The sequence below is a fragment of the Lissotriton helveticus genome, chromosome 7 (assembly GCF_964261635.1).
Source record: "Lissotriton helveticus chromosome 7, aLisHel1.1, whole genome shotgun sequence".
Lineage (NCBI taxonomy): Eukaryota > Metazoa > Chordata > Amphibia > Caudata > Salamandridae > Lissotriton > Lissotriton helveticus.
Window position 1 is genome coordinate 359,893,945 of NC_136068.1, and position 288,358 is coordinate 360,182,302.

A 288,358-nucleotide genomic window follows, 5' to 3' on the forward strand; every position below is an offset into this window, starting at 1 on the left:
TGCCCCTCAATATTGATCGGAGTGCCACTAATCAATCTGGGCCCCATGCATCAACTGAAAAACTGGTCGCAAGCGGTCATATTTGCAGAATCCGCCCCTTTGCGACCAGTATTTTTGTATTTGGGATGCATCATCCCAAATGCAAAAATAGCAATTTAAGTAATTGCTAAAATAGCAATTACTTAAATTGCAATTGCATTTAGGGAATCACAAATTGCCATTCCCTAAATGCAATGCATGATGGAATCGCAAATAGCGATTTCGCTATTAGGGGTCGCAAATTAGTATCAATTCGAACTTGATGGTAATTTGCAAAAACTTTGAAAAATGCACTAAAGTGTATTTTTCAAAGTTCCATGTTACACACACATGCGCAACATCTGCATACATGCATATTTCAAGGGTGCAACAGGGTGTCTTCTTGGTACCCTTGCACCCTTGAAATTTCATGCACAATTTGTGAGTACTTGCAAATTGCGCATGCAGTTCTTATTCATTCCTATGGGCCTGCAGGCCCATAGGAATGAATAGGAGGCCATTCCTTAATTGCGACTCGCAATTTGCGACTCGCAATTAAGGAATGTGAAGGAATCGCAATTTCTTTAGTGATTCCTACATGCATAGGCTTTTGCAATTCCATAACTGTGATTCCTTAATAATCACAATTAAGGAATCGCAAAAGCCTACCTTGATGCGTGTGCAGCATGGTAGCAGCGGATATACATTTTGCACATCCCCTATGTTAGACGTTTCAGCCTTAGGGTGGTCTTTCCCACAAACCTTTTGCCTTTCTACTCCATTTTTAATGATTTCGCTTTTGTTGGCCTTAGATCTCTGTGCACTATACCACTGCCAACCAGTGCTAAAGCAAATGTTCTCACTCATTTAAAACCTGATAGCATTGGCTTATCCCCAATAGGCATATTTAATTTACTCATGAGCCCCTAGTAAACTGGTACTAACTGTACTCATGGCCAGTAAATTAAATGCTGCTGGTGGGCCTGCAGCAGTTGGTGTGTCACCCACTTAAGTAGTCTTGCAAACAGGTCTCAGCCTACCTTTGCAGCCTGTGTGTGCAGTTTTAAACTGCCATTTCGACCTGGCAAAATAAACCTTTTGCCAGGCCCAAATCTTCCTTTCTAATACATAAAAATTCACAATAGGGTAGGCCATGGACAGCCCAGATTAGAGGACAGGACACAGTGTATTTAAAAACTGAACGTGGTATAAATTGTACACCTCAGACACGAACTCTTCAGAACAGTTTTGGAATTGTGGATACTCTGCCAGGAAGAAGGACTGCTGTGCTGCTGAAAGGACTGCCACTCTGCTGGACTGCTGCTCTGCAGGAATTTCAGCCCTGCCCTGCTGCCTGCTGCCCTTTTGCCTGGGTGAGAAGGATTGTGCCTGTATCTGCTGAACCCAGTACCCCAAAGTCACTCCAAGGGTTAGTTGGTTGGCTTCCTGACTAGAGCCTCAGAGACATAGGTTTTCAACAACCATGTACCCAGCACCTGGACTCTGCCATCTGTGAGTCCACCCTGCCAAATGGTAGCCCAGTCCAGGACCCTTGGCAGTGGGCTTGAAGATGCTTTGCCAGCCTATCTGTGGGCCCAGCAGAACTAACACAACTCCTCTGCTGAAGCAGAACCAACACATTGCCTCTGCTGTGAGGGTTATTCCAACGCGAAAGGCTCTATATCGACCTCACAGCCAGCATCAGAAACCTTATCCTATGCAAAGCTTTCATAACTCAGGTCCTTTTATTGCATATCTCTCATCAATGGCAGTCTCGACGACCGCACAGATTCTCACACCACAGCCTCACAGCTCCTCCGAACTAACGCATCACCTGGGCTGTGCAAAGCATCCCTGACCCTGGAGTTTGTATTGTAAGTCATCATCAATGGGATCCTCGATGATGATGGTCTGCAGCTCTTCAAAACCGATACATCACTTCGGCTGCATGACGCATCCCCAGAGCGGGAGCTCACAATTCTCTACAACCAGAAACTAAGGTGCTCTGTTCAGAGGGCCAAATTGAGTCCCTGTAGCTGGCCAACGCTCCATCATGGTAGGCCTGAACTTGTGACTTTGTCCCGACCGGCGGAACCAAATATTTACTGGAGGTTCTGGTTCTAGGGAGCCCAGAAAGTGTTGCAGGGCATCAGTCAGTGCTACATAGGTCAGGAACTGCACCCCAAATTAGGTTCTCATTGGACATTTGGTCATCAAGGGGGTGGAAGGTACTGTCCGATTAGCAGTTCACTAGCATCTCCACGCCCACTACAGTCCAAGGCGTCATGCGGCGAGCATAAATGTAGCCCCCTCTGACTGTTGACAATCCCACCAGTGGGAGAGCCTGGGCATACCGCGTGGTAGTTCCCACTCATCAGCAAGTTCCTCTCCAGCAACAGAGGGCAGTGTTTCTTAGGAGCTATGGGACCGAGACAATTAGGGTCTCTATAGTCGTGGCCGGCATACATTTCATTTCACTTTGATAAACTTCAGTCAGCAGCCCATCAGTCCCTGGCATTTAGCCCCTTGTCAGGCCTTTGGTGGCTTCCCTGATCTCTGACTCCAATATGGGTGCCCCCGGCTTTCCCCGCTCCATTGGCGGCAACTGTCGCAACTGCCCCTGTCAGCAGCTAAGGGGTCCCTGGCCTTGCAAAGCATCTGGTTGTGCCTCGTAAAAACTTTGTGGATGCTGGTTTAGGAGTAGGTCCTTTCTCCCGTTGGCTCAACAATTTGGGTAATTGGGTGTCCCCTATTCTCCAGGCGGGTCAGCCAAGTCAATTATCTATCTGCTCACCCTCCCTCCATGTTTGCAATCTCAATGTGTTCCTGTCGGTGCAGGGAATGAAGCAGCTCTCACACTGCAGTGTGTTTCTCCCGCTCTTCCTGGAAGGGCGGCACAGCCTCTGAGCTACCCGGATCCATATTGTCCAGGCGTCGGATCTCACTGTCCAGAGTGGTCGACTCTGCATTGAGGGTTCACTCCATGCTTACTGATTGGCCAAGGCAGTGACCTTGTATCACAAGATATACCATTCAATGTTTGGGAGGCTGTATGTGCATTTATGATGAAGTAGTCAGTGATCCTGTCTACCAGAGGATCTCTGAACGTGGGCTCATACAGAACGCTAGAGGTGAACCTCCAAGTGGGCATGGGCAAAACTCACCGCCGCCCAGCGAAGCTTGAGCAATAGGGGGTTATGACCTGATATCGTGCAACCCAAATTTTCAGGTTGTTCCACTTGAGCGACTAGACTCACCAAGTCTAATATTCTGTCCAGATGGATATGTAAATTATGGACCACAAATTAAAAAGAAAATTCCTTAAGGTCTGGGTTTCGTTCTTGTCATGTCTTCCTCAGGATACTAACTCTCACCCTCTCCCAGTAGCCCTGAGCTGACTTCATTATTAGGGAATTAGCAAGTGGAGAGTTGGAGTGATCGAGGTTAACATCCCCAACACAGTTGTAGTCACGCCTCAGCAATATCGATATATCAGGGTCATATGTGTGAGTATCCTGGATAGCCTATCCAGGAACTGTAGCTGATCAACGTTAGGGGTGTAAGTGCTACTGATCAGTATCTGGATACCATTGGGCCTCCAAACTGAAATGACACATCGGCCATCCCCATCAACACGTGACGGATCCCCTGGTGAGCACAGATTAACATCCACCTAGAGACGGCAGAGTGCCCGTCACATAGACGCGTTCCCACCAATGTCTCTGCGACACAAGTGCATCTAGCCCCGTCAAATGTGTCTCCTGCAGGAGAACAATGTCCACCCGACCTTTAGAAACAACCAGATCTTTGTATTATTTGTCCACAGTGCCCATCCTGCAGACATTTCAGCTAAGGCAGGAAAATTGCATCAACCTCTCCATCCTTATGTGTGTGTGTGGGTGAGTTGTCCCCCCTCGCTGTCCCATTCCTCTCTGACCCCCACCACACCCCATACCGCCAAACTGCAACCTCACAATTAGGTAGGCATGTTTTAACACTTGGTGAAAGAAGTATGAACATTTCCCAACTCCTTCACCCCAGGTAGCAATGGCTCTCCGGTCAAAACAAAAAACAAAATGTAGCTGTGAAATCCAAATCCCCAATACCATTGTGTCGTGTGAGGGTTTTTCTCCTGGGGGACGGCTACCGCAGTGGCTAAGGCGTCTCCACCTCTGGCTGTCCTCCAGGAGGATAAGATCATGACCAAAGAGAAGGGGCTGGTCCACCCCAGCAATATTTAAGTGGTTGTGCGGGCAAACCTACAGTCTGTCAGTGCACGTCAATTCCCTGGTGCGGTGTTACACACTAGGGCCTCCAACAGGTGGAGGGATGAGTAGAACATCCAGAGTCAAAAATCATCTGCTGACCTGGGGTTTATTAAGGATCCAGGGGTGAGATCCTCTTGTAGGATGTTAGAGTCCAGGCTCTCTGTAGAGGAGGAGGTGGGTCCCGTCCAGTTCCAGGGTGTTCTCCAGTGACTTCCGCATACATAAAACTGCATCCAGATCCACAACCACAGTGTCGATCTTGTTCTTTATGACCTCATGCAAGGCATTTGCCACATTCAATATAAGGTCCAGTTTGTCTGAAGGATCTTGGGGGTGGCGTGCCTCTGCTCCCTGCAACACAACGGGGCTTCTGGGTAGTCCTCTACTGCAGTGTCCCTGGCAGTGTGGCCAATGTCAACAGCCCCTAGCTCAGTGGTGCAGCAAACCACTGGAGCTGGCAGTTAAGGGTACATAGGGTGGTAAGTAGGGTAATCCCTGCCATCTCCTAGGAAAAGTCTCACCACGGATCTCCACGCAGTCACCTACCTAAAGTCAATGAGGACTGCAGGTAGTTGTATGTTGCTCAGAGGCCAGGCTGGGCTCCATGCTGGGCTCACTGCCACCCCCCAAACTCCTTTGCACTCCAGCCAAGCGGCCAGAGGTTGCCATCCCACACCGCCTTCCCAGGCAGGCCTGATGGAGGCATGTGCAGGTCAACCCCCATGTCAAGGTTGCCTCCAGGGTCTCACTTCCAGTCATCTTCACCCCCCCAGAGGGTCTCCAGCTGAGCCACCTTCAGCACTGTACCCACCTTGCCCAGCAGCGCCATCCTCCTGCCAGGCAAGCCTCTCTGTATAGGCTGGCACAAACAAGCAGAGATATCCCACATCATTCATCCAATGGTTGGGTGGCTGATCAAGCCTCACTGCTATCCCCATGGTGCCCCCCACATCAGGGTAGCAGTGCTAAAAGGATCAGGCTGTCAATGCCTTCCCTGGGTAGGCCACAGGTATGTGTGTCTCAACGGGCTGGCTCAAAACTCACCGCCCACGGCCTTCAGCTCCCTCCATGCCATTCCCCTGCGGCTCAGTGAATGGTGCCTCCCTCAGGTGGAGGGAGTCCTTAGTGTCTGTCTCATCATAGTATCTGCGTGGGGGCGCGGGCAGCCGGGCGTTGTGAAGCAGCGTGACTAGGGCCACAACAAATGCCCAGACTCTGGGACCACCATTTTGTGTGCCACAGCGTGGTCAGAATCCAGCCCATCTCCGGGGCTGCGGAGCAGGTTGCCACCTGCCACACTTGCTCCACCGCCTCTCAAGCTCAGGAGCCCTCTGTTTGGAGAGAGTAGGCGGCGCTAGTCTCCAGTGTGTTCCAGGAGCCAGATGTAGTTAGCGTAGTTCTCTCAGTATGCGGACATCTTGGCTGGAAGCAAGTCATACCCCTCTAGGCCAGTGAGTCCATTATTGGAAAATCAAGACATCAGATTATACAGAATAGAACATTAAACAATATATTCAAGTAAGCTGTTTAGGCTGGAAAGTTACCTGTTGTCCTATATATGGCAGACTTTCCAGATGCCATAAGGCCACCATACACCGGAATATATGGTAGGCAAACGCCCTGGATAAGATGCCACCTTCTCAGGAGATAAAAGCTAAAGGCATAGAAATTTATTTGCTGAATATAGCATGTAACAACGCATGCTATTACATTGCGTGCTTTTACAACACGGATGTTACAACAACCGCGTTGTTAGTAAGCGATACCATTACATCGCAAGTCATTAGAACGACTTGCTGTAGGGGGCTAAATTTAGGAATAGTATTATTTACTATTCCTACTCTAGTTTGTGCAACAGCAGGGAAGGTGTTGGATTTCATATCCAATACCTTAGCATCCCCTACAGCAAGTCGTTCTGATGACTTGCGATGTAATGGTATTGCATACTAACAGCACAGTCGTTGTAACGACTGCCTTGTAAAAGCACTGCAATGTTATGACAGCGTTGCAAATGCTGTTTCCCTTCTTTGCTGTATGAAGACCAGGAGTATGAAATTCACTAGTGGAATTCTTCAGAAGTTAGGATCAACAAGCAGAGAGAGCAAGGAAACAATTAAAGGAAGATGGCTTTGTTGTGCTTTTCCATCCAACTAGACTGAAGCCTTTATATAGGGAAAGAACAGATAAAGGAAATGCCATCCAACATCAATCGAAGGATTGGGAAAACCAGAACGGAATCAAAAAAGAACAGCCATGATAGAAAAAGATAAGAGAATTAAAACCTGAAGGGGACTTGGTGTGGGGCAGCTTTAAAAGGCAGCTGCAAACGCTCAGACTGGTCATTTGCATTTTTGAGCTGGAGGAGCAAGGAGCAGCAGCTAGGAGCCCAGAATACAAACGGAAGACAGCCTCAGGTGAGTGAAACTCACAGGGTCTGATTCACAAAGAGACTCCACGCTCGTGGCCGAGGCCCTGCAGTCATGTGTGATAGAGATAAAGATATTAGTATAAGAAAAGAATTTATATCGGCACAGGACTTGTCATTGATAAAACACTGTGGTATCTGGAACTGTGATGAAGCTCTGTCGCTACAGTACGAAGCTTTTTTTGATACGCAACTACACCTTGCAAGACGTGGCAGGGAAGGATTACGGGAGTTGCCTAAAAATGCTTTCACCTTCCAAGTAGATGAAAATAACCAAGAGTATGCAACCTTAACTTTTAACGAACAAACCAAAAACCACAAAGAAGTTGATGAGAAATTAAGATACCAAAATAGAGGTCTCATCTATGCCCAGCCAGGCAATGATATATGTCCTGTGAAATCTTTGAAATTTTATATTTCCAAAATGCCCAGAGATTGCACATGCTTCTATGTTCAACCAATGAAACTTACCGTGGAGGATGCTGCAAGTGCCTCTGTTTGGTATTTTAAAAAGCCTCTTGGAAAAAACACAATTGGAAGACCAATGAAAGAAATCAGCAGAAAAGCATATTAAGTCGCATTTACACAAACCATTGTCTGCGCGCTACAGCTGTGCAATTGCTTACAGATAATGGTCTTGAAGCTCGACAGATTATGGCAGTCACTGCCCACAAAAGCAAAACCAGTGTACAGAGTTACTGGAAAGCTTCATCTGAAGATCGAAATATATGGTCCACTGTACTAGCAAATGCAGGTGACAATACCAGGAAACAAGCATTTACAATGCAATGGTCTCGGCAATATTATAGGTATAGCTATTAGAATTGCTCATTATTTTTTTATCTTTTTTGTATCCCTAAATAAATGGCATTGTCATTTGTATTGGCATTAGCTTTGTTTTATGCATATGTGATACCTATTGCATTAGCAGAGAGAGAGTGAGGTAGTGAGATAGAGAGAGCGAGTGAGGTATTGAAATAGAGAGAGAGTGAGGTAGTGAGAGAGAGTGAGGTAGTGAGATAGAGAGTGAGGTAGTAAAGAGTGAGGTAGTGAGGGAGAGGGATGTTGTGAGGTGGTGAGATATAAGCATAGAGTGATGTTGTGATGTAGTGAGATAGAGAAAGAGGTAGTGAAAGAGAGAGTGAAAGTGAGTTAGTGAGATAGAAAGAGTGAGGTAGTGAGATAGAGAGTGATTGAGGTAGTGAGTTAGAGAAAGAGAGTGAAGTTGTGAGGTTGTGAGCTAGAGAGTGAGGTAGTGAGAGAGTGAGGTAGTGATGTTTTGAGAGAGAGAAGTTGTGAGGTAGTGAGATAGAGTGGAGTAGTGAGGTAGAGAGTTATGTAGTGAGAGATAGGTAGATAGAGAGTGAGGTAGTGAGAGACAGAGAAAGTGAGGTAGTGAAAGAGTGAGGTAGAGGGATGTTCTGAGGTAGTGAGATAGAAACAGTGAGTGAGTTTGTGAGGTAGTGAGATAGAGAGAGAGAGTGAGGTAGTGAAAGAGAGTGAAAGTGACTTAGTGAGATAGAAATAGAGAGAGTGAGGTAGTGAGAGAGAGAGTGAGGTAGTGAAAGAGTGAGTTAGTGATGGAGAGTGATTTTTGGTGGTAGTGAGATAGAAACAATGAGTGATGTTGTGACGTAGTGAGATAGAGAAGGATTGAGGTAGTTTAAGAGAGAGTGAAAGTGACTTAGTGAGATAGAAACAGAGAGAGTGACTTAGTGAGATACAGAGTGACGTAGTGAGTTGGAGAGAGAGAGTGAACTTGTGAGCTAGTGAGATAGAGAGTGAGTCAGCGAGAGAGTGTTGTAGTTATTTTTTGAGTGAGTGACTTGTGTTATAGTTAGGTAGTGAGAGTGATATCGAAATAGAGTGATGTTATGGAGACCGTTAGTGAGAGAGAGAGTGAGATAGTGTTATAGATTTAACTTGAGTAGTGATGTAGTTATTTTTGTTTTGTGGGAGAGTGAAGTAGATATAGAGTGAGGTAGTGAGAGATAGAGAGAGAGAGGTAGTGAAAGAACGAGGTAGTGAGGGTGAGAGTTGTTGTGCTGTATTGAGATAGAAACAGAGCGATGTTGTGAAGTAGTGAGCTAGAGTGAGGTAGTGTATGAGAGAGTAAAAGTGAGTTAGTGTATTTGAGAGAGAGAGAGTGCGGTAGTGCGATAGAGAGAGAGTGAAGTTGTGGGGTAGTGAGAGAGTGATGTAGTGAACTTTAAAGAGAGTGTGTCGTGATATAGTGAGAGAGAGATAGTGAGATAGAAATAGAGTGAGGTAGTATATAGAGAGAGTGTGAGGTAGTGAGATAGAGAGAGTGAAGCAGTGAGTTAGAGAGAGAGAGTGAAGTTGTGAGGTAGTGAGAGAGTGTTGTGAATTTTTGAGAGAGTGTGTCGTGATATAGTGAGGCAGTGAGAATGAGATAGTGAGATAGTAATAGATAGAGTTAGGTAGTGATGTAGAGAGAGTGAGGTAGTGAGATAGAGAGAGTTAAGTTGTGAAGTAGTGTGTTAGAGAGATAGTTCCTGTGGTAGTAATATTGTGATGCTGTGAGAAAGAGAGAGTTGAGTAGTGAGGTAGAGATTGAGGTAGAGAGAGAGTGAATGAGAGATAGTGTAGTAGTGTGAGAGATAGTGAGGTAGTGAGAGAGATAGTGAGTTAGTGAAAGAGAGAGTGAGGTAGTGATAGAGAGAGTGACGTAGTGAGAGAGAGAGTTCAAAGGGACGGTATAGTGGAGCTGAGGAGAGAGTGAAGGGATGGTGCAGTGAGAGGCTGAGGAGAGTGCATCAGTGAAGGGACGGTACCATAAGAGGCTGAGGAGAAAGTGCAGCAGTGAGTGATGGTGCAGTGGAGGAGTGAGGGCTGCAGCCTGGATGGGGGGCGGGGCTGAGCAGAGAGTGCAGCAATGAAGGGACGATGCAATGGGGGGCTGAGCAGAGAGTGTGTCAGTGAATGGATGGTGCAGGGAGAGGCTGAGGAGAGTGCAGCAGTGAAGGGACGATGCAATGGGGGGCTGAGCAGAGAGTGCATCAGTGAAGGGACGGTGCAAGGAGAGCCTGAGGAGAGTGCAGCAGTGAAGGGACAGTGCAGGGACAGTGCAGGGAGAGGCTGAGGAGAGAGTGCATCAGTGAAGGGAGAGTGCAGGGAGAGGCTGAGCAGAGAGTGCAGCAGTGAAGGGACGATGCAATGGGAGGCTGAGCAGAGAGTGCATCAGTGAATGGACGGTGCAGGGAGAGGCTGAGCAGAGAGTGCAGCAGTGAAGGGAGGGTGCAGAGTGCAACAGTGAAGGGACGGTATAGTGGAGCTGAGGAGAGAGTGAAGGGATGGTGCATCAGTGAGAGGCTGAGGAGAGTGCATCAGTGAAGGGACGGTACCGTAAGAGGCTGAGGAGAGAGTGCTGCAGTGAGTGATGGTGCAGTGGAGGAGTGAGGGCTGCAGCCTGATTGGGGGGCTGAGCAGAGAGTGCAGCAGTGAAGCGATGGCGCAGGAAGAGGCTGAGGAGAGAGTGCTGCAGTGAAGGGATGGTGCAGTGAGAGGTTGAGGAGAGTGCAGCAGTGAAGGGATGGTGCAGTGAGAGGCTGAGGAAAGTGCAGCAGTGAAGGGACGATGCAATGGGGGGCTGAACAGAGTGCATCAGTGAAGGGACGGTGCAGGGAGAGGCTGAGGAGAGTGCAGCAGTTAAGGCGACGATGCAATGGGGGGCTGCGCAGAGAGTGCATCAGTGAAGGGACGGTGCAGGGAGAGGCTGAGTAGAGTGCATCAGTGAAGGGACAGTGGAGGGAGAGGCTGAGGAGAGAGTGCATCAGTGAAAGGATGGTGCAGGGAGAGGCTGAGGAGAGAGTGCAGCAGTGAAAGGATGGTGCAGTGAGAGACTGAGGAGAGTGCAACAGTGAAGAGACGGTATAGTGGAGCTGAGGAGAGATTGAAGGGATGGTGCAGTAAGAGGCTGAGGAGAGAGTGCAGCAGTGAGTGATAGAAATAAACATAAGATTAGCAAAATAAACAAAATGCCTTACCTTAACTGAAAAACAGCAGCATACATACCTGTCTGAACCACTTCGTGCACAGCAGTGCACACAGCTGCACAGCTGCACGGAGACGACACGGGCCATATTGGACCTAAAACACAAAGAAATAAACATAAGATTAGCAAAATAAACCAAATGCCTTACCTTAACTGAAAAACAGCAGCATAAATACCTGTCTGAACCACTTCGTGCACAGCAGTACACACAGCTGCACGGAGACGCCATGGGCCATATTGGACCTGAAAAACAAAGAAATAAATATAAGATTAGCAAAATAAACAAAATGCCTTACCTCCAACAGCAAAACAGCAGCATACATACCTGTCTGAACCACTTCGTGCACAGCAGTGCACACAGCTGCACGGAGACAACACCGGCCATGTTGTACCTAGAAAAGAGAGAAAAAAACCTAAGATTAGCAAAATCAAAAAGATAGATTACCTCGAACATCAAAAGAGCAGCATATCGGAACCAGTTCGTGCACAACGGTGCACACAGCTGCACGGAGACGCCACGGGCCATATTGGACCTGAAAAACAAAGAAATAAACATAAGATTAGCAAAATAAACAAAATGCCTTACCTTAACTGAAAAACAGCAGCATACATACCTGTCTGAACCACTTCGTGCACAGCAGTGCACACAGCTGCACGGAGACGCCACGGCCCATATTGGACCTGAAAAACAAAGAAATAAACATAAGATTAGCAAAATAAACAAAATGCCTTACCTTAACTGAAAAACAGCAGCATACATACCTGTCTGAACCACTTCGTGCACAGCAGTGCACACAGCTGCACGGAGACGACACGGCCCATGTTGTACCTAGAAAAGAGAGAAAAAAAACTAATATTAGCAAAATCAAAAATATAGATTACCTCAAACAGCAAAAGAGCAGCATATCGGGACCAGTTCGTGCACAACGGTGCACACAGCTGCACGGAGACGCCACGGGCCATATTGGACCTGAAAAACAAAGAAATAAACACAAGATTAGCAAAATAAACAAAATGGCTTACCTCTAACAGCAAAACAGCAGCATACATACCTGTCGGAACCACTTCGTGCACAGTGGAGCACACAGCTGCACGGAGACGCCACGGGCCATATTGGACCTGAAAAACAAAGAAATAAATATAAGATTAGCAAAATAAAGAAAATGGCTTACCTCCAACAGCAAAACACCAGCATACATACCTGTCTGAACCACTTCGTGCACAGCAGTGCACACAGCTGCACGGAGACGACACGGGCCATATTGGACCTGAAAAACAAAGAAATAAACATAAGATTAGCAAAATAAACAAAATGGCTTACCTCTAACAGCAAAACAGCAGCATACATACCCGTCGGAACAACTTCGTGCACAGCGGAGCACACAGCTGCACGGAGACGACACGGGCCATGTTAAACCTGAAAAACAAAGAAATAAACATAAGATTAGCAAAATAAACAAAATGCCTTACCTCTAACAGCAAAACAGCAGCATACATACCCGTGGGAACAACTTCGTGCACAGTGGAGCACACAGCTGCACGGAGACGCCACGGGCCATATTGGACCTGAAAAACAAAGAAATAAACATAAGATTAGCAAAATAAACAAAATGGCTTACCTCTAACAGCAAAACAGCAGCGTACATACCCGTCGGAACAACTTCGTGCACAGTGGAGCACACAGCTGCACGGAGACGCCACGGGCCATATTGGACCTGAAAAACAAAGAAATAAACATAAGATTAGCAAAATAAACAAAATGGCCTACCTCTAACAGCAAAACAGCAGCATACATACCCGTCGGAACCACTTCGTGCACAGCGGAGCACAGTGCTGCACGGAGACGACACGGGCCATGTTGCACCTAGAAAACAGAGAATAAACATATTAGCAAATATAAAAAAGTAACATCAAAAGAAAAACACATATAAAGCAAACATACATACCGTCGGAAAAAGGACCCGCGCGCCTGATACATGCAATGCAATGCTGAATGGTGAACGCGCTCCCACCATCTGGATTGCATTACACGGGCACTCTGACAGCTCCTAATTAAGATTAATAAGTCTGCCGTGCACGTAACCACACAGAAAATGCCATGATAATGAAAAAAATGGCGGACGAAAAGTAAATATAGCCTATCACGTCAAGGCTACTAAATAGACAGCACAGCGAAGACGAATCACTAGGCAGATGCCATAAAAAACGCGCTCGCACTAAGGAATGTGGCAGCCCGGACCCCTAAAGAAACTTTTTTTTTTTCTAATACATAAGAGCTCGGAGCTCCGCCCCACTTCGTGGTGACGTAGGCCGAGCCCTAAAAAATATCTAACAAATACATAAATGGGCCAGAAACTTGTGTAGAAATAGAAGACAATCCTTCTTTGAAGATACCAGGGAGCAGAGCAGATCACAAAAAGAAAAACATTATTACCAATATTTTCTCTCACTGTAACATAACAATTAATGGCAATGTACAATTCATAATGAAATGAAAACTTATAAATGAAAACTTACTGTAACAAATTATTTCTGATGGTTGTTATGCTTTGCAAAGTTCCTTCTTTCCAAAAGTATTAGTGAGCATGTTTAACTCCCACATTTTTAACTTGTTATTCCATGATTTAGTACTGTAATTGTAGTACAAGATGATGTTAATAGTGTAATAAATAATATTTTCTCACAAACCTAGCTGTCTGTTGTTTTTTATTCTCCCTATCTGTAAACAGTTTCATACCACTGTACAAAGGCAAACTCTTATGGTAACCGCTTAGAGTGTTACTGTTTCCACTAAATATTTCCCAGCAGATTAAGAGTTTAATTGTGCAAAAGTCTGAAAAGTATGAGTTTTCTTGTTTTGAAATAAATCACCTTGTATAGCCCCCTTGGGTTTGCTCCATCTAGTCATATCCATCAATGCCATTGTTTCAATGAACGGACAATAGCAACACATTGGCAGGCCTGGCACTAAAATATATATATATATATCTTTTTTTCTAGAGTTTTATATAGCGCAAACTAGACCCGAAGTGATCGGGGGGCAGATCTACAAGAAAGTGCTGCAGCGCAGCACCGCAAGCCCTTTGGCTGCATCACGCTGCAGCACTTTCAGAGCACATGAATGCGACATATCTACAATGATGTGTCGCATTCCTGTGCTCTCTCCTGCGCTGGCGCAGAAACAGCTGCCATGCGCTGGCGCAGGCACCCTTGCATCATGGTGCAAGCATGCCTATGTCATGGGGAGACTGCTTTTGTGCAGGCGCCCCTTCCTGAACAAAAGCAATCACTGCAGGCATTTTCCTCTTTCAATGCATGCTGTAGAATGCAGTAAGCACTGAAAGAGGAAAAAACGAGGAGAAATGAAAAAATGTCTCCTTGTTTCGCTTGGCTACGCCACCCATAGGGTGGCGTAGCAAACTGACGCGTTTCCAGGTTTATGATTTCTTGTAAATCTGGAAATGCATCAGTGGACATGGGTGTTCCATGGGAACACCCACAGCAAAACCCATGTCCCGCTCCTATCACGCAAAGTGTTGTGTGAACAGGAGCGATATTTACAAGCACAGGTTAAGTCACACAGGGTGACTTTACCTGTGTTTGTAAATATCCCCTAGCAGGCTACGCCACCGGTGCATCACGCAACGTGATGCACTGGCGGCGCACGGGGCTTGTAAATCTGCCCCCAGGTATCAGAGTGCTTTACGTGAGTACCAGTTTCTTTTACAGATGGACACATTCATTTTTGAAAGGCACGGGGAGATTGAGTGCTGAGCGTCATTGCAGAGATTCGAACCCGGTTCCCCAGCTTCAAGGTCAACAGCTCTAGCCATAAGGCTACATCCTCTTCCCATATTTAGTGAAATAAGCTGACTATAAAGAGATATCTTTACACCTCTGATAATGTGTGCTTTTATCACTGGCAAACACAATATTTAAGTTCTATTATCAATCAGCACTTACATCATCTAGTAAAACCGGCGCGCTTTCTAGCTACCGGAGTAGTACAACATGGGGTGGGCTCTTCCTTGTTTACAAAATGTCCACTTCATACCAGGCGCATGCGCAGAATAATCACCAATTCCCATAACGGACAACATCTTTCCTTTAATCCTTTGCCTGACATTCTTTTTTTTAATTTTTAATTTTTTTTATTTTATTGAAAAGAAACAGACATACAGAAAAACAAACCAAACCTCACAAGGCAGAAACATAGTAATACATTGTCATGGGTCCACGTGGGCAGAGCTCAAAGGCTAGATGAATACAGTGCAATCAGATAGGACAGGGGACAGGGGTGGACAAGGAAACAAGCGGGATTATTAACCATAAATGACAAGTGAATGCCAATTAGGGGGACGAAGACACATCAATAGTTACATCCTGTGGGGGAGTACATATATTACCACGATAGGCGTTCCATTGGGACCAGATTCTACCCCATTTCCTGGGCCGTCCCCGGGAAAGGTACACAGTCTTCTCCCGGAACATGCACCAGTCCATGTTTTTTTTCCACTTGGATAAAGTAGGTGGTCTATGTGAACCCCAGAGCTGGGCAATGTCCCTCTTCGCAACCATATTTCCGAGGGTTGCCCATATGATCTGCGCTGAGCTGTAGTCATTAGGCTCCCAAACATTCAGCAAACAACGCCTGGCCTCGGGCAGCAGGGACACACCCGTGACACTTTCCATGACCTCGTGTACTCGGGACCAAAAACGAATCATCTCCGGACATCCCCACAATATGTGGAGAAAGGAACCAGACATACCACAGCCACGCTTACATAATCCATCCGAGGAAAAACCCATCCGAACCAAACAAGGCCCCGTTACATACACTCGGTGGAGTATCTTAAGTTGGACGAACCTCAATCGAGCAGGAATGGCGACTTCCTTGGGCTAGGACAAAGCAGATTGCCAGTCCTCATCGTCCAATTCAAGTCCGTCCGCACACCACGCAGCCCGGAGGCGGACCAGCAAGTCAGCTCTGTTATTGATGAGTTTCTTATAAATCAATGAGATCGTGCTGTCGGGCACATGACCATCCAAAATACGGTCCTCCAGAGGGGAAGACTCAGGAATATCAGCACCCTCAGCAAACACAGACAACAGAGCATGACGGATCTGGGCGTACCTAAAGAATTCATTGTCACCAAGCTCATACTGCACTCGCAGCACATCAAAGGGCTTGACAGTGAAGTGTGGCTCACTGGTTAGAGGAGGCAGACCTGGAAGCAGAGGTCAGCCCGGGACCAGGGTTCAATTCCCGGCTCGGTGGGGTCTTGAGTCCTAAAATGTCCATGGACTCGACAATTCTCGCTCTGGTGCCTACTCGATTCACGGGTTCTCACTCTGCGACTCTGGGCAATAGCTTGCTTAATCTCCACAACGGCCCCTCGCGGCGGGATGCCTGGCTTTCACCTTGCGGATACCCTGCCGGGGTTATCTCACAGGGGAATACCAGGACGGGTTCCCTAAGCAAGCGCTTAGAAACCGCTTGGTGATTTGCGCTATATAAATTCCTGTACATTTACAGTACCCTTCGACCACAGATCACCCACTCTCCTAATACCAATCATATCCCATTTATCAAAGCCTTTCGTTTTCCACAGATGGCCCAAGCATTCCGAATCATACAAAGGGGTGGCCCTAGTGAACCTGCCACACCAACCCAAGGCCGCATTCGCATCACGCCAAACTCTCACTGCAATCTTAGTGGGACCGGTCAGTGTTCCACGGAGACCACCAGAGTACAACGCTCTGCTAAAGGTCCCCCCTGGCAGAATAAACGGTATGCAGCGTTTAGAACGCAAGCATTACCACGGAATACCTTTACAACGCGGACGTAACAACGAAAGTTGTCACCACGCATTGCTCTGGGGGGCGCTCAAGGATAGTAAATGATTTAATTTACTATCCCAACACCTTCCCTACTATCCACGGGGACTGGTGTTGGAATAGTAAATTAAATTAATCAATTTTGCGCCCCCAGCGCAATGCGTGGTAACAACTTTCGTTGTTACGAACGCGTTGTAAAGGTACGCGTTGTCAATGTATGCGTTCTAACGTCATACATCCGGAATAAACCTATCCATGGAGAACGCCGGAGCAGGGCCCGGTGCATAGGTCGCATGGTTAATCGCGCTTAACTGGGAAGCCCAGTAATAACATCTGATGTCCGGGAGGGCTATACCGCCGTCATGCCATGGAAGCGTGACTTTGGAGAGAGCAATGCGGGCACGCTCATCCCAGACCCGTTGTCTCTGAAGGCTCTCCACTTCACGAAAATAGCCCGAGGCAATCGGGTCAAATGAATTCTGAAGTGCGTACAAAAATTGAGGCAAAGACATCATTTTGAAAAGCGCCGCTCTACCGAGGGGCGACAGCAGCAACCTACGCCAGCGAGCCACATCAAGCGTGAGCCACTGAAGGGGGGGTAATAAATTAAGCTCATAACGCCTGGAGGGGTCCAAGGAAACATAAATCCCCAAGTACTTAAAACCGGTCTCCGTCACGTGAATTGGAAATCTACGCGGCAGTGGAGGGAGATCTCCAGCCAAAACGTAGATGCAGGATTTAGCCCAATTGATAACAAGACCGGAGTTCTTTCCGAAAGAAGTAAGAACATCAAAAAGTACATTAAGGGACTTCTTAGGGGAAGTGAGATATAGGAGGATGTCGTCCGCGTAGGAGCGAGACTCGATCCTCAAAATCAGGAGACCATCGGATGCCTCGCATAGATGGTTCCCAGCTGAGCCACTCCGCCAAAGGCTCGAGAGCGAGAGCAAAAAGCAAAGGGGACAGTGGACAGCCCTGCCGAGTACCCCGTCCAAGCGCAAAAACGCAAGACACTCTGCTATTAACAACCACCTGTGCCAGGGGACTCTCATAAAGGAGTTTCACCCAGGCTATAAAGCCCGGCCCAAACCCGAATTTCGAGAGGGCCGCCCAAAGGTAAGGCCACTCGATAGTGTCGAAGGCCATGGTAGCGTCAAGAGAAGCCAAAATGGCCAGTTCAGTAAGCGTCTCAGCTCTCGCGAGAACCCCATGGAGTCTGCGCAGATTCAACGCAGTGTTGCGGTGCGGGATAAAACCGGATTGATCTGGATGGATCAAGTCCCCGATCACAGTTACTAAGCGATTAGCCAATAGCTTAGCCAAAATTTTGGGTTCGACATTGAGTAAAGAAACGGGTCTGTACGGGGAATGACGACGATAGTAGCGAGTCGTTGGTCCAAGGGGAGGGAGCCAGACTCCAGGGCCTCAAGGAACATGTCCCATAAATAGGGCGCCATTTTGTCGGGTCGCAGCTTGTACAATTCAATGGGCAAGCCATTGGGGCCCATCGCCTTACCCGAACGGAGGGAACGCATAGCCACCGCAATTTCATCTACTGAAAGCGGAGCATCCATGAGGTCTCTGTAAGAGTCAGCGAGGCGAGGCAAAGCAATATCCTGTAACAGCAATCGGGAGTCTTCCTCATCCCTATCACAAACGGAGGTGTACACTGTCTCGAAGTGATCCGCAAAACCCTGAACGATCCCAGTTGGGTCAGTGACACACTCACTATCAGGCTGCTCAATCACGGGGACCACACGATTCACTCTCTCTTTCTTGTCCAGCCACGCAAGCAATTTACCCCGCTTTATCACCAACATCATACAGTCGTCCCTGCTGCTCCCTATACATCACTTTCGCAGCATCCGTTACAAGAGCCTTGTAATCAGCTTGTTTCAAGGCAAGGGAGTGCAACTTGATGCTGGAGACGCCCAGCCGAAGATCGTCCTCCAAAGCGGCGATCTCAGATTCCAAGCGCACAACCTCCACATTAGCAGCCTTCTTAGCAGCGACAATCAAGGATAAGGACTGACTACGTATAACAGTTTTAAATGCTTCCCATTACGAAACAGCAGAAGAAACAGACCCCACATTGTCATCAAAATAATGCTCAATAGCTTTCACAAGGTCCGAGCGGGTCTTGGGGTTACGAAAGTACCACGGGTTAATAGGAGCAACTCTACCCTCGTCGCCTGCCCCTACCTCATACCGAAGCCACAAGGGGGAGTGATCAGAAATACCCCTAGGGAGCTGACGAATTTCCGTGATGGAGGAGGATTGGACCGCTGGCATTAAGAAATAGTCTAATCTAGAAAGGCTGCCGTGTGCCCCAGAGTGGAAAGTGTACTGCAGTTGTGTAGGGTGTAGTAGCCTCCAGGCGTCCACAAGTCCGAAAGTCTCCAACAAATCACTCAACCACCTTTGCGCCCTGGGTAGATCCCTGGGAGGATGACGATCAAAGGTGCCAGAAACAACCGAATTCAAATCCCCACCCAAAATCAAGAGCCCCTCGGGAAGGTCCAAAAGGACTCTAGACAGATCAGCATAGGTTAAAGCCTGCAGACCCGGGGGGACATAGACTGAAAGTATGGACAGTGTCTTCCCCTCCCACCTGCCAGTGAGCACCGCATAGCGCCCCCTATCGTCTAGTTTCACCTCGTCAACTGCAAAAGGGAGAGAGGACCGAATAAGAATACCAGCCCCCCTGGACCCAGTAGTAAACCCCGCGTGGGCCACCAATCGATAACCGCGCCTATTCATCGCCTGACAAGCGTTGCCTATCAAATGCGTCTCCTGTAGGAGGACAATATCGGGGGAATGGCGCCTAAGGAAGCGCAAAACAATACTTCGCTTAATTCTGTCCCCTAGACCATTGACATTCCAGGATAACAGCCCCAACTCGCCACCCCCCATCCCCGAAAAGTTGAAAGAGCAGGACCCACACAGAACCCACCGACAAGTACAGAGAAGAAAAACAATACGATGCCTCGTGAGTACACAGAAACACACACACCCCCCCCACCACCCCCCAACTTGAACTTGTTACTCCCCCCCACCCTGCACCCCTGCGTAAGACTAATAAGCCACCCCAACTTGCAGTGTGCCTGTTGCCCCATTACTAAACTAAGCTACGCAAAGAACCCAGGAGGAGGAAGAGTCCCCAGTTAGCCCCCGCCACCCCCAGGCTGATCTAGGCCTAACAAAAGACCAAAGTCCAGACTCAGCTGAAACAACAGAAAAGTTCAGACGCCGGGATCCACAGGTGAAGTCCTCAATCAGCCACACCCCCGTCGGCGCCTCCGGAGTGCCTAGCATGTTCATTCCGTACAGGCAGAGAGTCAAGCCAGTCACTGACATTTTCAGGGCGATCAAAAAAGAATACACGTTCCCGATATTCAATCCGGAGCCTGGTGGGGAACAACAAGGAGTACTTGAGACCCAAGTCTCGCAACCGCTTCTTAACACCCTGAAATCCAAGTCGCTGTTTTTGGACAAGCGGCGAAAAGTCAGGATAAAAAGAAACGGACGCAATTTCAAAGTTCACTGGGCCCTTGTCCCGTGAGGCCTGTAGGACAGCGTCCCGATCCCGAAAGTGAAACAACCTGGCAATAATGGGCCTCGGGGGGGCCCCCGGCTTAGCCTTCCCGCCGGGAACACGATGAGCGCGCTCAACCGCAAAGAACTTGCTGAGTCCAGCGGGAGAAAGATAGTTGGCAATCAAATCTTCAACCAAGAGGTCAACCCCCATAATCTCGGGATTCTCCGGGACACCAATAAGGCGCACATTGTTACGACGGGCCCTGTTTTCGTAGTCCTCGAGACGCCGAGCCATTTGGTCATGCGAGGAACGCAGATTGCCAATCTCAGTCTGGACCTCCGTAACATCCGCAGTGAGACTAGAAGTCTTCAAGCCCAATGACTCGACCCTTTCATTGGTCTTCGACAGATTCGCTCTAATCAGCGTGATGTCAACGGCCACTGTGTCGATTTTGGAGGCTAAGGCCTCGTACTGCTGTCCCATCGAGGCCTGCATGTTGGCTATGGCTCCCATGACGTCCTGCAAGGATGGGTCCGAAGACGCTGAAGAGAGGGTCTTAGGGTTATCCGAAGCACGGCCCGCAGCGCCGGGCGACCCCCTGACCTGCGAGTAGTGATCCATGATGTTAGTCTGATTTTGGCCACCACGGAGAGGTGCCTTGGTCTTGTGCTTCTCAAGAGGCTGCCCGGTGGCCATTTTGGAAAAGAGACCCCGAAGGGGTCCTTGCGACCTGGTGAAAATGGCCGGGCGCGGAGTGTCCAGACACTCAACAAGACTAAGTCCGAGGATTGTAGGCACAAAAGGGCCGGGTTGTAGGCAGTTAGTAGGGCCAGCACCAAACAGCGAGGAGACAACAGGCCAGCCGAAGGTGGTGCAAGGCTTCGCCCCTGCCAATCGGAGCCGGGAGCAGAAATCGAAACCGAAAGTCAGGAGGGGTCGACCAGAGGGGACCCCTGCAGCCGTTGTTGATCCACTACTCCACGGCCTGTCCAGCAACCGAGCCCCCGGTCCGCCTCGGGGTGGGCCTCAAAAAGTAAAAACGATGCTAAAGTGGACCCCAGCGTCCAAATTCAATTCTTCAAAGTGTATGAAGATCAGCAAGGATGTGCGAACAAAAGCCCGTCCTCGAAATCAGGATCTTTGGAGGATATTCGTGAAGGGCGGCGCGGGTCCGGGGAGCTCTGTGCTCACGCGACCATCTTGGATGCCCGCGAAGCTCCTCCTCCTGCCTGACATTCTTAACTTTGATTTCATTAATGCCATGTCATCGTCAATCCTAATTAAATAAGTCCTTCAGGCAGTGGAGCCGGAGTTCGGTTTTTAAAATTGTCCGGCAGAAACAAAGGTAGGTTTATTTATTTTCATGCGCGCGCGAGCACGATGTACAGACCTAGCTGCAACTGTACTGTTTAATTTATTTGACAGCCTTATAGCCCGCTGTAGCGGGCTATACCGGCTGTTAAAGGCCCGCTGCATCGTCAAAGGGCCCGAGCCGAGGGCTATAAGGCTATTTTCAGGGCTCGAGTTGGGGTACCACGCCGGTGGATGGCGTACCCCCTCTTATTTTACCAGGAGCTCGATTACTGGAGCAAATGGAGCCACACATTCACTCTTTGGCCTCTCTGAGGCGAGATCGGAGCTCATTCAGAACGCTGCTCACACGATGGCTTCTCTGATGCAATCGCATCTAAGGGGTGAGTTAGGGGAGGCAATGTGTCTGATGGTGCAAGCCACCTTTCCTGACGTCACTTCCTGTCGTGACGTCAGCTTCCCGCCACTTCTTTTTTTAGGACTTGTGCCCTGGCTATATTAAGCAATATCGAGCCCTGGGCATTTATGATATATGACATACAATTAAGAAAATCTATTCAGGAAAAATATTAAGATGATATCATTATGTTCATGATTACAGGAGTGCCTCCGCCCAAGCACAAGCAGTGAGAGTTACATATTTATGGGTTTGCAAAGGTAAGCTAGTGACCTGCATGGAGTTAGGCCTCTCAGAAAACATCTTAGGTAGGGCTCCTGGATTTAGGGTATTTTTTTTTTTTAACATTTCAGTCTGTATGTATCCATATTTCTTTTTTGGTCATTTAATCTGTAGTTTTCCACATTTATTTGTGTTGCAAACAAAAGAATACGCTGCAGCTAGTATTATGTCATACTAATATTAATAGACAATGCACACTGCTACTTATTGTGTAAATTATTGCTATTTATTTAGTACCCTGTACAATATGTAAACACACATACACATGTATGTATGTGTGTATATATATATATATATATATATATGAGATCAAGGCTCGTCAGAGCCGAAACGTTGTGGTGGCACAAGCAATAAACAATTAAGAAGTCTGGAATTTTGGGTCCGTGTTTTGAAGCGTAATTCTGTGTACGCGGAGAGGATATATATATATATATATTAACTACTGGCGGTCGCCAGTAGATAGTTATATTTAGGACCCAGTTTCCATAGGAAAAACGTTTTTTCGTTTCCCAATAACTTTGGTGCCGGTTGACGAATCTTCGCGAACTTTTTAAAACTTGTGGCCCGCTCCGGTCAGCTCCTATCCTAAAAGTTTGGGGGTGATTCGCTAAGCAGGGGCTGAGAAAAAAGGGGGTCCTAAAACGTATTTTTTCCATGTTAATTTCCATAGGAAACTTTAGACAAGGCTACAAATGGTGTAAATCCGTTCAGTAGTTGCTGAGAAAACCGAAAATTTAAAGTTTCTATATTTAGAGGCGCGGTGGATCCGTGGACCCTACCGACCACGAGTAGAAGCGAGTCAGAAAAAAAGAGAAAAACAAACACGAAAAACAAGAAAAGGGGGCAGGGTAGAAACACCCTGACACCCTAAGCCTGCACAGGGGTCCCACCAGTACACCCAGGGCCAAAAGAAAGCATTTGTTATTATTTAGCCAGGTCCCGGGGGCATGCAATATTGTAGTTGCGGAGGCCCAGGGGGGCCCCCAAAGCCTGGGGACCGCCACCCCCCAGGGCTTTCCTTAAATATTTGCGGGGGCTCAGAGCCCCCCTGCAGCCACAGGGACCATCACTCCCCAGGGCTTGTTTTTTTAAATGTGGGTTGGGGGCACACTGCCCCGCCAAGCCCCAGGGACCGCCACCCCCCCCTGTTTTTTTTTAGAAAAAAAGAACCTTGGTGGGGGGCTCAAGCCCCCCCACACGCCCCGGGGACCGCTACCTCCCCGGGGCACTAAGTATTTAAATGCGGGGGTCTGTACGGACCACCACCTTCCCGGCCTGGGGCTGTGCATTAGGTAGGAGGGGGGCGCGCGCTACCCCCTACTGGAGCCCTTGATGGCCCTGGGGACCGCCACCCAGTGCTTAATTTGAACCGGAGCTTTCCGGTGTTGAGCACCGGCACTTAATTAGTTACCGTTGCTAAGCACCAGCATCTAATTGTCAATACCATACTTAGGACAGTCCACCACATGGTGGCACTGCTCATCTAGTTTACAGATGAGCAGGACAACAGAGGTTTAGGAATACAATATACTTGAAAATTGCTAATACCTGCCTCCCCAGCCATTCCTTTAGCTTTGGGGACCTGGAATAATCTGAGCTGTCGCATTTACATGCGAGAGAGATGGCTAGTAGCTCTTTTGGCAGAGATGACAAGGGCAAAGGGTGGTGCAAGCTGCAGTGGCCTCCTGGTCAGAGCCCTGGCACTTAATATTTTACAGATTAAGCACTGCCGCCACCCCCCAGGGCCGGCTCCTGCAGTGTCCCGGGGTGCCCAGCGATGGGACACTGCTGTTTGCAATGAAAGGGCGGGAGGCGCACGCCTTCCGCCCTGTCATTGCAAACTGATTTGCTTCATTGAAGCAAGAGCAGGAAACCTGCTCTCACTTCAATGAAGCAAAGCAGAATTGCTTTTCCACAAGGGGAGCTGCATGTCAGAAGCTCCCCATGTGGAAAAGCAATGCCGGCTCCCACAGGAGGCGGAGAGTAGACTGGACCTTGGAGGCTTTGGGGCTTCCCCCACTCTCCCCAACGGCTAGGGACTGCCCCGGGTGATGGGCTCCCCGGGGCTAGAAGTGGCCCTCTCCCCCCCAAAACAAAATAATGTGGCCATGCCCAGGGGGATGGGGTCCCCGGGGCCCAAAGAAAGGAAAAAGAAGGGGGGCCACACAGCCTCCCTTCTAAAAAAAAATAATTTAAAAAAAAGACGTGATTGTGCCGGTGGCCCCGCACCCTCCCAGCAACACTCTGCAAACGTGCCCTGTGGCGCATTTTAAATTGGGGAATTAATTACCCTTCAATACTGGGGGACCCTGGGGGCCAACTAGCCCACCAGGCGCCGCCAGTAAGCGCCACAGGCCTGCGATGCAGAGAGGTGGCCCAGGCCACGCACCTTTTTACACCTCTCTACAATGCAGCTCTGTGGCACTTACTGTCGGTACCTAGTGGGCTAGTTGGACCCCAGGGACCCTCAGGGTTCAAGAGGACTTAATCCCCCAACTTAAAACACACCACAGACGTGGGTACTGAGCTCTCCATGCCACTAGAGTCAAACTATCCTGACTGATGAGGGCTGAAAGCCCAAAACCGGTCCTAGGATGTTTGTTTCCAGTCCACGCAGGACCTGGCCAGGCAGTTCGGGCTGAACTGTTCCCATTGGTTGCAGGGTCAAGACTGATTTGCATATGGCTGGCTCCAAACTGGAATGGCGAGCCAATAAACTATGTATTTAGCCCGAAATCTCTGTACTAGGGTGAATGTATGACATTGTTCTGCATTCTGTCCATTAATTGTTCTTTTTTTGCATTTGTCACCCCGAGTGGGACGGGTATGCCCAGACGTGGGTCCCGTGCTCTCCATGCCACTGTAGTCAAGCTATCCGGGCTGATGAGAGCTGAAAGCCCAAAATCGGTCCTAGGATGCTTTTTTGCAGTCCAGGGAGGACCTGGCTTGGCAGTTCGGGCTGGACTGTTCCCACTGGGCTAGGGTCAAGACTGATTTACATATGGCTGGAATGGCATGGTGAGCAAAAAAAGATGGATTTAGGCCCAGACCTCTGTACTGGGGTGAATGTATGGCATTGTTCTGCATTTTGTCCATCAATTGTTCTTTTTGCATTTGTCACCCCGAGGGACGGGTATGTCCAGCAGTGGGTCCCGTGCTCTCCATGCTACTGGAGTCAAGCTATCCTGTCTGATGAGGGTTGAAAGCCCAAAACTGGTCCTAGGATGCTTGTTTACAGTCCAGGGAGGACCTGGCCTCGCAGTTCGGGCTGGACTGTTCCCATTGGGCGCAGGGTCAAGACTGATTTGCATATGGCTGGCTCCAAACTGGAATGGCATGATGAGCAAAAAAATGATGGATTTAGGCCCAGATCTCTGTACTGGGGTGAATGTATGACATTGTTCTGCATTCTGTCCATCAGTTGTTCTTTTTGCATTTGTCTCACCGTGTGGGACGTGAATGGCCAGACGTGGGTCCCGTGCTCTTCATGCTACTGAAGTCAAGCTATCCTGGTTGATGAAGACTGAAAGCCTAAAACCGGTCCTAGGATGCTTGTTTTCAGTCCAGGGAGGATCTGGCCAGGCAGTTTGGGCTGGACTGTTCCCATTGGGTGCAGGGTCAAGACTGATTTGCATATGGCTGGATCCAAACTGGAATGGCATGGTGAGCAAAAAAAAACAATGAATTTAGGCCCAGATCTCTGTACTGGGGTGAATGTATGACATTGTTCTGCATTCTGTCCATTAATTGTTCTTTTTCCATTTGTCGCCCCGAGTGAGAGGGGTATGCCCAGACGTGGGTCCCGAGCTCTCCATGCCACTAGAGTCAAGCTATCCTGGCTGATGAGGGCTGAAAGCCTAAAACCGGTCCTAGGATGCTTGTTTTCAGTCGAGGGAGGATCTGGCCAGGCAGTTTGGGCTGGACTGTTCCCATTGGGTGCAGGGTCAAGACTGATTTGCATATTGCTGGCTCCAAACTGGAATGGCATGGTGAGCAAAAAAACGATGGATTTAATCCCAGATCTCTGTACTGTGGTGAATGTATGACATTGTTCTGCAATCTGTCCATTAAATGTTCTTTTTGCATTTGTCACCCAGAGTGGGACGGGTATGCCCAGCCTTGGGCCCCGTGCTCTCCATGCCACTGTAGTCAAGCTATCCGGGCTGATGAGGGCTGAAAGCCTAAAACCGGTCCTAGGATGCTTGTTTCCAGTCCAGGGAGGACCAGGCTTGGCAGTTCGGGCTGGACTGTTCCCATTGGGCGCAGGGTCAAGACTGATTTTCATATGGCTGGCTCCGAACTGGAATGGCATGGTGAGCAAAAAAATTATGCATTTAAGTCCAGATCTCTGTACAGTGGTGAATGTATGACATTGTTTTGCATTCTGTCCATCAATTGTTCTTTTTTCATTTTTCAAAGAATGATTGTCTATTTTCTCTTGCATAGTGGCTTTGTCTTTTAATGAACGAGCTTTCCTGAATGTCAGAAGGGGAGCCTTGGAATGGTTCTCCCCTAAAATGGAATCTGCCTTGAGGATGTGCCAATTCGTCCTCATTACGTTAATATTCTCATTGGCACCACTGGAGAAATCTGTGATCATTCTACATTCCCTTAGTTGTGTATTATAAGTCAATGATCTTTTCTTTCTCAAACTGTTGCATTAGCCCTTTGCGGTCCCCCACCCCGCTTTCTTTTTGCCCCTGTGTCCCGTTTACTGTCCTGGGATTTTTTCCTGGTTTAGGCCCTTGTGGAGGTCTTCTGTATGTTCTCACTGGGTGCTATTCGTTCCGTGATTTGCGATGTCACATCCTCCAGAGTCACCGCTATTGCTTCCTCGGAGGCCACTTCAATAATCTCGTGGCCACCAAGCCAGTGTTATTTGCAAACGCTCCTAGCAAAGATCTTTTCTGGGGTAAAAATTCCACCAAAAGACGGCGCTCGTTCTTCGCTATCTCAATCTTCAAGATATTTGTCACTCTCGTCAACAAAGAATCCAGGGTATTCACTATCTTCCCAGTCATCTGGGGATTCGCTGGGTTTACTGCACCTCTGGTACTCATCGTGGCTTTTCAACATCAATTAGCTGGAAGCCCATCTTTCAAGTTTTGTTTGACACCTGGGGCTCGCACTTTCAAGGTAATGGTCAAAAAGGGCCAGATAGATAAAGTATTTATGGATTATTATACTGGTCCCACCGGATGCGCCAATTGTTAGGTGTCCCACCCTGACCTGGGACTAAGCCTGTTATCCTACCTAGATGCAGGAGTTAAAAAGTGGGCCCGGCATCGTCTGGGCTCCGACGGGCGTGGACGGGCCCGCCCTTGGCCTGGGCGAGTCCCGCACCGCGGGACGGCACCTCTGCTTTACGCGCTTCCTGCGCGCGTGGTATGTCGGGGTTTGTAGGCACAACCAGCCGCTCTCCAGCCTAGTCCTTCGCCTCCGTTACGGGGAGCCGCAGGACGGCGCCTCTGCCTTATGCGCTTCCTGCATGCGTGGTATGCCGGGGTTTGTAGGCACAACCAGCCGCTCTCCAGCCCAGTCCTCCGCTTCTGTTATGGGGAGCCGCGGGACGGAGCCTCTGCTTTACGCGTTTCCTACGCGCGTGGAAGGCTGGGGTTTGTAGGCACAACCAGACGCTCTCCAGCCCAGTCCTTCACCTCTGTTCCTAAAAATGTCAGCACAGGCAGTGGTGTAAGCATTAGAGCATTGTGAATTGAATGTTGAGTTTGCAGTTGCATGCAGAAGAATAAAGACATGTTATCTTAAGCTCCATGTGTAGCGTAGTCATTGGCAAATAGCCGGACTGGGGAGAACAATACACATGGGATGTATAGTTCTTTTGTCAATTTAAAAAAATAATATGGGCATTGTAGTTTTAGATCTACAATGTGTTTATACGTTCAACGTAACATGCCTGCTAGGGTTGCCACCTAGATGTTTTTGTAACAAGCATGGCCAGTATTGTAATGTCATGACCGGGACAACAATTGGGAAAACCACCTAATGGCAGTATTTTTTCCAATATCAGTACATACTTTAAAGGGTAAATATACGAGAAAACCACTGTAATATGTCTTCTAGAGCTGTATTAATGATCCCTGTTTGATAAAGTATATCAAAACTGAAGGGCCATGTACAATTGTATATAACGTTCTATTTAAGTGTCATGTCCGGGCCTTTGCAGAATCTTTAAAGGTGAACAAACGGCCTCTACTTTCTCTGGGAAAGGTGGGGTGGCAACACTTGTGACAGCTGAAATATAAACATGTATCAATTACTGCATAATCTTCCTCTCCGCATCCTTAAAACAATTGGAAAAAATGAAAATTCTAGGTCACGTTTACTCAAAAGTGCTCTATTCAGATCTGGATTTATAAAAAAAATCTTGCCATGGATTGATGACTCGTTCACTATCATTGCCTGCTAAGAGGGGTGACGAGCGTCTAAACCAGATATGCACATGTTTATTTATTTATTTATGCGTTTTTATATAGCGCGGACTTTACCCGAAGGTGTCAGAGCGCTTCACAATAGGAACAGAACTGATACATGAGAACACCACAAGTGAGCAAAATACAAAAGCAAACGTTACACTAAATGACGCAAAAATGACAATCGTGAGCTAACAAAATACAAGAGGTAGCAAACGGTGCATTACTAAAGTGACAATCGTGAGCCAACAAAATACAAGAGGTAGCAAACGGTGCATTACAGGAGGAAAAAGTGACGTGTGCAGGTTACAAAAGCGTACAAAATATATAATTAGACAGTGTAATTAACATGCTACACATTTTCCTTTCCATAGTATATTGAAATGAGTTAATGTAATTTATTATTTATTTCACATATGGACTAATACTGTTAAATATTTTATATGCATTGTTTTTGTACATGAAATACTAATAAAAAATTATATCACAAAAGCGTAAAAAATAAACATAGAGGTAAAATACTGCAATATATGGAGAACAATCAAGCACAAGTGCCCCCAAAATACAATTATGTGTATACTCGGGCTACTTCTGTTGCCTAGAAGCAAGATTTGCTACATCAGCTGCAGCGTCGGGAGCGACAGCATTTAGATTGACAGCGTAATAAGAATTAACTGACTGGTGCTCTCGGAGTGCGGAAGCAGCTGCTGCTTTGTGTTTAGGGAGTCGTAGTTCTAAATGTTGACTTTCCCTCAGAGCTCCTAGGCGCTTCTGCTTCCGGGGAACTACAAGCACCGAAAGACCCCGTGCGTTGCTCTGTTCCGTATAGTGAAGATGGCGGCTCCCTTGTTGCTGGTGGCTTTGGTGGCTGCCACTATACGGGCAGTATTATTTCGCTCTAATTTGGCTGCCTTCATCTGCGAGAGGGTGGAGGTGGTGTCCCCGCTCGTCTCCTGGAAAAGAGGTGAGAATAGCGGGGAGGAGTCACTGCATACGCCAGATGACAAGCCTAATCGCTCCCACTAGGGAGTGGATCTGCTGAATGAAACTGAAGGAGGATAGGTGCCGCATAGTACAGCCTCGCTAGATATTGGGACAAAGTGCAAGTACACCTGCTCAGAAGGAATGGGGCTAGGGATGGAAACAGTCATGAAGGAACGATCGCGGAAAATAGAGCTGGTGTTCACCTGCCATGAAGGAATGGGAATGAGAGACAGTGCTTGGAGAAATTAGGCAGGACTGATATCTGACATAAGAGAGCAGTGACACTTGAGACCTGCCTTGAACAAAAGGGGCCATCAATAACACCTCAAACATTTTAAAGAAGTTTATGGGGTGAAATAAGTATCATGCGGGTATGTATGAGGAGGCGATTTTTCCCTAAAGAAAAGGGAGTAAGAGGTGATCCGTGCCATGAATATTTGTAAAAGGGATGTGATGAGACTTGGCATGAAGGAATGGGCGGGGGAATGCCATGAAAGAATGGTTAGGTCAGAAGAAACTAGTGGAGTTATGCAAGGGTGTTTATAATCTACCACTAAGAAATAACTGGGAAGGTGTGCAGCAAATATAATGGCCAACCTATCCCTTCGCAGGACACTGTGCACAGAAATGCTTCGGGTGTGCAGGACAATCACAAGACGTTTATACGGATGTGGTAGGGGAGGACATTGCACCCCACATAGTTGAATTGAAAGATGATAAAGTACTTATGCTTACCAAATATAAAGAGACTTATAATAAAAAGCTTACATTTTAGTTGACACAGCAAAGAAAAGTGCTAGTACATGTGCCACATCAATCTACTTCATACTTTTCAATTTTACACACTAAGATCATAAATTGTTCCCGATACATGTAGATTATATCAGAGTGATAATAGGCAATAAGGAAAATGAGGGGAAACAAGTCATAAAAACCTTTGATTACAATATGCAACACGAAAAATAATTAGTTCTAGCAGAATACAAATAAACAAATATAAAAGGAACTTTCAATCCTATTGAGTTATTAAAGACAAAGAGAAAGTGCTTGTGCTCTGTGCTTAAAAGGCCCACTGTAGCCTGTTAACAACCTCAGAAACACAGAAATCATATACTGGACCTAATTGTTTTTCAAGGGGTTTTAAATTGCTTCCAAATAGCTGTAAACTTCTTAACACTCCCAACTCTTTTCTCATACGCTTCTTCAAACTGTTTAGTCCTTAGCATTTTCACCCGCCATCCCTGAAGCGTTGGAACCTGCCATGTCCTCCAATTTTGTAATATTAATGAACAGGCTATCGTTAATGCAATCGAAATAAAAATCCTGCCCGTATTTGTGTATCTTTCAGGTCCCCTTAGATAGCTCAAATAAAACTACACTTGCCTCTGCTTCCACCCTTGACTGCACAACTTTATTAATAACTGCAAATAGGCCCCCCTCAGAACTGAAAGTTTTTGGCATGCATAAAATATATGAAGCCAGTCCCCCCTTCCTCCCTGATAACAGCGGAAGCACTGATACAGAACTGAGGGGAACAATTTATGAAGAACTTTGGGAGTGCAATATGCCATCTAGCAGGACTAAAAGGACACCCTCTTATAGTTTGCCCTAGGGAGTTATGCCCAAACTCAGCAAGGAGCTGCTTATCTCTTTCCTGCAGCCTACTTTGCGTTCTTTCAATAACTTTTTCCAGGAAATCGTCAGTCAGTTCCTGAACCGGATGATTTCTAAGCAGCCTGTATAACTTACTGATACCTGTAAGTTAGTTACTCCAAGCTAAAGCCTGCTTGGGCGGATGGTGTTGTTGACTCGATTACTGTGTATTGGTAGATAAACAAGCATTTGCAATGCAATAGGTCTCGCATTATTAAAGTTAGAGCTATTGGCATTGTAAATGGCAATGCCTTTTATTTATGTTTTTGTTTTTAAACATTTACAATGCTAATAGCTTAGCCCCTTCGCTGCGGGGGTAATTCCCCCGCTGTGCTGGGGGAGAGGGGGGCGCGCACAGCGCTCCCATGCTCATGACAGCGCTCCCATGCTTTCCATAACCGAGACCCAGCTGAATGTTCAATATGGCCATGGCACTGCAACCTGTGCAGCACGGAAAGCGAGGGGCGCCGTCCTGCGTATAATGAGCTATTTTCTATCTTTGATGCCTTAATTAACGATCCGGGGATAGGAGGGGGGACCGTGAGCATCAGCTACAGCTCAAACATGGGGGAGGGAAGGGAGTGTGCACTGCTGCAGGAGATTAAGGCCAGCCTGGAGGGAAACGAGGCCTTACTTAGCAACACTGCCACAGTGTTCTGCTGAAAGCATCAATATGTTTTCAAATAGCGCTTCATATCACACTATTGTTAGTTCTAAGTAGTGTAGTTAGCGTGATAATGTTAGAAGTTTTAAAGATGCTAATTTTACTAACTAAAACGTAAAAACCTGAGCTCTCTATGCCCCTAACTGCGATGCAGTCCTATGGGGATGGCAGAAATAAAAAAAAACACACAGCAAAATAAACGCACAACGGGAAGTTCCCTACTTGAAAGGTGCTGCATCGGTACTTACAGAGGCGCTGGCACCGGCAAGGATGACTCCGCAGGACTCGGGCAGGCTATCCACGAGCCCCACGCCATTGTGCAGATTCGCATAGCCGGCCGGAACCATAGAAAAAAGGCGGTGCCTAGCGTGGCCGTGCCGATTCGCAATCTGTTTCTTTTTAAAGGAACACAATCTTTTCCAGTTCCCCTCACTTGTTGGCTCCTTCAAATGCATAATTTCCCAGTTGATCACCTGAGGTTATTGGCACCAAAGTAACTCTGGAGGTAAGCAAAGAAAATAATAACAAGCATAGTCAAAGCTAATGGGTCGTGCCTTTTGAGACCTATTGGCTTTGTCAATGATTTTTAGATATGCATTACAGCAATCTTGATGTATTGCAACACGGCTAAATGAAGAAAAAAAAACTTTAACATGGCCTGCCATACCATGTTGTAAGCACATGAACCACACTTGCATGCCTACAAAATGATGAGGACACTCTTTTTTCTTTTTATTTGCTGTTCCAAATTGGGTCAACAAATAAAAAGAAAAAAATATGTGAAATCAGTATTTTGAAGCACGTTTGGAGAGTCCAACTAGGAGGGCCTTCGAGGGGGGGGGGGACACAGAAGGCTTGGCGGGGCAACACAGAGGCCGTGGGCAGGGGAAGCAGTGCAGGGGGGGGGGGAGAAACTGACGACAGAAGGACGGCACAGGTGGGGAGATGCAAAACGGTGGCGGGGCTCGGAAGGGCAAGGAATAGGGAGAAGCAAAGTGTGACAGAAGAGAGCACGGCTCGGCGCAAATAACACAAATAGCGCACAGGTGGGGAGATGCAAAACGGTGGTGGGGCTCGGAAGGGCAAGGAATAGGGAGAAGCAAAGTGTGACAGAAGAGAGCACGGCTCGGCGCAAATAACACAAATAGCGGGGGAACTGAAGCAACATGGCGGATGGGGAGGAGACGACAAGCAATGGGCTCAAGAGCAACGTTGAACAGGCGTGGGAAAAGCACATTGGTGAGAAAGCAAAGGAGGAGTACACGATCGCGAGAGTAATATGGAGGGAGAAGTACACGGGCAACTGAGAACAATACGGAGTGCACAGGGAGAGAAATGCTCGAGGAAGACAGCTGGAAAACCCAAAACTCACCACCGCAGCCCGGCTTGAACAGGAAGTTAGGCAACCTGTGTTGGGACGGGGGCGGGGCCGCAAAAAGACAGGAAGCAGACGGGAGCCTACCCCGCGCTCCTGTGCTGAAGCGCTCCTGTGCCCGTCAGCCGGAAGATTTGCGTGTCAGCTAGCGGGGCTCCCGTGCTCGTGGAGAGCCCCGCCTGCTGCTGAGGATGACCCACTGCCTGCCGAGGGAGAGAGGGACACACGAAAAGAACTCGGTGAGTGGGGTGTGGGGGGGGGGGGATGTGTGCGCGCGCGTGTGTGTGTGCGAGTGTGTCTGTGTTTGTGCGCGTGTGTGCCTGTGTGTGCCCGTGTGTCTGTGTGTGTGTATGTATGCATGCATGCATGCGTGTGTAAAAAGAGCCGATGACTGGTGGGGGGATGGAAAGTGAAAGTAACTAGCGCGCGTGTGTTTGAGTCTGTGTGGTGGCTGGCTGTGTGCGCACGCGTGGACGGAGCCGACGTGCGCGTTCGCGCACCCAAATCCTGGACAAAAGCTCGTAACACCCTCTTGTCCTTCCTTCCCCCGAGACAGGCAACTATACGTCTCCAGCTGGACACGCATCCTTCGGATGCAGTTTACCAGCGAGACCTAAAAAATGAATTATCTGTCCATAGCTTAGAAAGAACTAACTACACTGTTCCCCGTACCGCAGTAAGATCTCAGCTCTTTAAATCTCTCAGAGTTCCGAAAACATATTGTTGCCCTAGATAAATTTAACTCAAAATGGTTACACTCTTGAAACTTAAGATAACTATACCCAGCCAAGTCTGGCGGGAACTAAAAAGTATGTCAATGCTTATGCTCCTGAATAAACTTATAACGAGTTTTCTTGGACAGTTTGGCAGTTTTAATAAAGGTTCGGAGACTTATTACTGATTCTTGGACCCTCTTTCTCAACAAAAAACTTTTAACACCTCTTTGCCATCAATTAATCATACCATGATATCGAGCAATGCTGCTTGGTTGTAAATCTGAAAACAGGAGATTACAAGACCCCCTTGGTTCTTTTCCAGTTGCAATATTGAATACTTCATCTGAGGGGCTTTCCTGTTCCATTCAAATGCTCTACCAAGAAGTCTAGATCCTGGAAATAAGAGCTACTCATTTTTATAGGTGCATTACTAAAGAGAAATAGTGGTAAAATGGACATCTGTAAAAGGGACACCATCCCTATCAGTGTTAATGGGAGAACTGACCATCTTTCCAGTAATGATTGAAATTTGCTTAACATGGTCATATAGTTTAGTTGAAACAACTGATCATAACTTTTTGGCACAAATATACCCACATAACTAATTGGTAGCTGTGAACTAGCCTGCTGCTTTAAAAAATCTGGAAGATCCCTGACCGAAGCTTTGAAAAGAAGCATCTCTGTTTTACTTTGATTAATCTTGTAACCCCCTATATTAGTAAATTATTTAATCAGATCGAACACCACCTGTATATTAATCACAACTGGCTTTATATTTAGAATGATATTGTCCCCCCCTAGCTTTATTTGGGCATGCCTGCCATGGGTAAATGGATTCCCTCTTTTACGGCCAATAGTTTGATAAAAAGAGCAAATAACATTGGAGATAGGGGCCAACCCTGGCTCCTCACTTGATAATCAGCGAGCTTGTAACTCTAGAATTAATGATTAATTTGGCCTGTGCCCCTTGATATAGATTCTTAATCATCCTTATAAATGTAGTGCGTAACCCAAATTGACCCAAGCTATATAAGTAGCCATCCCAGTTATTGTTGCTGCCGCAGTTTAGGGATGCGCAAAATAATCAATCACATGGATTAAAAAATAAGTATTCAATGCCATTATTCTATTGGCTACGAAACCTCTCTAATCTTTGTGAATTAACAATTGAGCAGCAGGGGCAATCTGATCAGCCCAGACCTTTGTCAGCAATGTATAATCTGCATTGAGCAAATTTATTGGACAATACGAGTTGTCATTAGTTGGGCATTTATCCTTCTTCAAAAAGCTAACAATGGTGGATTCTTTAAAAGTGGTTGGGACCTCCTGAACTTCCATTATACCATTAAACAGATCTACTAAAAAGGGTGCCACTTAATTTGAAAAAGCCTTGTAAACTTTTGAAGGAAATCCATCCTTCCCACAAACCTTTAGGTTGAGCATTTTTTGAAGTGCTTCTTCAACTTTAGAGACTGTTATTTTGGCTAAGATTGCATCCACATGGGTTCTTGGTAATTGGGGCAAATGCATAGAACTATAATATTGTTCTATATCAGAAGGTGTAGCTGCTCACATTAATAACTTAGCATAAAAACAATCAGTGTAAGAGACAAGGGGCCAGATGTACGACCCTTAAAATTTGCGAGTCGCAAATCGCGTAGTTTTGCTACTCACAATTTACGACTCGCAAAATGTAATTAAGAACTGTGTCTCAGACACTGTTTGTGATACCTAATTGGGTCGGAAATTGCATGCCTCATTAATATTTATGAGGCAAGTGCAATTTGCAACCCCATTGGGAATGGCTAGCACTTCCAGGGAAGGTGGCCTGCTGGGGTCAGCAGACCACTATGTCTGTGACTTCTTTTTAAATAAAGCGGGGTTTTCTTTTTAAATGTAGCCCGTTTTCCTTAAAGGAAAAAGGAGGCATTTAAAAAAGAAAAATGAAACGTTTCTGTTTCATTTTTTAAGAGTGGCAGTGGTCCCTGAGACCACTCCTGCTCTTAAAATTTTTTTTTGCATCCATTCACAAAGGGGAAGGGGTCCCCCGGGGACCCCTTCCCATTTGTGAGTGGCTCACCACCCACTTGAAGTAGGTGGTAAACTGCGAGCGTTTTGCGACCGCAATTGCGGTTGCAAAACAATTGTACATTGAAGGGCAAGTCGCTATTTGGAAGGGACGCCCTTGGCACGCCACTTCCTTTTAGCGAGTCGTAACCCCTTTGTTGCGCGTTGGTAATAAGTTACCAACTCACAAAGTAGGTTTTGTACATGGGGCAGGTCAATTTTGCGGTCGCAAACGGGCCGATTTCCCGTTTGCGATCGCAAAAACAGTCGTACATCTGGCCCAAGATTAATTAGTACACATTATGTACACAATAAAACTAAGCACATTGTATATCATACACAGTTATTTAAGAGTCACAGAGGGTTAACATTGGTCCAATTAATGAGAAGAACCCCATTATTATAACTAATTTTAAGGCCCCCAACCACTCCTTAGGGGGCTGCATCAATCAGAAGGGTACAATGTTTACATATTCTGCCCTGACATGTCCTTGCATCTAAAGCTCCATGCGTGTAACAGATATCTTGATAAAGCAAAAATCAACCATGCAGTAGTGTCACTTTTGAAAATCCTAATGGTGCGCCTCATTTGTCTTACAGACAAGATGCGACAAATATGAACTAACCAAGATCTCTTATTCGCTGCAAATCTGGTAAAAATTAATAAAAAAAAGCTCTTCTGTTTCAGGACTATCGGTATAGAATGGGCATAGGAGCAAGATGTTCTGGGCATTCCATTTACATCGAAAGAGATTAAGTGGCAAAATGCCGTACATGAATTGTAAATATAGGGATGACGATTGCGGGGATGCAATCGGGTTCAGGAACTCCTCACAATACAAGCTGTCTTTAAAATCCGAAAACCTACCAGTTAAATCCCCTGCTGTGTTCGGATTCAACCACTGGTAATAGATATAGTGCCAAAATCTCAGTTTAAGAGACGTCAATGTATTTTTCTTGATACAGTGGGGGTTAGTCCATAGCTCACTCATGCCAAGGTTATGTAGCCCCGTTTTAACATCTTTTAACCAGGGAATACTCCCTTTACTGTCCAGTGCTGTTAATTCTGAAAATGATTCTCTAATAGGGAGTGGTGTATTATTATGCCATACACATGACCAATCGGCTAGAGGTCCAAACGCTGCCATGTGTGCTATAAGACCGAGGTACAGCCGAATAGGGGTTAAGGGCCCACTGCATGGTAAGCCCAGTATAGATCTCATATAGATCTTTTCTGTTTTCTCTATGGGTCCTACATTCTGCTAAACCCGGATCTCAGCGCCATATAAAGAAGCACTTACCCCCTTTGACCGATAATGTCGATAACAGGGGTTACTGGCCTATATGTACATGCTTTCAGTTTTGAGGACAGGGCAGAACTGACATGCTAAAGCGTGAGCTGGGAATAGGAAATTTGTGAGGACCATGCCATTGTGTTAGTAAAGCTGACCCCTACATAGACAAAATGATATACTTTTTCTAGCATAGAGTTTCCAACTTCAGTTTGCCCATAACAGATTGATGAGGATTAAACGCCATACATTTTATCTTATTGACATTGACTTCAAGACCAAGATCATTGCATGCCTTTGAAAACCTGTTCAATACATTTTGTAACCCCATGGGTGTCCGAGAGACAAGTAGTGTGTCATCTGCAAGCATTAAAGACACAACTGGGCTGCCAGCTATCTTAGAAGGGTCTCCATTACGATCATATAGGGACTCTAGTAGCCCATACAAGCCTGAAGGGGCGATAGGATCTAATTTTCCTTAATCAAAGCTTGTAATCTTTCCAACAGGTGCCTGAAAAACAATTTTTGGGAGATATCTATCAGGCTAATCGGCCTTCAATTAGCGGGATCATTTTAGTCTCCCTTTTTTGTATACATAGGGATCACCTCCGCCCCAGCCAAGAATCATGGACCTGTGCACCACTTAAAATGGCATCAAAAGAACGATTAAGAAGGACACTCCATACTTGCACTTCAGAGCGGTAAAGGTCCCCTGAGATTTTATCCAAACTAGGGGCTTTCCCTCTCTGTAGCGCAGCGAGGACTAGCCTGGTTTCCTCCAGACTAATATCAATGGGTTCAATGCCCCTGGATTCAATATATATTTTGCTATAATTCTGCAGAAATACCTGACCAATTGCATCGTCCTTGGAAATTAATGAATGACTACCAGGGTTCTCAATCTGCCTAATTAATTGTTTAGCGTATTTAATGCGGGTAGGACAGGCCAGAACTTTTCCGATCTATTGATTCCCTTCCTACATTTGTTGCTGGAACCACCTTGAATTATTTATTTCCTCAGGTACAAAGAAATCCCTAAGATTTTGCTTGGTCCTTTCCAGCTCTTTTTTAGTGCTCTTAAGGCCCCCTGCCCTAACACAATCCCCTGTTGCATTAGTCACTGCCAGCTCCAATTCTTTTAATCGTGAAGTTCGCTGCTTATTTTGGGTAGCGGTATAAAATGCCCCAGGTCATGGCTTTAAAGGCCTCCCAAACTGTAAAGCCTCCTGCTGTGTTAAAAACTCCCTTCTAAAAGTTTTCATGTCTGCCATCCAGCCCCGGTTAGTTAACAAAGACCTATCATACTGTCATCTGTGCCTTTCCTTGATAGGTATCAACAACAATGGGGAACCCAATCTACCCTTGACGGCTTGGGCAAGTATTATTAGCAGGTAAATACGCTTACAAGGATTTTGCTAAACTATACACTTAGCCTGTCAAGATTGAATGTATGAATTGATCTATCTCAATTTGCTTGTCAGTAGATGCTTTATATAAAAAAAATGCTATTATTTTCACATGCATAAATATTGTATAAACATAAAATATAGTGGAAACACGGGTGTATGTATTCAAAGGAGTTTTAACTTGTTGTAGAATAGATTTTTTTTAAAGGGTACAAAATCATTATATGACACAATGAAACTAGAAGTTGCAGCTATATACAAATAAATGTCCTTCCTAGTAAAAATTGTGAACACATTTTCTTAAATGATTAAACCACAATAAAAAAGAAAGAGGTGTAATTGTCGACGTTTCGGTCTAATTTAGGCGTTTGTCCACTAGACCATTTTCAGGACTATTAATACAAATGGTTGACCCTTCAAGGTGTATGCAAAGGACTTTGCAGTCCAAATTAAATTAGGACTTTGGGAGAGTATCGACCTTATGTATCGTACACAATAACTATTTTCACTAGGCCGATCAGAATATTTTTTTAAGGCCAACTTGGATTCCAATCCATATGCGTAGAAGCCTCAGGATACTTAAGAATTGAACCACTGAGGAGTGCGCAAACTTTAAAGCATGAGATGCGCTACATCCATTATGTGCTGACAGGCAAGTCAAAGCCATCTGTATTCTGCCAGAGAAACGCTCGCTCGAGAAGTCGGCGCCAGTCAAAGTGTGTAGTTTAGCAAAACCCTTGTAGGCATATTAACCTGCTTTCCTTGATAGGAGCACCCAGCTCTAGAAATTGCTGAATGATCTGAAAACGTGTTTGCTCAGATATTAGAACACCCCCTTCATTGCCTGAGATAATAGATAAAAGTCCAATCGTGATGCTGTTTTATAGTGCTGTGGGTAGCAAGTATATTACGCTAGCCCAGGATGATCTTCCTGCCAAGGTTCTATTAGGTAAAAATATTTTTTTATAATAGTAAATATTTTCTTTGTTTAGGTTTGAGGTCTTTTTTTGTTTTTGCTTGGTTGGATGTCCAGGGTAAGGTCCTGAATATAGTTGAAATCACCAACAATGATGTGCTCTTCTGCTCCCATAGCGATATTCTGTATCTACGTTAGTGAATAGATTTCATTGCTAACTGGACCATTATAATGAACCATATTACTGTGACCCCTTGAGCCAAAACTTTCACCCAGAGCCATCAACCTTCAGGGTCCCTGGTAACTTCCTTTATACCCCAGTCAATCCTGTTGCTCATATAGATCGCAACTCCCCTCTTTGTGAGCCCAGAGAAAGCAAAAAATGTTAGGGAGTAGTTCTTTGGGGTATAGAATTTTTGATTATTGCTCTTTAAATGAGTCTCTTGAAAAAAGATTGCAGCAGGACTAAACAATATCTGCGAGGAGCTACATTTAAAAGAGGAAGATTATTCAGTGCTTGAACTACTCATACTGTGTGGATGTTCTATTCTAGATTGCTTTTGTTTTATGATGTTCTTTCAAGTGCTGCGTGGAGTGGTGTTAAAGGAATAAGGCGTAATGGTAGCATCTGGTCTTGTAATGAAATTCCATTAGCATTGCAAGATACCACCTTCAAGTTCTAGATAATTAAGTAACATAATTGCAGTTGTGCACTCACTTGTCACTCCTCTCAAATTAATTACATTTCAACATGTTTATAGTCTGCTCATTTTGATCAAAAGTGCTCCCCACTACCCTGAACCCCACCCTCAAATGCCCCAGTGATGACTCAACCTGAAACCCATCCTCTGATAACCCAGTGATCCCAACCCTGAAAGACCAATGAGGGGGAATTTCCAACATTACCCCTCAACCACCAATGGTGCTGCACCCGACTGTACTCATAACCCCTTAAAAAAGGGGGTGGGGGCCTCACCCGCCCACCCTACACATATACAGATTAACCCCTACGTTATTACTCTACTATGAAATAGCATTTCTTCTGCGTCTTCTTTTTGTTTTATTTTCTTCTTTCACACAATGGGAAATGGTACTATCCATACAATAGAATACACATCTGGGCATTAATTAGAAATTGTTGACAAAAGTTTCTGAGCCTCTTGCAGATTGGTAAACAGATGAAACTGTCCCTTTATGAGAGCTTTCAATTTAGATTGCTGCACAATGGATGCCTGGGCATCTTGAGTCCTGAATAACCCTGCCATCCCAATTTCCGAAAATGGTGCGTGGATATTTGGAGCTAGATAAACATTGAGCCGGAACTCGAGCCCTTTTAATAGTGAGGTGACCTGAAAAATTTGAGGTGGCAGGCATAGCCTGCATGCTCTGCTGCTAGCGCACTCTGTTGCCACCCCGCCCCGGCTGCGGAAGGAGCCTTGATCTGGGTTATCGACGCAGCAGACAGCAGCTCGTGCTCCTGCACGCCAAGGAAGGGCACAAGTGGTACTAGCTGGAGTGGCTTCAATGAATCCCCTTTAGCGCACTCAGAATTTATGGAGGACAGTTTAACAAGCTACCGGATAAGCGGGCAAATCTGTGCGTTCTGACTGCACGAGTTCCGGGAGGACCGGGATTGGCGTGACTGATTGCAGAAGCTGAGAGCAGTCCCAATTTTACGTGTAGAGGTGAGTGCAGCTGGCACGAGGAGTCAGGCCTGGTTAGCGCACACACCCGTGGGTTTAGTGTGCTGTGACAAGTGCTGGGAAGTGCTGCAATAAGTGTTCCTTTGGAAAAGCCAGCCCTGGGGAAAACAAGAGCTTGCATAATCTTGAACAATAGTAGAATGAAAAGTTAGCGTAGCTCCTCATACTGCTTTGGGAGGACAATATTTGCAGCCGACCCCTATCTGGTGTGTCCTGTGGATTGTATTCTTATAAAAGTCTAAATTGTGGGGCGCAAAAAAAAAGGTGTAAAGCCAAAGGTAAAAGCAAGGACAAGAAAAGGTGATACAGTGAAGTGTTTGCATACTTTCCACAAGCATGAGTAAGCAACATTTCAAGGCAATTGTCACCTCAATCTCCACTGGTGCCTTGCCCATTTCTTCCCAGAAAGGAAAAAGACGTGCAGTTCAGGCCAAATTGGCGACAGCCCATGCAAACCAACCTTAACAAAAGCACGCAAGAAGGAAATATAGTTGAAGATGGACCAAATCAAACAAAGCCTAAGGAGTGTCCACTATTTACTAACCAAACCAAGAGCACGCTAGGTGCATTGATGGATCATACAGAAACCCCTGATCAGCAAAACCCTGCGAGAAACACAGCCAACATCACCAGTAAGAAGCCCTTTGGCACCAGCAGCTGAGTACTTAGCTCCCGCCGATCAGATGCCTGTGCCACCAGTTACCAGGAAAACTCTGGAGCTCCAGAATGCTGTCATGGAACAGAACTATTCAAGTCCAGATTCCGAGAATGGGCAAGGGGGTGGACTCTCAACAGGAGGACATCTATCAGGACTCTGTCAAAAGTATTCTCAATAGTGGAGTGGTGTGGAGTGGTGTGGCTCACTGGTTAGAGGCGGCAGACCCGGGAGCAGAGGACGGCCCGGGACCAGGGTTCAATTCCCGACGCGGCAGGGTCTTGGACCAGGGTCAACGGACTCGATAATTCTCGCCTTGGTGCCTACTCTAACTAGGGATCACACTCGGCAACTCTGGGCATTAGCTTGCCTCATCTCCACAACGGCCCCCCACATACGCCAGGGATGCCTGGTTTCACCTTGGAGATACCCAGTAGGGACCATCTCACAGGGAAAGCCAGGACGGGTTCCCCAGCGGTCTACAGCGCAGAGATACTCCTTCGGGAGTCGATTCTAGCGCTTTAGAAACCCACAATCAATCAATCAATACCATATTGCTGGAGTTAGGAAAATTCAAGATGTCCCAGACACAAGAGATCGCTGTTGTTCATGAGACACTGTCTAAGATTGAGGAAAGCATGGCACACCTTTTAGAGAGATTAAAAAAGGCAGAAGCAAGGATTTCAGATCTGGAGGATAATCTCAATTTAGTGCAGCAAGGGATGCTCAAACTTAAAAAGCAAAATGAGCATATGGAGAATACGATTAAAGAGCTCGAGATCTATACAAGATGTTTAAATCTACGCATTGTGGGCATACCAGAGGTGTGTGGCGGCCAACATGTACCCTAGTGGGTGGACTCTCTGACTGAGCTTACCTTTCAATCCAGATGGAACCAGGTTCCCATAATTTTCTAAGTTGTTTCCTCGTATTCCCATTTCCATTGTAGCAGTTTGCATTCCACAACAAATCCAATAATGCACTCCACCACAAATGAATGAGTGGGGGTTCTCTATTGAGCCATCCCTTTGCTATTAAAAAATATCCTACCATGATCACAACAAAGAATATACCCTTAATGTTAGATAAAGCATGATCGATTGTGAAAATAGTAATGAGCTAAGCCAAGAGAACTAGTTCTAGCCTCAATATAATCATTAATTCAATAAAAATTCCAGCCCAAAATTGTTCCAAGGTTAGACAAGTTGCAAACATATGTACATGTCTGCATCCAGCAGTTCACAACGAGGACATAAGCAGTGAGAACAACAGCCGGATGTATCGTACCCGCAAGAAGCTCTGTACAAGCCATGGATCATCTCAATATGCTGTAATCTTAAATTTGTGGTATTTACCGGAATGTGTCCATCAATTATAGAGTCTGTCAGTACTTTGATATCTAGTGGAACATTCCGATGCAGAGACCATTTATCAACAGCAATACTCAAATCATTGTCAAAGTTAGTGTAGAAGAACTATGTTTAATTCTTTCCCTTTTCTGCAAGCATTACTTACAGAAGTGGAACATTATCTAAATACAAATCAAGATTGTGTTTCTAAAAATATATATTTTTTATTACATTTTCACAACACATCACAACAAATCAATGTTTATAAGAACATACACGCCAGCAGGCTTAACTAAGAGGCAAGACAGTTGTAGTCAGATAACATAATAGGGAGCCCACAGGAGTGAAATGTACACAATATAGTAGACAGACACAACGCACCCTCCCCAACATACCCACCATGCTCAGTCCCCAGGATTCCCCACTCACAACAGGGTGATCAATCACAACAATGAAGCAGAGAGAGTGGAAGGCCAGTAGGGAGCGCCACTCAGGGTTGGACTTGGCGCTTCTGCATTCGATTGTGGTAGGAGCCGCCAGATGGGGAAACATCCACATGCACTCGGCCCCCTTGATCCGTTCGCAGGCAAGCTAACAAGATGGTGTCCCATACAGTTAACATCAGTACCTTCCGGGCCACCGATACTCCTTTCTCCCTTTTGCAGCCTGCCCAATTGGTCGACTCTAACCACCATCGGTTATGGGGACCCCAGACAGATTCCAACTCATAGTCAGTTGGTTGTGGGCAAAAATCAAGGCCAGATCTAATAAGCTATCAGTAACCTTCTTAGCCGCCGATCGTTAATGGAGGCCTAGCAAGCATAGTGAAGGACTCAGAGGAAATTCCCAATCCTTGGCCTTTGAAACAACTGAAGGACCGTATTCCAGTAGAGCAATGAAAGCTAGCAAGACCAAACCAGGTGCAAAAAATTGACGTCCTCAGCAGCGCACCGGGAACACTCTGAGACCGCGAACATAGCATGTGTGCGTTGGGGATTCAAATAGGCCTGATGTAGTTAAAATAATTAGATGAGTTTAAAACGCGAGCATTTCTAGATACTTTAGTACTTGATTCTAATACTTTCCTCAAAGAGGGATCAGAGAGAGGAATCCCTAGGTCTGCCTCCCAACTTTCCCGGAGGATCGTGGGATACGGCCACGCCTCTTCAGTAAAACCCAATAAAGTAATGTGAGCCCCTTTGTTTTACCTGTGATAAGGAAGAGATGACTCAGGCAGTCATACTCCGGAGGTTCCACAACACCAGCACCCCACCATTCCCGTATCTTGCGTGTCAGGACTCCATGAAGTATGAAATGATCCACTGGGATATCCTAGGACTCCAGGAGATCTGAAAAAGGACACCATTCTCCTCCTCTAAATAGATCGGATGATGCTTAAAAAGTGAGCCGCATTCAGCAGTTCCTACACCATCCCACAGAAAGGCCTGCCAGTGTGCCACCCACTGAAGCTTCACTGCTAAGTATTATAATTCCAAGTCAGGTGGAGCTAGGGCCCCCTCAGCAACGGGCAGACACAGCTTCCAGAGAGCTACACAGCAATGTGAGGTGCCCCAATAAAGCGGAAGCAGCAAACCATCCATCTCCTGACGTTTTTTGGGAGGCAACTCACAATGGCAGTGTTGAAACCAAATAAAGAAGATGCAGTAATATAATCATCTTGGAAACAGCCACATGGCAACGTAGACCAGAAGCCGATGGAGCGACACAGCCCAGCCAACACGCGCCCAAAGTTCCCCTTGTAAAACAATTCCTGGGGAGCAGTAAACAGCTGCTCTAAGGTACAAAACCGTATCACGCTCCCATCTCAACGTCTGGCCATGGGGAAAGGACCATGCTCAGGGACACCTCAAGGGATAAACACATGACTTGTTCCAGTTGACCTCAAGTGCCGAATGAACCCCGAAGTCCGATAATGCTGGTACCACCTCCAGGAGATCGATGTCCCTCCCCTGAGATACAATAGCATGTCATCCGTGTACAGAGAGAGGTAAGTACTGTTAGAGGCATTGCTCAGGCCATGATAGTGTGGACCCTGCAAATCGTGCAGGCAAAAGGCTCCATGGCCAACACAAATAACAGAGGTGATAGAGGGCAACCCTGCCGAGGGTCCCTCTCCACTGCAAAGGCCTGCGATATCAAAGTACTAGAACGGATCCTGGCCAGGGGGTCAGTGTAGAGAATCATTGTCCACCTGGCGAAAGGCAAACCCAAGCCCTTGCTAAGCATAGTAGCATATAAGAACTCCCAGCGACTCTTCCACTGCGATACCAGTGCCTCCGATGGAGTTGCTCCCGACGGTCTAAGGCCAGGAACAGTTGTTAGATATTAGGCAGTGTGCTGTGCATAGGGATGAAGTCTGTTTGATCCAGATGAACGAGAGAGCACATATGAGGAAGTAACTGATTAGCTAACATTTTACTCCAGATATTGTAATCAGCATTAAGCACAGATTTTGGGCAGTAATAATAAAGAAGAAGATGGTCCTTATCCTTCTTAGGTAGTGACACAATGGCTGCCTCTCGCAGCAAGCTTGTAAGCTGACCACGCTGCAGGGAATCATTAAAAAGCGCCAGTGGTGGTAGGAGCGTATTGAGTTTTGTGAATCCTTAGTGTGACCAGACATTTTTAGATGTGGCAGTAGAGTGTTGACTACAGGTCCCTCTTGTGTAAAGTTCCTCCGTTATGTGAAACCTAGAACCTCGCATTGACATCCTGTGTGTATGTTGTGTAGGAGTGTACAATGTATTTGCAATAGTTGCACTGTGAGTCTGAGTACTGACGCCAGTGAGATTAATTTGGACTTCCTCTGTTTTGGCATGGCACCAAATGGAGTATGATAACTTCCTCAGTCCCCTTCTGTGGCTGGAGGATGTGGATCTAAAAACTGAAGTAAGGAGGATGGAGACAGGGCTGTGTTTAGAAATTCATGAAGGCTTTGTTAGCAAGGCGCTTTATAAATGGAAATAAATAAATAAATAAATAAATGGACATGCGTTCCAAACACCATATAAAACAAGTAAATAATAACATTATTACTTTGAAGGGACATGCTAATGGTGCATTTTTAGTCCCATCAGACTCTTCCAGCCCAAGCGACCTGCTCAGGACCCTTCTTTGTTTTTTAACGCTGTGTTTTGATTGAGGTTTTGACGTTTTTAGGTTAACACTTAGTGATGTGAAGGAGGTCAACGCCTTGTTTCTTGTCCTGCAGTTTCCTTCCTTCTGGGAATGACTTGAAGACTACCTCAAAACACAGTGTCTCCTCTGGTTTGTCTTCCACTAACGAAGGGATTGAGTGGCTGAGTCATTACCATTCACTCACCCTAGTTTCTGCCTGCCTCACATTTTATTGATGTGAGATGCCTGTCTACTGAATAAAGTCATTGGAGAGGCCCTCTTGTATTCCTAGGAAGGTAGCTGGGACTGAGGAGAAGCAAGACAGCACCAATCTCCTTCAGAACACCACCAACTGTTTGGGTACCTCCCACCCCTTCTTTTTTTCAAAAAAGTTCTAAGCATTTCAGGTGGGAATGTAACTGCTTTGTGGTACCAAAAGTGTACCATATGACTGTCCCTTTAAGGGGTTCTGGTGGAGTACTAAACCATGAGACCAAAGGTTGGGCCTTAATGTCACTGAACTCTAAATTGAAAAGATGAGGTTAAGAAATAGTGAATCAGGATTCCTTTTTGCCGAGGGGATTGTGGTGGGGTGTCAGAGAAATTGAGTGTGTGTTTGTCCATTCTGCCAGTGAAAGAAAATACACCATTTATGAAAATATTGCCTTAGGGTCTGTTAATTGTTCAAATCATTGCTAAATGTTTAGATAACCTAATCTGTAATCTACAAGAAACAACCTAATTCCCATCAATAGGAAAGGGGGGGCCGCTCGGCCCCCACGCACACATGGCTGGGCCCGCCCCCCACACCCCCTCCACCAGTCTTGGTTGGTCTGCGCGTCCCGCCAGTTGACCCGGAAGCAGTTTTGCGCTTCCGGGTCGAGGGGGCGGGATCGCGGCATAGGGGGGGTTTAAGAGCCTGGGGAGCGCGGGAAGGGGTCTCTTTGTGCCCGCGCTTCCCAGGCTCGCTCATCGGCCCGCTGTGGGGCCTTTAATTTTCCCCACCCTCCATCCCCTTGTAGCAGAATTCTGGTGAGGACACTGGTAGGTATACTGTGTAACGCTATGCAATGTCGTAAGAATAAATGTTTTTCTTCCTTAGGCCTTTTTCCCCATTTACAGGCAATGTTAATATGTATATGTTTTCTGGGTGTGTTTTGCTGTTGCATTAACTCTTTTTCCTTAGGCCTTTTTTCCCTCTTAGATTAGTAATGTCGTATTTATTATATGGGTCAGGCGGTAAGGTCATAATCGGTGAGCAGCAATTTAAGGTCCTTAGGGGGGTGGTCCCATTCACGAAAGGGGCCGCCCAGGGGGAGGGGCCACTGGTCTCTCCCAGAACTTCAGGGGCAGGATAAGCGTCACTTGGAAGGGTGCGGAGGAGGGAGTCACGCTTTCCTCAGGCTGGTAGCCACCCCTCACATACACTATGACGTCATCAAAGGGCGCGAGTGTAAGGGCCCTCCTGTTATGGTTAAATGGAGTTCACGGAGCGCACGAGGGTAAACGGGCCCTTGTTGCGCATGCGCATCTCGGACGTGAGAGCGTAGCTGGTAAAAGGATCTGACACCGGTTAGCGACCTTGCCGTAGGACCAGAAATTATTAGAATGCAAAATTGATATCAGGATGTTAGATTCGGTTAGGAACCACGCTGTATTAGACATTTGTTAAGGTTAGCCCACCATGCCTGTCTAACCTTGATGTAAATCTAATGTCTGAATTTTGCATTTAATAATTATGTAAATAATGTTATTTTATTAAATTTTAATTTTGTTTCATATTTTAATAAATACGGCCGGGGGTCTCGAGCTCGAGACCCCCTGCCTTCCAAAGAATTCTGTTGTTGGTCTGATAAGTATGTTAACTGTAGTGTGCATGATAAGGGGGGGGGGCGGCAGTCACAGACCATGTGTGTTTTTTTCAGAGGATTAGCAACTATGAAGTAAAAAACATTATTTCACATGTATTGTATTTTGTGTGATTTCTTTTTTTTCTCAATTTGCATGGCTTGTATCTAAGACCTTCAATTGAGTATATTCAAGATAGACCCATCTATTGACAATCCAATAATTGCAGTTTTAATTGTATGCAACAATACCTTTTCTGTACCCCACAAGCTTCTGACATGTGTCTCAACACTTTGTTTTGCAGTGGTAGAAGGGCTTTCATTGCTGGACCTTGAAGTCTCTCCTTATGCTGGAGATTTATTTCATGAAGTAAGTATTGCTTCAGGTCACAGAGTTCTGTAATTGTAGATTAAATTAATAAACCGTGAAAGGTCACCCAGTGGGCTTTTCGCATGTGGAACCAACAAATCAAGGTGTTAACAAAAAGCACATTATTTATAAGCTTTTCCACAGAAGCATAGTGAATAGTAATTTTGCCGTTTAAGATTTTCTTTGCATGTTCATTTTGCATCCTCTCCTATCCCTTTTAATAGCATAAAAATGTGGTACTACTGCTGGTTTGAGAATTGTAGATTCCCCCCTTAGTGGTCAGGTAATCGGTTCTCACACAGTGTCGGAGAAAAACAACTGAAATCTTGGCATGTACTTTGGTATCTAGCACGTTTAGATGTGACTGTTCCATGGCTTCGGAAGATTTTATGTCCACACTTAAAGGTCACTGTTATCAACCTTACATATATTGACTTCAGAATATCGGCTACTAACATATAGTCAGTGGAGTCAAGACAAGTAAAAAATATACATAATAAAGTATAGATGTACTGTACTGTTCTTAACTCCACATCTGGTTACCTTGATGATATATTGATAGTTGATAAAGAGGAGTCGATTTAAGTGCAGTTGATATTAAAAACTCAATATTTTGGTAGAACACCTTCCTTTATTCCCATCTGTGTTTCAATGTGTGCGACTCCATGATGATCACATGTGATTTATTTACTTTAAAAGTTGTATAGAGCTCAAACATGACCCATGCGGGTATCAGAGCATTTTACACATGTTCAGAGAGCAAAGACAAATGGGGAAAAAAGTAAGACCCCCCAAGGTATTGGATTAGCACAAAATATAGACCCAAATGGATACAGACGTACAAACGCAATGATCATGAACAGAGCATTCATCGAAACAATGATACCAAGCAGTATTCATGGGAGTAATTGACGAATCAAAAGATGTACTCAGAGAGAAGATCATAGGATCGGGGCTTAAATTTGTTCATGAGTAATATTTTAACTTATTTTTTTAAAGAAACAGTTGAGGGATTCAGTCTGGTTTCAGGGGACAGGGATGCTCGCTTATAGGTTTTCTTTTTGGAGAATCTCTGTGGTTTCAACAGTAAGGTGCTGGAACTTCTGGAGGATCTGTCGCCGCTCGAGAATTCCAACTTTGAGCAAGGTATCTCGGAGTATTAAAGTGTAGGGCTTTATGGGTTATGCATGCAATTTTTTATTGAATTATTATTTCATAAGGGAGCCAGTTGAGAGCTTTTAAGTCCGGGGGGGATGTGGCTATTTCTTTTTGAAACCATGATTAGTCTAGCAGCAAAATTGAGGAACGCCTTTAGAGGAGCCTTTGTTGATCTGGGCAGTTCGCAGACGATTGAACTTCCATAGTCTCATCTAGGAGTTACTAGGGCTTGCACTGCATGTTAAGCTTCTTGTTGAGAGTTAATCCCAGTGATCTCGCCGAGTCAATAGCTTGAGGAAGGCAGTTGAAGGCTGTTATTTGTTTCAGCCAATCCTCAATGATGGGTAATTGGTTGGGAGGAGCGATTAATAGGAATTCGGTTTTGAGGGAGTTTAGTTTGAAGTAGCTTTGTGTTCTTTGTAAAGGTAAATTGAGGGATCTGATGTCTTCAATGGAGGAGACTTTCAGGTACAGTTGGGTGTCATCAGTGTACATGTGATAGTGGATGTTGATTGAGCTCAGAATTTCAGTTAGTGGCTCCATGAACAGTTTAAAGAGGGTGGGTGACAGGGAGGAACCCTGTGGGGCTCCTAGTGTGACCGTAGTGGTCTTAGATATGACTGATTACCCTTGAATCTTTGTGTTCTGTTTTGGAAAAACGAAGAGAACCAGTTTAGGACAGGCCCCAATAAGCTCATTCTAAGCTCCAGTAGTTCTGGGAAGTTGTCTTGTTTAACCGTATAGAATGTCGAGGACAGGTCAAGGAGGATTAGGAGGCAGGATTAATTTTGATCCAACATTTTAGCTCATCGTCCACTATATGTGAAAACTGATTCGGTGCTGTGCCCCGGATGGAATCCAGATCGAAATTGGCTCAGAAGGCAGAATTGTTAAATGTGGTAACAGAGTTGGATGGGAACACGTTTTTCCAGGAGCATCGCCAGAGTGGGGCGGAAGTTGTTGAGATCTGTGTGGTCTGCTGATGGTTTTTTATTTGTTATTTTTTTTTAATTCTTTTTATTGAAACAAGGCATCAACAAAGGACACATTCGGAAGAATCGCATTATAATTTGCAGTACATTTTTAGAAGGGGGGTGAAGAACCAGATTACATAATTGTCAAAAACTTCACGGTGATGAGGGAACATCAAAAACAGAATCTCTAGGCGGCACACAAATCTCCCCTCTATACCTGTTCCACTGATCCCAGATTAATGCCCATTTTCGGGGACGCCCCCTCGCCACATACAGTTTTTTCTCGAAACATACTCCAGTCCAGGTCTTTTTTCCAGTTCTCAAGGGTGGGTGGCGACCCAGAACCCCACTGTTGGGCGAAATTTCTTTTCGCTATCATATAGCCCAGTGTGGTCCACCGTGTTTGTGCAGTTAAGATCAGTAGGCTCCCATATGTTAAGGAGGCATCTACGCACCTCTGGCAGTAAGGAGACACCTGTGACTTCGTGAATAATGTTATGAATCTCCCCCCAGTATCCGGCCATGTATCGGCACTCCCAGATAATATGGGAGAACGTACCCAAGAGACCAAATGCACGTCTACACAGCCCGACATCTGACAACCCCATCCGAACAAGGCGAGGGCCGGTGACATAGACCCTGTGCAAAATCTTCAACTGTACGAGCCGTAATCTCGCAGGAATAGCGACCACTTTTGGGGAAGAAACAGCTGATTGCCAGTCCTCATCGTCTAATTCTATTCCGTCTCGTACCCACTTATCTCTCAACTCCCTAAGTAGATCCTCTCTATTATTTATTAGTTTCTTATAGATCAGGGAGATCATTTTTTTGGGGAGATGACCATCTAAGATTCTATCTTCAAGGGGCGATGCCTCCGGCGGGTCTACCTCCACAGGCAGGGCCGCCCGTAACGAATGTCGAATTTGCGCATAGCGGAAATATTCAGAACCTGAAAGCTCGAATTCATCTTGCATTTCTTGAAATGATTTAATCCGCCCCTTGTTCCACACGTCCTTAATAGTTGAGATTCCTATCAGCTCCCATTTATCGAATCCCTTTGTGTTCCACAGCTTATCCAATTTTTCTGAATCAAAAAGTGGGGTAGCTAGTGTCAGCTTATCCCTCCGCCCCAAAGAACTCGTGGCATCATGCCAGATCTTCACTGCATGCTTAGTAGGTCCTGTCAAATCCAGCTTCGCCGGTTTGGAATACAGCGCCCTGTTGTAACTGCCCGCCGGGAGGAGCCACCTGTCCATAGCGTTTCCGGGATCAGCTACGGGCCCATATGTTCCATGGTTAATAGCAGCTAGCTGGGAGGACCAATAATAGCGTTTGATATCTGTGAGGGCAATACCTCCGTCATACTATGGGAGCGTCAGCTTGGTTAGAGCAATACGGGGTCTCCCCTCCCATAAAATACTACGTTGTAGCCCCTCTACCTCGCGGAAATAACTAGCGGGCACTACATCCAAAGTATTCTGAAGGGCAGAAAGGAAGGGAGGCAGAGACATCATCTTGAAGAGGGCCGCTCGGCCCAACAAAGAGATCGGAAGCTTTCGCCAGTGAGCGGAGTCACTCCTAAGCCTCTGCTACGGGGGAAGAAGATTTTCAATTTATCTGACTGCCGTGTCTAAAGAAACAAAAATACCCAAGTATCTGATTCCGGTTGTGTTGATCTGGATAGGGCAATTTCTAGGGGAAAACGGGGTGTCCCCCTTGAGGACGTACGACAGAGATTTCTCCCAATTAATTGAGAGTCCGGAGTTTTTACCAAAAGAGGCTAGGACATCGCACACCACCATGAGGGATTTCCGAGGGGAGGTCAGGTAGAGCTGAATATCATCTGGGTATAAGGAGATCCGATCTTCCCAATCAGGGTACCACCGAATTCCCCGGATTGATGGTTCCCAGCGAATCCAAGCCGCCAGGGGTTCCAGAGCCAGTGAGAAAAGGAGGGGGGAGAGGGGGCACCCTTGCCGAGTGCCTCGGCCCAAATGAAAGGGTGCCAAGACCCGGCCATTAACCACTATCTGGGCGAGTGGCTCAGCGTATGATAAACGCACCCATCCAATAAAATCAGGCCTGAATCCAAATTTAGCCAGCACCGCCCACAAATAGGACCGTTTTACGGTATCAAAGGCCATGGTCGCGTCAAGGGAAGCAATCACGGCTGGTTCCTATAGAGTGTGAGCTCTAGCTATCACGCCATGTAGTCTGCGTAAGTTCAGGGCCGTATTTCTATGGGGAATAAAGCCTGATTGGTCCAGGTGGATTAATCCACCAATCACTTTTACCAGCCTATTAGAGCGGAGCTGGCCAATATTTTGGGCTCAGCATTTAATAAAGAAATAGGCCTATAAGAGGAACATTTAGTCTTCCGCTTACCTTCCTTTAGGATTACCACCACCAACGCCACTCTCTGGTCCCGAGGTAGAATTCCTCTCTCCCGGGCCTCGACAAACATACCCTTAAGGTGTTGAGCCAGCTTATCCGGTCTGAGCTTATACAGCTCGATTGGGAGCCTGTTAGGTCCCAGTGCCTTACCCGAGTTCAAAGAGCGAATGGCTTGAGCTATTTCATCTACTGTCGGGCGCTATCCATAAAATCACAATCCTCTTTGGACAAACAGGGGAGCCGTATATCCCTAAGCAGCAAATGGGAGTCTTTCTCCGGCCTATCTGAGACCGAGGCATACACAGTTTGAAAATATGCCGCGAAGGCATCAACAATACTCTGGGGGTCGGTAAGCAACTCCCCTTCATCCGAAACAAGTTCTGGGACGATACGCCCGGCACTATCCCTTTTGTCCAACCAAGCAAGAAGCTTCCCTGCCTTCTCTCCTAGATCGTAAAGTCTACCCCTCTGCTCCCTGCCGAGAGCCTTTGCCATATCAGTGACCAAAGATTTATAATCATGTTGTTTAAGGCTCAGGATATGTAAGTTAGCCTGCGTCACCCCATGCCCCAATTCCTCCTCCAGTCTACAAATCTCAGTCTACGCCTCAACAATCTCTTTATTCCTCTCTTTTTTTTATTCCAGCTATCAATGATAAAGCTTGACCCCTAATGACTGTTTTAAATGCCTCCCAGAGAGACACCAATGAGGGCACAGATCCTTCATTATTTATAAAATAATCATCTAGAGCCTTGATGAGGTCCTTACGGATTTTGGGATTCCGCATATACCAGGGGTTAATAGGGGCGATACTACCTGCTGAATTCGAAGCGACACAAAACCGGATCCAAAGTGGGGAATGATCAGAGATACCCCTAGCAAGGTGAACCGCTTCAACTATATAAGATGCTTGAGCTGCTCGGACCAGACAATAATCAAGACGGGAGAGGCTACCGTGTGCACCTGAGTGGAATGTGTATTGCTTCTTGTCTGGGTTTAACAGTCGCCAACTGTCCACCAAACCCATTGCACCTAGAAAGTCGGGCATCCACTTCTGGGCACGTCTCGTATCTCGTGGGGGATATCTGTCTAAGACTCTAGAAACTACAGAATTGAAATCTCCACCTAGGATCAAATGCCCCACCGGCAATTCGAGTAACAGCTTTCCCAAATCAGAGGATGAGGCACACTGCAGACCCGGGGGGACATAGGCTGACACAAGGGTAAGTACACGTCCCTCCCAGCGACCCGAGATCCCAACATACCTTCCCCTGTCATCCACCCATGTAGAGTCTATAACCAGGGGGGAGTGCCTTTCGAATCAGGATACCTACGCCCCAGGACCCATACGTGAACCCTGCATGTGCCACCAACTTGTAGCCCTTTCTATGTATAGCCATGCATGAGTTCCCAACTAAATGCGTTTCTTGGAGCAAGACCACGTCTGGTGCCTGGCGTTTGAGATATTGAAGAACCACACTGCGTTTAATTTTGTCCCCCAACCCATTCACGTTCCAACTTAAAACCTTGAGCTCACTACCCCCCCATCGTCATATGACAAAGAAAAATGGTCTTCCTGTGTCTGCTGCATGTTAATCAGATAAAATACACTGATGCCGTCGAAAATACAAAACATAAGAACATTTAAATAAATTGCCAATAGTGTGACATACAATAATGCGAAAATTCCCCCAACTCTCCTTCCCCCACCCCCCACCCTGCACCCCTGCCTATCGCCTACACGCATCCCCAATTAGCAGTGTGCCTGTCGCCCCTTTTCACCCCAACACTAATCTACAACTAACTAGAGGAAGAAAATAGAGGGAGGGCCCACACAGCCCGCCACCCCACCCCACCCCGCTCCCTGCTCCATCACAGCTACCTCATTTCAGGTCAGTGTAAGACTACACATTTACAGATGTAGCGAATCAAGAGAAACGTTACGTATCCATCCCACCGCCAATCATAACATATTGCTATTTAAACCCAGCGACACTATTTACGCTTTGTTATTGTTCTTCTGTCTCGCCCCCATTTTGGCCCTCCTTATCAGCCGCAATCACACTGTCCAACCAATCCGTCGCCACCTCGGGATTGTCAAAGAACCAGGCCTTCCCATTGAGTTCCACTCGAAGTCAGGCCGGGAACATCATTGCATATTTTAGTCCCTTGTCCCTCAGTTTCCTCTTTACCGATAGGAAGTTCTGACGTTGTTTTTGACCCATCTGGGTAAAGTCTGGAAAAAAGGAAAGGGTTGCGTTTTCGTACTTCAAGGGGGGTCCATTGCGCGCAGTTTGTAAAATCACATCCCTGTCCCGAAAATTCAGGACCCTTGCAATCATGGGGCGAGGTGGTGCCCGCGGCCTCGGCCTACCTCCCGGGACTCTATGTGCACGTTCAACTGTAAAGAAGTTGCTAAGGCCTTTAGGCTTGAGGTGGTTAAGGACAAGAGTTTCAACAAACAGGTCCGGAGTCAGGCCTTCTGATTTATCGGGTATCCCAAGAATGTGGATGTTGTTACGCCTGACCCTTCCTTCGTAATCGTCTAGCTTGTTCTGTGAGAACTTTCGAGGCCTGGAGGTCTCGCACCTCTTGCTGCAATTGGCTCATATCGTCAATTAGGCTGTTAGTCTTAAGCTCAACTGATTTGACCTTTTTGTTAGTCATAGCGAGGTCCGTCCGCAGCAGCCCCATCTCGATTGTAACCGTCTCTAACTTGGAAATCCAGGGCCTCCATCTTCTGGCCCAACGACGCTTGCCCCCGTTAATAGCTGCCATAAGATCCGTCAATGTTGGTTCAATGGGGGCAGAGATGACCTCTTCACCGACCAATGATGACTTCTTTAATTCCACCGGGGACCCCTTTGGCAAGGTATAGCAATCCAGTCTGTTTGATTGGACATTTCTGGATCCCTTGGAGGACCGCGGTACAGGCTTGTCCGATTCCGGTCTGGCTGCCATTTTGTCGCTCCCTTTCACTGGAGCAGGTCAGAAGAAGCTCACAGTTGAGGTCGGGCTCACCACTCACTTCAATTTCTGTGATGTTCTCCAGCAGGCCACACTTGAGTACATCTCCCTCAAGCTTCCACTAGGCCGTATCCTATCCCTCAGCTCGAAGCACTCTCAACATACCTCCCAGCTCCCTGGAAGTAAAACAGGAATGGGGGGTATACCGCTGTCTAGAATGTTCAAGCCAGGTGGAGAAGGATTTAAAAACAAGGTCTGAGCACTTCACTGTATGTCGCCCCTATCCCACGTCGCACACCCGGTGGTCCGCTCACCTTTTCGGGGCCAAATCATAACCAAGCCATGCCTGGCCAGATTCTTCCATTGTGCTTACTTGTTTGGATGGATAGAGCCCACAGATATAGGTTCAAAACCCATCTATGGTGCACCCTCTTCCAACAGTGGAACGTCAGTGAGCCATCCGTGGGCAATCGGTAAATATTCCCGGGATCAAGCGCACAATGCACAAAGGAGCTCCTGCCAGATTACTCAGACGGGTCTCCCCATCAGGCCAGCAATGTATTCCGCTTCCCCGAGGCGATGCAGGGCCGGCACTCAGTCGGTATTTCCTCGGCTCACAAATACCGCCGCGCCCCTCAGGTTGAGTTTCCCGGTCAATCAGGGGCTATTTGCTGGCAAATGTTCACAAACGGTCGGGGACGGACAATCAGCAGCACTCCCCCCGTTGCGTGTGTTCCAAGGCGGTCACAGCGCCCCACAGCTCCGCAATGTATTCTCAGAGCCGGGCTGAGGCATCACAGGCGCCCGTGCTCCAATCACATACCACGACCGTCCTGGCAGAGGCAGAGGGACCCAGCAATATCCCCGGGGCACCAGACCGGAACTTCGGGCCGGATCGACTCATCCCGATCCGTGGCCCCCGATGTTATTCAACCTCTGGCGGCTCCACAATCACTCGAGGCCCGGGCTTCTCGGCAGGCCAGGTCCCTCACTTCCGGGCGGCACCGTTTAGCCCCCAGACCACGGAGGCGATCCGGGGAAGAAAATACGGGCGTCGCTTACACTTCCGAAGCAGGGAGTGGCGTTCCAGGATGTGTTCTCAGAGAGCGGAGGTCGGCGGAGCCGAGTCTCTACGCGGCCATCTTGGTCGCCGGCTTGGCTCCTCCCCCTGCTGATGGTTTTTTAAGTATTAGAGACTTCTGCCCCAACGTTAGGCTGTCAGGGTAGAGCCTTGAAGTATAGAAGCATTAACAATCTTGGTCCAGAGTGGGAGTATCGATGATTCCAACTCATTGAAAAAGTTGGAGGTAAGAGACTCGTAGAAGTGGTTTGAGGGGTTTTAGCAATCCTAAAAGTTTGCGAATGTCACATTCCTTAAAGGTTTTGAAGGAAGACCATGAGGTGTTGCTTCTGCGGGTGTGCCCAGGTAGACAAGCGGGTAAAACCGTGAGGAAGAGTGTGGAGATAGGTAAGCGAGGACAATGTTCCAAAGCCCTCTGCAAATCAGTTTTCATGTTTTCTGTCTTCTCAAGGAAGAAGGAGGTACATTCCTTGCAGTTAGGTGACGCAATAGATCCAACTTGGGCGGGTTGGGATGGCCATTTGATTGTAGTTTAAGAAGTTAAAATAGTTTTTTAGGTCGGTTTCTAGCTTGGTCAAGTTCTGAAGAAGTTGGCTTCTGACCTTCTGATACTTTTGTAGTACGAGTTCCTCGTTGTCAAAAGCTTGAGGTGTTCAAGGGACGGAGAGGATCTCCACCATTGTTCAGCTAGTCTCAAGTTCCACCTTTCTGTATTGAGACTACCATTATACCATAGAGTCTGGAATGTTCTTCATGAAACTAGTGTAGTGATTTGTAAGATCCTGGGCATCTGACATGTCTTTGGGAGTAGGCAGGATGTTGCAGCCTAGAGATGTTAATTCATCAATGTTAATGTTTCTTATGCTCCTTTTCAAAAATGTGTGTTTCTTTGGTTGTGCTATGTTTGTTCTAACTGCTTCATTAATGAATGTGATACTGTACCGGTCAGACAAGTCACAGGGGAGAATAGATTCAAGTAGAATGGAGTTGGCTTTGGCAATGCCAAAATCTAAGGTCACTCCTTTGTTGTGATTAGGACTATTGCAGATTTGGGTCATATTGAGATCCAAAGCAAATATTTTAAGGCTGTTCACTGCAGGGTCATTCAGGTAATTCCAGTGTAGGTTAAAGTCTCCGGGGAAGATATGGGTATCATGTTGTCCTGTGTTTGTTGTGATGATTTCCATAATCTGTTCAATGAAGTAAAGGTTGTCACCTGGAGGGTGGTAGAATGTATGTAGTTCCAAACAGTCACAAGTAATATTGATGCATAAGTATGCACATGAGGATAAAGCAGGGGAATATGGCTGTTTAACAGATAAACTATTAAGGTGTATGCAGGCAATACCTCCACCTGGTCTGCCAGAACGGTCTAATCTAGTGATGCCATAATTAGGAGTAGCTAGTATGTCAAGGGTGGGTGCAGATTAATTATTTAAGTTTCAGTCAGGATTAGGAGATCGAGATCATGTGCTGGGATAAGATTGGCAATATGCGCCACCAGTCTTGTGGCAAGTCTGCAATTGAGTAGCATGTATTTCAGTTGAGGTTTGGGAATAGCAAGGGTGGTTAGTGTGAGGGTAACTCGCTTAATGTTGTGTTTGTTTACTACTCTGTAGATGGGTCTTGGTTCCATGTGTGGATTTGGAGAGATGGATTGGATTAAAGCGTGATTGTCTATGTTATCAGGGAGTGATGAGTTGTTGTCATGGTATGATGAGTCATAACAGAGGAGGAGTGAGTGGATATCTTTGTCGAATAGAGGATCTTTTAGTCTAGAGGGCTGGGTGGGTGCATTGGGGTAGGGTAAAGTTCTCCATCTCAAGTATGTGGGCTCCTGAGAAAGTGAGATCCTGTTGGTTGGGAGGTATGTGCTAGGCAAGCTGTGGTGGTTGGGGGATTTGCCATGAATAAGACTGTTCTTATTCAGCCACTGATTCATGGACAACTGTAAGGTGAGGCCAATAAGTCTTTGTAGGTCAGCTTTGAGTTGTCGTAGATAGTGTGTGATCTCATCAAGTCTAGAGTCAGGTGAGGTGTGGATACAGATTATCAGGTCTAGGGGCGAGGGGAATGTCAGGGGGAGCTGGAGTTGAAGGAGTTGGAAGACCAGTGGCCTGGGGAAACCTGCAGAGTGGATGGAGAGGCAGGTAAAGTCAATAATAGAAGAAGGAGATGAGGTTGAAAGATGGAGGAGAGATAGGTTGCTAGGCATAGTTAGGGACTCAGACTTTTGGGTGTGGCATAGGTTGCGGGATGTGGTGAGTCGGTGGAGTAATTAGGGTGAGGGAATTAATGTTTTGTCCCGATGAATGTGAAGTAACTGCTCTGGGTGTGGGGTAAGATTGTAGTGTGGAATGATGATTGAGGAATGGGGGCTCGGGTGCAGGTGATGAGTTAGTGTTTCATGCGGAGTTAGGAAGGCCTTGGGCAGGGGAGGATTCAGTCCTCTTTGCAGCTTTCTTGTTGAGAAGGGAAAATGTCCTCAAATATTTCTAGGTTGCTGTAGGATGATTGTATAAGGATAGCCCCATTGTTGTAAATGGTGATGGTTGCTTCTGCTCTGAAAACTGATGAGGGAGCAACCCAGACTCTTAGACCATGAGAAGTTTTCCTAGATGTGGAGATAAAGAGCAATGAGAACAGGGCTTTCCTCTAATGAGGTCTTCTATTGGCGTAAAGGATGAGGTCCCTTGTTATGACTACTTTATTCATAGAGAAGTAGGGGTCAGAAACCAGGGTTTCTGGGTTGGATTTGAGAAGGCTATGTTTGAAGCTCTTGCCTGCTTTTCATGTTAGATTTGGGAAGTACTTAATTATATAGGCATAGCGGCCAGCCAACTCCAGATTTGCATCAGTAATTCCTGTTTGATCCATATCAAGGACTGGCTGCAGGAGGCTATAGAAGGGAGGAGGGAATGGTGAACAGGGTTAGTGGAATGAAATACTGGTCTTGGTGTTTAGATAGAATTGCTTGGGGAAAAACGTTGCCGCATACTAAATGGCTGAATTTTTAGGGAGTAGAAGGGAAGCAGGCTGTCATAGGATGTATATACGGGTAGAAGAAGGAGCATCGGACCCCGAATGGTCTCCTAATGCAGAGAATTGCTCAGACACAGCAATGGAGACTCAGACCCAGTTTTTCCCATAAACAGTAACATGGACAGCTGTGAAAAAGGCTGCCTGAATAAGGCATGTAGAGCTCTTCATATAGAATGATGTAAAACTCTGACCCATTGTAAGATAGCTGCCCCATTGGTGAAGCTGTTGGAGTGTATAACAGCCCTTCTTTTCTTTCAGTGCCTCCGGGTGCATTAAGTCCTATTTTTATTGTTTTGCAGGTGAGAGGGCCACCATTTTAGGGAAGTGGCCTTCATGTAGGGAAGAAGGGGTGGGGGGACCACCAAATGGAGGGCTAGCCAAGCCCATTGGGGCCAACCCTCTAAACAACAAGCTCAAAAACCATGAGAGCAAAAGAGAGGAGCATGTGAAATAGAGATTAGGGAGTTCACCGAGTTTGAGGCATGCAGAACATGAACCATGTCAATGGTCCGTTAATGGAGCACCTGGGGTGCAACGCCCATAGTCAGTCTGGCAGAATTGATCAGACAACACAAAGCAGCGGAAGGGCTCTTGTGTCAGCGGCGATTGTGCTCCGCAGCCCATGGGGGTAGAGGGCTCTCCAAGTTTGAGGCACCTAGGGAGCTGCACTAATAGTCAGTTGGGCAGAATTGAGCGGGAAAAGCAGCAGGGGAGCTCCTGTGTTGAGGTGGGGCTACAATTTTCATCCGCAGCCTACGGGAAGCACAACATGTATCCAGGGGCGGGAAACGCTCTTGCTTCCATCATTTCTATGGCTCTGTGATGTAAATTGTGCTGTAGTAGGCGGGCTTCGACTGTCCGATGACTGCCTAGACTCTCGGTTCAGTGCTTCCTCCACTCATTTCTCACGCTCTAACCATCCATCCGAGCTAATGAGGTAACCCCATCATCAGCCAGAGATTACAGCATTACCGATGTACCACCGAAGGATGATTCCAGCCATTTACCCTACTGGAAACTGTCCTTTTACCCTCGGGCCTTTGAGGACATTGTTGCTGAAAATGGGGTCCGCCATCCACAAGAGTCTTTCCGGACGGCTCCCTCTTCCTATATTGGCTGAACATCCTATCACTTGCCTGAAAAGACCAGGATCATATTTGTAGAGTAAAAGTAACATTTCATCTGTGGAGGTCAACAGTTCCTGTGGCGCACCACTACTTCTTCACCACAGCAGGGACTCACAGCCTTACATTACATCATGGCTGCACCTTGCCGACTGTTCATCTCTGTCTGCATCAGATAGGTAGCGGGCACCCCCCAATTGCCATAACTACCATAAACTACCACACCGTTTGCAGTAATAGTGCCAAACAGCGCCGCAGTGTTACCCCGCTATCCCAATTGGTTGTCATGGTGCCACGCACCTGAAGATTGCCTACCTGTGACCTAACGGAGCTCCCGCTGCAGTTGCTACAACCCTTGTGTACAGCCTACCTGCTCCTGTCTGCTTTCCTCCAGCACCACTGAGCCTCCTGACTGTGTTGCTCGCCAGGAGACCACCTACTTGAATCCCAGCGGCCTACACCCACCACGCAGCTGCCATTAGAGACCTAACCAACTCCCAGAGGCCTGATCCTTCCACCACCACTGGTACATCTGGAATACACAACTCACTGCCTGTCTCCTGTGATCCTTCAGTCTTTAACAAGCGCCCGACACCACATCACGGACCTCCCTGGTCCTCCGGTAATGGGCCTTGATCACTGCAGTCGCCACAACCACAGTGTACAAAATACCTGCTCCTGACTGCTTCGCTCCAGCTCCGCTGTGCCTCCAGACTGTGTCACTCTCTAATTTATTCCCAGCAGTGCCACTGCAATATCGATCTACACATATGCACTCACCACACAGCTGCCATTAGAGGCCTACCCAACTCCTAGCGGCCTGATCCTTCCGCCGCCAGCGGCCCATCTGGAGTACGCAACACGTTGCCTGACCTTAAGAAGGCTGCCATGTAGCTGAGAAACAAACTACTCTATAGTAATTGGGCACTTACAAACTTACTAGCTACGTTCTCACTCACCTATTTGCTTACTTGCTACGACCTTACCTATTCTGTAATTACTCCGAGCACTGCTTGACACAATTTGTATTATCAACAAACACAGAGCCCCTCCAGGCCCTCCTCTCTTGCTTATTTTTCACCTGCATTTTTGTGGGGCAACAAACAGAACCAACACCTGGAGAAAGATCAATCAATAGGCCAACTAACAAGTATTTGCCAAACTGTCTAATTACTTAACAGAAGATCGCCCAGATATCCATACCATCAGGCATTTGGACAGCAGCCATTGGTCCTCAGCCAGTGTCCAGCGACCAGTGGGTCTGCAGCCAATAGAGAACAATAGGCAACAACCGACAACATTTATCTCCCAACAGACAGTAGACTACAGTGACCAGCAGTTGGTATCCTCAATCTTCTTTAATCACCTAGCGCTTTCAACCTCTCTCACCAAGATAGCCGACCATAAAGGAAAAGATTTCAAAGATCAGAAAGTGCACCAAGAAAGTAAAGCTCCTCATAAGTGACCCAAACCTGATACCCCATAGCCAGACTCCCTAGTGAAAAGCAAAAGAGATCTGTCTGTTAACGTGGAAGTTATCATCCAATGTCTGGGTGCTCTACATAATTTAACCCAAGCTACGAAATCCAGCACTGATGCCATGAGGCAAGACTTCAGAGCTCTCCGCGACGACGTGAGGGGTCTCTCCAGCAGACTCACCGAGGCCAAATCTAGAATTAGTTCCATGGAAAATACCAACACCACGACTGTAAAACGCGTGGATCAATCATCATGCAATGAAAATGATGGCGAGAAGACTCTCAGAACTCGAAGACCGTAAACGGAGAGGAAGTCTACGTATTTTTGGCTTACCAGAGAACACTGAAAAAGATGCCAACTTCTGCTTGGAATTCCTGGAATCCTGGATCCCTCTCACACTGGGCTTAAATTTCGACAAAGACTCTGAAATTGAACAGGCACACAGTATCCCTTCAAGCATTCTGCCCAACTCTGCACCTGGCAACTACACTCGCCCTAGAACAATGATCTTTAAACCATTGCAATATCCCCACACCTAATTCATTCTCGCCCACATGAGGAAAAATCTACAAGCTGTATAGAACGGATTGCGCATCATGATCGCCCAGGACTTCTCAAAAGTAACTGTGGCCACAAGCAAGGGCTTCCTGGCCCTGCTTCAAGGTCTGAAACATCTCCTTCTCCTTCACCGGCCCAGCGAGATTTTGCATATTCTTCAAAGACAAACCATTGGTCTTCTGCACTCCTACCGATCTTCAAGCCTTTCTGGACACAGCCACATAAACAGATATGTCCATTCGACTAGATATTGGCGTTTTTCCTGCTACAAAGTTTCCATGTGCCTATCATTGACCTTTTTCACACCTGTGTACACGTAACCACGTGTGTCCTTTGTCTCTATACTAACATACATCCTTGAGCCGCTGTGTGTCTCTCACATTAAGGAAAATGGCCATGATCCTGTTTGTTCAGTTCTAACTAGTTAATCTATATATCAAAATTCCAGTCTGGTTGCTACTGGTGGTAACGCTCTAACAGTCCATCTCAATACTAACTCCACAACAACTTAAGGGTGGTTCATGGTCTAATCGAATCACACCTGGATATTATACCTCAATTTACTCCCTTGAGTGTTCTTACTCATTTACTCACTTCTGTACGCATTCAAGTGCTCTGTTACTATAGTACCCTTGCACTGTAACACTAAAGCACTAAAATGTTTGGTTACATTATTGAATCTACGAATAACCTACATATTCATGTATGATGCGCTGACTGCAGTTTTCTGCTAGTTTTTTCCCATTTAAACACTTCATGGATTTGTTATTGCATTTTGTGTGTAATTCTTGACCCACAATAAGCTGTACATCTCACACCAGAATGTTGTACCATTAGGATGGAGCTCCTCTGCCGATGGTTAGGCCCGGCCCTCTCGTGGCCTTCCTTTCTTCTTCCCTAGATTGGGTAGGAAAATGAGGTTCACCTGCATTTCAAGGGTGGGGTGGCGGGCGGGATAGGATTTAGGGTTGTATTTGGTTCTCTCTTACTCCTTCTTCTCCTCTCAGTTTCTTTCTTTCCCTTACCCACACCCCAACCACCCTTCCCAATGTAGGTATAATTGAGGTGTATGCTCCCCCAAGCAGGTCTGCAAGGCTTCTCCCATGGTTTATGATCTCACTACCCCACTTGCCGACTGTCAGCCCTGAGCCTAAGTCATTGCGGCAATATATACCCCACACATGTTCACGCTAGATCTACCTGGCCACAGGTCTCTCCGCCACAACCTCAGATCTCATCACATATCACCTTGCGGCCCCACACTGCCATCAGCACTCCGATATCGACTTCTCACTAACCACTCAGCTTCTCCTTTACCTGATGACTGACATCAGAATCCTCTCTTTAAACACCAAGGGCCTCTCCCACCCAGTAAAACTTTTAAAAATAGCTGATTACTGCAATAAACTGAAAGGAGATTTTATTCTCCTACACAGGACCCATATTGAGTCAATCAAAGATGCTAGATTCTATTGCTCCTGGGTCGCAAATACTTTACTTTCTCCAGCCATAGCCAAGAAAAACAGTGTCATTATGTTATATGCAAACAAATACGGGATAGCCGTCCTTTCCCACTCGCATGACCACCAGGGACGATGGTTAATCACAAGGATACTAAAGAAAAACAGAGAAACGGTTGTAGTAAATATTTCCGCACCTTAAGATAACTCGGTTGCCTTTTGGCAAGACCTAGACAAGCGCATCTCAGAAATCCCAGATAACGTTGGCATCATTGTGGGGGGACTTCAACCTTCTAATGGAAGGTGTCCTAGATAGAACTACACAAACAAATTTATTGACAGCAGGTCTCACAAACAGATGAAACTATGCTGCAAGAATAACAATCTAATTGATAGATGAAGATTATTCAACCAGAGTGGTAGTGACCACATTTTACTCCTCCCCACATTGCACTTTCACAAGAATTGATTATATCCTTATAGATAAATCTTTAGTGCCCAAGGCACAGAACCCCAAAATCGAACCCATACTAATTAGTGACTATTCATGCATATTGCTTGAACTCTCAATTACAGACATGCACCCACCCCCAAATGTCTCGAACCTTAACGACGCACTCCTGGAGGACAACCTATCCAAATCTAAAATCAGGGAAACAATCCAACAATTCCTGGTAAAAAACAGAGCAGGGGACATATCGGACTCGGTTCAGTGGGATGCCCTGAAGGCCACTCTCAGGGGTACCCTAATGGCACTAGCTGCCTCCAGAAACAAATCCATGAATGAACGTCTCCATTCTATTGCATCTAAAATCAAGTCCCTAAACGAATCCATCAGACACTCCTCTGGGTCTCAACACATTCCTAAACTGTGCAAACTACAATATGAGTACAATCAAATACTACGTATTAGAGCGCAGAAATGGGTGGAAATTGCCAACGCGGAAAAATCGACCACTAGAAACAAAGCCTGGAAGGCCCTTGAAAAATTACTTAAAATACTCTAAAAACAAAACCATCACCTCTGCCATTGAAAACAAATCAGGCCTCACAGTAAACCCCCCCACCCCCTTTGAGATTCTTGAGGTCTTTCAGAACTTCTACTCAGACCTCTACACTCCAAACAACACAATCAACCCAAAAGACTATGTTTCATACCTGAACTCCTGCTCTCTCCCCTATCAGCTGAGTATAGATCCCTACTTATTCCTCCAATTACTTCTGATGAAATCGGCTGGGCCAGTAAATCCCTCACCCCAGGCAAGGCTCCAGGCCCGATGGGTATACAGTGAACTTCTACATCTACTAAACGTTCCCCGCCATCCTAACATAACCCTTTCTTGCCTTGTTCCAATCGTATACTTCTACCGGCCGAGTCTCTGATTCAGCCTCAAAGGCCTCAATAGTAGTTACCCCAAAAGAAAGGAATGATGCACTGGAGGTCAAAAACTACAGGTCGATATTGCTATTCGATATCGACTCTAAAATATACACCAAAATTCTGGCACGAAAATTATAGAAAGTGCTCCAAAAATGAATTGCTCCAACTCAATTTGGATTTTTTAAAAGCAGGCTGGCCACGGACAACATCCATGTTTGTTGCTACGCCCTTGAAAAAGCTTGGTCATCGTCCTCGCCCACCATGGCGATGGCGCCTGATGCGGAAAAAGCCATGGTCTCCTGGACCTTCCTACATGAGACACGCCGCAAATTCCAGCTAGGCGAGAATTTAATCCACATGGTAATGGCCCTCTATGCTGCTCCAGTGGAGACAGTCAGGATAAATAGCAGACTATCCAACTCATTCTCTGTATCCTAAGGCACCAGGCAAGGATGCCCCCCCTCTCTCCTATTAGTTATCAAACCCCTCTTATGTTACCTAAAAGCGAATGACAACATCAAAGGTGTCCAATTCCAATCGGGTAGGCAACTAATTGCAGCCTACGCCGACGATTTTCTGATCTTTAGATTGTGAGGAATCCACCGAGTCGATTGAACACATGATTTCCACATACAAAATGGTCCAACCACTATGGTCCAAGATACAACAAACCATTCAAGACATCTTTAAATCCATTTCTCCCCAACCCTACTGACCTCAACGCTCTGCCTAGGTGCATAACAACCTATCCCCACAAGACTTGCTTCTACACGATATCATGCTAGCCCTAGGTTCTAAAACGATTCTACTAGAATGAAAATTCAGCACAGAAATCCCCTTCAAGAGATGGTGGAACATTCTATGTGCCACCAGAAGTGCCGACAACATCATGTATAAAAAAAGTTCACAACACTTCATGCTCACATGGCCTATGGGACTCAGTCGACCATGATCTCCAAAAAGTGGACCCTCCATAGTTCTCATACACCAGGGCTGATACCACAACCACACATCTTATGGCTTTTAGACCTACTTCCACCTAACCCGACTGGCCTCCACGACACACGTGGGGACCATGCCCCTCCTCCCCTCCCCCCTCACTCCCGCCCTCTCTTTCGCCTCTATCTCTCTGCCTCTTGCACACCCTATCTCTCTGCCTCTTGCTCACCCTGGTATTTCATTCCCCCACCAATTAATGTATCTTCGGCTTAATCTCCCCAACCACCCAGTTCTTCTGCATGGGCCAGTCACACATGCTGCCATTCCATCTCTACCTATGGTAAGCCTGAAGTCCCCCCTCCTACTATTGACAAAGACACCCCAGATGCCGTATTTTGTATACTATAACGCTGTTTTCCAACTAAATTAAATGCTGCTATATACCTTACTCTGTAATGTGCAAATATCATCTACTTTGTTGCAGCTCATTGTTTTTCTGTTTTTCTTTTATATATATTTTGGAAATAAAAAAAACGTTTGAACATAAATAATGTCCCTTAACTCTATAATTGTCATGCCTTGCATTTAGATTTCCATGAAGGGCGCTCTCCAGAGATGCCTTTGTTGAGGTTAATATTTGACTGAGTCAAGTTCAAAGTGTCACTACCATTTGATAGTATTGCTACTAATTAAAAGAGAGGCATATAAGAGTCAAAAATGTACTCGACTCCTGGATTTTGAATTAATGTCTGACTCTCGGGAGTTCTCAAATAATTTTAAGAGTACTCTTGGAAAGCTTCAGCGTCGCTAATTCCCAGGATCATTCACAAGCATATCCATAAGTACACATTGAAATGTACACTTTAACATATTGAGTGGAAATGTAATGTTAACATGCATTAGCATAGCTTTTTCTATGCTAAAAATATATTTCCCATTTGGAGAAATTCCTTTTCTCTACATGTTCATCAGTTATCTGTTCTCTGCATCCTCACCAGGATGGACTTCAACATATTTTTGGGAGTGAGTACCCTTAAAAGCTTGCTTTGTTTTTCAGATATGTTTATGCTGGATTTCAGTTATCCAACACCATTCTGTTTACTTATTTACCGAGAGAGGCAGTTGAGGACCACACAAAACTCAAAAATTTACCACAATCTACTAAATATGATTTCCAGGAAGTAAATCTCGCACATAACTCCATCTTGATATACTTGCCTCAAAACGTGCATTCTTACATATTCTTACATTATGCCATATATACCATGTATCTGCTATGCTAAAGTATTAAGTATTATAATGTAAATTTTAAACTATAATGTTTTAAAAAAAGAATAACCTATACTGACTGTGTCTCCTTGTGTTTTTCTTTCCAAAGACACCTCTGACGATCTACCTCTTTCATTTCCTGATTGATTATGCTGAGCTTGTATTCATGGTAAGCACTATATTCTTTTTCAAGTATTTCGACTTTTGAATTCATGTTCTGGTCAAGCAAAAATGGCAAGGTCTATGAATGGACTGTTAAGTAGTCACATTTCTTAGATTTATGAAAGGTGATGAAAGACCACCATGCCCATCTAATGTGTTGGCAGTTGCAACTGAAATCCATTGATGTAGTCATTCGTAGACTTAGGGCAGTTTTCCCACTAGTTCACTAGTTATGTGGCACAGCACTGACCTAAGTACAGGCGTGTTTTCATACCCTTTAAGTATTCTTGTCAGCCAACGTATAGGGGCATTCCAATGTGGATGGAAAGCGAAGAGGCTCCATCATCGGTGACCCCATCCCTGCTTCAGACTGTGGCAATTCATGGGCAGTAAAAATCCCACATGACTTCAACACTTTCTGATTCTGCCTCACAGAAACATGCACCCAACCGCCACTAAGCTGCATGCTCTGAGTTTTCAACAAATGCGGACAGGGTTTTTTGGTTGAGGGAAATACCGGGCGCACTGCTCACAGGTAATGCGCAGGAGGTATGGTATAGGACAGAAGGTGCATACAGGTGAGAGGCAAGTCCCTATAACCTCTCAGAAGTGTGTTTTGGAGACACACCGTATACAATATAAACAAAACCTGCTGCACACTAAATATAAAGTACAAGCACAACAGATGTCTCAATGGACATAAAAGTTCAAGTTTTCATGGACGAAGAAGGGGAACACCAGTGTTTCGGCTCCTCTTTTATTGTTCATACATAGCCAGCCGACACGTGTTTCGTCACAAGAAAAAACACTATTTCCGCGACTCCTCAGGGCTGTAGGTAATGAATGTAGAACCACAGTTTGCAGTGCCGGTGATAATTCCGACCCGGCTAGAACCACAGGTCGCAGTGCCGGTGATAATTCCGACCCGGCTCCGCTCGAGACCGGGTTGAGTCTTTGTCAGATTATGTATTTCGTAGTTCCGAAGTGGTGCTCTCCAGCGAGTATGTGGAGATGCTTCAATCAGTAGTTTCGCTTAATTAAGAAGTATTCAAGGTGAGTTGCTTGGGGTTATGTCCTTGTCCACGTTAGTGAAGCGCGGGCCGGAATTATCACCGGCACTGCGACATGTGGTTCTACATTCATTACCTACAGCCCTGAGGAGTCGCGGAAATAGTGTTTTTTCTTGCGACGAAACACGTGTCGGCTGGCTATGTATGAACAATAAAAGAGGAGCCGAAACACTGGTGTTCCCCTTCTTCGTCCATGAAAACTTGAACTTTTATGTCCATTGAGACATCTCTTGTGCTTGTACTTTATATTTAGTGTGCAGCAGGTTTTGTTTATACTGCATGCTCTGAGTGACTAAAACCTCTTTTCTGCCATTTGAACCCTGTCTCGAAGGTAAAAACACTTTCAGTTGCATGCAGGTCACCTTTCACAAGGGTCTGGTGATCTTATCCTTCACATTTTCATAACATGCCTCAATTCTTTCAGATAGTTCATTCTCCTTCCACATTACAAAGAATATAATGGGTATGGTGCCAGAATATCGTGTACTAAAATTGTCTGGGGAAAAGGATTGGGCCCCAAATATTGTTTATATAACTATCATAATAAAGTTAATAATGTGAAATCTTTTTCCAGTAAGGCGTAGTCTTGTGAATGCTATTTAGGGCTCAGTGTTTATGTCTGAAAGAATTGTTGTCCTCCATATTCTGACATACTACCATATACTGTGGTACAAGGCTCTTAGTCCGGGTTCTGTGGTGCAACATTGCCAAAATAACAAATCATATAAATCTAGAAGTAGTAATTATTTAATGAAAAGATTATCGAGCAGTTTTGTGCAATTTGTAAAACATTTTCAATAAAAACATTATTGGGCCGATTACGATGATGGGTGGAATTGCTTCCGCCCAATACATGATCGTAAATGGGACCGACCGACCTCCGGTCGGCGGTCCCGACTGCCTGAGTGTTCGGTCTCATTCTGACATTCCCCTATGGGAGCATGTATTACGGCCGTAAACCGTAGTACATGGTCCCGTAGGGAAATGGGAGGTGGTGTTAATGCTGCACCCCGTGGAAGGCACATCAAGGTGCCTGCCACAGGTTGCAGGTAATAACAACCATAGGTGCCCCATCTGCCTCCAACCGGAGGCCGTGCACACCAGGGTGCCCTGCTAGGGGTCCCCCAACATGCTTTCAGACAGTGTTGCCAGAAAGGCCGGCATGGCAACCCTGCCGGAAACCGTGCATCGTAATCCCAAGGGCAGAAAGGCTGCCCTCTGGGGTTACGGGCCCGCCTCTGACTGGCTGAGGGGCCCCTTGAGCCCGTCGTAAGTCAGATGGAATGACGGGCCGATTCCAGTTCCAACCGGCTGATTCATAATCAGCCGGTGGGAATTGAAACCGAGGATGGCACTGGGAAAGCCTCCGACCGTCCTCGTAGTAAGCCCCTACATGTCACATTTACTCTGTTTTTTAAATGTTCTTGTACTGGTTGCTATTGGTGGTTTTATTTCCATGTGAAACACTGCAAAAACTCCTGTGAATCCCCCCGTATTTCCCACTTTTGAGACACAAAAGTTGGAAATTCACCAATGGGAATTGCTTAGATAGAGGGAGGCATTGTCTAGAAAGCTGCAACACCCTTGTCCCGAAATGAAATATTGTAGCATGTTCGCACCTGGGGGATTTGGAGGAACAATTATGCCAACCCTTGGTGGAGAAAGCTGGGAGTTGTTCAGAAATATTCTCTTCTTCGCTCAACCTGTGGATGGTAGGAGCCGTTATGAAATTGCTGGCACTTTCCCTCCTTCTCTAAAAGAAGTGAGCAGCTTGTCACATGTTCCGTCCATCGCACCCACCTACATTTTAAAAGATGAAACTGTCCCTTAAAGCCGTCTTGAGTCACGTACGTGAAAGGCTCTTTCTGACCTGGTAGGTCGATAACCACTGAACAGAGACAAAGAGCGGGTGGACTATTGTATTCTCCTAGTTCACATTTTCTATTTAGAAATTGTATATCATTCTATAAAGCATGTAGTACTTCCAACTTTCACTTATGTACAGCGAGAATTTGTTAGTGGGAAATACTAAGTACAGTAATGAACTTCGTACTTAAGCAAAACAAACTTAATAACTATGCTTGATCAAGTAAAGAATTGCCAAATTCACCCATACAAATCTCTGCAAACCATGTGCTGGTAACTTTTTGTTGTCATATTTGAAGTCTATCCTCTGAGAACTCCCTGTGTTCCTTTTTGTACTTTACTGATTCCGGATGGCAATTTGTTAGAGCTTTCGGGCCAAGAAAAAAAAATGCAAGTGCACTAATGGAGAAGATATCCTTTGTATAATAAAGGCATCAATCTCCGATTTGGCAGCAAGGCCTCATATATTCTTAATTTAAATCACCCTCCGTTACCCCCCAGTTTGAGCTTGCAAGTGTTGATTGTTGCCAAAGAAATCTAATTTGAGAGAAGTTGCATTTATTATGATCTTCTCTGTATAGATTCCAGTCACCTAAAATGTACAGTTTGTTTCAGTTTTATTTTGGTCATGTGCAATCAATGTGCTGCCCTACTTTTAATTATTATCAATGTTCGAGGAAAAAATAATGTGTTACTTAGGCTTGTGCGAAACCCTCGCTATCTGCTGTAGCGTAATTACGTGAAATTACTGCAAAATTACACAGAATTACACAAAATGCATCTCTCACTCACAAAATTACCCAAACTCAAAATTTTTATTTCTTATTGATTTCCGAATGGTCATATTCAAAACACTGCCACTTGCATTCAGATGTATAGTTTTGCCCTAAAAAATGAGTCAGTCGGCTTGGGGACATCAATACAATAAAAATAAAAACGTTCTGAAATTTTGGTGACCGTTTCATTTAAGGAACAGCAGCTTTCATTCAAAACTTTGCCATTCGCATTCGGATTTTTAGTTTGGTGCTAAAAAAATACTCGAATGGTCCTTTAGGGTAAAAGTGTACCTGAAGTGTCACTGGCTTTCACAAATCACCCGAACGGCATACCCTGCATTAAAATTTCAACCCCAAAATTATGCAGTATGGCATATAATTTCTCATGAATTGTGCTACACAAAATTGCCCAAATTACGCGGTGTTGTTAAAATTTCGCCCAGGCTCATTTATTTAATTAATTAATTACTGCAGTTAATACACATTGAAATAACTGATTTCTTTATAACTTAAAACGTTTTAAGTTAAAGCTTACCTGGATTAATAACGTGTCTGTTTTATATTGTTCACTAGGTGACAACTGTGGCATTCATCAAAGCTGGCATACTAGTTTATACAATGTATTATAACGACAGCTCTGAAACAAACTCAGTGGTTGCACACAGCAAAGTAAAATAATATTCAGTAGCCCATTTGCCAGTGGCACAAGTCTGAAGCTAAATATGTGAAGATAAGTTGTAAGTTCTGAAAAAGTACATGGTCTTGACAGGCAAATACTAGAATGCATAAACTAAACCAGAGCAGCAACAGAGACCAGACTGGTAGATTCACACCTAATTTTGCTAATTCAGTATAGTGCACCCTGCCAACTTTTCAGCACTATGGGGCCGATTCCGATCTGGGTCGGAAAGCTCTCCGACCGTGCCGGATCCGGAGTGTTTTCCGACCGAGCAGGACGCCTGCAGTCCAACCAAGCGAGTACGATGCGGCCGCATGTTGCCGGACTCGGTTCAGTCGGACTCCCATAAAAGTCAATTGGAGCCGGTCGTACGACACGTACATGGGCTCCCATTGACTGAATGGGTATGTCTTGCACAAGGGCGCCATTACCTGGCACGGTTTGCTTACGGACGAGGCGTACAGAGTGGTTCGGACCCAGAAACGATTTGGTCGGTGATTTTGCGTTTCTCCCATCGTACTTGCTCGCTCGTACAGCTGTACGAGTCGGGCGGTGAACATGTGTACAGCTCGTACTTTTTACGGCCGAACGCGTTCGGGGACCTTCCGAGCGAGATCAGAATCGGCCCCTATATGTTTGACTGTAATTGAAAAAAAATTCTAATCACCCATTGTTCATTGCTTTTTAATGTGATGTTGTGATATTTCACCTTTTAGGCGGTAGTTAGAAGGTCTCCCTACAAAGTTGGTGAAGCATTTAGATTAGGAAATCACAATTGCCACAGGTATGACTACCAAAAAATAAAATAGCCTTCCTTGTGTTTGAAATGGCAAAGCCTGAGTTGAGTGCTGCGTCAGACAAGCATGTGCAGTGCTAACAAGTAAGGCTTACCTAGTCAAGACAAAAACTCTTTATTCAAAATCAACTATTGAGTAAAATCACGCTTTTTAATTGTGTCAGGCACGGTATATTTCACCACTTTAATCAAGTCAAGTCAAATATCTTTATTTCGGTTAAAACAAGAACCATAAAAGATGTACATAGAATATAAAAAGCAGAAACCAGTTCCCGATTCCGCACCCATCTTTCCCACAGTTCGTTTATGTTAATTAACGGCCAATCAGAGGCGAGAATAAAACAATAAATACATTATTAAATCTAAAAGCATGAACCATTCATCAGAGATAATAGAATCACAACATTACAGTTCACAGTTCATTAAATCATACTTTGTATGAATAGTATTGCTCCCTTTTTTTTTCTCCTGTTAAAGATAAAAGAAGCTGGGTTTATAAAAATTATAGGCTGTACAGACACAAACGCATAGATCCACATCCCACCTCTAATACTTGTGATGACTCAACTAAGAGTCTAGCCTGGGGCACCACAGCTTAAAGCCCCTCCCCCTTCGTACTATCTCCACAGAAAAAAGATATCTGCTTACACCAAAAAGAGTCTTTTCAGTTCTAAAAATTCTTTCCGCCTCACTGAAATGTCTAAAGTCCAAAAGACGGCAAATAGGTTTTATCTATTTTCTTCTGGGGTGTGTATACGCAGAACAGGAGAATAGTGCATGAGCTTCGTCCTCTATGGCACCATTACTACACAGTTCACATCTAACCAGGTCATCCTTCCCTGCGTTGCCTTTATTGCCTACCCATCTCGCAGTATTTGCTTTGATTTGTAATATGCCATAACAGAACTTTAAATACAGCGATTTAGCTAAGTCTGGTAGGATCTCATCCATAGAGGATTCGAATCTGCTCTCTGTCTTCGTAGCAAGATATCTCAGAGTTACAGTCCCCAATTCATGGTTATGTAATTTTGAGTTTAAAACAAACTCCCAGTATCTTACTTTTAGCACCTTTTTGCAACTCAGATTAAGAGCTTCGGGATCTTCCCAGTAGTGACTCAACCCCAGTTTAACAAACCTGTCCTCAATATGGTTTAGCCATACCAACTTCGTGGTGTTTTTTATTTTCAGAATTTCTTTTAAAGCTTCTCTGTAATCAACTAGTTCGTTAGTTGACCACACGCAGATCCAATACAGCAGGGGACGTAAAGCCGCATGGTCATCAGTACGATGGATATCCAAATCCATTATGAGTGGGAGTAAAGGCGTACGCCATGGGATTGCTAATAATTTCCTAAGAAAGATGTTCTCTTGTATCATAAAGGCGTTTTTGGCCGCATAACCCCATAGTTCGGCCCCATAAAGAGTGGCCGATTGGGCTTTGTATTTATACAACTCCAATGCTGGGACACTGCTTTGGAGCAACTACTCTTGTGTCACCTTGCTATCGGAACTAGATTCTGGGTAAGGAGTGTTTTACTTTTATCTACTTGAGTTTTCCAGTCTAGTTTGGTGTCTAAAGTAATGCCTAGATAGTTAAAATTTTGCTCAAATTCAATCCCTTCTGTATTAATAGTCAGTGTTTTTTTTAAAGATCTATGAGGACTAACCGCCATATACTTAGTTTTGGATGAGTTATTCTCCAATCCTTTACTCTCACAGTAAGACCAAAAGGTATCAAGTAGATTTTGTAATCCTTTGGGTGTCTGTGGTATTAAAATAGTATCATCTGCGAATAACAATGCTTGCACATGATCACCACCCATCTTGGGAGAATCATGGTCGCAGCCCAAGAGAGTATCTGGTATATCATTTACGTTCAGGGAGAACAATGTCGGTGCCAGCACACATCCTTGTCTAACACCTCTATTTATGTTAATACGGTCAGTCAGTTCTCCGTTTGGGCCCCATCTCACCCTGGCATAGTTTGCTTCATTCAACCTGACAATCTGTTCCAGAATTTCCCCCAGAACACCCAGGTCCCTCAATCTTAGCCATAGAGAATTTCTAGGGACCAGGTCGAAGGCCGCCCTGAGGTCAATGAAGGCCACGTACAAATGAGCCCTTTTTATTTTAATATACTTCCAGATGATGCATAAAAATCTAAACACCTGGTCGATTGTGCGGATTTTTTCTCTAAAACCTGCCTGGTACTTGGTTAGGGTACTAGTTTCCCCAATCCAGGAACTCAACCTACTTAAAACTTGTCTTGCAAATACCTTCTGTAGGACGTCAATTAGACTAATAGGTCTGTAATGGGCCGGATTCATACGGTCTCCCTTTTTAAAAATAGTCACGATCTCAGTGCCCCGCCATGTGTCAGGAATAGGAGCACCCTTATCTATATTATTACAGAGACAGTTAATATAGGGGGCCCATATCATATTTTCATGCTTCCATAAGTCCCCGGGGATCCTATCCGGACCAGGGGCCTTCCCTGGTTTTATCGCGTTAATTGCTTCGATTGTTTCTGCTAAACTAAACAACAACAAGGGTGTCACACTTGAATTGGGTCCTAAGTCGTCAATAGCACGAATAGGCTCATTATTGGTTGGGGAATATAATTTAGAAAAATGTGACACCCAGATATTAGCTTCTAAGAACGTATCCCTACTAGGGGTTCCATCTCTGGTGCCTTTAGCGAGCAGGCCCCAGAATAAAGCCTGGTCATTTACCTTGCATGCCTCAAGTAATTCGGACCACATTTTTTCGTCCCAAGATTTCTTTGCCTTGGAGACTATGTTCTTATAATACCTCCTTTTCTCCCTTAATGCAAATTCATCGTTACATTTTGCGGCCACTATAAGTTCCTTTTTAGCATTGCGGCAGCCTTTGTCATACCAAATATCACCCTTGGCTACATTTCTCTGTCCTTTTTTTGGCTGCTTAGTGGTTTTAGTTAGTACTTCTGCAAATCCTAGCGAAAGATTTCCATGGATCCGCATAATAGGGATCTCCTGTACTGGGAAATCAATATACGGGGAGAATGAATCTACATACATCTCATAGATTTTTTTGACAGTAATTTCATTCCCCAGTACAATTGGCCACTTTAATGCTCTGCGATTATTTGAGACCAAAGGATCAATATCAGTATGTTCAAGGCTATTCTATCCTTTGGGAGATAAATAAAATAATGACGCACTAAGCGTCAAGCTGAGAGGGTAGTGGTCACTCTCGATACGGTTCTCCACTACAAGGTCACTTACCATCGGCCAGAGTGGGATTGAAACCATTATATAGTCTATATAGCTATTGCAACTTCCCCGCTTGAAGGTTGGTTGACTTGGGTTATCTGATGTTAAACGCCCATTACAGGCACGTAGGCCATGCGCTGCTTTCAGTCGCAGTAGCTGTGCTGCAGCAGTTAAGCATGGCACCGCTGAGTTGGTCTCAATTCCGGGGATATTATTAGCATTATCCTCTGGCTCGAGAATATTTTCCAGGCCTGCTATCGGCTCAAATTTGCGATTGAAATCCCCCCCAATAATTACCAAAGTTCTCTGGTCGAGCATAGAAATTATATCATCTAGTTGCTCGACAACTTCTGCCTCCTTATTCAGACCCTCCAGGATTTCGCGATTTCGCGATTTGCAAAATAATCGCGAAATCTGCACTTTTGTAAAAAGTCCGCACTTTCTACAAAAGTGCCCGCGAAATCAGGGCTTGGCGGCTGGGCGGCATCTATTGTACTCCTTCAAGATGAGGGCTCCTCTTGTGTTCTGGGAGTCTTTCAACATTCGTGTTCTTGTTTTTACAATAACTGATCCTTTTGTAAAGCGCTCTGACACCGGGGAAAGGTCACGCTGTATAATACAGTTCAAACTGTCCACCGAACTGATGAAAACATTCTTGTAATGTACGCAGACCGGCTGGCTGTAACAGATCCCATTTGACCGCCTGTTGCATTTCTCCAATGATGGCTTGGGTGCACCACACAAGATGCAAGACTCGCCTTTTTCACAGGTGATTTAACATTATTTTCACTTTATTGCTGTTGGAGCTTCAGTTCACCAAGTTGCGCTCTGCCTGCTTCAAGGGAGCGGCTGCCAGATTTTAAATGCCTAATGTTTCACGCAGTTCAATGTGGATCTCGATTGGCCTGCCGAGAGCTGAGACTTGCCCCTCTATGTTTCTTTCATTTTACCGAGTGGGGGAGAACTACGCAACATATACATGGCACTGAAACATATTTGGCAGTATGGGAAAGTACTGGCCTTCCATAGCACTGAGTCATCATACCCATAACACCCTTTGTTCTAGTGTTTACAGTTAGAACGCTCTAGGCCTATCTTTCCTTGTCAGATCACAACATGTGCAGTAGACACACACTGCACAGCCTGCTTAGCCATCTCCACAGAGAGGCCCTCGATTGCAAACAACCTAACATGGTTAGTCCCCCCACTTCTTTTTTTTTTTAGGACTTGTGCCCTTGAGGAGGGGTGGTGGTAGGTGGAGGGTGGCGCGAGGAGGGTCAGTCAGTATAATGATATGTGCAACTTGTTTAATGTGCAGTTTTAGTTGCATGAGCAGCTGGAAGAGAATCGAATTACAGCAAACCATGGTGTAGTCTTGTAAGCAGGGTCGGTGGTGGGATAGTTAAAGAGTTGATGCCACTGGTCGGGGCAGGGGTGTCTGCACCCTGTTCTGGGGTGAGAGTAGACCGGAAATGGGAGCAGCGTTGGGCACCAATGCTTCCCCTTTCTTCTTGTTTCGGTACTCAAGCAAGGTGCATTTAGGCTTGCCAAGATTGTCTTAGACTCTCGCTTAGAAGTAGAGAGTTATGATTGGCCCTGGGATCTTTATTTCCCTTGGGCCATCTCGTTTCTGCAGAAGACAGAGTCTTGAAAGATCTCCGATTGGCTGCCAGCAACATGAGAAAAATGTTGCTGCCAGCCATTACATGACACGGAGACTTAGCACAGCAAACAAATACTCTCAGACACTTTAAACATGCCTATTTGAAAGTGGAATACTCTGCTAAAATTGTTTCCATTGATTTAAGGCTGAAAAAGAATGATTCTGTATAAAATAAAGTGCTGCAATAATGCAGCTAAATTTCAATTTTTGTGCCGCTAAATTTAAACTTTTGTGCCGCTAAATTAGTAAATCGATGCCGCAATATCCTGGGGGGGTCTGCTTATTGGCTGATAATGGCCTGCTATAGACATTCAAAATACAGACTTCTCTTTTGTTAAGCCCTGTAAACCTGACTCCTAAAATATCCAAACTATTAGAATCAATTTGGTTGAAGTCGGTTCCCAGCGTAATTTTTGTCCAAATTGCCAGGCCTCCCGAAGGTCTTCCTTTGGGTGCACTAATTGCAGGTACGCTAAATGATCTATAACCAACTTTAAAGGGACTTTCAACAGCCCAGATTTCTTGGAATAATATAATTTCGTAGTTATCAATATATTCCTGCCACATGGTATCGCTTACGTTTTTTTTAATGCCCGCTATATTCCAGGACCTCAATTTAATACTAGGTTCTATGCCTGTGTCAAGTATATTGCAGTATGGTCTTATGTTGTTCGCTTCTGTTACTTGTGTAGTCTCTGTTTCAGTATATTGGTCACTACTATTTAAGGAGTCACCTTCAATTATATCACCCCGGTTTTCGCGCAAGAGATAAGAAATGTGCACCTTCGCTTGGGATATTATCTGCATATAGCCACTCTCGCAGGCTCTTTCATTAGATGCTTCAATAATCATAATATCAGTATTAAAAGTAGTACCCCGGTCCAAACCCTCTCCATTACTATTTAGGAGCGGTGTAGGGCCTGTGTTAATAGAGGTTGGCCTTACTTGCTCCTTAGGATGTTTTTCAAAGGTCACTTCGCTACTCGCATCTATTGGTCTTTCATCCCCCCATATCCGGAACTGCTAGTCTACTCAGTTCTTCATCTCTGAGCGAATCAACTCCTTCAAGCCCATACAGCTCCTTAAAACGATTAGTAGTGGGAATGGTGAATAGATTTTTTAACCCACCCATAACCCCTACTCGTTGCATCCCAAAGGGGTTGTGCTTGAATAATGCCAAGGGTGTTGGGCGATAAAAATAGCTCAGGTCATGGGTGTGAATGCCACTGCTATCACTTGGATAAAATTGGTTGCAGATGTAGCCAGCTACCCGTCTATCCCTAAAGTTAACAATAACAGAATCCACGGCTATATCCTTAGGTCTTTGCCCGACCCAGCTTACTCTTCGGGCATACAGAATTTCCCCGTTGATATTGCTTGGGAGGGGTCTATTCTTGTTTACCCAAAAGGTTACCTTGTTTTTCAATTCTGGGTACGTTTCTGTTTTGTCATTCTTTAACTCTGGAACCCCAGTGAGTACAACAACGTATGGGAAGGAGTCTGGCGGCAGATCAATACAATTTAAGGCGTGTTTTTGTTTTATAGTGTTAGGCGTTTCCTTGACTACCAATTGACTGTCCTTAATCTGCCTCACGGCTCCGAGCTCATTTGTCGGCCTCCCCTCCCTCACCCCTCTGCAGATTCTCACTAGATCCCTTGTCCTGCTTTCAGGCGGTGTAGCAGTATGTTTATTACCACAGGGGTTGTATCAGATGCAGTCGGGATTGACGGCAAAGTTGCTTCAACTACGGGTATTTTTGGTAAATGTATTTCAGCCGTGTTCTCTCTCGATATACGCTCGGCCAACTTTTTTAATATACCAGAGTTCTCTGTAGTATTCTGCTCGAGTCTCCCCAATCTTTCGCTAATTGCCTTTGTCCTCTCTAAAAGAGGTAGAATTAAGGACTTTATCAGTTGTTCAACTTGGACCATAAAGCCTTCAGGTGGTTGCAACGAAGAGAAAGTTGGAACCACTGTCTTAGAAGTTGAGAGCGTTAACGATGGGGTAGATGTCAGTGCCAGTGATGGCAGTGCAGTAACCTGTGAGGTTGAGATCTCTTCTACAGTGTTTTTGGTCGCTTTGCAGGTTTTTATTATCTTTGGGCATCTTCCCTTATGGGCGCCCCTCCCCACTTCCTCTTGGCAGCCGGGGCTGGTCCCGCAATTTGCTTTGAAGTTTGAGTTCCTGTACTGTATTTTACAGAGGACCTTGTAGGGGGTGCGGTGCAACGTTATCGGGTGAATCCTCTAGGGCTGGACTATTGGATGCAGGAGGGGGTCTAATCTCACCTGACACTGGTATGTCGCGCAAACTCTCTGCCTCGTGGTCATTATCTCTCTCATTAATGTGTGTTGTATTAGCTTGGACTTCTAAGTGATTTGGGGAGATGACCGACAATATAGTCCCTAAGGAAGATCGCCTTACGTACATTGGTTCAAGGGAAAGGCGACGTTCTGTTAGGGCTATTTCGTGCTCGAGTACTGATGTTGCCCTGGTGATAAATTGGTCTAGTGTTCCACTTATGGTACCTCCCGCCACAGCCCTCCTCCCTTTCCCTGCGGGTGCCGCCTTCAATATAGTTAATACAAATCAGGTTCACCTATTCTAATCCCCAACAATGGGCTGCCAGTCAATTCAGTGCAACAATCTACAAATAAATTGATGGTGTCCTTGCAGTTCTGTAGATGTTCAGGGGTGGCCCAGCCCAGCCTCCTCCGGGCTACGACGAGCGTGAACGGGGCCCACCCTTGGCCCACGCGCGTCCGCTGCGGGAGGGCCGGGCCGGTTATGAGGGCCTTGGTCGCCCTCCGGCAGCGTCACTTTCCCTGCGCCACGCAGGGGCTTCTGGGGTTTGTAGTTTCGCTACACGCCGCGCCGTTGCCCTCACGGCTGGGAATAGCATCTCCGCGGCTCCTGGCAGGGTGCAAAGTCCTTTAAGTATCCAAGCCGTTCCCCTCACCGCAGGTTTGGTAAGTTTGGCAGAGGTTGGGTCTCACTACTTTAATAAAGGCTATTCCTTATACATGGACTGCTGGCCTTAAATATCCTCTTCATAGAGTATTCATTTCAATCTAAATCATCATAATGTACTCTTGCGCAGTTGCCTCTTTACTGTTAAGGGGGAGCTCCTGAGTGCAGGACTTTGACTACAATCAACTTAACATTCATCCATATTTGGCGAGTCTAAAAATATAAAGAAAAAAAACTAAGCTACCAGCCTTACCTAGAAGGCTTTGAGGAATTATGTTACATATATGTACCACCCTGCAGGCCACCATTTTTCCAGTAATGGCTAGATTTTTAATGAATTTTCCAATTATTCACGAGAAGCAAAGGAAGACCATAATTTTCACAATACACCCTTTTGGATTTTTCAGGTCGAGCCTGGGCAGCACATGCTCTGCTCTTCGAGCCATGCTGTATTGGAGTATGTACTTGAAACCCCGCCCACTCTCTCGCCCATATTTTTCATTGGCTTGTGTCATTGTCCTTCCTAAATGATGACTTCTGATTCAATAATAGGCTTGTTAGTCTCTCCTTAGTATCACCTTGTCTTCATTTGTAACCTCCCATGAGGACTGGACCTTTTACGGGTGGTGTTACATGGTCTGTTTTATCTCCACCTATGAGCACTATTTTCTGTGAGGGTTTTCTCCCATTCGACCCATGAAGGGCTTTCCTGATACATCGCTCACCGCCACACTTTATCACACATCATGGCCGGTCAGTTGGCGCTTTTACTTTAAATGTCAGCCCTGAGGGAACGCGCTGCCCAGTTTGCTTTTGTCTATGCTTTATTTGTCACATACATGGTGGCGCAGCGCTCAATTATAAAGCATGGCTGGGCCTTTTTTTCTTTTTTATTGGTCCCACTTCGCAGACAGCAGGTATTGGAGGCGTGAATGGGAGAGCGGGTAGCTTTGCCAGTGTACACCCGCTGGGTTTGGGCACACTGCTTCCTTCCCCTCACGCTGCCTATGCCTGCTCATACTCGGTCCCCGCAGCTAGCTTCATAGCCCAACGTGAAAGGGCACTGAAGTGACGCTGATTCAGAGCCTCCACTCCTCCCCTCTGCAGGCAGGCTGAGCAAGCGAACTTTGCTCAAAGCTGCTGCAGCTGAAGGGAGTCACCGATACACAAAGCATGTAACGCATTGATTTATTGTGGCCATTTTGTACAGACAGCTTCCCTCTAAGGAACAGGGCATAATTGCTGTAAAGCACTTTTTGGGCCCGCATCCACCACTCTGGCGTTGGTGGTAGACTAAAGTCAACCAACACAGTTTGTGATTTTTAGGTTTCACAAAGAGAATTGCAGCATGTCGACTTAATATCTATCTTGAAAGGGAAGTTGCTATGTAGGAGAGGGGTGTGGGCAGAGAGTGATAGACTCATAGGGGGGGTGGGAGGTGAGGCAAATGGAAACGAAAGTTTGACAAATGAAGGAAAGCATGAACACGAGAAATAAACTGGAAGAAACAACACGCATTTGCAATGCAATAGGTCTCGCATTAGGTAAATGAAGAGATATTGCCTTTGCATCTGTAAAAGTAATACGGCGAACAAAACTTTTTTTTCTTCTATTTATACACTTTTGTAACAATAGCAGCACAAAATTGTTTACCCGCCGTATTAACTTTCCATTTACAAAGTCAATAACTCTGCATTTAACTAATGCAGACCTATTGCATTGCAAATGCTTGTTTAAAAAGATACCAGCTGACAAGGAGAGGTCTGGTATCTCTTGGGAATGTTGAATTCAGTTCTGTAATATCTCTCATTCTTATCTCTCTACCTTGTTATTCCACACTCTTTGTTCTTCCTACCTATTGCCATGGAACCTTTCACACTTCCAATCACTTAGTTTGAAACTTTCTTTCCTCATCTTCTTACTTCGCTGAATTTTCTGTCATCAGTAGCGCTTTCTCTGTGTGGTGCTTAAATGTATCCATGATCTGTCTTCTCGCTGTCTTTTTGCTTTTAGACAACTTTACATAACCTCTTGCCTCCTTTGCTCTTCCTCTTGCATTCAGCTTGTCCAATTCCTTTCCCTTCGTGCCACTCCATTTCCCAAGCCCTTTTCCATGCCAGCGTATAACCACTGTAATTCCCTGACATTCTTGTAATTTCATTCACAACCCTCTATTTATTTCTCTAAAACTCTCCTCCTTCCCTTGGTTTCCCTGGTTATTTTCCACATGCACAAGAGAATGGTGCCTACATTTTAATGTTTCATCACTGTTTTTGTATATTTCTGTCTTTGTACTGTGTTTTTGCTAAGCGCAGCACTTATGTACAAACAAATGATAAATTAAATAAAAGCTGTTAATGAGATTTAGTAAGCAAGCTGTTAATGAGATTTGATTTCCTTTCATCAGATCACAGATACACTGACTGCTGTAGCTCTCTACCTAGCAGTGCAGGACTTCAACAAGGTGACGGTAAGTTTACTTCATGTAAATTATGTCTTCAATAAAGCGGCTGGATCTTGTGCTTTTTGTGCAAAAAACCTGCTCGTGATCTAATCAACATTTGTTATTTGGGTACTTTTTCTCTTCAAGGTGCGTTTTACGTCATCCAAGAAATATTTTGGTTGACTTTTTGAGTATCTTTTTAAATGTTGAAGTGTCTAATGTCCTTTGATTTGTTCTACATGTAGTGAAGAACATTGAGGCATAGAAAATATTGTTCATTTTAGCAAACAAGGACTTTCGGAAAAAAGCACAGGTCAGAAATCACAATGTCCCTTCTTCAGGAAGTTAAAACCTAGGTCTGTGCAATGCACAATATTAACATTTAAAAATGTGCTTATAGACCTAAATCAATAGCATTTTATGAAGGAAAATAAACAGATGTATTGTTTTTTTATGGCATTGTGAATATTAGAAACAATATATTTATTTAACAGTTTACGAATATCTCTCAGTTGTTAACGTCAAACACCCCCTTTTTTATTTAATTGATATGTTTGTGTTTCTATTCAATATAAACACCAACAGTGGCTCTAAGCAGTATTTACAATAAAAAGGAGCAATGTGTAAAGGAATTATGATTCTGAATCAAAATCACAATATGACAATGCAACCCAACAATATAGTTTAATCCCTACAGATAAAATGCATCTGATGAAGTAGCAGAGAGGCCCAGGGCTAAATTGATCACATGGGAAAACATATTAAGTGACATTTTGTATGTACAAAAAAAGGAAAGGCTCTGTCGGATTAATTGATCCAGTGTTAGAAAAGTATACATCCGAGTCAAATAAAAAATAAAAATCCCACCAGGTATTGACAAGTAACCCCCATTACAAACTTATTGACCCTTTCTTGGCTAATGTCTTCATCATTTTCAGGACCACAAACAAATAAAACTCCAAACACCGAGGCCAAGGAAGTAATAGAGAATAAAACAACAATCCATGTAATATTTGTAAGCATTTTCAGTTAATCAAAAAAGTTAAAAAAAGGTAGGTGACACTAGCAAGAGGATTTATTCTATAGTATAGAGCATTCATAGATCAATAACGGGAAGTGGGCCAGCTGGTCACATTGGTTCCTAAAATATGGGCAAGCAAATAATGTGCAAAATATCTAAAATCATATATGAAGTTGATACAGGGACTAAGCTACTTCCTATAGGAAAGATCCTAAATGTAGGAGGATGATAAAAAAGGGTTAATCCATTGATTCAGTAGTTGAATTAGTCAAGAAAACACGAATTACAAGGAGAGAAACCTACATGAATATATTGGCACAATCTTTCAAAAGAAGAGAGATACCCAATGTATGGAAAATTTCCCAAATTGCTTCGAAGATGCCTGGAAATAGATTTGATCTACAATTATGGAATAGACAAAACTATTGTTGAAAACTGTAGTTGTCAGAAGAAACAAAAGGAAGTGAAAGGACATACACAGTCAGTCTGAACTGAATAAGGAAGCTCTGAGTAAGTCGGTGTCTGCACTGTGGAGACTGAACTCTGCTTCACCCTCTGAAAGCGAATTGCACTGCGTAAAACAATCCAGTTCTCAAAAAACAGGAGCACTGACTAAGTCAGTGTTAGTGTGTCAAAGACTGCTCAAATTAACATTGAGGACTTGAGTTGGCAAAATATAAAATGTTTCATTTTTTAAACTTTTTTCATTTTTTATATTTTTTTAAAAATAATACTGGGAAGCAACACAGTGTGAAGGGGGTTTTGAATAAAACACATAGTACAATTGTGAGGTTAAGTTGTGCGGGCTGACAAGGAAGAATGCAGTGTCTCGTTAGCCCATGTGTATATTAAATCAAATTCAACAGCAACAACAACGTTATTCTGTTTTTTACAAAGAAAACCATAAAAGTCAAGCAATCCTAGTTAAATACATTCATTCACCAGGCTTCTCTTCTAACCTACATAATTTCTTATGCATTTCGTCCTAACTTTTCAAGTCCTAAAGCAGTTTATGGTTTGTCCATACTACAACCATTTACATTTCTTTACATCTCTCAACCAAATGGGTCTTTTAAGTAGACCAAAGTATTATTTGGGTATTGAGAAACTTCAAGGTTGTTTCCAATTCATATATTGCAGTATTTTATCGCAGATCTTGCTATAGGGACTAGATACTCCATCACTCGTTCGAACAGAAGTGGTGACTATGGGCAGTCAGGATGATTACCCTGCTTCAGTGTTCAGGAATCAGAGATGGCCTTACCCATCTTGATTCATTCCTGTAGTTGTGAAGGAAGCCAGTTTATCCATTTCAATATGTAGGATCCAAAAGTGTATTTCTCAAGAACGTGAAATATGAAGTCCCATCCCAAAGAATCAGTTGACTACACTGTGTCTGGAGAGGCCAAGCTCTATTCCTCCAAGGAGATGTCCAATAAGTATTTAACCTGTGCCAATAATCACATATTATGTACACTTACAGAATAGGATAAAACCTGACTGAGCTGCAAGTTATAGTTTGTACTGGATATACCAGTGATTTGGCAAAGAAAGATATAACCAGTCCTGCTGTTTATTGCAACACATATCCATAAGATCCAGTTGGGTAGTGGCATCCATCAGTTGTCTAGTAAGGCTTTTGTGCTGGTCTTGATCGCGATATGTTTAGCACTTCATACTGCACAAAGTTGAAGATTACGGCCCAAATCACTGGGCCAGCAATCCATGTATTTCTACTTATGTAGGACTTTGTGTGCATCTATAGTAGGCAGACACACCTCTTGTCCATAAGGATGTCATTTCCAAACACACATCTCCCCTCTGGATCCTAAAGCACCCACCTTTTCTTGTAGGGGCCCCTTTAGCAATCCATGTAGCTACTCCTTTGGAGGATGACGAGTAGAAGGAGCTTTACAAACTGCTTCCACAGGATATTTTACCATGTTGTAGAGTGATCAAATGGCTCTTTTGGAGGAATGCGTTGCCCACCTTCTTGTGTTTTTTAAGAATGTGTACAATCTTTTAAAAAACATTTTTTTTGCATTGCTATAATACACATTTCAGAAAACGTAATATAAACAAGCAAAACACATTGCCAAGCAGGTCAGTAGTTTGAATACATCATTAATACGCAAGTCTTAGGAATCCTAGGCCTGGCAGTAATGGCTATTTTTAGATGTGATTTATGTGTTCCCTGGGATGGAAAATGTTCTCAGTCCACCCCTCTCCCCTTCCCAGGCTTTCATTTGCACTTACAAGCCTGCACATGCCTCATGCTGTTTAATTCATCCTCCTCCTGGCTGTATAAGTCTCCACCTCCTCTAAATCTTCTCTAACATTTTTGGGGAGCCTCTGCTCTCATAAACCACTTTTTCAGCCTCCATGCACCAATCCAACCCGCCTTCCACTTCGATTTTTTTATCGGCATTTGTGAGAAGCTCCACTGTCTCGGATTGTCTCTTTTGGATAATACAAGTCTCAACATGCAAAACATAAGTTTACTTCTTGGAGAAATCCACGTTATTGGAATACCCAACATCACAATTTCAGATACGTGTGGAATATTGCAATACCATTAATCATTGCTGCTAGCAGCAAAAACAAGACCCTGATCCAGACCCACTCCTTCCTGGAGCCAGGCAATGGTTAATTTATAAATAAATAAACGGTGAATGCCGACGTTTACCACAGACTGGGCACACTTCTACCACTGATGCCACCTCCCCCTCTAGCATCTACTCCTGCTCTGATCTCCAGCCTCTCTACCCTTGCTTTACTCTCTCTCTCTCTTTGCTACTTCTTTTCTCTCTTTCATAGGTCAATCTTGGAATGCCTCCTCTCTCCCTCTATTTCTGATTTGCCCTGTCTCCTCTCACTTCTCAACCCCAGGTCTATTTCCTTTACTCTTCCTTATCTTCCTCTCTCCCTTCTCATTTCCTAGCATGCGCCTCTTCACCCGTTCCCTTTTTCTTCCATGGTTCTTGATCTACCTGTGCCGCATCCCTCTGCTCATTTTTCATCCACCCTCCTGTCTTTGATATTTCCGTATACCCATCCATTTCCCTTTTTTTCACCCTTCTTCACACCTCTCTCCGTCTTTTTCTCAATCACTTTACTTCTCCAGTATGTCCTTCCATAAAGCTTTGCATCTCTATTCTTCCTCTCCTCGCGTCTTTTGTCATGCTCTCCTCCCATCTACCCGATTGTGTGTCCTATCTACTCTGACATCTCATTTTCCCTTCCCTAGTTCCTCATTGCCCCCTGTTAAACGTATCCATTGCTTGGTCAGATGCCCCCCTTGCCTCCCATGAACCCTTTCCCCATTCTCCTAAATTATTGTCTATTGTCCATTCTCTTTTTGTTTTTCTCTTCTCCCTCTTATCCTTCCCTCTCTCATTCAAGCCACTTTTCAATCCTTCTGCCTTCTACATGAGTTCTCCCACACACTGCATCAAATATTCCCCTAATTCAGATGTGCAGCTGTGACAGCTCAAGGGCACAGTTAGATGTCTTGTTGCTGAACTCTTAGGTCAGCCTTAATTATGCCTGTCCCTTAAATGTCTGACAAGCAGATTACCGTATATTGCCGGGCAGTCAGTCAAGCAATGTTACATTCATCTTGGTCACTAGTATATTGAGTCATCAGCCCATCTCACTGGGCTTTGTACAGCACACCCAGAGGGCCATAGGGAGTTCTGCTCACTAGGTTGCAGACTTTGGTGACTCTGTATAAGAGTTGAATCCCAGCTTCAGTACATACCTGAAAATCTTATAATGCTGGGCAAGCTACTTATGCCCCCTCTCACTGTGACTAAATATTTTTCCTGCAATGGAATTGTGCATTTGAAAGGTCTATGTGCACACCCACTACAGTCTTTCACCTAGGACGGTTAAGATCCCATTCTTACCATTCTCCACATCTCTACAAATTAATGTAAAAGATTAGGCTCACATGGACATAGCTCAAAACGTTCACACTGGTTTGAGGAACCTGATAAATGAATCTTACAGGCCCTCTTCTTTAAATGTTCTTGTGTGATTACTTAATCATTGAACACCTTGACTATATTTATGAAAGCATTTTATCTGTAAAGATTAAATTATGTTGTTGGGTGTCTTTGCGATAGAATGACTGTATTTCTGATTCGTTTAGCTTTGGGACCAGTCGTTAGTCCTTTAGAGATTGCTCCATATTTTTTCTAAATGATACCACTGTGAACCACTGTTGATGCTCATATTTACTGCTCTAGGTTTCTGTTTGGCTGAATAGGGCTGCACCTGTTGATGTTACAAACACTTATGTTAAGGCAGTGTGGAGGTCCTGGGAGGTGTAATGGAACGGCTGCCTTGTGGAGACATCTGAAGGAAGCGTGTTTTCCACTGATCGAAATGTTCCTGGCCTTGTCCTTAAACCCTCACAAACCTAGGATTCGGTTTCTAAACTCAATTTAAACTAAGTTTAGGGATCAACTTCTCAACATCCTAACTGAGTCAGGTTCAAGTCAGGTTATTGTGCTTCATCTGTAACTCGCATCTCCTGATTATGGTAAGTTTCTGGCCTCTGCAATTTTAATTTGCAAGAGCCTAAGTGTGTTATATGTGGTTTTTGCAAGTATGGTATCTTTGAGAGAATATTTGTTGCTTTATTATTATTTTTTCATTTATGTGTCTCACAATCTGATTTAGGAAAGATCTATTTGTAGTTTGCATTTTACTTGTCAGGGCAGTGTTTACTACACAAAGGGACTGCAGATCACAGCTGTGTTATGTTATGTGCACCTACATCTCTTACTCAATGAAGTAGCTTTGAACAAAATTTCATAAAAAAGGCAAAGTTCACAAAATGATGTGTGCTTTGGGCTGCATGAATGGGCATTGAATTTAGACATCATACCAGAGGCTCTTCTGCTACTTAATGCATTCATTAGTCAGTTTGGAGACTAATGATGTAAGCAATGGCTCTAGGCTAGGGATACCTAAGTGCTGGTCAGTTAATTTCCTTTGAAGTTGCTCTTTTGGGAATACAGTGTTGGTGATTGACCCTAAAGATCCAAGTCATTTCGGAGGCTTGTATTATGCATTTCTTTTTAATTCTTTCATTTGACATTTGTTTTCTGTCTCCAACAGTTCAAAAAACAGAAGCTCCTCCTAGAGCTGAAGCAGTATGCCCCAGATGTGGTGGAACTCATCCGAACTCCTTCAGAAATGTACTACATACCACTGAAAGTAGCATTGTGGTAAGTGTCAGCTCCATAGGTCATCTTATTTTTGTGAGCAGGCTTTAGCTCATTGTCAGATGCTGTGGTTTTAGTTCCCAGTTCCCCTTAGAGTATTTGCATTCTGTTAGGATGCTTCATCATCGTTTTCGAAGGGAACAGCTGTTTGTCTATGTCCTTGTGCTGGTCTGAAGCCCTGTACCACTAACTTGCTCTGTAACTGTTTCCCCTCTTTTAATACTTCTTTCTCACAGCCAGCAACACTACAGTTGTTATTGTAATTTCAGCATCCAATTCTGGTCATCTACAGTTTCCCCTTTAGTTACTCGACCCAGAAGTCTGTATATGCAGTATTGGCTAAGAGCTTTGCATATTATACCTAGGAATAAGGAAAACAATGAGCATCCATGTGTAAGTCTGGTGTTAGCCAAGACTTTATACTAAACGTATATGTATGATATACTTACTTAAAGGGTTTTTTAGTCACCTCTCTTTATCAGTTGATCTGTTGTTGTCAATCACATTTTGCTTCTGCCCACTACAGCATACAGCCTGGGGCGATAGGTCAGACTACTTCTGAGAATGGTTAACTTTACTTCGAGTGACTTCACTTTGCTCTATCACAAGGAGCATATCTGCACACAAGGTAGTTCCCTTCAGGGCCAGTGTTTTTGTTCTTACTTTATAATTATTTTAGTGTTGCCTTTATGTTTAGAGCCTGGGGTTAAAGCAGGACTCAATTGTACCAGTTTGAGCACAAGTCACATTCCATGCTTTACCACTTCCTGTCTCCTGCCAATGCTGTTGTGAATTCTTTAAAACTTAATAAATAAATAAATAAATGTTCTTTCTTTATCTAACTGATGGTATTTCACAGACACCATGGCAGATTGTATCCATTTGAAACTGCTCTGTATTAAGTTGTATTCTTTTTACTATGCATGCAGTATTTAAATACAAAAAAAACTCAATGATATACATGTGTATTCATAGGTTGCCAATTCTTCAGAACACGGTTATTCTGAACTCAGTTTCACCAATAGTTCTTTATTAAAGTTTGCCAAGGAAGAACCTTTATCATGTTTATCTTTTTAATTTGCAACACTTGTAATAGTTTCTATATGTATTTCCTTCCTTTCTTGTTTCTTTCTTTCTCCTTCCTTTTTTGTTTTTCTTGCTATATGTATCTCTAGCCTTCTTTCTTTCTTTCCCATTTTCTTTCTTCCTTTCTCTTTCTTCCTTTCTCTTTTTCCTTCTTTCTTTCGTTCTCATTTTGTCTTTGAGTCTTTTTCTTTCTTTCTGTCTTTATTTCTATCCCTTTTCTTCCATCTTTCATTTTGTTTTCCTTCCTTCTTTCTTTCTTGCTTTTTTTCTTTTTTCTTTGTCTTTCTTTCTTTTTTGTTTCCTATTCTATTTTTGTTTTGAGCAGCGACAGCCCACACATGTTTTGCCCTTTGCAGCTTGCAGGCTTGGAGCTTTTTCATTTTCAGGAGAGTTGTGGACTCTTGCCATTGTAATGTTGTCATATTGTTTAAAATCAGCACACAAACAGCATCCATCATCTGATCTATTATGCATCTTTATATTGAGGTCTCGAGCAGTCCAAGGTTGGTCAGTAAATCGCAGTCTCCTGCAGCATAGACCAAGTTAAAAGCATAGTCAGAGACAGTATGCAGTCTGGAAATAGCCTTCAGTGTGATTTGTCTGGGAATCAACACTTTTGGATCTTGAGTGCAGTGTGATTCCATGTTAAATAAAGCACCAAATCCTGTGGCTTTATATCCAGAAAGTCTGTAGTACTTGTTAGGTTTGTCTTTATATCCTTAAGCAGCAGCAAATTGAGGCACACACTACGGTGGGTAAAAAGAAAAATAGGCATTCGGAATTTCACTAGGCAGCATCTGCAATTGGCGTAAACAGATGCTGACATTTCTTGGCACAGTGGCCATCTTCTGAATAATCTCTCTGCCAGGACTGCTGTACGTCGTGTGGAACACACCCTACCTGATCCCCGAATCCTATTTTCTTAGGCAGGACAGAGAGGTGAGATTATTAATGTGGTATGAGGCATCATTGTGCCATAGTAAACAAGCTACCGGTGATTACCACCTATGTGAAAGGCTAGCATTTTACCAGGGATTACCATCAATGTACCAGGGCCAATGTGTTGCTAAGGATTATTACTATTGTGGCGGGGACAGCATGTGCCATGGCATTGCAACTATTGCGCCGGAACCAGCATGTTGCCAAGGATTACAATCATTGTGTCACAGCATGCATTTTACCCCGAATTACAACTATTGTGTCGGTGTCTGCATGTTGCCAGGCAATACCACCATTGTGCTAAAAGTAGAAGATTGTGAGGAATTAGGACCATTGTGCCTTATCCAGCATTTCAAATTCGTGCCAGCGGAAAGGAAATCCACTTGCTCCTCACCTACACACAAACATTAACACATGCACACAAACATACAGATCTGCACATAGACATGACCTCACTTATCAACTGCAGATGCTGCCTAGTGAAATTCCGAATGCCTATTTTTCTTTTTACCCACAGTAGTGTGTGCCTGGGGATCTCCCCAGATCCCCAGGATCTGGGGAGATCCTGAGGATCTCCCCAGATCCTCAGGAGAATCCCGCATGCATAAGTGACACTTATTGGCCCCAACCCAGGAACTTACATCCTGCCCTTATCAGGTGAGGTGCCTGCAGAAGACTATATTGGGTGCTGTTGCTCGATATACTGCACCACAACCCGTTTAATTTTGTTCCCCAGGTCGTTGACATTCCAGGTGAGGATTTTGAGACATTCCACCCCTTGTTCAGCCATGGTTCACCTTCCAACCCAGGATCCCTTCCTCGGTCCCTGCCCTCAGCTCCATCTCCTGTGTGCCTACCTCACACTGCCAGTGTCTGCTCACTAGCTGAAAAATGTCTACTGTAACTTTGCCAACCCTGGCCCGTGTGTCCAGAACATAATCCGCGCAGTGCTTACCCCCCAGCCTAGGAAATGCCTGTTGCCTGCAACACTCAGTACCCCTAAAGTCAGATAATAAGTAACAATTCAACAACTAATTGAGTTATGAGTCTAAAGTTTGCAGGACCCCATTCATGGACCTGGTTTGTCACTTAGTTGGAGTGAAGTCTTACAGTGTTTATTGGGGGAGCTCCAGCTCCCAACTGCTAATGCACAGCTCCCTACTGTCTCATGTTCGCCAGCAGGCCTATGTCCCCGTACCTCTGTGATGGGTGGATCAGGTTCCCCGAGTCTGACGGCACCAGCTAAACACAGCGTTTCCGCTGTCATAGAAGTTACCACTGGCCCCCGTCAGAGGAATAGTTCTGCATCATTGTCCAGGAAGTCCAGGTCATATGTGGAGTGCCTCAGGCTTCTTTGCGACCTCATCTCCTGCTCTTCTTGTTAGTTTGCCATCTCTGCCACCAGCTGTGTCCTTCCATTTCCCCCTGGTGTTTTGTAGGTTTTCCACTCGGCCTGCTCCTGCGCCATACTGCCCTCCTGCTCTACTTCGGTTTCGCAAGTCGCCAGTCATCCGCTTCTGTTCTTGGTGTTCCATCCTGTTCTAGCCATTACCAGACCTCTTCCGGTGTCGTGAAGAAGGAGGCGTTTCTTCGTTGGGTAGGGAAGCGCATAGCGAAGACCCAGCTGATGGAGCTTTGCATTAACTTGGAAAAAATAATTTATGTACTTATGAACGAGGATTGTGTAGTATGAGAACTGGTTCACCTTGTGACTCTCCACTTTCCATGGGCCATGCGACCAGTTGACCTGGAGAATGCGATACTTGTCTCTGTAGTTCAGGAGCCTTGGAACCATAGGCCTAGGTGAGGCCCCAAGCACTGGTGGGCTACCGGAGACCTGTAGCTTTATCTACTGTGAATGTTAAGAGGTTACCAAGCGAAACAAAAGGGGATGATGGACGGAGCGTTTGAGCAAATCAAACACTCACCCCCAGTCAACTGATCTGGGTTTAATCCACCACCATTCTTTAGCCCACTCAGCCACCCCATTTCAGACATGGCTATATGCAAATCAGTCTGACCCTGTGCCTCATGGGAACAGTACAGCCCGAACTGCCAAGCCATGTCTTCCATGGACCGGAAACAAGCATCCTGGGACCGGTTTCGGATTCATAATCCTCATCAGCCAGGCTATCTTGAATCCAGTGGCCAAGTGAGCAAGGGACTCACGTCTGAGCATACCCTGCCACACTTAGGGCGAACAAAGCGAAACAAAAGGGGATGATGGACGGAGCGTTTGAGCAAATCAAACACTCACCCCCAGTCAACTGATCTGGGTTTAATCCACCACCATTCTTTAGCCCACTCAGCCACCCCATTTCAGACATGGCTATGTGCAAATCAGTCTGACCCTGTGCCTCATGGGAACAGTACAGCCCGAACTGCCAAGCCATGTCTTCCATGGACCGGAAACAAGCATCCTGGGACCGGTTTCGGTTTCATAATCCTCATCAGCCAGGCTATCATGAATCCAGTGACCAAGTAAGCAAGGGACTCACGTCTGAGCATACCCTGCCACACTTAGGACGAACAAAGCGAAACAAAAGGGGATGATGGACGGAGCGTTTGAGCAAATCAAACACTCACCCCTATTCAACTGATCTGGGTTTAATCCACCACCATTCTTTAGCCCACTCAGCCACCCCATTTCAGACATGGCTATATGCAAATCAGTCTGACCCTGTGCCTCATGGGAACAGTACAGCCCGAACTGCCAAGCCATGTCTTCCATGGACCGGAAACAAGCATCCTGGGACCGGTTTCGGATTCATAATCCTCATCAGCCAGGCTATCTTGAATCCAGTGGCCAAGTGAGGAAGGGACTCACGTCTGAGCATACCCTGCCACACTTAGGGCGAACAAAGCGAAACAAAAGGGGATGATGGACGGAGCGTTTGAGCAAATCAAACACTCACCCTCAGTCAACTGATCTGGGTTTAATCCACCACCATTCTTTAGCCCCTTGTTCACTTGGCCCCTGGATTCAAGCGAACAGTGGTTCTGCCACAACTCACTTTACAAAGACAAGTAATTTTAAAGTCATGTATCCCTTTTCTCCATTGGGATATCAACAAATGTTTCTAGAGAAATTAACTAAACACATGATACAAGCAAAATAGCACAAATTAATTGTGGCATTCAGTAATTTAAATGACTTTGAAGTTACTTGTCTTTGTAAATTCAGGTGTGGCAGACCCACTGTTGGCTTCATGTATCTCTGTTGACGGCATAACTTTGTCCCTGCTTAGTTTCTCCATGGTGGCTCCTCCATCTTGCCGGCCCATGATCTGTTGTGTATAAAGCCCACATTGTGTGTCCGGTGCCCCTTCTGTCACTGTTTGGGGCTAGTTTTTGTGCGGTAGCTACCTCCCCCTGTATAGGGGGGACTTCATTGAGTCCTCTATGCGCTGCTCCCATCCCCCGGGCCTCACAGGAAGTCCCGATCTCAGGCCAGACCGGGCCACGTGTCCCAAGCCACATCTAAGCCACTTTGCCTGCCAGTGTATGTCTAGTCCCCCTTTCATCGCTGTGGACTATGTGGTTGAAGGCGAGGGGCGGGCATTTCCTGCCATCTCACAGGTCGTCAGAGAGAGAGGGAACACCTTTCACTTGCCACTGGCGCTCCCCTTTGTCTCAGGCCTCCAGTGGGTCAGCCTGGCCATAAAGGCCTGCCATGCCTACTGCTCACGGTCCTCTCCACAGGGTACAGCTCTACATGCGAAGGGGCAGCCTACGGCCTTGCCGCCATGGCCCAAGCAGCCACTCTGCTGACCCCATTCAGCCTGTTTGCCTCAGCCCGGGCTTTCCCCCAGAGGGTCAGGATGTCCGTGGGCAGGGGAGAGGTGCCAGTTTGCGTCCTTAGCTCTACAGGCGAACTGATGTTCCTAGGGTAGCCGTGCCGCACCAATGAGCCATTTGTTCCCCAGCAGCTGTTGCAGCACTGGGGTCCCTCTCCTCCCGGCCTCACGAAAGCCACTGGCTACATCTTCCACTGGCAAGGCCCCCTACATCCCTGTACACGCAGGGGGGGGGGCTTTCCGATGTGCCGCATTGTAGGGCAGTATAGGCTTTTTGTTGGAGCTTAGACAGATGTGGCCCGCTTCATCATGGTGTTAGCCATGCACCCCAGGATTTGGTAACTTGTTAATAACTTGCAATATGAGTTTACCGAATCATAATGTTGGTTTGCGATTCAGTATTTTGAAGGAGCGTGTTTAGGGGCTCCCTTTATACTGATACTGATTCGCAGTTGTATACATTATTGTTATGTGGCTGAATTACGGTTGCAAAACATTCTTTTTTTTTACCATCACCTCTAAGAAGGTGATAACCATTTGCAAATGGGAATAGGTCCCCATGCAGCCCTTTCCCCTTTAAAATTTCCAAAAACTATACAGTTTTTAAGAGTAGGCATTGTTCCCATGGACTCCTTGACCAGGGTTGATGAAGTTGGCATGAGTCTCTTCTTATTTCCTGTGATGTTCAATATGCCTACGGAGACTTGATGATCAAATTGGGCATCTGATCACTAGTATGTGGTTGACTACCCAGTATACTCAATAATCCTCACAAAAGAGCAAGCACATAAACTGGTTTTGGGATTAATTGAGATTAGAATGGGTCTGCATTTTCTCATGTCCATTGCAACAATTGTCAGATTTCTATGATTAACTGGAAAGAAAATACTTAGCCAGTTTATTTTTGGCATCAAGAGATTTCTCTAGATTTTGCCACAGCTACCTCCCCTCATCTGCAAAGTCACGTGGGTCCATCCATAGTCTTGTTCGTCATTAAACATATCAATAGCATTGTGTTAATTCACTAATCCCCAATTTCCTCTCCTTTGACACTAACATTTGTAGGCCAAAGGAGGATCCTAGGATAGTGGAACGGGCCCTACTCTTGTCTGAGCTGGAGTTGAGTAGTACTTTGTATTCTCCCCATCACCACTCCTGCCTTGGCTCTGGCTCATCTAGCCCCACTGCAGGCGTCTGTGCAGTTCTCATTGTTCGTCCTCCAAGCAACACCCTGGCGCTTGACCTCTGCATGGGGTGGAGAAAGGCCGACCGCTCTGAGCAGCCACAACCCTTCCTTACATGTTTTGGTGAGAAGCCATGTTATCTGGGATCATCACAGTATTCAAGGGCCAACCCTCCGCTCATGAGATTTTAGGACTAGAAGGACCTTGGGGTTTGGATGCAATCTGCACTAACCTGGTGAGCATGTTATCACAGATCCCCATGCTACTCCTAATGCATTCTCTCTCTGAGAACAAAAACCCTATGACCCTCTCATAGTACCTGACCAGCTAACATCACTTGAAAAATAAGCATTGTGAAAGCCAATAGGTCTCATCTTTTAATCCTCTTGGCCTTGTCCATGTTGTTTGTAGGGATGTGATTGCATTGGGGAACGCATACAAGGGAGAGAGCAGCATGGGGCTCACGGAGGGTTGTCGGATTTGTGCGGTGGAGAGAGAGGTTTTAAGCACATGGTGTAAAGAGCAACGCGTACCTCGAGGGTGGAAACATTTGGAATTTGAGGTTTAGGGAGAGAGCAACACATAGCACGGGTGTTTTCAGGGAAGGCGAAGCATATGAGGGAGAGAAGAGTATGGGGTAGAAGGTTTGTGGGGGTAAGCACAGAGAGGAGAGAGCAAAACAGAACACAGGCTATGGAGTGTGTTCTGGGAAGGGGAAATGCACACAAGAAAGACAGCAACAGGGGGCACAGAAGAGTCTGTTGAGGTAGAAGCGCACAAGAGAAGACCAGCACAGAGCAATGGGAGGGGAAAGCAATCGAGAGAGAGAACATCACTGAGTTCGGCAGTAGGTGAATGAAAGAGAGAGAACCATAGAGCTTGGGGGTGTTTTGCTTGTGGGGAAAGCGCAAGAGGGAGAGAGTATCACAGGGTAGGAGTAGCACTTAACAGAGAGAGCAAAATATATCCTAGGATTTTTCCGGGGAAGCACATGAAGGATAGAGCAGCATTGAGCACTGTGGGTATGGTGAGGAAAAGCACACAAGGGAGAGAGTTGGAAAACACATGTACTGTTATGGAGTTCTTAACCAAAGAGGAAAGTTCTTTAAAAAAGCAACGGGTGGCTGTAAGCCCACTTTAAGTTCACAATCGGTCTGTGGAACCAGGCAGCTTGGGCTGTCTGATATATGAGACCTAACTACATTTACATGTTATTCCAGCCAACCACAAGATGTCACTAAGCCCATAATGAATAAATCCATACTTGGCAGAACCACCTATCTTCGTTATTTAAATCATGGTTGTTCAGCTGCCTGAGACGTTTCCTGATTTGCTTATGGAAATAACCTGCAGTAGCACTCCAGCCCTCACTCCAGGCTACTAGTCGACCTACAGGCATTTTGTTGCTTTACAGTTCCCCATGTGATATTCTGATCCCAAGCATTACTGAAGCCTGTTCTCAGCACACAGTATGCACACATTTAAATCTATCTATTCTTGTACATAAATATCTGTTTACTGATTTAATTTATAGTGTTCTAAAATATTGCCACCTCATTGTTGATCAAAAGTGTCCCGACACAAAATTGGTAGTAATATTGCCTTTTCAGGTGACTTTTCCACCCCCGGTTTACTCACACTTTTCTACCTTTGGGAGTCTGGCCCTAGTTTCAGAGCAGGTGGTATCCAAATATGTGCTATCACTCCGTTTTAGTCGAGTATTTTTGGAATTTTCCCTGACTCCCTTGGAGCTGCCACCCCAACTACGTTTAAGGGTTCATAGAAAAATATCCTTGACGCTGTTCTTACTGGATACAGTAGGCAGTGAGTTTGTTGGGCAATCACAATGCTAGCGCAGAATAAATGGTCCATCTGAACTACACAAACAGGTCCTCAACTTCATTGCTTGCTTAGATATCGGTTGTACCCTATCCTTTCATCTCTCCCAATCCACCTCCCAACCAGTTGATTTATGGGCAGCAGAAAATATTCACCCCTTCTCAACCTACAGTGGAAGCAACTGCCATTCATTGGAAACAGTGCAGCAAAGATGAGTGCTGTTTCCTGATGATTGCTATCTGTTTGCTGGCACTGTGGCATAGAGTCAGTCCAAGAGATTAGTGACAAACTTTGGAGATAATCCATTCACTGGATCTCCTCTGTCTCTATACGCCAAGTGATCAGGCAGCTCTATATTTCTCTAGGACATGCAATATCCAACGTCCTGAACTCCATTGACATTCACAAGTTTTAATCATGTTAATAAAGAACACTGCCAACCTGTTTTCCTTCAAATTCTACTAGACTGACTAATCAACATCCAAATAGCTGTGGCTGTCACTCCTGGAGCTATGTCCATTTATGTCTTCCCTATCCTCATTATTCCCCTGTAGGTAAGGCAGCTGTCGTTGTGTTGCTGTTATATATTTTTAGCATGTTTTTTCTTTTTTCCTATGATTACCTTAGCTGAATTGCTTTAGCGGGGTCTGTTATTTCTCAGCTGTTCATTTATACTCTTACTCTAAAATATGACACCACACTAAAATAGTGGTTGAGGGGCACGAGAAGAGAAAGCGAGGCTGTCTATATTTGCATCCTCCTTCTTAAATGCATAACATAACGAAGCAAATGAGACCAAACAAGGTCAAGGTTAATTTCCCAATTTTAGAACACTCTATATTCGTTCCTGTAAGTCAATAAAGGACCTTAATGTGTCAATATCCCTTTTTTGTTCTGGGTGTCAGTTAAAAGAAATTGAAAGGTATGGCCTCATCCCCTCTCCCCCTTTTTCTGGTGGAACATTTCCCTTAGGATTTTACATGGCCTTCTTGCCTGTTGCACAATTCCTTCTTATGCCTACAGCATTTTGAGGTTTTATCCATAGGTTGAAGATATTAGTTGCCCTCACAGATAATGGATCTTTCTATTCAAAGAAGGCACTTGATTTTGTGGGGTTTCACCACAATCTTTCTCGTTCCTTCGTTCATTGAGGTCCTATGCTCAGGATTGTGCAGATGCCTTTTTCATCACCATTAGGTCTTCTATAGAGTCATGAATTAATTATTCCTCACAATCAGGTGAGGAACCATAATTTCATCAGAATCAAGGTCAACTGTCCCACTGATGTAAAAAAGGAGAACATTTGGCCTGCTAGACATGTCATGCAATTCTGGTTATGGAGTGTAGACTGTTTCCAGCCTGATACATTTGTGAGAGACCCACTGACCCCAATAGACTGCTGCTGTGAGTTTTCCCCGCTTAATATCATCCTTCAAATACTGTCCTTTTGGAGAAGAGCCTAAGTGTTTTAAAAGTTGCATGTACCCAGATTGGAGCATCAGAGAGATTTAAGATGATATCACAGAGGTCGAGTGATCAGAGGTTCTTTTTCTAAATTCTGCTTTAAGTAAAAAAATACAGATGAACAATGTGTATCTCAATTGTATGAGTGTAACTGGAATGAAAAAGCTGTTTCCTAAATTCTCAGGCGTTATAATTCTTCAGTCTCAGAAGATCTCCAAGTGTTCCTCTTTCCAGGACACAATGTTTCTAAATAGCTGTTTTTCTTTCCAGTTATCTCCTAAACCCGTTCACAGTGCTGTCTTGTGTTGCCAAGTCCACCTGCGCCATCAACAATGCCATCATTGCATTCTTCATCCTGGCCACCATAAAAGGTACAATTTTCTGACATTTCATTCCCTTTCTTCCAGTTTAGTGGGCAAGTTAATGTATGATTTTTTTTTTGTGTGAGAAACAAAAAGAGGCACCATGCATTCTGGAGTTAATCTGAGTGAACTTATTTGCAAATGTTACTGTGGTTTCTACAGGCTTGTTTTAAATGATGATTGCTTAGAGGCTAGAAAACAATAGGGGGCTAGACTCAGTATATTTTGGATGTGAATCAGATGTTTTGTTTTATCTGGTAATATCACAAAAATGCAGAGATATTCATATGTATTTGCAGATGCAGGAGGAGCTCCCAAAAAATTTAGATGATAAACTGCTTTGTGCCGGAGTCAAGTTACCACTAACCTTTAGATCCAAATTGTGCTGCAGGAACGACGTGGAACTCATCCGTCTCCTTCCCCATTGACAGTGCTGAACACATCCTAATCTGTGCTCAGTACTGAAGGCGAAGACGTGGAACGGGATATGAGAAAAAGAGACATTATCAGGTTGTTGTCACACAGCTTGCCTGGTCAAAGTGAGGCTCTCTTGGTGTTCTGCAGTCTCTCGCGAGTGACAGCTCTTTTATACTAAATAGAACAAAAGCCTGCTTTTACTCTTTGCTCTTTCATCAATTTCAATTGCATCCAGTGCTTTTTCTTTACATGAATTACACATGAATGGTACCCTTCTTCATAAACTTAAAAAGTACCAGAGAAGCGTCGGAGCAACGGATGCATTATAATAAACACGCAATATGTCAATTGCACAGTACCTTTCTCTTGCGAGAGCCAATGGATTTGTTGTGAGACTGGTCCTGTCCCAATATCCTATCCATAGCTGAAGTACCACATCTTGAGGCACGAAAACAAAGGTTTACTCAGAATTTGTAAATAACTCTGCGAAGGCCCAAGAGAAAGTGTTTGCAGCACAACGTAGAAGGTGATGCAGACTTCCAGTATGTAGGCACTAAAGAAGCCAACTGTAGTTTCACAATCCAAACACAAAATGTAACTCTTTACAGCTAATCACTAACCTGAGGCCTCTGCAGGCTAGATGTTAAAAAGAGCATTGAGTTAATACATACACTAGTGGTTCTTAACTCTAGTCTGCAGACCCCTGTGGGTCCGTGGCACCTGCTCAGGGGGTCCACAACTGTTTAGAAAATTAAATCATTTTTGTAGCCTAATAAAGCGTATATAGACAGAATTTCTTTTAATTTGAAGCTAAAAATTAAGTTGCTGCTGTTGGTTTGAATCATGAAAGCAACTGAAGTACAAAAACAGAATCTATTATGCGCAACATGTGGCCTCGAAAAAAGCACTGGTACGTGTCAACAAAAAGAGAGTATGCATTAAAGAGAAAAACCCCAGAGATATGCTAGAGTCTAGTATGCCACGCCCAACCTTTCCATTAAAATTTAAAAAAAACATTTTTTTGTTTAGTTCTTTATTTGTGAATTCAAGAACATATTTCATAATGTGTATATTTGATGTCTAGTGTTGTGTATTGCTTTGAGGTTCGAATCATAAAAATTGCTTATGCGGGGTTCCCTGCTTTCAGTGGGGTCACCAGATTCCAGTGGTGATTCATTGGTGGTCCTCAGGAGTAAAAATGTAAAAGAACGCTGACATGGACAAAACTGGGGAGCTAAAGGCATAAATCAGTTATTTGTGAACTAAGACCATATTTATAGAGTAGCTTCCTTCTAACCATAACAAGATATATAGGTTCATATATCTTATTGTGCTACCAAAAAGCAAACAGAAGTATGCAGCCAAAAGCCTAAAGCCCATTAAACACCGGGTAAAGCAGCCATGGCAGCCATGTTAAAAAAAGTACCTCTGACTGAGATATGTTAATCGGCTACCTACAGCTACTCTGGTTCTACGTCATGGCTATCTGTGCTGTATTAATAAACAGCCATCCTTCCTCTCTGAATATAAGGAGATTGGTTTCTTTTGAGAGCCCCGTGATGAACTGGAGATAAGACTGTGTGATGCTGTGCCTTAACGGCGGAAAACCTAGCACAACCTGCAGCCTTAAAGGCACAGTGCAGTTGTTTTCCCTGTATTTTCAGCCTGAATGCTTAGTATGCCCACACGGACATTGTGTTTTCTTTTTCCTATGTTTTTAATACCAGAGAGGTTAACAAGGTTACTTTTTAAGTAACTTCATGTTCATCTTATCCTAGAAATAGCCCAAATTAAAGAAAATGACTGTGAGCTAGATAGGGGTAGGTTAAAGTTAGTTTAAACATTTTTGTTTCTCAAAGGAGACTGTTTGTTCTTGCAAAAAGAGTGTAAATTATCAGTGTTCAAGAAATGAACAGATATTCTAGTTTTACAGTTGAGAAAGGTGTTCTTCCTGCTTACTATGCAAGCAGCAACCCACTGTTTCTTTATTTTATCTGTTCATCTGGGCACTTTGAGTAATAATTACCCAATTCATTACTTTATAACCAAATGTTTAAGGTGGCTACCATTTATGTCCTTTAAATTAACCAAAGATTTTGCTTTCTACCTTTTTATAGGCAGTGCCATTCTTAGTGCTGTATTCCTGGCTTTAGCTACGTACCAGTCATTGTATCCGCTCACCTTGTTTGCTCCAGCATTGCTGTATCTGCTACAGGTAAGGATCATTTTAGAAGATATGTCTAATTTTACATGAAACAACATCAGTTTGGACATATTTCACTCGGCATTTTGCATAAAACATTAAGGTTCGAGGCATGGGTGCTGAATTCATATCTATAGCATAGATCGCCGCCTAGTGTTGGGTCTGGATGATTGCACATTGTTGTCCTGGAAGAGTCTTCGAAGTATCACGAGATAGGTGGCTCCTCCCCTGGACTACAGTGCACATGGGCATCGACTCCATCCCCAGATTGTTTTTTTCCGCCATTGGGTTCGGATGCATATTTGATCACTCAAGTTCGGAATCAATAGAAACTTTCTTTTTGGCCCAAAGGCCTTTTCCTATATCGTCGGTATTGTCTTCCGATCGGTGCCCAGTTCTGTTCCAGCTCAGTTCCCGAGTCGAACATCCAGAGGAGTCGCGTGACTCTTCAGTGCTCGAGGCCCGGTCGACGCTACAGGCCTTCTTCCACACACCATCATGGAACGGAGCCCGTTCAAAAGGTGCCCCGTGTGCAACTCGAAGTATCCCCACATCGACGTCCACCCGGTGTGCAACAAGTGCCTGTCGCCTGATCACGATGAAGCCAATTGTATGGCTTGTTCTCGTTTCCGCTCCAAGAAGACGATTCAACTTCGGTGCGTGGCGCGCCAAGAGGCCCAGCAGACGGCACCTGACCCGGTGAACATTGTCGATACCGAGGGAGAAGAGGCAGACGAGCAGGAAGACCGAGAGCCGATTTCCAATCCAGCGGCGGAGGTCGACTCCAACTACGACGCAGACGTAGAAATGCTCGATGCAGAAGACATCGTCGACGAGGTAGGAGGCGACGATGGGGCCTATGGGGCCATGGAAGATAGCTCTAGCGAGGAGCTATGCCCCGTTCAGACAATATCTACGGCTCAGGTCGAGGGATCGCCACATGGCCTTACCCAAGATCTTGCACCAAGTTCCACAGTCTCGCCTCCGGGCCCGGCTACGGACATTTCTAAGGAGCCGCCATTGGTCAAATCGAAACCAAAAGAGAAAGCTTCGGTTTCTACAAAAGCGAAAGTGCTAGAGGCGCCGTCGAAATCGAAAGCGCGTGTCGCCTTGGTCGGCTCCACGTCTTCAGACCTGTTGGTGCAGACAAAGATAAAAAAGGTTGTCGAACAGGTGAAGTCGCTCAAGGGCGTCGAGCCGAAGACTGGGACACCAAAAGCACTTGTCAAGGTCGTCGACCCGAAGACTTCGGCGCCGAGGGCCGTCGACACAGACAAGGACTCTGAGCTGCAAAAGTTGTCGATCCTGCGCGTCGGCCGGACAAGGCAGCCGTCCGCCTCCTTCACGAAGCAGGTGTCGGAATCATTCAAACGCATTAAGGACAGGGCTTCCGCTGTCGATCCGAAAGATACTTCCACGCCGAAGCCTGCCGCCAAACCGCAAAAGTCGACAGCGCCTATCCAGTTTACGCTGCCGCCGAAAGTAGCGCCGAAAGCGTTCGCGCCAAAGAAGGTTGTCGAGGCATCCATGAAGGTGTCCACGGGGCCGAAGCCTAGCCCTGCAGTTGTGGGCACAACGCATCGATGACCCCTGCTGGAGGAGCAGTCAGAACAATTCATCGACGCCGACACCGGTAAACTTTCCATTTATAAACGAAAGATCACACCGGCACAGCCTATGGAGTCCTACACAATTCCTTTAAAGAAGAAGAAGGATTCCACAGATTCACCCGTTCTTGTTGAACTAATAACTCCACGTGGCCAGGACACTGCTCCAATCTCGCCCACTTACTCTGATGTGGAGGCTGGGGAGGGTGACTATGATGAGTACAACTACCCTGCTGACACTGATCCTGAAGATCAACATGACACATGGGCAGATGCTGCGGACCCAGGGGATCCACAAACTGCCCCAGACACTCCAGTGTATAATGTCAAAACGTCACCTACTGAGGACTCAGCGGCATTTAATGCGCTTATCGAGAGGGCAGCCAAGAATCATGACGTCCAACTCCATGCTGACCCTATTGAGGTGGATTTTCTTTTTGTCACCTTTTCCACCTCTGAGAAGACCGTTAAGACTCTGCCAATGCTGAAGGGTGTCTTAAAACATGCTGCAGACATTTTTAAAGAACCCACACGTGCCAGGGTTATAAACCCCAGGATTGAAAAAAAGTATAAGCCGGCGCCTGGGGACCCTACTTACATCAAGGGCCAGTTGCCGTTGGACTCTCTAGTTGTTTCTCATGCCCGGAAGAGGGCAAACTCACAAACTACTGGTGATGCTCCTCCCCCTGACAAGGAATCTAAAGTGCTAGAAGCATCAGGGAAGAGGTGGCTATCTGGCGCATTTCAAACACTCAGGCACTCTTGGCCAGATATGACAGGGCACATTACGATACACTAGAAACCCTGTTACAACACTTGCCAGATGAATATAAAGAAGCAGCAGAGATGCTCATTCAATAAGGGAAACTCATCTCCAATGCTTCTATTAAGTGTGCACTGGACGCAGCAGACACCGCGGCCAGGGCCATTAACACCAGTGTAATGTTACGGCGACAGGCCTGGCTCAGGATCTCCGGGTTCAAGCTGGAGATACAAACCACCATCCTCAACCAGCCTGTAAACCCTGATCACTTATTTGGACCTGAGGTGGACACCACCCTGGAAAAAATAAAAAAGGACACTGAGACTGCAAAGTCTAAGGGGGCTCTCCAGTCCCAGCAGTTCAGGGGTGGTTCTTTTCGTCGCTCAGGCAATAGAGGTGTTTCCAGAGGCCAGCTGTCCCAGCAAACACAGTACAATAAGAGTGGCGCGCAAACCACGTACAACAAACAGAGTAGAGGTGGCTATCGTGGAAACAGGGCAAAAGGCAGAGGTCGTGGAAACAACAGCTCCCGATCCTCCGCCACCAACAAGCAGTGACGCCTTGTCACTGCCCCCCGACCATACAACACCAGTCGGGGGGAGACTCCAGCAGTTCCTGCCAGTCTGGAAGTCCATCACCACAGACAGGTGGGTCAGAAAACGTATCCAGTACGGTTATTGTCTGGAGTTAACATCCACTCCACCCAACATACCCCCAAAACACCGTCCTGTGTCCACAGATCATTTGCACTTATTGCAGCAGGAGGTACTCGTCATGCTGCAAAAAGGGGCAATCGAGCTCGTGCCGGTGGAAGAAAGAGGCACAGGAGTGTACTCCCTGTACTTCTTAATCCCAAAAAAGGACGGGTCCCTCAGACCCATACTGGACCTCAGACCCCTAAACCAGTACATTCTATCAGAACACTTTCATATGCTAACACTGCAGCAGGTTCTTCCGTTGCTCAATCAGGGAGATTTCCTCGCCACATTAGATCTAAAGGATGCATATTTTCACATTCCGCTACATCCGTCACACAGAAAATACCTCAGATTCACCATCCAGAATCAGCATTACCAATTCAAATTCCTCCCTTTCGGAGTGACAACAGCGCCCAGGGTGTTCACGAAGTGCCTGGCGACAGTGGCTGCACACCTCAGGAGACAACATGTTCACGTCTACCCTTATCTGGACGACTGGCTTGTCCAAGCAAAGTCGGCCCAGCAGTGTGCTGCCAACATGTCCCACACCATTCACCTTCTTCACGATCTGGGATTCTCACTGAATTATCCAAAGTCACACCTTCAGCCCGCCCATGTACGGCAGTATCTGGGCGCGACAATAAACACTCTGGCAGCCAAAGCACAGCCAAATTCAGTGAGGATCAACAGCATTCAATTGCTGATACAGAAATTCAGACCGCAACACTCGCTTCCAGCACGAGTGTTCATGCAGTTGATAGGCATGATGGCCCCCTGCATCTTCATAGTCCTGCATGCAAGACTACATATGCGTTCGCTTCAGGAGTGCTTAGCACATCAGTGGACTCAGGCTCACGGACAGTTGAGAGACCTAGTGTTGGTAACCGGTCGTGCATACAACTCTCTGCATTGGTGGAATCCACACAACCTTTGCAAGGGACGACCGTTCCAGGAGCCTGTGCCACAGATCATCCTAACGACGGACGCATCTCTCCAGGGTTGGGGAGCTCATGTACTCCACTACACGGTGCAGGGACTATGGACAACGCAGCAAAAGAAGATGCACATCAACCTCCTAGAGCTGATGGCGATCTTCATGGCAATGAAGGCATTCAAGGTACATCTGTGCAACAAGGTCGTGTTGATCCGGACGGACAACATGACGGCCATGTACTACATTCAGAAGCAGGGAGGTACACACTCTCCACAGTTGTCTCATCTGGCTCAAAGCATGTGGAAGTGGGCCATTCAAAGGAACATCTTCCTCATGGCGGAACACCTCCCAGGCAAAGACAATCAGATGGCGGACATGCTCAGCAGGCACAGCCACCAAATGCACGAGTGGGAGATACATCCATCAGTACTCCACCCGTACTTCCAGCAGTGGGGTCATCCAGAGATAGACCTGTTTGCCACAAAGGAAAACGCCAAATGCCAAAGCTTTGCCACCAGGTTCCCGCACCCACAGTCGCAGGGCAATGCAATATGGATGAACTGGTCAGGCAGATTTGCGTACGCTTTTCCCCCAGCACCTCTAATACCGCTGGTGGCACGCAAGCTGAAGCAACACTCGATGACGCTCATCCTGGTTGCTCCAACGTGGGCACGCCAACCATGGTACACCACGTTTCTAGAACTTTCCGTGGTACCGCATCAAAGGCTGCGCCTCACTCCCAAGCTTTTGACGCAGAGCCATGGCGACATTCAGCACCCAGATCCGCAACAGCTCAACCTGGCGATCTGGCTCCTGAGGTCCTAGAATTTGGCTACCTCAACTTGCCTCCCGACTGCATGGATATCATACGGGAGGCAAGAAGGCCCACCACCAGAGCATGCTATGCGGCAAAATGGAAGCGGTTTGTCATTTATTGCGTAGACAACGGCATAGACCTGCTTGACGCGTCCACGCACAACATCATTTGTTATCTGTTACATCTCTACAAATGCAATCTAGCGTATGCTTCCATTCGAATTCATTTATCCGCCATAGCGGCTTATCTCCAAAACAGGCAGCATCTCTCCCTTTTCAGAGTGCCTGCCGTTAAAGCCTTTCTAGAGGGACTCAAACGAGTCCTTCCTCCCAGGACCCCACCTGCTCCTGAATGGAATCTTAATGTGGTCCTCACCCGACTAATGGGTCCACCTTTTGAGCCTCTACGTTCATGCGAGATTCAGTTCTTAACATGGAAAGTGGCTTTCCTGATAGCCATTACGTCACTGCGATGTGTTAGTGAGCTCCAGGCACTAACTGTACAAGAGCCATTCATACAAATTCACTCCAACTGGGTGGTGCTGCGCACTAACCCTAAGTTTCTTCCAAAGGTGGTTTCACAGTTCCATATCAATCAGACTATTGAACTGCCTGTGTTCTTCCAAAATCCTGAGACCGTGGCAGAAAGAATGCTCCACACTCTTGACGTCAAAAGAGCTTTGATGTATTACATTGATAGGACCAAAGATTTTAGGAAGACAAAACAACTCTTTGTTGCCTTTTCCGCACAACACAGGGGCAACCCCATTTCCAAAGCAGGTAGAGCCAGGTGGATCGTTAAGTGTATTCAGATTTGCTACCAAAAAGCTAAGCGCACTTTAACGATCCCCCCAGAGCCCACTCCACCCGCAAGTTGGGGGCCTCCATGGCTTTCCTGGGAAATATCCCTTTAGAGGACATTTGTAGAGCAGCCTCATGGTCTACCCCACACACATTTACGAAACACTACTGTGTTGATGTGCACTCCAAGCAGCAGGCAGCTGTAGGGCAGGCTGTTCTCAAAACACTTTTTCAGACTGCTGCAGCTGGCACAGGCGGCCGCCGCTAATGGAGGAACTGCTATATATTCTATGCTATAGATATGAATTCAGCAGCCCACATGCCTCGAACCGAATATGCTACTTACCAGTATGCATCTGTTCTTGGCATGTAGGGCTGCTGACATTCATATCGCCCGCCCTCCTCCCCGGCGCCTGTAGCGGCTGCAGCACTTACACTTACTCTTAGCATGGTCATCACTCACACTGTTACACTCCATCTTCGCCACAATGGCTACAAACAATCTGGGTATGGAGTCGATGCCCATGCGCACTGTAGTCCAGGGGAGGAGCCACCTATCTCATGATACTTCGAAGACTCTTCCAGGACAACAATGTGCAATCATCCGGACCCAACACTAGGTGGCGATCTATGCTATAGATATGAATGTTAGCAGCCCTACATGTCAAGAACAGATGCATACTGGTAAGTAGCATTTTCTATTTATGTTGTGAATCTGTTCCCTAATTACTTGTTGAACTGTTTTTTAGCTTCTGACTGGGGGGTGTTGTCTTTTTAGCAAACTGACAGTTAATGCATTTATTCTACCTGCTAATAGCCAGTATTTTACATTGCAATTAAGACTTTAGTTCCCCTTGGGAAAAACCAATTAATGCTACATATTGATGCGTAAAGGGTGAAGCTGTTTTTGCATAATCATCAGAGAGAAAATCTGTGTGAATTTGGAGAGACTAAACTGACACTTTTAGACTGTTCACAGTGGAAACAGACGGAGGAAACTTGTGCAAGCTAACAGTGACAGTAAACAATTGACGGTTTTGAAGTATATTATTTCATCTTTCTTCTAACATATTGTTGCTGCAGGCGAAAATCTGTATATCCTCTTGGGTGTCTGCGAAGATATAGATATATATATCACCGAATATCTGTATTTCAGTCAAGTGCTTATGTAGGAAGATCAATTTTTGTTTCACTAATAACCTTGGTGCCTTTTGACAAAACTGCACAAAACTGTCCATAAAAAGATGGAATCTGCCTTGGCTCCTTCACGGAACGTTCAACGCTGATCTGTCAAGTGTTGCCCATGAAAAAAAAGGTGGCGTCCCAAATGTGTAATTTCATATGTTATATTCCATAGGAATCTTTGCTGTCCGTTACAGAAAAAATGGCTGAATGGAATTACACCAAATTTGACAAAAGTTAGAATTTTACTCAGGAAGTATGCTTTTTTTTTATTTGGAATAAATAATGTTCAGCTGACTAGTCAATCATGATTAGTTGGCTAGAACATGAATATTATGTTGCTGCAGCCATTACAGGACTCAGGGACATGTTCTCTGAACCCTGAAAATAAATGAGAAATATATATATATGGGCTCAGGATGTACACACTATGACACTCAGTGGCATGTGGGTGCAGGGGGCCCAAGGGGCCAGGCCACAACGTGGACAACATGTTGTGGCAGCCATTACAGTACTCTGGGCCATCTCCCCCGCCCCCCCCCCCCCCCATTGAACTGCATTCAAGTGAAAGCCTGTATTGAGGGTCACAAAAAGTAAAACATGAGAAGGATGATAACAGATCTTTTTCACAATGCAACTCATTTGTTGCTGTTGGTATATTCCTTTTAGGAATCCTGTATGTATGACAACAGTGTGGCACACCTGAAGCCAGTTTGATTGAATCGAAGCTGTAGAACTTGAAGCATTTCCTTTAGAAATAAACAGAATGAAGGAGTTATGGCATATCATTGTCATCCATGTCAGTATAACATTCAAACAAGCAGACTACAACATGTACTTTTAACACCAGTAAAACTCTTTCTGTTAACTGCCTTATGATAAATCAGAGAATGCAGAATAATGCTAACATGCAGTCTGCTCAAGCAAAAACCACAAAACATGCACTATGCCTTTAAGAGCCTCACTCTTCCTCCTGTGTTCCATCATCCCCTAGAGGCAATATTTAGGTTAGTTATTCTGTACCGCTCCTTACAACCAGATCCTGAAGGTTTGAGCTCTGCTTTTTTGTCGTTTTCACTTCAAAAGTCTTTTGAAGTTGGTTTAAACTATTTTACTTGATTTCCTTTAGAACTAGGAAGTTTTTTCACCTGTTTCCTGACTTTAATCTTTTTCATTTTCCAGTCCAAATGCCTTAACTTTTTATATGATGGGTGGGGGTGCCCAAGCAGATTCGAGAAAGTGTTGGGACACAGGAGAACCAACTGTTGCCTGGCATGGGATAGGAGACTACCAGGAAACAGTGCACTGCTGTACAGGGGCTACATACAGATGAGCCTAGAGACATTGAAACGTAAACCATATAAAAGAGAGATGTCTCCAGGTTCTTTGTAGGTGAAAGAGAATGGGTAGGGCTATTAAAACATGTTATTCTGCTTGATCAATATGTGGCACAGCTACTGTGCCAAAATGTATTAGTCAAATGTAATATTGTTGCTATATATTGTTAAAGTTGGAAAAAAGAATAAGTAAAGTTTTTTTTTAAGTTATCTGCCTGTGGTAAGAAAAAAGCCCAGTCAGAACAACATGAACTCTGTTTGATATTTCTACCAGAGGGTCATCACCTTGATAACTTAGGACATTGTCTGAAGATATCCAGGAGGACTCCGAAGGACAGACAGAAAATCAGGCAGTACAATCTACAGGAGAGACTCCAGAAAGCGGCTTTGGGATGTTTCGATGTCTGAGAGGAAAATTGATCATCCACCTCAGCACCCTCCTCATGCTCAAGGGACTACCCAAGAGGTAGATCTAAGTAGCGGAGAAGAAAGGAAAAAAGATGATGTTCCCATTCAATAGCAAGACCAGGTACTGTTGCCTAAATGATCGCTGCCCAGACATGGGGCATCCATGAGGGAGAAGACACAGTAAGTTGACATTGAAACTGCCTTTGACATTGGTGTCTCCTCCCTCAATGTTAACTCCTAAGAGACTCTCTCCATCAACATTAATACTGCCAGATTCAGAACTAAAGACCACATTCTGGATCTTCTTCAGAACTGAGGCTTTCAATGGATTGGCTTATCGCCTCAAAACGAGAAGAGTGCTACGATCTTCTGAATTTGAAAATTCAAAAAAGTACTCTCCCACAAGAGATGATATGCTGTGGTCAATTTTTCACCTACTCCTTCTACACAGAGATCAAACTCTCCAGATTTATCACCAGCACCACTGTCTACTCCACTACTTTGAACGTCACCACAGGGGCTGAAGTCACCAGTGGTCCCTCGGGTAGCGCTGGTGCCACCTGAGCCTGCATCTAAAGAGACTTCATGCAAAAAAAGATCATGCATTCAATCTAGAGCTTGCAGGATGTCTCATTCTCTTTCAAAGCGCTCTAGCCACAATAGTGAGACATCAAATTCTAAGCGGACCTCTAGGAGACGTAGTCACTTCCCTTCATGGTCATTCTATACATCAGGCCGTTCCTCTATCAGGAATTTGTCTCCTCCATTAACTGACTCTCCACTTGCAAGAATATTGCCCATGGATAACATTAATACCTTTAATTAGGTATTATTAAATGGAGCAGCAAAGCCCAACATTCCTGTACTGACCACTACTATGTTGATTATTTTTGAGAACTTCCATAACAGGGCAAGATGTAGGCCGTTATTGGAAGGGAACTGGGCATGAAGCAGACACAGGCATGAAGACAGCAAGTGCTACATACAGCCTTGCTAGGCTTCTTTAACAGATGTCTATGGACCTCTTTATAAAAATGTACAGAAAAACTGCCATGAGAGAACAGGCACGATTTTCAAGAGATTCTTCAGGAGATAATGCTAGTGTCCAACCAGGTTATTGGTGTTGTAGCAGGTTCTTCTAAATTGTGTGCTCATAGGTACTGGCATGGATTTTGTCTTGGGCGCAGTTTCTAGTTATGCCTTACAGGGTTGAAACCCGATGCTCAACAGAAAATCCTCAAACTGCCTTTAGCAGGCACAATATATTATTTGGATCACACACGGACGATGAGATGACGAGCATGAAGTCAGATATAGATACCTTAAAGGCAATTGGTCTAGAGATGGAAAAAAATAATACTAGAGACACATAAGCCCTATTAAAGGAAGTATTTCCCACAGAGAGTTTAAAAACTTCAGTGGCAGCCGCAACAACCAAGGCTGCATTTCCACCAGAGAAGACCAATCAAAAGCAAAGGAGGCTCAGAAGACCTCGACACCTGCAGGACATCCTCCCCCCCCCCCCGCCTGGGGGGCATGAGTTGCAGAATATAACAATTTTGGAGTGGTTATTCACTCAAGTTTGTGTCCTCTACCAACTGTACCACCAAAGAAATCCTTCCAACTTGTATGAATTTGCAGATGAACAGATGAGTTTAGAAGCTTGTGGTGGAGGAAGTTCCATCCCACCAAAAAGGGACAGGAATTCATTTTCATTTCTTTTTGGCTCACAAAGGGACACCTGCAGTAATGCAAATATCATCTAGATTAAACTTGTCTGATTCTGAGGATACAACTAACACCCAAGAGCTTGACGCAAGTGGGCCAATGGAGGTCATTGAATCTCAAACCCAAGCCCCACGTGGTTCACCTAATTATGAGGCTTGTGTGGAAAAAAGGAGGCGGGTTCTTCATAACAGGCATCCAAAGACAGCGAAGTAGGGGTTAAAAAGTGTTACTGCGTCTGATGCTTCCACTTCGACACAAATAGCAAAAACACCTACAGATCTAACTGGAGGTGGCCCAGATCATTGTCCCAGCTGTGTGGTTCAAATAGTGGCTGAGCTAGCAGGAAGGTCAAAGACATTTTGAGTGCAGAGCTGTCTCCAATACTGACATGCTTATTATCCATTGAGCAAGGGCCAAAAACCTGTGCAAATCTGACACCACAAGTGTATGAGTTGGGTGAAGGGTAAAATGAAACTCGAAGAGACACAGTCAGGCCCCGCAGAGGTTCTGTTCTGCGAAGCAATGGTGAGAGCTCTGATTGCACTGCCTTATCCTGTTACCAAACACGACATCGCCAAATATGACAACAATAGTCCCTGCCCAGCGAACAGTTGAAAATCAGTTGGAGACTCTGGCCTGAGGGAAGTCAGTACAGAACTCTCAAGAACGGAAAACCAAAGGAAACCCCCAAAACCTCCAGTCATTAACCTACCCTCTAAATCATGCCTGTATATAAAAGTTATGTCTGGCTTTCCAGAATTGCGAGAAGGCCAGCTGGAGTCACACAAGGAGTTAGTAAACAAGTGTCTGAACTGGCTTAGTATGAATAGGAAATTTCCCCTATCACTGGCACAATATATTCTTTTGGTGCACTGGGTCAGGTGGATTGGGAAGGGAAGGGTGAACAGGACAGGGGACTGTATTATTGTTAACTTTAGAAACCCAGACATTGTGCAAATTGTTGTTTGGTGATATGCACAGGAAGGAATGAAATACAAACATTGTGCTTTTGCCACTAGATTACTTTTACAAATCTTGATTTTTTTGCCAACAGGGGCCACCACAATTTTAACCCCAAATACCCAGTAAATAATTCTCAAGCCTATCATAGCCAACACAAGTACATAGGAATTTTACTATCCTTGTCTGAAATAGGTTTGACCCATTGGAAATGGTCAGTTGATTTTGTAACAAAGAGATTGGACAATCTAGCATCTGCCTTGGGGGAAGAGATATTGGATCAGATATTGAAGGGACAGCCACCATCATTTGAGGCAGGGATTTAATAGTAGCTTCTCTCCAGTTGCCCACAGATTTAGCCCATGAGCTCCCATTTGGTGCACTACCTAATATACATTTAGAGCAATCCAATACAGCCATACAAATAACAAACCTGAATTTCTTGTGCAAGCATCAATATGACCAAGTGAAGGGCACTGTAATGGTTGCGAATGTGGTGGTGGTGGATAATCAGGCTCCAAATAGATTGAGCAGTAACCATCTGGTTGTGAGATTTGAGGACAGGGTCCCCTGGAAGGCTAGCTCGAAACAAGGAGAGTCATCTTGTAGGGGTAGGGAAACAGAATTATGAATAAGAGGTCCAACCAAAACGTTTAGTGAGGGTACTCTCATGGAATGTTGCTGGGTTGGCCTCTAAACCTGATTGCATGGAATGGGGCCAGTTTATAGGGTGCAGTGATGCATGTTTATTACAAGAAACCTGGCTTACTATTGAAGAAAATAGGAACCTTCTCCGGGGTCTCACTGATACCTGGTCCTTTTAAACCAACAAAGAAGAAATTGGCACAGAAGCTGAAATATAAAATACATATTTATTTACCTCAGATGAGGGAGACTACGTCACACAATACCCTCAGAAACTGTGTGAGGCAGTCTAAGGAGTACAGAAAACAGGGGCCTTATATATGCTTAGGGTTACATAGTCAGTATAAGACCAAGGGGAGGTCCTGGCTCGTGTAAGTATGCAAAATGCCTAATATGGGCATGCAAGATCAGCTTGCTCAACAAAGTGGGAGGAGAGTTACTTCTTCATACATCAGCAAAAATAGCCTGACAGTTGCATTCTACTAGCTATGCCCTTCTGAGCATGTGCAAGGCTCCGAAGAGGGAAACAGCACATGGCGAGCACATGGCTAACTAAAATGGCTGCCAAGTACAAAAATGGCTTTCAGCTCATGCTAACAAATCCCTGCAATCTTTAACACTATGGGATTGCTTTGCCCCCAGAAGGCAGCCCTGCTACTTGCGAACTGCCCTGCTCTCTGAGAAGGAAGACTGGACCTGATGCCTTTGTCCCAGGCTCACCAAAGTGACTCCAAGGGTCAGTTGGCTGACCTCTTGTCTGAGGTACAGGGACACAGTAAACTCCAGAGGCCATCATTCAATTGGCAAACAGACCTGCTGCACTGAACCTGAAAACTCGACCTGCTTGAGCCTTGCTGTCCTCCGTTGGAGTGAGGTGCCTCCCCAGGTCCTGTACCCTTGACTGGCATAATTTGAGCTTCTCCTAAGAAGAAAGGTGACATCCTGAAGTTTTGGCCTTTTCGTGCTGAGACACTGAATACCACGACAACTGCCAATGCGAAGCTAGGGTGAACCCAACCCTTTGTGCTACAGCAACCGCCAGAGATGACTGGTAACGCGAGATCTGCACTTTGTGCTACAGCAACGACAACCCGTGGTGACCGGTAATGCGAGGCTCCAGCAACGACCATCCTCAACACAGAACTGGCTATATACAACACTCTACCTGCTCCTTGCGGCCTTTTCCCCGGCTAACAGAAGTCTTTGCGCCGGACTTTGAGGTGGTAACATTTCAGCTAGACTAACCTGGTCCCTGTTTACGGCCCATGCTCCATCATGGTTGGCTTGAACTTGTGACTTTACCCCAGTCTGGCACGTACATGTACCCATGAGCAGCTCTTTGTCCTTTTAGGTGCTATACCTACCTATCTTCAGTTCTAGTGATTGGATTTTTGTTGTTCTAGTCTCATTGTATACATTAACCCATTCCATGCTTATGACGAGCTCAGCTTGTCATGAGGCACAGTGGAGCTGTGCTCATGACGAGCTGAGCTCGTCATAACTGCCGCGGCCTGCCCACGCGCAGCTAATTCCCCGCCTGTGCAGGCGTTCTATGGGAGTAGGCGGAGTCGTGACGAGCCCAGCTCGTCATGAGTACAGCTCCACTGTGCAGCATGACGAGCTGGTCTCGTCACGAGCACTACGGTGCCGCCCCCCGCACCGCGGGGGAATTAGCCCCGCATGGATGGGGTTAAAATATTTCATATTTTTCAAAAGTAGTTTGGTATTTTTGTTGTGTTGTTTTTCCTTTATTACTGTTTTTTGTGCCGCATAAATTCTTTACACTTTGTCTCTAACTTAGGCCTAACTGCTTTGTGCCTGGATACCAGAGGGTTAAGGGCAGGTTAATTTAGAGACTTTTGTGGTTAACCCTGGCAAGGATTGTGGTTGTTGCCTGAGTAGGGCACTCACCCCCCCACCATTGACCTTGTTTTTTGCAACTTTGATGGTAATGCCCTAGTCAGAGAACTTGGATTACAGGTAAAGGACAGCTGGGAGTGTCCTTATTTCTCTTATTAATTCACATGAGAAAAACCCATTGAGGCAAAGAAAAGGACTATGAGGATTAAAGGGTGAAAATTCGAGGGCTAGCTAACTTTCTGTCTAGAAACTATGTCCTTTCCTGCCGGTGGCACTAAGACCTCTGTGGCGGTTTGCAATCCACCTCTACCACAAAAATATCTCTTTTTTAACCACGCCACTGTCTTGCCTACTATTTCGCCATTGACCAGAGCTCCCTCATCTATGACAGGTTCATCCACTAAAACCTTCCTGAAGTCAACTATTGTGCTTAGCTAAAGGATCAAGGACCAGATGCCCATTTCTTCTCAGAGGAAGACTAGGAAGATCCCATTTAATATAGCTATTACAATGCTGAAGAAGAGGAGCAAGATTTGTACTATCATCATACTCATACGACGGAGCTTGCACAATGATACTCCCATGTGAACCAACACTTCTGACGCATGTGAATTTCCTTACTTGCCTGCAGAAAGTGATGCAAGACTTCCCCCTAGGTCCAATGTAGAAATTGAATCATAGCTCTGCAAATGCCTGATCCAGTTACTACTACAAACCAACATATAAAATAATGCCTTTACCCACTCCTTAGTAGGAAGAGGGAGGAAGTGGGTGAGATGGAAAAAGAGCCAAAGAAGGTGTTCTATAACTGAAATATGACAACCTGGAGGATAATGTTGCTGCACTGAAAGCTTCATGTTTACTTCATTCCTTATGAGACTAGTAAATATCACTAGTTGATCCAGTGAGCAGCTATCAAAGTTGAATTCATATTAATGAAAGACAAACGCTGTTTATGTTACCATTTCAAGTATAAATCCAGGACGTGAATTGAAACCATGCCTGTACCCTTAACGTTATGGAATGAAGGTGCACTTGTCAAGAAGAAAACTGATTCGTTTCCTGAGCTTGTTTTCAGAGCAACTTTTCCAAAAATCCTTTTTGGCTTTAACTACCTGATTCAGCCCAGAGGACAAGTGAGGCCTGATTTAGTCAGAGCCAACACAGCTTAAGGAGGCTGATCTTCTTTATATGGGTCTCCAGAGAGAGAGAGAAGGGAGTTACGATTTTTCTAGGAAAACGTTTAGTGCTGTTGCAGTCACAACAATCAAAGTGAGCTCTCCCCTAACCATCCTGCAGTGGATATCTCAACTTTGTAGCACCTTAAGGTATCTTGATGGACATCCAGCTAGCTGTGTCAGTAGTGTTTGTTACTGTAGGTGTTTTTACATGAAGTATACACCAATCAGTCAATGCTGCTGTAACACATTGGCACGGATAGCACAAAAAAGCTCCCTTGAGCAGCGGGCTGACGAGCCTGGGATCCCGCACCTACGCGCCTGAGTGGTACTATACCTGGCAGATATTGGCAGCCATCGGCAACCCCAGTACACGGCCTATCCCTGCTGATGAGGGGTAGTACCCCGAAACACGTGTCCAGGGATGGCGAAGACAGCGAAGATAGCAGAAGATCGAAAGATGATGCATCGCGAACACTTTACTACATTGACCAGAGTCCTTAGGGGCGACACCGCCGGTGCGTGAGTAGTGTGCGACCCCACCCCCATTTGTAACTTTAAAGCTCCCTTGAGCAGCGGGCTGACGAGCCTGGGATCCCGCACCTACGCGCCTGAGTGGTACTATACCTGGCAGATATTGGCAGCCATCGGCAACCCCAGTACACGGCCTATCCCTGCTGATGAGGGGTAGTACCCCGAAACACGTGTCCAGGGATGGCGAAGACAGCGAAGATAGCAGAAGATCGAAAGATGATGCATCGCAAACACTTTACTACATTGACCAGAGTCCTTAGGGGCGACACCGCCGGTGTGTGAGTAGTGTGCGACCCCACCCCCATTTGTAACTTTAAAGCTCCCTTGAGCAGCGGGCTGACGAGCCTGGGATCCCGCACCTACGCGCCTGAGTGGTACTATACCTGGCAGATATTGGCAGCCATCGGCAACCCCAGTACACGGCCTATCCCTGCTGATGAGGGGTAGTACCCCGAAACACGTGTCCAGGGATGGCGAAGACAGCGAAGATAGCAGAAGATCGAAAGATGATGCATCGCGAACACTTTACTACATTGACCAGAGTCCTTAGGGGCGACACCGCCGGTGTGTGAGTAGTGTGCGACCCCACCCCCATTTGTAACAAAAAAGACCTCCTTTCACCCAGAAGTGCAGGCAAAAATGTAAGATATTGTCGTATGATGGACGCCTGATGGTGTTAAGTTGGCATGTGAATGATGTGCTGCAGAATAATTCAACTGAAACCAACAGGGCACATTATGTAGTCCCTTTACAAACAAGAAGTTATTCTATTTGTGGCTCAACAGCAATGTCACATTTGAACAACCCACAGCAAACAATATGGTAACCCTAGTACTTCCAAGCATACACCACATCATTGAATACTACACACAGAGATCTGATTATTGTATTTCATTCCTCCCATGTGCTCACGCAACGTATCAAAGCCATAGTAGATGAGAAACGTTGAGACCGTATAACTATTAATGAAGCAATATATAAGCAATATATACCAAGAGCTGTTTCCTCTGTAAAGATGAAAAACCATTGAATTTCCCCGCAGGTGTTGGCATGTGCTTTTTGCTTCTAAAGTTCTGTTAAAGTATAATTTTGTTTTCATTGTGTCAAGTTATAAAGTCGGCTTGTAAGCTTTATTAGTCTTAAAATCAAATGTTTTTACCATGTCCCATTGCTTTGGTTTTCTTATACCTTGTGCTTCTTTTCATTCAAGAGACAGTTTATCCCTGTGAAGATGAGTAGCAGAGAGTTCTGGCTTTACACTGGGCAGTACACTGTAATGTTCCTGGGAAGTCTGGTGGTGCTCATCTGTCTTTCGTTCTTCCTCCTCAACTCCTGGGACTTCATTCCTGCTGTCTATGGCTTCATGTAAGTAGAACAGATGTGGAAATGAAATTGGATTATGGTAAAAGAAAGAGTTAAAAAAATTTGAGTAAAAGATTTATATTACTTTATCGATTTTTTTTAACCAGTAGAACATCTTTGTTTGCCAATAAAATATATGTAAAATTGCATTTTTCTGGAAGGGAAAATGGGTACGATTTCACTAAAAAGTGCATTGAAAAGTTGAGAGGAGACTACAGAAACAGTGAAATGTTTTTTCTTTTATTAAGAGGAGAGTGAATTGTGAGAAATGTAGGCAAGTGATACCAGGACAGGCAATAAGTAACAATCTTCCCTATTAGATGGAAAATAGGGGGGTGGGGTCACCACGCTCCAACTACCCTGTTGTTGATGAAAAAACAAATGCTGTGCGCCCCCACGTTTTTATGGATAGTACTTTTTTTGGTTGGAGACACTGACCGATTTCAGACAGACTAATGCTACTTGGGACCTCTACAATTTGCTCCAAGGTCTGCGATTAACAGTTGAAAGGGATATATATATTAAAACTCTTTAAAGCTAGTTAGTAGAAACACTTTTAGCGCAAGCAGCCATTGATGCGTTGCACCAGGCTAGGGAAAACTTTTTTTTCACGCCGATTCCCATTTAATGTTCAGTAAAGTTTAATGATGGGAGGCATATTGGAGAAACAACATGGATGCCAGAGATTACAACGTCTAAAGGTGCCAACTAGTTTAAGGCTTATGCTCAACTGATTTCATGTCCTACTGGACTGGATCAAACCTAATCTGGCTATGCATATGGACTGTATGCATCCTCAATGCAAGGGGATTCTTTTGCCATATTTAGGTCCGCAGTAGAATATACTTATTGTGTTTTTTTACGTGGATGTAGAGACCCCCTGCACCCCATGATTATCACAGTTTTGGGGGTTTGTGCATAACCTACTATTGTCGGCAACAGAAAGATAGTTCCAAGAAGTACTTAGCTTATAGCTATACGCCCTTTGTTATCTTATATTCCACTGTCTCCATTGTGTGCTCTGAAATCCAAACCAAAAGCTTCTGAATGGATGTTGGTGAGTGCTTTGGTAAGTGGCATAGCTCTTTGTAGATAAATATGATGATGGGACTACAGCTTCTGTGTAAGTATTTTATATGCCTTTAATCTTTTTTCTGTCATTGTAGCCTTTCTGTCCCAGACCTGACACCAAATATTGGACTTTTCTGGTATTTCTTTGCCGAGATGTTTGAACACTTCAGTCTTTTCTTCGTCTTCGTGTTCCAGATCAACGCCTTTTTTTACACCATTCCATTATCCATCAAGTTAAAGTAAGTGACTCTGTTTCTTAGCTTTTTAATAGTTACTTCCCAAGAGAGATCAGTGTATGCATTTTGCTGTCACTGGCAAGCCCAGTCATAGGACCTTGCACCTTTTTCAGAGGATTTTAACCAGAGAAATCACAATATTGTTAAATCACACAGTACTTGTTTCTACTTAGGGTACTGAAAATATGTTTGGCCAATCTGTCTGTGTCACTTAAAGAATCTTATGCAAATGGCTACTATATATCAATCAAAAAGGCTAGTATGATTTATGAAATATTTGATACATTTAGGGTTTGGGCTTTTTAGAATGCACATGCATCCTCTAATCATTCCAGAGGTACAATAACTACTTGCCCTGAGTTTTCACTTTCCAGATTTCCTTCTCCCGCACTTGCTAAAGTCAGCACATTATGAAAGAGCGTGTTTAAAGCACGGCCTTTGTCCTAAGGTTTGGTTGTCACAAGTGTCCGATACAAAAAAGAAAAAGTACACCAGCTCATGATTCTTTTAATTTAACAATCTGGAAATTTATTCTGAGGTGGTTACCTTTTAAAGCCTTTCAAAGTCCCTTAGAATGCTTCATCAGATTACAGATGCACATTGAACTAGAATATAGTCTACGTGAGAGAGAGGCAAGATGGTGATCTGTCACTCATCGCAGTGCACACGCTGCAGAGCTCCCGACCTGTCATGATCTTTGAGCACTCAGCACAATGAGAACACAGATGGCCCTACACCGCTAAGTGATCTTTTATTTCTCCGGTCTAACCGACCAGCAATACCGGGATGACTACGGGCAACCTGAATGGATCTGCATACCCCCACCCTTAACTCGATCAACTCGATCAACACTCTATATTCTATTATCGTCTGGGTGTTATTGAGAACTGCTCTGCAAAACCCAGCGGCGATTTTTCTTAAACCTTATTGCTCCTGCTGTACTCACCGTTCAGCGCCAACGGGGATCGGAGGAGTGGAGCTCCAAGTGACTACTGACATCACTGGTATGGCCCCGAAAATCGCCGCTGCTCCTCTCTCGGCTGCCGCTCGGGCGAGGGTCGCGAGGTACTAGTGGAACTGCTAAAATCAGTAACCTGCCCAGACAGACTGTTAAAACCACTGACAATATCACTAACAACATTAGCCCCATTGGAGCTTAATTATACTGGGGGTATGGATAATGCCTGCAGCATACCATTTGACCTGGAAAAAGAAGTCAGTGACTTTTTCTCCTTTTCGGATGAGGCTGAACTGGAAGCAGGGTTGGCTGACACCTCTACCTCTTATCTGACGGATGAGTCAAGTAGCATGAGCGAAGGCTTAGCGGAGCCCCTAACGGGTAAACCTAAGACCAAAGGGCATAACAAACGGGGTAAGAAACCCCATGGTCTAGGTCTTGCCTGGGGCTACACGCCCACAGGACAATTAACACATGCCGCCCCCCTTGCAGATCTCACTGTACAATCTGCCCAATCTGCTCAGCCCGTTCACATAAATTCACCACCATCTACATCCCTTGACACTGTGCTACAGGCAATTGCAGCACATCGTAAAGAGACTTCTCAAGACGGGCGGAGAGCGCAGGCTGCGCTTCACAAGGTACGAGGAGTTGTTTTAATAGTCACTTCCCAAGAGAGACCAGTGTATGCATTTTGCTTTCACTGGCAAGCCCAGTCATAGGACCTTGCACCTTTTTCAGAGGATTTTAACCAGAGAAATCACAATATTGTTAAATCACACAGTACTTGTTTCTACTTAGGGTACTGAAAATATGTTTGGCCAATCTGTCTGTGTCACTTAAAGAATCTTATGCAAATGGCTACTATATATCAATCAAAAAGGCTAGTATGATTTATGAAATATTTGATACATTTAGGGTTTGGGCTTTTTAGAATGCACATGCATCTTCTAATCAGTCCAGAGGTACAATAACTACTTGCCCTGAGTTTTCACTATCCAGATTTCCTTCTCCCGCACTTGCTAAAGTCAGCACATTATGAAAGAGCGTGTTTAAAGCACGGCCTTTTTAAATTAACTTGTAAGATGGTTTTCAAAGGCTTTTTAGTATACCTTGTCCTAAGGTTTGGTTGTCACAAGTGTCCAGTACAAAAAAGAAAAAGTACTCCAGCTCATGATTCTTTTAATTTAACTATCTGGAAATTATATTCTGAGGTGGTTACCTTTTAAAGCCTTTCAAAGTCCCTTAGAATGCTTCATCAGATTACAGATTCACATTGAACTAGAATGTAGTCTACGTGAGAGAGAGGCAAGATGGCGATCAGTCACTGATCGCAGTGCACACGCTGCAGAGCTCCCGACCAGTCATGATCTGTGAGCACTCAGCACAATGAGAACACAGATGGTCCTACACCGCTAAGTGATCTTTTATTTCTCCGGTCTAACAGACCAGCAATACCGGGATGACTACGGGCAACCTGAATGGATCTGCATACCCCCACCCTTAACTCGATCAACACTCTATATTCTATTATCGTCTGGGTGTTATTGAGAACTGCTCTGCAAAACCCAGCGGCGATTTTTCTTAAACCTTATTGCTCCTGCTGTACTCACCGTTCAGCGCCAACGGGGATAGGAGGAGTGGAGCTTCAAGCGACTACTGACATCACTGGTATGGCCCCGAAAATCGCTGCTGCTCCTCTCTCGGCTGCCGCTCGGGCGAGGGCCACGAGGTACTAGTGGAACTGCTAAAATCAGTAACCCTCCCAGCCAGACTGTTAAAACCACTGACAATATCACTAACAACATTAGCCCTGTCGAGCTTATTAATGCTGGGGGTATGGATAATGCCTGCAGCATACCAATTGACCTGGAAAAAGAAGTCAGTGACTTTTTCTCCTTTTCGATGAGGCTGAACTGGAAGCAGGGTGGGTTGACACCTCTACCTCTTATCTGACGGATGAGTCAAGTAGCATGAGCGAAGGCTTAGCGGAGCCCCTAACAGTTAAACCTAAGACCAAAGGGCATAACAAACGGGGTAAGAAACCCCATGGTCTAGGTCTTGCCTGGGGCTACACGCCCACAGGACAATTAACACATGCCGCCCCCTTGCAGATCTCACTGTACAATCTGCCCAACCTGCTCAGCCCGTTCACATAAATTCACCACCACCTACAGCCCTTGACACGGTGCTACAGGCAATTGCAGCACATCGTGAAGAGACTTCTCAAGACGGGCGGAGAGCGCAGGCTGCGCTTTGCAAGGTACAAGGAGTTGTTCGAAATCTAACAAAGACCTGTAGCTCCTTTGGGGATCGTCTAACTGAGATGGAAACTAGGATGATGTCGAATGAGTCAGAAATTGCAACTAATCAAGATCGTGTTGAGGCTCATGAGTCTGAGTTGGCAGATGTGAAATGGAAATTGGAGGAGTTTGAGAATTGCCAACGCAGAAACAACCTTCGCATTTTGGGGGTTCCCAAGGGCGCAGAGGGGGGAGACGCCCGCTCATATATGATTAATCTGCTGCGAGACTCCCTACCTGAACTTTCCAACTGGAATTGGGATGTGGAAATTCAACGGGCCCATCGTATGCCTTTTACTCTGAGAACCCCAGCTAATCCAGGGGCCTACCCCAGAGCTATCCTTGTCTTTATTGGCAATTATTTGTTGCGCCAGGCAATCTTCGAAAAGGCTAGGCCTGAGGCTAAGCGTACTTCCAATGGTGTTACGTACTTTTAACGCCCTGATTTCTGCCACACAACGGTTGAAAGAAGGTGGCGGCTGCGACCGTTAATAAAGCCCTCCAGGACAAAAACGCACTGGCCTATCTCAACAATCCAGCACGCCTCAAGGTCATCTATGGGGGTCAGACAAAGTTCTTCCTCTCGGAAATCAAGGCAAAGGAGTATCTATATGGGCTAAAGTAGTAGAATATCTGTTAATATAATGTCATAACCAATGCCATCAGGATAATTAATCTATACAAATTGGCTGGGACTTCTTACCATTTCTGCTTATCGACTTTAAGCTATATATGTCAATTGTAAATCAGTCTTAAATGATCTAAACGACTATAGAATGACTTGTTTGAAGATATAGCATACTAACTGGGGGAAAAAAAGATAGGGGAGTCCCAGGGCAAATAGGAGACTATATTCCTAAAAAAAAGGAAAAAAAGAATCTTCTTTTCTTCTAGGAAAACCTGGCAGCTCAGATGTAGCATGGCGGGGGAGGTAGAGTGGCATGTAGAGCAGATGCTTTCCTTTATTTTCCTATTTAATGTGCTCTTTTTTCACTTAATATATTTCACTATATTTTTGGTTATGGTCGGGTTCTGACGTGGCACCTTCATCACTTTTAGACTCCAATGGAGTTTATTTTGCCTCACTTTCGGAGGCAGGGAGGGGGGAGAGGGAGGGGCCGAGGGGTCAGGGAGGGGGGGGAGCGGGTAAACATTTATAAAAAGCAAACAACTCCTGTTTTAAAATTGAGAAAGGAAGAGACAAACTGCAGAAACAATAACATATACCTAGGGACACGGAACTCAGCAGATAGGAAAACATTCCATTTAAAGAGCTTACCCCCAGATTCATCAAAGTCCCGATTTGCGAGTCCTTAATAGCGATTATTAAGGAATCGCTATTAAGGACTCGCAAATCGGGATTCATGTAGAAATCGCAAAATAAATTGTGATTCATACAGCCTCCTTATTTGCGATTAGCAAATTGCTAATCGCAAATAAGGAATAACTCCCCATAGGAATAAATGGGGAGTCAATCCTTATTTGCGATTAGCAATAAGGAATAACTCCCCATTCATTCCTATGGGCCTGTAGGCCCATAGGAATGAATGGGGAGTTATTCCTTATTGCTAATCGCAAATAAGGATTGACTCCCCATTTATTCCTATGGGGAGTCAATCCTTATGTGCGATTAGCAATTTGCTAATCGCAAATAAGAATGCGATTTCAAAGGTGCCAGGGGTGTCCAAAGGACACAACCTGTAGCACCCCTGAAATGGAAATGTAGCCTGATGTTGCGCACACACATGTCCAAAGGAAATGTGTGTGTGTAACATACCACTTAGAAAAATGCACTAAAGTGCATTTTTCTAAGTTTTTGCTATTTACCACGAAGTCAAACTTCACGGTAAATAGCGGCCAGAAATTGCGAAATCGCAAATTTTAAAAGGTTCATGAATAGCATTTAAGGAATCTCAAATTGAGATTCCTTAAATGCGATCGCAATTTGATAATTCGCAATTATTTGCGAATTTTCAAATTGCGAGTTCATGAACCATTGATGAATCTCAAATGCCATTTTTGCGGGCGCAAACGTCCGAATTTTGCGATTCGCACCGTTTGCGCTCGCAAAAATGCTTGATGAATCTACCTGTTACTTTTGTAAATTCATTAAATATTGAACCTAAAATATATTATCATCAGTAGAATAACTATATGCAGCTGGAATATTGCAGGGCGTCATGATAGAGACAAGCGTGGGCGGATGAGCGAGATTATCAAACAAAACTCCTTCGATATAATATGCTTGCAAGAAACCCACCTACCCTGGGAAAAGAGAGACCTATTAAAAGTTTGGGGCTACAATGTTCTAACAACCACCTCTCGAACATCAAACACTCGTGGCGTTGCCATACACGGGCAAAAAACTATATTGGACAATCAAAACGCCAAGCCGCAGACCACCAAGGCAGATGGGCTATTATTGAACTCACCCTGGGCTTAACCCTATGTTCGGTCTATGGATCAAATGTGGATGATCCCTCAATATTCGAGACGTTAGAACTCGAGCTTGCTTCTTGGCCAGGCCCACTTATATTTTGCGGGGATTTTAATATATCATTGGGCCCTACTTTTAATAACTCAATGGGGTCTAGGTATACAGGTCCGAAACCCAAAGTCTTCAACGCAATTAGCTTACTAAGAGATAGCCACAATTTAGTTGACGTTTGGTCCTTCAAAAATCAGAGTAACCCAGGTTATACCCACTTCTCGCACCCTCACCCTAAATATGTTAGAATCGATTATGTACTTGTTTCATGGGAACTGTCTAACCAGGTATCTATTGTCAAACACCCTAAATTAATTTCCGACCTTACAATCAATTTAGCCAACGCTAGTAAAAGTAGAGGTTCCACCTGGATGTTTGATAGGAAACTTTTGGTCAACAGAGATTACATTGAGTATATTAAAAATTGGACTCAGGGCTTCTTGGACATTAATCGTTATAGTGCTCCCAGAAATGTTGTTTGGGATTGCTTTAAGGCTGCTCTTAGGGGGGAGACCGCCGGTTATGTTGCCAGAGTTAAGAAACAGGCCGTCTCTGAACACAATCGTAAAATTGGGGAGCTTGCTAGGATGGAAGCGGAACATACTGCATTAATAGCACAAGGGGTGGACGGGAAGGATTCATTACGCAGAATGTTAATTTTAAAGTCCGATCTTAATAATGGGCTCACACAGAAATCCGCAGAAATTTTTAGGGCATATCAGAGAAACATATATGAAAATGGAGAAAGGGTAAACAATTAGCCCTTCACACAAGACAAAAAGTATCCTATAATACAATTCCCTCCATTAAGATAAATGATCATGTGTATACACAAGCGGAAGATATAGTGGGGGTGTTTCAAAATTATCATCAGAAACTTTATCAGAACGATATCTCAGCTAATCAGGAGGAAACAAAAAATTTTTTGAAGGACTTTGTTGCAAATACCGACAAGGGCTTAGATAGCAGCACCAAGGAAGATTTGGAGAAAGAAATTACTTTAACGGAACTTCAGCGGGCTCTCTCTGAACTATCCTCTGGCAAAGCAGCGGGCCCAGATAAAATTCCGCTAGAGCTCTATAAAGTCCTAGGTAATGTTATACTGCCTCTTTTGTTAGACCTATTAAAAAAAAAAGAACTAGAATGTAGTTAGCAACATCAGACATCATCCAAAGCTACTTTCCTTCTTCCAGATAATTTTGAACCATCAGACAGTGTATAAGTTCAGTATGATAATTCCAAAATCCCTTTTGGTGACCTTATTGTATGGCCTTCAAAGAGCACCTCATGACAATGATGTACACTACCTGATTTTACTGGATAAGTGATTGATGGCTATACAGCTGTCTTACACCACATGAAGCCGGTGAGTTTTGGAGTGACATCATCAACAATTATTCTTAGCTATATCAAACTTTGAAACAATCACCTTCTGTCCTTTAAGGAATATGTGTACATACACATAAAAGAATTAGGCGCTCCTAAAGAAAATAAGTCTGTTTCATGTGAATCAGAGAACATTCAAATACACGTATTGGTGTCGATCCACTGAGTAACTTCAACCAAAATGGATGGAAATGGTTTCAGAATGAAAGACTCTGAGAAATACCATTTTGTATCAATTTATTCTTGTATCTCCATAAAATTTTATTTCCTTATGCTTCATTTATGTCCTGTTCGAGTACGTCAAATGTGGGGCACCATTGGGTTTAGATTGACTTCCATTTTGTGCAACAGTTGGTGCTGGCTGCATATTTTCTTTACATCTTTTAGTAACGCCACCATAGAACATTATGAGATTCAATGGTAATTACATGCCCATGAAAGCAAGGCTCAGGAACACCATTTGTGATTAAATGCTAGTGATGGATGAACAAAATAGAGGTGGTGAACATCTGGGCCATGACCTAGCTTTGGACTTTACATCGCTATCTGAAATCCTTAAGCCCCTCCTCTCCCTGTGACTACTATGGTAAAAATCCGGGGTTCATATTCGTCATCCTTTAGTTTAGTTGCACAAATAGCTGATGTTTCCTCACAATCTACATTATTCCAATACCTTTCCCATCTTGATCTTTTCTCTGACAATTGCATTTACAAAGGTAGTAAAAGCTTCAGAACTTCACTACATAGATTAAATGGTTTCAATGAAGTCAGGATGGAGTGAAGAGCTAATATCTAGAAAAGCATGGATTTTCCCCACTTGTGTGTTCTCCTCACTAGCATCAGGTCATAATCATATCTGGCGCAAAGCCGTCATTACCCACTCGGGTTTTTTGATGTTGTCAGTCCATTGTTTCAGACTGTTGGTTTCAATCTCTATATTTTAGTGCAATTGTTAGGATGCTACTCAAACAGACTGTCGACTATGTGACATTTATTTAGGAGTCACATAGATGGTAGAGCTTGTTTAATGCATGTGGATGATCTCTGGAACCAGCTACACACCCCCATCTCTACTAATCCTCTGCACCACACACATTGACAACCCTCATTGACCCACCTCTGCTCCACGCTACTTCCCATCACACTACCATTTCTATCACCAGACTACTGCTTAACAGCACCACAGCCCTCCAGCAGCACACTAGCAGCATACATTGTAATCACCATATGATTTTATTCTTATGGTTAGGTTTAATATTTGCTCCTCATAATTCAGTCAGGAGTTATCAGAATTGTTTGGTGTATTTCTGTTCGGTTACGTGGTATATGATAGGTAGTTGATCATCTTTTAGTTTTATTCTCTATGTTGCAGGGTTGTGTGGAAGCTCTTGAATGACTCTTGCCAGTATTTCACAAATGTCCACTAGCTTGGAAGCTCAGCCTGCTTTGAGACCCCAACAAATCTTTCTTTTGTCACCATTGTTTCTGTTGTTTCAAACAATATCACTTTTAAGATTGTTTTAATTGCATCTTCTTTGGGGACAAGGGCTATTGGGATACAATTGTTTAGCTTGATCAGCTGTAGTGCTATCTCCACATGGGCAAAGTGGTAATTTGTGTGAATTCCCCTCTTTCTTGTTTCGCCATCAACAATCTGTTTCTCTTCCAGTCCTATTACTTAGTTCTCCAGCCTCTAACTGGATAGGAAAGTGTACCAGGTGTATATCTCTTACACCCAATCCCGGAGGTTCCTCCAACATACAGACCACTTCTTGCTTTTCTTCCTGCCACTTCCCTTCGCTAGATTAAAACATTCAGTCAAAATTCAAGGGAGATCAGGGGATAAACATAGTTCCCATAGTGTTGCACGTCACACAACAAATTCTCACCATAAATCCTTGTAATTTCAATATAGGGACTGGTTAGAACATCAGTCACGTATTATTTAACAGAAAACATGGGTTCATAGGGTTTTAATAGTACAAATCCCTTGACTGTGAAAAAATCTCAAATTGTTATGTGGATGTGCATCAATTAATTGAAAAATGGCAAACATTGCTTGTCAATGTCATTAAAAGGCTACGAAAATTATTAGAGAATGGATTATTTCAACATTGAGAACACTGACAATGGGTTCACCCATGTTCTGTTTGGTAGTCATTTGTACCTATTTGTCAAGTGTACAGTTAATAATTAAAATTTTAATGTAATCACAGATTCTCTTCAACAACAGCTCTGTGAGGCCTTTGTACTCCTAAATAGTATATGGAATATATATTGAATTTTTTTTTTAATTATGATCACTTCATACTTGAGGGGATGAGTATTGAATAAAATATTGTGTGTCAGCTAAGATTGATGAATCAATCAGCTATTGTTGATGAGTGAGGGAAAATTGGAGCATGAAAGTGAGTTGTACGAGGTTCTGGGCTGGCTAAGAGTCGTATTCAATTTTTTTTTATCATAGTCATCCTTATTCTGGGATCTTTTCTAAAGGTTGTTATCAATAAATTGAAATACCTCTCGGATTAATTTTTTTCTGCTTCCCAAAGTAAATGTAACTACTCATTCTCAAGCACTATGCACCTAATTATGAATTAAATAATTTCTCTAAGGTGGTTGGTTTGTTTCATGAGACGCATGCTATTTTTCTTCTTTGCAGGGAACATCCAGTGTTCCTGATGTTTCTTCAAATAGCCATCATCTCCATCTTTAAGTCTTATCCAACGTTGGGGGATGTCGCATTGTATATGGCCTTTCTTCCAATGTGGAGCCATCTGTACAGATGTAAGTGCGTTCTCTTCTTACGTACTACCAGTCTTTTATTAAAGCCTTGGTTTAGCTTATTTTGATAAAAATATTTTTTCCCGTGCTTCACAGAATACACTTACACTTTAGAACATTGTGTATCTATATTTGATTTAAGCAATGAAAGTTTTCCCTGCAATTGAACAAGGATTATCAATCTGCTTCAACATAGAAATAAGAGGTTGGCACTTGTGTACTTTATGACTACAAGTTGTTGCATTTATAGTAATTTAGACATGTCGTAATTAATTAATTTGAGAGTTTTGTGTGTGTGTGTGTATATATAGTTTTCATTTTAAAAACACACTTTACAAGTTATGGTGATATTTTTGTTATTCGTAGGTATAAGTATTATATAGTCATAAGCTTTGCATTTGGTGTGGGAGTTAAGGTGCCATAACGAATCTTAATCATAATTTCACTTTACCTCTAGATTTGTCGGTGAATGTATGGGTTTATTTTGTTGATTTACAATATCTAACTTCTTGGGAATCATTATTTTCCCACTGCACGCAACCTTTGGCCAGGCCCTGCGCCTAACCGTTTTTTAGTGGTCAACCCCATCCTGCAACAGCGTGTGGGGTGACCAAAAGGCCTAGCATTCAGCCAGGCTCAGCTGCAACTTGCCACAGGTAAACTGACACCTATGCTTTTAGCCGTACATAGTGGATGTTGGCTGCAGGGCCTGGTCTACAGCCCCGCCCTACACCCAGCCTGTCCTACTCCCATAGCAATGGACTTGGGTTGTGCAGCTGTGGTTGACCTCTGGGCTTGGCCTCTGGCCACACATCAGATTTTTGTGATGCTAATTTCTCAAACTCCTGTACGGATTTACACCACATCAAGCAGAGGCACTTTCCCCAAATAAAGTTCTACTTTCATATTAAGTTTAGTGTAATTTCATTCAGCCCTTTTGTCTTTAGAGGATAGCAAATAATCATAGGGAGTTGAAATGGGAAAAGTCACTTTTTTGACCTACTCAACCACCTTGACCGTCCTGCACTAAACTTTAAATGCCAAATACAATATTTATTTGTATTTTTGGGAGAGGGTTGAGGTGGGGTGTTCCGAGCCATTAAACAGTGCCAAAAGTGTTAAGAGAAAAAGACATAACAACACACTTGCTACTTCCAGTGTATAATAGATATCTATCTAGTCTCTGAATTCACAATTCATGTTTAAAGATGTTTCATTTGCTATGTGTGGGAAAGAAGTGGTCAAATAGAAAAGAGAACATTTCAACTTCTTTGGGGACAAGGGCTGTTGGGATACAATTGTTTAGCTTGATCAGCTGTAGCGTTATCTCCACATGGGCAATTTCGAATCACTATTAAGTAAGAGAAAAATATGTCGATGTATTTGCTAATGTAAGTTATTAGTCGCTGGTTTCAGTCAAACATTTCACGTTAGTAAAAGATGCTTTGTCGCTGCTCAGAAATAATTAGTTACATAGGTGAATAGAAGAATCCCATTAAAGTGTAGGTCACAAAAATGAAAAGCACATCATTTATTATCTCTGTGCATCTTCTGAAGACCCAAGGAATTGATTAACATTTTTGAGGCACTGTAATTTTTCAGGCTAGCATTCCATTCCCTTGTTTTAGCGTGTGAAGTCCTCCAAAACGTGGTATAACAAAGCTTAGTATATACTTCTGGGTTCATGCCTTCACCTTACGGGGGACTCAGAAATGTAACAGCAAGTGATGAATGGGAATTGAGTAGTCAATGTTTTTTAAATGCTTGGAATTCCTGGAGGCAGTATTCCATTCCTTTGTTATTCATCCTCTTTTGTATCATTACAGAAGGACACACTTTAGGTATGACTGGCTGCAAATGTACTCTTTACCCTGCAGTGAGGTTCCCAAACTTTTTAGAATGTCTGTCTTTTACAGTCCTAGAGCCTATTTCGACGACAAACCTGAAACTTTTGTGCATGGTATTTATCGGTTACTACCACATACTCAGGCCATTTGTGAAGCGCCAGTCTGAAGAGCTATATTTTTAGGAGTTTTCTGAATTTTGGGTAGCTGGATTCTTTCCTCAAGGTCACATTCTGGGCTTTAAAAAGCTATGGACCTTAAACCATCTCTGTGTTTTATCCTCTTTAACATTCTTTGAGTAATGTGGTGCTCTGGGAGGTATGTAGGGAATGGAGCGAGGTGTTAAAGTTGAGCATACTTGCCAGGCTTTCTCTCCATTTTGCTTTGTGGATGGTACAAAGAAGTTGAAACTTAATTCTCGCTTCCATCAGTAGTTGATAAATCACTTTCAGAGACGAAATGTTGCTTTCCAATTTTCAGGGACAGTGTGGCTTCCTGGTAGAACAGTGTTAATTTTCTTTTTATCAATTTCTTTTAGAATTCCCTGTACATGCTGTATTCCAGTAGTTCAGTCCTGCCAAGATGAGAGAACTCATCGACTCGATAGCCTCAAAAGAAAAGATCTCAAATGTTTGTGAACTCTGTTTTATTTTGTGATTGTGCATCCCAGGTTTATATTTTAGCTCCATTATGGTTCAATTTGTTCATGGAGGCCTGATAATTCTAATGGAGAAGTGAAATGTTTAATTAATTACTATTTAAACTATTCTCAAATTTAGGCCATGGAGTCATTCCCTCGTTCAAAGCTGATTTCAGTGCTGCCTCTAATGCTCCCCAGCCTTCACAGGCCATTTTCGATGCCACAATAGCTCTGTGAGCTGAAAATGACCCTAGATAACCCTATGGATCCCAGCGGCCTCCATTCAGGTTTCCGGCAGCTGATCCATCCGCAACACAGACGGTGCCACTCAACCTCGACTTGATGCCAGCCCAATCTTCGAGCTCCGCTCAACCGAATCCAGATCTGGTACAAAGTTCAGCACCTTTTTAATGTGGTCCTGTCAACCATGCTGATGTGGACCTGGATAAAGCCAGAATCTTGCACTCAAGTCAGTGGACAAGTTGCAAGGTGGCTTAGATCTGCTCCTGCGAATCTAGAATTCCTCATCCAACACACCACCTCAGGAAGCCTTGTGGTGCAGGTGTCAATGAGTAGGCTCAGCCCCAACGCGTTCCCCACCCCCCAACTAAATAGGGAATCAAAATGGATGGAGACATTTGCAAGTGCATGTTCTCATTTGCCAGCCTTGCACCCCATTCAGTCAACTCAAGCTGCCTTCTGAGGAAGCACTTGTATGCACTGAGGAAGAGAGTAGTGGACATCTTTCTCTCTGTCCGTGGTAACATCGGGCCAACCTTACAGCACCGCATTACAAATGGCTAGAATGCAGCAAAGTACTCCTTACATTCAGGCTGGGCTCTAATAACTGTTCGATAAGGCAGTCAGGACCACACATTGATTCACTCTACTGGTTTTCTCAAATGTCATCCAGCAATCCTTAATAGAAATGCTGTTTAAAGGCTCTTGGCTCTTTGTAAAGAAGGCAAACTTGGTCTTGGAGAAATTTAAAGAGAGGAAGGCCACAGCATGCTCTCTAGACGTAGCGCTACCTATCCGGTTGTTCACCCAGCAACTTCACCCCTTTCGCAGCATCAGCAGGGGATACCGGTAGATGCAAATTCGGAGTGTCCCTCAGCAGCAAACAGTATGCATATTAGTTCTTTTGAGGTAAAAGCAGGGGGGCTCAAATTTTGGTACCCTTCATTTCACATCCCCCACATATTCCACCAATACTGGAACACCTCCCAGACAACCACTTGTCCATACTCCGAGGCGATGTTCAGGCTCTCTTAGTGAAGAGAGTCATAGTGAGGGGGTTGGCATTTGAGAGCAGGACTGGCTGTTAATCCTGCTATGTTTTTTAAGCCGAAAAAGGACAGGGGCCTCTGTCCTGTCCTTAATCTGCACCCTCTAAACTTCTTTCTCTGAAGTGACAAGTTCTCTCTATTCTGAATCCAGGAGACTGGATGGTGGCATTGGACTGCAGGTGTCCTATTTTCACATCTGCATTCTGCAATCCCACAGACATTACCTTCAGTTTCAAATAGGCCAAACGCGCTTTCAGTTCTCTGTGCTCCCCTTTGGCCTTCATGTGTACCTCAGGTGTTCACAGAGGTGATGATGCTTGTTGGACTTGGCCCTTCTTGCAGGGTCATCCATGAACTTTTTGCCTTCCTCCTGTATTTTGTCTGACCTGTTTTTGCTGGTTTTATAACTCTGGGCACTTTACCACTGCTGATCCTGACAGTGCTAAAGTGCATATGCTCTCCCCATTGTAAATTGATGTATGGATTAGTGACTCTATGATTTGCTTATGTGGTTTACTTGTCAGACCATAGTACAGTGCACTGCGTGTGCCCAGGGCTTGTAAATCATATGCTGCTGGTGGGCTTGCATCACTGATTGTGCCACCCACCAGAGCAGCGGGGAAAATGTGTCTTAGGCCTGCCATCCCAGAGCCTGTGTGCAGTCTGGTACTGCCATGTCGACTTGGTAAGTGCACCCACTTGCCAGTCCCTTAACCTTCCCTTTTCTACATATTAGTCACCCCTAAGGTAGGCCGAAAGGCAGGGTGTATTGTATGTAAAAGGTATTTCATGCCCTGATGTGTGTCGCACGTCCTGACAATGAATTACAGCCATTTTCGTTTTTCACTAATGCAAGGCTACCTGATCCCCATAGGCCAGAATGGGCAGTTTGTTTATAACATCTTATAATCCTAACTGACCTAGGGAACATGGTAGAAATTCGAGTTTAGTATGCCTGAACTCAGAATGATAAAATACGTCTTTTAGTGAAGTTGGTTTGAACAATCTGTGTTTGAAAATACAACTTTTAGAATGTAGGTATTTTCTTGCCTAACTATCAAAGCCTGCCTCTGCTAGGTTGTGTATTCCAAGTCTGGAGATTGAATGGCATGGGATGGGGGATTCCAGGAGACAGGGTGAGTCAGCACAGGGCTGAATAGACCCATGTGCATGTAGAGTAGTGGGAGGGGAGCACCTGGGACCTGAATAGGGCTGTGCCTGCCTTCCACTATACTGGCTCCACCTCCTGTGGTGTGTCTGATGTCCCTGGCCCACACCGTCAAAGGGAAGGAGTCCTGTAAACAAAGTGCTCCAGGACTGACCGGAACTGGTTTGGACTAGGTACAGCCACTCTCTGCTTCAGAGAACAAAGAGAATAGTAGTATAAATATTGGGGCCCAGACCCCAGGACTTTAGATCACTTCTGGGAAACAAGAAGAACCTTTGCTGAGGAGAGGAACCAGAGAGAAACTGAGGGAATCATGACAATAGATCTAACTCCACTGAACCAGCAGGTTCCAGAAGGTAAGGTTACGTTTGCTGCAGGATCTGGCCAGATCCACCTTTGATGTATCATATAGAGACGTTAGCCAGCCTGCGTGCGTTGGTGCCTTGGAGTCGACCCAAAATTTACAGATCTGCCGTCTCGCAAGGAGTATTGCGTAGAACAGGAAGGTCTTTGCAGGCCCAGTAACGCTCTCATCCAGCCCAAAAATTATTAATGGCAACGTGAGGGATAATGATGTTTTAAGAATCGAATCCAGAGTAGCCTTTACTTCATCCCAAAAAGAGTTTATGGGAGGACACTCCACAAACATGTGGACGTCGGAGGCTGCGGGGAGGTTGCATTTATTGCAGCATTTTCCTGGCTGAAATTTGGATAGCCTTTGAGGGGAGAGGTAGGCTCGATGTGCTGTAAACAGGTGATTTTGCCTCAACCAGGCGGGCTTAACAGCTTTATACAGGAGAGTGAAAGATCTTATCCATAAATCCTCACACTGAAGGCCCATGTCACCTTCCCACTGCTCGTCGGGGAGAGTAAACTCCCCATCCACCTCCTCCAAAATGGTCCAATACCAGAAAGTTACTTCTTTACCCCCCGATTGCCTCTCTACCAGCTGTTGTTCCAGATTACTGGTCCTCCCCAATTGGGCCTTTTTCCTGATCAACTCCCGAGACCAGCTAACGAGCTGTATATATTTGAATCTTGATAGAGCTGGGCCAACCCTCTCATATAGCTCATCCCATTTTACCAATGACCCTCCTGCTAGCAATTCCCCCCATCTTAGAATCCCCGCCTCCTTTAGGGGAGCTGCTAGAATGTCCTTAAGACAGAGGGGAAGCCCCGGAGAATCCCAGATTGGAGTGAAGTTTGAAAAGTAGGCCAACCCTATTCTTGCTTTAATCAGCACCCAAGCTTTTACCAGTGATTGTAAGATCTTTAACCTCACCTTTTTGAAGAACCTCTGGTCCCCGAATTTAAATAGAAATCCATCAATTGGCAGGTCCGCCCCGTTTAGCATAGCCTTAAACATTCTCCCAATAGATGAGCTTGATGGGAATTTCAGCAGCATCCTGGAATTTGACAGCTGAAACGCCCATGCGTAGTATTGTAGATCTGGCAGTGCAAGCCCTCCCTTCTCCCTCCTCCTTCTCAATTTCTCCCAAGCCAGCCTTGTTGCCTTATAATTCCAGACAAAGGAATTAATTTCCTGCTGACATTTTTGGAGTTGTTTAGAGTCAAAGGTTAGTGGGATGGTGTTAAAAATGAACGTGAACTTGGGGAAAATGGACATTTTTATTAAACTTATTCTCCCAAGTATGGTCAATGGGAGAAAGGTCCAAGATTTAATAGCGCCCGACATTCTCGGAAGACCTGGTCCAGATTGGTCTGTGCCATGTTACCAATTTCTTGAGTAATCCTTATTCCCAAATAGTGCATGGATGGAGTTACTGCTAGCTGTGTGTTACCGATGTTCCACATCGTTATCTTGGTTTTCCCTGCATTAATTTTGTATCCCGAGATCCGCCCGAATTCCTCCGCCCTTTTAACAACTATGGGAAAGGCCTGAACAGTGTCGGATGTGTAGATAAGGATGTCGTCTGCATAGAGTCCTACCCGCTTAACCCATCCTCCAAACTCGAAAGAGGGGATGTTGTGCTCCTCTCTCAGAATTTGCGCAAAAGGTTCAATGTACAAATTGAATAGGAGGGGGAAAGCGGGCAGCCCTGCCTAGTACCCCTCATGATTTTGAAGGGCTCTGTGAGGGCACGGTGGACCAACAATCTAGCCCTGGGGTCCCTATACAGGAGATCGATCGTTCGGCAGAAGTTGGCCCCCAACTGGAACCTTCTCATGACCGCGGCCAGATAGGGCCAATTGACCCTATCAAATGCTTTAGTAGCATCCGGAGTAAACGTGGCCAGGGGGAGAGAGAAGGTCGAGGCGATGTCTATAGCCCTAACCAGGTCGTGAGTGAGATCTGCCAACTGACGCCCCCTTATAAATCCCTTCTGATCTTGATGGATTATTGAGCCGATCTCGCTCCCTAGCCGTGCCGTCAAAATGGCTGGAAAGATCTTATAGTCGTTGTTTAGGAGCGAGATCGGTCGGTAGGACCCGCAATCAGTCGGGTCCTTACCAGGTTTGGGGATCAGGACAATAGTCGCCTCACTCCATGACTCTGGTGGCGCCGTGCCATTTAGGAAGATATCGTTAAAAAGGGCAGTCAATGATGGAACTATGACAGGACCTAATACACGATATAACTCCCCTGGTAGGCCGTCAGGACCAGCCGCCTTTCCTCGCTTCAGTTGTCCAATAGCCTTACTGACTTCAGCTTCTGATATTTCCTTATCCAGATGGTCACTCTGCTCCCTTGTAAGACTAGGCAGTTGAACCTTGTCTAACCAAGAGTCCCTAGCCGTAGGGTCATCCGTGATCTCCTCCTTATAGATGGTCTGAAAGAACTCCTGGAAGGCACTTCCGATTTCTGAGTTGTAAGTCCTAGTTATGACTTCCCCTTCCAGTTTTATTTCCCTGATATATTTTTTAGCTTGGTCTGATTTTATCTTCCAGGCCAAGACCTTGCCAACAGCCTCTCCGTACTCGAAGTTTGAAAGTTTGCTCGCCTCCCACCTCTTAGCAACCCTTTCCTGTAATAAACTTTCCAGGCTTTTTTTCAACTCGACCCGCTTCTCTAGGTCTTCTGCAGATCCTACAGTAGAACCACACTTCTGGTCTATGAGAAACAATTCCTGCTCTAAGTTTTTAATTGCTTCTCTATGTGCCTTCCCTCTGTGTGAGGCTCTGTTGGTTATACACCCTCTTAGATAGGCTTTAAATGTTTCCCACACAGTCACTATCCTTGCCGAGTTTAAGTTAATTTTCAAAAATGAAATGGACTCAGCTAAAAAGAAGCTTCTCACTTCTTCTTCAAGCAGAATCGTCCGGTCAAAAGACCAGGAGATATTTCTGATCTGTTGAGAGTGTATTAGAGTAAAGAGGATGGCTGAGTGGTCAGACAGGTGGGAGGGGAGGTATACCAGCTCCTTCAGTGCATCTTTGAGATTGTAGCTAAAAAGTGCATAGTCGATTCTCGACTTGTGTTTATATTTGAAGTTCTGGAAGGAAACCCCCAGTGTGTTGCCCGCCCTCTCCCTCCATAAATCCGCTAAACCCAAGGTTGACATTATTGACATAAGGGTTTGCCTAGATTTGGAAGGCGTCAAAGCTCTGGAGTTTGGCGACTTGTCGAGCGTGGGATTTAGAACTATATTAAAATCTCCAACCCAAATTACCGGGTCTTGCGAGATAATCAGAGAATTCTGGATCTTGTTTAAGTAGGATGGGTCATCATGGTTCGGACCATAATAGCCTAAATATATGGGCGGCCATCTAACACTATTTTGGTCAGAAGCCATCTTCTGCTGAGGTCCTCCTTCTATTCAACGATCTGTGCCTTGGCTTGCTTTTTGAAGATAATGAGGATCCCTCGAATATTGGCATTATGATCCGTGCATACGAATTTGTCCACCCACTTCTGCTTTTTCAACATATCGTTTACTTCATGTTTGAGTAGGTGTGTCTCCTGGACAACAATGACCTGCGCGGGGGAGTCTCTCAAGTATTGTAAAATTCTATGTCTCCTACCCCTCACACGCAGGCCAATGACATTCCAGGATAGGAATTGCACCACGGTCATGTCCCTTTCCTACCCCCTCCCATCCACCCACGAATAGGGCTGACCTCTCTTAAGTGTATAGGATGACATCCTCTGACCTGACAGAAACCACTCGGGTGACGTTTAGAGAAATTATTACCCAAAATAAAATTAACGAGAACAGGCTTACAAGGACATTTTGACTTTTCTTCCCCCCCCCTCCGTCCCATCCCCCCTCCCCTCTGGAAAACACACCCTCACTTACACTGACCAGATGAATAGCCAGGTTTGCGTCATCGGACAAACCCTCCCCTCCTACCCCGCCTACACTATGTGCAAATACCGGCAAAAAAGCAAAGTATTTAAAACTGGATGGTTCCTGAAAAAGAAGGACGTGAGCATGGCAGGAAGGGAAATCCAATCTCCCCCAATTATGAAAGCATATGGATTCCGAATGTGTTTATGTACCACCCCCTTTTGTGTATTTCCCTTTTATTTCTTTTCCTTTTAAAAATCTTTTCAGTTTTTTTTATTTCTTTCCCTTTAACCTTCAGTTGACCTATTTTATATTTAATTTTCCTTAACTTTCTCTCTTTTCTTTTTTCCCCTCTATTCCTTTTCCCTCTTCACTCTATTTCGAATATACATATAGGCAGTAGCACTAAAACACCTCCAAGAAAGGGAGGTAACTGTAAGCTCGGTATATGGGGAGAGCTAACTTCATTGGTTCCCCTCGTTATCTCATTATCAGAATGGGGCATAATACCTTATAACCCATCCACCCCCCCCCCCTTGGGTGCTCAGTGATAGATTGTACATCACCTTCAAAAAGGCGGGGAACCTCATCTGCACCGTAGCCCCCGCAGCTCTAAACTTCTCCATTTTTTGGCCAAGCTCCCACTGTCTGTCTAAGGTGGTTTTTGACAGGTCGGAACGGACTTCAAAAGAAAAATCTGGGGCCTTTAGTGACTTCGCCTTCAGTGCGAGGTTAAGGATTTTTTCCTTTAGTGTGTATGTAAGGAAGTTCAATAAGATCTTTCTCGGTTTCACTCTCCCGGGGTTGAGACGGAAGGGGTCTCTGTGTATCCTCTGGATGTCTCTCTCCAGAGCTTCCGTTGTTTCCTCCAGATTGAGGGTATTCTTTAATAATGAAACCACAAATGCCTTGATGTCACCACCCTCTTTCCCCTCCGGGATCTTCAGGAGTCGGAGGTTGTTCCTTCTGGAATAATTCTCCAGTGACTCAACCCTTTCCTTCATCGCGTCCCCCTCTCTCCTTAGGGATTGAATCCTGGTCTCTGCTGACTCCAGACTCGCTTTTAACTCCCCTACCGAACCTTCCGAACTCTCTGTTCTTTCAAAAGGGCCATCTACCTTCTTCTCAAGGGTCTCACAGGCCGCCCTGATCTCATTCCGGTTAGTCTTTGATTCTGCAAAGCCACTCCTTATCTCGTCCCTCAAGGCAGTCAGCAGCGCCTCCAATGAACCACCTCCCCCCTTCTCTCCAACCATGGAGTCTCCTTTGTCACCGTTGCCCCCCCCGACAACCTCCTCGGTATGGTTAGACACCCCGAGATCTACTGTTGGGTTTGACTTTGAGGCCACTATAGTGACCACTGAGCAAATGGACTCAGTCGCCGGGACCGTGATAGACTCTCTCATGATTTCCTGAGGTGTGCACACAGCCACCTCTGTGCTCTGTAAGATATCCAGTACTTGGGGTAGTGCTTTGAAATAGGAACGCAGCGAGGGTGTGATTCGGGTCGCACTGCTACGAGACCACTTGGTTTTACCTTTGCCCCCTGACTGGGAGCTAGTGCTGGCTTTAGGTTGCGTAGATCCCCCTACCCTATTGTTTTAGTCCCCTGATTCACCCCTGATCTATCGCTGATGCTGTCAGCTTCGAGTTCAGCTTCGACCTCAGCCTCAGCCTCAACCTCGCCTTCCCGCTCCACTTCCACTTCCACTACACTACCTCTATCCGTACTACCGTCTGGGGTATCATTGGGGACTACCTTACAACCCTCCCCTTGCTTCCCCACGGAGGTGCTGTTCTGAGAGCCCTTCCCCCTCCTTCTGCCCTTAGCCCCTCATTTTCCAGGAGTGCCACTAAGAAGATTCTGGGGCTTCCGCTTCTCTGCGCCCTTCGAACCGCCAGCCCGCCCCCCCCTCCTTACTGCTTAGTGTTTTGTTGCCAGATGCTGCGGGGGGTTCGCAAGCGGTCTCCTTCACCTTCTCCTTCGCCTCCTCTCCCACGACGCTTCCTTCAGGCTCTGTATGTTCCGTAGAGCGAGATCTAGTAAAGATAGGGTGAATCCTCACCCCCCCTTCTCCCCTCTCACCTCCTACACCTCCTCTGAGGAGCCCGCAGGCCGCCGCCCTGCGGCCGTGCCCTAGCTCCACGGCTGCCTGCTTCCACTGCGGAAGAGAGGCGGGGGGAGGTTCCAAACTCGAACTACACACATCCGCGCTGACGCCGAGCACAAGAGAACAGTTTCTCGGGCGCAACCAGAGCTCTGGGGGCCAAGGTTTCACTCCTTCTTGTGTGTAAAGAACCAACGCATCACCTTTCCTGCAACTCTTTTGTTTGTCTCGCATTACGCATCCTATGGTACAGTGAACGTAAAGCGTTGCATTTACCATCAGGGCCGGACTGGGAACCACAACCGGCCCTGGCAAAGTGCTCGGCCACAATAAGCCTGCCTGCTCGTGCCAAGCTACCAAGGGGGTGAGCAGGGGTTATTTAGGAGTGTAGCCCCTTACCCTGACTAGACGCAAGGGTCCCTATTTGGTCAAAGGTACCTACCTCTGCCAACTAGAGACCCCAAAATCTAACAGTGCTGTTTGCAACTCCTCTTTGGAGGTTGGGAATACCAGTCTGCCCATACCTCAATGACGGGTTATTGTAAGTATGCTCTGTTCAAACAGTCATAAACCACCTCCAGACCGCAGCTGACGTATTGACAACACTGAGCGCTTCAATGTGCTGAAGTCACTCCTGACTCCTTCAAACCAGCTCCACTTCATGGGAATCATCCTAGATGCGCTGCTTTTCCGAGTCGTCCCGCCTCCTCAATGAGTCCAGGACATTCGAGCTATGATCGAGCTATGATCCAATGTTTCACCTTTGACCTGGGTCTCAGTGAGAGCAGCGCTAAGTCTTCTTGGTCTCTTGGCCTCCGGCATCCTGCTTGTGGACTATACCAGGTAGCACATGCAAGCTCTGCAGTGAGATTCAACACCAAGGGAACTTGTCAGATTCCATCCAGGTGTCGAAGGAGACTGCAAAAGCGGGATCCCAATTGAATAGTTGGCACCCCTCTCCCTACCCAACCTAAAGCTAACGGTCATTACACAGATTCATCCCTGCTCGTTTGGGGATGTCATCTGAGAGAGCCGGAAATTAGAGGACTCTGGTCTCTGGCAGAGATTCATCTCTATTTTATTTATTTTTATTTTATTTTATATTCTTATATAGCGCCTGAATAAACCCCCGGAGGGGTATCTCCGCGCTTTTGCCAAGGAAGAATTTAAATCATGCTAATCCATGGTCAGAGGAAGCAGTTTAGGCTATGAATAAGGTTTAGATATTCAAAAATAGGTAGGTTTTAAGAGATTTGCGGAAGGCTAGGTGATTCGTGATTTGTCTCAGTGTGTAGGGCAGTGAATTCCAGAGAGCAGGTCCAGTATGGGCCAGTGCACGGCCTCCCTGTCTAGATTTTTTGATCCTGGGTACCTGTATTAGCTGTTGGTTACTGGAGCGTAAAGATCGTCCGGGAACATAGGGGGAGAAGACTTTCGTCAGAAACTTGGGACCACTACCTGACAGACATTTGTGGATGGTACATAGGATTTTAAACTTAATGCGTTGCCGCATTGGGAGCCAGTGTAGTTTAGTCAGCAGGGGGCGGGAGGGAGTCCTAGGTGGTACGTGAAGGACAAGCCTCGCCGCAGTATTTTGGACTATTTGCAATTTGTTGATCTGTTCTTCATTAGCTGATAAAAGAAGACCATTGCAATAGTCCAATCTGCTGATAACTAACGCCTGGACCAGTGTCTTCCTGTGACTCTCAGGTAGGTATGGGAAAACCCGTCTCAGCAATCCAATGGCACGAAAACAGGTGCCAGCCACTTGGTTGACATGTTCTTTCAGTGTTAGTGCTTGATCGAATAGCACCCCCAAGTTTTTGACAAGTCTGTTTAGGGCTGGGAACGGGTCCCAATTCCAAGGGCCACCACTCGGGGGACCATAGTGTCACTGCCTCCCCAAACAACATTACTTCCGTTTTTCCTACGTTACACTGTAAACAGTTCTTAGCCATCCACTCAGACACTGCCCTCATTCCGTCTGCAAAAGATTTTAATAGTGCAGGCTTGAAGGTTTTAAAAGGGAACAGAAGTTGGGTGTCATCGGCATATGATACCGGGGTGAACCCAAAGGATCTCACTAAGTCAGCCAGGGGGGCCACGTACACATTAAATAATGTGGGGCTTAGGCAAGAGCCCTGTGGCACTCCCTTGGTGAGCTCCCTAGAGATGGATTTATGGGAGCCCAATCTGACTTCTTGAGAGCGGCCCGAGAGAAAGCTCTCCACCCAGGACAGAGCCACACCCCCTAATCCCACATCCCTCAGACGACCGAGAAGCACCTCGTGTGACACCGTATCGAAGGCAGCGGATAGATCCAACAGCACCAGAATCATAGACCCTCCTCCGTCCAGCGTCATCCTGATGTTATTGGTCACTGCTAGGAGGGCTGATTCGGTGCTGTGGTTGGGCCTGAACTCAGATTGGGAGTAGTCCAGGCCCTCCGTTGCTTCGATATGTTTAGATAGATAGGTGTTCACGTGCTTCTCGGTCATCTTGCTGATAAACGGCAGGAGGGAGATGGGCCGGAGGTTCGTGAGATCTGTCCATGGGGAAGCCGCTTTTTTCCTTATTGGGTTCACCACCGCTTTCTTCCATTCCATTGGGTCCTGTCCTTCTGCCAGTGAGATGTTCATTACAGACTGAATGGAAGGTCCCAAGAGGGAGAACAGAGGGGCGACCATTTTGGCAGGAAGGAAGTCATTGGGGGACCCAGATTTTATATGGCTAATGAGGGGGGAAGATCTGTATCACAGATAGGCGGGAAGGATAATAATTGATTTATATTTTGTTTGGGAGAATTATAGGGGAGAGAGTTCTTATTCCCAGTGCCACTGGAGGCCGTTATCTTATCATAAATAAGTTTAATTTTATTTTCAAAAAACACTGAGATCTCATCACAGAGGATCTGGGAGAATTCATCGGGGCTTTCACTGGCTGTGGGTTTAACAAAGCTCTGTAGTATTTTAAACAGCTCTCTTGGACAATTATCTGCCTCTGTGAGTTGTTGGGTGAGACTGTTTTTCCTGGCTTGTTTTATGTTTTTGTAGTAGGTGGACTGGGCCTAAAGATATAATTTCTTCTTCTCCTCATTTCTAATTTTCCTCCATGCTTTTTCCACTCGTCTGCATTTCTGCTTCTCTGTTCTAAGTTCCTGTGTATACCAGATTTCTGGTTTGGAGGATGGGTATTGCTTATGTAGCTTTAGTGGGGCCAGAGTGTCAATGGCTTGCTTAAGTGAGTCATTGAGTCTGTCCAGTGCAGTATCCGCTGAGTCCTCATCTGAGAAAGTTGGTTGTTTCCAGCTTTCCAGCAGCTTCTCCACTGACACTTTGTGCCACTGTCTACGCAAAATTGGCGGGAGTGACACTTTATTTAGTAATTTGGTCTCGCCCGCTAATATGAATTCTATCAGAAAGTGATCTGACCATTGAATTTCTTTAGCAGGTAAGCATCTTACTTTGGTACAGTTGGAAAAAAGTGAGTCCAGAGTGTGACCCCCTATGTGTGTAGCACCGCTATTCTGTACTTTTAATCCCAGAGTAGAAAGATCCGCGATTAATGAAATCGTTTCAGGGTGTACCGGGTTGTCCATGTGCACATTAAAATCTCCTAGGAGAATAAAGTCCTCTTTGGATTTAAAATGGGGGGCTAGTAACTCCAAAAGGGAGAGAGCAAAATCAGGATCAGATCCTGGCGGGCGGTAAACTAAGGCACCTTTCCAAGAGGTGTGGTCTGGCGACGCAATTTTAAAAATCATCATTTCAAGTTTTGGGCTATACCTTTGTTCTAAAATAGTGACTTTATGTATATTTTTGTATATGATAGCTAAGCCACCTCCAGTTTTGTTGGCTCGATCAAAATGTAAAATCTTATATCCTGATGGAACCCCATCAACTTGCTGGAGTTGTGAGGGTTTTGCTTGGCATTGAAGTCGTTCCTTCCATGCATCAGAGGGGAACAGGTACAGGTTCTCATGAACAACATGACCACAATGTAGTATTGCAACAATCAGGGTGTCATGGGATTATGAGCCCTGTGCCAGGAGGCTCTATGACCCTAGAAGCAGCTGAGCACTCAGGGTATCTGGTTACATAGCACCAGACAGTATCTTTAAACGCTAGGGTGAACTAGGTCAGCCAATGTTGCCTAGTGGATCAAATGGCAGTTCTACTCGGAGGTGATGCAGGGCATCTTCAAGAAATGGGGAGAACCCTGGCTCGATCTATCGGCCACCACAGAGAACTTGCAGTGACCAAACCTTTGCACGTTGGAGTTTCCAAAACAATTCTTGCCCGGAGATGGCATCTGTCTGGATTGGGGGACTCGGGACTCCTGTATGCCTTCTGCCCCGCCTCTTCTGCCCTGGGTGCTGAAAAAGATCAGGAAAGACTGGGCCCGAGTATTTCTGGTGGCTGCAGATTGGTTGAGGATCGTGTGATACTCAGAACTTTTTTCCTTAAGCATATATCCGTGCTTTCGGGACCTCTCCTGTGGGCACCAGGGCAAGGTCCTACACCCAAGCCTGCGCAACCTACACCTCCATACATGGAGCTAAAGTGGTGGCAGTTGCTGGCTTTGATCTTCCTCCCAAAGTAGTGGGTATCATCCTGGTATCAAGGCCTCCTTCCTTCAAAACTATATATGCAGGATACTGGCCGAGGTTTGTGGTCTGGTGTTTCACCCGTGAAATTCAGACTTTATAGGCAATATTATCTGCCAGTCTAATGTTTTATTTTGCTGTGGCTACAGTTAAATGTTATCTTTCTGCCTTTCTACAGTTACCTGATCAGCCTTCCCTTTTTAGATCACCTGTTGTGATTCATTTCTTAAAGGGTCTGGTCAGTATGTTCCCGCCAACACCTTTTGTGATGCTACAATGGGACCTTAGTTTGGTTCTCACCTTTCCGATGTGCTTGTCCTTCGAAACAATGCATAGCTGTTCTCTATAGCTGCTGAATATAAGGTGTTCCTCCTTGTCATTATCTCTGCTTAGCCAGTGAGTGGGCTTCAAGCCTTGTCCTTTCAACAACCATACATGGCTTTCTTTCTGGACCAACTGGTCTTCCAAACAAAAGCAGCATTTCTGCCGAAGGTAGTCACGCCCTTTGACATAGGGCAATCCATCACTTTACCAACTTTTTACACCCCGACTCATCCCTCCAAGGAGGAAGTGCAGCACCACCGCCTTGAGCCTAGGAGAGCCCTTCGTTTTTACATTGTTTGCAAAAGAGACCACGGGCTGGGCAATCAGCTTTTTGCTGTCTTCTCAGGAGCAAAGAGAGGGAAAGCGGTACACAAAAGAACCATGTCTCGATGGATGTGTTTATGTATCAAGCTCTGCCATGAGCTGGTCAAGAAACAGCCCCCAGAAGGCTTGCACACTCATTCAATTTGAGCACAGGCTGCTGCCAGACTACCACGTGTGCATCCCTTCACTACTGCCTGGATAACCAGGTCCAGCAAGACAGGCTTTTTGCCCAATCTTTACTTCAGGATTTTTCGGTCTGAGCTATTTCACAAACCCACCAACTGGGGAGATATTGCTTTGTTATCCATTCCCAAGCTAAGGAATCTGCAGTTAGAATTTACTTTCAGTAATGCTTTTTCTGGTGGTGACTGTACCTAACCGAAGATTCCTCACCAATCCTCCTTCCTCCGTGTTCAGTGGAATGGACTCATATGGCCCATTAATAAGGTCTCAATGTAGAGATCAGCTGGCTGGCATATCTGATTTCTGTGGGATTCGCATCCGACTGCGGCGACAGAGATCTGAAAGAAACTGATGTCAGCATGCTGCGGTGGCGCATATTTTGTGTCCTCGATGTTATCATAGTAACACAACAAGATGATGGACATAGTGGTGAAACGTTTCAAACACTCACCCCCAGTCATAGATCTGGGTTTAATCCATTGTTCTTTTGCTCAACGTGCCACCCCAGTTTGGACCCAGCCATATGCAAATCAGTCTTGACCCTGCTCCCACTGCCAAGCCAGGTCGACTGCCAAGCCAGGTCCTCCCTGGAGTGGAAACAAGCATCCTAGGACTGGGTTCTGGGTATCACCCCACATCAGCCGGGCTAGCTTGAATCCAGTGCCACAGTGAGCAAGGGATCCACACCTGGGCATACCCTGGCCACTTAGGGTGAAAATAGCAACACAAAAAGATGCTGGACAGAGTGCTGAAACCTTTCAAACACTCACCCCAGTCATGACACCTCCTACCGACGTGCAAGCAAATTGCAGTTAAAAATATTCCAGATCCAGTCTGGCGACTGAGGATAGTCACAAGGTGAGCAGTCTGTAGTTGGGTAGAGTCTCTACCAGAAAAGGCGCTACCGAAAGTAAGTAAATAGTTTGTTTATGGCAGCCATGTATCTATCTCGTTTTTTGTATTTCCACATGTCTCCTTATATAAGGGGCTTTTGGGATGGTTGGATTCCGTCTAGGTTTTCTTGATAACCACTTTCTAACTAAATTATTGCCATTCAGATTAATTGTGTGTACATTTACGCTGTGTGCATGGCTTGAAAATTTGGCGTGGATCTGGCCCTTCAGAACCCACCACAATTTATTTTGGTACATCAAAGACTGGCAGCAGATACAGGTTTTGCTATGTTTTCACCTTTTAATCCTCATTCCTTTCTTTTGACAGTTCTACGAAATATCTTTATAGTCTCCTGTATGCTGATTGTGTGTTCCCTGCTCTTCCCGGTCCTGTGGCACCTCTGGATTTATGCAGGCAGTGCCAACTCAAACTTTTACTATGCAATTACATTGTCGTTCAACGTGGGACAGGTCAGTTGTACAATTGAAGTAATCAAGTGTGTCTCTTATTTGAACCCAAATAGAAGCATGAAACATTGCTGATTGAGTTAATGCTCCCCCTTTCCTCTCCTGTGATCTGTATATCACGATTTTCAGCAAACTTAATTGTAATCCAGCCTTTTATTCTACTACGGTTATTAAATTGAGTATCTTTAAATTGTTTAAAACTGAAACCTGTTGTTTATAGAGTTTAGAAACTACAGAAGTGCAGTATGAAGCACTATATCAAAACATTTAAAAAAATGTATAATTTAATGTGACATTGTCTATTGCACATGGAATGGAGTTCACAGCTAAGCATGCAAAAGGCTTAGAAAACAATATGACTGACCTACCATGCTGACAAACTCTGTGCAAAGGGGATTAGATCAGTTCACCATAAGACAACTGTTTGACAAATGGAGAACCCCAGAAATGATTTTTTTTTCCTTATTAGCAAAAATAAAGAATGTCACAACGTTGCCTCTTAGTGATCACAAAGGATGCCCAACGGGAATCTTACCCTTATAGTAAATTATATTTGCTTCTGCTTTTTCAACAGTACCACTGATAAACAGTTAAAGATAAAATACAGGAATCAGGGGAGGAGCCAAGCGCGTGACCAAGATGGCCACGTGACGGCTTAACTCCGGAGCCTCCGTCCCTCCGTCGAGCCTATCCTGAATTAATCCGGTTACCCGAACCCTTCAATCGGTAAGGGGAAAAGACGCTGATCACCCTGGTGAAATCTGGGATTGAATCGAGCATTCCTACCCATCGTAACGCCGTCATGAGTCTGGAGGCCTACACCCTATCTCATCCCGGGACCACGGTGATTTGCGCACCCGGACTCAAGTTGAACAACAGCGGCTGGTTCAACCGGAAGTTGCGACCCACAACCGAAACCGAAACTCACCCGCTGAGGATTTGTTGCGCTTGGATCGACATCTGGCGACGATACTCGACCGCGGCCCTCTGTGCTGGGCTTGAGAGTCGGTGGTGGAGATACTGTGGTGCCCTGTGGTACTAAGGGGTTCGCTGGTCGAGGTGTGAACAGCACAATGGCGTCGAACCCGGATGCCGAGAAACATACATCGTAATCAGGGCGAGGGTCGAAAAATGTACAGACCCACAAGATAGATCGATATGTTCAGTCCAAGGGGTCGCCCTTGGAGCAGAGGCAGACCCTGCCGACTGGAGAGAGCCCGCTAACCGAACCAGACGAGCCGACGAGGACAGATCTCATGGCGGCGATAAACAACATCCAGACCGCCATGGTCGGTAAAATGGACGCACTTGACGCCAAATTGGATTCCGTGAAGTTGGAAGTTAATCTACTGAGGACTGACCACGCCAAAACCAGTGAAAAGGTCAAGGCCCTGGACATTACAACGTCTAGCCTGGTGAATGACGTGGCGGAGTTACAAAGGGAAGTACGGCATCTGCAAGCGGCGCGGGAAGATACTCGCAGGAATCTGGACGATTACGAAGGGCGCAATCGGCGAAACAACGTGCGCATTCTTGGTGTACCGGAGAAAGCGGAGGGCCAAACACCTGATCTTTTTGTGGAGGACATAGTGCTCAACTATCTGAAGCCAAGGGGCCTCAGTAACTTCTTCACAATATAATGGGCACACAGGGTGCCAAGAGGCCAGGCAAAACCAGGAGCACCTCCCCGGCCGATGATCGCCAGGGTGCTAAACTACCGCGACAGAGATGCGATCCTGCAGTCGTCCCGCTCTACGGGCCCGCTGCGTTATTAGAACACTACGCTTTCCTTCTTTCCGGACTTTACGCAGGCAGTGCAGAAAATGAGACGAAGTTTCCTTCCGGTGAAGAGGACTCTAAGGGACAAGGGACTGAGGTACTCGATGCTCTTTCCGGCAAACTTCGAGTGGAAGCGGATGGTAAGGCCTGGTTCTTCGATAACCCGGAGGTGGCAGCAGACTGGGCGGACAGTGTTGCCGCGGAACATCCCGAAGAACACCAACACGCAGCGGAGGAAGATGGACAGGGATGAGGAGGGTGTTGCCGTCAAGGGTGTTTTATTCATGGACTTAGGTAGTGGACAAGTGTGATGCTCAATGGGGCTCGGCAGATTGGGTGCATCGGGAATAATAATGAGGAGGGGGAGGGGGGCTGGGCTTCAGGCTCCTTCTCGTTACTACCTTTAGTTTTCTAGGATAGTGGGGGGGCGACAGGCACACTGCGAGTTGGGGTGGGGCTCAGGCCTGATGCAGGGGTGCAGGGTGGGGGGGTGGGGTTGGGGGTTGGAGGTTACTGTTTTTGGTGTTCTTTTAATTTCACTGCAGTCATTGAATAGTTGTGTATATTCGCGTCGGGTGTTTTTGGTCAGAGGAATTGGGTAAATGTCGCAAGAAACAAAAGGAATGGGGATGAGGATACTGAGCTGGAATGTCAATGGACTGGGTGACAGAATCAAGCGGGGGATGGTGAATCAGTTCATACGAAGGCACTCTCTGGATGTGGTGTTATTGCAAGAAACACATCTGATTGGCAACAGATGTATGGCACTGCACAGGGGAGGATATAAATTGGTGGCGCATGCGGGGTTTACCACAGGTTCGAGGGGTGTTGGTATATTGCTTAAAAACTCCTTCCCTTTTGAGATTCGATCGTCGTGGGTGGACCAGAGGGGCAGATATGTGGGTGTATCCGGTCAGTTGGAGGTTAGGACTGTTACTTTCTTGTCGACATATGTGCCGCCTGGTCTGCAATCTGATGCCTTCCGTGACCTGGGCGCTGTCTTTCTCACGCTCCCCCTGGGCCCCTTAGTTGTAGGAGGGGACTTCAATGCAGTCTTAGATGGAGAACTGGATAGGCAACCCGGGAAGACTCTCCTTCAGTCCCAGCGGTGGCTCCCTGAATTTCTGAACACCTTGGGTCTGGTAGATAGTTGAAGGACACGACACCCTACACAGAAACAATTCAGTCATGTCTCTGCAGCGCATAGTAGCTTGTCAAGGTTAGATTATATTCTTATACCTGCCTCGGAAGCAGTGAACATCAGGGAGTCTGGATACATGAGCAGGGGTATATCTGATCATTCCCCTGTGTGGTTGCGGTTGGATTGCGGTGGTCCACCAGCGGGTAAAGTTACCCCCATTAACGCGTGGTATCTTAAAGACCCCTGTGTTAAAAAAGAAATTATACGCCTCTCGGACCAATATTTTAGTGAAAGCATCGGCAGTGTTAGCTCTCCAGGGATAATTTGGGAGGCCTACAAAACTGTTATTAGAGGTGAGGTTCTGTCCCTAGTCGCGAGAAATAAAAGGAAACATCAGGCAGATATTGTTAGATTGGAGACTGAGGTGATGTCCTTAGAGAGGGAAGTGTCGGAATCGCCGAATCAGAAAGGCCTCCACCGCTTGAAACTCCGTCAAGATGAGTATAAGAGTATGGTACGAGACAAGGCAGTTGCACAATACAACGAAATACAAAGTAGGATTTATGAACAAGGTGATAAAGCGGGTAAATTGATAGCCTGGCTCGAGAAGGGGGAAAGAGCATCAAGATTGGTGCCTGAGCTGTCCATTGGCGACACGCGCAGTGTTACTGATCCACAGGAAGTGGCGGAGGAGTTCGCAACGTATTACAAAGAGGTATACACCTCGGCGGCCTCTTACACCGAGGACGAAAATAGAGATATGATTAAAGATATCGCTATGCCTACTTTGTCTGATGACGATAGACTGTATTTAGACTCCCCGTTTACTGATGATGAAGTAGCGCAGGCTATAAGAGGCACGAAGTCCGGTAAAGCCTCCGGCCCAAATGGGATACCAATCGAGCTGTACAAACTGCATGCCCAGAGACTCGCGCCCCATTTGCGCGTGATGTTTCTGGAGAGCAGAGAAAAGGGCGAACTCCCCTATGACCAACGGGTCGCTAACATAGTTGTCATTCATAAGCCCGGTAAGCCCAAGACACTTTGCTCCTCTTATAGGCCCATCTCCCTCCTTAACGCCAAACCTAAAGTCCTCGCCAAATTGCTGGCGGTAAGGTTGGTTAAAGTGGTCTCCACCTTGATACATCCGGATCAGTCGGGTTTTATGCCGCGACGTAACACTGCGCTTAATTTGCGCCGGCTACATGGCATCCTTGGTCGCTCGTCGACCTTGGGGGAGCCCGCAGCCCTGGTGTCACTTGATGCTACGATGGCGTTTGATCGCGTTGAGTGGTCTTATTTGTTCGCGGTGCTGGCAAAGTTGGGTTTCGGAGAACAATTCGTGGGATGGGTGAGACTCCTCTATGCCAAGCCCTTGGCAAGAGTGACGGTCAACAACCGTAAATCAGCTGACTTTTCATTGCAGAGAGGCACGAGACAGGGGTGTCCCTTGTCCCCACTACTCTTTGCACTGGCGCTGGAGCCTTTGGCGGCTTGGGTCCGGTGGGACCTAACGATACGTGGCCTGAGATGGACGCAGGAGTGGGAGGACAAGATCTCACTCTACGCAGATGATATCATGCTCTACCTCACCAGGCCCAGAGCATCGTTGAAGTGTTTTTTGGACGTACTGGCGATTTTTGGCAGATACTCTGGGTTCTTGATCAATTGGTCGAAATCGGTACTCTTTGTCTTGTCTGGGGAGCCACCGGCGGTCCCACAGTCGTGTCCTCTCCAGATAGAAAAGGTGGGATTTACTTACTTAGGCATATACATAACGTTTGATGCAAAGCTTAGATTTGAAGGTAATTTGGGTTCCCCTCTGAGCCGATTGAAAAACGATGTGGTGCGCTGGAGGGCCCTTCCACTCTCATTGCTCGGCAGAGCGACGTTGTTCAAAATGATGTCCCTTCCTAGATTTCTATACGCGCTGCAAAACACGATGGACCCTGTCCCCGTGTCTTACTTTAAAGAAATAGAGGGACTGCAGCGGGAGCTTCTGTGGGAGGGGAGACCAAGGATTTCCTTTCTGAAGTTGACCCTCCCCTGGTACGATGGAGGCATTGGACTCCCTGATCTGAAGAAATATTATTGGGCTTCCCAACTGGCTATCAATCAAATTGTGTATGGACTTCCCGGGGACCCGGGATACGCTATGGATAGGGAACAGGCACCAGGGGGAGATATCGGTAGAGCGCTGTACGCTAGGAGGGGACGATTTCATTTGACGGGTCCAACCGCCCATGCAGTAACAATTTGGCACACTGCGAATAAATCTTTGGGCTGGCAGGGTAAACTGACACTAGCCACGCCATTGCTTAACTTCCGAACAGTTGGGGAGTTTGTGGAAATCAAAAGGTTTTGATAAATGGGAATTGATTGGGGTCTCCCAGGTGAAAGATGTCTGGAATGGGACGGAGATGCACACGTTTGAATCACTGAAAGCGAAATATGAACTGAATGATAGTGAGCACTTCCGCTACCGCCAGGTCCGCCATGCTTTGATGGCTCGTGTCCCAAGGGGCGATGTGCTCCCCGAGGCATCGCCTCTCGAAGACCGAGTGCTAGATAGTCACCTCCCTGAGAAAACTATCTCCCTAATATATAGGTAGCTTGTCAATCATATAGATGATCCTTTGAAGAGGTTACGTGAAAAGTGGAGTGAGGATGGTATGGTATTGGAAGACGAAGATTGGGTTGAAGCAGTCTCCTCCCCAAAGGTAGTTGCCATCCAGATGAGGCTTAGACTGGTCCAATTAAAAATCCTGCACCGGATCTACATCACCGGGCCACGTTTGGTTATGATGGGGCGGGGAGTGAGTGGTGAGTGTAGAAGAGGTTGTGGTGAGCCGGGGACCTTCCTCCACATACTGTGGCATTGTGAATACGTTAGTGTGTATTGGCTTAAGATCCATGAGGTTCTGACTGAGGTAACGGGGATGGAGGTTCCTTTGGAGGCCCGTCGGTGTCTGTTGAATGTGTGGGAGCTGACTGATCTAAACACCTCCCAGAAGCAATGGGTGACGTTGGCATGTATGGTAGCAAAGCGTAATATTGCACAATTGTGGGGAGCCGCCCGAGCCCCGGAACTCTCCAAGTGGTCCGAGGATTTGGACTGGTGCATGATGCGTGAGAAGAGCGTATATGTTGCCAGAGGCTGTCCGGGCAAATGGGGGAAGGTCTGGGGACTCTGGAACACATATAGGGGTGACCTTTGTGAACCACCGGCTGCTGTATCCGCGCCAGAAATGGCTGACTCCCCTCTATCCTAAGTGTGGCTATTATTGTAATGTATCCTGTAATGCGACGAAACCCCTATGCTATGTGATTCACCCGACGCGCACATATTGTTATGTAATGTTTCTTTTTGTTAATAAAAACATTTATAAAAATAAAAAAATACAGGAATCATCCATGACATTGATTTGATAGCTCCCACAACCCCCAACAAAGCTTGTACTCTCTTCTGAATGAGATTTTCGTGACACTGCAAGAAAATGAGAGTACATCACAAGATGCTTGGGAAATGGGGAAAATTATGCATGACAACCCCAGATTCATGGAGATCATGGAATTTGTATCTTGCGTTTCTCTTCCAGGAGATCCTCATCAAAGTCATAAGCATTGAATAAAACCACCCACACACGGAGATCCTGGAGCACTTTAAAAAAAATTATACATGTATGTGAACAAACGTTGTACAACATATATGTTTGCAGCTTAAAAGAAGGCTAAAAGTGGGCAGATTTTATTGAATTTTCTTCTTAAAAAAGATGCCAATTACCTAGAACTGAGTCACTAATTAAAAAGTGACCATTGAAAATCTTTCACAAACCTTTTTTTTAAATGAAAAGGATGTGTGACATTGTTACCCAATGGGCTCTAATCCAATGCGTAGTAGAGAAAACTGGCACTGTGCCTTAAAAACTTCACAATACACCCTGTATCTCCTTATGCCTCACAGATGACAGTTAGGTCAGTTCCTGGATACACGATTCTGAGTGTCTGAGCTCTGCCTTTTTGGATTAAAGATATTGGAATATCTTTCCTTAATCTTTTCTTTTGCAGTCATTCAGCATTTTTCAGCACCTAGATTGTAGTTACATCTTTGTCTGACAAAAAATTGAATCTCTTCTTATCAGGATGCTTGACTTTTTGTGATACAAAAGGGGGTGGTAATAGATGGAGCATCTGAACCAATCAAACACTCACACCCAGTCAACAGATCTGTGTTTAATCCATCACCGTTCTTTAGCCCACTCTGCCACCCCAGTTCAGACATGGCCATATGCAAATCAGTCTCACCCTGTGCCTCATGGGAACAATCCAGCCTGAACTGCCAAGCCATGCCTTCCCTGGACCGGATTCAAGCTTCCTAGGACCGGTTTCTGGCATTACAGCCGTCTTCAGCCAGGCTTGCTTGAATCCAGTGGCAAAGTGAGCAAGGGACTCACGTCTGAGCATACCCTGCCAACTTATGGCGAACAAAGCGGTACAAAAGGGGGTGGTAATGGACGAAGCATCTGAACCAATCAAACACTCACACCCAGTCAACAAATCTGGGTTTAATCCAACACCGTTCTTTAGCCCACTCTGCCATCCCAGTTCAGACATGGCCATATGCAAATCAGTCTGATCCTGTGCATCATGGGAACAGTCCAGCCCGAACCTCCAAGCCATGCCTTCCCTGGACCGGATTCAAGCTTCCTAGGACCGGTTTTTGGCATTACAGCCGCCTTCAGCCAGGCTTGCTTGAATCCAGTGGCAAAGTGAGCAAGGGACTCACGTCTGAGCATACCCTGCCAACTTATGGCGAACAAATGGGTACAAAAGGGGGTGGTAATGGACGGAGCATCTGAACCAATCAAACACTCACACCCAGTCAACAGATCTGGGTTTAATCCATCACTGTTCTTTAGCCCACTCTGCCACCCCAGTTCAGACATGGCCATATGCAAATCAGTCTGACCCTGTGCCTCATGGGAACAGTCCAGCCCGAACTGCCAAGCCATGCCTTCCCTGGACCGGATTCAAGCTTCCTAGGACCGGTTTCTGGCATTACAGCCGTCTTCAACCAGGCTTGCTTGAATCCAGTGGCAAAGTGAGCAAGGGACTCACATCTGAGCATACCCTGCCAAATTTGGCGAACAAAGCGGTACAAAAGGGGGTGGTAATGGACGGAGCATCTGAACCAATCAAACACTCACACCCAGTCAACAGATCTGGGTTTAATCCATCACGATTCTGAGTGTCTGAGCTCTGCCTTTTTGGATTAAAGATATTGGAATATCTTTCCTTAATCTTTTCTTTTGCAGTCATTCAGCATTTTTTAGCACCTAGATTGTAGTTACATCTTTGTCTGACAAAAAATGTATTCTCTTCTTATCAGGATGCTTGACTTTTTGTGATACAAAAGGGGGTGGTAATAGACGGAGCATCTGAACCAATCAAACACTCACACCCAGTCAACAGATCTGTGTTTAATCCATCACCGTTCTTTAGCCCACTCTGCCACCCCAGTTCAGTCATGGCCATATGCAAATCAGTCTGACCCTGTGCCTCATGGGAACAGTCCAGCCCCAACTGCCAAGCCATGCCTTCCCTGGACCGGATTTAAGCTTCCTAGGACCGGTTTCTGGCATTACAGCCGTCTTCAGCCAGGCTTGCTTGAATCCAGTGGCAAAGTGAGCAAGGGACTCACGTCTGAGCATACCCTGCCAACTTATGCCAAGCGCGGGGATGCCCAAGGGTAACCAGGCGCGGTATAAAACTCCTTAATAATAATAATAATAATAATAATAACTTATGGCGAACAAAGCGGTACAAAAGGGGGTGGTAATGGACAATCAAACACTCACACCCAGTCAACAGATCTGGGTTTAATCCATCACCGTTCTTTAGCCAGGGAAGGCATAGTTTGGCAGTTCGGGCTGGACTGTTCCCATGAGGCACAGGGTCAGACTGATTTGCATATGGCCATGTCTGAACTGGGGTGGCAGGGTGGGCTAAAGAATGGGTGCTCCGGCCCCGGCGCCGTCTGCGACTTAGGTCCCGACGCCGCAGGGCCCCACTGGATCCGGTTCCGGATCCGGGTCGCCGCCGGTCGACCTCACAACCTCACCTGCGTCGTCCCTGGTCCTGCCCTCCGTTCGGGTCCGGCGTCGGAGCGGCGCCGCTCTCGACCCCGATGGGAGATTTCTATTTCTATGACCCGGCCCCATCCTTTGAGCCTGAGTACCAGGCGATGGGTGACGAGGGGGACTGGGAGGGGTCTGAGGACCCTCTGGCACGTGAGTGTCAGTATTCTACGGACTGGACAGGAGAGCTTGGGATGCCAGTGGTCTGGACACTTCGCCCGACACTGGTTTTGTCTCCCCTCCTAGCGTGGCTGCGGAGAAGGGGGCTGCCTATAGCGTGGTGCTGATGAGGGCGGCCAAGGCCTTGGGCCTTGAGCTCCCCGTCGCGGCCGTGAGGACTAACCTCCTCACTGAGGTCCTTAAACCGCAGGCAAGCGCAGCCGAGCCTCTGCTGCCGTTTAATGAGGCCCTATCAGACGTTCTTCTGTCAGCCTGTGGATAGGAACGTGGCCAGGCGCCACCCCCCAGCTCCGAGCGACCCTTGCTTTCTGTCTACCCACCCGACGGCGCCTGGTTGAGGTCTGCCAACTTCTCGGCTGATGTCTAGAGCACACTTATGGACATGCCGTTCGATGGCCGTCGCCTCTTTGGCGACAAGGCAGACCATGCGCTTGAGCCCTTTAAGGACTCCAGGGCTACGGCCAAGTCCTTGTGCCTCTCGGCCCCTCGCCAGCAAAAGGCTGTCTTTCGCTCCTTTCGTGGCCAAGGAAGGGGCGCCCCCACATGTTCTGCCAGCCACGGGCCGCAGACTACCATCCAGCGCGATGGCGGATGTGTAAACTGCCGTGGCGGCGGTCGGGGACAACGGCGAGGCCAATCCACACCTGCAGCATCCGCCTCAAAACCCTCCTAGTCCGTGCTTTCAGGCCCATGTGACGCCAGTGGGGGGGCAGGGTTCGCCATCACCACCACCACTGGCGCACTGTCACTTCGGACAGGTGGGTGCTGCAAATCGTCCGAAGGGGCTACTCCCTCCCCTTCGAGGCGTCCCCTCCAGCCATGCCACCGCAGTACCACCACGTGTCGGGGGATCACTTGAGACTTCTACAAGAGGAAGTTACGACCCTCTTGACCAAGGGGGCCATCGAGCGCGTTCCTGGGCCAGATGTAGGGTGTGGTTGTTACTCCCACTACTTTCTGGTACCCAAGAAGGGCAAAGGGGGCCTACGCCCTATCTTGGACCTACGGAACGTCAACGGCTTCCTCCGGAAGGAGAACTTGAAGATGCTGACATTGGCTCAGGTCTTAGCTGCCCTAGACCATGGAGACTGGATGGTAGCGTTGGACTTGCAGGACGCTTATTTTCAAATCCCCGTCCTGCCGGCCCACCGGCGTTACCTGCGGTTCACGGTAGGCCACGAGCACTTTCAGTTTACCGTGCTCCCCTTCGGCCCTACCAGCGCCCCACGGGTGTTCACGGAAGTGATGGCGGTGGTCGCAGCTCATCTGCTCCGGTTAGGGGTTTCAGTCTTCCCCTACCTCGACGACTGGTTGTTGAAGGCGGGCTCGCCCCAGACAGTCGTCAGCCATCTCCAGACTACGGCCGACCTGCTGGGGTTCTCCATCAATGTGCCGAAGTCACACATGTGTCCCTCTCAGAAGCTCCTCTTCGTCGGAGCGGTTCTAGACTCGGCGCAGTTTCAGGTTTATCCTCCCAAACAGCGGGTTCGGGATATTCAGGCTCTGATTCCGATCTTTCAACCTTTATCCCGAGTCTCGGTCAGGTTGACGCTGCGGCTTCTGGGGCTGATGGCCTCCTGCATCCTTCTAGTGCATCACGCCCGGTGGTGGATGCGGGCTCTGCAGTGGGACCTGAAGTTTCAGTGGGCCCAGCATCAGGGCAACTTGTCCGACCATGTCTTGATCTCGGAGGGCACTGCAAGACAATTGCAGTGGTGGCTCACGGACCGCTATTGGGTCAGCGGCAGATCCCTCTCCCTACCCCAACCGGAGCACGTAGTTGTGACGGACGCGTCCCTCCAGGATTGGGGAGGCCACATGGGAGAGGTGGAGATCAGAGGACTCTGGTCTCCGGCGGAGTCCCAGCTCCATATCAACCTTCTGGAGCTGCGGGCGATCCGACTTGTGAAGGCATTCCTCCCCTCTGTCCGGGGGAGTGTAGTGCAGGTGTTCACGTACAACACCACCGCCATGTGGTACTGCAACAAACAGGGTGGAGTGGGGTCGTGGACCCTAGGCCAGGAGGCTCTGCGCCTCTGGTAGTGGCTGGAACATCAGGGCGTGACCCTGGTGGTTCAACACCTGGCAGGTTCCCTGAACGCCAGGGCGGACGAACTCAGCCGTCGGTGCATGATGGATCACGAATGGCGTCTGAACTCAGACGTGGCGCAAGGCCTCTTTCAGCAGTGGGGAGAGCCTTGGTTAGATCTATTCGCCACAGAAGAGAGCGCGCAATGTCATCAGTTCTGCACGTTGGAATTTCCAAGGCGGCACTCGCTCGGAGACGCTTTTCGTCGCGAGTGGAGTTGCGTTCTATAGTACACCTTTCCGCCTATACCACTTCTGCCCAGAGTGCTGAAGAAGATCAGGCGCGCCCGGGCCCAGGTTATCCTTGTGGCTCCAGACTGAGCACGAAGGTACTGGTATCCAGAGCTACTCAGTATGTCAGTCGATCCCCCGATTCGTCTGCCTCTTCAGGAGGACCTTCTGTCGCAGCAGCAGGGGACGGTCCTCCTCCGAACCTGTCCAGTCTACATCTCCATGCTTGGAGATTGAGCGGCGACAGTTGAGGCCATTTGACGTGCCTCCTGAAGTTTGTAATGTGATTCTGGCAGCCAGGCGTCCCTCCACAAAGTCGGTATAAGCCTGCAGGTGGAACAGATTTGTGGCATGGTGCACAGCAAAGGCTGTGGATCCACTCTCTGCCCCCCTTTCTGATGTTCTCCTCTTCCTTCTTTCTCTTGCCCAGCAGGGCTCTGCTCTGGGCACTATCAAGGGCTACCTTTCTGCCCTTTCCGCCTTCTTAAGGCTACCTGATCAGCCTTCTTTGTTCAAGTCCCCGATTGTTAACAGACTCTTAAAGGGCATCACTCATATGTTCCCTCCTGTTCCTTTCGTGATGCCCCAGTGGGACTTGAACCTGGTTCTAACCTACCTGATGTGCCCTCCTTTCGAGCCACCTCATAACTGTCCTCTCCGTCTTCTTACAATTAAGACTGCTTTCCTGGTTGCCATCACCTCTGCCAGAAGAGTGAGTGAGCTCCAGGCGCTTTCCTCTAAACCTCCTTTCCTTTCTGTCCATCAGGACAAGGTTGTGTTGCAGACAAGACCCTCTTTCCTGCCCAAGGCAGTCACAGCCTTCCACATCGGGCAGTCCATCACCTTGCCCACCTTCTTTCCGCCTCCGCATCCCTCGAAAGAGGAAGAGAGGCTCCACCGTCTGGACCCAAAACGTGCGCTCTCATACTATCTGAATCACACGCCAGTTCCGGGTGGATGACCAACTCTTTGTTGGTTACGTGGGTGCTAAGAAGGGACGGGCGGTGCACAAGCGGACCATCTCTCGGTGGATCGTGTTGTGCATCCAGGCGTGCTACTCCTTGGCTAAAAAGGAACCTCCTGTTGGGCTGAGGGCCCATTCCACTCGGGCCACGGCGACTACCACTGCCCTGGGTCGGGGAGTCCCCTTGCAGGACATTTGTCAGGCAACTACGTGGGCCTCACTGCACACGTTCGCAAGACACTACTGCCTGGACAGCCAAGTCCGGAGGGATGGCTTCTTTGGCCGTTCCGTCCTCCAGGACTTTCTGGTGTGATTATTGGTTCGCAGACCCACCACCGGGGTTGGTATTGCTGGGGTATCTATTCTACGGTAAGGAATCTATCACTAAATTGTCTCTTTCAGATGCCCAAGTTACTACTTGTGTAACAATATATCTGTAAGAGACATTAGTTAGTGATAGATTCCTTACGGACCCACCCATCCTATCTAGGGTTAAGGTCACCTCCTTTCAGGGCCCTAGTTTCATGGCACCAGTGTTGGTTTTTATCATGGCTCTGCGTTTCTGGCGCGGAAAAGCTGTGTATAAGAACTGACGTCAGCACACGGAGGCGGCGTCTAAGTACTCAGACGACGTCATCACGACACGGACGACGGACGCGGAGCCGCGGACGATGCCTACCGACGTGCATGGGTACTGCTACGCAAAAAAATTCCGGATCCAGTCTGACGCCTGGGGATATTCTACGGTAAAGAATCTATCACTAACGAATGTCTCTTACAGATATATCGTTACACAAGTAGTAACTTGTGCTACAACATCTTACATGGAAATTGGATTTCTTAGTCACTATTTCCTCAGCACGCAGAGTTAATGAAATTCAGGCATTGTGCTCTATTGAACCATACACAGTATTCCATAATAATAGGGTGGCAATGAGAACTCACCCCTGCTTTATTCCTAAGGTGGTTTCATAATTACATGTTAACCAACCCATTTTGTTACCTACATTTGTTCCTAATAAATTAAAATCAGCAGAGAAATCTCTAAATTCTCTTGCCGTAAAGAGTCCTGAAATTCTATCCAGACAAAATTGAAGATATACGAAAATCAGACCATCGTGTCTTGAATTATGGTCTAGTAAGAACATGTTTACCATCCTTAAAACAATAACTTTCTAGATGGGTAGTTAAACGTCTTTCATACCAACTAGCTAAGACCCCCTACCAGGTAGACCTAAAGCACATTCCACATGGGAAAAAGCATCAAGTATAATTCTTCTTAGAAATGCTCCCTTTTTGAAATATGTAAAGCTGCTACTGTGAGACCTGTTCATACCTTTACTAGACACTACTTTCTAGATTCAGACTCAAGTGGTTACTCAAGTAGGACAGGCTTCTTCGAGGAACCTTTTCGGATTATTGTTGTAGCTGTTTTTATTATTTCACGTGCGCCTATTTGTGGGATGGGCTTGCTATTCTATTCAATTCTTATGACTATTGGTGAGGATCCACTGGAGGAGAAGGAAAGGTTACTCACCTGTGATCCTAGTTCTCTTCCAGGGGAATCCTGATCAAAGTCATAAGCTTCCTGGACAGGGACTACTACAGCTCTAAACAGTTTTTCACCCAAGAGCCTCTAAAATGTTACGATGATACAGGGTCTATTGTGAAGTTCTTAAAGGCACAGTGCCAGTTTTCTCTACTATGTTTTGCATTGCAGCCTATTGGCTAACTATGTCCCACAATCACTTTCCTTTTCCTTTTAGAAAAGGTTTCTCTTGAGTCCAGGAGTATTCTAAAGTTCTGGGGTCTGGGCCCCAATTATAATACCACATTTTCCTTTGTACTCTACTGGCAAAAAGTCTCTCAGCTCAGTCCAAACCAGTTCTGTCCTCTCTGACCCAGCATCACTACAGGAGGTGAAGACCGCATTGTACAGAGGAGACACTGCCTATTCAGGTGCTAGTGAAAACTCCTCCCATCACTCTAAATGCAGACCAGGCCTATTCAGCCCCTCTATGAGACACCCAAGAAAGGTAGGACACACTTCAACCCCACTCATGGCTGTCTACAGTGAATGCACAACCCCAGCCCCTGTCACACCAAAACCACACAGTCAATACACAAACCAGCAGAGGCACACAGAATGGCTAAACAAGAAAAAGCCCACTTTCTTAAAAGTGAAATTTTCAAACACACAATTTAAAAAACATCTTTACTAAAAGATGTGTTATTAAATTCTGAGTTTAGATAGCCTAAACTCTATTTCCAAATTGTGTCCCTATGAAAAGTTATACATGTAAGATGTTACAAATAAACTCCCATGTTAACCTATGGGACAGATAGCCTATTAATAGTAAAAAAAACAAATTGCTCAGTATTTCACTATCAGGACATGTTACAGACACCAGTACGTGTCCTACCTTTCCTCCACACTGCAACCTGCACACAGGGGTGCCTTGGACCTACCTGAGGGGTGTCTTACATGTAGGAAAAGAGGAGGTTAGGGCTTGGCAAGAGGGGGCACTTGCCAGATCGACATGGCAGTAAAAACTGTGCGCATATGCTGCAGTGGCAGGTCTGAGACACCTTTGTAAGGCTACCTGTGTGGGCACAATGGTAATGAGAACACTCAAAAGTTTACCTTCTTCAAACAATCCATTTCTAAACCGATAGTTTCTTGTATAATTATTTCATACCAGATGGCTAGGAAACCCCTACCTGGTAGATCTAAAGCACATTCCACACATGGAAAGGCTGCTACAGTCACCCTTCTTAGAAATGTTCCATTTTAGAAATATGTAAAGCTGCTACTTGGAGATCTGTGTGTACCTTTACTAGACACTGCTGTCTGGATTCACACTCCAGAGCGCCTACTCAAGTAGGGCAGACATCTTTGAGGAACCTCATTGGGTGAATGTTTGAGCTGTTTCTATTTCTTTTCTGCCTGTTTATGACATAATTATTTACAACAAGGGGTGGTGATGGACAGAGTCTCTGAATTAATCAGAATACTCTCACCCAGTCAAGAGATCAGGGCTAGATCCAACACCGTTTTTTAGCTCATTGCACCATCCCAGTTTCAGAACCTGGCTGTATGCAAATTAGTCTGTCCCTGGCCCAGTGCATCATGGAAACAGGGCAGACCAGACTACAAAAGCCAATTCTTACACTGGGAAGGAAACAAGCTTCCGGGGACCGGTTTCTGGCATTTCAGCCGTCTTCGGCCCGGCTTGCTTGAATCCTGATGGTGCAATGAGCAAGGGACTCACATCTGAGTATACCCTTCCACGCTTAGGGTGGACAAAATTATTTACAACAAGGGGTGGTGATGGACAGAGTCTCTGAATTAATCAGAATACTCTCACCCAGTCAAGAGATCAGGGCTAGATCCAACACCGTTTTTTAGCTCATTGCACCATCCCAGTTTCAGAACCTGGCTGTATGCAAATTAGTCTGTCCCTGGCCCAGTGCATCATGGGAACAGGGCAGACCAGACTACAAAAGCCAATTCTTACACTGGGAAGGAAACAAGCTTCCGGGGACCGGTTTCTGGCATTTCAGCCGTCTTCGGCCCGGCTTGCTTGAATCCTGATGGTGCAATGAGCAAGGGACTCACATCTGAGTATACCCTTCCACGCTTAGGGTGGACAAAATTATTTACAACAAGGGGTGGTGATGGACAGAGTCTCTGAATTAATCAGAATACTCTCACCCAGTCAAGAGATCAGGGCTAGATCCAACACCGTTTTTTAGCTCATTGCACCATCCCAGTTTCAGAACCTGGCTGTATGCAAATTAGTCTGTCCCTGGCCCAGTGCATCATGGGAACAGGGCAGACCAGACTACAAAAGCCAATTCTTACACTGGGAAGGAAACAAGCTTCCGGGGACCGGTTTCTGGCATTTCAGCCGTCTTCGGCCCGGCTTGCTTGAATCCTGATGGTGCAATGAGCAAGGGACTCACATCTGAGTATACCCTTCCACGCTTAGGGTGGACAAAATTATTTACAACAAGGGGTGGTGATGGACAGAGTCTCTGAATTAATCAGAATACTCTCACCCAGTCAAGAGATCAGTGCTAGATCCAACACCGTTTTTTAGCTCATTGCACCATCCCAGTTTCAGAACCTGGCTGTATGCAAATTAGTCTGTCCCTGGCCCAGTGCATCATGGGAACAGGGCAGACCAGACTACAAAAGCCAATTCTTACACTGGGAAGGAAACAAGCTTCCGGGGACCGGTTTCTGGCATTTCAGCCGTCTTCGGCCCGGCTTGCTTGAATCCTGATGGTGCAATGAGCAAGGGACTCACATCTGAGTATACCCTTCCACGCTTAGGGTGGACAAAATTATTTACAACAAGGGGTGGTGATGTCCCCGGTAGCTTGTCTCCTTTCTGGTGAAGAATTGGCTTGGTAGTTTGGTCTGCCCTGTTCCCATGATGCACTGGGCCAGGGACAGACTAATTTGCATATAGCCAGGTTCTGAGCTGGGATGGGGGAGTGAGATAAATAACGGTGATGGATCAAGCCCTGATCTTTGGACTGGGTAAGAGTGGTCTGCTTAATTCAGACACTCTGTTCATCACCACCCCCTTTTCTGTATCGTTTTTGGCCACTATAGGTGTGGCAGGGTATACTCAGACATGAGTCCCTTTCTCACTGCTCCATCAGGATTCAAGCAAGCCGGGCCGAAGAGGCTGAAATGCCAGAAACCGGTCCCCGGTAGCTTGTCTCCTTTCTGGTGAAGAATTGGCTTGGTAGTTTGGTCTGCCCTGTTCCCATGATGCACTGGGCCAGGGACAGACTAATTTGCATATAGCCAGGTTCTGAGCTGGGATGGGGCAGTGAGATAAATAACGGTGATGGATCAAGCCCTGATCTTTGGACTGGGTAAGAGTGGTCTGCTTAATTCAGACACTCTGTTCATCACCACCCCCTTTTCTGTATCGTTTTTGGCCACTATAGGTGTGGCAGGGTATACTCAGACATGAGTCCCTTTCTCACTGCTCCATCAGGATTCAAGCAAGCCGGGCCGAAGAGGCTGAAATGCCAGAAACCGGTCCCCGGTAGCTTGTCTCCTTTCTGGTGAAGAATTGGCTTGGTAGTTTGGTCTGCCCTGTTCCCATGATGCACTGGGCCAGGGACAGACTAATTTGCATATAGCCAGGTTCTGAGCTGGGATGGGGCAGTGAGATAAATAACGGTGATGGATCAAGCCCTGATCTTTGGACTGGGTAAGAGTGGTCTGCTTAATTCAGACACTCTGTTCATCACCACCCCCTTTTCTGTATCGTTTTTGGCCACTATAGGTGTGGCAGGGTATACTCAGACATGAGTCCCTTTCTCACTGCTCCATCAGGATTCAAGCAAGCCGGGCCGAAGAGGCTGAAATGCCAGAAACCGGTCCCCGGTAGCTTGTCTCCTTTCTGGTGAAGAATTGGCTTGGTAGTTTGGTCTGCCCTGTTCCCATGATGCACTGGGCCAGGGACAGACTAATTTGCATATAGCCAGGTTCTGAGCTGGGATGGGGCAGTGAGATAAATAACGGTGATGGATCAAGCCCTGATCTTTGGACTGGGTAAGAGTGGTCTGCTTAATTCAGACACTCTGTTCATCACCACCCCCTTTTCTGTATCGTTTTTGGCCACTATAGGTGTGGCAGGGTATACTCAGACATGAGTCCCTTTCTCACTGCTCCATCAGGTTTCAAGCAAGCCGGGCCGAAGAGGCTGAAATGCCAGAAACCGGTCCCCGGTAGCTTGTCTCCTTTCTGGTGAAGAATTGGCTTGGTAGTTTGGTCTGCCCTGTTCCCATGATGCACTGGGCCAGGGACAGACTAATTTGCATATAGCCAGGTTCTGAGCTGGGATGGGGCAGTGAGATAAATAACGGTGATGGATCAAGCCCTGATCTTTGGACTGGGTAAGAGTGGTCTGCTTAATTCAGACACTCTGTTCATCACCACCCCCTTTTCTGTATCGTTTTTGGCCACTATAGGTGTGGCAGGGTATACTCAGACATGAGTCCCTTTCTCACTGCTCCATCAGGATTCAAGCAAGCCGGGCCGAAGAGGCTGAAATGCCAGAAACCGGTCCCGGTAGCTTGTCTCCTTTCTGGTGAAGAATTGGCTTGGTAGTTTGGTCTGCCCTGTTCCCATGATGCACTGGGCCAGGGACAGACTAATTTGCATATAGCCAGGTTCTGAGCTGGGATGGGGCAGTGAGATAAATAACGGTGATGGATCAAGCCCTGATCTTTGGACTGGGTAAGAGTGGTCTGCTTAATTCAGACACTCTGTTCATCACCACCCCCTTTTCTGTAATGTTTATGACATAGGCTTGCAATTCTGTTCAGAACTTATGACTATGGATGAGGCTCCCCTGGAAGAGAAGGAAAAGTTACTCACCTGTAATGCTAGTTCTATTCCAGGGGAATCCTTATTAGACTCATAAGCAACCCTCCCACTACCTCGACATGGACTACTACAGCTCTCAACAATGTTTCTCCCAGGATCCTCTAATTTACGTAAACATGATATGACTTAACTGACTCCTGTGAGGCATACAGGGGGTATTGTGAAGCTCTTAAAGGCACAGTGCCAGTTTGTTGCCCCTGTACTTTACATTGCAGCCTATGGGCTAACTATGTCACACATTTCCTTTCCTTTTCCGTTTAAAAAAGGTTTGCGAAAGATTTTCTATTTGTCACTTTTTATCAGTTACTCATTTTTATGTAATTGGCCTTTTTAAGATGAAAATTCAATGAAATCTGCCCATTTGTAGCCTTTTTTAAGGCTGCAAACACATTTGTAAAGTACTGTTCTATAAAGTTGTATGTACATATATTTTTAAAAGTGCTCCGGGATCCCTGCACGTTGGCAGGATTAATCAATGCTTATGATTTTGATGAAGATTCCCCTGGAAGAGAACTACGATTACAGGTGAGTAACTTTTCTTTTGTGACACAAGTGAGGCAATTGTGCGTATGTGACTATGTTTCTGGTACCTTTTGCTGATGCGCTATTGAATATGCCACCCTCCACATCCTGGACTGGAGTTTGAAACCAACTGTTATCCTGTACCATGACAGTTGTGCATTTCCTAACAAAAGTGGGCACTAGTTATATAAAGTAATCTTCAGAAGAGTGGTCGGAGTTGGGTGGAGCCAAAAATCCCAAAGAGAAAAGATGGGTCAGAAAACATGCAGTTTGAAAAGACACCATCAGACAGTACTTTGAAAGATATTCAAACGCATAAATCACAATCTGTTTCCGAAAACGGACAGAAATCTAGTCAGGAAACTACTTACATGAGTCAGAGCAGTAAAGGAGCTGACAGTGCCTGCCAATGAAGTTGTCATTTTAGGATGCAGCTGTCAAAAACGAGTTTTGAAAGAAAAAAAGTACAAGCATGAATTATGACTTTTGCAACTTTGAGTAAACAATCGAAGAACTTGAGACGAGGTTAGAGATAGTAGTCAAGGGCTGAGTGAAAGACAGAAGAGAAACTCTAGTCTAAACAGTAAACGTATTTGATGTGGCAGTAGCTTAGGTGTTCTATGGTACATGATAGACGTGATCTGCATCTAAGAAGGGCTGTTTTATGTTAAAATGTGTACTCTCCCTTGTTGATTCTGGAAAGTAAAGGTCTATACCCTTTTTTAAGTTGTGTTTTATATGCATTCTTGGATCTTCTGTCAGTGTCGCTATATTATTCCAAGGAACCTTAGGTCGGCGGATAAAAACCTGCTTATAGTGCCAAGGATCCGTAAGGTCAGATGGGGAGGGCTAGCTTTTTTTTCAGCTGCTTCCAAACTTTGGAACTCCCTTCCTCATGATCTGACAGGCCTCTCTTCTCATTTACTCTTTCGTAAGGCCTTGAAGACTTGGCTTTTCACTCAGTCTGCAGCTTAATTTTCTCCGTCTTCCTCACATACAGTCTGCTTTAGCGCCTTGATGCCCTTGGGCTAAGTTTTGTGCTTAATAAGACCCAATTTAATTCATTCATTCAGTGTTCCAGTGCATGATTGATGTAATGCAGGACGGGTGTGTTCAGTGTATTCCACCACTTCAGTTTGGAGAAATAATTAGTGTTAGGGCTGAACCCTGAAGAACATGCTCCTTCAGCACTGCCGGAGCTTTAATTGAAAAAGACACACAGATGATGGACGGAATGCAGAGCAAATCAAACATTCACCCCAGTCAATGGATCTGGGTTAAATCCATTGCTCTTTTGCTCACCATGCCACCCCAGTTTAGACCCAGCCATATGCAAATGAGTCTTGAGTCTTGACCCTGTGCCTCATGGAAACAGTCCAGCCCGAACTGCCAAGCCAGGTCCTTCCTGGACTGGAAACAAGCATCCTGGGACAGGTTTTGGGGCATCACCCCTCATCAGCCAGGCTAGCTTAAATCTAGTGGCACAGTAAGCCCAGGACCCTCGTCTGGGCATACCCAGCGCACTTAGGGCGAGAAAGCAAAAGACACACAGTTGGATTTAGGCCCAGAACTCTGTACTGGGATGAGTGTATGACATCTTTCATCATTCTGTCCATCAATTGTTCTTTTTGCAGAGCTTTAATTGAAGCTACTTCATTTGAACCTTCCTGCCGACACATTAATGTATAAACAATCCATAATTTTAACACATGTAGATTAGCCAATATTTGCTACCTTAGTTGTGAAAATGAGTAATTTAGTTCATTTTTATTCTCACTTCTGGCTTTTGAATATTCCAATATGGGAGAACCCCTCAGCCAGATCAAAGTGCAGAACTCATAGGGTTACAAACTGCATCTTGTCTTAGATGTTCTAAAATCTGACCGCCACAGCTATTTACACAAGCGCTAATTGTTTCTTTTATTTACCCGCAGATCCTACTGGTTTCCGATTATTTTTACGCCTACCTGCGGAGGGAGTACCACCTCAGTCACGGCCTCTACCTGCGAAAGAAAGATGGCACAGAAGCGGCACTGGTGTTGAAGTAAAGGGCCCCTAATCGGGCGTGGTCCCGGGAAATGGACGCACTCGGGCCGGTGGCAGGGTGAAGCCACACGGTGGTGGTTGGTTCCCTGGCAGAGCCTTGCCAGGGATCGTACTTTATCCGGAGCACTGAAGTTTGTTTCCAAGGGTTGAAAAGTGTTCCCCGTACGCACTGTGGAGGGTGATTTCTTTTTTTTATAAATTTCAGAATAAAATATCCTGTGAACTGGATGAGAACTGAAAGACTTGATTACTGAATGAGGAGACAGCCTTTTTACGTGTTGCCCAATCAGTATAAAAGCCAGATGACATGGCTTGGGTGCATTTTTTTTTTTTTTTAACTCGAGGTTTGCCTTCCCCTCCCTGCCTCCCATGTCTGCCGTCTGCACAGGAATTAATACTTCTCTTTGAGTGTTTTATGTGGCCGATAGTCAAACCTCTCCCTATCTAGTTAAGAGAGGGTAAAACGGGCGCGATTCCAGTCACGAACGATGTTTGTTTTTTCCAGGAACAACTAGTTTAATTTTTGTACATGTTTTACACAAACAAGATATTTAAAGCGCGTGGGGAACAAAGAGTGGGCAGGTTAAAGAAGCCATTAATTGTCGCAGAACAACAATACTGCCTTCGTAACATGTTCCACCAGTTCGTCTATGGATGTCGCACGTGAGGTGTTCCCCTGTGCGTTCTAAAGGACGCACTACATTCACGTTTCTCACAGCTACTGGCTGTCTTATGATGATATTAAACCATCGCGCCACAGAAGGAGGTACCCGTGGAGGGTGATTTAACCACAAGCTGAGATACTGGGTGTTCTTACAAGAGGGTTCTTTTTGTTGACACTTGAATTTGAATATAAAACCTTTTTTTCAGATACTTCCAGATGTCTCGACATCCTTTATTTATTTTTTATTTTTTTGCTGTGTTGCAGTTACTAGCATTTTACTCTGTGCTTTAAATGTTGGACAGTGGCGAGATTTCCATTCCATGTCTCGTTCTTAGCCACAATCTCTTGGCCAGGAATGACTTAAAACTCCACGTTGCCTGGCCTTTAGAGAAATGTTCCAGTGCAATGTATGGGAGTTTAACAGTTGCAATGAAAATTGCTCCTCTCCCAAGTGCTTTTATAAGCTCTGTGCTAGGGCGTGCATGTACTTGAAGTATATTTTCTATAGAATTTTGGCAATTTGAAATTGATCCTATGTAGTTTAAGGAAAAGCACCCCAGAGAAGAACTTTACTTTAAATAAACTTGAAATAATGAGTGAAACAATGCACTGAACTCAGCACCTTATTGCTGGCAGTTTGTTTGGTACTTAATTAAGTTCATGTATTTAGAAAGCACTATTCACATATAATTGTACATTGAAAAGTTATTATAAGCCTGTGCATTATTTTCCTTCTGTGTGTATTCTCTAAAAATGCTGAAGACTTTTCTTTGACCACATTTAGTATTTATGATGGCTTCCTCACCAGTTGATTGTATCAAATTTGCATTTAATAAATTTCTGATTGTAAAACGCTGACTGAGCATATCACATGCATATCACATGACTTGTATGTGAAAAACATCTGTTATCTAATGTTTTCCAAAAGTTCAATCCAATAGACCTTTAAGCTGTGTACACTTAATTTCCTTGCCACATTTGTCTCCAGCTGTGGCCAGGCTTATTCTACCAGCACACTGAGCTATAAAACAACCTTAGCTGTTTGGGGTTGCTGGGCCATGATCTGGCAAAAGCTGTTGCTTGGCTAGTTTCCTGGCACAAAATGCCCACAGTAGGCCAAATGCATGGGATTCCATGCAGACAGACAGACGGAGCACTTCACTATAACAGTGCTCTTTAAGTATTGAACTAGAACAGCGGGAAAATTACACCACAAATACAAAATGTGTAGCCTCTTGACTATTTGTTTTCTCATTCTTAAGTGACATAGTGTAATCTAGGTGGTGGTGGTAAATTTAACTCACTGGTCCTGTTAGTGTGCTGTTTCTTTTTAACTGAAGAACCAATAAAAGCTGTGCACCCATTGGAAAGCTACATTTCCAGGCCCCTTGCCATACCTTCACCTTGTAGGACCACCCCTTTGCTAGCCTTTGGAATACTACACCTTTTACCTTAGCAGCATGCAATATCACAGCACATTCTTTTGTACTTTGTGTCATCAGTTCTAAACAGAATGGTTTAATGAATGAATCCCATTATTTAGGCATAAAGAATAGTTAAACTCAAATAACTGATTATAGGATAATGTGATATAACCACATGCAAATGTGGGCGGTGTAAAAAGATCTAGTTGAAAATTTAGAATATCCTAATGATAACTAATTTTTCCAAAGGACTGGCCCACAAGGACATTAATAAGTGGTGTATCTGACCCACCCATGGTGCTAATTCGGATTCCCAACCTCTGTTTTGCTACCCTGAGTAAATTCTTTCTCCACTTGACATCCCACCCTACAGGAATATCTTAACTACCTGTCACTCATTGTGACAGGGCCAAAAACTCATTTAGGCAAATGGTGAATGTCATAACACCATGACAGACAGTCCGTGTAAAAGATTACAATTAGCTGCAACTAAACCTAAGTAGTTGGAGATTGTGAACAAAGAATACTGTAGAAAGTACTCTCATAGGAAATAAACAAAAACAGGAATCCCGGTTCTACGAAAACAGGGTATAGCAGTCTACCTTGATTTTGCTCATTACCTAGCTGTAAGCTGCTCCCTGGATAGCTTCAGAACAAGAATCTCTTGCACTGCCATCACAGGTCAACAGGGAAAGGCTTACCACGTTATGGGTGTCATAAATGAGTCCTAATATTGCTTGTACTTGGATGGTCAGGTTTCAATCCGATCCCCCTCCAATTTGAAACTATTTTCATTGCAATAATCTGGTGTTCTACGTTGGCATTTTGGTACAGTATACATAGATCCCCCTCGCACCAATTCTCTGTTTTTGTTAAGCCAGTAGAGACCACATTTCTTTTATACATCAAGATGGACTCACATGACATAATGAAAAGCCTAAATCTCTGTGTTTTTTTTATTTTATCCCGATGTTCAGTCTGCTACCTTGATGTTCAATCTATATAAAGCCCCATTGAATTTTGGTGTGAGCTCTCAACATTTGACTTAAAATGAGTGATGTTCATGGAGATGCTGGAGAGATGCATTGCCCCCAGTGTTTAACCGCATGCGCGCTAGCGGGTTTTCCCGCTGCGCGCTGGATTTTTAAAAAACCCGCGTTACGTGACAAAGCCAGCTCGTCATGCGCGTAGCGCAGGTAACGCCCATGACGAGCTGGCTTTGTCATCCGCGCTGAAGGGGTTGAGAGACGTGTACCTTCCACTCCTGCCCAACTTTCGTCAGACCGGAGTACTCTTGTGGACCTCCATACCGCAAAGAACAGGGGTGAAGTGGTGAGTAATTCTGCACCAATATGTTGGTTGATGTAGCGGCAAATCCAGACTGATAGAGGAAGAGAGGTTGTGGATGTGATGCCTAATCTCCATCGTGATGCTTCTCTTAGGATATGCCTGCTCCCAGGCGGTGCTGAGCGGTGGTGATCACAACTGCCCAGCAGATTGAACATTGACTTTCTGGTGCGGCAGAGGTCCTCAGCTTCCCCACTATCCTCAACCCACTTCCTGTTCAGGGTGCAGGGTAATGGTCAGGTCAATAAAAGGAGAGGGACACACAACCACCAAAAGATGGCGTCCGACTGAGCCCATCCAGGTACCACATGTCTTTCAGTAGTGAAAGATCAAGCGACCTGTTGGAGGAACAAGCTTGTGATTCGTGGTAGGTAGTGTGCTTATCTGCCAGCACACTTGCAGGCCACTCGTTTGCCAACACAGAAGTGAGTCGCTATGGAACTGAGTAGGGGAAGGATGATTGCCTGCATTGAGCCCTGGGGGTGTAGGCAGTGGTGATCAGCAGCAAGGAGTACTGCTGCTGACCCACACTGGGGGCTATGGAAGACAGGAGGAACCCTCTGCAGGGTTTTTCCCTTCTGTGACTTGTGTGTCTTTGAATGAAACAATTTTGAGTACACTGACTAAGCTTCTAGGCACACTGAGAAGTATCAGTGAATGGTTCACCCGTTGTCTCCCGTAACCAGTGCAGCACCTATTTTGATAGCGATCTTTGTTGAGGGTTACTCAAGCCCCAAATGCCACCAAAGAAGCAGACTCGGAAGTGTTGGCTGAACTTTTTTGGGAACGTGCTGCTGTTAAGAACGTCAGCTATAAGGTCCACAACTAGGACATATGTCCAAGGATTGACCATGGTGCTCACCAAAGCCAAATTGATGGAAAGCATGGTGACCTTCAGGGAGGAGCCCAAGAGCTTCCTCAGCTCCTGCCCGAAGAGATGCTCACAGGAACTTCTGTAAGCCTATAGAGAAGCTTACATGAGCTTCTAGGGATCTAGTCCCCAAGTTGGAGAACCTGCACACAAATGTTTACTCTTAGGGTACCAGAGTCCTAGACTTGGAAACGAAGGTTGACCAACAAGGTAAAGTTGGCATTGCTATAGTGCAGGAATTTAGGGTTTTATCAAGTACAGCTGCAACAACCTTTGCCGAGTGTGAAAAGCTCAAAAACCGTTCTCATTAGAAAACATTTCAGTAAGAGGCATGGAAAACAAGGCGGAGGGCCCAGATCAGTAGGCTTGTGGTGCGCCTATTCTCCTCCCTTTTGGTTGCCACACACAGAGCTGTTCAATTGGACAGAGTCCATAGGGTTGGCCGGAGGAGGCCAGCATATGATCACAGGCTGAGAAATGTTCTAACAAAGCTCCATTATTATTCAGAAAATGAGGACATTTTGAAGATGACAAGAAGCAAGTGCAAGGTTTCTTAAACATTTCTCCTGCCAGCTGTACCAAGATATAGCAGTGGCCACGCTACAGAGGCTACTGTTTTTCCAGCTAGAGACAAGCTGGAGAATGGTGGTATTTGCTAGAGATGGACATTGCCCCTTTGGGATTATACTCGAGAACGATAATAATAAAAGAGCACAAATTCACTGACCTTGTGGAGGCGGCTTCCTTCTTGAATGCCTAGCTGCAGAAGGGAGAGGCCACAGACGGAAGACCGATCAGAGACAGTCTGATTAGTGTTCGAAATTAATTTCAGGGGGGCGTAGCTAGCGACCAGACAAGATGGCCGCAGTATAACCAAGCTCCTTCCCGCATAAATCCGCTCATTAATCCTGGAAAAAACTCAGTGTTGCACTAAGATTCTTGTGCAGGAAACCTTCCGACACCGAATGGGCTGATCCGGACCCCCGGAGCTAAAGGGATCGCGGGGATCTACGGCCGAGAAAATCGCGGCCTGGGCCCACGTTGCCACCGGGACCTCAAGTAGACACTCACCCCGGACGGAGGTAGGCGGCGTTGGCTGTGGAGGCACTGGGCACGAAGGTTTCGAGGCACGCCGACTCTGTCGCGCGGCGCCGAGCTGCGTCCGACAATTGTACCCGCGGCTGGGGAGCACAGGCAATGGAGCGCAATCTCAGCGGTGAAAGACCACCAGTGCTCGTTGAGGGCCCACACAACTGGACTCACTGGCACAACCAGAACGGCCTGAGCACCAACGGGCAGAAGAGGATGCAGCAGGAAATATCCTCAGTGCGGCACTAACTGATCCGGACCCCCAGAATCAGAGATCGCTGTGGTCTACTGCTGAGGAATTCGTGGTCTAGGACCAAGCTGAAGCCGGGGCCTCGAGTAGGGGCTGACCCTGAACAAGGGAGGACTGGTGCAGGACGGAGGTAGACGGCGTAGGCCGGTGCGGTGCTGGGCACAGGGACTCGTGGAGTGCTGCCTCCACCACGCAACATCCAGACGTGGTCGGCCGCTGACCCCGCGGCGGGGGGGGGGAACAGACAAAGGGGTGACACATCAGCAGGGAAGAACACCAGAGATTATCGGGGCCCTGTGTAACGGGAGCATATCACACCAGTAGGACCAACCCAGGACCCATCAAGCAGCAAGAATAAGACATGGGGAGGAGATTGCCAGCACAGGTGAAGGCGCACACCATTTGAGCGCAGAAACAGGAGTGCCAGCATTTTTCGAGGGTGCACGTCAATTCCAGTCCGGAAGCCGGAGCCTGGAAGAATAGACTGTGGGGTCCACTGGCCCCACCGTCAAAACACAGTGCCGGTGAAGGCGCGACAGCGCGTGGTTACAGACCGCAGACTTGTAACCCTCGACCGGGACACGCCTGGGGACACTGGGTGGTAGACCTACAAAAGGCACAAATCGGCTGCAGAGATGAGCGGAAGAGGGCCCAAAGTACAGCAGACCCCCAGGCTAGATAAATATGCCTACACGAAGGACTCCTCTGGAGTGCTGGCCGGCGCCCGACCTCCCGACGCACCAGAGGTCACAGAGGAGGAGACCCTCAAAGATGTGATGACGGCCCTACGAACAATGCAGTCCTTGATGGGCACGATCTCCACGGATGTCGCCCTAATACGGGCGGACTTTGCTAAAATGTCGGACCGACTGGTGGAGGTTGAGAAGACCACTGCGGGGCTCTCGACAGACACGGCAATGCTGCAGCAACAAGTGCAGAGGCTAGAAGAGGACAAGAAAATGATGAAGGCCAAACTTGATGACCAAGAAGGCCGCTCCCGGCGAAATAACGTGCGCCTTGTAGGTGTGACGGAAAATGCAGGTGGACCAGCCCTAGATCTTTTTGTAGAAGATCTGATCCAGAACCAACTACAGCCGCGGGGGCTCTCCAAATTATTTTCCTATAGAAAGAGCGCACCGTATACCAGGAGGCAAACCACGTCCGGGAGCACCACCGCGGCAGATATTGGCGCGAATTTTCAACTTTCGAGATCGCAACACAATCCTGCAGGTCGCACACATCGCACCGCCAATAAAGGTTGATAACTCGGAAGTCACCTTCTATCCTGACTATACAGCGGCTGTCACACAACAAAGACGTTGTTTCACGGAAGTTAAGAAAGAACTGCGTGTCAGGGAACTGAAGTACTCTATGCTTTTCCCGGCGAAGCTCCGGGTTGAATCTGAAGGAAAGACATTGTTCTTTGAAACGCCGGGAGAGGTGTGAGATTGGCTAGAGGGATGGAGGCCAGCCAGAGGGACCAAGAACAGGGAGAACGCACACGCTGCCCGCTGAGAAGCATAAGGACAGAACCCAAAGAGGAGGTATACCACCGCGAGGTTGAGACCATGAACACCTACAGGACAAACGCAATACAGGCAGCAGCAGCTAATGAACTACTGTAGGGAACCTATATCTTGGAAGAGGACCTTTTGTTGAACACTGCTACATGAGATGAGACATCGCTCATGAATGGACTGGGTCATGGACATTCGATTTCACGAACCTTGATCGGGGGTCAGGGCCCCCACAGGTAGGATCTAACAGTTGGGGGCAACACTGAACAGACAGTTTGTGAAGGGAGGGCTCTGTTCTGAGCACGGAAGACTCACCCCCACGAGTGATGTGGTTTGTTTGGGAATTTAAGCGCTCTGCTCAGTTGGGGGGGCCGGCAGTTTTAGAACCGCCAGGCAGGGAGGCAGGGTGGGGGGTACAGGTTAAGGGATCCAGGGGACTTGATTATGTATGGTATGTTTTTCTTGTTAAAGTATCTCTCCTAAGAAAGTTGATAATAACTGTACAATGTGTTCATACACATGGCATACACCTTTGCTCTGACACTACTGACGGTTCAAAAAGGAGGGTAAATCACATAGCACGGGGAAAAGAAACAAGGGAGACCAAATGATAATTCGAAGTTATTTACATATAGAAGCACAAAAGTACAACTAGATTGTAGTAACCATAACAACCAGAAGTGTACTGGCAATGTGTAGGTGAATGAACGGCGCAGTGACACATATGATTGTGATACAACGTGAGGCGGCGCAAGGTGACAAATTATCAGTGAAGGTCAAAGTTAAATATTTACAACTATACACAAAATTTTCATTATTTTGAAAGCGACCAATAGAATGCCGCAAATGGCGTTGCAGGGTCGACGGCGTTTCAACCTCTATAACTTGAGGTCATCATCAGGACGATGGTTACATAGTTGGAGTCAGTGCTCTGTCAGAAAAGTTGATTCTACGTCTTTAATCGTAGTGGCAGCGTCTTGGCAGAGAAGTAGTGCCAAGTGTAGATCAAGGCAGGGATTGTAACGTCTGTGATTGACGAAGGGCTGGAGAGTCACGCTCGAACTTGTGTAAGCAATACACTGTAATCAAGATTCCTCTGGGCGTGGGGCAAAGAGTCCCATTCTACGATGCGGAAGCCAGGCAAGAGGGCAAGCTCGTTCTGATGTGGAACTTTGCACTGAAAGGAATCCACGGTGCGGGGCTATTCCGGTCAGAAATTCACCGGGGCAGCAATCGATGCGGAGGAATTAGACCCTTGGAGGGGAGCGGACGGTCCGGCTAAATCGGGGCCGTTCAGACGCTTCCTCTTCTGAACAATGCTTCTAAACCTTGTACCTGCCAGTCTTTTGTGCCCCAAACAGTTTTTGTCTCAATGTTGTCTTTCCAAAAATCAAAGCCAAAGGTGGACAATTGAGCATAAAAGGTCGCAGAATAAATTTGTTTAGTATTTGTCAACATACTTTTTTTCATGCTTGTCTTATTAATATTTTTAAAGTCAAAACTTTCTGTGTTTGTAACATTAAAACCTGTGAAATATGGAAATTTTTCAAGAAACGTTTTGGAGCTACCTTTTGGAGGAGTTAGACAATGTTCCCATTGATTATAAGTTAAAACATTTCTAGGGTTTGCAGATTTATGCAAGTCAAGAAATGATGGCCAAAATGATTAAAACAATACATTTCTTCATAATTTGATGAACCTTCTAAGTATTCATGTTTTGTAAATTTTGCTGACATTTCTAAGTCTGCCATCATGTTATTAACAGGCTCAAAGTCCCAATCATCAGAAAATGTGCTAGGTGAGACTGAATCGCTCAAGGAAACTGTAAATTGTTGAGGAATCTTTAGCAGCTCAACAGGGCCATAAATGTCATAATCAGTTGTATCCCATGCTATTCCACCAGCTAGTGGGACCGCTGTGATGTTTACTGATGACAGGTCTCGTTGTTCACTATGAGATGATTTGTGTGGCTTGAGGAGCAAGTTGATGTTCTTACTTGCTGTGTCCATTTTCATGTGTTTTCCATCTATCGGCTTTCCCAAACTTAACACAATAGCAGGAGATAAACTACACCTAACACAATCCAAAGTTCAACCCAAGGTGAAACCAGATATGTATTTGTAAGCTCTTGACCAAGTTCCTTTACTTTTTCCTTGAAAGATTTGTTTGCTGGCATAGTGTCAGGTTCACTGGGATCCTCAGAAAAGTTATCGAAGTTGATAAAATAGCCAGAGGTAGTTCTGTCAATTGTTGGTATTGCATCCGGATTCTTTGAAATCGCTGGAGTTGCTTGTTCCCTTGACATGTTTGTATAGTCAGATGCTACATCATTGTAGACGGGAGTTTCTTGATGAGCTGTTATTTGGGTTTCAAGAGGCACAAGTTCCATGGCTTTATTGCATAGTCCTTCTTTTCTCACTTTAGAATCTTCAAAGGTGATGAGTCTTTCAGTTTGAACCTCTTGGATAGTAGCAAGATTTAGTCGTCTTCTACATCTTGGGAGTCCACTGGGCCTACTACTTATTATCGGCCACATGGTGTGGTTTTACCAGGTCAATTGACACAGACAGTTTCTCCTTTTTTCCAGCAGGGGGCGGCAGTAGTTCTGTTCCTGATCCGTGGATTGCTAGTACAGGTACTGGTTTTCTGTAAGAAGGCCCAAATTCCTTCTTGTCTGCTATTTTCTCCCAGACCAGAGCCCCAATCTTTGGAATCCAGACAGGTCTCGCTGGGACGGGTGTTAGCTTTTCGCTGGTATTGCTTAAACTTCTTCTTGTTTCATTTAAGTCCTGTAAAACAGCCAAACGATCTTTGATATCAAAGGGTTTTTGTTCCACCACTGAAGTGTGACGATCGAGGTCTTCAACCAACATTCTAGTACCAAAAAGGATTTCATGGAGTGATTCCACCCAGAGAATTTCTTGGCAGGTTATTAAGGCTACGTTGGACATTTATTAGATGTTTGACCCACCCATCACCCGAACCTAATACCCTAGCTGTTATAGATTGCTTTATGTCACGTTTTTTTCTCTCCACAATCAAATTTCCCTCAGGATGGAATGGACTCGAAAATTGCAATGCAATTCCCAAGCTGGCCATGGCCTCCTTGTAAGCCCTAGAGCTAACCGCAGGACTCTGGTCAGAATGTAGTGTGCCGATAAAGACTCGAAAATCTTTTATAACAGTTCGGGCGTCAGCTGAGCGCTGAGGCCACATCAAAATGAATCTTGTCTTAATATTTGTGGTACTGCATCAGTCCATTCGGACGTCCGCACGTAGATAGCCTTATGCTGTCTAACTGGTGTCTGTACTGGGCTGGCTACGCAGTAGTCAGGAATCTGGTGGTGTTCAAAGCTGTGGTATTTGTAACAGTCATCGCAATTAATTCCGAATTCGTATACGTGAGCTTTCATCCCTGGCCACCAGTACATCTCTTCTAATTCTAGTAGAGATTTAGAGATCCCTTGATGTATCAGACGCTCTCCCATATGTGCTTCAAAAATGAGAACACCTCTCCTGTTTGGAATTACCCTATCCCCCACTCCAGGTATTCGAGCAAAAGGAACAGAGTTTGCATCAATTATGTATGTATGTATACTCGAGTGGATAATTTAGAGGTAACGTGGCTCCGCTGCCTTTGCTCGTGGCATTGACAGCGAGCATGGTTTCACCGTCTATCGTTGTATCCGAACGATTGATTGTAGCTACGAAAGCCGTTTGCACAGCTGCCTTTGCAACTTCATCAGCCAATGAGTTCCCTGCAACGTCAACGCCATCACGTTGATGACTCACTGTATGGATCACGTGAGTCTTTTGTAGTTCTTTCTGTAAAATAACTACTTGTTCCCACAGTATTTTATGCTTGATTGTGCCACCTTTTGTGTTCTTAAAACCATTCTGAACCCAGGCCTGCAGATATTCATTGTAATTCCGGACGCAGTTATACGAATCGCACACTATGAGTGTGGGGAATTCGCGATCGGTATTTTCCAGCGCCATCTTGAATGCTTGGAGTTCAGTTCGCTGAGATGTACAGTCTCCTAATGACTGAGTTTTTGTTATCATACGTCTAAATTTACTATCGTGCCATCGACCTTTAACAATCGCGCACGCAGCACTATAAACTTGTTTAACCCCAATCGTGGGCTGTGCTGATCCGTCTGTATATATTATACAGCCGTAATGTTCTAGAGGTAGAATTTCAGTAGGCAGAGGACATTCTTGTTTGTATTGGAGAAATTCTTGTGTCTTCAAGTAAGGGTCAAAAACATATTCAATGTCTGTTGCAGCAAGAGAATTAACCCATTGTATCCATCTTGAATGTAGAGCTTTTGCATTTGGAATGCTTGCCTTCGAAACTGCCTCTAAGGCAGGTATAGGTGTAACGACTTTAATGCGTTTACCCTGTGCAAGGGCTCTCTCCTTTGCTACAGCAGTCTGAACCGCTGTCATAATTTTTTCTGTTGAAGTGAATTTCATTTCAGCTTGTGTGTGCTGTTGCCAACATGTCTGTTTGTACTGAACGCAAAATTTCTGTGTGTTTTTGAGTCCAATTAGTTGGTTTGAAATCAGGTTTGATTAGTTCGTAGAGAGGTTTAACCCTTTATGCGTAATTCAGAATGTAAGTTCTTCCGAAATTTAGGAATCCTAGAATTGACTGCAGGTTTTTCAGCGTTTTTGGAGTTTGGAGCAGCGCACATTTTTCTAAAAAGTTTGCTGCCAGGCTTTTGCCTTCACTCGAAAGTTCGTATCCTAAGAATAGGACGTTGAGGTGGGCAATTCTTGATTTTTTTAAAGTTGAATTTATACCCTTCTGAGGCGAACCCAAGTATTATGGTGTTCACCCTGTTCAAGTGCCTGTCCAAATCATCATCTGTAAGATAGATGTCATCGACATAAGATAATGCCTCATCATTGTACATTTGTAGTAACTCTGTTACTCTGGCTGAAAATAATCCTGGACTATTCTTAAATCCCTGGGGGAGATGGCAAAATTGACGGTGTGTCCCCATTATTGAGAAAGCGGTCAAGTACCTGCTTTCTGGTGCAATGTTTTGACAGAAGAAACTGTTCGAAATATCTAAAGTAGTTTTATATTTCTTCCGAAGAAAATTATTCATCAGTGCTGCACAAGAGTTTAAATGTCTGTAATCCAAAACTAGACGATATGTTTCGTCTGGTTTGGAGACAGGAAACAAAGGATTGTTCATTGACGAGGTGCATGTTTCAATCACCCCTTGGTATTCAAGTTGATTTAAGATCACACTGACTTGTTTTTTAGCTTCCTGCTTTACTGGATAATGGCGTGAGCGGTAGGTTGATTTTTTAACTGGATTTTATGGTGAGGAGAATCCTCATCCTATCCCACATGATTTTTTTTTATAATGCTCGAGCCTGGGCCACAGCCCATTTTCTGGCATGGGTATATTTTTTATGAATAGGAATATGATTAGAGAAGGCTGGCATAATGATTTCTTCGACATGTGGGCACTCCCTTACAAATTCAGGTGGCCAGTCTTTTTCATCTAGAAGGATGTCATAACCCTTAGATAGTTTTTCCCAAAAGAGTGCTTTTATCTTCCTAGTTATATCCCCCTCTATTCGGAGTGTTACTTCATATAATTTATGGGGTACACTAACCCTGGTGTCGACAATTTCAACCTGAATGCATTCATTCAGATCCACTGTCTTCAGATGATCTTTCAGGATCCTGCGAGCTATGGTGACCTCTGCTGCGCTGTCCAGCATTGTCTGGGCCCACTCCCCGTTCTTGAGTTGTGTCCTCAAGATCCTCGGCATGTCTTATTTTAATACTTGCTACCTTCTTTTTGGAGAATTGAGTTTTCTTATTTTTTGGAACGTGTTGATCGTGTTTGGACTTCACGCGTTCTCTGCTTTTTGTTCTGATCGTCCTCTTCTTTCGGATTTCTGCAAGGAAGTCTGAAAGGTACGAGAGGATCGTGTATCAGTATCTTGATATCTATCAGGTTTTCTTAAATGATCCCTATTTTTAAGGTTATATCTCTTTTCAGAGTGCTCCTTTTGAGGAGATCTACCTCCGGACTGAAACGCTTCACTTTAGGAAGTGACTGTCTACTATTTTCCCATTTCTTTTTAGGGGTAGTTAGATTGTTTTTGATAAAAACTTTTTCAGGATTTCCTGTTAGTTCAGGCTTTACAGGTTTCCCTCCCAAACTATCTCTTCTTAATTCTTCATAGGATTTTTCAATAAATCTGGCAAGTTCATAAGGTTGCTCAGTAATATCTAGTTCTTTTAATTTTTGGCGGATTGCCACGATGCTGCTTCACCTTTATTGTTAGCTGAGACCTGTGTGAAATCTTTCAGTAATTTCATACCAAGATTCAAGGCTGGTTCTGGACGGTATTCATTTGAATCTGTCTCAGAACATCTGGTATCACCGCCATAGACGGGACACCATGTATTTTTGTGTAGATTGAAGCAAAGACTGTACCCCAAGTGTCACAGTCCTCTACGTGTGGTGCAATCCCCATTGGTAAACAGATTGTTAGAATCCTTTGTTTCTCATGAGGTGTACTATCGGGAAATACTGCCTCTATTTGAGTAATTTTCTGGGCTAACCTGAATGGAATTTGTTCCCTTTTTGCGGGCAACTTACCGATTACTGACTGTATAGTCTGTGGTGTGATTTTTTTGTGTTCCCCTGATGAGGGGTGTGCTGTGGAATTCTTATAGCAGGTTGGACTGTTAAAGTCTGCATGACATATTGTACCAATTGTCTATGTATTTTAATTAATTGTTTTAGCTGAGCTAACAGTTCTACAGCTGACATTCTTTCAATGTTAGGATGTGGTGTATAGCTGGCTAGTACCGGCCATGTAGCTCATGGTCTACCTAGTAGACCGAGCCTGGTAATGTGATTTTGATGTTGTAGGGCGCCTTTAAACCAGAGCTGATGCTCAACGTCCTTGAAAGGAATGTATTCCTCTGGATGTTGCTCCATTTTGTAGAAGTGGAACACGTGTTGTTGGATTTGCCTGTGGAAAGACAATCCATGAATAGAATACCTCTGTCTGCCGATATTCATGTGCCTCTATGACAAATATAACCGTACCACCTCTCGGTGATAGGCCATTTTCTATAAGCTTTATAGCTATGGCTTTCCTTACGTTTTCCGGGATGATTATAGCATCTGCGTCGTCTTCATTAAACCCTGTAACGTCTAAACCCGGTTGGGCTGCTGCAGCTCCACCGTTTGCGTTGTTGTCGTTATTCAACATTGTTTAATGAAAGTTTTTGCAGAGCAAGTTTCAAGGAAATAAAGATAAGGTGCACAATATTTCGGAACACTGTATCCTTCAACGTTGAACAAAACCAAAAACTAATACATAGGATTTTTTTGTCCTACTCAGTTTAAACCCTTCCATGCGTCGGACGGCCGGCGGCCGTCCGACGTCACGGTGGGCGTGTGCGGAGGACGGCCGGGGGCCGTCCGAACCACGCCCACGCCATAAATCACCCGCACCGCGGCGAAATTTTCGCTGCGGTCAAGGGGTTAAGGTGGATATTTTATCCTTTAACCCACTCTAAACGTCTATTGGAGTTTTTACGGGATAAAGGGGTCTCTGTGAAAAGCACGACTGAGTTACTCTAGTATCTAGCGTTAAATTAGTGCCTTACCAAAAGTTGGGCGCCATGTAGTGTAGTTCCTATATTCCCAATAGGGTCTGCGCATTGGAATAATATATCCTATAGATTAGACGTAGGTCAGGTCTACTAGGTCTCTATCGAATATACTAGACTAAATTGTGTGTGCCAGCTAGCTCAGAGGTCACTAGAAACTTTCTCGAATTCACAAGAAGGAATTAGTCTCTAACAACCGCATAAACTTGTTTCCCCAAGATAAAACGTATCTTCAGAGTCGTGGAAACAATAGATAGATATTTCACACAGTCAATCATGCATGCTTCGTTTCACTAGAGGTGCAGAGAAAGTAGAAAGACGGGGCGTTTTCAATAAAAGGATTTATTGAACAGTCTTCTTTCTCAAGCATAAGAAATGAACTGCTACCATCGTAAAACCGGTTGTAAAATATAATGCATACAGTATAAATAGTAGAATAAAATAATACTGTAAGAGCATTGCATGGTTCCTAAACCATATATAAATACCTACATAAATAACAGAGGCTAAAAGTACTCAACTGGTGCTTCTAAAATACGCCTACCCCGGTGTACCTAACCTAAGTCTAGTACGAGGGAAGAAGTAAGTGAGTTGTTGCATGAATGTAGTATTCTTTTGCCAAGAATCTGCCCAAGATTTCTCTAAGGGGCTAATCCGCTCCGTACCTTAGTTTAGAATGAAGAAGGTCAGTCTCTGGACTCGATTTCCCAACAAGCCGCAAGGGTAGCTTGGAAACACTGGAGCTGGATTTCTCGGCAGGAGAAAAGACAGCGTCTCTCTCAGTGCGTCTGCTGAAGGGTCGGCTTCCTTCGGCACTTGCTGTAGCAGGGCGCGTTGGGCAAGTAGATAGTCGAACTGCTCCAAACCACCGTGTGTTTTCTTGGGCGAGTGTGGGCATATTTATATCTTGAAGGTGCCGACTTTGACGTACAGTTGGACATAATAACGTCATCAAAGAGTCTCAGTTCTTTGAAAACTCCATGAGTTCTTGGGCAAATCAATATTCAAGCAAGGGGAAGTACCCGGCTGCTGAAGCTGAGTTTTCCAAGAAATCGTTGTGGATTTTCGGAACTAGTGGAAGTAGCCCTGCCGTATTTGGACTGCATGAGCTATGCCTATTTATGGTTATGATTTCTATGCCTATATAAGGATATGGTGATTTATACCTATATAAGGGCATGAATCGGGAAACTTACAATAGGGTCCAAAAATGATACATAACACATAAATAAATAAATAGGTGTGCTGCATTTTGCAGCACACATAGAAAGAGTAGGAAGGTCTTGCTTCCTGCAAAAGAAACAATCCTGCCTGCAACGCAGGTACCCTTGCACCATGACAAAATGGTACCTGCGTTGGCGCCAGGCAGCTAAATGTACACCAGTGCATGGAGACGACAGGAATGCACCATATAATGTTAAATATGGCGCATTCCTGCCCTCTCCCCTTCATACAGTGCAGTGCAGCAAGGTGTCTTGTTGCGTTGCATGAAATATTGATAAATCTGCCCCTCTGTTTTAAAATTGATGTAATAAGAAGAATCAGTTCAGAAACGAAGCAGAAAAAGTTATTTGCCATTTCTGTCTCAACGAGTCTCTTTATCCTGAATATCTTTCAGTATACCAAGGGCAGACCAAGTCACCTATCGTAAATATTTTCTGTTCTCTCTGAGGAGAGTTTGACCATTTGATTTAATGGGCAGGTTCACCCTCTAATATATGCCCAAATAAGTATTTCCAACAGCCAGTAACTTTTCATATTGGCTCTATTCCACCATGCTGGATATGTTCAGAACTACAAAAATATAATTGAATACCACAATCCTCTGCAACTTCAGACCCATTTCATTGCTACCTTTCTTAGCTAAAATGTTGGAAAAAATTGTATTTATAGAATTCAGAAATATTATGGAAGCCAATACATTATTGGATAATCAATAAGCCATGTTCTGCCCTGGACACAGCACTGAGCTGGTTGTTGTATTTGTCCTGGGCATCCTTAGAAGGATGATGGACAGGAGAGGCCCGGGAGCCTTGGTGTTCGTGGACCTCTCTGCAGCGTTCGAAACCATTGATCGAACAATGCTTCTATAAAGAATGTCAGACATTGGTATACAGGGAATACCTTAGTGGTTAGAATCCTTCCACTCCCACAGGCAACAAAATATAGTGACACCTGAGTATCTCCCTACTCCTAAACAATTTGACTTTGGCGTATCCCAGGATTCCATTCTTTCGCTGCTACTTTTCAATATTTAGATGTGGCCCTTGGTTTATCTATTGAACAATCGAGGCACAATTTTTTTTATGCATGTCGATGATACTTAACTCATTTTTAGTATCTTCTAATCAGTGAGGACCAACCTACAACCTCCCTTCAAGCAGATAACCTTAGTTGCATGTTAGTAGATGACCAAAAACGATTTAAAACTAAACCCTGGCTGAGCTCAGGCTTGTGCTTATCTTATGCTCCTATAAAACCCCCATCTCATTACCAAAGTATGTTGCTTACTTACTCTCTTCCCATGTAACTGCCTACTCCAGCATCTTGATGTTGCCTCTGTTTGGTATTTTTTTTGTTTATATAAAAAATATCTCAATGCAAATTTTTGGAATAAAAAAAAAATCTATACCCCGATAAAATAGCAACTAAGAGATATCTGGCCAGACTCCAAGTAGGGCAAAACCTTGTAGTATGACTGATCTGTGGCCCTAACAAATCTGACTTGATCACCAAAGCAAGAAAATCGTTTCATTGGTTTTCAGTTCATGCCAGAATCATTTGTGAGCTATGACCATTGGCCATAAGGCTGTTTATGCTCAATCACCAATCTTTACGACCAATAAATTTCAGTGGCACAAATCACAAAAAAGATCTGAGACCCAGCAATCATTTCCTTCGTTCTGCCCCAAAATTGCAGACAAAGGGTTTTGGTGGCAGGACCCTTTATGTGGCCGCAGCAAAAACTCTTTGCTCCTAGTCTCCATAGCATTACAACAATTACTCAGTTTAGAAAAGTGTTAAATACATAATATCAATAACCTTTTTTGAATTTTTGCTTCCTCAATTTGAAGCGATGATAAACCTTTTCTGGTTCAACGTTTGTCTATATCAAATATACAAAACATAAGCACACTCGTCTTCATCTCACCCCCACACCGGTAGTACACACACATAGTTCCATCTACGCTAACCATCCTGCCCTTACAGGTAGGGACTTCAGGACAAAACTCAATGGATCCTGTACTTCCTGCCTCCAATGAGGAGTCAGAAAGTGCAGCTCTTCTTGAAAATCCTCTATGCTCCAAACCCTTATTGGCTCAGCAGGATATGTGAGTAGCATGTTTTCAACAGATTGATGCACGTTGCACCCTAACCTACTCAGGCTATACATAGCTTCAGTGGGAGTGCATCTCCATTTATCTTTTACCCTGTATATTCTCCCGTGCACTGTCTGTTTCCAATTGTCACTTCCCATTGACCCTAATTTCTCTCTCTCCCAGTGCCTTATATATGTAGCCCCACTTTTTCAGTCTTTTCATGGCTGGAAGCCGCCTACTGGTCACCCTGTCTCCAGGATCAACTTTGGGCCTAGACATAACGGCCCCGGTTCACAAAAAAAAACTGAGATGAAAGTCTAATTTTACGACTTTTGGTATTCACAAAGGTCATTTATGAGTAGTAAAGTAGACTGATACAGTAGTGAAAATAGTGCTCCACTTTTAGTTGACTGAGTCTGTTTAAGAGCTCCGCCCTGCCAAACTGCATCGAAGAGTTTCCCCAGACGGCAACTCGTACAGATTCTCTCTCTCTTCACTGAGAGCATCTGGACATTTACGCTTCTCTGAAGACAAGAAATACAACATTCTTGTGACTAAACCTAATTGCAGGGTACTCGGTTTTCACTCTTTCCTGGAAATGTTGTTTCTGAGATTTTCAGAGAAACACAATTGTACTTCCGCTGGACGAATACTTTTTATTGTCTTGAGCCCTGTGGTACTTTTTTGGCACACCTAACAGAAAAACTCATAAGAGAAAAATAATGTTTGCTGTTGTTTTCTAACAATAACTCACATTTCAAATGATTGTACTGTTTACAACTATAGTCGATGTTTTAGGAAAAACGTTTTACACAAGACTTCAATGTGTCACGTAATGCTGCGCAACAACCAACATTGCTGCTCTGCATGCTATTAAAATGAGAGAGCGCAACAGCGCCATATCTATTAAAATATGGCGCTGTTTTTCTCTTTTCCTGCACTGGTGCATTTTAGGCTGCCTACCACCATCGCACACAACTGTGCCCATAGTGATGTCAAGCAAAAGTTTCATACTGGAAGGGTACCCTTCCTGTACAAAATGGTATGTATTCGCATAGTTTAAAACATGTATAACTGTGTATGTGTGCTGAACAGTACAGTACACACCCAAAGTTAAAACCTCTTGAGGAAAGAAATGTTTTTACTAATGGTAGATGTAGGAAGGTCCTTCTGCATGGTTACCCCCGCTTTTGGCCTGGTGCTATGTTGGTTTTTGACTAGCCTGACTGGGCTCCTGCTAATCAGGACCCCAGTCTATCTGCTTTCTCCTGAAACTAGGTGTTATTTACTTAGGTATACCCCAGATTGGATAATGGGTTACCCTTATCAGACACTAGTATATGGTACCCATGTACCCAGGGCATAGGTACCCCAGAGGTCTCCCATGGGCCTATCCCTGCTGACGAATTTTAGTAGAAACAGTATTTGGTCAAAACCTATTGGCTGTTGCATGGAAATGTCCATGACCCGCCCATCGGCAGCCCCTTGGGCAAAGTAAGTTCAAAGCTCTTCTTCAAGGTACTTTTGGGCTGCTATTTAGCACAAACAATGCTTTGCACTGGAAAGTAAATAGCAAATCAACCCTTTGCACTGGTTTGCAACAAAACAAACCAAGGACAAAGGGATGAGAAATGTTGCAGCAGATTCTATTGTGACTGTTTCTCAGTACTCTTCTCAGAGAAGTTGGGAGCTTCGGGGATTAGGTGGTACAGATTTTTATAGAACCTCACACTGTGCGAAGCGAAGTAAAGTGTCATGCTGATTAACTTATTATATATAAAAGACAGCAGGAACATTACAAGACGGAGCAGCACCACACGAGCCCCTGCATACCCTTCGTAAATCTGGACGTTTTTTGGGATTCTGATACAAACATTTATCCTTGTTAGAAAAGTCTCCTTCACTCATTCTTTAGAACAATCTCCAGTGGCCAGGAGCAGACTGTTAAGAAAATGGTGAAGTGGCATCGCTAGTCCCTCTTCCATTTCTGGGGTCCCCAACAGTCACGAGCTTCATTTAAAGTGAGCAGTAGCTGTTTTTAATTCTGCCATTATATATGACATTTAACACAGTGGCCTTCACCATGGACCTTCCTCCCGAACCCAAGGAAGACAATTAAAAGGCAGTCTCCAGGCAATGATTGGGATAACAATCTCAAAACGCCCTTTGAGAAATTACTATTAAAATGTCCCCCCCAGATGCAGCTTAAGCCTACTTAATGTATATACCTTCCAGCCGGCCCACAACAACACAACACAACGCACCGAGACTGCTTTTTTCACGCAATCCAAGAATATTTCCCCCAGACAATGGATGGTAAGAAACAATTCATTGGAGGTCTGCGAAACTGGAGGGGCCAAAGAGGACATTTTGATTAGGATGAAGACCTTTGGGAAGTCTATATTGCACCTAGATGAGGCTTAACTTTATTACAGATATCTATAGAGTTCATACCCAGCCACATGATCAACTGGGGGCATATTTACAAGGGCATTGCATCACTGGGGATTACTTTTTACAATGCTTTGGTGGTGCAATGCCCTGATCCATATTTACAATGTGCCACTAGGCCACTTTGTGTGGCTTAATGCCGCATTGTACATATCGTACCCTTTCACACAGTCTTCTGCGTTAAAGGGGCGTGCAATGGGTGTTGCTGTGGGGGTTCCTCCATAACACGCATTGTTTTTTTACGCTGCCCCAGATTTACAAGGATCTGCCAAAAACTAGGCATTAGAGTGGCGCAAACAGAACAAATACTTTTATTTCTCCTCATTTTTTGCTCTTTCTATGTGTGCTGCATTCTGCAGCACACATAGAAGGAGAAAATCACCTTTAATAACTGTTTATGTGCAGGAAGACAGATATTGGTGATCTTTGGAAGCAAGTGAGGGATTGGGGTGCGATATAACACACCTGTGAGAAAATCAAGGGCTATCAATGATAGCTCCACCCTAAAGGCCGGGTCCACCCACCCCTCATTCAGCCAGTTGTTTACTACAAGGATGTCCCCATCCAGTAATGCAGATGAATGCCAATATCAGCCTGAATTGTACGGTTGAGTGGGTGGAGGTTGAGGCTCCCAGTGAGGTCCAGCTCCCAGTACATATGGATTACCAAGCACCCAAAGGGAAGTCATCGGATCAGTAGGGCAGGATGCCAAGCCTCATCGTCCCTGCCTCTTCTGAGGGGGATCAAGAGGGATTTGGACCAGTTGACCCTCAGTCCCGACACCTCACATACACATCAAGAATGAAGATGAGACGGGCCCAGTTACGGCTGGGTGGGTCATGAAGAGGATGACATAGTTTGCAAAAAGGGCTATCCAGTCTTCCAATGCCATCTCCCAGTCAAATTCCCACACCGGAGTGTCGCAACGCATTCACAATGCTATGGGCTTTATAGCCAGGGAGAAGAGGTGAGGGGAGAGGGAGTCCCGCTGCCTTGTGCCCCGGTGAATGACGATTCTGGGGGAGACCACACCGTTCACCCGTACCTGCGACTCAGAGTATAAAGCTTGGGCAAAGATGCAGGACCCTGGTTCCAGGCCCATCCTGGCAAGCACCTCACACAGGGAGTAGAAGTCCAGGGAATCAAAGGCCATCTCGAAGTCGAGAAGCATCAATGCAGTAGCGCATTGTAACTCTTTAAATCAGGCCAGAGCCAGGTGGACTCTATGGATACAGTGTATGGTACTATGGCGGGAGATAAAGCTGCTGGTCCGGGAGGACCAGCCCAGTAAGGACGTGAAGCAGGTGGAAAACCAGCAGTTCACCATAAGGTTTGACCTCAGTATTGATGAATGAAATGGGCCTATACAAAGAGTAATTGTCTGGGGGCTTGCCAGGGTTCAGCAGGACCACTATGGTGGCCGACTGTCTCTGTTTGGCAAATGCCCTCCGTCTACTGCCTCGAGGAGCATGTTCACAAGTGGAGGAAGGGTGAGATGTTGCAATTTAAAATAATATTCTGTGGGAAATCCTTCTGGACCTGGAGTTCTTACAGGGTGGAGCTCCAAGAGGGCATCGCAAAGCTTCTCCAAAGTCTACGTTGCGCAAAAACCTCACGCTCAGGGGGGAGTTAGTGTGGGCATCGGGATAGCCGTGATCAGTGGATGACGTGTCTCCCGTGATGGTTGTGGCTTCGCCGCTAATTGGGATTTGTAGTGCATTGTGAATGCATTGACCACTGGGGGCCCGGTCGTGGCTTGCACGCTGTCTGAGCCAATGATAGTGGGCACTATTCATAATGCAAATTGCATTGTGGCGAGCCACTTAGAGAAGCCTGCCTGACTTTTCCCGGCACCCAAATTCGTATGTTCTGGTGGTGGAGGCCTCCCAACACCTGCGAGCCTTCCCCAAATATACCTGTCCGAGGTCCTCCCTCTCCACAGCCAGACAGAGGCTATGGCGTTCCATCAGATTTCCGCCACCCTTAAATTTGAGCTGGAATACCAAGTTTCCCTTTGTGCAATCTGGGTCTGTGTCTCGCGGGCCTGGCCCTCTATGCCAGAGCGGGCATTCCCATTAATGGCCTTGCAGGCCCCTAGGGTACCCCTGTGAATCAACCGTCCCCTGGTTAGTACCAAGGAAGACCTTGTTTCCAGTGCCTAGACAGCACATCCAGGAGAAACGAAGCATTAAGATGTAATGCTCGTCTCCCCCCGTCCCCTCCAGGGCTCTCTATCTGAAGGCTAACTGGTGCCTGGTCAGAGAGGCCCTGGACTAGAAATGCAACCCACCCGTGTGTTGAGTAGGTCGGTGGCGGGTAACAAAAAGAGTTCTATACAGGAGAGGGAGCCGTGCACAGCGGCAACGTGTGAATTATCACCCATAGTAAGATTCCAAACCCACCAGGCATCACAAAGCCCAAGTCCCGATGCCCATCAGGCCAGGCCCCTATCTTGCCTAGGCTCTGCACTGGGGGATCTTAGGGAGTCCAGGGAACCCAGGATATTGTTAAAATAACCCCAATGATGAGCCCACTAGTCAGAAGGGACAAGATCAAGTCCGTAAGCGATATCAGCTTAGAGTTGGAAAGCTGTGGGGGATCACACATACTTAAGAGGTTGTAGAAGGAGCCCTCAACTGAGCCCTCCACCAACACAAATCTGCCTGAGTTATCTCAGGTCACATGAGATACTGCCAGTGGCAGGAAGTTGTGGAAGAGAATCGCAACCCCCCCCCCCCCCCCCCCCGAGTCTTGATGACATCCTGCTCAATACGATCCATCAGCCTGTTGATGTTCCATGTCATAGCCTTGAACACCGTCATGGCGGGTCAAGAGGGATCAATGTATGATGCAGGTGTGGTATAGCTGGACTGTATCGGGATGTGGTGGGGCATGAGCTCCAGTAGGTCTGTGGGGCATGTAGTGCTGGAAAGCACAGCTGCTGTGTGTAGTGCTTGTGGAAGTAACTGAGAACCAAACATCATAACAAGAAAATCACTACCTGTTCCCCCAACACCCCCACCCTATACTTCCCCCCAACAGAAGCATCTGTTGTTCAAACATTTCTCCATTACAGTAGTAGGCAGAGAAGGAAACTGTACATTAAGTCTCCCTCTTGCAACACTCAGCCTCTAAGAGCATGAACAGGGTGCCTATGCAACGAAATAACAGTAGCGATTCATATCTACCGAATGCTTAGGTCAGTCATGGGCATCATCCGGTGGGGATGAGGACAGTTCATCAGGAGCATTCTCCATTGTAGGTGGGGCAGTGTCCCCTCCCTTTCTGAAGGGGTGGAGGCATCATGGCGATCTCGGCGGCTTCTGCGGGATTTTTTCCTGCAACAGGCCCCCGCGCTCCACGCCTGGCTCCAGAGAGGCCACACGGGCAGGCCGGTCTGGCCACGGCAGCTGTGGGTTTAGCAGCAGTGGACATTGTTCTGTTAACCATTTCCAGGTGTTATCTGGATACTCAAAGAAGTGAGATTTGCTCTCAAAGAAGACCCACAGGCATGCCAGGAAGAGAAACCTGTATTGTAGGGCCTACGACAGGATTTTGTGTATGACTTGCATTGGGACTGAACTTGTCTGGTGTAGTCTGAGAACAGCATTACTCAGCTAGATTGGTATGTGAGTTGGCCCTGGGCCCTCACAGGATAATATCTCTGTTACAGTAATTCTGAATCTTGGTGATAATGGGCCACTGAAAGGGCTGCTTATGAGGCCGCTGTTGAGGTGCCAGAGGGCCCGTTTGACTATGAAGCATTTCAACAAACGGACAAGGTTGATCCAGGATATGAGCAATTGTTTTAGGAAGTCCTCTGGGGTCAATCCATCCCAGTGGCGGCTGCCTCTGAATGGTTGTGGTGGGCGGGGGAGAAAAATAAATTAATTAAACTCACTTTCAGCTGCCTCCGAAGCCTCTCCTCCGTCCTCACTCAGTACTGCAGCAGGAGCGAAAGCACCCAGGCTCCCAGACTCTCCCAGCCAATCACAATGCTGCATGAGCAGTGTCGTGATTAGTCTGAGCGGGCTGTTTGGCCGCTCGGGCAGAGCCTAGAAGCCTAGGCATATTCTCCACCAGCTGTGCAACACAGCCAGATGGAGCCAATGCTAAGTGCGCATGACTATTTGACCGGCCCAAGCGGGCCGGCCAAATAGGCATGCAGACTTAGGGAGTGCAAACCACCCCTCACTCTGGCGAGCTCAACCCCACCCTGACCTGACTCCGAGTCCCACAAGGAGAAATAAAATGATAATAATGTCTTATTTTCATTTCATTTTTCTTTTTTCCACTGCTCAAAGAGCAGGGGCGCAATGCTCCTCCGCCTTAGCGGAGGAGCCACCACTGATCCTTCCCTCAGGGAATCCAATGAAGTGGAGGTCGCTCTGCGGTCCCTATTTGTACTGTGCTCCAACTGGCAGTAAGGGCTGCAAATGCCCAGGTCAAGTGGGTCACACGTGTTGAAAGCTCAAAGACAGCGTCCTCCTGGTCTGAGATGTGCCCCTCCACCTGAGAAACCCCTCACTGTAGTATTGCGGAGATCTTGCCATAGGAGGGCCATATCAACCCAAACCTCCTCTATCCTAGACTCGAGGACCAGGCAAGAGTCTTGGATCGCCTTGTGGATGACCATAGGGTCTTCCCGTAACATCCCCCTTAGAGTCACAACTTGGGGCCGCTGTCAATCTTACCGGCCGCCACCCTGTGCCCTGAAGAGGAACGCTGCCTGTAATCACCACCCCCTTTTGTACCGCTTTTGGCTGCCATAAGTGTGGCAGGGTATGCTCAGACGTGAGTCCCTTGCTCACTTTGCCACTGGATTCAAGCAAGCTGGGCTGAAGACGGCTGTAATGCCAGAAACCGGTCCTCGGAAGCTTGTTTCCGGTCCAGGGAAGGCATGGCTTGGCAGTTCGGGCTGGGCTGTTCCCATGAGGCACAGGGTCAGACTGATTTGCATATAGCCATGTCTGAACTGGGGTGGCAGAGTGGGCTAAAGAACAGTGATGGATCAAACCCAGATCTTTTGACTGGGTGTGAGTGTTTGATTGGTTCTGATGCTCCGTCCATCACCACCCCCTTTTGTACCGCTTTTGGCCGCCATAAGTGTGGCAGGGTATGCTCAGACGTGAGTCCCTTGCTCACTTTGCCACTGGATTCAAGCAAGCTGGGCTGAAGACGGCTGTAATGCCAGAAACCGGTCCTCGGAAGCTTGTTTCCGGTCCAGGGAAGGCATGGCTTGGCAGTTCGGGCTGGACTGTTCCCATGAGGCACAGGGTCAGACTGATTTGCATATAGCCATGTCTGAACTGGGGTGGCAGAGTGGGCTAAAGAACGGTGATGGATCAAACCCAGATCTTTTGACTGGGTGTGAGTGTTTGATAAGTTCTGATGCACCGTCCATCACCACCCCCTTTTGTACCGCTTTTGGCCGCCATAAGTGTGGCAGGGTGTGAGTCCCTTGCTCACTTTGCCACTGGATTCAAGCAAGCTGGGCTGAAGACGGCTGTAATGCCAGCAACCGGTCCTCGGAAGCTTGTTTCCGGTCCAGGGAAGGCATGGCTTGGCAGTTCGGGCTGGACTGTTCCCATGAGGCACAGGGTCAGACTGATTTGCATATAGCCATGTCTGAACTGGGGTGGCAGAGTGGGCTAAAGAACGGTGATGGATCAAACCCAGATCTTTTGACTGGGTGTGAGTGTTTGATTGGTTCTGATGCTCCGTCCATCACCACCCCCTTTTGTACCGCTTTTGGCCGCCATAAGTGTGGCAGGGTATGCTCAGACGTGAGTCCCTTGCTCACTTTGCCACTGGATTCAAGCAAGCTGGGCTGAAGACGGCTGTAATGCCAGAAACCGGTCCTCGGAAGCGTGTTTCCGGTCCAGGGAAGGCATGGCTTGGCAGTTCGGGCTGGACTGTTCCCATGAGGCACAGGGTCAGACTGATTTGCATATAGCCATGTCTGAACTGGGGTGGCAGAGTGGGCTAAAAAACGGTGACGGATCAAACCCAGATCTTTTAACTGGGTGTAAGTGATTGATTGTTTCTGATGCTCCGTCCATCACCACCCCCTTTGATACCGATTTTGGCCGCCATAAGTGTGGCAGAGTATGCTCAGACGTGAGTCCCTTGCTCACTTTGCCACTGGATTCAAGCAAGCTGGGCTGAAGACGGCTGTAATGCCAGAAACCGGTCCTCGGAAGCTTGTTTCCGGTCCAGGGAAGGCATGGCTTGGCAGTTCGGGCTGGACTGTTCCCATGAGGCACAGGGTCAGACTGGTTTGCATATAGCCATGTCTGAACTGGGGTGGCAGAGTGGGCTAACGAACGGTGATGGATCAAACCCAGATCTTTTGACTGGGTGTGAGTGTTTGATTGGTTCTGATGCTCCGTCCATCACCACCCCTTTTGTACCGCTTTTGGCCGCCATAAGTGTGGCAGGGTATGCTCAGACGTGAGTCCCTTGCTCACTTTGCCTCTGGATTCAAGCAAGCTGGGCTAAAGACGGCTGTAATGCCAGAAACCGGTCCTCGGAAGCTTGTTTCCGGTCCAGGGAAGGCATGGCTTGGCAGTTCGGGCTGGGCTGTTCCCATGAGGCACAGGGTCAGACTGATTTGCATATAGCCATGTCTGAACTGGGGTGGCAGAGTGGGCTAAAGAACAGTGATGGATCAAACCCAGATCTTTTGACTGGGTGTGAGTGTTTGATTGGTTCTGAGGCTCCGTCCATCACCACCCCCTTTTGTACCGCTTTTGGCCGCCATAAGTGTGGCAGGGTATGCTCAGACGTGAGTCCCTTGCTCACTTTGCCACTGGATTCAAGCAAGCTGGGCTGAAGACGGCTGTAATGCCAGAAACCGGTCCTCGGAAGCTTGTTTCCGGTCCAGGGAAGGCATGGCTTGGCAGTTCGGGCTGGACTGTTCCCATGAGGCACAGGGTCAGACTGATTTGCATATAGCCATGTCTGAACTGGGGTGGCAGAGTGGGCTAAAGAACGGTGATGGATCAAACCCAGATCTTTTGACTGGGTGTGAGTGTTTGATAAGTTCTGATGCACCGTCCATCACCACCCCCTTTTGTACCGCTTTTGGCCGCCATAAGTGTGGCAGGGTATGCTCAGACGTAAGTCACTTGCTCACTTTGCCACTGGATTCAAGCAAGCTGGGCTGAAGACGGCTGTAATGCCAGCAACCGGTCCTCGGAAGCTTGTTTCCGGTCCAGGGAAGGCATGGCTTGGCAGTTCGGGCTGGACTGTTCCCATGAGGCACAGGGTCAGACTGATTTGCATATAGCCATGTCTGAACTGGGGTGGCAGAGTGGGCTAAAGAACGGTGATGGATCAAACCCAGATCTTTTGACTGGGTGTGAGTGTTTGATTGGTTCTGATGCTCCGTCCATCACCACCCCCTTTTGTACCGCTTTTGGCCGCCATAAGTGTGGCAGGGTATGCTCAGACGTGAGTCCCTTGCTCACTTTGCCACTGGATTCAAGCAAGCTGGGCTGAAGACGGCTGTAATGCCAGAAACCGGTCCTCGGAAGCTTGTTTCCGGTCCAGGGAAGGCATGGCTTGGCAGTTCGGGCTGGACTGTTCCCATGAGGCACAGGGTCAGACTGATTTGCATATAGCCATGTCTGAACTGGGGTGGCAGAGTGGGCTAAAAAACGGTGATGGATCAAACCCAGATCTTTTGACTGGGTGTAAGTGATTGATTGTTTCTGATGCTCCGTCCATCACCACCCCCTTTGATACCGATTTTGGCCGCCATAAGTGTGGCAGAGTATGCTCAGACGTGAGTCCCTTGCTCACTTTGCCACTGGATTCAAGCAAGCTGGGCTGAAGACGGCTGTAATGCCAGAAACCGGTCCTCGGAAGCTTGTTTCCGGTCCAGGGAAGGCATGGCTTGGCAGTTCCGGCTGGACTGTTCCCATGAGGCACAGGGTCAGACTGGTTTGCATATAGCCATGTCTGAACTGGGGTGGCAGAGTGGGCTAACGAACGGTGATGGATCAAACCCAGATCTTTTGACTGGGTGTGAGTGTTTGATTGGTTCTGATGCTCCGTCCATCACCACCCCTTTTGTACCGCTTTTGGCCGCCATAAGTGTGGCAGGGTATGCTCAGACGTGAGTCCCTTGCTCACTTTGCCACTGAATTCAAGCAAGCTGGGCTGAAGACGGCTGTAATGCCAGAAACCGGTCCTCGGAAGCTTGTTTCCGGTCCAAGGAAGGCATGGCTTGGCAGTTCGGGCTGGACTGTTCCCATGAGGCACAGGGTCAGACTGATTTGCATATAGCCATGTCTGAACTGGGGTGGCAGAGTGGGCTAAAGAACGGTGATGGATCAAACCCAGATCTTTTGACTGGGTGTGAGTGTTTGATTGGTTCTGATGCTCCGTCCATCACCACCCCCTTTTGTACCGCTTTTGGCCGCCATAAGTGTGGCAGGGTATGCTCAGACGTGAGTCCCTTGCTCACTTTGCCACTGGATTCAAGCAAGCTGGGCTGAAGATGGCTGTAATGCCAGAAACCGGTCCTCGGAAGCTTGTTTCCGGTCCAGGGAAGGCATGGCTTGGCAGTTCGGGCTGGACTGTTCCCATAAGGCACAGGGTCAGACTGATTTGCATATAGCCATGTCTGAACTGGGGTGGCAGAGTGGGCTAAAGAACGGTGATGGATCAAACCCAGATCTTTTGACTGGGTGTGAGTGTTTGATTGGTTCTGATGCTCCGTCCAACACCACCCCCTTTTGTACTGCCTGTAATGCATAGGGCACATTCAACGTATGACAGGTGGGGGCCACAGAGGAAGTTGAGGGCCGTGGCCCATGAACAGTGTGCAACTGTGCAATTGCTTCTTTGTCATCGGAACTTTAGTAGCATCCCAAGTATTATTTCAGAGACAGACAGTAGTTATTACAACAACAAAAGAGCACCATGGAGGTCCAAACCCCATGCTGTCCGCGACAAGATTACCAATACTTGCTGGTACCAGTGAAGTTGGCCTTCATCCAGAACCACTGAATTCTCCTAGACATTCCGTCTCATCTCCAAGGGGAGCGCGTATGAGTCCGTATGACTGCACCTTGACTCGCAGAGCCTTTGTGTGTGTGTGGGGGGGGGGGTATCTGCTCTGAATGAAGCACAAAATGCTTTGGGCCATGTTTGACTTTGAATTGTCATTGTGGGACTTGTACGACTAAGTATTCTCTAGTGTGGCCTAACCTGGATATTGCGGCTGCCCGTGGCTACTCCCTTAATCCCCAAACACACCTGATAAATCCCCCCTTTCCGCGCTCCACCGAACAGACGGCATATTTATTTATTTTTTTCATTATTAATATTTTAATTATTGCTTGCGGGCGGGAGCACCCTCATCTAATTATTTATTCATTTTATATAGCGCGATGAGCTCCCGTTGAATATCAGAGCGCTCTACAAAAGGTGCAAATTTACTGGCTTCTGTTGCCCACTTTAAAAAAAAAAAAGCCATTTTTAGCCGCAAGTGGCGGGGTTGAGGGGGCGGGGAGCTCTGTGCTTCTACCCTGGATGCCATGAAATGCTCCCCTGCCCGGCCCCCAGCCCACAAACAGTAATTGGAGCGCTTCCCATGAGCACCCAATTTACAGTACACATTCAGGCCCGGGGGGATAAGTGGCTCACGCAATCCGGATGTGGGCGCGACCTCGAGGCTTGAACCGTGGTCTCCCGCGCCACGTCGGCAATTTAAATCCCCTGGGCGCCAGCAGTCAGCTGAAATTGGAGCGCTTTGCCTGAGCCCCGTATTTACCTTGAACCATCATGCGCGTGTTATAAATGATTTGCTCAGAAACCCAACGTGCTAATCGTCCACTTGGGAGGCAACGATCTCACCTCTATGGGCAGGGGCGCTCTCCTACACGCGATGAAGACAGACTTGGGGGAGATCAGCAAGCGCATGGGCCAATGCAAGCTTTTTTGCTCAGGAATAGTACCACGCTTGTCATGGCATGGGGCCAAGTCTAACGAAGCAGTGGAGCATTCACGCAAAAGGGTTAACAGCGCAATGCGCAAGCTCTCAGACCAAAGAGGTTTTGGGTTCATCAGACATGAGCTGATACAAATGAAGGTGACAGGCTATTTCGATGCCAATAAAGTTCACTTGTCACAGGTGGGTATGGACCTGATGCTCTTGGACATGCAAGAGACACTGGAAGGAGCCGGTTGTGAGTTAAGAGCTGTTTGGTTGGTGGGGGGCTCAGTAGGCGACGAGTGCCGCCTCCAGAGCTGTGGCGGAGTTACAGGGCGATCTGGAAGCAGTCTGGGTACAGAATGATACCTCTGCAAGAGCACAATAAGGGTGCCAGAGCCAAATCCCAGGAGCCTCAGGGGAGGGTCCTGGAACAATGACGTCGGCGCCCCGTTAGTCCTTTGGGCAGTTGTGGGCCTGAACAACCGGGGGCTTGCCTTGCTACGCTCCGCCCTGAAAGGGGCGTGAGTAATAAGGGACCAATGTGTCACGTGATCCAGTAAGGGGATCACCCCTATATCGCTTAGCGCGAATATTTTCCAAAGTAAGTCTTTGTTGATAATTGGAGATAGCGATATTAGCGACTGTTTCCAGTCGCTAACATCTTGGCACGCCCACTTTGCATGTCATTAGCGAAAAATATCGCTGACATGCAAAGTGGGCCCCAAGATGATCGCTATCTCCTACTAGCTGTCGCTAACTGGTGTTAGCGACAGCTAGGTAATAGGACGATAAAATTATCGCTGCTTTAGCGGGAAAAAGTCCCGCTAAGGCGGCGATAATGGCCCTTGGTAATATGCCCCAAAGTTATTTCTCCGTGTTAAGCTTTACCTCAGGAGGCGTAAGGTTTTAGCGCAAGTCCCAGATTTGCATGGTTTTGTAGATCTGGGGAAGTGTCAAAATCCATAGGTGTTGCGAGGGTACACCCACTGCAACGCCCTTGGAACACCTCCCAACTGCAGAGTAAGGCACGCAGCGATTTGCGCGCCTTGCCTTACTCCATATCTCAGGCCATTCAAAGCCATGCAAAGTGGTTTGCGTGGGCTCATAGATATGATTTCAAGGTTTGCCCCGACGGAGCAACACATAAACTGATGCTACGGTGGCGTAACGTGGTCATAAATATCTCCCTCACATTTTTTAATGATGTGTGTGATGCAAGATGTGTGGTCTTTATTTGAAGTGTAGAAGTGTGAGGTTGATGAGGAAGAAATGAAGGAAAAAAGTCAAGGAAAAGTGAGAGATACATTTAAGTGCAGTGTGGTTCTTTATTAAACTGTAATTGTGGGAAATAGTGTAGCAGGTGCGTTGACAGTGAAAATAAAAATTCCATAATGAATATCAAGAAAACCTCAGCAAGGGACAGCATAAATGGAAATTAACATATTATCTTTTGAGAGTAAATACCATTCTCAATAACAAAGCACAACAGTGAAACCTCTATCGAGATTTGCACCTATCCTGCTATCCCCAAGATTTTTACATTGGAGGAAATATCCTAAGTATGTTTATGTGCACACAGTTCAAACACCCACTGTCAAGGTGTGGTCCTAACCAGACTATGCAATTTTAAAACAATTACATTTGGGTAGCTTAGTTACCACATTAATGAATACTTTGTACATGCCCCTAAGACTCCAAATATATGACAAATGCAAGGGATGAAGATATTAAAATGATTATTTAATGAGTGCGAAGCAAAGGAATAATAAGTAAAGTCAAATGCTATAATTGGGTGGTTACCAAAAGTAGAAAGCACTACAGCAGGCAGATTAATGTTGGTTATATAACGTCCATAAAGAATGTCAGACAACACTTATGCAAATAACTACTTGTTTTAACCGAAATCCAATTAAGCAATGGTTCAGTGTACTGCATGGAAAAGCGACAGTAAAACTATTCCAGAGGTTTGAAAGACCACAGGCACAAAGCTTTTGAAGTGAGATGTTAACGTTATGATTATACAAGTAGGAAGTCAGAGTGAACAAAGCCGGTGTTCTGAGACCTAGTTATAGGGTCAGGTGGTTTTCAATACTGCCAACAAAGAACAGCTTTTCTTCAGTTGCAACAGAACTGGTATAACGTCAGCATAGGGGCATATTCTCAAGGATTCATTGCCGAGTTATCAGCACTTTATCACAGCCAAAGTAGCGATAAATGTATCGCCCCATTCACAAGCTGGTGCAAGCAGCCCATAACACCAGTTTACCTGCGATAGCAGCCGCCAAAAACATCGCCACAGATGACCCCGGCAACTATCGCTAATGAGATGCAGAGTAGGCATTCCCGTGCCAAAAGCTGCGACAACACCACTCCGCAACATTCTCAACGACGAGCCAGATCGGCAATAAGAACCCAAAACAGGCAATAAGGCACGTTAGCAGGAGGAAAACAACACCTGCCCTGACCTGGTATAAAGCCGGACGACAGCCTGCACCACAAAAGGGAGCCCAGGCCAGAGCCACACCTGAAAGGCAACAAATGCCATGGAGCCACTTATCATGCAGCTGGGAGCCCCAACAGGGCCACAACACCCCCGCCACCACCCCCAGGACCCCCCCCCCCCTGGCAAAGACATGTTACATCAATCGTCAAAAAAATGAGGATCACACATTCACCTTCGAATTACCAAACATACATTTATTAAAAAAACACTCAAAAGGACATTAATGAAGACTCATGGCGGGATGTCCTCGGGACAATCTGTAGGTCACAGCCTGCAAGACAAAAATCCAGATAGGAAGGTGTGTCATGCGCTCATCAAAGGACAGAGAGAGAGCGAAGCAGAGAGAGAGATACAGAGAGAGAAAGAAAGGGAGAGAGAGAGAGAGAGATAGACGGAAAGAGAGGGAGGGAGAGAGGAAGGCGGAAAGAGAGGGAGAAAGAGAGGAAGATGGAAAGAGAGGGAGAGAGAGAGAGGAAGATGGAAAGAGAGGGAGAGAGAGAGAGGAAGACAGAAAGAGAGGGAGGGAGAGAGAGAGGAAGACAGAAATAGAGGGAGGGAGAGAGGAAGGAGGAAAGAGAGGGAGAGAGGGAAAGGAAGACAGAAAGACAGAAAGAGAGGGAGAGAGAGGAAGACGGAAAGAGAGGGAGGGAGAGCGGAAGACGGAAAGAGAGGGAGAGAGGAAGACAGAAAGAGAGGGAGGGAGAGAGGAAGATGGAAAGAGAGGGAGAGAGAGAGGACGACGGAAAGAGAGGGAGGGAGAGGAAGATGGAATGAAAGGGAGAGAGAGGAAGACGGAAAGAGACGGAGGGAGAGGTAGAAGGAAAGAGAGGGAGGGAGAGAGGAGACGGAAAGAGAGGAAGAGAGAGTCACAGAGAAAAGAAGAGAGGGACAGGGAGAGAGAGTGCCAACATTGCGCACCCAGGTCTCACTGCTCGCCTGCTGCCACCGGTGTGTCTTCAACCACATGCCGGTATGTACTGCAGTTCACCAGGACCCTCATCTGAAACATATTCCTCATCTGAAACAGATTCCAGATACATGAATGACAAAGTACATACAATTGCACATGCCATCATCGCCAGTCCGCCCCTGCGCACCCAGGTAGCTGCATCCCAGCCCCTCCCGCCGCCCAGAGGTGCATGCCCGCCCTTGCGCACCCAGGCCTCACTGCAGGCGTGTCACAAAGAGGGCCCACCACGTGCCGGTGCAAGCCCCATGCCTAGGGCCCACGAACATGGCACCCTCCACATCATGCAGCCCCACTCCAGGGGCCACCAGGTCTCACACTTGATTCTGGGTCTTGATTTCGCTATAGCAGAGGACATACAAGTGCACACAGCATCATCGTAGGCTGCACACCCGCTCAGACCTTAAGGTGCCATTAACTCTGTGACCCGCAAGGCAACACCACGTGGCGGTAGACACGCACTGCCCGCTGGCTCAGGCCTACACTGCGGTCTTGCAGGGCTCACAACAATCGTCACCACGCCGGACCGCCAGGATGGGGCATCACCGCAGGCTGCACACCCGCTCAGCACTTAAGGTGCCCCTACCTCAGTGCGGTGTACCTGTGCCGGCCGCAGTGTATCCGGTGCCACCAAGTCTGTGCCCCGCAAGTCATGGACCCCTATGATTGAATATTGTGGTGCGGACGCGTTAATGTCACCTCCGGCCCTGGAGAATGTGATGTTGCAGGGCCCTAGGCCCTCGTGCCTACATTAACACCACACGGATGCACCCAGAGAGACAGTGGAAATGGCGTCTAGCACGTGTGCCCAGCTCTTTTTATTGGCAGGGTCACATGTCCTGTGACGCGTGTGCTGGATGGGTGTGATGTTGGTGTAAACCAGCCGTGAGGGAGTGGCTGTGGCAAGGCTGACAACTAGACCTGTCATCTGCAGATCACTACAGGGAAGACCTGGCACATGAAGCGTTGTAGTCCCCCCCCTATGAGCAAGAGCGAAGTGGGCAGGCCTTGCATATGCCAGTCCAGCGTAAGGGTTTGAACAATGACCTGGAGCTCTGGGCGTGGTTCCGTACTGGGCTGGACAAGGAAGTAACTAATGCATGTGTCCCTGTTGTGTCGGTGCCACCTGGACTGCATTCAGCAATGTGTCACCCTGTGACCCAAGTCCAACGACATGAGCAACATGGACGTAAAGGGGAATTACTGAGCCTACATTCATCCATACTTCCACACTTGAAAGATCATGGACAATATACATCTGTGTGATTATTAATGTTTAATGCACATTCATTGGAGTGTTGAAGCTGGAGCAGTACAGGGCCATGCAAACCCTACTTTACAATGTCAGCACGTGGAGTGCCAGCCAGAGTCCTTCAGGGAATGAAAAGTCCAAAGAAAGAGGAAGAGTTCAGTCCGCAGTCTGATTGCTGTGTCATTGGCGATCAAACAGAATATGGCAGTCCATGTCGAGGTCCAAGTTGAGTGTCGCAGAGTGTATCGGGGGACAGTGGAAAGTGATGATGCAGAGGGCAGAACCAAGAAGAAACAGGCCATATGACGGAGATGAATGCTACAGTTTTCTTCTTACCAGTAAGGCGGTTTCATCTGCATCTTCGTCCTCTGATGTTTCATGTGCCTCACGTGTGGGTGGTGGTGTTCTGTCTCCAGCACATTGAGGCAGTGATACTGTTACATCTTTATCTGTTCCACTGTTATGTTCCTTTAAGTACTCTTAGAATACTGGTAATGCTGACTTGTTAAAATGTGGGGTTCAGCTGTGATCAGTCTGGAAGGATAGTTACCGGAGCAGCATCTCGGGGGTTTTTACCACAAATAAACGTATGATAAATCAAAAAAAAAATAATAATAAATAAATAAATTCCACACAATTATGATGATTTATCATAAGTTTATTTGTGGTAAAAACCCCCGAGATGCTGCTCCGGTAACTATCCTTCCAGACTGATCACAGCTGAACCCCACATTCTAACAAGTCAGCATTACCAGTATTCTAAGAGAACTTAAAGGAACATAACAGTGGAACAGATAAAGATGTAACACATCTCCCTTTCCAATAAAACAAAAAATAAATACATAAATAAAAAAATAAAATAAATGAACTTTAGATTTAATTTAATACAAGATTGGTAAATAACATACATGCAATATACATTCAAGAATATAAAATATAATCATTAAACTTAACTGGTTTCTCCACAATTCGCCCTGAAAACCTTCTAATATTTGGAACAGTTTTTTCAACAGATTCAAGCGATTTGGGATGAAAGATGTCAGAATTAGATTGAACCTTTCCAGGTTGAACCTTTCCAGAAATACCAGAATTTGCTTGGACAGATACATCACTATTCTTGTTCAACCAGATGTTACGTTCTAAATCATTGCACAAAGTAACACTATTAAAGTTCCATTTGCGACCATCATCCAACAACACACAATTCCCTCTTACCTCCCAAAAATTTTTTGGGTTGAGACCACTTGGAAGAACCATCCTTAGACAAACCAAACCGAGAAGACCTCACCCAATCACCCACACAAAACTTTTGCACACTTTTCTTAATTTTAATGTTGTGTCTGTCGACATACTTTCCCTGATATGCATTCATTCTCTTACTAAGACATTCTTTTGAAACATTTCTTGAAGAAGTTTTAAGCCTCCACGCTGGAGTCACTTTGTTACATGCAGAACGTCCCTTAAGAAGATTGAACGGAGTCACTAATGTGGCAGAATGTGGAGTATTTCGATAGCTCCAAATCATTTTCTTGACAGCAATTTTACAATCTGCACCCTCTGCCACAGCCAATTGGATACACTCCTTCAATACACGGGTAAATCTTTCTACCATACCGTTTTCCCTTGGACAATATACTGCAGTAGTAACATGTGTTACACCACATGACTGTAAATAATTTTGAAACTCACCAGCAACGAATTGTGGACCATTATCCGTAGTAATTGTCTCAGGAAATCCTTCTCTGTGGAACAATTCTTCACAAAAACTAATCATATTAGACGCTTTGATATCTCTGACAAATGCCACCTCAGGCCATTTACTATGATAATCCATTAAAACAATGGCAAATTTGCCCGCAATGTTACCAACACTAAATGGACCACAAATATCCATAGCCAATCTTTGCCACGGTTTGTCTGGAAATGGAACGGGACTGATGTTGGATTCCTGTGAAGAGTGAGATTTATCACTACAAGTACACGCAGCACAATTCCTAACACACCTTTCAACATCCTTATCCATGCCAGGCCACCAGAAATCACACCTACACCTTCTCTTCATACCAGACATACCTGAATGCCCTTCGTGGATAAGATCTAATAACCTATGACGTAAACCTGATGGTACAATAAGTTTGTCTGCTCTCCCTAACTACTCCAACAACAGGATCATAAGAAAGTTCTGGCCAAACAGTCTTATACTCAGATAATTCACAATCACTCCACGAAAGACAATTGCACACAGAAGCTAACCGTGAAACTACTTGTTTTAATACAGAATCATCTTGTACAGCTTGTTTCCACTCTTCCACACCAATAGCACCATTACATGCTTCATCTACCGTAGCCACAGACCAATCTTCATCCTGATCCATTACAATGTCGCCCTCACTGACAGGAAGACGAGATAAACAATCAGCATTGACATTCTTAATGCCAGAAACATACCTCATCTGAAAATCATAGTCCTGCAGTTTGTAAATCCATTTGGCGATTCTAGGGGTAGCCCTGCCTGCCCCTTTGGTTGAAAATATTTCTACAAGGGGTTTATGATCTGTTCTTAATTCAAAATTTGTGCCCCAAACATAATTTCTGAAATAATGAACTCCCCAAAAACAAGCTAACGCGTCCTTTTCTATGACTGAATATGATGGTTCAGCACCTTTCAAAGTTCGAGACGCAAAGGCTATTGCCCATTCAAACTTGTCTTTTCCTTGCATTAATACAGCCTCCAGTCCATACGCACTCGCATCCACAACAATGATTGATTTTTTATTTTTTATTTTTTTATTGGAAAGGGAGATGTGTTACATCTTTATCCATTCCACTGTTATGTTCCTTTAAGTTCTCTTAGAATACTGGTAATGCTGACTTGTTAGAATGTGGGGTTCAGCTGTGATCAGTCTGGAAGGATAGTTACCGGAGCAGCATCTCGGGGGTTTTTACCACAAATAAACTTATGATAAATCATCATAATTGTGTGATTCCACTTTGTAAAAGATACCAATGGGCCGGAGGTGGAATGTCTGCCTCACTGTGTGGCTCTGACACTTCTGGGGGCGAAGAGGTGGATGTAGTGGTAGCAGCAGCATGCATCAGTGCCAGGCCTTGTGGCACAATGCCATGAGGATGGTCCTGAGATCATTGAGAAACCCAGCTACCTCTCGCTGGTGTGCAGACGTGGCAGACGCTCTTTCCACCTGCATCCGCTCCATGGTCTCTATCAACCACCTCATGTGTCCCAACTCCTGGGTGACATCGCTAGAGCCACTCTGACTTTACAGTTGTTCTAGTCTCTGAATCAGGGCTCCAGCGATGTCAACCATGGTCCGTTGGAGAGCATGGAGCAGATTGTGGGTGTCCGTTAGGGACCGTGAGTGGTACCTGATGGGACTTACACACCCACGTATGGCATCTAGTTTGGCTACCATGCGGTCGAAGCCCACCTGGACCTGTTCAGCCAGATTCTCCTGGCACCTCAACACACAGCGTTGGAAGGCCGTGTGTTCTTTGTGCGGGTCCTGGGAGGCAGTCGTGGTTGCTGCCTGCTGTGTAGTCTGTGCAGGGGGTGGGGTCTCCTCGTAGCAGCTGGGCTGCCCTGCTCCTGGAGGTGGGCTGCGGAGGCTCTTCACGAGCTGTGGGAGGGCGTCGGAGTTGAAACTGTCCTCTTCGTCATCAGAGAAGAGAGGTTCGGGCTGCTCTGCAGGAGGTGTTGATTCTTCCTCTGCAATGTGAAGGGGAGATGCAGTTTAACAATGTGTTCACATGTATGATGTCGCATTGTACATGTTTTCATACAGACTGCATGACTGTGTACATTGGGTCTGTTTGGGAGGAGCTGCCTATTTGATGGGGGACAGTGGACATTTTGACAACATAACAAATGTGTGTTTGTACTTGTACATTATCAACTCACATTTCCCTGCATAGCCAAATGTGAGTGGCCAGTTTCTAAGCATGGGCAAATTTTGCGAATTGGCAATCCGCGAAATTGCGTATTTACGGATTCGCAATCCGCAAAATTCGCGAACTCTCGCGGATTATGCGGTTTTTGGGTTTTTTTTTGGTTCGCAAGTGTTTCTGCCGTTTCGCAAGGGTTTTTTACCAGTTCGCAAACGCGAACTTACTTGTTGGGTAGCAACGGTCGCAACCATGTTGTTTCTACGTTTGGTTCATCACAGCACCCTCTTTTTCACCACTGCCACCCTCTGTTTCACCACTGCCACCCTCTGGCTCACCCATGCCACCCTCTGTTTCATCACTGTAGATTATGGGGGGAAAAGCACACCTGCCCTGCCTCAACTGACATGAATGAATTAGGGGCTGATTGATTAATGTGTCACTGAATTTGAACTTCCAGTCTGGCACCTGCTTCCTTATCTGTAATTGCTTTCTGTTGCAGTCTAATTTTTTTTAGCAGGACCTTTGTGGCATACTTGTAGCTATTCTCTGAGCCTGCTGTGAGGGTCAGAGCAGGGTAATAGAATAGTTGCAAGTAGGCAACTGAATTCTGGAGGGGCCCCTCAGGAAGCACTAGAGGGAATGGTTACTAATGATAAGATTGAACTTTTGCACCTGCTGAGTGCTTTCAGTTTTGCAAAAATCATTTTTCTGCAATTTCGCGCGATTCACGGGGCGCGAATTCGGGCGAGATCGATTTCGGAATCCGCGAATTCGTGCGAATACACGATTTGTTTTTTTTTCGGCGTGTTTGTTCGCATGATTTTTTACGTGTTCGCAAGCCGCTTGTAGCGCAACGTTTGCGAAGTTACCCTAGCGGTCGTACATGGGTGCGGCCATCTTGTTTGCGTGACGTAATTCAGTTTCCGGGCGCTATGTGTAATCTCGCAAAGTGTGCGGCTCGCTAGTACATGTTCACGTGTGATCGCGGGGGAAATATCGCGCTAATTTATCCACGCGGTCGTGAACGGGTGCGGCCATCTTGCTTTTCATTCATTGCTATGGTTCTGGGCATGCTTTCTGTATCCTCTGTCAATCTCTGCCATCCTTTGCTTGTTTGAAGTTTTTTTTTAATCTATTTTACTTATTATCTATCCCTCTATTTTTCTAGCTCTATATTTTTGTGTTTTCTGCTACTTTGGGTTAATTTTAAACTACTTTTTTAACTCTTTTCTTTTCTTCTTCCCTATTCTATTTTTTCTTTATTATTTACCTTCCTTTCGGCCCAGATCATGATAAAGGGAGCCGGGAAGCAGCCCGCGAAGGGGAAGGGTCCCACACCCCGTGCCCGGCTCCCGTACGGGCGTTTGAAGGGGGGAGCAAGTTATAGCTCGGGAGATTTTTAGTGCGGAGGAGGTGGCCGCACTAGTCTTTCATGTCCAGCGCCGCCTCCCCAAGACCATCATGGGAGGCGGCAAGATCGCTACCGGCTACGGGATCCGGGAGCGCCGGAAGCGGTGGGAGAAGGTGTGCCGGGCCATGTTTGAACACTCTGGGGTCTGGCGCACCTACAACCAGGCCACCCACCGCTGAACGGATCTCATGGACCGGGAACGCGACTTGCTGGACGTGCTCGGCATCGAGATCCCCGGGCTTGGTGAGTAGTAGTAGCTATTTCTAGCTATTTCATCACTACTCTGTTTTCTCCCGCTCTGTGTGTTATTATATTGCAAATTTTTGTTTTTTACCAAGAGCAATAATGCTGCCGATTACATTATAGGTAAATTATATTTCAAAATCTTCTGTGCATTTCAGGTGCACTGCTCTCCTTCTCAGTAGCGTTGCTACTATGCTTATTTGTTTTCTATTTTGTGTTCATTTCATTGGCCTGAGAAATTATGTATGAGTGTAGTGTAAAGAACTGCGTAATGCTAGACACTAAGGGTCAGATTTTCAATTACCGGCGCATCCCTGCAAAGTAGCAGGGATGTGCCAGTAATTGTGCGCCACGCCACCACCACCCATGGTGCGCCGTATTTACAATGCGGCGCACCATGGGCCCAAAACGTTACAGAAGCGTTACGCATCTGTTCCGTAAAGGCGGCGCATTGCTGGAGTTGCGTCACAACGATGGCGCAGCTCCAGCAATGCTCTGGGGTGCCCTATCTCCCCAATGCTGCGTCAAGCCGTACGTCTGCTTCAAGCAGGCGCAGGGTTTGAGTCACGCATCATTGTCCTAAAAGTGACTGATTGACATCTTGTAGATTTCCCTCAGCCACTTTTAGGATGAGTTCCTGCGCAGGAACGCCCTCCCTTGCGCCGGAACGCCCCCTGATGACGCAGGGCTTTACAACATGATGCATCTCCCATATGTGTCACGTTGTTAATATACGCCGCATCATGGCGCCTCTTTTGTTATTTCTCTGCGTCGCAAAAGTCACGCAACAATGGAGCAAAAGAGCCGCAAGGGGCTTGTAAATCTGCCCCTACAGACTCAAGTCCAGTCCTTCCTTTGTACACCTGGCAATAAGAAGAAATAGTGGTGGTGGATTGATAGTTTGAGTATTTTAATGACTGGTTAATGTAGTAGGAAACTTTTTAGTGTTGTCGCTGATCTGCAATCACGATGGAGTTTGTCTGTCACTTCACGTGCGGCGGACTGCTGCCTGCCAGTCCTAGGCGAACCTTTTTAGTAGTTTGTTTAGTGAGTTGCATAACTTTTCAAGTCGACGGTCCGCAAAACAAGCAATACTAATATCGTAGTAGACCACATGAGATAGTTCAATATATCCCGTTGAATAGTTGTCTATTTGCTATTTCGCCAAAATATTTTGTTATTGTTCTTTTGAAATGTTTGATTTGGTTGACAACAATCATCCATGTTTTTGGGTCTTTCTTTCTTTCATGTTGTACATCAGCTCCCCCCAGGGGCAAGAGGACATTGAAGGAGGCTGCTGCTGTTGAACAAGGCCAGGATCGGTCAGGTGAGGGCTCCTTTGCTGGCCCCGGTAAGTTTTAATTTTAATATAGAGTACCTATTTTTTCCTAGCGTTCCTCATTCGATTATTTTCTAAATCGTCTTTGATCTTCTTGTAGACTGTATCTAAATTCTTATCCTGCCTCGACTATGACTCCCTGTGGTATTACTAGATTATTCTTATTTGTCTGTCTGTGTAGCTAACTAAGATTGAACATTTGGCAAAAGGTGTAAAACGAAACTCCCATTCTAGTCAGCAATAGCTCTATGCACTGAGTGCAGTCCTCTGGGATTGTCCATAATGTCTTTTTAAGTCTTCTAAATGTTTATGCTTTGACAATTACCAACAATAAAAAGGTGAATGACCACCAAGAAAGAATAAGATACTACTTTACTTTTGGTTTGGATAGGAGGACAATCCATACTACAACTGTTGCAGGGACAAATCTGTACAAACAGAACTATGGACACTAAATAGTGCATTGTTTATCAATTATAATAGGCGCAGGTAGACTTTCCACATACCTCAGTGATATCAGACTTTGAAGAACCCCCAATCTCCTTACTGACTAGATAGTGTGGCAGAGTCATTTAGCTCTCGAATTCATCGATGATTGATCCCCAATGATGATTATCCAACGCAGGACAAGAGTACGGAGTCAGAGTCCAGAAGTGTCAGAGGCACGGCTCATGCATTGCAAATTGCAAAACCTTTTGCTCATTCACTCATGACCAAAAACCACAGAGTCTATTTAAGTTTTAAAGCTTTATTAAAAGTAAAAATATTTATTAAAATCAAGCTTGTCATAAAACATAAACGGTTGATTAAAAATGGAAAAGTGCTTACAGTGATTTATTTCACACATTTATTGTGGGCAAGCCGAGCCCTCACCTGGTTTGAACTTTAATTTTTCTTTTTGGTGCTGAATCGTTGGTCCCTCCGTCCTAGTGATGATGATTTGTTCTTAGAAGTGAAGCTTCTGTCTGTTATGAGACAAATGGTGCGTGTTAAAAAGCAAGCATTCATCAGTTGTGCCAAAAAGTGCAGCAAGACAACACCCTTCCCTGGAAAAAGGGACATTTTTACTTTAGAGCAGACAGTCACAAATTATTAGATTAGTTTCTGTATTCACATTTCTTCATTCCTAGACAAAATACTAGTGATTGGTGTATGTCTATGACATCTAACATTCCTAAATGTACTTTGTAGGTGGAACATCTGGTGCTGGGCACAGCGCGGAGGTGGAGGAGGAAAGTTCTGGGGAGGAGGCGGTGCAAGTGCCAGACCAAACTGCTGTGCGGGTTGCCACGGTAGTGGCGGGCAGTGGTAAGCTCTTATATTCCTTGCTTATTGAGATTGCAGACTGCATAGTGTGCTCCCCGTGAGAAAACGTAAGGTTTGTCCAGATGAGAGACATGAAGATGAATGATTGACATATAGTTTGAATGGATGGATGCCTGGATCATGGTACTATCTGACTCTTAGATAACATATGTGTATCTCGAGAGAGTAGACGGTCACTGGATGAACTAAGTGTTACTTTGAAGAGCATGTAACACCGCACCCGCACGTCCGTCCCAGTGTAGGAAAGTCAAGGAAAAGAAGTTGTCATTTTGTCCGAATACTACCATGAATAGTAGTAGTAGTTTGTATTGCAAGCACAGCATATATCTGGCTATTACGATGGCCACTCACTACCTCTGTTAATAAGTTTAGTAGAACTCGGTCATTCTTGTGTGGATGTATCACTGTTCACTCAATAAAAAGCAAAGCACCTAAAGTCATCCCATATGTAAGCAAATACATACCATGTGTAGTGATAGATAATCAGATTATTTATCTTCTTCATTTTCCTTTTCTAGTATCTATTCCTTGGCACTGTAGGGTGAAAGTTAAATTAATTAAGCAGTAGCCCTTGTAACAGAGTATTCTCAGTGCCACCAGTAATAGAAAAGTAAGAGCATCACCACCTGCATGTACTGGACTGGTACAGTAACGCAAGTCTGTCTCACTCATCATGGCGGGCGTCTGTTTTTCTCGGGTGCAAGTTGACTGCGCTGGCATTATGCCGGCTTGCAGAAGTTAACGTACCAATTTTGCTAAACAAGAGAGAAGAAGAAGAATAAGACTGGTGTACTGTCATAGTCGACTCTAATGGAGTGAGTCCATAGTGCTCGTAGAATTGATTCCTTAAACGCCCACTAATGTTAGAGCAAGGATGAAGAAGTGGGAGGTTAGATAGATACTGGCCACAATAGTTATGTACTGCGCTTGCAAGTTGCTAGTTCTACTGTGACACAACTTTCTGCTGAATCATTTTGTGTTAATGTTAAAGAGCATTGGTTACAGACTATCAGCCTGATTCATGTAGCTAATAGCGCTCGCAAAAGGGCCAGATTCTCAGAATCTGGCCCTTTGCGAGTGCGATTTTTGCATTTGGTATTCACAATCCCAAATGCAAAAATCGCTATTTAAGAATTCGCATATTTGCGAGGAATGGCATTTAAGGAATCTCTAATAGAGATTCCTCAAATGCTATTCATGACACAAAAAAAATTGCGATTTTACACTTTTGGGCCGCTATTTACCGAGAGGTCAGACCTCTCGGTAAATAGCAAAAACTCAGAAAAATGCTTTTAAAAGCATTTTTCTAAGTTGCATGTTGCACACACACATGTCCTTTGGACATGTGTGTGCGCAACACCTGTTCAAATGTGCATTTTAGGGGTGCTACAGGGTGTCCTTTGGACACCCCTGGCACCCTTCAAATCGCTATCTGATTTGCGAGTAGCAAATTGCTACTCGCAAATGAGGGATACTCCCCATTCATTCCTATGGGCCTTTTGGCCCATAGGAATGAATGGGGAGTCATTCCTTTTTTTGCGAGTAGCAAATTGCTACTCGCAAATAGAGAACATGTAGGAATCGCTATTGATTTAGCAATTCCTACATGAATGCCGTTTTGCGTGTCCTCAATAGCGAGTCGCTATGATTCGCTATTAGGGCCACGCAAAACGGCCCGTACATGAATCAGGCTGTATGTCTTTCTTTCTTCATATAGATGCTCCTTCCAAACCAACAAGGAAGGAGCTGGCTGAAAGGGCCCGGCAACGGAGGCTGGAGGCGACTGTCGCCGAATATCGGCGGCTGGTGGCCCAGGAGGAGGAGGACACGCAGAGTACGTCAACAACATCCACAGCGACACCTGCATCCTCCTCCGCGCTCCCTGGGTCAGCCAGTCAGCGCAGGTCTCCAGTGGTACAGAGCCGGGGTACCGCAGCCACCCGCCACCACCGAGCAGCAAAGAAATCAGCTGCCCCCCACAGCAGTTGCAAAAAAAGGATGCACCGCCTTTCCCTGAGGGTTTCCTACCTCGAGCAGGAGCTCCTCAACACCAAGACCCTGCTCGAGACCCTCCGCAAGGAGCATGCTGACCTGGCCCGAAAAGTCAACAGCAGCCAGTAGGAGGCGACTGTCCTTTGCCCCTTTTTTAAAGACTTCTGGGGGGTGGGAATTGGGAGTTGGGTTTTCTACTTTTTTGGACTTCGTTTTCAGGGACATTCGTTGGGGTTCGGGAGGGGGGTGGGTTGGGTCTTGCGGGAGATTTATGTTACTGGATATATAAATATACTTTAAACTTTATCTTAGCATACGTGTTTTTTACTGCTTTTGAGGCTGGTGGGTGGGGGTTTAACAGTCCTGAAACTTAAGTGGCATCTTGATTCAAGTTGTGTAAGTACTAATGGCCCAAATGTTTTCAAAACTAAGTCCCTCTCACAGAGTAAAAGAATTCAATAGTCCTAGGACTAGTGTCAGTCTCTCGTCTCTCCTAATACTCCATTATACTACCTCCCCCCAAACGCTTATCTTACCTGTAATTTGTGTTTGGAAATAGGGCTAGGCACAGGGCTGGCTGCACGCGAAATGGCGATTAAGGTTGGCAATCCTGGGCGGATGAAATGTCATCATTGCGGTGGTACTTGTGGTGTTACACAGTGGCAGTTGCAGCATCTGAAAAAAAAAATGAAACCTTGTTTGTCCTTACCGTGGTACGATAGAGAATATAGCAGGTGACAGTACACTAGAAGAGTGCCACAATGTAGCCTAACAAATGGTAAAGTATTGAAATAACTAGTACTTGCGTTGAATTTCTTTGACATTGGCTACTATTACAAGAAATAGTACTGATGGTGAAGGACACAGCAGCGTAATAATTTCATTTGCCACGTCTAGGAGGAGGATGTTCTTGATGACCAATCAAGTTGATGGCGCACATGAAAATCTGCTTATATTTGCCAATAGTGACTCAGTGTCAAGCTGAGTAAGAATATATCCTCGGATTCCTTCACCAGCCTGTTGCTATGACCTTATCCTCCCCAGCAAGTGTGTGGAATTATTGCTGTCATTTAGTCACACATCAATCAAAACCACACAGCCCGGGGGAAGAGGGTTAGGGTTTGGAAAATGGAGGGGAATGGGGGTTTTTGGGAAAGTTTTGTTGAGAGAAGAAAAAAAAAGTACAGCATGGACAAACAATAATTGAAGATAAACAAATCTTTGGGTACAAAGCTAACCATAAATCTTTTAAGTGACATAAAGGAAGTGCATGCACTACTGCATGCATGGTTACTGAAAAGTAAGTAGTACTTTCGACAACCGTAAATGAAAGAATGCGACAGTACAGGGCTGCAGTAATATTTATGCGTTTTCACTTGCCTATCTCTGCACTCAGAGAAACACTTCGTACATTAAATTAGGTTTGAAAAATAGCAGAAGTAAAACCTATCCAATGGCTGTAGGGATGAATTTAGAAGCAGAGATCAAAGAAATGCAGAGTCACACTCATAAAAGTTCACAGCAATAACATTACTCAAAAGATAATTAGAAAAGAACGGATACTGTATCTGTATGTTGTTGTAGTTGTCCTGTTGAATTTGGGAAGTTGTAAGATGCATCCAACCATTCCTCTTATTAGCGGGACTCCTCCATTCCATCTGACGTTCCGTCCATCAATGTTGGTGACCAGAAGACACCCTGACAACAACGCCCACGACAGCAAAGAGCTCTTCACTATCGTCAAGGAGTTCTCCAACCCCAGCACCGGCACCAACAACATCACTCCGTCACAAGACCTCTGCGACTCCCTCGCCTCGTTCTTCCACCGCAAGATCGCCGACATCCACAACAGCTTCGGCGCCCCACTCACGCACCCAACCGTCGAACCAATGCCCCCCCACCACCACCCTTCGCACCTGGACCCCGGTGACCACCGAAGACACAGCCCGCACGATGAACACCATCCACTCCGGATCACCGACCGACCCCTGCCCACACCACGTCTTCAACCAGGCCGACTCCACCATCGCATCCCAACTCCGGAACATCATCAACGCCTCCTTCAACACCACCACCTTCCCGGAGAGCTGGAAGCACGCCGAGATCAGCGCCCTCCTGAAGAAACCTACAGCGGACCCCACCGATCTCAAAAACTTCCGCCACATCTCGCTCCTCCCTTTTCCTGCTAAAGTCATCGAGAAGATCGTCAATAGACAGCTGACCGCCTTCCTCGAGACGAACGGATCCCTCGACCCCTCGCAGTCCGGCTTCAGAGCCAACCACAGCACCGAGACCGCCCTCATCGCAGCCACCGACGACATCCGGACCCTGCTCGACAAGGGGGAAACAGTGGCCCTCATCCTCCTGGACCTCTCCGCTGTGTTTGACACGGTCTGCCACCGCACCCTAGTCCAGCGCCTCAGCAACATCGGTATCCAAGAGAAGGCACTGGAGTGGATCATCTCGTTCCTCGCCGGAAGAACACAAAGAGTCCGCCTCCCCCCGTTTCGCTCCGAGGCCACCGAAGTCATCTGCGGCGTCCCGCAAGGATCTTCACTCAGCCCCACCCTCTTTAACATCTACATGAAACCTCTCGCAGCCATCGCACGCCAGCACAACCTCAACATCATCTCTTACGCCGACGACACCCAGCTGATCCTCTCCCTCACCAGAGACCCCGACACCGCCAGAACCTGCCTACACGAAGGGATGAAAGACGTCGCCGAGTGGATGAAGGACAGCCGCCTGAAACTGAACTCGGACAAGACGGAAGTCCTCATCCTGGGATCTTCGCCCTCTGCCTGGGACGATTCCTGGTGGCCCCCAGCCCTGGGCACGCACCCAAGCCAACCGACCACGCACGCAACCTGGGCTTCATCCTGGACCCCTCCCTCTCGATGACCTGACAAGTCAACGCCGTCTCCTCATCGTGCTTCAACACCCTGCATATGCTTCGCAAGATCTTCCGCTGGATCCCGACCGAGACCAGGAAGACTGTCACCCAGGCACTCGTCACCAGCCGACTGGACTACGGAAACGCCCTCTACGCCGGAACCACAGCCAAGCTACAGAAAAGACTCCAGCGCATCCAGAACGCCTCCGCCCGACTCATCCTGGATGTCCCCCGACGCAGCCACATCTCCAGCCACCTGAGGAACCTGCACTGGCTCCCCGTCGACAAGAGGATTACGTTCCGGCTCCTCACCCACGCACACAATCTCTCCACGACCTGGGCCCCAAGTACCTCAACGACCGCCTGACCTTCTACACGCCCACCCGCCAGCTACGGTCCACCAGCCTCGCCCTCGCAGCCGTACCACACATCCGAAGAGCCACCGCCGGAGGAAGATCCTTCTCTTACCTGGCTGCCAAGACTTGGAACTCCCTCCCCATCCACCTTCAGCTGACCCAGGACCATCTCGCCTTCAGGAAACAACTCAAGACCTGGCTGTTCGAGCAGTAGCATACCCCTCCCCCCAAGCGCCTTGAGACCCTCCCGTGTGAGTAGTGCGCTATACAAATGGCATGATTGATTGATTGCCTGGCGGATGCTGAATTGCGGCTCGCTAATGTGAAGCCTGACTTCATCCTTTTCCCATTGCACAGGCTGAAACCCAGCATGTAATTATTGATGGAAAAACAGGAAGTGATATTAGAACACCACTGACAAATAAATATAAGGTATGTACGTTGTGTAGTGCAAAAAGTCACACTTTGAGTTTCCTAATAAACAGTACAATATTTTTGAAAGTGCATACTCTGTCTGAGTCTCCTTTTGAAGGATAAATAAGTATGGGCGAATTGATTTAGTGGATCTTTCCCCTCAAGCTAGGTGCACTGTAAACTGTGTTTTAGAACAAAATTAGACCTTCCCAGCAGTGCTCCCAGACCCTTACTAAACCCAGTCGCAAAAATGTAGAAGACCCCCAATCAGATCTCATAAAGTGAGGCCTAGTAGAAAATGGTGACAAAACGTACTTTGAAAGTAAAGTAGGCCCAAATCCCCCCTTACCCACCGTGGATTGTATTCAAACCACTTGCAAGCAAGCAAAAGTATCCATACCCAGCATCGCTCCAAGACTCGCAAACCCCCCCACAAACAACCCCCCGCCCAAACACATGCAATACAATACTGCTAACCCTAACGACTCACGAGCCCTAAGTTAAGAATAGTGGCAAACGCTTTCTTTAACTAGGCCAAATCCCCCCTTTCCCACCATGGATTTTCTTCAAACCACTTGCAACCAAAATTACACATTCCCACGAGTGCTCTAAGACCCCAGAACTCAGTTGCAAAAATCTAGAACACCCCGAAACACAAGCAATCCTGCTGCTAGTGCTAACCCTAACGAGCCCTAAGTTAATGTGCCAAACGCTTTTCCTCATGGATTTTCTCCAAAACACTTTTATCCGGTAACTATTAGACCTTCCCAGCAATGCCCCAAGACCCGCCAACCCACCCGCAAAAAAGCACAACCCCCCCAAACAGGCAAATAGCAAAAATGGAAAATCTCATACTTATAATATTTTTAGGCCTTCTTTCAATTCTGTCCAAACGCGCTGTGCAGAAAGGTCATAACTCCACTTTTCCACCATGGATGTCCTGGAAAACAAATGCAATCAAAATTAGACTGTGCCAGCGTTGCTCCCAGACCCCAAAACCCACCCACAAACACCAGGAACCCCCCAAACAGCCCACCGAAACATGATAGTGAGCAAAAAGGCAAAAACTTTATTTGCTTCGATTTTCTCCAAACCACTTTTATCCAGTATTAGAGCTTTCCAGCAATGGCCCCAGAGCCGTCAACCCAGGCGGAAACAAGTAGAAGACCCCCAAACAGCCAAAAAGCAAAACTACAAAAATGGGGACAGTAATTTTCCAGGCAAATTTCCAACATTCCTCCACGCGCGCTCTGCAGCTAGGCCCTAACTCCCCATTGCCACCATGGATTTTCTTCAAACCACTTGCAATCAAAAGTATCCATACCCAGCGTTGCGCAAAGATCCCAAAACCCACCCACAAACACCAGGAAGCCCCCCAAACAGGCCCCCGAAAACGCTGTAGTGAGCGAAATGTCACAAAATGCAAAAACGTTTTCCTCATGGATTTTCTCCAAAACACTTTTATCCGGTATTAGACCTTCCCAGCAATGCCCCAAGACCCGCCAACCCACCCGCCAAAAAGCACAACACCCCCAAACAGGCAAAAAGCAAAAATGGAAAATCTCATACTTATAATATTTTTCGGCCTTCTTTCAATTCTGTCCAAACGCGCTGTGCAGCAAGGTCATAACTCCACTTTTCCACCATGGATGTCCTGGAAAACAAATGAAATCAAAATTAGACTGTGCCAGCGTTGCTCCCAGACCCCAAAACCCGCCCACAAACACCAGGAACCCCTCCAAACAGGCCACCGAAAAAATGATAGTGAGCAAAAAGGCAAAAACTTTTTTTGCTCCGATTTTCTCCAAACCACGTTTATCCGGTATTAGTCCTTCCCAGCAATGGACCCAGAGCCGTCAACTCACCCGCAAAGAAGTAGAACACCCCCACAAGTGCAGAGTCTTTCTTCATTGGGCGTAATCCAGCCATCTGCTTTGAGGGAAATAGGAGTCTGGAGGAGGAGGATAGAGGAGCATGTTCTTGTGAACTTGTGAACCTGAGGAATGCAGACTGCGGCACCTTCAAATCAATAAGCAAATAAGTGAAGACAGTTCTGCTGATGGGCTTGTTTTTGTGATTAGGTGATGAAAGTTTTTTTTATATAGATTTTGCAAAACAAAGAAAGAAAGACACACAGGAATAAAAGTGAATAAGGACGAAAAAGAAAGTTAGTGATTCATTGACTCATTTTCAAGGCTCGGTGTCGGGGAAGAAGAGCTCGTCCTCAAACTCTGCGAATTCATACGGGAGTAGGTCACTTAACAGAGAAGAACTTCCCTCATCTAAGTTGGTGTCCTCCTCGTCTTCTTCCTGCGTGCATTCTCATATTTTGTAATCTGGTGGTATGAGGTGCTGATTCATCTTGATCATTGTTAACCTCTCCACATTTTTGGGCGAGAGGCGGGTCCTTTTGGAAGTTACAATGCCACCAGCAGCACTGAAAACACGTTCAGAAGACATGCTTGCGAGTGGGCAAGACAAGTAATTTATAGCCAGGTTGGTGATCTCTGGCCAAGCAACTGTTTTCCCATGCCAATACGCCAATGGGTCATGAGAAAGATGGACCTCTGTTGAGTCATTCAGATAGGCCTGCACCATCAATTCAAGGTTCTCCCGGGTTCCTCCACTTTGCTTACTTTTTTCTGGGACCATTTCAGAAGCAAACCCAAGCTGAGTTAGCCAATCCTCTTCATCACCCAATATTACTGTTGTGTCTGGTGCAGATGATACGGTTGCTGGTGTCGTTAACGGCTGAGAGGGAAAATCACTCACTTCTGCCACAGCCACAAATGCAGAAGGGGATTTATTTTTATTTTTAAATTTATTTTTTTTATTTTGGATTTTATGGAGAGAAACAAGGAAAAAAGGCAAACAAGCGACAATCCCGCAATGCTTCCCACGCAGGGGGTATGGTGAAGAGGCACAAATTATAGACAGGGTGTTATAGAGAGTTACCACAGCGCCGTTCGAAAATCAGTCTCGGAGGTAATATGGCGGGAACTCAAAGTCAATCCCCCTCCAGAACACCGGAGGGGTAGAGGCCCTGTGAAGAAGGAATAGCGTAACCAAGGCGAATGCTGCAGTGCAGAAGAACGCTGAAGCCTCCAAGTGCTCTGTGGGTATCGCAACAAATAACCCAACAACAAAACCCCACTCAGCCCCCCTCCCTTCCCACCCCCCAGGTGGTGGTGACAATCACAAGCATTCATTCACACATTCATACAGCCACAGTTATATCTGAAAGAGGTGGAGCGCGCGTACTGAGGATGGGCAGACTGCCGATGGCAAGCCCCGTGAAAGAAAGCGGACCAGGGGACCCCATCGAATTATGAAATTCTTAAAGTTGCCTAGAAAGATGTCCGCCACTCGTTCCACGCTCAGTAATCTCCACAGTCTTGCATGCTATAGGGAAATTGCTGGGCGTCCGGTTTTTTCCAGGCCGCCGCCAGGGTGAGCTTGGCCGCCCCAAGACAGAGCCATAAGATCTGTTTGTCAGCTCTTGTTTGATGTTCGAGAGCCGGGTCCCGAAGACCCAGCAGGATTTGGTCCAGTGAGCCCGCTACCGGGTAGCCAAGAATTTCCTTGATATGGGACAAAATCTCTTCCCAGTAAGGGCGGATGACCGGGCAGTCCCACCAGATGTGGCGAAAGTCTCCTAACAGACCACAGCCCCTCCAACAGCGGTCTGAGGAGGCCGGGAATATGCGATGTAACTTGGACGGGTACAAGTACCAATCCATAAGGGTCTTAATATGGGCCTCCCGCAGGTCCACAGAGCGATTGTGCGCCGTAATGTCTCGCCAGAGGCCTGACCATTCCGCATCCGTAATGTCCCTCCCGAGCAGTTCCTCCCAGTGCCCCATATAACGGGGACGGGGTGCCACAGCAGTTGTAAGTAGCAGATTATAGAGGAAGGAGATAGCCCTTTTCATAGTGTTGGTTCGTAGGATGAAGGCCTCAAATGGGGATGGAGGTCTTGTGGCTGCGTCGCCAACCCCAGCCGAAGTAGCCCAGTGGAGGAGCTGGATGTGGTGAAACCGCTCAGAGGCCTGGACTCCATAGTCCCTCATACAATTGGCAAAAGTGAGCGGTGTGGAACCGTGGAACAGGTGAGTAAGGGCCCTACAGCCCCCCTCTCTCCACAGTCGAAAGGGGCCCTCCTGCATCGCCGGCGGGAAGGCCGGGTTGAAGTGTATTGGCGTGAAGGGGGACGGGAACGTAGTCCAGCGATCATCGCCAGAGACTGTGTCCCAGACTTTCAGGACAGTGCTAGTGGGTGTGCTGATGTAAGCGTTCTTGGGCCTATCCACCTTAGGTTTCCAGGCCAGATCCCAAATGGACCGTCCTGCGACACTCCTATCCATGTGCAGCCAATGTTTTTCCGAGAGTTGCTGGGACCATTCCACCAGAACCCTTAGTTGCGCTGCTTTACAGTACAGGTGCATATCGGGGAAGCCCAACCCCCCTCCTTCCGCGGTCGTCGTAGTGTGGTGAAGGAAAACCGCGCCCGTCCACCCTGCCAGGTGAAGCGGAGCATCAAGGTTTTGAGGCGTCAAAAGAAGTCCAGGTCCACCGGGATGGGAAGAGCCTGGAAGAGGTATAAAAATTTGGGGAGGAGGACCATCTTAAGAGCGTGGATTCTACCCAGCCACGAGATATATTTAGGCTTCCAACGGTCTAAATCTGCCCGTACGGATGCCAGCAGCGGGGGGTAGTTCGCAGAGAACAATTCCCCTATGGAAGGCGTCAGCCGAACCCCCAGGTATAGGAGAGTGGTGGTCGCCCAAGACAGAGGTGTTAATAGTCGCACCGCTCTTTCTCAGCAGGGGGAAGCGTGAGATTGAGGATATATGCTTTATCAAAGTTGACCTTGAAACCGGCCACCTCCTCAAAGCTGGACAGGACTGCATGGACGTGCGGGAGTGAGTGAGCGGGATCCCCAACGGATAACAAAACGTCATCTGCAAATAGGGAAATTTTGTGTTGTTCACCAGTGAAGGGAAGACCCCGGATCTCCTCGTGCCCCCTCACTGCCAGCGCCAACGGTTCAATGCTCAGCGCGAAGAGTAGGGGGGAAAGAGGACAGCCCTGCCTGGTACCACGGGAGTGGGAGAAAAAGGCGGATAGGTGACCGTTAATCGTCACCCTAGAGCGGGGATCGTTATAGTTTGCACGTATCATTGTGATAAACTTATCCGAAAAGCCAAAGGCGGCTAGGGTGTGGAACAAAAATCCCCAGTCCACGCGGTCGAAGGCCTTTTCCGCATCAAGGCCCACCAGCACCGCTGGTATGCGAAATCTATTGGCCTTTTCTATCAGGTGGATCACTCGTCTCATATTATCGTGGGTCTGTCGTCCCGTGATAAAGCCAGATTGGTCCGGATGGACGAGGACCGGCATAAAGTCCTGGAGCCTACGTGCAATGATGGAAGAGTACAATTTAGCATTGATATTGAGGAGGGCAATCGGGCGGTATGAGGAGCAGCTGGACGGGTCTTTCCCTAATTTAGGAATAACGGAGATCACCGCCTCGGCCATAGAAGTGGAAGTTCTGCCAGTCTCCGCCATTGCGTTAAAGAGGGAGACCAAATAGTCACATACCTCTGCTGCGAACGTCTGATAAAAAAGGGCGGTCTATCCATCTGGCCCCGGTGCTTTATGGAGTTTCAGGACTTTGATGGCATCAAGCACTTCCGCTCTGGAGATGGGGGCAGCCAAGAGATCGTTCCATTCTTGAGAAACCTGGGGCAACGGAAGATCTGCCAGGTATCTCTTCTGAGCAGCAGGGTCAAGGTCATCTCCCGAGTAAAGAGCTGCATAAAAGCGGCCAAAAAGGGCCGCTTTATCCTCATCCTGGTGGTGCAAATCACCCCCCGAGTCCCGGATACCCCCGATGTACTCCCTCTCCCTTTTGTCTCAGAGTTGGCGAGCCAAGTGTCTTCCCACTTTGTTCCCCTGCGAGTACGAAAGATGCCGTAGCCGCAAGAGAGTGAACTCTGCTCGGTTGTTGTAGTGGGCCCTCAGTTTCCCCCTGACCGCTGTCAGCGGGCGAAGTGTCAGCCTAGAGGGATTCAATTTGTGCGCCTGCTCCAAAGTGGCAAGCTCCGCCTCCAATCCCTCCCGCTCCCTCCTCCTTAATTTGTTAAGATTAGCGTTAAGAGCGAGGCAGGTGCCCCGCAGGGATGCCTTGCACGCGTCCCAGGTATTGAAGACGAACGTATCGGAAATGGGATTGAGGGTCAGGAAGTCCCGAATGGCCCTTCGCAGTTCCTTACAGGAACTGTCGTCCCGAACTAGCACGGCTGGAAAGTACCATTTGCACAGACCATCACTTTTCGCCGACCAGTGTAACCCGAGGACTAGCAAGCTGTGGTCAGATACAGAGAGCGGAAAAATGCTGGAGTCACGGACCTCGCCCCGAAGGGCTTGGCTCAAAAAAATGTGGTCTAGGCGGGAATAGGAGTGGTGGACAGGAGAGAAGAAGGTGTAGTCCCGGGACTGGGGGTGCAAAGAACGCCAGCCGTCAATCAAGCCCAATTCATCCACCCTACGCTGTGTCTCAGTAGAGAATAGACCAGCCTCAGATCTCTGAGCACGGGAGCTATCTAAGTCCTTGTTCCAAATCAAATTAAAGTCTCCCAGAAGGAATAAGTGTCCCTCAACAAAATTCTCAACTCTACGCAGCAGATCTTGGAGGAAGCTATTTTGTCCTGCATTGGGTACATACACCACCACAAAAGTGCAAAGCCTACCTTGCATCAACCCCTTAACCATCAACCAGTGGCCTTCTTTATTGCAGCTCACCCCCATAGGCTGAAAGTGAAGGGTCGCACGGAACAAAAGGGCAACCCCCCTGTGTTTAGTGGAGGCAGAGGACCTATAAATGAGGGGGAAATGTCTGTGCCGGAGGCGGAGCTCATCCCTGCGCGCCAAGTGGGTCTCCTGAAGGCCCACCACATCCAGTTGATGATCATTCAGGTATTTCCAAATTTTCTGACGCTTTTCGCGGGGAGTTCAGACCTTTCACATTCCAAGTACCAATACTAAGCGGCATTGCAACACATTGGGTTCACTCTCGCTTCTCCCACCTTGTCAATGCGCCCCATCATCCCACCCAGCACCCAAGACTGAACCCCACCCCACTCCCCAAACGCACATCCCCTCCCGCCGGTACGTTCACTCCCCCTCCCGAGCAACCTCCAGATCCACTCCCCAAGCTCAACCGGGAGTCTTGCCAACAGCAGCTCCAGATCAGCGCCCTCTGAACGAAGAACATAGCTAGCTCCATGGCTGGGGTCCAAATCAACAGAACACATACATACCTCATATTCAAAAGCAATAGGCAGATCAATCCACTCAATCCGGTCACCACCACCCCCTAGTGCAGCCCCACCACCTTCCCCAGTACCCACCCACCCCACACCCACAACATGCCATCCGGATCCCACCCCTCCCAAAACTGAAAACAGTTCCATGTGTAGACATTTGCAGTCGCCCCTACGGGGCGGGGAAGGGGGCACCAGTAGGTGTGCCCTCCGAGGGCCGTACCGGGGTGTCTTCCCAAGAGTACCAATTTACCCACAGTACCTGAAGAAGATGGGCCCCTCCGGCGCCAGGCAAGTTCCGCTGCAAGGCTCAAGCTGCCCCGGAGTTCTCCTGCGATAATGGCACCGTCACAGATGCGACAGATGCCACTGCTGCTCCCCGCTCCTGCAAGCTGGTCGTGCGATCAGGCCTCCTCAGAGTCGTCTCTCTCCCCACTCTCTGCCAGGATGGCGATCGCCGCCTCCGCCTCGAAGGGGAGCCCCCGTCGTCTTGCACCAGCAAGACCCAGGAGGTCCGTAGCCGCCTGAAGAGACCGGACCTGTACCAATCTGTTCTGCCACCTGAAGATGAGGCGAAAGGGGTGGCCCCAGGAGTAGGATATATTTTGCTCTCGTAAGTAGGTGGTTACTGGGCGAAAGTCGCGTCTCTTCTGGAGTGTTGAGGCCGCCAAGTCCTGGTAAAGCTGGGGGCGGTGGTCTCGGAATTGTAAAGATGGGGTCTCCCGAGCCTTCCGGAGGATGCGCTCCTTCAGTTGGAAGTCGTGGACGCAGACTAAAATATCGGGGGAGGGCCCCCCCGCGTCTAGGCAGGCCAACCCTGTGGACCCTATCCATCCTGACGGCGCCCACGTCCTCGTCATTGAGGATCTGCAAGAAGAGCGCCTCCACATACTCCCTTAGATCACCAGCTTCCCCTTCCCAAGGCACTGCTCGGATGCGGATGTTGTTCCGGCGGGAGCGGTTCTCCAAGTCCTCCGCATGTGCCTGGAGGTCCAGGTTCTGTTCCGTGAGGCGGATCACATCTTGCGGTAGTTGGTGCACATCGTTCGCCACGCTTAGGTCATGATCCTCCAGAGTGGTCACCCGCTCCCCGACGCTATCCACATCTCTCCTCACCTCGCGAAGGTCCGAAGCCAGCTGGGAGCGGAGTTCAGAGATGTCCTCCTTAATAGCGGCGAAGAGTTCCATCATGAAGGCCTTGGTTGCAGGTGCCTCATCGTCCTTCGGCTTAGGTGATACGCTGGGCCCAGGAGATGCCGGTTGCTGAGTCCCCTTCTGAGGCCCATCCCTACCAGGCTTCCCTTTGCGCTGTGACGCGGACATCGTGGTGACGTCGATCTCCCACTCGCCAGTGGAGAAGGGCAGCTCTGGATTGTCGGGGGGGATGTGTCACGGCCTCCTTGTAAATACCGTCCTTCCTGCAGCGAGTAAGACCGGGTCAGTCCCAGTATTCCCAAGTGTAGGCCACTCGAAGAGTTCGGCCGGTTGGCGCCGCAGTTGGTACCCCGGTGGCCTCCGGCCGACACTCCAGGCCCCACAGAGTAAGGGTCACCAGTCCCCGCGCAGGAGCGAACCTCCAGTGGTCGCAGCAGTGACCCCACTGGATCCAACTTCAATGGTGACTCTGTCCAAGCCCTTGCCATGTGCTAGACCAGGGCTTCCGCGGGTCTCCGGGAGCGATCACGCCCCCCACGCGGCAAACGGTGCCAGCCACCACCCGCAGCACTCAGGCGCCCCCGCTGGACTATCGCGCCATCTGCGCAGGCAGGCCCCCACAGTGGTGCTGGTCCAATATAATTCTGCAGGAGGGTCGGGGGAAGGAGCCGGCCAGAGCTGAGGACTCCTCTGACTTCTAGTCGCCCCAGGGGTCCGGGCTCACCTTCTGCTGCAAGCGCCCGCCGTCAAGACCCAAGTTCCAACAGTCCTCAACGAAATCTGGAGGACCCCCGGTTGGTAGGGCGATCCCGAGAACCAGGCCCGGGGGGGTCGCCCCGGCAGGGCCGCCGTGGCTCCGTAGCGTCAGGGAGGGTCTCTCGTCGTCGTCTCGGCCCTCGGGCGATCACAGGCCCGGACAATGCAGTTCACCAGTCACGGATGGGGAAAGGGCGGCGCGGCAGCCCCTCCGAGCGCCTTCCTCCAGTCGCCAAAGCAGCAAAGGCCGACCGCAGTAAGGTCCAACCGCCAGGCAGCCTGCCACTTGGGCAGGGGGGAGGGGCCGCCGTCTCTCGCAGGCCGCCGCCACCGGCACCCCCCGTGGGCCCGGATGCGGTTGGGCAGCGGTGCTCAGTGCGTCCCGGGGCCTCCCGCGGCCCCCGCCGGGAGAGGCGAGCACAACACTGGTTGCGCCGGGGCTCGGTCAGCGCACGGTCCTCTGCTGGTGTCCGCCCCCGCTCTGCAACGCCGGACGCCCGGCCAGGTCCGGTACTCGAGGCCGGGGATCTCCGGGCCGCACTCCGCCGCAGCCCACGTGGCCAGACACCACCGCTCCTGCGCCTCCACAGACCAAAAGTCGGCCACCGGACACTGCTTCTCTACCTCGGGGTTCACGGCAGGCAGGGGGGGCACCGAGAATGCACTGCTCCGGGGGCTAAAACAAAGCTTAGCTGAAATCGGCGCCGGAGGGACTCTGCCGCACGTCTTACTCCGCCGCCATCTTGGCCACGCCCAAAAGTGGATTTTTTGGACTGCGGACGGCCTGCTGATGCTGATGTACTGCCTTTTCCTTCAATTTCCTGCCGTTCTCTTTCAAACCGAGTGGCTGACACAGCTGGCCAATGTTTGTACTTTGTAACATCTGCGTCATCAAAAGGAAAGAATACTCTGCCTGCCACTGCCTTTTTGTACCGTGGAGCCAGAATAGTAGCACAAATGTAATGCTGTTCTGTCTTGATCATTTCAAGACGATCATCACCAAGTAGGCGGTGTAATAACTTCTCCGCCAACTCTAATGCTTCTTCCTTTCCATCTTTTTCAAACTTAGAACACACCGCCTTCAGTCGGTGCTCTAGCATGCTCAACAATGGGATAGCTTTTCCCAAATTACAGTCCTCCCTGCTGACTGCACGCGTGAAGACCTCAAAAGGACGAAGCATGTCTGTCAGGCTTTTAACTAGGTGCCATTGCTCCACCTGTATCCTCATGTCCATCATAGGTGTACCCAGTTTAAAGAAATACTGATCGACTACCGCATACTGCTCATACAGACGCTCAAGCATGTAGAAGGTTGAGTTCCAACATGTTGCCACCTCCTGGATGAGTGCTTTCACTGGCAATTTATGTTCATATTGCAGGCACCTCAGCTGCTTCCGGGCCTTAAAAGAATGGTTGAAATATGTGCACATTCTTCGGCAGGTGGTCAGTAACTCGAGACTGGACTTTCTTTACTTAAGAATTTTTTAACAACCAGGTTTATACAGTGCGCCAGACACGGCACTCTGAAATAGTTACCCATATCCATGGCCTTTACTACATTGGCGCCATTATCCGTGGAAACATAACCAATCATGCGTTTTCTTGGGGACAGCCATTCAAAGACCTTTGTGTTAAACTCATGCAAAATGTTTTCTGCTGTATGAGTTTTCTCCATGGCAAACATGGCTATTGTTGCATGTTTCCGAGCAGCTTTATAAACTTTGTCCTCGTCAACACCTGCGTTTATCTTGCCTTTAACCCCTGAAAAAGAGACCCAGTGTGCAGTGATGCACATGTAATCAGTGGCTGCGCAACTGCTCCACATGTCTGTTGTCAGATGTATAGTGTGAACAGCACTCTTCTGCAAAGCTGCCCCAATCACCTCCAGCACATCTTCATGTAGTGCTGGAATCGCTACTCTGGCAAAATAGAACCAGCTAGGAACCTTCCATTTAGGGCAGAGCGTTGCCACCATTTCAAGAAAACCCACCCCTTCCACAAAAGAAAAAAGGAGAAGGTCCAGCGCTAGCATTTTAGCCAGCTTACTGTTATAAATGCGCCATTGGGTGGTTGCGTTCATATGGCGCTTCTGAAAACAACATGCTTCTAATGGTGGGCTGGACCATTTTACGGGATGTTGATGACTTCTGCGACCCAGTTACGCTCCGTGATGAACTTTTTCGCGTTGGTGTCTCACTCTCTCCCACACTCTTAGTGTGGCTCATGGATCTGCTGCTGACAGGGGTACTGGGTGTAAGTGAAGAAATGTTTGACGCTTCTTCTTCCTCCTCGTCATCAGCAGATGAAACATCAACGGATACAATTTGTTGACTTGCAATTCGGGCATCCTTGATCTCCCTTAGGTGCGCATGCCATTTGACAGTGTGCTGTCTCTCAAGATGACCTCTCTGGCCTCCGGTAAAATAGTTGGTACCAAGCTTACCACGACTAACTCGAACCTTACAAATGGTACAAAAGGCTATGTTTTCCCTTGTTGGGCTAACACTAAAGAAGTCCCAAACTGCGGACTTCAAATGTCTGTGGGGAGCGGAGGAGGCGCTACTGGGAATGCTGCTAATGCCAGATTAACTGGAGGATGTGTGTTGCCGACGTTGTGCACTTACAGCACCACTAATTGAGGACATGGAGGTCGAGGTGGATGGAGGTCCCTTCTGGCGAGAAAATATGGAAGCTGTAGGTGGTGGTGTTGGTGTACTAGTTAACTGCATTCGTGGTGGTCCCATTCTCATGTCGCCATCATCATCATCACGCTCAGCAGCATTTCGGGCTAGGGTGAAAATGTCTGTGTGCTGCATGCCCGCTGAGGCTGGAGTGACGCCTATGATGACTGCGTCGTCGTGGTGAGAGTCTTCATCAGCAGGAGCAGTATACGCCCCTTCTTGTTCAGCGTCATCATCACACTCCATGACTCTGAGACTTTCGGGGACCTTCCTTTTACGCTTAGCTACCTTTGTCAGATCATGGTGTGCCTTACTCTCAGGCAGCACTGGTGGTTCCCAAGTTTCATCCATATCATCAGAAGGAAGGGGGCTTGAAGAAGAAGTAGACACCATCCTTGATCTTTTCCTTGCTGGAGATCTGGAAGACAATGAATCATCAGGAGGAGTGGCTTCATCATGTGATACCTCGGCTTGAATGTCGATTTCCTGACGTGCCCCTACTTTGGGAGGAACAACTATTGTGGGCACTTGTGCCGCTCCATGCACCTCTGCTTGCTCCTCTCCTTGCACCGCCTCTCCTTCCACATGTACTTGGGCTTGTACTTGCACATGTGGTTGTTGTTGCGGCTGTGGTTGTTGAACACTCGTCAGATGAGTTACAACAACCTGTGTTGATTGAGGGATGCTGCTACTTTCTTGCGATGAGCCAACATCACTGGTCGATGGTGATTGAACAACTATACTGGCTGCCTCTGCAGCACTCAAGGGCTTGGACCTAAGTTGGCGTGGTGGTGGTGGCACTGAGCCCAATGGAGCGGAGGTGCTGCTCCCAGCTTGGTCCCCAGCAGACCCCGCTGCTGCTGCAGGCGTACTTTTTTTTATCCCAAAAAATGTGGCGGTCGTCACACCAGTCTCCTTGGTAAGTGGCGCCAGTTGCTTATTCTGCTCCTTACTGGCAACTTTCTTGCTAGAGGAGCTACGGGCAACTTTTTTTGGGGCCATCTTCTTCAGATTTCAGAACAGCAGGCCGCAGTTGCACAAGTTGCAGAGTTGTCTGTGGCCACACGTGATGTTGTGCTGCACACACCGCAGCAGGACTTCTTCCTGGCACTGATGAGGAACGATGAGGCTGATGATTGATCTTTCTGCACCTAAAAGCAAACGAAGCCAGAGGAACATCAGTTAAATAAATGTGGAATATATAGCGCTTCAATTAATAGTTTGCAAGTAAGCATTTTTATTATACCTACCCCCCAAAATGGAAAGACCAATAAAATGCACCACTGACAGAGTATCCCTGGGCATAATGGATGAACGCATGGCAGACTGGGTGCAGGCCTATGACACAACAAAGCACACTGCCTGGCTTCAAAATTGCCCCTAGACCCCCACCCACATGGCCGGGCCCTGCCTGCACCAGGCCTCAAAATGGCCCCCACCCACATGGACAGGCCCCATCAACACCCCCAAAAATTGAAAAACACACAAAAATCAACACAATCCAATGCCATCCATGCCCTCCATGATGTTTACATGAAAGAGACCCCACAGAAAGACTCAGTCCATGCACCACTGGGTACCCCTGGGCAAAAGGCCCCAACAGCAGCCAAAAAAATCGAAAAAAACACATAAATCAGCACAATCCCATGCCATCCATGCCCTCAATGATGTTTAAATTCAACAAAACAGTTGTATCATGCACCCATAACTAACCCTGGTCCTACTGGATACTGTGGCTACCCACAATATATTTTATTTAATGTTCTGAAAAAGTTCCAAAATTGTAGTTGCAGCAACTGTAATGCCCCAAACAAACTTACTTGTGAAATTTGATTTCTAATCCAAAAGTGATCCAAACAAAGTCAAAAAGGCCTCAAATCCAAATATCCAGCAGCATCCACAAAGAGTAATCCTTCCAGGTCAAGATCCAAATGAAAGTGACCAGCACATGAACAAAGCACTAGGAGGAGCCTGCTGGACAGGAACAGGAAGTTGGAGACTGTGGGGCACTTCCTTCCTCCCACCCCCCCCCAAAATGGACTCCTTGCAAAAAAAAGTGCAGGCAAATGTCAACCTGAGGAGTTATTCTGATAAAAATCATCATTTTCAGAAGGTTTATGCTGCTTGCTGTTGGATTTCTTGTGCAGAATTGCAAATTTTGCAATTTCGCGAGTGCGAGATTGTTGCTGCCGCCGTATCTACGTGTTCGAAATTGCGAACTCTCGCGATGCGTGCTGTGCAAGGTGGCAAGCCGCAATGACGTAATCGCGGTCGCCAAACTCCCGCGGGATCCGCAGCAAGATCCAAAATGGCGCAGCACACGCAAAATATAGAGAAAAACAACTCTGCAAACGCTGAATGACGGTAAGTGAACACCGGAAGCCGCAATATTGTATCACCAAGCAAAAAAATCCGCTGCGTACGAATTTACGGATTTTCGGCAAGTTCGCGAGAGTTCGCGGATTGCGAATTTGCCGAAAATCCGCAAATTTCTACGAGCGGAACGGATTTTACGCCCATGCTTACCAGTTTCTACACACAAGCGGCACCAGATGTGTCCTGTGTTCTGTTGTGGACGTGTTGCAGTTTGTACCACATTGTTGTCAATGTTGATGTGCTCTGCATGTTATGTGTGTATGTCCTGCATTTTGGGGGAGTCGTCCCTGTAGCTCTGATTTTGCTGCCCCTTATCTCTTTCATGCGGTGTGCCTTTGACTTCTGTGCTTATGCAGTGCTGAGATGTTGCATACTTAGGTACATTGGTCTCTTTGTGGGAGTTGGGGGCCGGGGCATGGTTTGTCCGCAGATGTGCTCAACTTAATTGTACATGTGTGCCATTGTGCCCATCTCCCCCGTCCCCCAGTCCCTGGTCGTTACTCACCCTGGTGCTGTTGTGTCTGGTCATGTTGAGCAGTGTCCGGTCCCCCAACTCCTGCCACCATCTCCCCACTGATGACTGTGGACACCATTTCCTCCATCTCGCCCAGGTTCTCCTGTGGCGCAGGACGCTCACCTCCAGTCTGCATTACGGCCTTCCGGTTGTTGGCGAGTTTCAGCTTGGTTTTGCGCTTGACATCATTCCAGGGCCTCTTGACCTCTTCCATTGTCCTCTTCAGCACTCCGACTGCATTCACCTTGTCCACGATGGACTGCCATAGTCCATTTTTTGTTGCCAATGTCACAGTGGAGGTGATGAACAGTTGTTGATGGTGTTCTACCAGCTCCGTTATCAGGATCCTGTTTTCCTGTGGACTGAACTGCTTCTTCCTACTCTTCTTCTCCTTGTACTTCCCTGACCCTGAGGTCCCAGGCTGTCCTCCGGGGGGCTTGTGGGGTTCTGGTTTTCCTCCGTACTTGCTCGGGCAACATCCATTGTGCTTTGCTGTTGTTTGGCATTTGTTTGTCTGTTTTTTTTTTACTTTTATGGTGATTTTTCCCACCTGACGTGTGTGAATTGCAGGCCTGTCGCTGGTTTTCGCTGTTTTTTGTATCGCGATTGGCCTCATCACAACTTTTTTGCGTTCGTGTTTCGCATTTTTGCGGTGTCGCGTTGGGTTTATCGTGGACATATGACGCGTTATCGTGGGCCTATCGCATGGTACCGCCATGTTCGAATGCTACGTTAACACGGTGTTATTATCACACGTTCTTGAGAATATCCCCCATAGTATGATTGTCAACAGGCAAATGACTCCTTAATTAAGTCGATTTTCCTTGAAAGTACAGTGCACTATACTGCATAGGAAAGAGAGTAAGGCCCACATGCATCATTGTGTCTTTTTGCATTTCTTAATTTGCGAAAAATAAGGAATCGCAAATTAAGAAATGCAAAATGATATGCATCAATATTTTCGGTATTCTTGTGGGATTCGGTAAAAATCGCATTTTTTACCGAATCCCAAAGAAATACCGATTTCTTAACTTAATTTTCGCAATTCCCATTGATTCCTATGGGCCAAAAGGCCCATAGGAGTCAATGGAAATTGCGAGTGGCACTTAGAAAATTTCATGGGTGCAGGGGGGGGTCCAAAGGACCCCCCCCTGCACCCCTGAAATGTACTTTTCAGCATAAGTTACATACACACATGTCCTAAGGACATGTGTGTGTGTAACTTTACAGTTTAAAAAATGCATTTTTGTGCATTTTGAATCAATTTCGCAATTTACCACGAAGTTGAACTTCGTGGTAAATTGCACTTCCAATTTAAATAAACGCATATTTTTCTTTAATGATGCATAGCATTTAAGAAATCGCACAATTGCGATTTCTTAAATGCTAACGCAATTTTAGAAATCGTAAAAAAGATGCGACTTCTAAAATGGCATGATGCATCCCAACAAGCACTTTTGCATTCGCAAACGGCCGATTTTAAGGAATCGCACCGTCTGCGACTGCAAAAATGCTTGATGCATGTGGGCCTATATCTCTTTCAAATATTCAACATACCCCAGGAGAGAGAACTCCTGGAGGAAGATGTTAGTAGCATGAATATAGAAGTGGATAAAGAGATTTGAGTTATGCTGTTTTGAGGCCTAATAATATGATCAGGTGGTTTCCAAAACTGCAAACAAAGCAAAGGTGTACTGCAGGCGCGTTAACGAAGCTGCTATAACTTGCACATACAATGTCAGACAATATTTGGAGAAATAGCCACTCACTTTAGTCAAATTTACATGGAAGTGCTGTGCACTGCACTGCTTGGTTGAGGCAGTTAAACTCCCCCAGAGATCTGAGAGACCCCAGGGACAGGACTATTGAAGTAAGAAGTTAACAGTGCTATTACAGAGCAAGTGGAAAGTCAAACAGAAGTGAGCGATTGTGTTCTACGACTTACTGATATGGTCAGGGAGTTCCAAACGTACCAAACCTTTGCTAATAGAGCATTATTCGTGATACTATACCTTTGTCACAGAAAAAATAAACAAAATTAGGCAAACAATCACTCCAGTCAGTTGAATTTCCATGAATGTGTAAGTAAACTGGAGGCACAGAAGACAAACAGTTAAACTCTTCCAAAGAGTTAACTGACCCTAGAGAACACTGTGGGGCGAAGATATTAACAGTGTGATTATACAGTAAATTGGAAGTTAAAGAGAATTGAGAGATGGTGTTCTAAGACCTAATCCTATGGTCAGAATCAGTTTCCAAAGCTGACAAACGAGCAAAGCTGAACTGTAGGCACATTAACTATATGACAAAAACTAGCACACAGAGGGTCATATTTACAATGAAGTGGCGGAGTGAGACATTAGCCTTCATAGCTTAACGCCTCACTCCGGCACTTCAGAAACGCAGGGATGCACCATGTTTACAAGAATATGTTGTAGCCATACGTTTCCCCCTGCGCTGATGCTACACTTGGCAGCTAAGCACCAACGCAGGCACCCTTGCACCATAGTGCAAGGGTGTCTGCGTTGCAGGGGAAGATTGTTTAAGTGCAGGAAGGTCCCTTGCTGCACATAAACACTCTTTGAATGCTGTTTTGTAACTTCTATGGTTGCTCCTTAATGCAGCACACATAGAAGTTGCAAAATGGCATTAAAAAAAAATTATTGTTTATGAGCAGGAAGGGGGACCTTCCTGTACATAAACAATCATTGGCATTTTGCAGTTTTCATGTGTGTTGCACAACACAGCGCACATGGAAACAGCAAAAACGAGGAGAAATAAAGCATTTCTCCTCGTTGCGCCGTATCTTAGCAATCTTATTTTCTGGGGCATTTTTGTGATTACCGCAATAACATGGCATTCTTAAAATACTCAAGCCAGGAATTAAAAGACCTAAACTCATCGAATATAGAACTCACTGAAGCACGGAAAATGGAAATATTTAGCATCCCAGATATCTCGTGCCCAGTTGTATTCTCTGCTCCAAAAATAATCACTACACCTCACGGTTTTAAAAGCCTAATGCTCCTAAGCCACTGAGTGGCATCTATTTCTACACCCGCTCCATTCTCAAGCACTCGGTGGAGATATGGAGCCTCCTTGATGCAACAGCTCCAGATATCTGCTTTGTTACAGAAACTTGGCTGCATGAACATGCCTCCCCTGATGTCCATGTGGCTTTCCCCCCAAATATAAGGTAACCCGAGAAGACAGGAAGGAGACCAGTGGGGGTGGTCTACTAATTGCTTCAATTCACAATCTGAGCATCACTGTTTTGGAAAGCCTGACTTATAGCCACACAGAAATAATTATTTTTAAGATAGTTGGCCTTTCTAATGGCTCCTGGAGAGGGGCCTTAATTTATCGCCCGCCAGGACCTAAAGGCGATTTTTCTGATAAACTACTTGAGACCACTGCACCGCACACACTAGCTTCAGGCAATTTTCTCCTAATTGGAGATTTTAATCATCACATAGATATGCTATCTGATTCTGGCACTGATAAACTGATCTCAAATATGAATACCCTGTGTCTTGCCCAGCTCGTCGTAGGACCCACTCATGGTGCCGGGCATACCCTGGACCTTCTTTTTACTAACTCGTCCGGAATCATTGTAGAACCCCCAATCCCACTATTTTGGACAGACCACTATTTACTGAATTTCACTATACCCTCAACCATGATTAACAACGTTCACGAAAGCGATCTTGTATTGCGAAGGTCATGGCGCAAAGTTACTACGCCTCTTTTTCAAAAACATTTCCGTTATGATCAATAAGTCTAGAAGCCAGTGTAAGCCAGGCGGCACATAGTTTTAATAAAGCTATTTGGACCACACTTGACAAAATTGCCCCCTCAGTCATGTGAAGATCAAGACCAGAAGTGCCCCCTGGTTCACCGACCAATTAAGACTGAAAAAGTTCTCGTGCAGAACTGCAGAACGTAAATGGCGCAAAATCAAAAATCCAGCCGACCCTGAAAAATATAAAAAACTACACTGCAACTATATGAATGAGATAAAATTGGCAAAAAAATCATTTCTCATAGATCTTATAAATAAGGCAGAAAATTCCTCAAAAGAGCTTTATCAAATTTTGAAGGAATTTACAACTCCGAATACCCAGCTGTCAATTCCCATCTCTCAAGACTGGACTGACTCTCTTTCTAAATTTTTTGAGGAGAAAATTATTGCCATCCATCATTCTCTCTCATCTCAACAAAACAACTTTTCTTCTGAAGATATGCCTTGTACGTCTTCTGACCTACCTCACATTTTGAGGGAATTTATTAAATGTGACATTAAGTCAGTTACATCTGTCATGCAGAAGATAAAATCTGGCTCACCATCGCTCCGGAATTGTTGGAAAGCTTAACCGTTAGGTCACTCTCAGAGGCTGACTTTCCTATAATATGGAAGGCAGCCAGAGTGAGACCTATTTTTTTAAAAACAACAGCCGATTCAAAACTTCTCCTAAATTATCGTCCCATCTCTCTGCTTCCCTATTTTGGGAAGATGCTGGAATCCCTTGTCAACCAACAGCTTGTTAAGCATCTTGAGAAGCATGGACTTTTAGACTCTTCACAGTCTAGCTTCAGGGTGGCACACAGTACTGGGACAGCATTGGTCGAGGTCACCGACAATATCAGGCTGGCATTAGACAAACATCAGTCAGTCATCCTCGTCCTGCTCGACCTGTCCGCCGCCTTTGACACCATCTCCCACAGTATTTTAGAACATCGGCTCTGGGAGATTGGTGTCAGAGGAAATGCCTTTAAATGGTTTAAAAGCTACTTATCTGACCATGTGACAACTGTTCAGATGGGAAACAGCATTTCATGTGAAAGACCTGTGAAGATGGGAGTGCCACAGGGCTCTATTTTGAGCCCAACTCTTTTTAACTTTTACATGACCCCCTTGGCTAAGGTGATAAGAGCCTACGGGTTTGATGTCATATCGTATGCAGACGATACGCATATCCTGGTCACCTTAGGCCGGAACCTATCGAAACCAAGAAACATTTCCAAAACTGTCTGTCCCATGTGGTTCGGTGGATGAGATCTAACCACCGCCAACTAAATGGTGGAAAGTCGGAGATTATGCTCTTTGGCAAGGCCACAGAACACTGGGCACACGACTGGTGGCCAATCAATCTAGGCCCTGCCCAACCATCAAGGAAACGGTAGGCAACCTCTGCTTTTACATGGACAACCAACTGTCCATGAAAAACCAAATAAAACCACATCATTGGCACCTGTTTTGGTGTAATGCTCAGTCTGTGGAGGTTCTTTAAATGGATCCCCATTGAGGCGCGGAAGCCATTAGTCCATGGGCTGATCATAAACAGGATGGACTACGGCAATGCCTTACTGCTCTCAATAAATGATAACCTTCTGAACAGGCTTCCGATCCTGCAGAACACAGCTGCTCGGCTTATTTTAGATCTTCCATATAGATCTTCTTCGGCTCCATGGCTAAAAACCCTTCACTGGCTTCCTGTGAAAAAACTGATTCTTTTTAAAACTCTTTGTCTGACTCATAAAAACATGTACGGAGCTGGCCCAAGATATTGGTCATGAAAGTTGCGTTGGTATCAACCTCGTAGGGTACTCAGATCCAGTAATGATGCACTGCTTACTCCCCTTAGAATTCAAATGGCTAGAAAAGGGGGTAAAGCTTTCTCCTTTCTCGCCCCGGCATCCTGGAACAAAATGCCCTTACATCTACGCTCCATCTCTGACCATAGCTGCTTCTGCAAGAAGCTAAAAACCTGGCTATTTGACAACAAAGCCAGCAGTTCTCGTTCAGAGCCGTCTGCATGCGCGATGAGACTCCTGGAGTGATGTGTGCGCAATACAAATGTCCCTGACTTGACTTGACTTGACCTGACTTGTAAGAACAGGATTTCTCAGGTCTTAATTCTGACACTGCCTCCTATTTACGCCTCCCTCGTAAATAGGGGGCAGCGTCAGAATCAATGGGTGTTGCGGTGGAACGCCCACAGCAACACCCATTGCCCTCCCCTTTCAGGCTAATCATAACGTGAAAGGGTGCCCTATTTACAAGGCAGAGTTAAGCCACGTTAAGTGGCTTAACGCTGCGCTGCCTTGTAAATAAGGCAAAACCCCAATCGCCACAGGAACATCATAAAAAGTGACAGTCCGCTTGCGATGGGGGCTTGTAAATATGCCCCAAAATGCCAGACTATAGTTAAGGAAATCACTACACATTTTAGCCTAATTTCACGAAAGTGGGTGCAGTGCATGAGGAATAGCTAAATTGCCAAAAATCATAGAGACGCAGGGACAGATCTGTGGGAGGAATGAGTTAAGAGTGTGATTATAGAGCAAATGGGAAGTCAAAAGGAACTAAGTGATGGCATTCTGTGACCCAGTTATGTGGTCAGGATGTTTAAAAAACTGCTAACAGAGCAAAGGTCTTCTGCAGGTGCATTGACCAGTTTATTATAACTTGCTCACAAAAAGTAAGGCAACGGCTAGGCAAATAACTACTCATTTGTGTCAAAATTAAATAAACGTATGGTGCAGTGTACTGCATAGAAGAAGGAGAATTAAATTCCTTCAGAGATATGAGAGACTCAGGTGGCAAAACTGTTTAAGTAAGATGTTAGCAGTCTGATTGTGCAGCGAGGGAGAATTGAGGAATGCAGTTCTGACACCTAATCACATAGTTAGAAAATTTCCAGAACTGTCAATAGACCAAACATCTACTACAGTCCTGTTAACTATGTTACAATAACTTTAACAAACAAGCATTTGCAATGCAATAGGTCTCGCATTTACGTGCGAGACGGGTGTTTGTTTGTAAAACATAAATAAAAGGCATGGTCATTTACAATGCCAATAGCTCAAACTCGCGTAGTTGTGAGACCTATTGCATTGCAAATGCTTGTTCTCTCCCAATCTGGTTGAGAAAGTCAAAACGGATCAGTAGTCACTGATTGTAGGGGTCGTCTGGTTGAGCAAAGTCAAATCTGGTTGGCCCTTACCAGTTCACTCACCCTAAAGGCACCCTAAACTAGGCATGCTACACTGGTGGTCCTTCTGTCTTATGTGCCTGCGAAAGTTATATTTTAATTGTATTTAATGCACAATAAATGCTTTTGACTTCTGAGACTAGAAAGCTCGCTGAGCAGACAGCTAAAAAGTGTCTTTGTATCTGAGTGCGCATGCGCGATGCTGCTGCCTGTGCCTTGGTTGGAGGAAAGCTGCGCAGATTGTTTCTTGGCACGTATACTTCTGTAGAGATGTAAATTAAAGCGAGTCCGCCTTACAGGGGTGTTTTCTGTGTTTCAAGCACATTTGAATCCCGTACATGTCTTAAATATGTCGAACGGTTGGGTTGGGGGGGCAGGGGGAGTAGGCCAGTACAGACCATATATTCCTTTATCTTTCTTTCTCTACTTCTTACATTCTCAACGGACACACATTCCCAGCCATCACGCACCGCAGACAGTCCAGGCGGGGCACGCAGGGAGGCACTAGGAGAGGGGTGGACAGACCAAAACGCATTGGAGCCAACCCCTTACAGACAGCACCAAACAAGAGCGATAAAATACACTTACCATGACATAACACAGTGACCCCCAACTACTCTCAGACCTGAAAATAACCTCACTCAATGTCAAAGGGCTCAGCCACCCTATAAAGAGGAGGAAGATAATGAACTATCTAACCAAACTAATAAGCGATGTATATGTCCTGCAGGAAACGAAACTTTCCGAAGAGGACGTACAGCGCCTAAAGGCGAACTGGGTTGGACTAACCCTGTGCTCGCCAGCCATTCACAAAAAAAGAGGAGTAGTAACGCTAATAAATAATAAAGCCAGACTGACCCTACTCAAGCACCAGGCAGACGAGGATGGACGCCTGCTAATAACCAGCCTGAAGCGGGGGGAGGAAACGATACACATCGCCAACATCTACGGGCCAAACACGCAGGACGAGTCCTTCTAGGGAGAAGTGGGAGACAAACTCGGCAGCTTTCCCCAGGAGGAGCTACTGATAATAGCAGGGAACCTTAACCAGGTTTTGGACCACACTCTAGATAGACACCCACAAAGGACCAGCCACCAAACACAGTCCCAACACACACTTTTAGGAACCTATGCGCCAAACTCCACCTCAAAGATCCATGGAGACTCCAGAACCCAGACGCCAGAGACTACACATTTTACTCCCACCCCCACAATTCGTATAGCAGGATCGACTACATCTTGATATATGCCACCCACACTCACCTCATAGAACACACAGAGATTGCGCCAAGAACAGTGTCAGACCACTCCCTCATCAGCCTAACACTTAGCGGTTGCCACAACGAACAAACTAGCTGTAGATGGAGATTCAATAGCGATGTAATTAAGGATCCAACCAATGCAGCAGCTATAGAGGAAGCCATCAAGGAATATCTAGAAATTAATGACAAGCCAGACATAGACAAGGGAGTGCTCTGGGATGCTATGAAGGCCACAATAAGAGGGAAAATAATAAGCATCGAGGCCAAAATGAACAGGAAAAGGAACAAAACAATAGCAGAACTAGAGAGACAGATCAAAGACCTGGAGATGCACCACAGTGTCAACCTAGCCGACAGGAACACACTAACTACCCTGACAAGGAAAAAATACGAGCTAAATAAGATTCTAAGCGAGAGAGCAGGCACATGGATTAACTGGTACAAAGCCATAAATCTCTGTTCAGAAAACAAAGCAGGCAAGGCCCTGGCCTCTTACCTTAAAAGCAAGCAAAGACAACATGCCATAGCAGCCATGACTGACGCCAACAAGAAATCCCAAACAACCAACAAAGAGATTCTCAGAGTTTTCAAAGAATTCTATGAGGAATTATACAAAGAGGACAAAGTCCTCAACCCCGATGCGGGGGCAGCCCTCCTGGGCAAGATTAACCTACCCAAACTAACAGAGTCACAATGTGCATCACTTGAGTCAGAAATAACAGGGGCAGAAATAGATATGGCAGTAGCGGCCCTAAAAGATAATAAGGCACCGGGGCTAGACGGCTACACAGCCAAATTTAACAAACACTTCCTCCCCCAAATTAGAAACACACTGAAAGAGGTTTTCGCACACTGCATCAAAGTAGGGAAAATGACAAACTCAATGGCGGAGGCCAATATCATAGTCATCCCCAAAGAAGGCAAAGACACACAATTTCCGCAGAACTATAGACCCATCTCCCTAATCAACGTAGGCTGCAAAATATACGCAAAAATACTGGCGGGAAGACTCAACGCACAACTTCCAAACCTCATACACAAAACGCAAGTGGGCTACCTGAAAAACAGACTATCCCAAGACAACACAAGACTCCTCTGCCACATAATTAATTACGCCTCCTCCAACACTAAACCAGCGGTGATGATCACGCTAGACGCAGAAAAGGCCTTTGACAGAGTCTCATGGCCCTTCCTCGACCAGTGTATGCAGAAGTTCGGCCTAGACGAGAAGTATAGGACAATAGTGATGGCACTGTACAAGGCACCCAAAGCCCGAGTTGTGGTGAATGGAGGCACATCAGAGGCCCTATCTCTGGAAAGAGGCACCAGACAAGGCTGCCCACTATCCCCGGCTCTGTTCCTACTGACCCTAGAACCCCTACTGACCATGATCAGATATAATGCCGAGATTAAGGGGGTGGAGGTCAACGGGAATACGGTCAAACTAGCAGCATATGCCGATGACATACTCATCATGACAGAGAACCCCGAGCCCTCAATAGAAGCACTAAGGAACACAATCGAAGTGTATGCCAATGTAGTAGGGTACAAGCTTAACAGAAGCAAGCCCGAATGCAAGCCACTCAACGTCCATACCACCAGGGGAGTGATAGGAACGTCCGGCCTACTCTGGCAGAAGGGGGCACTAAAATACCTGGGTATCTACTTTGACAGGGACCTCGGTCAACACTTGAGCATAATGAACAATCAATACTAAACAAAATAAAAGACAGACTAGACATGTGGTCCTCCAAGTACGTCAGTTGGTGGGGCAGAGTAGAAACTATTAAAATGATGGTAACCCCCATGGTCAACTACCTGCTGAGCATACTGCCACTGTTAGTCACAGAAGAATTCCACAAAAAACTGGACACAATGATAAACTCGTTCCTCTGGAGGGGTAAAAAAGCCAGGATTAGCCTCCAGACACTTAGGCTCAGCAAGGACCTAGGGGCGCTCAACGTCACAAACTTTAAGAATTTCCAGACAGCCTGCCTCGCCAGGCAAGGCATATACTGGCTCACGCAGTAACAGGGATACACACCAGCTTGGCTAGAACTAGAGAAAGCTCTGCTGGGCATGAACCCGGCGGCCCTCCTCATGGCTAACAAACACCCGGAAGCCAACAACACAATCCTTAGAAACACCAAAAAAGCCCTCCTGCAAGTAGACAAAAGACTGTGAAAGAGTATAAAAAACACAAAACACAAATCCATTTGGTTCAACACAAAAATTAAATACAAGAACAGCGTACTTAATATAACCCCCTGGCTCCAGCGAGGTATCCACACCCCATCCCAACTATAAGAACAAGGATCCCCGTCCACCTTCTCCAACCTACAAAAAGCGCACGACCTCCCAGACATAGAATTATATAACTTCCTCATAATCAAGGCGGCAATCACTAGAGCAAAACTAAGCAAAGAGGTACCAGCAATACACCAATACCTGTCAAATCGCAACAAACTTGGGCACCAAACATCTTACCTATACAAATTACTAAGGGCCAAAACAACCAATTTAAACAGGAAAGTCATAGATCACTGGGAAACACTAAACGCAGGGCGGTTTAGCGAAAAAGAAAAAGCCCTCCTCTGGACCTCGGCAAGCAGGAACAAAGTCACCTCCACACTAGCACAAACAAAATTCTGGCTCCTACACAGAGCGTACTGGACCCCGGCCTGCTTAGCAGCGGTCGGGCTCACAGACAACGATCTACGCTGGAACTGTCAGAAACAGAGAGGTGACCTAGAACATATGATTGTCCAATGCCCCAAAGTTATACATTTCTGGGGGAAAGTAACAGATTTCATCCACAATGTAACTGGGTACACTTCAAACCCGGACCTCCTCGGCATAGCAAACGCATTCACGGCGCCGGAGATTCAATCCGCCAACGATAGGAGCCTCATTGACCTGCTCCTCACGGCGGCAACCAAGACAATCCTGTCTAACTGGAAGGACACAGGGAAGGCCACTTTCAAAGTATGGTTCAACTGGGTCACCTTCCTAAGAGGAGCAGACAACATAACGAAAAATCGAACACCACAAGTTGGACGTGGCAATGAGATGTGGCACTCCCTGGACAAATACCTTGCCTCGCAGAAACCGCCGTGAATGCACCATCTGGCCTTACACAGACCCCCCCCCTGGCGTAACCCATCTGCAAAACTCTATGGCCATACAAACCTCTATTAACCGCACCTGTGTCCGTCCTTTCTCTCTCTTCTTCTCGTCTCTGTCCTACTTACCTCTACACACGATCTCTTCCGACCGTAGGGGGCAATGCATATGACCGGTATGTAATGACAAGGACCCAAGCAGCCTATGTATAACCAGCACACAAGCGCCGCAACATGCCCGTATGTATTATTACCGATGCGTATGTTTACATTTACCAGTGTTGCCTTCGATCGGCTTACTCTGTACTGTTTTGTAAAAACTTCTTCTAATAAAATCTTTTGAAATCCAAAAAAAAAAAATAGTAGCTCAGTGCACCTTTTTCTGCACTTTATTTTGAAATCTAATTCTATTTCATTTTTCTTCCGGACGAATAATACTTACTATTGTATTTCTCGAACATTATACCCCACGTTAGCGCTAGCATACTTGGAAAAAACAAGGTAATTGGCGGAACACCTGTTTTAAAATACAGCAGCAAATCACTCATTTCAAGATGCCGACCACGCATATACACTACTCGGGCAACTCTACGGGCCCCAGAACATTTCGGCTGAATTTCAGACTAAGAGGCGGTAAAAAAGTTTCCTGTGTTCGGGAAGAGAATGGGGTTTGCAGTGCCAGGGCACGTCAGAGGACTGTAGTGAAAGTGAACTCAGTTTACCATCTTCCACTCGGAATACTGTGCCTGTTCTTCCTGCCCTCGTACCTGAATGTGTACAATGAAGTCAGATGTCTTGGATAGCACAGACCTCTCCCTCATCGACATGCATATCACTAGTTATGTAACGGTTGCTCGTACTGCAACAATTCACTGAGGAGTTTAATGAAAACCTGCTCTGTCTTTCCGACCCACACCTCCCTTTGTTCAGCCACTAGACCGCCCCTAGTTGAACTATTAGAAATGGTTAATGTTCTCTTTCGGAATTCTGGGCTGAAATATTGGCAGCTCAGTGAACTTTGTTGTCATAATAATAGGCTGTTCGTGCCTAACAAAATTGAATGTGTCCTCATGATGTAACGCAACTTGTGCTTGTGTAAAGCACTCTGATACCTGATACGTTTGGGTCAAGATCGCCAGCCGCGGACGGTAGTGGGAGTACCGGCCGGGCGAGGGGGAGGGGCAGGGTGGGGGGTAGTAATGTATGGATTACAGAATTTAACAGGTAAGTAAACATAAAAATAAATAAAATGAATTTCGTTGAGCGCACTGCATCACATTTGGTGATGCAGTGCAAGCGCGAAATTCGTTTTATTTATTTTTATGTTTACTTACCTGTTAAAGTCCATAATCCATACATTACCAACCCCCAACCTGCCCCTCCCCACGTCACCGCCCGGCCGGTACTCCCACTACCGGCCGCGGCTGAAGATCGCGCTATATAAAATTCCGTTAAAAAAAAGAACTGACCACTAGCCTACTGTCATGCTCGATACCGTCATCTGGTAGTGACTGTTTAGGCCAACATCAATGTCCATGCTGGGATTTTTTAGTGCTGACCCTGTTAAAAGTAAGACTACAAATCCCAGAATGCAATGCACAGGTGGCTGCAAACCCGGGATTGGTTGAAGGTGTTCAACAACATGGAACCACTTGTCAACTATGGTGAAGTGAGCATTCTGCCTTGCACCGGCTCAAATTCTAGTCAGGATTACTCTCATAGCAGTACCATGCACGAGCTTGTCAATAACTTCTATTCACAGTGCCAAGAAGCAGTTCATTCTGTGTTGTACCCCAAATTTCTTGCCATAGACTCAAATTAACGCAGATTTGAGCATCATGAACTATAATCTCCCTGACGTGGAAATCTTTTAATTGTTGTGATCAGCCTCTATTAAATGGATACAATGGTAGATGATAACTGCTGTTTCAGGTGCCTCAGTGAAAAAAACAAGCGTTGGAAAAACCACTAGGTCTGGCCTTGGAAGATGGTACAAGTTACTATTTTTGTTGTTTCTGGTTTTGAAAATGAGGTGCAGTTGATGCCCCAGTGTTATTTAAAGACAAGGCTCTATTGGGCTTCCGTGTACATAGTTCTGTGAGTGTATGGCTACCGTAACAGTCTAACCAGGAAACGGAAATGGGCCTCGGCTCATAACCAGTCAGGCTAAACCAGATCAACTATAAATACCAATATGAGTGCCAGGACTGATGGTTTCTTTAAGGTAAACAATTTGATAATGGTCTTCATGAATAAAACATAAACACCTGCTTCAACATTTGCATCATTTAATGATGTGACTCAATCTTTTTCTTTTTCACAATTTTTTGAAGAAAAAATACTATTTGCTGTGTGAGAAAACACTTTAAACAATCAATACTATATAAAAATATATACAAAATTTACAAAACATTTGACAAGTGAACAATTGCACTTATACCACATCCATACCTCTTGCAAACTTTACAATCAAACTGCACAATTATCCCTAGGAGCACCACAGTACAATTGAAGAAAAATTAAGATATAACAACAAAAACTATTTCAATAATGAGAATTAATTACAACTCCAAAGTTTTGTAATAATTTTACAATTTACAACTGTCAATAGTTTCAGTCAAAAATGATCACTTCTTGGTGCAGGTGACCTGGGATTAGGTCGACGCGTTTCGAACCCTCAATTGGTGGATCTTAACGAGTCCCGTCCCTCTTTCCCCTACAGGCAACCTTGAAAAAGGAATGAAAGGCATGGATGCCAAAGAATAGTCCATGGCATTGCTAGGACATTGTGTGAGAACCAGAACAGTGGAAACCCTGATCACTTTACACAGGGGTGAGTGTCTAAGAAATAGAGTAAAAAGGAAAAAAGATGCGAGTGCTGAGTGTCACTAACCGATGTTCTATGACTGAATGATTGAACCTTATGGGTTACACTGAATTCATTTAAATTTCAGATCCCAACACAGCTATACCACGCATGGGATTGAATGTAGAAGACTTAAGGTAGGGAAGTTTTCTACTGGTTAGGCACGTAAGATGAGATTTTTTTAGTAGTTCCTCCTACAAATTGGTTTTGTTTTTGTGTTTTGTAGAGTCTTTATGGTCCTGATGAGAACCCCACCAATTTGAGGGTTCGAAACGCGTCGACCTAATCCCAGGTCACCTGCACCAAGAAGTGATCATTTTTGACTGAAAATATTGACAGTTGTAAATTGTAAAATTATTACAAAACTTTGGAGTTGTAATTAATTCTCATTATTGAAATAGGTTTTGTTGTTATATCTTAATTTTTCTTCAATTGTACTGTGGTGCTCCTAGGGATAATTGTGCAGTTTGATTGTAAAGTTTGCAAGAGGTATTTATTTATTTATTTTTAACATTTCTAAAGCGCTGCTTATACCCTTGGGCGTCTTGGCGCTGTAAACCAATTATTTGTAAGTGCCTCTGAGCTAATTGACTATTGAGTGAACAGCCAGGTCTTCAAAAGCTTACGGAATTGAAGGAGGGTGGAACTTCGCTTGATGTTGAGAGGCAGAGTGTTCCAAAGCCTAGGGGCGGCCACCAGAAAACGGCGATCGCCCCAGGTGACAGTTTTGGTACGTGGGGTAACTAATTGGTTTAGTGTGGCTGACCTTAAGGCTCTGGAAGGTTTGTGCAGTTGAAGTTGGTCTCTTAAAAACTGGGGGCCTTGGTTGTTAAGTGCCTTGAACACAATGCATAGAGCTTTGAATTGGATTCTTTTCTGGACAGTGAGCCAGTGAAGGTCTTTAATGCTATTGGAGATGGATTCAAATTTGGTTTTGCCAGCAAGCAGGCGTGCTGCGGCATTTTGAATGGTCTGTAATTTAGTAATGACTCTGGCTTGGGCATTTAGGAAGAGACCATTACAGTAATCCAGGGAGGACAAAACAAGGGATGTGACCAGCGTCTTGATGGCTGATTCAGGTAGAAAAGGGTGTATTTTCCTGATCAACTTAAGCTTTAGATGTGCCGAAGACACCGTTTTATTGGCATGGTCCATAAAATTTAGGGCATCATCGAAGATGATGCCAAGGTTCCTGACTTTGGTAGCGGGGGTAGGAGGCATACCAAAGGTGTCCGGCCACCAACTCGAAGGCCATGCTGGCAGAAGAGTTCCAAAAATAAGTACCTCTGTTTTGTCAGAGTTCAACTTTAAACAGTTGGTTGACATCCATTCTCCTATATCTAGGAGTCCTTTCTTGAATTGTTCGGCCACTTGGTCTCCGTCCCCTTTAATTGCCAAGACTAGTTGGGTATCGTCGGCATAAGAGGTTAGGCTCATCCCATGGGCTTTGATGGTTTTAGCAAGGTCCGACACATAGATATTAAAAAGTGTCGGACTCAGGGATGAGCCTTGAGGGACACCACATGGGGCTGAGAGTTGGGCCGATTGAAAGGGTCCTAGGATGACTGCCTGCGTTCTTTTCGCAAGAAAGGACGCGATTAGATTTTTGGCAGTGTGACAGATTCCAAAACCCTCGACCCGGTCGACCAAGATGGTGTGGTCGACCGTGTCGAAGGCTGCGGATAGGTCTAACAAGACCAGAATGGCTGTGCCCCCCTGATCCCTGATAACCTTGATATCATCGGCCGCTTTGATCAGGGCTGTCTCTGTCCCATGGAATTTCCTAAATCCGAACTGGGTGTTATCTAAGAGCTGATGTTTTTCTATAAACTCGGAAATCTGGGAATTCATTGCTTTTTCAAGCACTTTAGCCATAAAAGGAAGGCTAGCAATGGGACGGTAATTTTTTAATTCACTTTTATCAAGGGAGGGTTTTTTCAACAAGGGTTTTAATAAGGTATTTTTGAGGGGGTCAGGATAATTGCCTGATAGAAGAATGGTGTTGCAGACCTGGGTGATCACTGGAATGATATCTTCCATAACCGGCCGGAGTACTGATATTGGGCAGGGATCAAGCAGTGATCCTGATTTGATGGAGGACAGTATGGCTTTTATATACTCTGGGGTAACTGGTTGAAAACTGGTGAATGTGTTTGCATGGGGCGGAATAGGGAGACTGCCTGTGCGCGAGGTTGGATTAGAAGCAAAAGCCTGGTAAATATCATCTACTTTTGTGTAGAAAAACGAGGCAAGAGCGTCACATAATGATTGCGAAGGAGGAGGAGTGAGATCAGGAGAGTTACCTGACAGTACTTTGGTAATTTGAAACAGTTGCCTGCTAGAGTTTTTAGCGTTCTCAATTTGTTCGCTATAGTAGTCCTTTTTTGCTTTTGTTATCATGGCTTTATAAAGCGCCAATGCTTCTTTGTAGGTGTTTTTACTGTCGACATCGTAATTTTTTCTCCATTGACGTTCCTTATGGCGATTTATTTGTTTTTGAGCCCTTAATTTGTCATTATACCAGGGGGCAGTTGGTTTAGATCTATTACTGGACCGTTCTTTAGTGGGGGCTGATTGATTCGTAGCCTGGCCTACCCAGGTATAAAACTGCTGAAGAGCAGAATTAGGCTCCGGGGACAGTGTAGGACGGGTACGTTCAAGTGTTAGTTTTAGTTGATCGTGATTCAAATTTTTCCAATCTTTAAAAGACTGTTTGGGCACGAGAACTGATCTGTTACTACACTGTTTCTGCGTGATTATTTTTGCGAAAACGACGTGGTGGTCCGTCCATGGCATGGGCAGGATGTTTGTTATTTGCATGCCTTCAAGGCTTGAGAAAATAGGGTCCAAAATGTGGCCCGCTTGATGGGTGGGAGACATGACAAGTTGTTCCAATCCTAAGGTTTGCAAATCAGATATAAGAGTGGTAGAGTCCGTTAAGTGAGTAAGATCTAGGTGAAAATTTAGATCACCTAGAATTGTAAACGCCCTTTCTGTAGCTACAGATTCCATCATGGAATTAATACTAGATAAAAACGCCGTTTTGGATCCAGGGGGTCGATATATCAAAATCCCCTTAAAATTAAACTGGGGAGAAAAATTAATGGCAAATTGCATGGCTTCACACGAGTTGGATGGAATAGGGGTTATTCTGACAGGGTAGGATTCTCTGGTTATTATGGCCAGTCCACCTCCTCTTTGTTTTGGCCTGTCCTGACAGTAGGCTTTATATCCATCTGGGACTGCGATAGCCAGATCAGGTTGTGAGGTACCGTCAGTCCAAGTTTCAGTAAGGAATAGTGCGTCTACTTTGGAGTCAGTAATGAGGTCGAAAACTTCCTGCCTATGCTTTCCAAGAGAGCGTACGTTAATGAGAGCTATGGATATACTGACTCCTTCCTCCTGATAGTGATTAGTGGAACTGATGTTGGAGAGAGGAGGAATAGTAAAGTTGCAATGAGGACATGTAATTGGGTTCTTATGGATCTCTGAGAGATTAAGACGTGAACAACTAGTACTGGCAGGTGGCCTAAGAGCATGAAGACTCTGATTAGAGTATTTTATAACAGCTTCTGCCCTTTGAGAGACAGGGGTCGTGGCCCTCGGCCCGGTCCCGGCGCGGACGGGCGCAGACGGGCTTGCCCCTGGCGCGCCTCCGGCGCGCCGCCGGCGCGCCCGCTGCGCCCGCCCGCTGCGCGGACGGGATGTACCTCCTATTTTATGCATTGTGAGGGCGTGAAAGGCGGGAGTGCTAGATTGCCTAGAGCGCAGCCCTTACCTCCTCTAGATGACGGGGGAGGTTGGGTCCGGTCACGTGGCTCTGACCGAGTTAGGCAGCTCTGCAATCAGTGACTGGAGCAACGCGCTAAACACCGCGCTGGTCTCAGAGGTAAAATCAATTTTTTATACAACCAGTATGTATTTAAAAATACACACAAAGTGAGAGCCTTGTGCGCAGACTGTCACAATTTCAGATTTATTAAAATGCGTTCTAGGTATGGATGTGGTGTAAGTGCAATTGTTCACTTGTCAAATGTTTTGTAAATTTTGTATATATTTGTATATAGTATTGATTGTTTAAAGTGTTTTCTCACACAGCAAATAGTATTTTTTTCTTCAAAAAATTGTGAAAAAGAAAAAGATTGAGTCACATCATTAAATGATGCAAATGTTGAAGCAGGTGTTTATGTTTTATTCATGAAGACCATTATCAAATTGTTTACCTTAAAGAAACCATCAGTCCTGGCACACGTATTGGTATTTATACCGTAACAGTCTGGCATGGGCCTTTTGTTGAGGTCGTTTGCAGGATGACTGTTGTGATTGTGTTTCCTGATAGTAAATGCGAGTAACATAGAAGGCTTCGGCAGAAGCGGGTGTGCCTCTCAAACCTGGATGACAGGGGGAGAGAGTGATGGTAGTAAAAGGGAGGAGGCGGCATTTTTCAATTCTCGCCTAGGGCGGCAAAACGCCTATAAACGGCCCTGCGTCTGTCAGAGCCTTCCCAATATCCATTCTTAGAGGTTCAGTGTCCTGTGACTGACAGGCAGCTTCTCCTGTAAAAACACTTTTTGCAGTTTTAAGACAAAACGTTTGCACAGCACCGGGGCTGCAAACATGAACCATATCTACAGCCGCAGCAAGGACAACCTGGAAGTGTTCACAACCCTCATGTCACCAAAAAGTGAGTGAAGTTTAGAGCTGGGAGGGACAAAGGTTTGTTTCTGACTGGAAGGGCACGCGTGCCGGTCGGTGTGCAGTGGGAAACCAATGGTGTACTGCTGTGCAGTCTGCGAGAAGGGGGCGTTGCATTCTAGGATACGGCACTAAACGTAAACGTGTGCTACGTGTACTGTACTGACTCTGGCGTGGTTCAGCTCATGGATGTTACTTTTACCTAAGTTATGTTGCTTGAATTATCCGCATCGGAAGGATGTAAGGCTGAGTGTGCCTTACCATGATTAGATCCATGACCGCCAGAACATCGCCTTTTGTCGGCGCCGATCGAACAACTCACTGAGCCATCCTCGGGCGCCTACTGTTTGTAGGGTGGGGAATAAAGATAACTTTCCTGTCCTCATCATAATAATGGTACTAAACAAAGTGCTGTGGGGTAAAGGGATAGGAGCATCTCCTGCGCTGTACATGACACGGATTGCCGTAGCCGCTGTGTGGCGTGTTAAGGACGGCTTACTTTACTAACTACACCATCCAGAAATGGCAGGATGGCCACCCGGCAGAAGTTGGTGGGATTGTTGGGGGTCAAGGGTAGGTTTCTTAAGGTTAGAGCTGGGGGAGGCAGTGTTGTTTCCAGGGGCCGGTAGAGATGGAGTTACTCTTGTGCACACGTTTCTGGGGCTAGAGGTTGGCGGTGTGGCTTGGCTAGGTGGTTAGTGGTGATCCACTGTGGAGGGGGGTGAAGGTGGTGATGTTGGCACAGAGGTTTGACTTGTGGTACTCGAGAGGACAGGTGGCATGAGATCTGTAGGTGTTTGTGCCCAGAAGTTGGGGCATCGTTTGGTGGGGGCCTTCCCCGATTTGTGGTGCTAGCGTTTGGTTGAAACAAGTGTCCAAACTCGTGTTGCATCGTGCCGGCAGAGGCCGTGCTTGTGGCGATGCGGGGGGTTCGGATGGCTGTGCAGGGAGGGGCTAGGAGGGCCAGACAGTCGCCCTATCGCATGCATCCTCCCATCCCGCCGTTGGAGGTGTGAAGCGGCAGTCTGTGGGTTTCTGCACTTGCGATCACACGCTGAACTCTTCCACCTCGGCGTGGCGTGAGTTGGAATGGAATTTTTTATTGTCTGTGTTGACTTTCCTTGATGGAGGTGGTTTGTTCCTCAATCCAGCGACATTGAGGTCAAAGCCAACAGAGCAAGGATAAAAAGCAGGGGCCAGGTGGGACGACAGACACTACTTCCCTGACAGGAAGACGCGGGTATCCTGAGCTGAGTGACGTCGGTGAGCGCCATGAGGCCGAGTGCCAAGCGTTTGATGACTGCACGGCATTGCATGGCTGCGCCTGTCTCTTCTTCTGCTTCGTAATGCTGGTGCATGGGAAGTCATTTAACTAATCGCAGTGCAGGGAGGCAATCCGTCCTGCTGTCCCTCACTCTTTCTGTCTGTTATCAGCATTTTTCCAGTATTTTGAAAAAAAGAAGTGTACCTTTTATATAATTTTTGGTTCGTTTTTTTTTTAATTGCTAACAGATTTATAAAGTTTTCCATGAAAACATTTTATTAAATAATGTTGAATCTTTTGTTGTTCTTTGGTTTAGTCGCAAAGGTGGGAGCGGGCTCGAGCTCGCGCGGCAGCAGGGGGGAGGAGGGGGGCCTGCTCTTGCGGGAGCGATAATTGCTGCCATTTGGTGGCGCGCGCTCCCGCAAGTAGATCGCCTCACGTGCCCGCGTTGCCATTGATGGCAATGCAACGTGTGCACGCTTTTGGCCCAAAAAGCAAGTCAATTACATGAGGTCCCCTCCTATGCAATGCATGCGCGTTGCGTAGGCGAGACCTAAAAAATGGCAAATTATACTGCCAAATATATTTAAAAGAATGTCATACTGAGGCAGTACCTGGCGTCTCTAACGCACACACTGGAAATTGGCGGGAACTCAGAGAGTGGGCAGCTTCTGGCATTACCCGGGTAGGTGATCTGTTTCTAGCGGGGGAGTTGCTCCTATTCGAGGACCTACAGGCGGAGTTTGGTCTACCGGTGATGCAGGTCTTGTTGTACGGGGGTAGTTGTGGCAGCGATTAAAAAACACTGCCTGGGGGAGCTGCCTAGGCACCAGGGCTACCATCTCATTTGCACCATCTCAGCTACTCATAAGGCAATAACGGGTTATATAAGGCACCCCGGGCTGATATAATTACTCCCCTGACTGGGTTACAGGAGAAGTGGGCAGCTGATCAGGGCGACCTGTTTCCCCATGCAGACTGTTCAAAGATTTTGGACCAGGTACCAAATTTCTCTAGGGGCACCCGTTTTAAGCTAAATAACTTCTACTTCCTTCACAGAGCCTACCTTAAGCCAGATACAGTCAATAGATTTTACCATGCTGCCAGGCCAACATATCCCAGATGTGGAGAAGAGGGGGTGGAGATGTTTCACATGGTATGGGCTTGTTTTGGGTGGAGATGATTGAGTTTGTTAATGATGCTACCCATCATAATGTTTCCTGCTCCCTGAACATGTGTTTGCTGGGTTGGCACCCCTGCCTGGACAAATGTACAGTTACTAACAGGTTTATCGATATGGCCTTCTCGCTAAACGCCAGAACGATGGACTGGAAAGCCACCCGGGGGCCCAGTTTGGATGGTGACATGAAAGGGCACCCCGCGGAATCTGCAGGGGGCAGGGGGTGGGTGTGGTAGGCAGAGTCCAGGCTCCTAGTGTAACGCCTGCACAATGATTAGCTGCTGAAGGCTGATAAAGCTGCAGCTGCCCGGTAGTAGCAGCATCTAGTTATTTTTGCAAGCCTGCAATAAATAAAAAGTAAATATTTCCCAGAGGCTTTCATTTAAAATTTCTAATCACAGTCCTCTTCCAAATGGTCACACCAAAAATAAGAGCCCTGTTCAGTAAGAGGATGAGAGTGGATGCTGTGTCTTTAAACCGATAATACAGCATTCTTTTAAAACCCTGCCTTCTCCGTGGTACTGGGACAGAGTTTTCACTGCAACTGATGCAAACTTCTATTGCGTTGATTTTTTTTTAAATTTTAGTTTATTGCATCCTCACTGTGATAAACTGCTCAAGGGACTTGATTAACTGAAACACAAAGCCATGGGGCTTAGCACTTACATTTGACTGTCCTGAACCCTGGTACTCATTGCAGCTTGCCCCTCGTGGAGTTTTTTTTAAACACTTCCTCCACAAACACTGTTTTCTCACTTTTCCAGGGCTATCAACACTTTCAAAATAAAACAAAAGCTGTAGGATAGCTATTCAGTATCATATATGTGCATAATATTTTCACACAGAAAGTAAACATTTCTGCTCTGTTCGCTCATAAGTATAAGTCACCCAAACAATCTCCGCTAGGTACCTTTATTTATCAGCGAAAGAGTAGAAATATTCTCATTAGTCAAGAAAATGTGTCTGTTGTTTAGAAATATCAGTATTTTCCCACAATTTCCACTTCACATCTACTATTTGTAATAGCACCGAAAATGTTTCTGTATACACTTAAATGTATTGTTGCTTGAGGTTTTCAGTTAATGGTTTTGTGAAAGAACTGTTGATTAACTTGTACAGTGCTGCAATGTAGCCTGTTAGGCCACACTCTTTGTTACATAGGCCACGTCTCTTTTGCGTCACCCCACCTTTTCCATCCCAGTTAAAGCACTCAATAAATAGCTCGGTCTTCACTTTGCAAGGTGGCTTTCTAGTGAACTGTTGGGAAGAAGTAAGTTCCCTTCAACCTTTTTTTCTCATAGCCTGTTGCCCTTTTAAAATGTGTGTCCTTATCTTGGTGTTGAAGTTGTACTTGTTTAATTATGGTACTCAGTGGCGGCCAACATGACTCGCGGGTGGCAGGGCGGATGATGGGGGGCAGGAGGCGAGGGGGGGGGCGTGGGGCACATTTTTAAATAAATTAAAAAATACACTTACCTTGCAGCCAAGTCCGCGTCTCCGCTCCCCTCCGACTCCCGGGAAAAGCCAGGCTCCTCTGCCCAATCACAATGCTGCAATGCACCATTGTGATTGGCAAGCACCCAGGTTCCCCTGACCAATCACAACGCTGCAATGCAGTGTTGTGTTTGGTCTGAGTGACGTGCAGCCTGCATGGAGAACAGGGAAAGTGCGCATGACTGTTTTGGGCGACCCGAGAGGGCTGACCAAACAGTCATTGCGCACTCATGAGGGTTCAGCCACTCCTGCGCTGCTCTGCAGCCCCCTCATGCAAAGCTGCGGCAGCAGGAGGGCAAAATAAAAGTATAGTAACATTATGCGATTGTCATTTTATTTATTCCTTTTTTTACTGCTGCAAGGCAGTGGGGCGATGCTCCTCCGCCTTAGCGAGAAGCCGCTCTGCATTGGTACTGACCCTAACTTCTCCAGCCGTGTGCCGCTGCAGGTAAGAGCGGTAGGGCGGTGGGGCCAGGTGAGGGGGGATTTCGAGAGACGATTACGAGGGAAAATGAAATAAATAAATAATTTTCCTTTGTAGTCGTCTCTCGAAATCCCCCCTCACCTGGCCCACTGCCCTACCCCTCTTACCTGCAGCGGCCGCGGCTGAACTCCTCAAAATTGTGCCCCAAGCTTTGGGCTCACCTATAGACCCGAACACCCTCCTACGAGAGCGATGCTCCTTCTGGAGCGTGGTGGAACCTGGCACCTTCCTAATCTACTCATAACACGGAAGGCACTCTGGCTGATAGCAGACACTGTCTGTGTCGTTGGCTTTAGCATCCACAAACAGCAAGTCCTCCTGGGATTCTTGTCACATCCTTGTCTCAGATGGGTCTACTGCCCATCTGGCTTCTTCGGCCCTCCCAAGCTCCATGTCAGCACTCAAGAAACCAGAGGACTGGCTTTCTGGATTTCCTCATCCGGGATCAGATCATGGGGGGATATAGAGATGAGTATTTCTTTTGTTTCTGTCTCTTTCTTTCCTTATGTTTCTCATTGTCCTTTCTCTCTTTTAATGTCTTTGGTTTTCCTTTCAGGGCTGTGAGTGGTTCAGAGCAATGAGGAGAGAGAACCCTTCAGTTAAGTCCTCTGTATCTTCGCAGTTGGTTTTCATTAATGTTAGCTGACATTCTATCCTCTCTCTTTCTTAACTCTTCACCTTAGCTAAGATTTTCTCATTTTCAATCATTTTCTGAATCTCTAATTCAAAATCTTTCCTTTCTCTTTATTGCATTCTACGCCTGCCTTAATATCTGTGGGAGCCAAACTGTACTCCAACATTCGGAACACCCCAAAATTTCAGATCACCCCAAAATTTAGCTCAGACAGTTCTGCCCTGTGTTGATCTTGTGTTATAAGGCACCCTACACAACATCAAAATTAGCAGAGTAGCTAAATAAATTATTGGGATCACCCAATAATGAGTTCCAGATCTGAGGCAAAGTTAAAGGGTTTTACTATAAAATATCAAAAACCAGGAAGGCTCAAAATGCAAAGTTATACAGTGTTGTCAAAATCAAAAAGATTCTAAGTCTCAAATGAGCAGCAAAACCATAAAGAAATCAAGCAGCATTCCTAATAGGAAACTAGAACAAACATCTCTCTCACACCTAGAATCAAGGGGTTCTTATACACAATTCTTGCATAGCAAATTAGGGGAAATGCGGTCGCATCATGGCATGAGCATAAGTAACACATTTATTACAAATCAAATCTCACAACTAATAGCCAAGGAACAACGGAAACCACACTTTTTACAGTACCCTTCAAAAGCCAAAATTCTCATTAGGTAGATCCCTGTCCACCAACAATCCACCTTAGGTATTGTGCTTAATCCTGTGCACATAGGAGCAGAGTATACCAACTCAAATTAGGTACCAAATCCTAGAAAAGAAAAACTCATTAGACCAGAAATCCCTTCCTGTGTGTAGGTGGCTCCTTGCACTACACACTACCTCATGCAGACAAGTAGAACCACAATATCTCAAGCTCATGGATTTCGATGAATCCGATAACTAAACAAAATAATGTAAGAACACCAAAAATAGATTAACAATTATGAATAATACACCAACAAAATAGTACTCAATCCACTATAGAACCCACAATCATTTGCATATCCAAACATCTCACAAAGAGCACAACAATCCAGTTCACAAATTCATACTTCACACATACATCCCATACATCAATCAGTTCACCCATTTGGGCCCCATTGTCTCAGTTTTTTCAGTAGTGCTTTCTTGGTATTAGCGCCGTGATATCCCATGGGATGAGTGTCGCGCTTTACAAAAACCAGAAATAAATAAATAAATACTTACACTCCAAATCATTCAGGAAAGCACTGCAAGTCAGATCTTTTGGGAAACTCCAGCCTCAAGAACCACCAGTAGAGTTCAGGAAAGCACACTAGTCTCTCGGAATGGGCCTTAGGGACCAAGAAAACCCATTGGGAACCCCTTAAAAAGAGGAGGTGCTCATTAACACACAGCCATTCTCTGCTACCAATTTATAGGAGCAGAACTGTACTAAAACCTTCAGGACACCCCAAACTTTTAGATCATCTCAAAATTTATCTCAGACATTTTTCCCCATGTTGATCTTGCATTATACGGCCCCCTCCAAAACATCAGATTAGCTTAGTAGCCAAATTATTAATTGGGACCACTCAGTAATTTAAGTCTAGATTAGAGGAAAAGTTAAAGGGTTTTATTACAAAATATCAAAAACGATGAAGGCTTATAATGCAAAATTATACAGAGTTGTCAAAATCGGAAATATTTAAATGAGCAGAAAAATCATAAAGAAATCGAGCAGCATCCCTAGCAGGAAATTATAAAAAAAAATCTCTCAAAGCCTTAAATCAAGGGGTTCTTATAGACAATTCAAGAAAAGTGCAGCCTTATCGTGGCATGATCATAAATAACAGTTTTCGACAAATCAGAGAAATCAATGTCACTATTAAGCTCGTAACATTATCCAATTTTTAAGAAAACATCGAGCATCATCTGTGCTATTACTATCCGGAGATGTTATTTTTTTTCCCAATAATTTTATTAGTTTTGCAAAGAGGCATCTAAAAAGTTAAATACAATAAAAAACTGATACAATTGATCAAAAAAGAAATACAAGATATCAGCTGGAAATACAAATATGACTCATATAGTTCCTCCCAGGCATAGGAATGTGAGGGAGTTTGGTGCCATTATTAGTGCCATTATTAGTGGGAGAGGAAATATCAAAGAATAATAATGTTTTATTGACAGTGGAGGAGTGTGGCTCAATGGTTAGAGCGGCAGACCATGATGCAGAGTTCTGGCCAGGGACCTCGGCGGGGTCTCAGGCTCAATTTCCTCGGACCTGTTAATTCTCGCCTCGGTGCCTATTCTAATCACGGGCCCCACGCTGCAACTCTGGGCAATAGCTTGCTTAGCCTCCACAGAGGCACCAACAGCGCTAAGGATGCCTGGCTTCACCCTGGGGGTACCCAGGAGTGGACACTTCACAGGGAAAGCCAGGAGGGGTTCCACAGTGGTATGAGTATCAGCACCAGGAAGCCGAATAGGCGACACCGCAAGGTGACTGTCTGGTGATAGTGTGCTCTATAAGTACCATAACATTTACATTTACATTCAATCATTTCATCGGTGTGTGTGCAAAGAAGAATTACAACCAGGAACCATAATAAAAGTCAAAAGTATCACCTTGATAAAGAAAATTGATTAAGGGGAGGAAAAAGAGAAGAAAGAAAGCTGAAACTATCCGGAGATGTTATAAGTAATATGCAACATTTAGACAGGAAAGCTTCACACATTAATAAGACTAGGCCAGCAGCGGAAAGACCATCAAATTGTTCCAGTTAGAAACACTCGAAAGTTTATTAAGAACACACATACAAAATAACATTTCCCATGATAGCAGCTTGTTTTTGCTTCTGCAGAGCCTGTGGAGAGAGAGAATATGCAGGGGAACGGGATGGAAGGGGTGGAACAGCAGGATTGAATAACAGAGCAGCATGTTATGTTATGTTAATAGACAATTAGTATAGTGCAAATGACTCACCCCAGTCCAGCATCCATTTTATCCAACATGCAGTTTCTATGGAAATGTGGCACCACTAAACTACATTAATAAACACCGTTCCATACGTCATATTGAAATTCTTTCAGCTGTAAACATGGTAATTCAGTATTTGCGTATTGGGTCCGTCATAAAAATCATTAAACATTATAATTTTTCACAAAAATATAAATCCATACAAATGCACTCTCTCCATGTTACTGAATCTTACATCTCTCTCTACGTTTCTCTAACCACTTAATGTCCTTCACATGGTCAGCCTCCTTACCCTCCCTATGTCACTGTATCCATTTTACATGCCTTCTTCTGTCTCACCTGTTTGTGTCTCAAGTTAGTTAATCATTACTTCACAGTTCTCTCTCCTCGTCTCCCTTATCTTCTGCCTGTTTCCTCCACATTCTCAATTATTAGTTCATCTCTCTCTCTCTCTCTCTCTCTCTCTCTCTCTCTCTCTCTCTCTCTCACGGTCTCTCTCTCATGTTCTTCTGAACATTCTTTTCTATTTCAGGTCAGTCTACCTCACCATTGTCTGCACCTGTTACTACTTCACTATTTTCTTTACACCTCCACCTTTCCTCTACTTTATCACTTTTCTCTCAACACCCCATCTGTCTTTCACCTTTCAGCTGTCTTTCAATGCCTATTCACATTTTGCTCGTTTTCCTACTCCTCACTCTATCTCTGCCTTTTATTTCTGTATACTCCTTTTAGTATTTCAGCTACCTAACTGTGTACTTTTATGTTCCTCTGAATATCTCTTTACAACTAACCTTATTATCTACCCGATTCTATAAGCTTATTTACCCCTCTAGTTCTCTTTAATGAACTACCTCTTTTACTTTCTTCTTTCTGGATGTTTTTTTTTATTCTCATTTCATCCACTTTCTCTCTTTTCTCTCTTTAGCGTATGTTGCTTCAAAAATAACCCGTCTTTTCAACTCATCTCTACATACATTCTCGGACATCTTCACATCTCTTACACTACTGTTTTCTTTACCTTTCTGTCTTTCTCATTTGTTTCACATCCTCACAAAGACCTTACTGAGCAGTCCTAGACCACACTTTAGCCAGACAAAGTTTTGCATTACATTTTCGGGCCAAGTACCCCTTCTTCACTTGACTCACAGAATAGCAAGGTCAGAGCAGTCCAAGGCTCCCCAGGGGAAGGTGTTAATACAGGGGAGTAAACACAGGCTCACAACTCAAAATGCAAGCAGCAACAGCAATAAATCATTGTCCAGCCAAATACTAACTTTCATGAAAAAGAGAAGTATTTTATTTCTACCACTACCCACACAAAGGAAAAACAAGACATTCACCAACAATCACACAATTCCCTAAGAGGTTGGGACTCTAGTGTGTCCATGGTGATTCCCTGTCCCACTCTCTCCTCGTATTAGCAATAGTGGTAATTCTCCTTCACTATTGGTTACATCCAGGGTATGCCGTAGTAGCAATGAGAGTCTCAAGAATCCACGTTGACTCTCAACCAATCTCTTGGCTACCATGGGCAGCGAAAATTACTGAGGCACATATCAACACCTGCCTCATGACATTTTTAAACACCAATGGCATCCTGGATCCTACGCAGAACGGTTTCCGCCCAGGGCACAGCACGGAGACAGCTCTCCTTGCTGTGACTGAACATCTGCGGACTGTTCTAGATGAAGGCAATACTGCGGCACTAATTCTGTTAGATCTTAGTGCCGCATTTGACACGGTATCCCACCCAATTCTTTTAAATCGCCTGGAGAAGGCCCGTATCGGTGGCTTGGCTCTGAACTGGTACAGATCGTTTCTCTCTGAAATAACTTTTCAGGTATCTGCTCCACCCTTCCTGTCCCATGCCCAGTCTGTTGGCCAGGGTGTGCCTCAAGGCTCTGCCCTGAGCCCCGTACTTTTTAATCTGTACGTTCAGCCTCTGGCCATGATAGCTAGGGACAGAGGCCTCTCCATTGTTTCCTATGCCGACGAAACGCAGTTGGTGGTGGTCCTCACTGACGATCCCACGCAGGTCGCCTCCAAATTTAGGAGTGGGCTGGCGGCGGCGCGGAGTGGATGACCACCAACTGCCTCCAGCTTAATGCAAATAAATCGGAGGTGTTGTTGTTGGGTAAAAACATCAAACTCTGGAGTGAGAACTGGTGGCCGGATACCCTTTGGGAGTGCTCCTTCCCCTAAGGTGGTGGTGAAGAATTTAGCGGTTTGGATGGATTCTACCCTTAGTTTTCAGGACCATACTAAGAAGATTGCGGGCACCTGCTTTGGTCTTTTACGAGGTTTGAAACCCCTTTTAGGCTGTTTTGATCCTTCTACTAGACAATTGATTGTCCAGGCAGCCATTTTGTCTAGGCTGGATTATGCCAACTCGCTCTTTGTGGGTGCAAATAAAGCCGAGATCCAAAATGCTGCGGCTAGAGCCCTGCTAGGACTTCCGAGAAAACGCCCTACCTCAGGCGCAATTCGGCATCTACATTGGCTGCCTGTAGCCAGGCGTATAGAATTTAAAGCTCTCTGCCTGGCTTTTAAAATCCTGAAATTCTCCTCCCCGAGTATTTTGTCCAGCGTCTTGGTACCATATATACCAACTCGCTACTTGCGCTCCCTGGGGTTCTGTCTTGCTGTTGTTCCGCGGGTAAAACGTATGCATGCTGGGGGACGTTCTTTCCGCTGTTTGGCGGCTAAATTGTGGAACTCCCTCCCCTTGCACATCCACAGCCTGGAGAATTATTATTATTTTTTTTTTTTTGTTTCACAGGTGTGACCAAAAGCTTACATACAAGTAATCAAAGCCACGCAACTTTTAGCACATGGATGGGCCAGTGCTGCGGAAAGCAGAGATAAAAGAACACAGCCTTTCAGCCCACATCCCGGAGGTCGGGCGGCATAGAAGTAGTGGTTCAAAAAATTACTCAACAACGTGTGGCTTTAGAGCATTAAGCATTAGGTTCTGTCACATTTTCTACTTGATACAACAGTAACATAACAACCAATTCTAGATGCCCAACTAATTATCATGTAATGCAAAAAATTGCGGTATTACCCTTACGTCGTACCCCAGGCGCTTGAGTAACTATACAGCAACAATGGTTCACGAGTTCATGGACTAGGCAGCAGGACCAGAGCTACCTCTATCTCCCCTGTCGTACAGTCTGTCATGTTACTAGTCCCTGTGTCTTAAACCCCGCTAGGCGAGCGCTCAGCACATTCTTCCTCCTCAATCGCAGCCGCGCTAAGACGCGCCTTATATTCAGCATATAACCCCCAGAAGTTTTTGGGCCTACTCTTAATAGGTAGCAGTTCGCTATAAGTCTCAGATTGTGTACAACAGTAGGCCAAGTCTCTGTCCCAATGTTCCATTTTAGGCAGTGGGCCCCTCATCCAAGAGGATGCCAACCGTCTCTTTGCCAACAATATACCCATATCCACTAAACGCCTGTCCGCCTCTGGGAGCTTCTTCGAGTATCTCAGCAGCACCAAGGCAGGGCACAGGATTATCTCTGCCTCCATTATTCTACTAATAGTGTGAAACACTGTGTCCCAGAAGGGACGCACCCCCGGGCACTCCCAAGCTAGATGTAGAAATCCTGCATTGCTGGCCCCACATCTATCCCAATTCGCATCAGGCCGCAAGCCAAACCTGCACAATCGTTCCGAGGTATGGTATACTCTATTTAGGAACTTAAAATGTATTAACCTATGTTTGCCATTAAGAGTGATGCACCCCGTACTGGTGCAGCAGTACCTCCACATATCATCATCAATAGCTGACTACAGGTCCCTCTGCCATTCAGTCTGGGCTTTGTTGTAACCGGTGGCCCTCTCAGACATCGTCAGTCTATACAAGGCGGTGACCATCTTTCTAGGTGCAGTGGACTTAATCACATGGGCTAGCGCCACGAGTTCTGCTGGCTCTTGCAAATCATCGCCTAATTGCTCTCGCCACGCCTCCCTAACCCGATAGAATTGGAAACGCTGAAGGGCAGTGGGTGTAGTGTCTGGTGGGAGGATCTCAGTGAATGTCTTAAGTGTACCCCCCTCAAAGATTTCCCCAACCGTGTGAATACCTAAAGCGTTCAGTGCCCTGAGAACCCCCAAGTCCGAACATGGCTGCAACCAGAGTGCCCATTCAATGGGCATCAGCGGAGAGTATAGGAGCGCTCCAGCCTGCTGTTGTAATAATGCCTGCCATGCATGTCTAGGCAAGTTAAGTGAGTCCAAAATACCAGTGCGTCTATCCGCTGGTTCAAAAATAATAGCCGGCAATGGTTTGGGGGACGCATATAGCCTTTCCAGTTGTATAAACGGTGCTTTCTCCCTGTCATGTATCCAGGTATGCACATAGGCGGCCTGCGCTACACGGAAATACAGTTCAAAATTGGGGGCCCCCCAGATGGTATGGTTGCACCATTATGCTCCACTGCACCCTAGCCTGCCTACCGGCCCATGCCAATTTTTAATGATTGTAGACGACGGAAGAAGCACTTCGGTAAAACCATGGGGATATTGAGGAATAGGTACAACAGTTTAGGCAGTACTATCATTTTCATTATCCTGCCACTCAATGAAAGGGGAAGGCCCACCCACACATCCACATTATCTTCCAATCTAGCAATTAAAGTGCCATAGTTGTCCCCCATGACCACCTCTGGGCCAGTGTGAATCTGGATACCTAAGTATCGTTTTGCTCCAGTTTACAGTCAGTCCCGAGAGGGCCCCAAAGCGCACCACTTCCCGCAGGAGTGGCGCCAAATTCTGTTCTGGTTCCCTAACATATAATAAGGTGTCATCCGCGTAGGTTGTGAGTACCAGTCTATAATTGGGGAAATTAAGACCTCGGTGGCTGTGACACTCTCGCATGACGCATGCCAGCGGTTCCGCAACCAGCGCGTAAAGCGTAGGGGACAATGGGCAACCCTGGCGGGTACCCCTTTGGATATGGATCGGTTCCGAGACCTGGATCCCCAGCCGAACTCGCACAGTTGGGTCGGTATAAAGCGTCGCTATTCTCTGTAGGAACCCTTGACCCAGCCCGAGTTTTGCGAGCACTGCCCTCAGAAAAGGCCATTCTACTGAGTCAAAAGCCTTTTCTATGTCTAAAAACACAGCGATCGTCTTACTCTCTTGTTTGGTATGCTGCAGGGCCCCGAACACGATTCTCAAATTGTATGTAATATTCCTGCCCGTTACAAAACCAGCCTGTTCCGGCGCCACCAGTTCTGGAGTTAGCAGGGCCAGCCTAGTCGCTAAGATTTGTGCATATATTTTAGTATCAACATTCAAGAGCGATAGCAGCTTATAGGCACTACACTGCTCCGGGGGTTTGTCCAGTTTAGGAATAGCCACTATTATAGCCTCTCTCATCGATCCAGGCATAGTACCCGTGTCGTTCATAATAGCAAATAGAGCAGAGAGGTGAGGAAGCAACAGATCTAAATATGTCTTATAAAAACTAACTGTGAGCCCATCCGCCCCAGGGGCGCTTCCAACCTTCATGCCGCCCAAAGCCCCACGAATCTCGTCCTGTTCTATAGGAAGCATTAAAAATTCCCTATGAGCGTCGGACAGAAATGGGAGTTTTATGTGTTCCAAGTAATCTAGTATGTCTTCCTCTTGACATGTACCGCGCGCTGCATATAGCTCCGAGTAGTATTCCCTAAATCTGTTTATAATCTCATCTTCCTCCGTGAGTAAGTCTCCCTCCTTTGACCTAATAGCCGTCACTGCTACTCTGCGTCTCTGTTGTTTAACCATATTGGCCAGAACACTGCCCGGTCTGTCCCGCTCACCGTACACTCTGGCCGTGGCGTATTTACCCAGGTGTTTCAATTCCACATCAGCTTCCTCCTGATAATCCACCAGTAGCCCTTGATTTCCTCCCAAACACTGTCTGTGTCGCCACCCAGCTGTCTCCTCTCACTATCGGCCAGCTTCTGCTCCAGGAGTGCCAATCGCTGGCATATGGAACGGAGCATGCCCGAATGCTTACTCATGGCCACCCCTCTGATGTAGACCTTAAACGCTTCCCAGACCGTGGTGAAGCTTTCCACTGATCCTATATTGACTGCGAAGAACGTCTCTATCTCCTTATGTAGTTCCTCCCTGAATTGTGTATCTAACAAAGAAAATGGCGGGAATCTTCATGTGAATGGGGGAATCATTTTCTGCGGTGTGGCAAGAGCCAACAGGACAGGGGAGTGGTCCGATAGAGTGCGGGGGAGAACCTGACATCCGCGCACCAGCAGGGGGGTGCACAAAGAGGTGAGCCAATAATTGATACGTGTATGGATATTATGATAAGCAGAGTAGTGCGTGTAGCCCCCAACGTCTGGAAATAAACTACGCCATACATCGGCCAGGTCTTCTCCTATAAGTATCCTGTCAAGTTCTTGCGCCGCCTGCGCCTGCCGCCTGTCAGGTCTGCCCAACCTGTCAATCTCCGGGCATCTTGTCATATTAAAATCCCCACCCCACAATGCACTGAGGCCAGAATACGCTCACGCTCTCTCCGCCAGCCGCCTATAGACGTATGGGCAGTCGTAGTTAGGTCCGTACACATTGACCACAAGCATGTTCACACCCCGCCACTTAGTTGTGACATAACGAACCTGCCCCTGGGATCCGCATTCAACATTTTAAGCGTATAGTCTGATTTAGGGTTAACCCATGTAAGTACCCCTCGTGCATGGGATGTAAAGCCTGCTGCATTGCTCTGTCCTTTAAGGCCTCTGGCCAGTAGCCTGGGACTGTTGTCGGGAAGGTGCGTCTCCTGCAATAGCGCCAAATCGATGTTGTGCCATATTAAATAATTCAAGACTTTGCGCAGCTTCCTAAAATCATTCAGCCCACGGACATTCCAAGTCAGAGCTCTAAGTTCTCCCCTCTTATCGCCTAGCCCTGTGTCACCAAGTGTCTCTTAAGTACATTGCTGTCTCTAACCATAGTTGGACCAAGGAATTTACGAAGCAAGGGACAATAATAAACGGTCAGTTGGTGGCATCGAAAAACATGAACCTTTGAACTCCTCCCCCTACCCAGCCCCCCTAACCCACCCACAGCAGACCCCCCCCAAACCAGGTCACGAAAATTCCAACCCCCTAACTAACCCCCCCTCCCCTCCCAACAACTGTCCCCCCACTCAGTGTCGCCACTTGCGGGTGGAGGTTGCTCACAAACCAAAAGTAATCTCAAAAAGTCAATCATGTCATTCGTCCCGCCTTCCACAGCCAACAGTTATCAAACCTGCCTGAGCCAGTAGCCGCACCCAGAGCATACTGCAGATCGCAGCCAGGGACAGCGGGATCAGTCGCTTCAAGTTCACCGCATCAAGTCAATATCCCTGGGCTGCTCACCATCAGTCCTGGTCCTCCATGCCTCCACCTGAGGCCTTGTCGCCGGCCACATGATCTGGGGATTTCCTCCGCTCTTTCGACCATTCTTTCAGCACTTTCTGTAGAGCTCTCGGATCTGTGAAGATGTGCGACTGACCGCTCCTGTTAACCTTAAGCTTTGCCGGGTACAGCATTGCATAGTCCAGCCCTTGTTCTCGCAGCTGCTTCTTCAGTGGCACAAACTGTTTCCTCGCCTCCTGCACTTTTGCTGTAAAGTCCGGATATAAAGAGATGGTGGAGCCTTCGTATGTCAATGACTGCTTCTCCCTGGCGGCGCCCAGAGCGGCGTCCCTGTCCCTATAGTTGAGGAATTTAGCAATTATTGGACGTGGCGGGGCCCCAGGCTTCGACCTCGGGGCTAATGAGCGATGCGCACGCTCAATGATGAACATGTTGGAGAAGACCTCTGCACCCAGCAACGTTGTCAGCAAGCGTTCGATGAAGGGCTCCATTTTCCCAGTGTAAGTTGTCTCCAGAAGGCCAACAATACGCACATTGCAGCGCCGAGAACGCGCCTCTAAATCTTCGGTCTTGTCCTGGAGCAGTTGCATTGCCTTGCCCAGCTGTTTATGGCTAGCATCAATAGTTGTTTGCGCCTCCTCGACTTCTGTGATTCTCCTTTCTGACATATCCAGGCGCTCCGCATGTTTATCAAGTCCCTCGCCCAGCCTGTCCAGCCTGTATGTGAGCGCATCCATTTTGACCCCCAGTGCCGATATGCCTTCCTGTAGTCCCCTCTCCATAGACTTCAGCATACTTTTAATGTCCTGTTCTGGCACCTCAGGGGAGGGAGCTCCACCATCGTCCCCCACTGCTTTTTCCTGCGACTTGGCGCTTTTCTGCGCGAAGGGAAGCTTAGACTGGCCTCTGTCGATTTGCCCCATCTTGCACCTCTACGTCTCAGTTCAAAGCCGGTCGCCACACGCTCGCCTAGACCAACCTGTAGCTCCACTGGGCACAGGACTCCCCTGCCACCGCTCCCGCTGCCTCGCCTCAGGGCCCCCCCAGAATAGCTTTGCAGGGCCTCACCGGGCTCAATCGGTCAGGTCTTATATCGCGACCAGCGGCTTATGCACAAGTGCCTCCTCTAGAAGTCTTGTTCTGGCCTCCAACGTGGTCCACTCCAGCGACGGTCTCCCCTCTCTCCAGAGGAAGCAATGTTAGCAGTGGTGCAGTAGGGCCTCCCCCAGGATCACCAGGCCTCAATCACACCCGCACTGTACCAATATGCAGGTGCGCACCACGCCCAGCACCCCGGGGCAGTCTCGCCTCTCTCGTCGCACCAGGACCCTAGTCGTTCGCCCCGCAGCGATGGCGACGCAGCCCTTCCAGCCTGTTATTCCCAAGGCCACTGCCTGGATCAGGTCGTCAGTCCAGGCCTCCTAGTTTGAGAGGTCCGGATGCGGTTATTAGGAGCAGCAGCTAAGCAGGGCACACGAGGCAATGGCGTCCCTCTTCCACCGGGACTCAACACGGTCCCCTCACAGTTCTCTGCCCAGAATTCATCCGTCAGCACCTCAATATGATTTCTGGGGGATGGGGGGAGGGAGGGAATGCCCCCGCTCCGCTCCCGCCACAGGATCCGTCCAGCCGCACCTATTACCGCACTCGCGGCCGCCCCCCATGCCCTCTGACCCCCACCGCGCTTCTCAACTCACGGCAAGATTCAGGCCCCAGCCGCGGTCCAATGCCAGGAAGTGCCGGCGTCCGCACAGGGCAAGGTCGCGTCTTCAGTTAAGGCGCCGCACCATCCACAACGCTCCTTCACGGAACTCCGGCACTTCACGGGTGCCGGCTCTTCTGCACGGCGTCACGCCGCACGTAAGGTGACGCCGCCGGGTAGGGCTACAACGCCAGGCTGGTGCTCCACGGCCCGCAGACACCCAGAGGCAAGGCTCGCCACAGCGGCTCCCTCCGCCTTCGCGCCGCTTCCCCGCCGTGTCCAAGGCAGTCAGCCGCGCACGACTCGCCCTCAGGCACAGAAGCAATCGATCCCAGCCCAGGCAGGATGCAGGATTGTGGAGGATCGGTGAGTTGGCTTGCAGAGCTCGAGACTTAGGCGACCATCTTGGTCTCGAGCAAGCTCCGCCCCCCCCACAGCCCGGAGAATTATTTGACATATAGGAAGGCTATAAAAACGCATCTTTTTCCTGCGGTTTAGGCTCTAGTGTTTGGTCTGCCTGTAGTAAGCGCCGGGATGCCTCTTTGCTGAGGCAGCTGTCGCGCTATACAAGTTGGTCTAACATAACATAACATAACAATGAAAGTCAGCAATGTTTTAGAGCCTCAACGCTACTAGCAACAAGTTCCCCTGCAGCCGACAGACCCAAAACTTGTATTAGCTACATTGGCAGGAGGGGAGCATTTGAAGTTCCTGAGTGCGTCTCATCTGCGGGTGCTTCCAGCAGCTACAGCCTTCGGACCAGGCGGCTGCACTCAACAGGTGAAGGATCTCTCATTTGCGATTGCACTCATGAAGCAACTGGAAGGGTTCCTGTGGCACTTCATGCAAGGTGAGAGTTTGTTTAGCTCCCTATGGGAGATGCTACCATGATCTGGTCCTGGGTCCCTCCCTCACCTGGGTGACAGTATTCCCACAGTGTATTCATTTCTCCAGTGCGGCAGAACAAGTTGCAATCCTTGGTGCTCCCAGTGACCTCCCTCTGGCACACTGGATCACCAAAACTCACTTTGGCCCGACCAGCATGGTGATACTCTCTACCATTGTTCAGTCTGGCATATGGGGTCACCGCTTCACTACCTCCCAGGGCTCCTACCCCTTTCTGCACAGCAGTCTCACTCCGGTAGCCCCTTCTGGCATACAGGGTCATCGCACTGTTATCGTACTTTTCTCTGGCAGCCCCTCCTGGCACACGGGGCTGCCGCATTTGTGCCACACATGGACTCTGGCCTGATGAGTGCTGTGGGACACATGGTTAAGCTTTATTCAGCTCTCTCCTGACATACAGGGGTCACCAACATGGTCCTACACACAGGCAATGATCCGATCGGTACAGCAGCCATTCCCTCACACTTCACACAGGGAGTCTACTCGAGAGTGCTCTCCACTGGACCTCACTCCCTCCAACACTCCTCTTCCTGAAAGGGGACTCTGGTCTTGGCAAGTAGGCAGGTACTGATACTTCAGGATCCAGGGCAGGTAGTCTTGGATTTCTGAGTGATGTTCCCTTACTCAGCAGGGACACTATAAGGCCTTCTCCCCCAATCTTGGTCACAGGCAGAGGTCTTGCAGAGCTTCCTCTCCTCACGCAGTCAACACAGGCTACTTGGCAGAGGGCAATTTTGGGGGTCTTAACCTCTCTTTCTTATAGTCAAATTCCAGACACCAAATGTGATCTAGGGTCTGAGTCCTTGATGTTTTATGTTGTGGTTCTGCTTCTTTTGAAGTACCCACTCCTCTGCTCCCTCTTGCTTTCGAAAAGCATTCTATCACAGCAGGAGTGTCTCCAAAGGTTATAGTTCCACAACACAGGCCAGGGGAGTGAATAGAGGTCACACCTGGATGTTAGCCACAGTGACATCTGCATCAAAAAGTTAGCACAGGGCCCCTAGTCCTACTATTTATGATTCTCTTATCAGCCCCATCTCCTTCCTGAGATGTGTCTAGGCCCCTACCATGAGATCTTTGTCTGAATCAAAGAGCTCCATTTGAAGTGTACTGGGGTGGCTTGGTACCCTCACCCCCAGTGTGTGTCCCACCCAGCTTACAAGAAAGCAGCAATACACAAAGCTTTCTGGGGAATCTCTCTACCTCCTCTCCAAGTTTCCAAGTTTCACCTTACAGCTCTGGTCTCCAAAAATGGAACATAGGATGTTCATCATTAGGGTGGTCTTACCCCAACTTTTTGCCTGCTTACCTCCACTTTTTGCTGACCTTATGACTCTGAGCACTTTACCACTGCTAACCAGTGCTAAAGTGTATGTGCGTCTTGCCTAAAACATGATGACATTGGTGTAAACCTGATTGGCATACTTAGTTTACCTGTAATTCCCTTGTAAAGTGGTATACCATATATCCAGGGCCAGCAATCTAAATGCTCCTGGTCGGCCCGCAGCCCTGATTGTGACACCCACACAAGTAGCCTTTCAAACCTCTCAGGCCTACCATTTCAGGACCTGGGTGTGCAGTTTACTGGCAATTCAATTTGGCTTTTAAAACCACTTGCCAAGCCTTAAACTCTCCTTTTATTGTACATAGGTCACTCCTAGGGTAGGCCCTCCGTAGCCCTATGGGCAGGGTGTAGTGTAGGTAAAAGGTAGGACATGAACATTTAAGTTGTACATGTCCTGGTAGTGATACACAGCTGAATTCGTTTTTCACTACTGTGAGGCCTACTCCTCTCAAGGGCTAGCATTGGGAATCCCTGAAAAACACTTTAAAGCTGTAATTCCTGATTAGAAAGGGGTACCTAAATCATGTTTCATAACTTTTGAATGGTAATGATAAATTATCTTTAGTTGTAAAGTTGGATTTGACATTACTATTTAAGAAATGGCACTTTTAGAAAGTTTTTTTAGTTTTAGAAAGTGGACATTTCTCTGCTCTAAATTTTGCCCTGTTTGCCTGCAACCTGTCTCCAATAAATGTCCGGGCTGGGTGACAGCTACACTTTGGCCATTCCCTCTAGAATTCAAAAAGCATAGGAAGGGTGGGTATGGAGGAGGACTAACCTGCATTCTGATAGCCTTCCTGAGCAGGAAGGAGGAGAGGGAGCACACACATCTGAATAGGTTGTGTCCTGTCCCCACACAAAGGACTGATTACCCCCACAGATAGTCTGGCACAGGGTTGGGATGCACTTCAAGGAGCTGCTTTGAAGTCACCCCCCACACTTGAAAGGCACATTTGGGTATAAGTACTATGGCTCTACCAAATCAGTACACCACTGGACCTGGGAAGAACGCTGCTGAGAGTAAAGACTGCTGTGCTGTAAGGATTGCTACTTTGCCTAGACTGAATGCTCTGAGAACCTGCTTCTCTGCTTTGCTGAGCTTCAATGCTGCCTGATGATATTTGCCCTGCTGAGGTCTAGGACTGGACACATCTCTCTGGAACCCAGAGTGACTCCAGGGGCTTGCTTGCTTGCCTCCTGTTTTCTGAAGTCTCAAGGACTCAAAATACTTCCTACAATCCTGATAATGCTGCTCAACTCTGCCATATGTGAGTCTTACCCGTGCCTGAAGTGCTCCCTCCAGTCCTGGGCCTCAGAAGTGGGTTCTGCAGCTGTTTTCCTTCAAAACGAAGACATGGTCACCACTGTGCCAGCCAGAACTGGCGCAGTGCCCTTTGATGCAGATGCTGATTGACGACAGCGGTTCTACAGCCTGTGAGGCCCGTTGACGACATTTTGCGTGGGTTGATGATGACACATTGCCTTCATTTCAATGGAGCTTGATGATGATGCAGGGACCCGACTGTGTGGAAAATACTGACGCATCATGCCCTCAGCATTCATTCTTAACTGAATCAAAGGCACTTTTTCAGACGGGTAGCCACGTAGCCTGCCTGCCCTCCATTGCGGTCTGCCTGAACGTTGGATTCATCCCATTCCCTCGCACCTCAAGTAAACGTTTAGCGGTATTGACTTCAGAGCACTGTTTTTGCATTTGTTCTGTAACCCATTCGCTGCTGTGCCTTTTCCCCTCCTGTGCTAAGCCTTTTTTGGCTATTTGGGGTAGTGCGCGCTTAGGCCCCCGTAACTTTTTGACCACATAAGGTATCAACGCCTATTTTGCGTCCTTTTCTTCCAACATCATGGGGATTCTAAAGGTACCCAGGGTTTGTGGATTCCCTTGGAGGGGTCCCAAGGAATTAGACAAAATACAGTAAAAAGAATGTTTTTTTTCAGAAAAATGGACTACAAATGAAAGCCTCTGAGTTTTTCCCTGCAAATGTTATCAAAAAAGGGTTTGTGGGGTTGTAATCACCATTTTCCCAGCTTTTAGGGAATGAAAGTCTTTTGTCAGAGAACCAACATTTTTTCACAGTTTTGGCATTTTTCTGGGACATAGCCTATTTTTGCTATTTTTAGTGCTTTCAACCTCTTTCCAGTTAATGGTAAACATGAGTATGAAAGTAATAATGGATCCTGGAAAGCTATACGTTTTAGAAAAGTAGACAAAATTCTGAATTCAGAAGGGGTCATTTGTGTAGATCCATCAAGGTTTCTTTATAGAAACTAACAGTTAAATATTGGAAAAATTGAAAATTAGTTGAAAAAAAAAGCCTTTTGTATCAACGTTTTCACCTGTAACTTCTTGTAATTATGACAGCTCTTTGAAAGCAATATACTGTTACATCCGCTGGACCTTCCTGGATGTGGGGATATATAGGATTTGTAGGTTTACCAAGAAGCAGACGAACCCAGAGTCAAAAACTGAGTAGCAATTTGCAATGGCTTTTTATTATGTACCTCACTTGTGTGGGTAGGCATAGTGTCCACGACCAGAAAAGGCTCAAAACCCAACGTGAACACACCACATTTTTACAATGAAAATGTACCCTTTTTTTGCGAAGTGTTTAGCTGTCGTTTTTGAACCCTAGCTCTGCGGGCACCTAGGGAAACCTAGCAAACCCATACATTTTTTAAAACTAGACACCCAGGGAAATCCTGTATGGGGTGATTTGGCTGCCTACCACCATGTTCTGTTACCCAGAATCCCTTGCAAACCTAAAGAATTGTCAAAAAACCCACATTTTCCCCACATTTCTGTGGTTTAAAGTTTTGGAATCTGCGTCGATCCACACATTTCTACCCACCCTGCATTCCCCAAAGTCTTACGAGAAAAACGGTACTTCACTTGTGTGAGTTGGCCTAGTGTCCGCGACCGGAAACAGCGCAAAACGCAATGTAGTCACACCTCAATCTCGCAGTGAAAAAATGACCCTTTTTTGGCAAAGTGCCTAGCTGTAGTTTTTGAACCCTAGCTCTGCCGACACCTAGGGAAACCTAGCAAACTTATAGATTTTTGAAAACTAGACATCCAGGGAAATCCAGGATGGGGTAACTTGACTGCCTCTAACCAGGTTCTGTTACCCAGAAACCCTTGCTAACCTAAACAATTGTCCTAAAAAACACATTTGCTCCACATTTATGTGGTGAAAAGTTCTGGAATCTGTGTAGATCTACTAATTTCCACCCACTCCGCGTTCCCCAAAGTCTTTTGAGAAAAAGGATACCTTACTTGTGTGGGTCGACCTAGTGCCTGCGACAGGAAACAGCGCAAAACGCAACATGGTCACACCTCAATTTCGCAGTGAAAAATGACCCTTTTTTTGCAAAGTGCCTAGTTGTAGTTTTTGAACCCTAGCTCTGCCGGCACCTGGGAAAACCTAGCAAACATATACATTTTTAAAACTAGACACCCAGGGGAATCCAGGATGGGGTGACTTGACTGCCTCCCACCAGGTTCTGTTACCCAGAATCCCTTGCAAACCTAAAACATTGTAAAAAAAACACATTTTCTCCACATTTCTGTGGTGGAAAGTTCTGGAATCTGCGTGGATCCACAAATTTCCATCCACCCCGCGGTCCCCTGAGAAAAGTGGAACCTCAGTTGTGTGGGTCAACCTAGTGCCTGCGACAGGAAACGGCACAAAACGCAAACGTGGTCACATGTCAATTGCATAGTGAAAAATGACCCTTTTTTTGCAAAGTGCCTAGCTGTAGTTTTTTAACCCTAGCTCTGCCAGTACCTAGGGAAACCTAGCAAACTTATACATTTTTGAAAACTAGACACCCAGGGAAATATAGGATGGGGTGATTTGACTGCCTCCCACCAGGTTCTGTTACCCAGAATCCCTTGCAAACTTAAAACATTATTTTAAAAAACACATTTTCTCCACATTTCTGTGGTGGAAAGTTCTGGAAGCTGTGTGTAGCCACAAATTTCTTTCCACCCCGCGTTCCCCAAAGTCTTCCGAGAAAAATGGTACCTCACTTGTGTGGGTCGGCCTAGTGCCCGTGACAGGAAACGGTGCAAACCGTAACATGGTCATACCTCAATTTCACAGTAAAAAGGATTCGTTTCAGCCAACTAACTAGGCGTCTTCGCTGCAGTCAACCGCTAGTTTGTTCACCCGGAAGTTGTACCTTGATAACCTGTACCTTGCGCCTCTAAGAATGCTTAATGGAATTGATTAAAACCTTTTCATAGTGTTTTACAAATAGGCATTTATCTGCTGTGTTGCTTTTTTGACAAATTATATTGAGCAGCATGTTTTTTGATTCAAAAATGAATTTGGCTACGCACATATAAATTAAAGATAGTGCGTTGTATTGTATGTTGCAATTTTGAAGCAATTGTTGTATATATATATGTGTCTATTTTGTTTAATTGGTTTTGTCCAAAGTCATTTATACATGTTTGAATTTGATGTGTCCTTGTGGTGTAAATTACATGTCCTTCTGGGAATAGAAGAGACTTCCTATTCAGAACAAATATTCAAACTGAAAAATAAGAGGTTGAATAAAATAACCAAACCACAAAAAGAATATAGTGTGGCTGGTTTCTGAAAAACAAAAAGTGGGAATCCAGGTATTTTTTCTGTGTATCTTCACTTGTGTGGGAGGCACAAGTAACCGCGACAGGCAAGGGCTTAAAACATAGTAAGGCGACATCAAAATTGCCTATCTCAAAACCACCTGCTTTTACAAGGGTAGTGACCTGGGTTTTTGGTCCCGTGCTCGCCGGCCATCTAGGGAAACCTACCAAGCCCACACATTTCTGAAAAGTAGACACCCTGGGGCTTCCAAGGAGGTATGGCTTGCGTGGATCCCCCAACGCTCCCTTACTCGGAATCCCTTGCAAACCTCAATTTTAGCTGAAAAAATCATTTTTTTCACACATTTTTGTGTGGGAAAGTGTGGCATCACCGGGCTCACACAAATTTCCTACCACCCAGCATTCCCCCAGGTCTCTCGATAAAAATTGTGCCTCACTTGTGTGCGAGGTGCAAGTACCCACGACAGGCAAGGGCCCAAAACGTAGTGAAGCGACATCAAAATTGCCTATCTCAAAAACACCTGCTTTTGAAAGGGGGTCACCTGGGTTTTTGGCCCCTGCGCGACGGCAATTTTGGGAAACCTACCAAACCCACACATTTCTGAAAATTAGACACCCGGGGGCTTCCAAGGAGGTATGGCTTGCACGGATCCCCCAACGTTCCATTACCCAGAATTCCTTGCACACCTCAATTTTAGCTGAAAAAAAGTTTTTTCACACATTTTTGTGTGGGAAAGTGTAGCATCACTGGGCTCACACAAATTTCCTACCGTCCAGCGTTCCCCAAGGTCTCCCGATAAAAATGGTGCCTCACTTGTGTGGGAGGCCCAAGTACCCGCGACAGGCAAGGGCCCAAAACGTAGTGAGCCGACCTCAAAATTGTCTATCTCAAATCCACCTGCTTTTGCAAGGGGGGTCACCTGGGTTCCCAATACGGGTTGGAATTATCACCGCATTTTAAGATATATTTATTTACAAGAATTAGCCTTGAGAAAGTCGTGGGACAGTTTCCCAGTTATGACGAAACACGTGTTGGCTGTTGAGAACTTCCTGGAATACTTACACTGAATAAAGTGACCAATAGAGAAGAAAGAATATTTTCCTTCTGTTCATTGTTGCATCATATGTTGAAATACATCACACACTTGTGTTATTTGAATTTTTACGTGTGCTAGGGAGTATTTTCTGTTCAAGAAGGCTGTGGCCTGTCATAAGGAGAGGGGTGGTTTCTCCTTACCTTTTGGCACCGTTGAACATAGGACTCTTTTGTGATAATTTGTGTGAATTTTCTCTGTGGTGCCTTTAACCTAACAAGAATACCACTGCCTGGTTTATTTAGTACACCTTGGCAGAGAGACTAAAAAGACAAAGATTCCTGCACAGCCATCTATTGCTCAAACACACACACATACTGGTTGGATTTGGCACAAGGGCGAGTGATGGTTCAGTATATAAAATTTTATTAACAAGAGATTTCACAAAAATGAAATGCACTGTCAATTAAATGGACTAAAAACCGAACCAGTGACTCGCAGCTCGTGAGCTGTAAAGCCACTGCAAGGCACCAACCGCTTTACAGGCCATACTTGATACAAAGAAGACCATTCACACCACAAGGCACGACACAACATTCGCAAAAAGGGACATGGGGCACCCTGCTTCAGAAATACAAAAAAGACAAATATTACTGCACAGCCATCTATTCCTCAAACACGCCATACTGGTTGGATTTGGCACAAGGGTGAGTGATGGTTCAGTATATACAATTGTATAAGCAAGTGATTTCACAAAAATGAAATGCACTGTTAATATTTGAAAGGACGAGAAACTGAACCATTGACTCACAGCTCGTGAGCTGTAAAGCCACGACAAGGCACCAACTTCTTTACAGGCCATTCATACACCTTTCATACGTGTGACACATACAAAACATTCACACCACCAGCCGCGGGCCCATCACATTACAACACTTCCACCGGAAGACAGCGCCATTCAAGGACCCATCACTTTCACACGCTCACATTCCTGACACAGCAACTGCATAAACTGATGATTGCATGGAGTGGCGCTCAGCTAGCAGTGTGTGTAGTGACCAGCATCAAGTCACTACTCATACACTGCCAGCCGAGCGCCAGTCCACGCACACCGCCAGCCAAGCACCAGTCCACGCACACCGCCAGCCAAGCGCCAATCCACCCACACTGCCAGCCAAGCGCCAGTCCAAACGCACTGCCAGCCACGAGTCAGTACAAACACACCGCCAGCCAAGCGCCAGTCCAAGCACACCGCCAACCAAGCACCAATCCAAACACACCGCCAGCCAAGTGCCAGACCACGCACACCGCCAGACAATCGCCACTCCACGCAAACCGCCATCACATTTAGGATTTTTTTTATATAAATAAGAAAACACAAACAAATTGCAAATTGATACACATCTACTAACACAACAACTAAAACTAAATACAATACACAGATGTCAACCTTGAAACTGAAAAAAAAATATTAAACAATAGAGGCCAGGCAGTTCACTTTACTACTCATAGATGCTCCCAAAAATACTTTTGCGTGTGGTACATTCTAAAACAAGCAGGCACGCACAGCCCAGGGTTAGAAGGACACTCGGGGCAGTACATCGGAACCTCCTTCCGCATACCTCTTCGCCAACAGACTCTACATGTCCTACTGGGAAAGTCTTTTGAGGATGTAGGAGGAATGTGATCAGGAAAGTGGCGATCTTTCAATCTAGCAACATCCTCCACCACTCCAACTCTAGGAACACTTGCCTGTTCCACTAAAACAAGGCTGCCTATTACAGACTCCTGAAACTTTACAAAAGTCATCTTTGACTCAGGACAAGATTCCTGGAACACAAAAAAAGCATTAAAGGTTGCCAAGTGGAAAAGATGGATAGCCAACTTCTTGTACCAAATGTAAGCCTTACGAAGAGCAGCATAAGGTTCCAACCTCTGATCTACTCTGTCAACACCACCCATGTGCCTATTATAGTCTAAAATGCACACAGGTTTGCGCGCTTCAGCAACCTCACCCCAAACAGTCACTGGTTCAGTGCTTTCATCATGGATGGTAGTCAACATGTAGACATCTCTCCTGTCTGAAAACTTCACAGCTAGAAGCTCCCCGCAACGCAATGCACTGCACTATCCCCGCACAAGCTTTTGACAAACAAGTTCTTTTGGGAAACCTTTACGGTTACAGCGGATTGTGCCACAAGCAACAGTGTCCACTTTGGCCAATTCCCTGAACAACCGCACACCAGTGTAGAAGTTATCTACATATAAATGGTGGCCTTTGTTAAATAATCCTCTACCAAGTTCCCACACAATTTTCTCAGTCAATCCAAAAGTGGACGGACAACCAGGGGGGTTAATCCTGGATTCCTTACAGGTGTACACCCTGAAATTAGAGACATATCCAGTCCGACTGTCACACAGCATATACAGCTTAATTCCATAGCGTGCCCTCTTACTAGGAATTTATTGCCTAAAAACCACGTGGCCCTTGAACAACACCAACGACTCATCCACTGCAATTTCTTTCCCTGGAGCATTGATCTCAGAAAATTGATCAACAAAGTGATCAATGACAGACCAAATCTTGAAAAGACGGTCACAATCCGGGTGATCTCGTGGCAAAGCTAAACCATTATCGACAAAATGCATCATCCGAAGCAGAAGCAAATACCTATCACGACTCATGACTGCCGGAAATATAGCAGTTGGCGTCAAGGGACTAGTAGACCAATATGAAGCCATTGATGGCTTCCTTAGCAAGCCCATCAAAAAAGTTAAACCCAAGAACTTCTTCATCTCTTCCAGATTTGTGGGAGTCCCCTGGGTAGCTCTAGAGTGGGGCTTAAGGCTGGCACTGTTGTTCCTCAAAAACTGTTTGGCAGACAAATTAGTCTGCTCAACAATCTCTGCCAAAAACACATCATCCATAAACAACTGAGAAAAATCTATCCAGCAAAATGTTTTCAGTGTTCACCCTACACCCTGGAACACCAGTAAAGTCTGGCAATGACAACTTCGCCATGCCTGGGGCAACCCAGAGGTCAGCACTTTCAACGGGAAGCCTTGCAGCCCGAAGCGGCCGACCTGCTGCCTCTTGTCTCACTCTACCAATGGGAAGTCTTGCAGCCCCAGGCTGCAACCCAGATGCCTCTTGTCTCACTATACCAACGGGAAGTCTTGCAGCCCCAGGCTGCAACCCAGATGCCTCTTGTCCCACTATACCAACTGGAAGTCTTGCAGCCCCAGGCTGTAGCCCAGATGCCTCTAGTCTCACTATACCAACGGGAAGTCTTGCAGCCCCAGGCTGCAGCCCAGATGCCTCTTGCTGCACTAAGAGCACATCAATGTCCTCCTCTAACACAAGCACTTCATCCGCACCAAGCGTAGCTTCATCTGCACTGAGAGTATCTTCATCATCGGATGATGCCATGTGGAGAGAAAACTCACTGCCTGAATCTTTCCCTCCCACCTCTGCCTCAGAATCAGAGTCAGTCTCTGGACCATTGTCAGAGGAAGAATCAAAAAGCATTCCAACAACCTGCTGAGCTGTAATCCGGCGGCTAGTCATTATCCTTACTAAGAAAGGAGACTGCACAAACAAGTCAACAACCAACACTGTGCAAAGTAAGTAAAGAAATGTGTGTCTTTATCACAAAGATCTATATACTTAAAAACTATACAGTTCACTTACAAGGGACAGCTACACTCACCAGCACCTACTCTGCAAAGACACAGCAAAAAGTCAACGATATCCAACAAGAAAGAAGAAAAAAAACAATTAATCTACAGAAAATAAAATACACATCAAGCACAAATGCAAAACATTTTAGACACTCAAAAAACAGAAACCAAAAATACTGGTATTACACACTTTGCAAAAAACACATTTATATTGTAACTGTACAAAAAAAGTCTCTTACCAAACATATGCAACTACACAAACAGCAGAACCACCAGTAACGAAACCGCAAACTGCAACAGTCTAAGGAGCAAAAGCCTTGAACTGGAACAAAAAAAGGGGGAAATAAAACATTACAATTCACAAGAAAAAAATAATACACATTATAACAGGCTATGTCACTACACAAATGGGGGCAGAAAGGCAAAATAAACGGGCTGAATACACATAAACAAATATATGTCCCCAATTTATTTATTTTTAAATCCCTGGCACTAGTGGGCTTTTCTGCACCCCCCCCCCCGGGCCAGAAACGGGGCAGAAAGGCCAATTAAACAAACTGACCTACCCCCGGGGGGGCAGAATATACTTTAAAAAAAAATATGGCCCCTGGAAGAGAAGGCCAAGTAAATAAATAAACCAATCTGCCCAAGAGAGGGCAGAATCTACTTATTTAAAAGTTAGGGCCCAAGGAAGCGACCCTTGCCCAAGGGATCACTTCTGATTTTGTTAAATAAATAATCCCTGGCTCTAGTGGGCTTTTCTGCCCCCCCCCCCATGGTCCAGAATCGGCCAAAAAACTGCTGATCTTCCCCCAGGGGGGGCAGAAAAGTCTGATTTTATATATGCCCCCGAGGAAGCGACCCTTACCCAGGGGGTCGCTTCCTTTTCTAAAAAATAGTCTATTGGGGGCATTCCTGGTGCACGATTGCGATGCTGTGCGTGATCGTGCACCAGGAATGCCCTGCACTGGGACATCAGGGGAGAGGAAACGCTATTTCCTCCCCCCAATGCCTCAAGGCACAAAGAAATGCCCCCCTGCCCCACCGGAGGCCCAAACCTACCTCCTCACCCTGGACGCGCTGGAAACATATGGTTTCCAGCGCGTCCAGCGCTTCCTGATGACGTCAGCGCGCGCTACCGCCGTGGGGAAGTGTGGGGGGGGTCCCGCTGCCATCCCAGCTTGTGGGGGCAAGATCGATGTCCCAGGGGGGAGCGCCAGCGCTCCTCCCAGGGGCTGTGCTCATGGCGGAGCGGTTCGTCATCAGCACAGCCCAACCGATGCTCATGACAGAACCGCTCCGTAATGAGCATCGAAGAGGTTAAAAATTTGTATCTGGACTTTTATTGATTGGTTTTTTGTTGTTTTGGTCTTGTTTTACGCAGATGAATATTCACTAGTTTTCTAAACTTGTTAGGGAGTCTTTTTGTGGTGTTTCGATTGTGTTACTGTGTATTGCACAAATGCTTTACAAATTACATCTTCAGTTAAGCCTGCCTGGTCTGTGCCAAGCTACCAGAGGGTGAGCATAGACTAATTTAAAGCATGTATCTAGCTTACCCTGACTAGGATTGTGGTCCCTACTTGGACAGGTGCAAACCTCTACCAACTAGAGATTCAATTTCTAACACAGGGCCATCCATGTATTGTATCATCTATTGGCACCCATGCACCCAGTGCATGGCTTTAACATACACATACTGCAAAGTACTGAATCCTCCTTGTATTGTACCACTCACAGGCACACATGCATCCAGCATATGCATTTAACCTGCACGCACTACCCAGCACTAAATCATTTCTGTATTGTACCATTCACAGGCACACATACATCCATCATATGCATTTAGCATGCACGCACTGTGTCCTTCATGTATTGTATCACTCACAAATACACATACACCCAGCCCATGCATTTATCCAGCATGCATAGCATAGCACTACATTTCTTCAAGTACTGGACCACTCTTAGGCACATGAACGTCCAGCACTTGCATTCACCATGCATGCACTGCTCAGTACTGCACTATCCCTGAACTGCACCCTTCCCAGGTATACATACACCAAGTGCAGATGCACCACTTCTGTATAGTACAGCACTCCACACCAATCCGGTGTAGGACAAGGGTGAGTTGAGCACACAGCAGCATAACTTTGAAAGTGAGTGAGCCTGTAGGCCTCACTCGAGTGACGTATGTTAAAAAGGAACTGTTCACTCCTACTGATCCCCACACGGTATGCTGCCACCACCGCTCTTGTTCTGCTTAACTCCTGGGGAAGGCAGTAGCCTTCTACCACAATGAGGGTAGAGCTTTGGGCGCCTTTCAGGGTCCAACAAGATCGCAATCTGTGAGACAGGCTTATGCCATGGTGCACACGCATGATTCGTGGTTACCTATGACAACAAAAATCAGCATTAGGGATCCAGACTTCAGTACAGTTGGGCACTCAGGACAAGGGTGCACGTCTATTACCTTGTAGAGGACATTTCTGTCCAAACATGAGGTATCTCCAACAAAGAATTTTCTACAAACAATAGTGGTAAGAGAACCAGTACATCCAATGACAATGCTGTACCAAATAAATGACGAGAAAGGAGTTAAAAGTAGTACATTAGAAAAAAAACATCTACATGACAGTATAGAGAACAGTAGAAGGAAACATATTTTTTTTATAGTAAAAAAACAAAAGAGTAGTTTAAGGGGAAAAATGAAGTGACTAAATCAGAAGATCTTTATAAATGGAAAAATTAAGAATCTGATGACGTCTTTAAAACATATGAAGCAGAAGATAGCTAGATATAGTCAAAAATAAATTATATAATGTTTGAAAGTCAAAACCTCCTGCCTTAGGAGTAACTTGTTCATTATTATTCTCAATAGAATAAAAATGTAGATAGATTGCTCAGGGCACTCGAGAGCAAAGGAAGGCACAAACACAAAGTTGACAAGTCAAATTCTTTAAGCTTGTTTTAAAGGAGAGTGGAAACAAACATCCAACACAAAAGCTTTCTTTAAGACAAAAGCAAAATCAAACAAAAGCCGAAGCATTTTTCATAGATAGAGAAGCACATGCTTATCCGGTGAATGTAGGTAAACCTGTTGCAAAAGAACATCTAGTTCCATGGTAAAAAGAACACACTATTATGACGAGGTAACACAAAGTCGTCGTCCAGCACCTGTGCCTGAATGACAGTGTTGTGATCTTTACAGAATCAGAGAACAGTTAATTATCAAATAAAGACTGTTTTTGACTCTATACAGTAGGGAAAATGTTAAACAAAACCTCCGATTTTTAGAGGCTCTCAATCCGTGTAAAATTTGGAAACTATCAAACTTACAAGTAGGTCCCTTATCTTGTTTGTTTTCAGCAGTTTGTGGCAACACGTTCGGTCATATTCGGATGCCCCTTGTTCACCAAACAAATACGCAATCTAGTATGAAACTTGTACTTTGTGAAAACTGCTCTACAACAAGAGCAGATAAACAGTGCACTCCTGCATGGAATACTTGCAAAAGTCACTGATATTACTGAGGAGAGTAAAATGAGATCATGTGGGCCTGAAATAAAATGAAGATCATGTGGACCTGAAAATAAATGAAGACTGTACATTTGAATCACAGGTTCACATCCAAGCCATACATTCCAAAAATGTGATCGCCACATTCAAAAAGAAATTGTTGCATTCACAGTTAGTTCAGATGACAATCCAAGTGAATTGTTTCACAATAACATTTTATATTGATTTAAAGAAAAAAAGATGCATGTTTTGCCCAACTCAATAGCCCTAGTTTACCATGTTCTGAAGGGTGAATGCTCAAGTTAGCCCCGACGTGATTTGTAGCAATCGCACTGAAGGCTACACACTTCACAGTGGCAAACGCCCACAAATTGATCTTACCTTACCACTATGTTCTCTCTCCTCTTCCCATACGAATCCATGGCAAGCCTGGTATGGAATGAAGGTTCCAATGTTTATATGGGCATCAGTGAACTTGATTGGAGCCTTTTAACCGTCACCCTGGTCAGCAGCAGATTGGATTACGGCAACGCCCTATATGCAGGAACAACGGCCAAGCTACAAACCAAGCTACAACATATCCAGAACACATCCGCCTGCCTCAACCTTGACATCCCACGCCGCAACCACATCTCCCCCCACCTCAGAGACCTACACTGGCTACTCGTACCGAAAAGGTTCACCTTCAAGCTCCTGACCCACGCACACAAGGCTCTCTACAACACCGGTCCAGCCTACCTCAACGACAGACTTTCCTTCCACGCTCCGACACGCCATCTCCGCTCCGCCAACCATGCTCTCGACACCATCCCCCACACCATCACCGGAAGAAGATCCTTCTCACACCTCGCCGCCAAAACCTGGAACTCTATACCACTCCAGCTACGCCATACCCAGGACCTCCTAACTTTCAGGAAACGCCTCAAAACATGGCTTTTCGACCAGTAGCATCCCCTCTCCCCAGCGCCTTGAGACCCTAACGGGTGAGTAGTGCGCTTTATTAGTATATTGATTGATTGATTGATTGATTTTATCAGAGTTTCTCCACCTGTTATGTCTTTACGCTTTTGGATTGCCCATACTTTAAAATTGTACATCCATGCTCCTTATCTGCAGCTTGACCAATTGCCCCGCATTATGGCTGTTAAACTCAAAACAGATCCCTTATCCCAAATCAAACACTAGTAAACAAGCTGGAGACAAATGTACATTCTTACAAAATAGGCTAAATCCAGATACCAAACAGCTCATTAATGATATCCTATCACACAGTCCATTAAAGCATTGTTGGAAGAACATTGGCATGTTTAAAAAGGAAATAAACTGTACATAAATAACACCTTCTGTAACAGAAAGGTGGGAGTGAAGTCCTAGGGATACTAAAGGTTTCTAGACACTGATAAACAAAGAAGCTGTGCAGAAAAGGACAGGATATTCCACACCTGAGAAGTCCTGGAAAGTAGACTACATGAGCCTAATAATGTTGAACTTATTTCTTATGCAATGTCAAGCCTTTCAGAAGAAAACTATAGGGAGAATATATTCATTTGCAGCGCGCCTCGATTAAGCAGGACATTTTATAAATGAAATCACAAAGACACACATTATTCCTTTGGAAAATGTCTCTAATTTGGCAAAGTGACCTGCATGCGTCCAATGTGCAGGGTTGACCACATTGATGTCCTTCTATTTAACTAGTGTTGGCAGCACTCTATACTAAAAGGGCTGTGAAAGACATAGAAATGATAACTATTTTTGTAACGCTCTCTGCTACACAAAAAGGAAGTTGATGCACAACAAGAACTTTTGTACACAACAGACCTCATGCCCCAAAAAAACAAGCATTTGCAAGGCAATAGGTCTCGCATTTACGAGAGTTTGAGCTATGGGCATTGTAAATGACAATAGCTTAAAATCTCGCAAATGCAAGACCAATTGCATTGTAA

The 288,358-nt window shown here is 46.1% G+C and overlaps 1 protein-coding gene across 1 annotated transcript; it reads left to right on the forward strand.

Annotated features, from left to right (window-relative positions):
• Nucleotides 1-29,329: 29,329 nt before the first annotated feature.
• PIGU (phosphatidylinositol glycan anchor biosynthesis class U) lies at nucleotides 29,330-172,225 on the forward strand. The gene is made up of 12 exons (XM_078652172.1): nucleotides 29,330-29,487; nucleotides 48,594-48,658; nucleotides 68,594-68,653; nucleotides 84,129-84,191; nucleotides 90,313-90,422; nucleotides 100,999-101,099; nucleotides 103,625-103,722; nucleotides 120,372-120,526; nucleotides 121,690-121,833; nucleotides 131,628-131,752; nucleotides 149,707-149,849; nucleotides 171,241-172,225. The coding sequence occupies exons 1-12, from the start codon at nucleotides 29,358-29,360 to the stop codon at nucleotides 171,352-171,354; spliced, it is 1,308 nt and encodes a 435-aa protein (XP_078508298.1). The 5' UTR covers nucleotides 29,330-29,357; the 3' UTR covers nucleotides 171,355-172,225.
• The last annotated feature ends 116,133 nt before the right edge of the window (nucleotides 172,226-288,358 follow it).

What these genes read in the sequence shown, in the direction of transcription:
- PIGU (XM_078652172.1), top strand. Translation starts at nt 29,358, where the DNA reads ATGGCGGCTCCCTTGTTGCTGGTGGCTTTGGTGGCTGCCACTATACGG. An exon ending in CATCCTGGCCACCATAAAAG is followed by an intron (nt 101,100 to 103,624) that starts GTACAATTTTCT and finishes ACCTTTTTATAG; the next exon opens with GCAGTGCCATTCTTAGTGCT. An exon ending in GTGGAGCCATCTGTACAGAT is followed by an intron (nt 131,753 to 149,706) that starts GTAAGTGCGTTC and finishes TTCTTTTGACAG; the next exon opens with TTCTACGAAATATCTTTATA.